The sequence below is a fragment of the Camelus dromedarius genome, chromosome 3 (genome assembly GCF_036321535.1).
Source record: "Camelus dromedarius isolate mCamDro1 chromosome 3, mCamDro1.pat, whole genome shotgun sequence".
NCBI lineage: Eukaryota > Metazoa > Chordata > Mammalia > Artiodactyla > Camelidae > Camelus > Camelus dromedarius.
In genome coordinates this window covers 82,321,787-82,610,144 of record NC_087438.1, presented here as the reverse complement: position 1 = coordinate 82,610,144, position 288,358 = coordinate 82,321,787, and the positions used below count along the sequence as shown (strand labels likewise).

General features: G+C 39.8%; 3 protein-coding genes and 1 non-coding gene across 9 annotated transcripts; all 4 read right to left on the bottom strand.

Annotated features, from left to right (window-relative positions):
* Positions 1-12,890: 12,890 nt before the first annotated feature.
* Positions 12,891-33,850, bottom strand: FAM170A (family with sequence similarity 170 member A). The gene is made up of 8 exons (XM_064483411.1): positions 33,729-33,850; positions 32,875-32,968; positions 29,406-29,451; positions 19,472-20,879; positions 16,264-16,404; positions 14,784-15,558; positions 14,461-14,516; positions 12,891-13,877 (listed from the first exon to the last, which is right to left on the bottom strand). Exons 4-7 carry the CDS (start codon positions 19,539-19,541, stop codon positions 14,510-14,512), a joined length of 993 nt encoding a protein of 330 aa, XP_064339481.1. The 5' UTR covers positions 19,542-20,879; positions 29,406-29,451; positions 32,875-32,968; positions 33,729-33,850; the 3' UTR covers positions 12,891-13,877; positions 14,461-14,509.
* A 37,006-nt stretch (positions 33,851-70,856) lies between these two features.
* Positions 70,857-145,616, bottom strand: HSD17B4 (hydroxysteroid 17-beta dehydrogenase 4). Its single transcript, XM_031448880.2, has 24 exons — positions 145,460-145,616; positions 141,393-141,446; positions 132,483-132,590; positions 130,492-130,551; positions 129,208-129,229; positions 129,057-129,103; positions 127,457-127,541; positions 126,180-126,367; positions 117,140-117,231; positions 114,542-114,566; positions 112,796-112,924; positions 112,531-112,634; positions 110,888-111,124; positions 108,346-108,397; positions 105,174-105,245; positions 103,151-103,254; positions 99,904-99,969; positions 92,692-92,761; positions 91,979-92,085; positions 90,579-90,665; positions 87,453-87,539; positions 86,300-86,438; positions 76,530-76,657; positions 70,857-71,278 (listed from the first exon to the last, which is right to left on the bottom strand). Exons 1-24 carry the CDS (start codon positions 145,515-145,517, stop codon positions 71,189-71,191), a joined length of 2,211 nt encoding a protein of 736 aa, XP_031304740.1. The 5' UTR covers positions 145,518-145,616; the 3' UTR covers positions 70,857-71,188.
* An 11,944-nt stretch (positions 145,617-157,560) lies between these two features.
* Positions 157,561-157,665, bottom strand: LOC116152414 (U6 spliceosomal RNA). The gene has a single exon (XR_004136045.1). It is a non-coding gene; the product is annotated as a U6 spliceosomal RNA (small nuclear RNA).
* Positions 157,666-166,990: 9,325 nt separating this feature from the next.
* TNFAIP8 (TNF alpha induced protein 8) lies at positions 166,991-286,914 on the bottom strand. 6 transcript variants are annotated; one of them, XM_064483408.1, is made up of 3 exons: positions 286,775-286,886; positions 174,701-174,778; positions 166,991-168,659 (listed from the first exon to the last, which is right to left on the bottom strand). In XM_064483408.1, exon 3 carries the CDS (start codon positions 168,592-168,594, stop codon positions 168,094-168,096), a length of 501 nt encoding a protein of 166 aa, XP_064339478.1. In that variant the 5' UTR covers positions 168,595-168,659; positions 174,701-174,778; positions 286,775-286,886; the 3' UTR covers positions 166,991-168,093. The 6 variants fall into 6 exon arrangements, with proteins under 6 accessions (XP_064339478.1, XP_010996268.1, XP_031304737.1 ...); XM_010997966.3 differs by lacking the exon at positions 286,775-286,886 and adding an exon at positions 203,686-203,797; XM_031448877.2 differs by lacking the exon at positions 174,701-174,778 and having other exon boundaries at positions 286,775-286,914.
* Positions 286,915-288,358: the final 1,444 nt, after the last annotated feature.

The window sequence follows — 288,358 nt, the reverse complement described above, 5'->3', positions numbered from 1 at the left end:
TTGTCATTTGTTAAACAGTGCTTATTTGCCAGGTCCTTCAATGACTGCCGAATGTCCAGGATCTCATTTAATGTCCACAACAATTCCATTATTATCATCAGCAGTGTATAGGTGAGGAAGTTGGGCTCAGAGGGATTACATAATTTACTGAAGTAGCAGACCCAGACCCAGGTCTCTCAGATGCCAAAGTATATGCTCTTTCTGTCTCCTACCATTTACAAATGTCCCTAGATTGACAGCATATTTTCTTTAGCTTGAGTTTGTAATCAGCTCTGGAAATTCTATCTATAAAACATCACAGTCTACCACTTTCAGAGAAAGACCTGAGTCTTCATATCTTTGAAACTCCAGCCTATGTACCAAAAATGGACAGACCTCCCACCCTGGTGGCCCTGCCAATCCTGCAGTACAGACTTTTATGAGAAGCTCTTATTTAAGGCTCTGTACCTGCCCCTTGGTGGTTGGTGCTTTCAAAGAGCCATGTGCTCCATGAATTACAAAACCATCTCTGCGTCTGTTTCCCTTCCTGTCTGACTTCCATTCGCTCTGCCTGGTCATGAATGGGGAAGCTTCTTTTCTGTAGCATCATTTCAGTCTGACTTTTCCTTCACCTCTTCACATTCCACGTTCCACCAAGTGGCAATTTTATTCTAAGATCGCCAGTATAGAACTTTAAAATAGATTTTCAAAGGACATCTGACTGTTAGAACTTCAAATAGCTCAAATATAACCATTTTCTATCATACACCTAAATTGTAATCTATTTTAAATAGCATTTTGAGCAAACTAATATTTCATACTTACTTGTTCCATTTTACTCCTGAGTCTCCAAGTGATTCTTAAAACCTTCAAACTTTTAAGTCCTCTAATGCTATCACAGCCCATTTTTAATTATTGGTATCAAAAGGAAGGGGCTACTGTAGGGGGGAAAGCCTTCTATGTCCTTTTTCCAGCTTAATTTCTAGACAAAAGCTTTGAAGTGATCAACAGACAGAAGAAATGTGAGTCCAAATAAGCCACAAACTAGGAAGACAGTCCAAGAATTAGCAATGAAGGTCAAATCCAAGTACAGCAAATCCCGTGGAGAATACTGATGTTTTGTTGTAGTGACATTTCAGAGTTAATTGGTAGCTTGTTAAAGATTATGTTTCCAAGATCAAAAGGGATAGTGCTGAGATGCTCAGAAATGGAAGCAAGAGGGCTCGACAAACAGTCAAACAGTAGCTGTTTGGAAATTATAAACGGTACCAAGTGACTAATAAGGGAGATAAGCAGCTTATCACTTTTCAGGGAATTTTGTGACTTTCAAACAACAGAGTGTAATGGGGGGAAGTTAATCACAGGTCTCTAGGATGCACTTTTATCCTCATGAGGTTGGAAGTCAGGGAGAGGAGACGGTAAAGAGAACCAGGAGTTATAAAGCTGTGGCTTGGAAAGGCCTTTCACTGTTCTATACTTGTAGCATCCACCCCTCAAATTCCTCAAATTCTGTTTTTCCTTATCAGCTTTATTTCCAGCTGGGTGTTATATGTGCCAGACCCCTTTTCTACAGCATTAGCCTGTTCAGGTCTCGAGGTAACTTAAAATAATACAAAGAAAGATCTGTACTGCAGAATCTCAGGAGATTTCACTGATTTCATGATGCTTTTAATGGATTAAGGCATGGCATCCTCTGGCCTTGCCTCATTTTAAAAAGAGAACAAAAAGCACCCATGGCCCCATTTGAATCCAGTGACCCACATAGTCCCATGAGTGACACTCATCCCACACAGAAGAATCTGAGCTTACTGTCTACGTTGATACTCGGTTAAATCCACCCTACACACCATCACCTAAATTACTTTTCTAAAACACACATCTGATGGAGTCACTCCTCACCTGCACCCTCAGTGAATCCCCACTGCCCACAGAACAAGGTTTAAATGACAGAGCCCTGCCTCTCTCTCCAGCCACATCTCCTGTCACCCTCCTCCCTCAAATTTCATGCCCAAGCCATAAAACATTCTCCTCATTTTAAGGATTCTGTGGTTCCTCTGCCTGAAACTTTCTTCCTTTCTTCCATCTTTGCCTGGAAAGATCCTAAAAAATTTATACTTACCCTGTAGATCTCCAATATCACTTCCTTCAGGAAGTCTCTCTGGGTCTCCCATTCCCTATCCTCACCACCGGGCTTGGTTAAACTGACTTTCCTGTTTGCACTCATAAAGATCCACTTCCCCTATCAAATGACTTACTTCCTGCGTTGTAATTGCCTATGTATCAGTGTCTCTGACTGAACCATAAGCTCCTTAAAGACTGAGAATTGGATTTCTTCTCTAACGTAGTATCTGATACATGATACAGTAACTCAGTAAATATCTATTGGCTGAATGAATAAATGAATGACATGCTAACCAGATGCATGAGGTCAGTCCCTATTCCATTCCTCCCTCTCTTACCTACAAAACAAATCACAGCCCAGTAATTCTGGTTGTCCACCCTGATCCTGTAGCATTTGTGAAATTACAGCAATATCCTTCCCACCCCAGACACCTCCACTTCTGGTAATTTGTTCCCCTTGGCTCTGGTAATAACAGTGTTACCTAAGTTTGACCAGACTTCTCCCACCACATCTGCAATCCTCTGGGCCAGGTGCAGCAGCTCACTTTCACAATGCTAGGACAGGCCACAAAACAGGTGACAGTCCCTCTGCACACTTCAGGGAGCAGCACCAAGGGAAGAGCACTTGGGAAATGCCACTGTCAGCCCAGAAAGTTCAAGGTATTTCCATAGTCTCGGCCCTACTCTTTCTCTGAGAGTGAAGGTCCAAACACCACATTAGAGAACTTTCTGCACCTCCCTAGGTGTAAACAAGCTCCACCTTTGAAACACAGTCTTGATGGAACCAAATATAAAAGCCATCACAATGAATGAAGCCAAGGTCTCCTCCATTCTGGGAACTATGTGCAGTTCTTTGCTATCTCCACAAGCCATAAAAAGTGAACGTGAAATTCAGGACTTTGCCTTGTCCCCAGAAACATCCAAGCTTGGATCTGTCTTTCTAAAACCAGATCTTTGCCTTCTGAACCACTAGTCACACATACAGAAGTATAACAGGATTATTTCTGTCTATCTGGGGACCTGGAATCTTTCACAGTGTTCCTGTTAAGTCTCCCAGGACAGCAAAACTTTATCTACAAAGGGTTAAAGATATTTTACTCCCAATTTTCACAAATCTCCTCATCTCTTGTGAGTCGCATGCAGCTAATTCCAGGAAGATTCCATTTTGAATTGGAAACGTAGTTGTGAGGGTCAGACTGACTTTGGGGCTCCCTTTGGATATGGTCTTCCAGACTTTCAAAACGCCATTAAGAGGAAGGTTCACCCCACGACAAGGAAATCCAAGGAAGTACTTGCAGTCAAGGGCTGGCCGTGGCTTCTGAGCTACGTCCAAAAAGAAATTCCTACTGTACCTGCATCTCCTCAAGCAATTTGTGACTGTCCAAGAGCCATCACAAGAGTGTGGACCATCCCTTAGCTGCCTCCACTGTAGCTTATTAGTAAGGCTGTCAGATTTAGTCAATAAAAATACAGGATACCCAGTTAAATTTGAACTTTAGATGCCTTATAAATAATTATTTTAGTATAAGTATATCCTGCATAATATTGGGGGCATACTTGTATTAAAAATGTACTCATTGTGTTTTTTTGACATTCAAATTTAACTAAACGGCCTATATTTTTATCTATCAACCCTACTCATCAGAAGTGATGAAGGGTCATAAAGATCCAAGAGATGCCACAGAGCATCCATGACTTTTATTTACACACCCTAAACAGTGAGCACAAACTTTCATTCCAATTAATTAGCTATAGTGAAGTATATCCTCAGTTTTGTGGCTTTTTCTACTTGTCATTGCCACTATCTTCTTTATTTTAAAAATATGTCTATTTTTTCAAAACTTAACAGTTCATCAAAAGTATGAAAGTTCCTTAGACAAAGGGAAAACAACATGATTCTGAAAAGCGAAGGAAATCACCTGGTGTTTAGTAAAGAAGTATTAGGGAGACTAAAAAAGCCAAACTTAATAAACAAATCTCTCCAAGGATATTTTCATAGCTTGATATCCTCCCATACCCTGAAAATATTATTGCATCGACAGTGTAAAACTGCTGGGCAAATGTGAGGCTTCCTTAGGATTCTATCAAACTGAGGATGCTTCTGTGCTAAGCAGTGAACAGAGTGACTGCCCCCGGGACACTGGCACTTGGTGGAGATCTTCCAAAGGCCTGGGGCAGAAACAGCAAGTAGTTCTGTGTCTGCATCTTGGCCCCAATAACACTACAATCCCAGTACTTTTCTGCTTATCTACATTTTCCTGTTTCTATTTGGACTACATCCTAGACTCGACAAGACATAAATAGCATTCAGGAAGCTATTCAGTTTAGTTACTCCCTATAACACCCCGTGCTTGTTTTAGAGATGTAAAAATGTAACATGATGTATAAGATTTTAGTCACAAAACTCATTAGGTCTCCCAGATGGAGGCAAAAGAATAAAACAATTTGAGAGGCATGGATTCTGATTTGCTCCAATGTCTTTGGCAAGTCGCTTGGCCTCTGTATTTATCTGTACTTATCTGCACTTATCTGTCACATGGGGTTTATAACTGTACCGACTCCATAGATATGTTGTAAAAATTATGTATAAAGTAACTAGAAATCACAGACAAAGAGTAAGCTCTCCACAGATATTGACTATTAACTAATGGAAATATTTCTCCATGAAAAAGACTACTTTATCAGTGGATGACTCAGTGGGAGAGTGAATCTTAGAATCACAGCATGTTGGAGGTGACCTAGTTCACACCCCTATGTGGAAGAAAAAAGTGTGTATGTGTAGAAAAAGGTCTGAAAGTTTATACGTCAAATAGTTAATCTTGTTAACTTTGAGGATTGGAATAAATTGCAGAAGGAGTAAATAAAAAATTAAGTGTAATTCAATTTCTATATCATTCTGAGACTTTAAAAAACCTGTAAGTGTAAATATTTTTAATGTGGCAGTGTCTTGAATTTTCCCTGATATGTCTGTATTGTTACTTCAGAATTGCTGGCATTTCTTGCTATCTTTGGATCTATACTCATTCGAGTGAGCAGGCCACTGTGGAGGGAGGCAATGATAGAACAGAAGGGAAGTGCGAGAGAGTCTTTGGAATGCCAACAATTCAAAACGATCAAACTTTGGGGAAAGGGTTTGATGGAAATAGTCTGCCCTTAGGAGGAAAAGGATTCCTTGGGCTGGACAGAGGGAGGTGGGGGTGCTAGACAAGGGAACTGACCAGGAAGGAACACACAAGTGCAGAGCAAGCACCCTGAGACTACTCTGCTTGCCTCCACATGAGGATGTGCCTCCAGCACCCATGACTCACAAGCAAGAGAAGTACCCAGGGGTCCCCCATCCAATTTATTGTGTGTCTCTTATGCCTGGACATTCATAAGCCCTTGAGTTGTGGGATGGCCCAGACACCTAAAGGGGTGGTCTTGGTATGGAGGGGTAGCCCCTGTATCTATACTTGGTGGGAACAAACAGAACCAGCTCAGAACTCCCCTAGGCCAGAGGTTTTCTGCACAAAAAACACTCTGGATAGGTATGCTTTATCTGGGCCAAGCACGCCTCAGTGATCTTGGAATTTCTTAGTACCTGATATAACTACAGTGTACAGTAACTTCAGGCATGAATAAGTTCTTCATCCATCACCTTCAAATGCTCCAAGCTAGTGTGATCTGGTCCCAGCTGAACTCAGGGCTGCAAAACAAGAACAAATTCTCAGATGGTTCCGGGAGTTGCGCTCACACTCCCTTAGACCAGAAGAGACATGATAATGGCATCTGCTTCACAGAGCCACCTGCAGACTAGACAGTCCATACAAATGTGTAGAAGAGTGCTGGGTTCATGACACTTGGTCAGTAATTCTTAGCTGATTTTATTCTCATTATCTCCCGTCTTCATCAGAGAAGCTTAAAGATTAAATTCTCATGACCCCTCAGAAAAGGTAAGCTAGTTTTTCTACTGATAATGATTCTGACTCTATGTTTAAGAAGCCATCAAAATCTACTGTTAAAAAAACAGGAGACTTTAAAGTTTCGAGGGAAAAAGCAGAGTGTCTTGGAGAGGAAAGAACTTGGCCAAGAGACTGGGGAAAATATTCCCTAGGAATTGAGAAGAAGAGAGAGTTCTGGGGACCCAGAACAGGTCAGATTCTTGGCAGCACACGAGTAGGCCAGGAAATCTCAGAGTGGGATGTCATCTGAGAAACCAAAAAAGGCCGTGGCCTTTGCGCTTAAGAGTTGCCTGGCACGGCAGGAACAGCAGAAATCTGTCAGACCCGATGTTCTCATCGTAGTCAGGGCAACGGGCATCTCCACTGAGCCTGGCCGGGTAAGTGACTAGAGCTCATAGGGCCCTTTCAACTCTATCACCATAAACACTTACACACCCCGTACTGATTAGAAAGAGGGAAACTTTACAGTGTGCAGCAGATATTCTCAAACTATATTTGGATATTGTGCGAAATGGAACCATTCCCATATGGGTTTTATGGGTGGTTTCTTTCCAATTCAGTTTTTTTTGTTTGTTTGTTTTTTTAAGTGGATGTTAAGGTATATTTATTCCCATAACTTTTACCTAAATTATCTTAACTGGATGTAAATTCAAATCTGAACTTAGATCATTGTCTGGGGACTCTAATTTGATGAAGGTAGTCTTGGTATGAGCTTTGTTCTTAGAAGGGTTGGGAACTGATCTGAGGGTCTCCATGGACCTGCTTTTGTCAGTTGTCAAAAAAAGGGAAGCTTCCATAAAGCAAGAACACAAGTGAGGTTCTCCCCTTTCAACACACATCGCATAATTTGTGAGGAATAAACTCTAAATGTTTGTGGGGAAATTAGGGAAGGAGATTAAAAGGTTATCTAAATCGGGAAAAAGGCCAGGATAGCAGGATGGTAGAGACAAGTAAAGTACCTTAAAGATAGAGAGGATTTGCAAAAGAAGAGAAAGAAAAAAAATTCTAATGGGTTAACCTGCAGCATTAAAGTGAAGGAAGATTATTGATGTGGGAAGGCTATGGAATAAAGTAGATAACACTTATCAGAAGATGCTGAGATTATGGTGACAAGCGTGATTATCAAATTACAAGTTTACTGCAATGGCATTTTAGGGGACACTGGAAAGGTCCAGTGGTGTTCATGAGATGACAGTGGCAGGTGGGAAGTTGTTTCAGGGGAAGAGCTGTCCCGCAGAGTGGGTTTGGGAGGATTGGAAGTGTGAGCAAGCAATGAGATAACAGGTGCATACTGTTCCTTCATCGAGTGACCCCAGCCCCACATCAGCCTTGAGAACAAGCAGGACTTTGAGAAATCCTTGAGGCATTGGAGCTAGATTTCATTCATCAAGACTTGAGAAAAACACCCTCCACTCATATCTTCTCCTCAAACTCCATCTTTCCTTCTTGACCTTCATTTGGCTTCCTTCCCCACCCTCAAGCTATCAACTAATGTCCATGCCAACACAGGTCATTAGTGTTTTCCATTCTCCAGATACTGTGGTTCACATCAATGGAGTACCAAAGGCAACAACCAAGTAACAGGACACTAGAGTGTGTGAACAGGAAGAGATCCTGATCAAGCAACAGCTTTCTGCAACAGTGTGGACCAGGTCAGCTGTACATGCCTGCTATCACCTTAATTACAAGCATCCTTAGGAGAGAAGTTCTCAGAAGGCAGACCCTGACTATCTAGAGGTTATACACCCACACAACCCACTTGAGGACCTCAATAACACTTCTGCCTCCTACACACATATCTCCCTCAGTCTACTCACAGTTTCTGAAGTCTTCTTTCCTTCACATCTCTCTTGAGGATAGAGGAGGAGGTGGTTCAGGTTAGCCCAGACTCCCCTAGGATCTCAGAAGGATGCCTATCACTAGCCCCTCACTTTCTGGGATGCTCTTTAGATCTTCCCATTTGGGGGAATTTTCATTTCATCTGTCTTTCAAATTGCTGGCTGGAGATGGCCTGTTGGAAGGTGGCTATAGGCAAGCAGCAATTCTTCAGACTGCCTAGCCCTTCTTGACTGTCAGAAGTTTTCAGGGATGTTCTAGGAAACACTGTTTGTTCTACAGAACGGGTGGAAACAATCCAATTGTCCAATAATACCTGAATGAAAAATAAATGGTGTTGTACACATATAAGGGAATAATATCAAACAGTTAAAAATGAAAGATCTAGAGCCACACAAAGTGACAAGAATAAATCTTGAAAACATAATATTGACTGAAAGAAAAAAAAGATGCAGGATATTAGATTATGGCAACAGTTACATAAATATTTATATCAATTTAACATGTTGCATATATATATAAAAGAAAGAAAATAATTAAAATATAAACTGGATACACACAAATCTTTTATGGTGGCTACCTCTGGGGAAATGGGATTCTTTAAAAAGGTATAGAAAAGGTTATTATGTGTTTTAAAAGTACCTATACATTACAATGAGCTAAAGTTATCCAAACACATTAAATATAAAATTTAATATCATCATTTATATCATTTAATACACATTAAATATAAAATTTAATATCATCATTTACCTAAGAAACTCAAAAGAATCCACAGATAAACTAGTAAAAACTAATAAGGTAGTTCAACAAGGCAAATAGACATAAAATCGACAAATTCTAAAAATTAATCAAGTTCCCATATGCTGGTAATAACAAATTAGAAAATGTAACAGAAAATAAGAAAAAATAAGATATTTAACATAGTCACAGGACAATGACAGGTAAATCAATGAGGTTAGAATACTCCCTCATACCATACACAAAAATAAACTCAAAGTGGCTTAAAGACTTAAACATAAAACAAGTCACAATAAACCTCCTAGAAGAAAACATAGGCAAAACATTCTCTGACATAAATCTTAGCAGTGTTCTCCTAGGGCAGTCTACCAAGGCAATAGAAATAAAAGCAAAAATAAACAAATGGGACCTAATTAAATTAAGCTTTTGCTCAGCATAGGAAACTATAAACAAAACAAAAAGACAACCTATGGAATGGGCAAAGATATTTGCAAATGATACGACTGACAAGGGCTTAATTTACAGAATATACAAACAGCTCATACAACTCAATAATAAAAAATAAACAACCTGATCAAAAAAATGAGCAGAAGACCTAAACAAACATTTCTCCAAAGAAGACATACAAATGGCCAAAAGGCACATGAAAAAATGCTCAATATCACTAACTATTAGAGAAATGCAAGTCAAAACTACAATGAGGTATCACTTCACACCAGTAGGAATGGCCATTATTAAAAAGTCCACAAACAATAAATGCTGAAGAGGGTGTAGAGAAAAGGGAACCCTCCTACACTGTTGATGGGAACGTAAATTGGTGCAGCTATTATGTAGAACAGTATGGAGATTCCTTAAAAAGCTAAAAATAGACTTGCCGTATAATCCAGCCATCCCACTCCTGGGCATATATCCAGAGGAAACTTTAATTTGAAAAGGTACACACACCCCAATGTTTATCACACTATTGACGATAGCTAAGGCATGGAAACAACCTAAAAGTCCATTGACAAATGATTGGATAAAGAAGATGTAGTATATATGCATACAATGGAATACTACTCAGCCATTAAAAAGAGTGAAATCATGCCTTTTGCAGCAACATGGATGGACCTGGAGATTGTCATGCTAAGTGAAGTAAGCCAAAAAGAGGAAAGAGAAAGACAAAACCATATGACATCATTTATATGTGGAATCTAAAAAAAAAAGACACAAATAAACTTATTTATAAAACAGAAACAGACTCACAGACATAGAAAACAATCTTGTGGTTACCAAAGGGGGAAAGGTGGGGGGCTGGAGGGATAAACTGGGAGTTCAAGATTTGCTAACTAATATATATAAAATAGATAAATAGCAAGGTCCTACTGTAGAGCACAGGGAACTATATTCAATACCTTATAATAGCCTATAATGAAAAAGAATATGAAAAGGAATATACATATATATATATTATATATATAACTGAACCACTATGCTGTATACCAGAAATTAATAAAATATTTTAAACCAATTAGACTTCAATAAAAATAATAAAAATAAATTAAAATTTGAAAATAAATAAAAGTCACAAGAGCTATATAAAGTATTTAGAGCTAAGCATATGTAAAACTAAATATAGCTAATGAATTGAGTATGACCAATTAAATTCTGCCCAACCCAAGATTTAAAAAAAAGACTGTTCTCCTTTGATGACAAGAGACCCTCTTCTCAAGCAGCAGATCAATAAGTCAGAGTCAGTCACACAAACACAGCATTTGAAACGTCAGCTATTTCTAGTCTCTTGATTATACATACAGAAGCTGAAGCCCAGACAGGTAAGTTACTTGGTCAAGGGCCCAATGTTCTGCCTGACTCAAAGACTAGCATTTTTTACTGATCCATAAGACACAATCAAATTCAGTACCTTGGAAAGAGAAGGAAAACACACACACACACACACACACACACACACACACACACAAAGAAATCAATCATGTAGTTATTTATCTTTAAGTAGAGAAATAGCCATGAAAAAATTACAGATATTGAGGGAAAATTGAAGTACAGAGTTTTAAATCCACAGGGAAACTGAAGACAATTTTAAATATTTTATTGGACATTAATGATACCCAATGAATAATTAGAAGAAATGCAATCTGGTTAACAGGCAAAGTCACAAGACAGTATCAGGGAAAAAAGAGCATCTTTCTCAAAATGTCCACCAATAAGGGAGTAGTTAATTCTATTATGATTTGTCACTAGAAGTTACATTTGCCTAAAAACTGGGATAGACCTACAGCAAATATTCAAATTAAATCTCTATATAAAACATATTAAAAGATTTCCAATCAAAATGTTAATTTTAGAGTAGATATGGTAGGATATAATTTATAAATCAAAAATTTCTATAAAGCTATAAATCACATATAAAACACCTACCTATGTATATTCATGGACCAAAAGTCTTGAAATTAAATAGCTAATAATCAAAAATCTCTGCTGTAGGAAGTAGTCTTGGGAGTGGGGTTGGGTTATTGTAAAGGGGGACTTTTATTTTACTTTTACACATTGAATATTTTTAAATAATTCAGTTTTTTAACAAAGACAATATTCCTATAGTATTCCTAAATTTTTTAATTGAGGTATAGTTGATTTATAATGTTATGTTAATTTCTGGGAACTGGTCTTTATCTATTTTATATATAGTAGTTAGTACCTGCTAATCTCAAACTCCTAATTTATCCTTCCCACTCCAGTACTTCTACATTTTAAATTTATATAGGTGGATAATACTATGAAAAATAAACTAAATTTTTTAAATTATTTCTCTTTGCCTCCTGGATTTTTTCCCCCATCCAGTCAGCTAGGCATCCTTAGTTCATGGCAATAAGAAGGTAAAGACTCAACAGAAATAAAGGAGAATAAAAGACAGTTCTCAGCTTTGGAATGTTAAAAGCAGAAGACACAGGAGAACAGGCGAGAGTTCAGTGAACAAATAATAAATCCCACCTCAATTGTAAAGAGTATTCTCTGCACTGGGAGGTAGGAAAGAGAGGGAGGGAAGGATGAAGGGAGAGAGAGTGGTGTGGCCAGGCACAAGGGAAACTGGTTTGAGGACCACATGCCCAGGAACAGCATCAGCATCTCGAGGCGACCCAGCCTGGCCTGACCATCGCCTCCAGCCACCCCTCCACATCTCAGACACTTGGGAAAGTCAGAGAGTGAGCAAGAGATTTTAAGTTAGGAGGGTCACACTTGGCTGCCCCGCTGGTCTGTGTGGCAAGGGTTCCCTATTTGGGAGAAATCCCCATCTATTTCATTTTCCGCTCTAGTTCCTTTAAGTGGATCTCAGAGAAGGGAGTTTAGCTACATCAACTTGACTGGAATCCTAACCAACAGTTTAAAAGTATGGCTTCAGATTGTACTGAAGTTACCTTCCTCTGAGCAGGGATTCAGAATCTTATTCGAAATTTGTTTTGTCAGTGGCCCCACAGAGAAATCTGGTGTGATCGATGTGTGCACTTGTCTTAGAAGAGCATTCAAGACACAGGCCTCACTTCCCCACTTCATGGTCGATGCAGATCTTGGGAGAGTTTGTGAGCACAGCAGTAACCGCTTTCTGCAGTGCTCAGAATCCCACCCACAGGCCTGCATGTTGCCCCACTCCACGCCTGCAGGGAAGTCTCTATCCCAGGAGGAACAGCAGCAAGAACTCTCACTTTATAACCACATTCTACCAATAGATGTGGAATAAAACCCTAAGTACCTGAAGCAGTCAGTGAAAGAGGAAAGTCAAAAAAACATCGCAAGGAAAGGAGAGGAGATTAGGTAGACCTGGGAAAAGAGGGGGAAAGGGATTGTTCTTGGGGAGCTCAGCAGCAGGCAAAAAGGAACAAAGGAGCTTATAGAGGATGGGAGGTTGTCAGAGTGTCAGTGGACTCTCCCAGAGGGTGGCGTGAGGATGGAAGGGTAGGATAAGCCTCAAATCCTGAGTTCTTTGGAATGAGAGTTAAAGGAGGCACTAGGCATCTTGCGGCAAGGGACGTGGAGATGCAGGTGATATCCCAGATGGAGACACCGGGGAGCATAAAACCAGCTGGGAAGGTGGCTTATTATTATTATTATCCAAATAATAATGACAAAACCAGATCACTGGAACCATTGTTGATTCAATGAAGCCCCAGGGAAGTGTTCTTACACGTACTGAAAAAAAAAAAAAAAAACTCATGGGACTTTGAAATTAGATCTTATTCTGCTTAAATTGACAAAAATCTCTGACCTTCACATTATTTCCTTCCAATTCCATCAGTCCTACCAAAACCTGATTGTGGCCCCCATTCAGATTAGGAAGACACATTATTCCTCCCTTACCTTAAAAGACCATGGACAACCTCATACATCCAGATCAGTCTTCAGTGCCACCCAGATGTCTTTAGTTCCAGTGGTGGTAGCAGTGATGTAAGGATGAAGTTCAGATGATGGGGTCAAAACCTTGAGAGGCTAGAATAAGAATTTTATTAGAAAGTGAAGTAAAACAGAACTGTAACTATCAGAGCTCCCTGGCTCACATTCCTAATATAGAAATTTCTTCTCCAATTCCTGATTGAAGTCAGATGGGCTCTTTGCAAACACTATAACCATCTCAGGAGGAAACTGCTCCACATACAGCTTCAAGACTGAGAAACTCCTCCCCTGTCCTGGTGTTCCCCTGTGAAACTGTGACAGTCCCTCTTCCAAGCCAGACCTAAAGAGACACACACACCACCCCTTAGCCTCTGAAGTTACCCTTCACAGGGCTTTCAGTCATGACCCATTGCACATGGTTTCCACATCACCTGCTCCTTCACAGTTCCTTTACCTGAACTCAGGGTAGTCTGTTATGGTCTCATGTGAAATATAGTATCCCGCCTTGGAAAAATAGTCATGCAGATCCTAGGAGCTCAGATACTGATTCTTCTGGAAAAGGCTGGTGAATAACCTTGGTGTTTACGTGAAACCTTGTTTAAAAACCACTAGAGACTTAGATAGAGATGACATATATAGATAGATGGATGGATAGGTAGGTAGGTAGGCAGGAAGGCAGATAGATAGATAAGATAGACAGACAGACAGACAGAAAAATTTAATTAAATAATATATCTAGGAAAGGTTTAGAAAACACTCTTTATTCCTTATGATGTTCATATTGTCAAATGATGTTAGACTGAGTGCTGGTCCCTTCATCCTCCTCAAGACCACTGGCATTCTGTCTGCTCCTATCCCCAGGGTCCTTTCTTCTCCCTGGAAGTGATAAAACAAATGAGGCAGAACAGGAAGAGACAAGAAGCAACATGAGCTCTGCTGGTCAGGGGTACCCTTCACCTTTGTCTTAAAGCTCAGAGCCACACATACCACAGTGAGTCTGCTTCCAGATCAACTACGGCAAAATGAAGGATCTGGAACATTTCCAGATCTCTTGGGAAGTCAGTTCCACATGACTCCCTCTCACACTCCCCTTTCCCTCAGAGGGCTCTGTGCAGTGGCCAAGATGAGATCCCAGCTCAGGCCAGAGGCTCTCAGACCTCAAACCACTTGGCCTGTGAGGTCCCTTGTCCTCTCTTCAGACCTCACCTGGCTCCCTCTGCCAAGAAGAGTTGCTAGCAGTACGCGCTTTTAGAGATGAGGTCAATCACAGAGACCCTGAGAAAACTCCTAGTCAAAACTCTCCACATTCTTGTTTAAGTCAACAGAGACCAATTTCCCAAAAGTGCTGGGTATGCCCCAGGTTGATGCAACTGGAGGGCCCCCAGGTAACCCACATCCCTGCAGCCCCTTCCCATGACATTTCTCATGCTCAGAACACTGCACCAGCCTCAGATCTTACCTCTTCTAAGAGAAGTCCACACCACCTTCCAGGATCGTCAGCCCATGACTCAGTTGCTGTGTGGAAACCAAAACAGAGAAAAGTACTTCTTAGCTAGAGAGAACTTCCTGCAGGAGCTGAAAGTGACGGATAAATTCCCACTTAGAGTCATGACTTTATTAAATGCCTGGACAAGAAGCAAGGGGCCCAGGTATTCCCCCTTTCAGTTATCCCCTGAGGGCATAAAGCCCCCAAGTCTCCCCTGTGGAGGCATGAGCCCAGACTGGAGAGAGCACTGGCTTGGAGAAGGTAACACGCCCTCGGCAGACCCAGCCGCTGCGCACCTCCTGTCCTTCGGAGAATGAAACACACAGCCTGGACATTGGCTCCAGGGTCTCCTCTTGCTGAGGTCTTCCCCTGTGGGCTGCTCCTCCTCATTCGCCTTTTCTTCTTGCTTCTCTTCCTCCTCCTCTTCCTCCTTCTCCTCCTCCACCACCTCCTCCTTGGGGATGATCTCTGATTCCACGCTACCTGTCAGCTGAGCCATGGTGAGATGAAAGACGTAGCAGCTGAAGCCTTCCCGGATGCCATACTGCACGTGCTCCTGGAGGAGCTCCAAGGTGGAGAAGACCCGGCAGCAGGCCATGCACCTGAAGCCAATCTCCATGGTCACCAGCCAGTCAGGGGTCTTGGCCCTGGGTCTCTCCTCGACTGCAGGTGACCCTAGTGGGCTGTCTGACTCTGCCCTTTCCTCATGCTCCTTCTCCTCCCCACTGGGCTCGCTGTCAGACAGGAGGTTTCTGGTGGACACATCAGAGGGGGGGGTACCTACCCACACTCCTTCAGCAAGGTTCACTTCTTCCATCTTCGGCTGCTTTTCCAGGGTCTCCGAGGGTTTCTCTGTCTCCCAGGAGACAGCTACCCCCTTTCTCATTTGTACCTGCATGTAGTATATTTTCATGCCCTGTTCCTCTTTGTTTCTATACAGAGAGGACACACAGGTCTTATAGGATGAAGGGGATGAGACGTGCTCTAAGGGGAGAACAGTCTCCCCATGTTCCTGAACCTGTGCTAGGGGCACTCTAGGCTGGCGACTGTCTCCATGTGATCTCCGGATTCCTGGGAAAGGAAATGAGAGACATAAGAACATGGATGGAGCATGACCGAAGCTGTGACATGCTGAGGCTGTGTCATGGGCTTGCTGGCTATTGTCAGTATAATAGGGAAGCATATCTGGTGAGATTTCATTGATGTGTGGAGGGATACTGAGGTGGTGTCTGTATACAGGGGCATGAAGCATGGTGGTGAGGGCTGAGGTATGTGAGGGATTTTGGGGGTGGGTGCTATAAGAAGAGTGTGAGTTTGAGATATAACTGGTGTGTTATATGTGGGTGGTGGTATAGGAGAGTGGCATGGTGTGCTGAGCATGCACATGAGTTGTATGTGAGGTGTGTGGACCTGAGCTGGATGGTCTTGCTCTTGTGCTGGAGGCCTGTGCTGAAGAACACTGTCCTTTTCTGGAAACAAAGGCAAAGACGAACCCTACATGTTCCTCTGAAGATGCTTGACCAGTCCCTCCACATCAAGCCCAGACTTTTCTGGCCCCTGATCCTTAACTTCCCCACCATGGTTGCCCAGGACTCACACCCTTCCACACTGAGCTCAGATCCCAGTTCTCCTAACAGCTCTGCCTTCCCACCCAGGCCCCTCCACAGAGCACTGATGACCTCTGATGCCCTGGGTCTCCTCTCAGCCTGGCTTGGATCTATGTGCCTCCTGCCCCACAGCCAAGCACTGCTGCCCCAAGGAGCCCCATATCCTTACTGCCATGGGTGAGCTTGCATGGAGAAGAAACACAAGAGAAGTATTCGGAGGATGAGGAGATCTTTCCTACTCCTGGGCCACATCCTTGGGCCACCGCAGGGGATCCAAGCTGAGGGGCATCAACTTGTGACTTGGAGATTCCTGAGGGAGACGTGAAAGGCTCAGAGATACAGTGGGTTTGGCATGTTTGCTCATCATTCATCTGTCCAACAAGTATTTACTGAGTGTCTGACACATGTCAGATGCAGTGAATACACCAGTTTAGAAGTGTGGTCCCCAGTGGATACGCCAGTATTTAATTAAAATCAACAATTATTCTGTTAGTGTCTTGTGAGGAATGCAGACCTGAGTGGCGACTAAATATGTGTAAAATGTGAATTTGATGAGTATTGGCTAAGCTTTTGCTAAGTGTGGGGTCAGTCTGGTGGAAATGTGTGTATCTGTGCCTGTGGAGTTTATGTGCATGGCTTCTGTTCACAACTCAGGCGTTATGGGACATGTAACTTTTCCTGATGGCAGGGTGCGGCTGTACTTATGGTGTGTGCTCATTCATTCATTCAACAGAATTCAGTAAGCAGCTACTCTGCATCAGGCACTACTCCATTATTCTGGGCTCTGGTAATGCTGAACATTCTAAGAGGGGAAGACAGACACTAAAAAGAAATACAGTAAGTATTAAGTAACATGTCAGCTGGTGGCAAGTCTTTAAGGGTTGCCAGATTTAGCAAACAAAAATACAGGACACCCAGTTACAAGTGAATTTCAGATAAACCAAGAATCATTTTTAGTGTAAATATTCCCATGCAGTATTCGGTCATACTTACTTTTCCTGTCAGTATGGCCCATACAATATTTGGGATATACTTATACTGAAAAGTTACTTGTTGTTTATCTGAAATTCAAATTTAAGTGGATGTCCTGTATTTTATCTGGCAACCCTGATAGGGATTGTTGAGTCTGTGTTTTATTGTGGTTTATACAAAGGGGGTCTGGCATTACTGAACAATGTGTTATGGATGGATCTAGAGATCGTCATTCTAAATGAAGTGAACCAGAAAGAGAGAGAAAAATGCCATATGGTATTGCTTATATGTGGAATCTAAAAGAAAGAAAAGAAAAAAGAAGACACCAATAACTTATCTACAAAACAGAAACAGACCCACAGACATAGTAAACAATCTTATGGTTACCCGGAGAAAAGGAGGTGGGAAGGGATAAATTGGCAGTTTGAGATTTGCAAATACTATTATATATACATTAGACAAAAACCAAATTGCTTCTGTATAGCACAGGGAACTATACTCAATATCTTGTAGTAACCTATAATGAAAAAGAATATGAAAGCAAATAGATGTGTGTATATGCATGACTGAAGCAGTATGCTGTGCACCAGAAATTGACATATTGTGACTAACTATACTTTAATAAAATTTTTTTAAATTAAAAATAAACAATGTGTTATAAGTGTGATATGTGTGACATGTGACTGGTTAGTAGAGAGATATTTAGAGATAGCTGGAGGTAGCTGTGTTTGTGTGACTGTTGGGGAGATACACATATTGGGTATGTATATGTGTGTGTGTATATATACATATACATATATATATATATGTGTGTGTGCGTGTGTGTGTGTGTGTATATATAATCTCCAGAGTTTGGTGTGAGGGAAGAGGACTGTGATACAGGTAGGCTGTATGTGGATGTAGTACAAGAGTCATGTGTGTACTTATCTATATGTGCCATGAGTGGTTTAATAAAGAAGTTATGTGTGTAAAAAACAAACTTATGGTTACCAGGTGGAAAGGGATAAATTGGGAGTTTGGGATCTGCAAATACTAACTACTATATATAAAACAGATAAACAAGTTTCTACTGTATAGCACAGGGAGCTAAATTCAATATCTTATGGTAACCCATAATGAAAAAGAATATGAAAATGAATATATGTATGTATATGTATGACTGAGCTATTATGCTGTACACGAGAAATTGATACAACATTGTAAAATGACTATACTTCAATTAAAAAAAGTTAAGTATTGAGATGTGTGATATCTTTGCTGTATCAGAGTTTATATGGGTGCATGAGGAACTATCTCACGGAATATCCGTAACAAGAATTCAGTATACACTCTTATGTGTACTGAGTGTCACCAGGTCTGGGCAAGGTGACAGGAACCTTACCATGGAGACTCTACATGTGATGAGCATTCACTCTCATTCTCCCCACTGCTCCCTCTACCACAGACACACACACACACACACACACACACACACGCACACACACACACACGCACACAGATGAAAGTATTCTGAAGTGTGGGGGCAATCATTGCCTTCCCCATCCTGTCCCAGTTGCTGCCTGAAAAACCTGCCTACTATCTAGACATCTATTTCCAGGGCCTGTCCTCCAGTCTTCAGGGCCCTGGGACTGGTGGGAGCTTCTGGGCTCTAATTTGGGGCAGAGACCTCCAGCTAGAACCCTGGCGTGGGCTCCATTCTGCCCCTCTTCCTCCATGGGACCACCTCCTTTCCCAGGAAAAGCTACTCTCCTACATTGAATGCAGGCAGGCAGGCACCCTGTGGCCCGGGGCTCTCAGACCTCCCCCATCCATCTGGCCTTAGTCTCTGGAAGGCCCTTCCCTTCCCCTGGTTTCCTCTGGAAAATTCTTCTTGTTGAAGGAATAGACCTCCATGCTTTCAATAAGACGTCATCCCTAGGGAAACAGTCTCCTTTCGAACAGGCATTTCACTTCTCAAGATATTTTTCAACAGGGTTTTCAACTCATTGGGCTTCTCTTTTCTCTTTGGTAAAAGGGACCAAGCAACTCACAGATCTCTCTCGGCATCCTTCACACCCCCTACCTCATGACCCCATGGAAAGATCCAAAAAAGAGAATAAGAGAGAACTCGGGGCCGGAGAAAAGCCGCTCCTCTGAGTCAGCGCGTGCGGGTCTGACCTGGCTCCAGCGTGGGCAGCCCTGCAGAGAGTCCTCAAGCCAGCAGGGCTGACTTCCCACCTGCTGGAGGCAGCTGGCCTTCCTGTGCCATCTCACACCACGGGGACTCTCGGGATGGAGATGGCAGCAGCAGCTGAGGAAAAGTCTTTCACTCCCTACTTCACAGGTGACACACTCTCAGCCCCACCTCCCCAGAGAAAGCTCAGGTTGGCAGAAACCCACGTGCCCCCGACAAGCCCCACACATACCGCCTCCCTTCTGGGCAGTCTCCTGGGACTCTTCATTTTCCAGATGTTTCCTCTTCTGTCGCTGTTTCATAGCACCAACGAGAAAAGTCCCTAAGAAGATGCCTCACGTCCAGCTCCTCCTCTTCCCCACAAGATGGCCCTTCGTGGTTCTCAGGAGATCCGTCGGAATGATTTGATACCAATAAAAATAGTCCAGTCTCCTAGATGGCTGAAGACTCCGACCACTTAGTGAACCAGCAGGACCGCTCAGTGCTCACTACAGTGCAGGGCTGTTAAGGTTCAAAGGTCGCCAGGCCCACAGCAGGATTCTCTGACCTCAGTGATGACGTCAGAGCATTCTTGCGCTAGGTCCGACACAGTCTTTGCAACTGTGAAGATCCCATTTTCAAGAGAAATTCCTTCTTTCCCGCAGAACCTCTCCTGTGAATTCAACTCTCATGTCTTTCAAATGTGGCAGGGTATTTTGAGATGGTAATCTGTCCCTGTTTACTTTTTTCTCTTTTCTCCCTTCATTTCACTCTTTCTTCTACATTGAGGTGGGTAGCAGACCCTGTTCATTGGCCAGTGAAAGGACACAGCAGGGTGTAGCAGCAATAGCATGCTGATAATCTTAGCTTTTCTTTCTAAACTCCCATACTCCAAGGAAAAGAGAGGATATTTGAGCAGAAACATAACAGAAGCAGGTTTTTGCAAATAGGTACTGTTTTGTTTTCCCATTCCAGTGTCGAGACGTACTGATTAAGTCAGAGAGATCCTGGAGAAGGAGCCTCTGAATTGTGGCTGGAGGGGTAGACATGGCAAAAACTCTAAAAGGAGATGGCTGTGTGGTGCACACCAGCAGAATCATGGCAACCCACCCCACGTGTGGTACAGGTGCCACCAAACCGAAGGAGGCATGGCACCCGAGCTGATGGGCATCTCCACTACTACTGTGGGCTCCAATGGACACTGACAATGCTCTCACCTCCACCCTCAAAACCCTGGCCCGGTATGACTTCCAAATAGGGATGGGTGGAAATCCAAACAGGACACCAGCAGGATCAGGCTTAAAATACAAATTAAGTGAAGTTATAAAAACATTTTTCATACTATTCCTTGCACATCTTTGCTGTGGGGCTGTAATTTAGACCAGTTATAAGTGGCAACCCATCTGGATCCTCTTAATTCCACTCTAGAATTAGAGATACCTCATTTTGAGGCGGTGGCCATCATCCACTGGGAGTCCTGGGAAGAAGTGGATTCCCAGAAGTCACTGCTTGCATGAGCAATACCCAGAGGATGAAGGTTGGTCCAGATTTGCAAAAGCACTGCAGAATGTCTTCAAGTCTCAGGCAGCGGGAGAGTGAAGGTAGGGCAGCCTTGTGATGGTTCACTGATGAAATCAGTCTACCTGTTTGCTGGAGAATCCCTAGAAAAGGAGGGGCAAGGAGGATTTTTTAAAAAAAATTTGCAGTAGAAATGTCCAAACATACCCAAAGTAAGGAGAATTCTATAATGAGGATGCAGCACCATTTACCCATCACCCAATTTCAATAATTGTCAATGTTCTGCCATTCTTATTCTGTTCCATACACACACACACACACACACACACACACACACTCATGCAGCATGCACTTTTAGCTTTTTGTTCATATATTTTAGTGTAGGAGGTTTAGAAGGGTGGGTGGGGGAAGTGCTGCGTTTTAAAGCAAATCTCAGACATTATGTCATTTCTCCTCAAATACAATAGTATTTATCTCCAATAGGTAAGAATCTGTTTCTAACATAACAACAATAGCATTATCTTACCCAAGAAATTTAACCATCATCTCTTCATACCACTTAATAACCAAGCCACGCTCATTTTCCTCCAACTGTGTTAAAAAGTCGTTTTTATACCTGGTTCATTGGAATTGAGATCTAAACAAGGTCCACATGCTGCCATGTGGCATGTCAATGTGTCTTTTATTCTACAACAGTTCTCTCTCCCTTTTTTGGCACTGCTTTGCTGAAGAAACTAAATAATTTATCCTGTAAGATTTTCCACATTTTGGAGTCCATTTAAGATGTTCCCTATTATCTGTATTTCCTTGTAAACAGGTAGTTAGATGTAGAGAATTAATTAGATTTAGATTCAATTTCATGTAACTACAAGATCATTTCATAAGTGATGCTGTGCACCTCCCTACTGTATCACAACAGGAAGTAAGAAAATGTTGTCCTGTTTTTCAAGAAGTTGAGATTGATCAGCGAGTTCAGGCACTGTCAGCTTGATTTCTCCACCATAATGCTCCTTCCTCATCAACCTTTCGACAAAGAGCATTGACAACCACTGATGATCATCATCTCCTTAGGAGCTGAACTTTCATCAGCAGTTCTAATTCTATCATTTCTAGGAGGGTGACTCTTTGGGCATTTTTGTTAGACCTTGAATTTCTGAAAGAAATGACCCTCTGCTCAGAAAAGGAAAGATGATTCCAATGGTACCAACTCAGGGTCTCCAAGCTAGGGCCGATGGGGTTTATCACGGCAAGCCCACGCGAGGTTCAGGCATACATTAGTTCATCCCTTCATTTCTTCATTCATTCTTCCTTCTATTAATAGTTACTGAGTCCCTACTATGTGCCAGGCTCTAGATCCTGTAGTCAAACATTTATAAACAAAACAGATAAAAAGATTTTTCTCTCAAGGAGTTTAATTCTGGAGGAGAAGATAGACAATTTTGTAAAACGTGTAGTAGTTTAAATATTTACAAGTATCATGAAGAAAAATAAAACAAGAAACTAAACTTGGGACTGTAAGAAATAGGGACATTTCTATGTCGAATAGATTTCTATGTTGAATAGGGGTTCTATGTTCACTAAAAGGGCCCCATTTCAGTACCTGAGGCCAGTAAGGAAGCTTAGATCCACTGTCAAGTTATATTTTTCAGGCAAAAGAAGAGACTGGAGTTCTGGTCCAGGGGTTGCTTGGCCTATTTGAATACCACCAAGAGTCATAATGAGGGACCCAATTACATACACAGGGCTTTGTAGGCTACTGTCAAGACTTTGGCTTTTATGCTGAGTGACCTGGGAAGCTTGGAGAATTTTAAAGGAGAAATGACACTGAAAAAGATCACTCTAATTGCTCTGTTAAGAATAGACTATTGGGAGGCAAGGGAAGAATCAGAGAACAGTGGGCCTGTTAGGTAGTTAGGTAAGTGGGGGCATTGGGCAGATAAATTGGAGGAGAAGGGGGATGGTCCAGAAGATGGCTTTATGTCCACCTCCAGCAATAAAGGGGCTTTACTTCTTCTTAAATGAGAGCCAGTAAGAAACCAGTCAGAACTCAACAACTACAACTGCGCAGTAGAGAGAAGAACCAAACCAGACATGACCCAGTGCTCATTGTGATATAATTAGCACTGTAGTTTAGGCCCCCGCCATGGGTTTTTCTGTGTACATCATGGGTAGGAACATGCACAAAACAGGATGAGCATGAGCACTCCAAGGGGAAAGAGTGGTCAATCAAAAGACCACCTCTAACCGAGGGTGTAAGAGAAGGGGCAAACAAAGAATATTGCTATCTGCCCTTGGACCGACCCGCCTCCCGTTGTTGGACATATACTTTCCCCTTGCTAATAAAACCTTTAAAATCTTTTGGTGCACAATGCACTGTCTCCTGTGTATATTCCTGTCTTTCAGATAAGCCAAGAACTGGAGTCTTCTCCCTTCCCCTTCTGGGGTAACAGGCCATTGCAATAAACCAGGAAAGATGATTCATAAAGGAAAAATAGTTAAACTAGATTTCATCAAAACTAAAATCATTTGTGACATGAAAGATTTTTTAAGGGTATAAGAAGTCAAGCTACAGACTGTAAGAAAATATTTACAAACTACATATCCAACAAAGAAGTAATATCTATAATATATAAAGAACTCTCAAATTCAACAGTGAAAAATAAAACAATTCAATTAGAAAATGGACAAAAGACATGAAGAGATGTTTCACTGAAGAGGATATACAAATGGCAAATAAGTACACAAAATGATGTTTAATATCACTAGCCATTAGGAGAATGAAAATGAAAACCATATTGAGATATGACTACATGTCTATCAGAATAACTATGGGACACAGGGAAACAATTAGCTTGTTTCTCCAACTAGATTCTTCTTAGCAGCTGCAAAGTCTCCACTGAAGGTACAGAGAATAAAACCTCTTGCTATCCATAGAAGAGCAAATAAGTTAACAATGTAGAAAATACTTTATAAACCCTACCAGCTGCACAAATGTGAGGTGCAGCAGTTACCCTCAGGGGCTATAACCCTGAATACTTTTAAATGGGAATGGACCTTGAACTAAGATCCAACCTAAGATTCTACAGTCGTCCCTCAGTGTCCAAAGGGGATTGGTTCCAGCAGCCCCTGCAGACACCAAAATCCAAGGATGCTCAACTCCCTTATGTCAAATGGTGTGGTATAGTCAGCCTCTGTATCCACAGGTTTCGCATCTGCAGATTCAATCAACTACAGATAGAAATTATGATTCACATTTACTTGAATCCATAGATGTGTATTTACTGAAAAAAAATCCATGCACAGTTTAAACCCATATAGTTCAAGGGTCAACTGTAGTATCAGTTCCAACGTGGAGTGAACAGGGATTCCCCATATCACCAAGCAGTTATCAGACCCCACCTGGGTGTGCTACAATGCAACTCAATTCTGACACTATCTACCCAAAGATAGTATCAGTTTCCACAGGTTAAGGGCTCAGTTCTACAGGACTGCCCCCATTCCCCACCACACACACACAGACACACATTCAGGTGCCAATAGCAAATCCAGGTTGCCACTCATGCTTCTGTAGATTGGAGGTTCCATCAACTCCTGCTTTGGGTTTGATTGATTTGTTCACACAAAGCAGGCTCAGGGAACTCAGAGAAACATTTTACTTACTAGATTATCAGTCTATTATGAATATTATACACATACACACACACACACACACACACACACACACACACACACACAACTCAGGAACAGCTGAGTGGAAGGATGCATATGGCAAGGCACAGAAAAAGGGTCCAGAGATTCCATGCTCTCTGAGCATGCCACTCTCCCTGCATCTCCATATGTTCACTTTAGAAGCAATCCAAACGTCCTCCTTTTGGGTTTTTATGGAGGCTTCTTTACATAAGCAGGATTGATTAAATCATCTGTCACTGGTGAATGATTCAACCTCTATCCCCTCTAATCTCCCCAGAGCCCTAGAGGTGGGACTCATAGTTCCAATCCTCTAATCACTTGGTTGGCTCCACTAGCAATCAGCCCCCATTCTGAGGTGCTTTCCAAAAGTCACCTCATTAACGTAACAAAAGACACATTTATTGCTCTCAGCACGTAGGAAATTCCAAGGGTTTCAGGAGCTCTGTGCCAGAAACACAAAGAGTAAATATCAATTTCTTATGAGATCACACAATCATCTTCAATTTCTACATCCCTGCCTTCAAAAGGCTGCCCAGTCTATATTTCAGTAGGAATGATAGGAAACTTAATTCCAAATATAGGAAACTTAATTTCCCTCAAAGCAGCTTTGGCATTTATCTATAGAAAACTTACATTTTAAATCAAGAAAAAGAAGGATCTTTTATATTGCTAGGGCTTTCCTTATTCACCTCAGTTATACTCTTTGGAGATCACATCACTCATGAATAAGGTTGATCATTTTATTATAACAAATAATCCCCCCAAATTTCAGTGGCTTAAAACAACAAAGGTTCACTTCCCGCTCCTTGTACATGCCCATCATGGGCTAGAGAGGAGTTCTGCTCCTCATTGTCCTTATTCCCGGGCTCAGCGTGACAAAGCCATCACTATCAGTCATCACTGTAGAGAGGAAGAATTCTGGAGTCTCACATGCCATTAAATGTCCTAGCTCCAAAGTAACACACATCACTTCCACCCAGAATCATTGACCACAATCTTATCACGTGTCTCCCAATTTTCTAGACACCTTAGGCAAAAATAATTGTGAACAGTATTACTAGGGAAGGGAAGGTATAGCTCAGTGGTAGAGTGTGTGCTTAGCATGCTCAAGGTCCTGAGTTCAATCCCCAGTACCTCCATTTAAATAAACAGATAGACAAATAAATAAATAAACCTAATTACCTCCCCCCTCCCCCCTGCAAAAAAGAATTTTAAAAAAAGAAATTAAAAAAAAGTAACAGTACTATTGAATAGAAGAGAGACCATATTTAAAAATTCTAATTCCTCCCCATTAAATATGAGACTTGACAAATCCATCAAGCTATGCATGCACCAAACGAGGGCTAGAACTCACATCTCTTAGGTCATGAATCACAACCTTTTTCCACCACGCTGTGCAGGGACTTTTATACTAGAACGGTGTAGTTGGGATTATATTGCATCTACTTGTTTTTTTGTTTTGTTTCTTTTCTAAAAATAGATTCAGGAGGGAGGGTTTGGAAGTTCCTAAATCACTTGCCTTAACTGAAAAGCGGCTGGAAAATAATCTCACTGCCTTTAGAAATCTCTGACCTCATAAAGATTAGAGTCTGGGAGGCTTTTGTATTCTGAATATAGGGAATACAAAGGAAACAATCTTCCTGAGACTTGAAGAAACAGGCAGAAAAGCTCTTAACTCCCACTTTGCTATTTTGATGATCTTGTTGACACGCCAGGTCTTTGAGCAATAGTGGTGGCAAGAGTTAGATTTTAGCCCAAAGTGTATGTAATAGTGTGGCAACCCCTGCAGAACCACATACCATGGTAAATGCTTTAGCTCAATCCTATGTGCTCCTAGGTCTATGCAAAGTAACAAATGGTTCTGAAACATTTATTCCAAATAGCTTTGTTCTTATTACTTTAAAAATAACTTGGCTGCCAAATATTTGCTCCATGATGAAAAAGAACGGGTATATGGGAGGAGGATTTATGCACTGAGACACGCTGCTTATTTTGCTCCTGCAGATAAAATGCACATCTAATGAATCAGAGGCCATCTTCTTCTCTTCCCCAAGTTGTAGACAAATGCGCATGTCATTCCCTCCCACTTCAATTCATCCTGGTCACAGTTATTTTCTTTAAGAATAGTCATATTATTGTGCTCTACACTGGAATTTGACACAACATTGTAAAATGATTATAAATCAATAAAGAATGTTAAAGGTGAAAAAAAAAGAATAGTCATATTTATTTTCTTTATGAATATTATTCCCCTGTTGAAATCTTAATTGGCTTTCCAATATGAGAACAATAAAATCTAAAATATTCAACCAAATATGCAATGCCCCACAGGGTTGAAGCCCCTACTGAATTTTCCAGACTAAAGCCTAACACTCGCCTTCTGGCCTCCACTCAACTAGGCCAAACTTCCCTCCCTCAATCAGAGTACAGGCCTTTACTCAAGTCCTTTATTTCAAAAGCACACATTTTCAAAGCACAATTTGTTTTTAAGTTCAATTAAAATCCCACTTTCTATAAGAAGCCCTTCCAGATAACCCAATTAGAATGGATCACACATTTTCACAGCATGTTAGTTGTACCTCTGTGATAACTCTTTCCATAGTCTTTCTTTTTTTTTTTTTTTTTAACAGAGGTACTGGGGAATGAACCAAGAACCTGGTGCATGCTAAGCATGCACTCTACCATTGAGCTATATCCTTCCCCCTGGCACAGTGATTTCTTTTTTCTTTTTAATGAAGGTACTAGAGATTGAACACAGGACCTCACATATGCTAGCCTGTTCCTGCCACTTAGCTATACCCATCCTCCCTTCTTTCCATACTCTCCATTTGGTCAGTCTATTAATGATGTGTCTGATGTCCCCACAACATAGGGCATGAACCCTTGTAGAATAGAGGCCAAGATTCCTTATCTCTGAATTTTCCACAGCTCTTTCCACTGAGTATGAGCTCCCCTACTTGTTTCTTCGACCCCAACAAAGGCTTAAATAAATTGCCAAACTGTATTTTCTCTCTCCCAAGGCCAGTGTCCTCACCAGTGGCCTCTTTTATTTTCCCCCATAGCAGCACAGAAGAGCCATCTCTGCATTTATGCTGCCCTGTCACCGTGTTCATGTATCTGAACAAAAGTGAGAGCCCTGTTCACCCCATGTCCTGCGTAATCCACTCAACTCCCTTCATCTCCACCTAAAACTATTCTTTGCACTGCCTATACTTTAACCATACAATCAGTTCTTCGAATATTTACTGTTTAAAAATTTTGATCAAAATGCAAATAACCTCATGAGCACTGGTGCCTTAACTTAAACCATGTTGAGCCACTGTTTTAGCAAGGACTAGTGGAAAACAGGCTGAGAATTGGGCCATTTTTGAATGGGGCAGAAAACAAAGAGATAGGGCAAAGAAGGGATGCTATGTGGTAGGAAGGTAGCACATGGATTACACATTTGAGGGGTTGGTGAAAAAGTACCAAAAGTAAATATTCAACTTCCTCATAAATTTGCAACAGATGAAATCTTCCTGAGATGGTGCCCCTGTGTGAAGCAATGTATTATAAACAGAAGACATATTTATCTATCACAAATTAATAATGTTAGTAAACTGAGTTGAGACTCAGAGAGTTCAAATAACTACAGAATATTCAAAGTTCATTTATAAAAGAGTCCGGAGATTGGGGTAAAACCTACAATTGTAAAGGACACCTTTCCATCAGGGCTTTAGCTGCTATGGATGATTTGTAAGCAAGGGATTCAACCTTACAAAGCAGGATCAGATGATTCTTGGTGCCTAGGAAAACCTCTGACCCAAAAGATTAATCTGAACTGAGTCATATCTTCCTCTAAACCCACTTGGTAGGGTTTTGAAAATCTCCTCCATGAACCTAATATCCTTGACATCAATTCATGAGAGTAAATGAGATTAACAGGATCTGAGCATGATCTCAGTGTCTCTTCTAAGGGGTGGGGAGTATGTCCATAAGGAGAAAGGGAATATGAGGTGTTAGCAAATCCCATGTTTAAAATGCCTCTTGGTCTATAAATCATGTTTCCCAGCTGTTTATAACTCTGAAAAGGATTAGAGGGAAACCTACTCCCAGGTGTGACAACTGGGGTCACTGCCCACTAGATGTTGCTATGAGCCCACAGAGTTTGCCCTGAGGAAAGCAATAAAATGGTCAAACCCCCAACCTTTTTTTTTTTGCTAAGATATTTACTGTTGACACTGCAAGTGTTCTGTTCTAGGCTATGAGTAAAAACCTTCTGTCAACCACTTTTAGTTCTTAAATGGATAAAAAGTATTTGAGATTCAAAACAGTTCATGATTCCTACCTGACACAGAGCTGGGAGCAGTGCAGCTAGCAAGTGGGTAATTTTAAAGGCTATTTTTTAAGTGTGAAGCCCTCTGACTGGTTCTCTGTCTCTTGGGTGTCCCAAAATTTCCATCTCACTGAAATTTGGAAAAGAATTCAGATCCTGTCTTTCCCCAGAGAGAGAAGCCAGCCATAAGTTTTTTAAACCTAGAGTTTGTATATGCAACCAAGTTAGACTCTCTTACTGATGGAGCCTGACAATAACTGACACCTGATAAAAATCATTGTCAAATAACCTAACTGCATGAAATGGGGTGCTAAGTTGAGGGTCACAAACTAAACAGTTACAGCAAAAGTCTCCAGATGCCCATAGTTTAAGACAAGAATATGAGTACATAGGAAAGGCAAAATTTAAAAATGGCAGACCAAATTAGCATGGATCAAGTAACTGCTCTGCCACTGTGGATTTGTCCCATTCCCTGTCATCCATCCATCCATCCATCTATCCTCCAAAAGTATATCCCCATGCTGGTGACAAATGTAGAGGCAAAGCCTGGAAGGAGAGTCCAGAAGGTGCTGAGATGCTCAGGGTGGGGAAGGGTTTTGATGCTTGTGAAAGCTAATCCCTGGTACCTTTGAATTTCCTCGCAGGGGCTCCACCAAGTACTTACTTGGTCCATGTTCCAAGACCTTCAGAGACTGGGAATCCATCACTTTCTAAAAAAAAACAAAACAAAAATTCTTCCTTGGAAAGACAAATCTACTTCCCCAGAGCCTGTAGCTTCCAGTTGCATCTTTTAGGATCACACAGCAAAAAATTGACACTCCTCTCCCATAAGACAATTCTTCTAATATTTAAACATTGTTATCCTGGCCCTTCAAGTCTTTTTCTTCAGCTACACAGCCCTATTCCCTGAAACATTCAGATTTCATTTCCCTGCAGTGATCCAAACTTTCTCCTGAATATGTCCTAGTTGTTTTATGTTTGTCTTCATGTACATTCCCAGAATTGAACACAGTATTCCAACTAAGGTCTGACCAAGTCAGAGTGGGGTGGAGTTGTTACCTCCTCCATCATAGGCACTTCTCTTAAGATAGGCTTTTTGGTAGCCACATGAAAGTGCTGACTCCTGCTGAGCTGATACAGCCACTGAAAGCCAGCCAAGTCAAAATTCAAAACCATTATTTCTTAGCAAGTAATGTAGCTGTATAGGTTATCCAGACCTCTTCTATCCCCGACTCGAAGACCATCCATAAGCTTCACACAGCAAACATAAAAGCACGAGAAATGGGTAAAGTTTTCTGTTTTGTACATTCCTTTTAAGAAGCTGAAAATTATCTGATTTGCCCAAGGTTCCTCAAAATACCCCAGGTCAAAAATTGTCACCTCAAAATGTTATGCAACTTGGTGAGCTAATTTTGTAAATCATTAAATCCCATGAAGGGATACCTAATAAGTTAAACTACTATGAAGCCACTATGGAAAACAGTATGGAGATTCCTCAAAAGACTAGGAATAGACTTACCATATGACCCAGGAATCCTGCTTCTGGGCATATATCCAGAAGGAATCCTATTTCAAAATGACACCTGCACCCCAATGTTCATAGCAGCACTACTGACAATAGCCAAGACATGGAGGCAACCTAAATGTCCATTGACAGATGATCGGGTAAAGAAGATGTGGGGTACACACACACACACACACACACACACACACAGAGGAATATTACTCAGCCATAAAGAAGAAATGAAATAATGCCATTTGCAGCAACATGGATGGATGGACCTGGCGATTATCATACTGACTGAAGTAAATCAGACAGAGAAAGAGAAATATATGATTTATTACTTGTATATGGAATCTTATAAAATGACACAAGTGAATTTATTTACAAAACAGAAAGAGACTCACAACATAGAGAACAAACTTATAAAGAGGAAAGGGGGAAGGTATAAATTAAGAGTTAGGATTAGCATATACAAACTACTATATATAAAATAGATAAACAACAAAGTCCTACTGTATATAGCACAGGGGACTATACTCAATAGCTTGCAATAACCTATAATGAGAACGAATATGAAAAAGAATATATATGTGTGTGTGTGTATAACTGAATCACTATGCTGTACACCAGACACTAGCACAACATTGTAAATCTATTACATTTCAATTAAAAAACAATTTTTTAAGTTAAACCATTAAATGTATCTAGCCTGATTAATAATAAAAATAGTAGGGGAAAGAGTATAGATCTGTTACTAGAATCACCTGAGTCTGGATCTCAGCCACATTAATAAAGAGCTGCTGACTCAGGGCACCTTATTCTGAGCCTTGCTTTCCTCCCTAGAAATGGGGGTAATACCACCATCTTGCCATGTTCTTATATAAAGTGCTAACACGATGCTTGGTCTATGGTGGACACACAGCGCACGGTCCGTTTCCCCTCACTGCACAGATCATTTCAGCTTTCACCCCATTTCCCTTAATAGATTCATAGCTCTTAGAGAAAGGGCCTGAGACTCGCTTGCCTTCACAACACTCAATACCCTCCACACCCGGCATGAGTAGACACACATTCTTCTTGAATATAAATATGAGCATTTGGCTTCAAATTCAGTTATGTATCATACAGAAAAATTACATTTCTGTTCTGGCCTCTCAGTTTCAAAGGGCTATTTTTAAATTCCCAGAGAGTAGCTAAGATTACCTATTATTAAAAAAATAGACTTTCCTCAAGTCTCAGGCCATCATGTTCAAATGATGTTCTAGGCCTCATTCATTCACAAAAACAGGTTTTCAGTGACATTTCTAATATTTTTTAATGTTGACTGAATTTTAAGCTCCATTTCTCTCCTAAAGTAATGGCATTTCAAGACACAGCTAAAAGAGGAGGGGCAGGCAGAGGGTCTAATGGGGAAAGCCAACATCTGATAATCCAATTTCTGACCTGTGGTTCAGCCAGCTCAAGGAAAATTTTGTTGATCTCCAGTGTCTTCCCTGAGCAATAAAATTAAGAGAGTTCACTCCCACATGGCCTCAACCAGGCTGAGGTAATTGTTACTGTTATGGCTTTAGCGATTTGAGTGGGAGAAGATGAGAATTCTGAAAGAGATTTATTTACTGCAAAGCATCCCAAATATCTCATTAATCTGCTTTTCATTTAGCAAACTTTTTCTTCATTTAAAGTGCCATGCTCTGCTCTGCGGTTTATGACAAAGCAAAAATGTCTCTGGGAGGCAAAGCAGCAAAATGGAAAGAACAAGGGCTCTGGAATGAGTTAGATCTGAGTTTCATTTCCAAGTGTGCTACTTGTTCTGTGACTGTGGGCGGTTTTCCTTAGGCTGTTAGAACCCCAGCTTCCTCATCTGTAGAGAAGATGATCGGCCTGAGATCAGTCCTAGGACCTTGGGCGCTACATTTGTTTCCACTCTAAGGCTCAGCAGTCATCTGCAAAATGAAGATCATAATAATACCAACTTCATGCACTCTGTAATGAGGATTTAAATGAGCAAATGTATGTAAACTGATTAGAACAGAGTCTGACACAGAGTAAGCACTACGTGTTTGTTATCATCATCACCAACATCATCATTAAGGATTAAGTGACACTTAAAGGGTGCTTTCCACAGTGACTTGCATCTGGCATATAGTGTTAGGACAGGTAAATAGCTAGATATGAGCAGAGAAAGGGGCAGGGGGCATGGCATAGGCCAAATGGCAGGAAATCATACATCTTGCAAATAATAGGGGTCCTTGGGCAGACAAAGAAAAGCAGGAACCTCCTGACTGGCAGGAAACCACACATTTTGGGGTGACAAGGATCTGAGAGGCACACAAAGAAAGATGGGAATAGGTGGGAATTTCTGGTGTCCAAATGTAACCTTTTGCTCATTATGCCCTCATTACAATAGAATTAGCCTTGCAGATTAGACATACTCATCACGCACTGATGCCATGACTCTTCCAATCAAGTCTAAATAAAGACAAAATCCCTTTCCCCCCAGCAAGGTGGAGCTGGGATGAAAATCAGGAAATACAATCCAAAACCCCTCCCTCCTCAATAAATAATCTGCCCATTCATTTTTACACCCCATGTATCCAACTTGCCAAAGAAACTCAGTGCAGCTACTCACCAGAGTCTGCTTGTTCTCCTCTTGAGAAAGTACTGTCACTTAATAAATCTTCCCTTTGCTTTCTTGACCTCCATATCTTGTCTCTGAATTCTTTCTGCAATAACATAAGAACCTACTCTCTGGTAACAATAGGAATTGGTCAATAAATGCACAGGAAAACATCTTCCCTCACTATTCGAAACTTTGCTGTAGGGTCTGAAGAAACTCCTTGGGTGGGAGGAGATTTTCGAAATTATATATTCAGAACTTGAGAGAAGGAGGGGTCATGGAGATCAAGCCTATTTACAAAGAAACTGATGGAGGCAGAGGGGGAGAGCTGGGATGGGAGGGAGAGAAGGGAGCCTCCCTGATCTGATGGGACAGTTGATAGAAAAGAAAGTTCCAGGTCTCCTGATACTTAGATTACTGCATTCTTTTCGCCATTGCATGCAGCCTTTTAAGTGTTGTCTTGGTTGAGAAATATCTTCCTATAAACAACGTTCGAATTGTCAAGTGACAGCTGATTTTCTTTAAGCCTTTAATACAGTGATAATAAAGAAAAGATGAGGACTCAGGACTCACGAAGATGCTGGGAACATAAAGGGAGAGGATGGCTCCCTGACAATATTCCTAGGGGTCCTGGTTCAGAGCAGGACCTCACCCAGGACAGTAAAACAGGGACAGGACACCCAGATACTGGCTACCCACAAACCTAGGTCCAGCAAGCTCTGCCTCCCTTGGTTAATTTTAAATGCTGATTTTATATCCCAGTTTAGATTTGTTTTGTTTTGTAGGGACAGCATCACTGAGTTCCTGTTCCTTATTCCTTAGCCCTAGGAATGAGAGCCCTTTCCAGCTGATTTGGCATCACTCACCACCAGAGGGAGGTAGAATGTTCCTCTTCTGATTGGAAACATTAACTTTCCTTCAATGCGTCTCCTTCATTTCTTTCCCTTCAGTCAGGGAGACAGAGCTGACCTAAGGCATTTGCTTTTCAAAGCAGTTTTCACTTCAATAGCTGAGAAAAAAAATTCAATTAACCAAAGAAACAGAAGCCAAGAATACAAGATAGACAGAACAGAAAATAGAAAGGAATAAATATCAGCCCTAGGTTAAACACAAATATTGATATTTGGGGCCCCCTAAGCTTGAGTCTAGGTTCTATTTTATGATGAGATTCTGGGCCCCCCTGGCAACTAATAAATATTTTCAAGGGGAGGACAAGGTGATGGTCTTTTTTTTTTATTGAAGTATAGTCAGTTTACAATGTTGTATCAATTTCTAGTGTGAAGCATAATAGTTCAGTCATACATATACATACATATATTTGCTTTCATATTCTTTTTTATTATATGTTACTGTAAGATATTGAATATAGTCCCCTGTGCTATACAGTATAAACTTGCTGTTCCTCTATTTTACATATGCTAGTTAGTATCTGCAAATCTCGCACTCCAAATTTATCTCTTCCAACCCCCTTTCCTCCCTGATGGTCTTAATATAGTTGTTAATGTTCCCCAGCTTTGTCCATGGCCTACCTACCCTCATGGACTCAGTGCTAAAAAGAGAGGGCTGGACATTTAAAAATAAAGAGAAGGCGTACTAACAATCCTGCCTGCTTTGAGATCCACGCACATCCCAAAAGGGAGAAGATAGCACATCCCGCTTCTGCCTGGCCCACATCAAGAACTCCAAGAAAGAAATCAGAGGCAGAGGCAAGAATGGTACCAGGGTAGGCTGCCAACTGAGAGCAAAATCTAGGTTCCCTCTGAGGGCAGCCAGCCTCCCAACGTGGGGGCTGAAGCAGGAAGAAAGGAAATGTATCACAGAACCCACAGGAGGCTGGCGGAACTGGTGCACACAGACAGTCCCTGGGACTCCACTGGGGGCACATGGGGAGGACTTAGAGGTTTGTAATCACCTAAGAGATCGAAAGTTAAAAATATGGGTTATGACCATTGATGTGACCCCTTTTAAAACTCCAGGGTAGCATGGCCAGAGAAAATGGGCTGACACTGGTAATATCACCTCCTTCTGTTACTTCTCTACAATTTAATCCACACACAGTGTTATAACGAGGATCCCTAGTGGGCTGTATTCATCTAGACTCTCTTCTGATGCAGGTGTTTCCAGTAAAAGAAATATGAGTCTTGATTCTTAGAATTTAATTATGTGCTGCTTTTCATATATTAAAGTAATTCAAACTATTGTACCACTGAGGTATATGATTTGTGTTCCTTTTCTTATAAGTAGGATGGACTGATATGGAATCATCCATTTTCTCCCTCAGGTTCTCTTGCAACTAATCACACATGTTGGAGAAAAAGCAGATCAGGGCGAAAGGCACAGTGTGTGTCCCTGAGAGAATTTTTCCGCAAAGCAGCACTATAATATAAAAAATTGTTAATCGGTTAAACAAGGAGGCCGTTAGACTGAGGGGGTTCTAATACATTAGCAGCTAGTGTAAACAAACCAAAGCCTAAGCCTGAAATGCCTCAAGGTTAAGAAACCAAAACCTAAGAACAACCAATCACAAAGAGCCAACTGGGCTTTCCCAAATAATGCAGCGCTTAAGCCAATCAGGTAATTCCCTTACTTTGTTCCCCAGCATCTTCTCTATAGAAGTTGTCCTCCTACTTCCTGTAGGGGGAGCACTTCTAACCACTTCCCATTTAGGGCTGCTTGATTCGAATCAATTTTATGCCGAAATAAACTCTTAAAATTTGAATATGTCTCAGTTTATTTTTTAACAGAACTAAGCAACACTGTCCAGAATATTAAAAAAAAAACTCACTACTACTAGCTAGGGTATTAAAGTATTAGAGTATTAGCCTCAACCTGTCTGGGCCTCAGTTTCCTCGCAAGTTAAAAAAAACTTTACACCTAAGATTTCATGTGTCTCCCCTTGGGGGTGCTCGTGGGAGTCAAAAGAGATTATTTGAAATGTTTTCTAACCTGTAAAGAACTGTAAACATAAGGGGCTACCTAGTTCGTTGGAGTAATGGTCCTTTGTTCTCAGTTAAAATACCTGTTCCCCTAACTGATTTACAATTTATTAAGTTATAAAATGTAGCACTCCAGCTCACAATTCTCACGTAATGACAGCAAGTACAAAGGCAAAGAAAAAGACCAGATGTCCTCCCATCACAGTGGCTGGGCACTTTCAGCTCATATTAGAAATCTCCATATGATGTTACATTCTAATGTCCAATAATAAACTTTCTTTCAGAAAACAAAGAAAATGTGTGCCAATACTGAGTTGTTCTTGCCATTCTTATCTTAAATGCATGTGGGTGTCTTCCTAAGGCACTTTACAAATCAACATGCCACCAACCTAGTGAAATGTGGCCACACACCAAAAGTATGACTAAAGAGAAGCATCCATCCCCTGAAAAAAAAAACGACTGGCTTTTAGCAAACACAGTAAGAAAGAAATTAGAGTCCGTGGGTGGTGACAGCAGAAGACGTGGGCCATCCATTGAAACCTCATTTTCTCTGAAATTTTATGTTAAAAGAGGCCCAACCTCCAAAAAGCCAGTTTCCATATTGCCTAGGGAAAATGGTGTCAAAGTAATTTGAATATTTTTCAAATAACTTTCCTTAATGCCCTGTGCAACAGAGAAATCTCACAGGCCTGTAAATCTTAACAAAGCCATTGTTTCCAGCTCTAAACCCTGCCTTTGGGTTTGGCTTTCTCTCTTCCTTTCTGGATGAATAGCATTTTCAATCAAGCGGTTTTTCTTGTTACTCTGGGAACCAAGCTCATTTTGCACAAACATAAGCCTCATTTTCAGGCTCTCTGGCCTCGCCTTCCCTCTCTTATCACTACTCGAACATGAGTCACACATTTTAGGAACTTCTTGGGGTAGGGGAGATGCTGTGCAGTGGGACAAATTGCTTTTGAAATTTTAGGAACTGGGTCACCTCGGAGAAGATACTTCAGCCCTGAGTCAGGATCTCACTGCAAACCGCTGACAATAGTGACACTAATAAGGATGAGATAAGACTGCACTCGGGGATGCCTCCTCTATGAATGCTCTCCTGTCCTCTTTCCCCTCCCTTGGTAAGAACGGCCCACTCCCCACTTTTGCCCCCACTGAGGTGTGGACAAACTTCGATCACAACGTTTCAGTCATTTAATTGCTTACATTTCTGGTCTACCCTCACCAGACTGAAGGCTTGGCAGGGCAGCACACCTGCCTTATTTATTTTAGGAACCCCCAAATCATGCTTGCCAATGATTGTTATGGAATAGGTTCGAAAGAAAAGTCTGTTGAAGGATTAACTCGTTAATTGACTAGTTCACTGAATGAATGGCACAGATGAAAGCACCTAATAAACCTCTCATCACTAGACAAATGTAAGTCATTATTCTGTGGAAGTCCATAAATTAGCCTTGAACTTAAGGCAATTAGGCAATTCCTCAAAGTCAAGAGGTAATGAACCTTTTAAATGTTCTTATTTCATAGCATCCTTTGTTTTTGTTTGTTTATTTATTTAATCCAGACAGCGGCCAAGAATTTACACACCTTAAAATAATAACACACTAAAAGAAAAGTCCATGCAACAGAAATATTGAGAAACATTTGCTGGTTAAATTAGCATTGCCCCTTACAGATGCAATGATGAAATAACATACTTTAAGTTCTTCCTTGGGTACAAACTGGTGTCCTGGTGAGACCATCAATGTTAACGCCAACACAAAACATTGAGGAAACTGTCCTCAGATGCCTGTTTTGTTTTCATCCGTTGCTCTCAGTGTGAGTAGTTACAGGAAGTAGCTGGGTGTTTGGGGTTTTTTTTTTTCCATTATTTAATTCATAAATATTGGACACCAGCTGCACGTTGGCTAAGTAAAAGAGATGTAATCAAGGATTTCAAGGTGGGATGTGGGTTGCCTGAAAGGGTCTTGACAAGATCACAAATACCATAACCAAACCAGTATGAAATGCTAGAAGACAAATACATAACTCCCTAGCGCAGTGGGTCTAAAGACAGAGAGAAAAAACAAGCAGTTGGAGAAGATGAGAAAAGACTTCATGGAGGAGGTGGTAGATGTGATAAAAGTTGAGCTTTGACTCACAGACACAGTAAACAATCTTATGATTACCAGGGGAAAGGGGGTGGGAATGGATAGATAGGGAGCTCAAGATTTGTAAATATTAACTACTATACATAAAAATAGATAAAAAACAAATTTCTTCTGTATAGCACAGGGAATTACATTCAATATTCTATAATAATGAAAAAGAATATGAAAACAAATAAGTATGTATATGAATGACTGGGACATTAAGCTGTACACCAGACACTGACACATTGTAACTGACTATATTTCAATTTAAAAAAAAAAGTTAAGCCTTGGACAAAATGTCAATCCACATAGGCAGGGAGGATAGTATGGGAGGATGGAGGAGAGTGGGGATGCTAGGGAGGCACGAGGCTGCACAGAAGGGAGGGCCAGCTCCCATGGCTGTTTTTAGTCTTCATTTCCAGAAGCTTCCATCCCATCTGCTCCTGGTATGCTAATGTGACCCTGGTAATAACCAATTTGAGATTGGCTTCATTTAATATGAAATAACATTGATATTATTACTGTAAATCTCTCTCCCTTTTCACAGCAGCAATAAATATTATCTTGAAGCTGTGCACCAAATACTATACTTACATAATATCCCTAGAGAATTTATTCAAAATTGAAGTAGATTTGAAGTATATTGTAACTATATTTTAATTTTGATTGGAATTCAAAACAAATACTTCTTAGCCTTTTCTGAAAATGATCTGTGCTTAACACAGAAAAGCCTTTTAATTATTATAGCAAAACATCTTGCCAACTTCTTCATTTCATCCTGGCCGGATTCTGATCTCTAGCATTCGAATTAGCTTCTTTGGAATATTTTTAAGAGCTGAAAATGGACATGTATAACTGTAAAATATCAAATTCTAGAACCACCCCTTCAATCTGTAATAGAAATAAAGAATCATTTTAATGGAATGTCTTCCAAACTAGAGTTCTGCAGGATATTAATAGGTGTTTCATTAAAAAATGAGAAATGGTAAAGGAACAAACATAATAAGTAAAAGCTTCTGTTTTGTTTTATCTATAAGACTTCTTACAGTCATTAATATATTCTTGCAAGTTTTGACTCTCCAAAGAAGGGATATATGTTTCTACACTTATTTTATAGTTAATTTTTTAGCCACATTTCCAGAATGTTGTTTCAGAAAATACCAATCTGAGAAACACTTATCTAATGAATTACTCTAAATTAAAGATAATGTCACAAGTCACCTTGGGGAGGTCAGGTAACCTCAATAGAAATTTTCCTCTTCATCCAAAAAGGTCATGCTTAGCCAACAAAACAAACAAAACAAAACAAAACAAAAAACCCCCAAAAACCAGAATATCAATCTACAAACAAAACCAAAAAAAGTTACATGAATGATGTGGCAAGTGTCACTAACTAACTTAATTCTTTCAAGATGCCAAAACAAAAACTTTAATAATTGATTCCAAAGAAATACTGAGATTTTCCTGTAGTACAAAACATAGCTGATACGCTAGAAAACAGGTAGTTAGTTACCATATATTAGAAAAGCAGATACAGAAGCTGCTTCATACATGTTTCCTCGCTTGCCGAACATTTACCATTAGAATATCTAATTTAAAAGCTCCCAGAGGTATTTACTCAAGATTCATTATCCAAATCCAAAAACTTGCTTCAGCCACGCTGCACATGCCTGCCAGAGAAAGCATTAAGGTGGCACAAAAGCTGCAGGGAAAAGGGCCCTCTCACCTGTTCTCCAGACTTTGATCAAAATATTATGCATGATGACATCACCACCCTCACGTGACTAAGAGCAAAGTTGATGGAAAGAGTAGAACGGGAGAAAGGCCTGTGAAGAAAGCAGGTAGGTCTAAGAGGATTGGGAAAGCCCATGAATTAGGAGAAAAGAGAGATGTGATGAGGTACATGAAGAGAAGTGAGCTTGTGAAAGACACAAGCTTGTCCCTGCCCATGTCTCCATCATCCAGGTCTATGATTTTTTTCTACATATGAAAAACTTTTAAAGATATTTGAAATCACAATTGGTTCCGGAGAACTTCATCATGTTTTATAGGTATGTACAAGTGATGCAGCAACTTGGAGGAAAACGTTTTGTGTTTTTGAGTGGGCAAGAAATGCTTTACAATTTTCCCCTTTAAAATAATGGGGTATAGGCTACCACTGTTCAAAAATGTGACATCAAAAATATTTGCTTAAAAAAAAATTTGCTTAGCCATCAGCAGATGAATAGATAATGAAGTGGTATAGGTATACAGTGGAATACTGCTCAGCCATAAAAAAGAATGAAATTTTGCCATTTGCAGCAACATGGGAGGACTCAGAGGGCATTATGCTGAGTGAAATAAGTCAGACAGAAAAGGACAGATACTGTATGATACCACTGATGTGTAGTATCAAAAAAATACAACAAACTAATGAATAAAACAAAAAGGAGACAGACTAGCAGATAGAGAGAAAGGACTGGTTGTTGCCAGTGGGAAGAGGGAACTGAATAGAGAGTCCAGAAATGAACCTATACTTATATGGGCAATTATTCTACAACAAATGAGGCAAGAAAATGCAACGGGGAAAAGACAGCCTCTTTAATACACGGTGCAGGGAAAACTGGACAGCTACATGCAAAAGAATCAAACTGGACTACTTTCTCACACCATATACAAAAAAAAAAACTCAAAATGGATTAGAAACCTAAATGTAAGACCTAAAACCATAAAACTCCTAGAAGAAAACATAGACAGTATGCTCTTTGACAGTGGTCTTAGCAATAATGTTTCGGTTATGTCTCCTCAGGCAAAGGAAACAAAGACAAAAATAAATAAATGGGACTACATCAGTCTAAAAAGCTTTTGCACAGCAAGGCAAACTATCAACAAAACAAAAATACAGCCTACTGAATAGGAGAATATTTGCAAATGATATACCTTATAAGGGGTTAATATCCAAATATACAAAGAATTCATACAGCTCAACATCCAGAAAACAAACAACCCAATTAAAAAATGTGTAGAGGACCTGAATGTATATTTTACCGAAGATTTCATACAGATGGCCAACAGACACATGAAAAGATGCTCAGCATCACTAATCATCAGGGAAATGCAAATCAAAACCACAGTGATACCACCTCACACCTGTCAGAATGACTACTATGAAAAAGATAACAAATAGCAAGTATCAGCAAGGATGCAGAAAGGGAACCCTCATGCACCACTGGTGGGACTGTAAATTGGTGCAGCCACTATGGAAAACACTAGGTAGATCCTCAAAACATTAAAAATAGAACCATACAATCCAGCAATGCCACTTCATAAGTTAAACAAGAAAATCAGTGTCATTACTTCATAGGGAGATTCCAGTTGACTAAAATAACATTTACCCTATTTTCCAGATCTGGCTGTCAACATCTTCGTCTATTCTCCAAATCAAGTCTACTCTTACCTGATGAAAATTTGTCACCACTGAGTCCATGTAATAAACTACAGGAAATTTTAAAAGAGGTTTTCAAAAATATTTTGAGCAAAGGCAGCATTGTTGAAGTAAATTTACAGACTCCTGAGGTGTCTAGTTGGAGAAAGTATAACCCTTTGCTTTGGCAGGTATTGAGTCACTTACTCTATGAACAGTTCAAATATATATTCAGGAAATCTTCCTTATCCAAATCTAAGTTAATAATTTTTTTAATTTAAAATTTTCTTTTAATTTTTATTTTTTGAATGAAAGACTCTTTAAATTCTACAGTGCTTCACAGTTTTCAAAAGTTTCACAAATATGATTTCTTGTAATCCCATAGTAACCCCCTTTTTTATCCCCTACCCCTATGATGCCCCTCCCTATTCTACTAATTAGAAAAGATATATGCACTTCAGTGTTTATTGCAGCATTATTTAAAATAGCCAAGATATGGAAGCAACCTAAGTGTCCATAGATAAACAAATGGATAAAGATATGGTATATATATATACAATGGAACATTACTCAGCCACACAAAAAAAACTTGCCATTTGTGACAACACAGATGAACCTGGAGGATATCATGCTAGGTGAAATTAGTCAGACAGAGAAAGACAAATACCACATGATCTCACTTATATGTAGAATCTAAAAACAAAACAAAATGAATACATACAGGAACAAGTGGGTGATTGCCAGAAGTAGGGGTGGGGAGGTGAACTACATGTAGACAATAAGAGGTACAAACCTACAGCTGTATGATAAATAAGTCACAGGAATATAATATACAGCATAAGGAATATGGTCAATAATATTATAATAACTTTGTATGCAGACAGCTGGTTACTAGAGTTATTATGGTGATCATTTTATAAGGTATGCAAATGTCAAATCATTCTATAGCATACCTGAAACTAACATAATATCATACATCAACTTCAATTTAAAAAAAGACTTTCCTGAAATGAAAATTAAAGTGAGGCAAAAACTACCTGTTGCCTACCGAATACCTATTCTCCTTTCTCAGTAGCAGAATTCAATTTTGCTGGGACCATAATAAGTTCATCTAAAACAAAAAATATTTCCCCACCTCCCTTGGGGTTGCTATACTTATGCAACACCAGCTCTGGTCTAAGAAATGAAAGTAGTAAAATTTCCCAAAGGAAGAACAGAATCTGTTGATAGTGCTGCATCTTGCTGAAACACGAGCACAGTGCTGAGATGCTGGAGGTGGGATCTCCAGTGCACAACCTCGAGTAGAACAGTAGGAAAGGCCAAGAGAAGAACTGCCAGGTGGGACCTCCAGGAAGCAGACACAGAGTCAGAGGAGGTGTGCAACGCTGTGATTATTGGGAGAGTAAAGATAGAAAGTGTGGTTCTGGGAAGGAATGGTCCACAAAAGCCTTTAGATTTTCTGATTTGAAAATCTGATCACACTTAGGAAAGGAAAAGGGGAAAGAAGGCAGTACTGGGCAAGCAGAACCCTGAACTAAGATGCAAATCTGACAAACTTTCAGCAAACACAACGGGAACCTCCAGAGCAGAGACTATTCATTTGATGAGTCCTATATGGGACGGAAATGGCCTAATCTGCCGTCTTCAGTTGTGCCTTGGGGGCTGCCTGGGAAGAACATGGCCTTGGATCAAAAACTCAAGTGTATCCTGAAAGCACTGCATTTGGAGCCTCTCGAGACAGCAAATTGTTTCTTGAAGGAAGATCTAAGCAGTGGACCTGCAAGGCCACCACCGCGGTGAAGGTCTCAGCCCCAACATCCTTAAGCTGTAATTTCTGCCAGCAACTCCCCATTTCTGGCTTCTCGTGTTGGCAAAATGAAGCCCCTAATTTATTTAGTCCCCTGTTTTGGGGTTTCGGTTCTCTGTGCTTCTATAAATTATCAACCCAGATTCCACTGGGCGAGTTCCTAGTTACCAGTAAATTAGGTGCCTAGGGAGATGCAGCCACCATTCCAGGGTATGAGCTCTCTGTTCAATGAAACCACAGCCTGGGAGCAACGCTGTCACCAGGCAAATACGAGTTCTAGTTTCCCAGGGGAACTTGGTAGTGACAACAACGTGAATAATTGCTTGCAAAAACAGAAATAATAGGCTTAATGAGTGTCTGCTTAAAGGGCATTAGTTTGGGCTTTAGTGCAAGGACTTTTGTATAACATTAGAGAAATTACTGTTTTCATACTTCTGGACTCTTGACTGCACCGTCAGTGACTGAAATACTAGAAGTCTGACTTTCAGATAGCCTTAGGAAGCACACTTTAATCTCACTGGACTTCAAATTCCCTCCTTACAAGGTGAGGAAGTTGGATTATGTGCCACTGAAAGTATAACAGGCAATTTAACACACAGAATGAGTGATGCAGGATTTTGAAGCGGACAGTTGAGCAGGGGATGATGCCATAACCCAGACATTAGCAGCAACAGGAAGCCAATACCACCTCTAGGCTGGAGAACAAACAGAAGAGGCAGTACTGCTGAAGCTCAAGATTGTCCATCAGCCAACAAAGCTGGAACCACGGAGGACCTGTCCAGTGGGAGCTGGAGCCAGGGGAGAAATTTATGTGCTGCCAGACAATCAGCCCAAGGCAGAGGGAGAAGGCAAAAGAACTTGGCTTCCACTTTTCCCTTCCCTCAACTTCGTTCCAGGCTCTTAGCAGGGCCTCCTTAGTTACTGGCTAAACTCAGTGAGAAGCCAGTAAACACAGGAGTTTGGTAACCCACAGCCTTCATGGGTCAGCCCCTCCATGACAGAGAACACAGTAGCGGAAGGGCAAGAGAAGGAACTCAGGCTGAGCAAAGACCACCAGAGTCTAGACTAAAGGCATCCACATTTTTTCAGAAACAGGTCTCATGAAAATCAAAATGTAATTGGTTAACATTTGCAAATCTCAAACTCCCAAATTTATCCCTTCCCACCTCCTTTCCAAAGTAACCAAAATATTGTTTACTATGCCTGCTAGTCTGTTTTTGTTTTGTAGATGAGTTCACAGTGTCCTCTTTTTTCTTTTTTTTAAGGTATGTTCAATATCTTGTAGTAACCTTTAATGAAGAATATGAAAACAAATATTTGTGTGTGTGTATATATATATATACACACACACACATGACTGGGACATTAGGCTGTACACCAGAAATTGACACATTGTAACTGACTAAACTTTAATAAAAACAAATAAATAAATAAAATAAAATACCTGCACCAAAAAAAAAAAATTAAATTAAAAACAAAACGTAATTGGGAGGACTACTGGAAATGATGGGATAATGATAACTAGAGAAGATCCATGATTATCATATAAACATAGAACTTTACTCAGAAATAAGGCAAATCCATAAGTAAAACAAAAAGACAACGTATGTAATGGGAAAAAATGTTTGCAAATGAAACCGACAAAGGCTTGATCTCCAGAATATATAAGCAGCTCATACAACTCAGTAAGAAAAAATTAAACAACCCAATCCAAAAATGGGCAGAAGACCTGAACAAGCAATTCTCCAAGGAAGACATACAAATGATCAATAGGCACATGAAAAAAATGCTCAATATCACTAATTATCAGAGAAATGCAAATCAAAACTACAATGAGGTATCACCTCACACCAGTCAGAATGGCCATCATTCAAAAATCCACAAATGACAAATGCTGGAGAGGCTGTAGAGAAAAGGGAACCCTCCTTCACTGCTGGTGGGAATGCAGTTTGGTGCAGCCAGTGTGGAAAACAGTATGGAGATTCCTCAAAAGACTAGGAATAGACTTACTATATGACCCAGGAATCCCGCTCCTGGGCATATATCCAGAAGGAACCCTACTTCAGGATGACACCTGCACCCCAATGTTCATAGCAGCACTATTTACAATAGCCAAGACATGGAAACAGCCTAAATGTCCATCAACAGATGACTGGATAAAGAATAGGTGGTATATTTATACAATGGAATACTACTCACCATAAAACCGACAACACAACACCATTTGCAGCAACATGGATGCTCCTGGAGAATGTCATTCTAAGTGAAGTAAGCCAGAAAGAGAAAGAAAAATACCATATGAGATAGCTCATATGTAGAACCTAAAAACAAACAAACAAACAAAGCATAAATACAAAACAGAAATAGACTCACAGACATAGAATATAAACTTGTGGTTGCCAAGGGGGCAGAGGGTGGGAAGAGATAGACTGGGATTTCAAAATTGTAGAATATATAAACAAGATTATACTGTATAGCACAGGGAAATATATACAAGATCTTATGGTAGCTCGCAGAGAAAAAAATGTGACAATGAATATATATATATGTTCATGTATAATTGAAAAATTGTGCTGTACACTGGAATTTGACACAACATTGTAAAATGATTATAAATCAATAAAAATGTTAAAAAAAAAAGAAATAAGGCAAATATATAACAAGGTATTACTCATACTCATGATCTCTTGACTCACGTGGGTCTGTGTCATTTCAGCTGAATTCAAATACTTCAAAATTACACAATTGATAAAAATCGTTTCCACCACACCTGCTAACATGACCCCTGGCAACTGCAACCAATTCAATATGAGCTAATTTGTGTTTGTACTCTTGTTTGGTCATTTTTTTAAGTTAACCAATAGTTGCAGGCAGCCAGGACACAGAGGTTAGGTAGCTGCACTGCTCTGAGGACCTCTTCCTGGATGCTGGACCAAGACATTTCTCTAGGGTTAGAGAACCCTCCAGTGAGAGAAGGCTCCCAGAAGTTTCAAGGGAGGTAGTTTACCTGTCACATGGTCCTACCAACATTGTCCTACAGGCTGCGGGGCACTGATTCTTGGCTACAAAGTTCTTTAAGCCTAGTTCTTACAGGCATGTAAATGATTCATAAAGGAGCTCAGAATGGATGAGAACTTCCTGCAGCCATAAGCACTTAGCCCTTTTAGGGACCAGACTCCTAAAGTGAAATCTTTGGGTGTCAATTAGAGATAAGCCAATAGTGAAACTCCTCCTGCCCTGGAACAACCCTCATTGAGTTTTGTTCTCTAGAAGCCTACTGGGCACTGTATGTCAGCCAACTCTGTCTGAAAAGGACACAGTTGAAGCCTACACTTGTGTTTTCCATGAGCATCATTTTTATGTGCCCCGCCCCAAAAGCATATGAATTACAAATGATCCCCAGGGAGGAGGGAAATAGCTCAGTGGTAGAGTGCATGCCTAACATGCATCAAGTCCTGGATTCAATCCCCCCGTACCTCCATAAAAAACAAAAAAATGATCTGCATAAACATGAAGTCATGTTTTTCTCTAATAGCTCAAGGAAAGGGTATAATGCCAAGACTAAAAAGGCCCTGTTCCCATCCTCAGATTCCCCTCCACACCCAGAGCTCCAGCCCAGAGTAATGCAATGACTGCTGCTCTGGGAGGGCAATGTGATGGCTGAGTGGAGAGCCTCCGGGTTAGCCTTAGCTGAATAAAGTCGACCCAGCAAAAACAAGGAGCACTCACTCATCAGTGAGGTAATACATAAACAGAATTTTCTTCATGGCTTAAAAAAGATACTCCCATGCACCCCATCTCAAGAATTTAGGAAGGAGTCAATATAGCCAACTGTCAGGTTAAGGAAAGAAATCCATGAAACAAGGTGGGAAAATTTATCTGGGAAGAAAATTCTTTTAAAGAGGGTGTTTATTTAAGGCCATATAAGGGTTTTTCCTGTTTACATTTAACATTTAATACTTGGAAGGTTAAAGTTTCAGAGCAAGAACTGTAGTCACCTAGAAGAAGCAGCTGATTATACTTTAAAGAACTTGACCCTCTCACGAGTTTTCAAGGACACCAACTGTCGTGTCAAGCCCTGTTCTTTATCTTGAAAGGAGGCAAGAGACATTAAGAATCAACTCTATAAAATGGCACTCTGTCACAGCCTACCCATTTGCCCTCAGGGAAACTAGAAAGACACAGAGAGCAGACTCCTAGTCTGAAAAGGACAGACGGGAAGGGACATCTCAAATTTCATGGCAAGTTCACTTTGCAGGAAAACAGGAAGTAGACTGTGATGAAGGGCTGCAGGTAGTAACTTTTATTACAGGCTGGGGTCCCGCAACTGATTTCTTTCCTCTCTCTCTGCCCTTATTCCCTTTCTCCTCCCATCCTCCTCCCTTTCCCTGCAGGATGCAGATAATTCACAAGCACCCCTAGATGGAGGCCCCCATAATCATTTGTTTATGTCTTTTCTAATGGTCTAAGTTAACAGGAATCTTGGGTTTTTCTCAACCACTTCAACACATGGGACCAAAAAAGAAAATTGACATGATTTCGGTCAATGGTCTTTCCACAGTTAAATGTGTTTTCTTCAATCTTGTGCTGCTACTTAAAAGAGCCAATTCTACAGAAAATTGTCGCTCTGGAGAAAGTGCTGTGATTTCCAGTATGAGGGTAAGAGAGCACCTTAAGGCAATCCATCCCAAAGGAGCAAAATACGCCAGCACCCAAGGGTCAGAGCACCCAGAGCTGCAGCCATCTCCCCTCCACCAAGATGCTCCAGGTAGACAGAGGGAGAGCCTCGTTGGAAGAAAACATGGGGAAGAGGAAGTCAGCCACAAAAAGCACCTATGCACCATCTTGATACCAAAGAAGAAGTTAAGATAATATCATTTCAGAGATGAAAGGAAGAGTTTTAAGTGTCAGACCCAACTTTACTAACTTTAATGTTTTTCTACAATAGACTCTCTCAGGCCTGGAAGCATATTGGAATCACCTGGGGAGCTTTACGCCTTAAAGCTTTCAGCTGGTCCCATGTGAAACTAATTAAATGAGACTGTGGGAAAGACGCAAGCTCAGGGAGCTTCAAAGAACTCCCCAGATGATTCTAATGTGACAAGAGAGTAGCTGGTGGACTTTGCCATCCCCACCTCGATCAAACAGCCACACTTGGAACACCCCCCAGTGACAAGGAACTCACTACCTTCCATGGACACAGATTCCAAGTGGGGACCATTCTGATTTGTGTAAGTTTCCCCAATGCTGAGGCTAAACCTGTGTTTCTGTACTGCACACCAATTTGTCCTAGTTCTGCCCACAGCACCATGGAAATCTACACAATGCAGATATCGAATTCAGGAATGAAACACCTGGAGGAACTTTTCTGCTAGCACAATTGACTGGCTGAGGGTAAATTTAATAAAACAAAATTCAACAGGCATCTGAGTCGTATCTTTTACTTGAGGCTAAGAAACTACGGCACAAGGAGAGGATGGGAGAGAAAGGGCTTTAGCGGCAGGAGTTTTGTAATAGATTTCTAGGAAGGGGAGGGAGGGTTGGGGGCGGTAACCCCACGTGAGTCATCAGGGTGCTGTGGCTGCGGAAACCGCTCATGCCCCTTCTTTGGCTGCATTCATAGACGCGAGATCTTGAGAGACATACCTATAGGAGAGAAGGAAGATGACCACACACTTCAACAGCGATAGAGAAAAACAGAGGAGAATGAACCCAACAGTGGAAGATTTTCAAATGTTTCAAATAAAGAACTGTTGGGGGAAAGGAAATGAAAAAGACAGTATTAAAATGAGGACTCAACCATAAAAAAAAAAATAAAATAATGCCATTTACAGCAACATGGATGGACCTAGAGATCATCATTCTAAGTGAAGTAAGCCAGAAAGGGAAAGAAAAATACCATATGATATAACTCATATGTGGAAGCTAAAAAAAAAGGAAAGGAAAAAAAGGACACTATGAACTCATCTACAGAACAGAAACAGATTCACAGACATAGTAAACAATCTTTTTTTTTTTTGATTGAGTTATAGTCAGTTTACAGTGTTGTGTCAATTTCCAGTGTAGAGCAGTTTTTCACTTATACATAAACACACATATATTCATTGTCAGATTCTTTCTCACTGTGAGCTACCACAAGATCCTGTATATGCTTCCCTGTGCTATATAGTATAGTCTTGTTTATCTATTCTACATATGCCTGTCAGTATCTACAAATTTCGAACTCCCAGTCTGTCCCTTCCCACCACCCTCCCCTCCGGCAACCACAAGTTTGTATTCTATGTCTATGAGTCTGTTTCTATGTTATATTTATGTTCATTTGTCTTTTCCTTTCTTTCTTTCTTTTTAGATTCCACATATGAGTGATCTCATATGGTACATAGTAAACAATCTTATGGTTACCAGAGAAAGGTGGTGGGAAGGGATAAATTTGAGAGTTTGAGATTTACAAACGTTAGCCACTATATACAAAAACAGATTTTAAAATAAGTTTCTACTGTATAGCACAGGGAACTATATTCAATATCTTGTAATAACCTTTAATGGAAAAAATCTGAAACAAATATATGTATGTATATGCATGACTTTTGCTGTACACCAGAAATTGACACATTGTGACTGATGGTACTTCAATTATAAATAAACAAAATAAAATATAATAAAATGAGGAAGAAGAAACTACCGTTTGAGTCTGCTCTGTGCCAGATGCCCCACATCCATCACTTCAGATAATCATCAAGACAGCCTCCCAAGTTACCTGATTATCTAACGGGAAGATGTTTACATGGTGTCAAGGGATAAAACTAGGAAGAAGGGGTGGATTTGAAGCTTTAAAAAACAGATAGCTTCAACTTTTTTTCCTTTCCTTTTCTTTTTGAGTCTCCTTTGGAGACTAAGGTAATTACACTCCTCTGTTCGTGGGACTCCATTCATTGGTACATACAGACTTCTCTTTTATTTATTCATTAACTTCTTTGTTTATTTACATGTATATCTTCAACTCCCCATGGCCCACTGGCATGTCTCTCTCTCTTCGTAGACAACAATGTATATTCTCTTATTTGTGATGTTCTTTAAAATTTTGTATGTATTTTTAAAATTTTCTTTTCCTGTACTTTGCCATCTTCCACTAATGTTTGCACCTTTTTCCTGTGAATTTGCAATAGTTTTCAGATATCAGTCCCTTGTTAGCATTAGCACTTTATTCATAGTCTGTTAACATTCACATTTTTGTAATAACATTGCCCAGATGTAATCAAAATCAACTTTTTTTTTTCTGAATGATTTCATTTTTGAGTTTCTATTTAATAAATCCTTCCTCACCTTAAGGTCACAAAGAAATTCTCCTACATTTTCTTCTAATTTAACTGTTTAGTTTAAACATTCACATTTACATCTTTAATTCATCTGAAATCTGGCTTAGTATATGGTGTTAGGACAAGATCAATCTTATTTTTTTCCATGTAATGAGCCTGTTTATCCAGTAGCATCTACTACACAATCCTGTTTCTCACTGACTTGTGATACCACCTTTAAATTAATTTCCAACATATATACAAGTTTCTTGTTGAGCTCTCTATTCTGATTCACTGACCTATTTGTCCTTGCACCAATATCATACTATTTTCATTACTATGTCTTTGTAGTATGTCAATATCTGCCAGGGAATGTTACCCCATTTACTTTTCTTTTGCAAGACTGGCTTACTATGAAACAGTTCTGGAGACCTGCTTTACAACATGAGCTTATAGTTAGCAATACTGTACCGTACATTTGTTATGAGCATAAATCTCATGTGTTTACCACAATTTTTAACAAGAGATTGACTATTTGTGGACTTCTGTTATTCTGTATAAATTTTCAAGTAAAGGCTATCAAGTTCATCAAAAAATCCAACTGGAACTTTTATTAGGATTGAATTCAAATTATAGGTAATTTAGGAAAAACTGCATCTTCGTTATATTAGTCATTTTATCCAAGAGCGTGAAATGTTCTTCCACTTAGCTCATCTTCAATGCCCTTTATTTACATTTAAATTTTTTCTCCACAGAGCATGTACATATGCATGGATAAGTTAATTCCAAGATACAGTCTGTCTTGCAGAAATTTCTATATATAGACTGATAGACAAAAGATATCAGTATAACAGAGAAGCCTCTTGTTGATATGACATTTTCTTAACATGTTCATATCCTGTGTTATCCAGCAACAGCCACTGGCCCCTCCAATCAAAACTCTTCACTTTTTGGTCCTTCCTCCATTTGCTTCAAGTCCCCGATAACCAGTACCTTCTGAGAACTCAGTCTGTAACCTGAGCACCACAGACCCGAAGTCCCTGTTTCTTCCCAGCTGGTGGTTGTTCACCTTCCCAGTTGAGTGGCTCAGGCAAATCATGTTGTCAGGGAATGCCCCAGAGAAGGAGATTTCAACTCAGTCCAAGGAAGGACTTTCTGACCCAGCTGTCCTAGGAGGAGGTGTTGCACTCCCCTTCTCTGTGCCTCAGTTTCTTCTAATCAGGAAGTCCTGGTGTGACACTCAATCCCCACCACCACCCAAGGTCTCCAATCCTGAGTACATGGAGCTTTCTCTCATCTGCTAGGGAGGTAAGGAAGGAGGGAAAGTTTGGAACCTGGCACCTTCGTGGCACATCTTTGGACAAAGTGGGCATCAGCCTGGCTCCAAAGTCCTCCAGGTACTGAGGGAGCCAACCATCCCAGCAGAGGGCTGCACTCACATATATACTGTGACTCTTATTACTCTAGACCCAAAAAATGAATCAGGCAGATTTATTCTCCTCTGTCGTATGGAATATCCAGTATGAGTTAGAAATCAACTCTTTCTTAAAAGTTTCTTAGAATTTACCTGTAAAACAATCTGAGCTCAGGGTTCCAGGAAGGAGAAGTTGCTGAATGCCATTTGAATTTATTTAATATTTATGGTTCTACTTAAGTTTTCTCTATTTGTACTAGTTGTGACATTTTTTATTTTCCAAGGAATGATTCCACTTCATTTACATTTTAAGTTCATGCACGTATTGTTATTTATAGTAGAGTGAAAGCCATAATTGGATAAGTAGAATACAAACTTCAAAAAATCGGTCACGTGAGCGAAGAGATGTTTAACTGCGAAGCTAATGAAAAGTCCAGGAGAAGCTTCTACAACCTGGGGCCAAGAGTTGCAAAGTTGCATAGTTCAAATTCATCCTGGATTGTGATGCCATCTAGTGGTAATTGTCCATTGGGCTCAGTATACATTGTAATCATTCTGGGACCCACAGCTGGCCAAAAGTTTCAGATCACTGTCAGAAATTCTAGGAATTTCCAAATACTGCAGATTTGGGCTAAAGACTATTTGTTCTTGCCCCCTAGCCCCATTCTCACACCCTCACAGTGACCCTCCCAGAAAAGATGAAAACATAAGCCCACAGCCTTTTGAGCGCATGGGGAGGATACAACATCACTCCTGATACATATCAAGTTCATATTATTGTTTCTGTAATCTTTTTTCTTTTTAATATTCCTATTATACCTGTATTTATTTGACCATTGTCTTTCTGTATATTTAATTTTATCTACTTTCTTTCCTAAACATTTTCATTCGTTTGTCGATCTCATTTATCTAGTCAAAGAAACAACCTTCGATTGTTAATTTGTGTTTTCTTATTGAGCTATAAATGGTTTTGTATTCATATACCAAACTGACCCTTTTAAAGTGTGCAATTCATTGGTCTTCAGTATATTCACAAGAATGTGCAACTTCTATTACTAACTTCAGAACATTTTCATTACCCCAAAAGGAGCAGCTAATACCCATTAGTCATCATTTCTCATTCCCCCAGTGATCTGCATTCTGTCTCTATGAATTTCCTACCTGGATCGATAAGAAATGGAATCATGCAATATGTAGCCTTTTATGGCTATCTTCTTTCACCTAGCATGATGTTTTCAAGGCTCATCCACATTGTAGTAGATATCAGTGCCTCTTCTTATTTTATGGAATGGATGGAATGTTATTCCATTGCATGGATATTTCGTATCTTGTTCATCCATTCTTTAGCTGATGGACATTTGAGTTTCTCCTTTGGGGTCATAATAAATCATACTGCTATGAAACATTATGTGTAAGTCCTTGTGTGGACATTTTTTCAGTTCTTCTGAATATATCACTAAGAGTCAGCTGGTTAGGTCATGTGGTAAATCTATGTTTAACTTTTTGAGGAACTGCCCAACATTTCCACAGTGGCTGTACCATTTTACAGTGTCTTCAGCAAGATGAAGGGTTTCAATTTCTCCACATTCTAGTGGGTGTGAAGAGGTATCTCATTATTTTGATTTGAATTTCCCTAATGCCTGTTGATGTGGAGCATCTTTTCACATAATTATTGGCATTTGTGTACATCTTCATTGGGGGAAATGTCTATTCAAAATCTTGGCCCATTTTTTAACTGGGTTATTGTCTCCTTATTGTTGAGTTATAAGAGTTACTTATATATTCCGGATACTGGGCTTTTATCCACCACCTCTGAACAATTTCTTTGGCCAAGATTTTATCTGGGAGAAGCAGCGCTGAGAGGAGGCAATCTCCTGAGACTGTAATCCACCAGCCCTGGGAGTGTGGAGAGGCAGTACAAGAGGAGGGGCACAGGTCAGCTTGCATTGTGTATAGCAACTGTTTACCCCTTGAAAGCTCTGGCATTGCCTGGATTTGGGGTTGGATCCCAATACTGAAGATCTTTACTAAGATTTCTGCAATAAATCCCTATTCTGAGTCCATGATCTTGAGGATATTCCTGATCCCCTCCGTACTTCATCTGTAAAGTGGAGGTATTATTGTTGAAGCTTGTCTTGAGGATTACTGAGGATTACACGATGTAACATATAGAAACACTTGGCTGAGAGTTGAAATATTAGATCGTCCTCCCCTCATTTTACTGTTTATTCCCAGGCTCTGCCTTCCAAAGTCTTAATGCCACATATTCTCACTGTTTAAATATAATGAAGGTTTTCTTCCCATACTGACTTTGGCCTGCTTTGAGGCAGAGGTACTTTTGCCTGGTTAGATGTGTATGTTAGCTATATAAATATAATGTATGTATGTATTTATTTATCTATTGCCAGACTTCTAAGATGAGTTTATGTCCCACAAGGTTAATAACCAGCCCTAAGTTACAAGCTAGCCTTGTTTTCTGATTGCATTTCTGAATATGGTTTGTTGCTTATCGTTTATTTCCCATACGGGTTGCTGAATGGACTTTTACCCTGAAGCTTCATTTGTTAAAAAGAATCTTAACATAAAGGAATCCTCACTAGAGGATTAAGGAAGATCTATTACTCCATTTTTTCTAGACATCGAGTAGCAGAAAGCACACATTTTATCAAAAAGATTCAAGACTATTGTTTACAGAAATGACACATGGAAATGAGATTCACAATTTATTTCTAAAATATGTAATGGGAAGAATAAGTCATGTAGTGGACATATAAGGAACTGAAGAATCCTTTTTAAGTCAGTGTCTGATATTACACCCAGCCTTCTAAAAATCGATTTCAGTCTTCACCATTTCGGGATAATCTGATAGGGAAGCTATTCAACCCAAAAGGATGCTCAGTAAGGAATAAGTAGCTCTGCATATACTATCTCTACAAGGGAAGGGGTAACTGCAAAAAATTAAGAGCCCCATTTCTCAAAATCCCTAAGATGGTATTTTTAGTTTTGTGTATGGTTTCTCCCTTATGCATATAAAGGTTCTCATTTTCAAAAGCCTCGAGTTTGGCTTGAGGTAGTTTGTTTGCTCTTAATTTTGTATCCTTCTCATTTTGGTGTAATTCTGTGGAGCAGACAGAAAGCTTACTCACCCTTCCTATGAGCATGGCTGCTGACTCTTCCTAATGTAGCTTGGAGAAAAGGTGACAACAGTATGACTCTTCCATCCACACAGTAGCCTCTTAAATTCTGGTTACACTGATGAAGGAAAATATTCATAAAATTCCATACTCCAATTGGAATTCTTTACATTACCAAATGAATTAACCTTAGTGTGAAGAACAACTTTACATGCATTATGATTTGCAAGAGGGCCTTCACATTGAATCTTTACACTATTTGATTCTCATCAGACTTGTTACACAACTGACCAAGGCTAAAAATAACTAAAAATCCCATGACTCTTACCCTGCTGATGGTGCCTCTGAGCTGTTACAGAGTTTAAAATGCAATTTCTGCAAATGAAAATTGCCTTTACTGAAATTCAACAATTTCATGGTAATTATCCATCCATACTTACTTTTTATATGCTTTCATTTGGATAAAATTTCATTGAGTATCATCAAATAGGTTTTCTTTGGGGCACAGTGATTTTCATAGTGTCAACTAATAACCATTAGTCAGGCATGTGTCTTGGTGTTTCCCAGAATCACTCTTTTTTCCTTTTCCTTTTAAAGTCAGTACTTTACTTCTTAGGTTCAGGAATATTTTATATTGAAGAGGCAAGCTATGTCCCAGATTTTTAGAAAAAGAAATTTTGTTATTCAATCTGTGGCCATCTTTAGCCACCAAAACTCAGCCTCCTGTCCACTCATTCACTCCCTGAGAGCTTACAAACCAAGCTCTAATCTTCACCATGTCACCAAAAGTTCTTCTGGAAAAGTTCTTCCCAGAAGACCTATTGCTGGGATCCACTGAAGGTGTGTAGACAGGTACCCCTCCTATTTGAGCATGCATTGAAATCACCTCAAAACTTGTTACAATAAAATGCTGATGCAGCAGGTCTGACCTGGACCCAAGCATCTGCATTTCTAGCAAGCATGTGGGCGATGCTGATGATTTTGGTTCAGTGACCATGATTTGAAAACCACTGCATCAATCACTGTGCGTTAACTCCCATTCTGGAAAGATACTACCTTTTCTCAACACATACCAACTTCAAAGATTAAAAAGTTCAACAAAACAGCTAAAATCTTCAATAATTCGTTTACAGCATGCACCAACTCGTAAGAGATCCTGGATTGCATGATCACTTACTAAAGTCACTCCTACTGATTCTCTGGCCTCTTAGATTCTGAACCCTGTTCCCCTACCTAGATTTTCTAAATTTTCCAGACTCTGCTTCACTACTAGATCATCGTTGCCCTTGTCTCAATATCACAGCATTGTTGTTATTTATCTTCTGACTCAGATAAAAGCCCAATGAAGAAAACACTTAGCCCATTTTCTGAAGCCAGATGCAAACTGCTCACCAGGTCATGATTTCTCTAAAGCACTTCTAAGAGTTCAACATTTATTAGCAATTCAGTCAGTCCCTGTACATTTTAAAACATCTCCAAACTCAGAGGGAGGGAAAGTATCTGTTATTAGTATCGCAAATAATTTAATAGCTTGTGAGCAATTGTAAGAGGTAAAAACATATCCTCAGTGAGCTGATGACTGCAGCAGAGACAGCATAAGGGCAGGAGAGGCGATAATGTGGCTGGACTCACATCCCCCCTCACAGTCATTGTAATTTATTACTCCTCAGTCCAAGCTATTTACATATACATTTGAAATATAGCTTAGGCTCTGTTAGAGTCTCTGGCCCAAAGCAGGTTTGCACAAGCACCATTATTTTGGTCATGGAACAAAATTACGTACTGATTACCTATGTCTAATACCATATATGCGACACTTCAGGGAGCAGTCACGGGTAATCTGTATTAAAAACAAAAACCCTTTTTGAATTATTTTCTCAGTGTTAAATCTCAACACAATGATTTAAGACAATGCCAAAGCATTTTAACAACTACAATTAATTTGTGGTAAAGCACTAGGATTTAAAAACATCTTGTTAATACAAGGTAAAAACACCCTGTATTAGGTATTATTGATTGCCTGTTTCCCTTGTGCAGCCCCAGTCTCTTTAGAACAGAATCAGAGAGGGAAATTCAGTTGTTACCACATCCAAAATGAGGGGCCCACCATAGCAGCTAACTGGATGGAAAACATATGTCAGCCATGCTTACCACTGTCTGACTTGGCCCCCTAATTTACACTTGACTTCTATGAAGCTCTAAGACCTCTTCCCCTGTCTCAGTTGGGGAAAGGATAGCCTCAGACTGTAGAGTAATTAAATTCATTTCCATTGGCCAAATGTAACAGACAGGGTTCTTGCTGCAAAAGCACACCTCAGGGCCTTCCCCGTCTTGGACACGAGAGGCCACAGAAGAGAAGAATCCCTTCGCTGGTCCACACACAGATCAGAACGAGTTAGGAGCAGCCTTGTCTGCTTTCCAGGCCCCTCCCCACCACCTTCTTCCCTTCTCATTAGGAAAAGTGCTAATATCACACTTCACACTTGTTGATTGATCACAACCTCAGGGTAAATGAATGCCAATGGGTCGGCTCAACCAGGTGTTTACTTTTATATATTTTACCACTGATTAGAGATTGAAATGTTTTCTCCCCTTACTGGTATTTTAACCATCAGCAAGTAGATGGAGTGTAAATTTGTAGGGAGCACCTGAGAACCACTTTCTGGAAAAGGAGGGACGTGGTGGGTAGGAGGCATGAACAGAGGACAGTGACACTGCTTAGACACAGTCTTGGGGACTGGATCCCTTCCTTCCCCAGCAGGAATATCCCAACTCCCGTGCAGCCTCAGCCTGAACTGAGAGAGCATTTTCTCTCCTTTCCCACCTCTTGGCCCTACCCAGATGCCAGGCTCCTGGGCTCATTTGGACACATGGGGTGCTTCTGGTTGTCGTAAGAACCAGGGAGTGGCCCTAGCATTTCCCAGACTTTCTTGTTCATATTTTCAAACTGAGCAGAGGGTAGCGGGGGTCACTCTATCAAAGACCTTCATTGGGTGAAGTGATAACCCTATGTGAGGAGCTTCTGATGAACAAAACTAGAACACAGCACAGGTCTGAGGCCACAGTAGGGCCTTTTACCTCAACTTGCTGTGTTCAGGAATTTGGGGTGCTGGGAGAAGATATAACCTAAAATTAAGGCTACCAAGAGGTATGGACAGAGTAGACTGCTAACTAGGGAGGGTGTGGGTGAACCAGCAGTGACTGCCATGTTTAACACAGGGTCCGTGACTGGAACCTAGCATATGAGTGGATCAAATGCAGTAGCTTTGCACTACAGCATGCACACGTACGAGGAGGCTATGCAATGTTATTGAGATATAATTGATATGTAGCACTGATAAGTTTAAGGTCTACAGCATAATGATGTGACCTACATACATCATGAAATGATTACCACATAGGTTTAGTGACCATCCACCATCTCATACAAAAATAAAATGTATATATTTTCCCTTGTGATGAGAACTCTTAGGGTTACTACCTTAACAACTTTCACATATAGCATATAGCAGTGTTGATTATATTTATCATGCTGCACATTATACCCCTAGTACTTATTTATCTTATAACTGGAACTTTGTGTCTCATTCCCACTTTCATCCAGTTTCCCCTCCCCTCATCCTCTTCTAGTAACCACAAATTTGAACTCTTTTTCTATGAGTTTGTTTGTTTTTGAAGTATAAGTGACTTACAACACTGTTAGTTCATGTTACACAACAGTGATCTGATATTTCCATACCTTTCAAAGTGATCACCACAAAAAGCCTAGTTTACCATCTGTCACCATAGAGATATTACATTACTGCTGACAGTATTCTCCACACTATACATTTCATACCTGTGACTCATTTATTTTGTAACTGGAAACTTATACCTCTTTATCTCCTTCACCTTTTTCCCCATCTCCCTTTTCTCCCCTCTGGCAACCACCTGTTTGTTCTCTGGATTTATGACTGTTCCTGTTTCGCTATGATTCGTTCGTTTTGTTTTTTAGATTCCACATAGAAGGGTGATCATACAGTGTTTGTCTTTCTCTGTCTGACTTATTTCACATAATACCCTCTAGATCTATCCATGTTGTCAGAAATAGCAAGATTTCATTCTTTTTATGGCTGAGTAGTATTCCATTGTGTGTGTGTGTGTGTGTGTGTGTGTGTGTGTATACACACACCACTTTATCCAGTCATCTGTTCATGGGCATTTAGGTTGCTTCCATATCTTAGCTATTTTAAATAAGGCTGCAATGAACAGTGACGTGTCTGTATCTTTTGAATTAATGTTTTTGTTTTCTTTGGATAAATACCTGTAAGAGGAAATGCTGGATTATATGGTAGCTCTATTTTTAATTTTTTGAGGAACCTCCATGCTGTTTTCCATAGTGGCTGCACCAGTTTACATTCCCACCAAGAGTGCATGTGCACGAGGTTTCCCCTTTCTCCACATCCTCACCAACATTCATTATTTGTTATCTTTTTGATAATAGCCAGTCTGACGGGTGTGAGGTGATATCTCACTGTGGTTTTGATTTGCATTTCCCTGATGATTAGTGATGTTGAGCACCTTTTCATGTGTCTGTTGGCCATCTGTATGTCTTCTTAGTTGTATTAAAATAATCCTAATTAAGACAGTGTATTCAACTGCTTGATATTTATCCCCAGTGACCACAGATCATTGTAACAATTACGCGTGTCATTAAATGTGCCCTGGATTACAGGTGGAATAAAGTAGAATGTACACAAGTAGTACATAAATCCACTTGCAACTTTTAAATTGTTTACTTCCAAAGAAATTGAATTGACCTAGGTAATCTGTGTTCAGACCAGAGAAGTGTAGTTGATAGCAAGACTATCAAAAAATTTGGACTTCATCAAGCTCCTGACAACTTTCTCTCATTACCTTTGCATTGATACATTATGCTCTTAGCTGGGCAAGAAAATGCTGATGTGAAACTTCAGCACGATTATAAAAATGAAATTGTTCTTGGATCTCTGAGGAAGAACTCTTTGTATGAAAATCCTGGAGTCTGGAGAACCAGTTTTGCACACAGCAATTCTTTAATAACTCTTCTTCCTTCTCCTTCTCTCTAAACTCCCCTCAGTTTGCAGCACTGCACAGGTGAGGCTTCAGAAAACTGACTTTGAGCAATTCTTCTTGTGTGACTCCGTGTGTTATTTGGGAACAGTGATGGGTAGAACAGAAGGCTTTCTTCAAGGTCAATGCACTACCTTTATGACACATGTACACAGTCCCTTCTAAATCTAGATATAAAAAGGACGTACTTAGTTCAAAGGAGAAAAGATTAAACAGAAGGTGTGGGGGTGCTCTGTGCACGTGCGTCTCCTTCCACTCTGGCAGTGAGTGTTTGCCATTATGGCAGCCCCAGAGCTTTGTCCTCATCCTCTCTAGGCCTCCTGGTGACTTGGTTCTTTAGACACAGAATCTCGTGAACTCAAGGATCCCAACTTGCCCCAGTGGCCCACCAAGACGGGCTTTGAATCCTTCTGACAAAACTAATCTGGGAAATGCTGACCTCAACTCAATAGTGAGGTCGTAAGCATAACTGGGTAGCTTTCCTTAAGTTCACATTTAGCCTCAGCCTTCCACAAAAGGGGAAGAAGGAGGAAGGGAGGGAGGGAGGATGGAAGAGCTCAGCTTGAAAATGGACTTCCTGAAACGATAGCACTGGTGAGCTTGTTAAAGATTTTAAGTCTGACAGTCCAGCTTTCCCAGACCATGGCAGCTATAAAGAGAGCATAATTATACTTAAGAGAAGCCACCTGCACTTTGAAATTACCCTAAATTTAAAGCTTCTGCAAGACTTAATTAAATTTAATGAAAACCATAGTTGCTTAATAAAGATGTAGTGTAGCTCCCACTTAGTGATTCCTGAGGATATTAAGTAGCAATCATGAAGATACCTCAGCTTTCACATTTAAGCCTCTGGATATTAACGCCCAAATATAAATATAGAATCTCTACAAATAAGGTAATACTCTCTTCTTTTAAGAAGAAAGAAAATCAAAACTAGAATAGAAGGGGAAAAAAAAAGAGAGACAGAGAAAGAAGGAAGTTCATGGAAGTTATCCCAAGTGTGAGAGGACAGTGTCCTGACTGACTTCAGCCCCTCCACCGCCCCACCACTCCCTCCACGGGCATTTCTCGTGTTTTTAAAAGAATTATGTTATTTGACATTGCAGAATAAGTCACCTGGCACGTTCAGATCAGGATGGACATCCGTCATTTGCAACATCAAAATATGTGGCTTGTTATGTGCCCGTGGTAATTTTCCTTAACCTGGACTATTTATATATAGAAATCATCATGATCCTTTTGGTGGATTTTAGCAACAGGATGGTAGAGACAGTGAAAGCTGACACCAGACAGAAATTCTCCTCTAGTACTATTTCAGAGAGAGGAGGGAGATGAAGTGGCCTAATCTGGCTTCACAGAGGGCAACCAGACAGTCCAGGACAGGGTGCCCAAACATCAATGTGCATCAGAATCCCCTGGAGGGGGACTGCTGGACCCTATCCCCAAAGTTTCCGATTCAGTAGGTATGAAGTGGAGCACAAACACTTGTCTAAGAAATTCCAGGGGGAGCTAATACTACTGGTCCAAAGATCATATTTTGAAAATCACTGGTCTAAGATATACTGTCCCAGAAGTTTAAAAAATGGAGGTATTATTTGGAAATGGTTTGGTATTAAGTGAATCCAATCCAAAACATAGAACATAGGGTTGAGATAACTAAGCCATCAGTGACAGAAAGTAGGTGGGTAGTGGTTGAGCCCCAGAAATACGCCCCCTAAGGGCAGGTCCTTCACCACAAGATGGGGAGGTAAGTCTCACCCTAGGAAAGGTGAACAGAGCCAGATGGGGTCCTATAGCCATGATCCACATGCTGGAATCAGATCAGGACCTCAGCCCTCAAGGGAACCAGACAATATGTTGCGGAAGGTCCCTGGGGGCTGACGGAATGAATCTGGAACAGAGAGCTGCATGGAAGGGAAGCCCGGGGTGTCTCCTACTCACAAGAAAGATCTGATCCCACTAATTCACAATCCCTCTCTTTTGAAAAGATCTGAACTAACTCTACAGAACAGGAGAAATGTAATCTCTCCTGCTTCATGAAGCAAAACCAAAAATCAACAGATTATACCAGAAAAAGTTTTTCATCATTACACTGAATTACCTAACACTTAGTACAGCCCATTTTCCTAAGGAAGTCCTTCCCTGCTGCAGGAAAAAGAGAGTTTTCCATCACTAGAGGTAACCAAGAAAAGGTTGTACAAACACCCGCCAGGTACATTAAAAAAGGAATTCAATTATCCAGTGGGATGGATATTGACTGATAGTATTCATCCTATTGATTCTAAATTCTCTGAACTATCTCTATTAAGCTACTTTTTAGAAACAGAGTCAACAACCTTATCACCATTTCCATAATATTTATGTGTAAAATGTTTCTGTGGGTACTGTCATTTCAAAAGACAATGAAAACTGGGTATCTGCCTTGCAAAGTTTAACATAAATGACACTGTGCTTTTTCACACTGGCCAGTTCATTTATTTTTGACTAGTTGAAGATCATGGTAAGATGTGTCTTACAGAATCCATGAGTTTGGAGTTCCAAAATTAGAATACCAGTACCTCACAATCCCGAGTGTGTGCATCTCTTGCCCAATGGTATCTTTACTATCTCAAAGTGTTTTCTTTAATCTTTGATGCACTCTTTCTTCTGGTCTTTCTACTGCTCACACTGTAAACTTTTAAAATAAACGTGCTTAGGCATCAACCCTGTGATGTTTATTATAAAACCTGGCAAATTTTTAATGGGATCGTTATAAATGCTGCTTGTTAAACCCAAGTGAAACTACAGGTACATCAATATTTTAAGTGGAAAGCACATCAAGGCAACATGCCACAAAGACTTAGGAGATTAGTGATGTGAGCTGGGTTTGACTCCTGGAGCCACTACCTCCTAACTCTGCGACTTTGGGTAAGTTTATTCTTTGGGGGAAAGTATGATGAAAATTGCACATAACTCACAGGAAGAGAATGCAATAATGCAGGTGGGTCACCAGCATAATAGATAAGGCAGCAGCATTTTACAGTGATTTACAAAGATTGCCTGCATCCAAATCCCAGATCTGCCACTTAGCTTTATGCTGTTAAGCAAGGTATTTAACATCCCCAGACCTGTTTCCTTGTCTTTATAATAGGGGTAGCAATATCATCTACCTCATAGGCTGGTTGTGATGATTAGCTGGGATAATACTTGGAAAACCCCTGGCACAAGCTGCTGCAGTGGTAGGCAACTCTGGGATACTGGTTCCTCTCCCAGCATCCTCTTCCCAAGTCTTCCTACTCACTTTTCCCTACCCTGCCATCCTACTTTGCCTAGAAGGAAAAAGTACTTGTAAGGCAGAGGAAGAATTCCTTTTAGGGAGAAATCATTGTCTAGGCATATACACTGAAATTCTCATTAGTTGTGAAAAGTGCTCCAGTGGCCTGGTTGAGAAAAAGAGCAAAACTGTTAGGAATAATAAAATAAGAGTATAGAGCTTCTGGAGACATGGGGGTGGTGAGGGCAGATGTGAGAGGAGTCAGCCTGTTGGAAACTTTCCAACCATGGGAGTGGCCAAGGCACTACGAGGAACCAGAGAGTCTAGTATATTCCACAAGTAGCCCACTAGGCTAAGTTGTGGGGTAGACCTTTTATCTTAATTCTAATGCTTCAGTACAGGTCTAGTACATATAATTACCTTGTCTGGGTGGTTGGCGTATGTGAACAAAAATGAATGCTGTTTCACATTTAGATTCAATGTAATGATAAAAGAAGGGAGTAGCTGAATAAAGAGAGATGAGAGACTGATAATTCAATGGAATCAGAAAATTATATCAAAAAGTGATTAGAAAAACTACTAGCCACTGTTCCCCTTCCCCAAGAAATATTTGGACAGGCTGGTGAGGATACTGCATTTCTCACTAAGCAGGATGGGGACTCTCTGAAATAATATTAAATGAAAAGTGATCAATGGGGCTGGAAAACTTGGGCCCTGACCACCATCCTTCCATCAAGACTGCTGACAGCTTGATTAGGCCAATTCTCTTTTTTCATCACTGATTTGTATTGAACATCCATATACAGCATTATTCCTATATGATAAAGTGAAATACTTGATTTCAAAGGAAGATTAGAACTTTAATGCTTATAGAATCCTAAAATCTTGAAGCCAAAAGACTTTCTGGTGATGATCTAGTTCAACCTCTTAATAGCTAGGAAACCAACCTAGAGAATGACTTGCCCGATTTTCATGCAAGTTATCAGCAGCAAATGGACTTCAGTTTTCAGCCAAGGGCAACTATCCCTTCCTTATCATTGGGCTGGCTGTTTCAAGTAAGAAAGGGAATAAAATTAAGCCTCAGTATGTAAGGGGCTCACAAAACTAGGGAGCTATTACTAGTTGTCTGCATATGTTCCTGAGTTGAGATGTTAGTTAATCCATTTTAGCAATGGATAATCTCTTTATTTCAACTACACCAATCAATGAAGTCAATGTATTATTATATCAGAGAACTTTCTAATGCTCTTCTTAGAAAATAGTATCATGATGAAACTCATTCTTTGATTTATAAAAGTGAAACCGAACATGAAAACAGGCTTATTTGATTATCATAACTTCTGACGTTTTCATTTGCTTTCCTGTGTCTTGAACTGATTTTCAGCTGAGATAAAGTGAACACAGTTGAAAAAATTCAATGCTTGTACAAAAAATACAAAACTTTTCTTTTTTTGTTGTTACAGTCTAAGTATTGAATAAGCGATTAAGCTAATTTTCACTGAATTTATGAAATGAAAATCAACTAAACATTTTGAGTAACTCAATTTGGAGATTTGAAACCTGCAATTTTTTTAAAAAAGTGGTTGAGTGATAAAGTCATAGATCTACAGCAATTCAATATGCTTACAGTAGTAATAATTTCACTTTAAGAGATATAAAGAAGATAAAGATGAGCTACTATATAGAAATCGGAGTTAACAGACCATGTCTTAGGGTTCTAAGTATTACTCTTTTATAATAGTTACAGTTATAAGCCTAATTAATTGAAGAAAGAATTTGACTTTGTCAATGACAAGATTTTAATCAAAAAAAATACAAAGAATATTGATTTAGACATTGGAGGAGAAATGGAGGTTCCAAAGAGTCGGGCCCCTAAGGTGTTGTAAAAGGACACTTAGAGAACGGAACTTTAATACGTAAAGAAAGGAGGTATAAGGTATAAGCGAAGAGCATATTTTCAAGTCTACAAAGAGAATTAGAAATTAAAAATGTCAAAGATAAAGGGGCCTCTGTGGTCTAAGTAGTTACACCCAGCCTTCTATTCCACCTTCAGTTAGAGAATTTTCTATAATTCCAAAGTTATAGAGTAAAAGTACGGCTAAGCTTTATAGAAACAGCACTCCTCAGAGCCCCATTCTCCTTAATTAAGGAGTTTATTTTAAGGCAAATTATATTATCCTTAAAGACAGGGATGGAAAATATGTTTAGAGATACTGTTTGGAATGCATAGGAGAACAAACACAAGCTAGGAGCTGGCGACTTTGTTTCTCGGTCTGACTCATACCTCTCCCACCATGACCTGAGACAACTCATTAACTTCTCGGAGTTTCATTGCCATCTGCCAAAGGTGTTTTTTCATTGCCATCTGCCAAAGTTTGTTTTTCAATTGTCAACTCTAAAGAATAGAAACTGACAATTCACATGTGGAGAAATACATATTTCTTAAACAACTCAGGGAAAATGTTTATCCTCTCATTTTAAAATGCAATTTAAATAAAACGTGAGAAACCAGTGAACATCTGCTAAAGAATAAGAATTTCTTTTAATGATAATAATCCTTAAGAAGGATAAAATTGGATTCCCTCATTCAATGCAATCAGCTGCTTAGATCAGATATTCTTTTATTCACTAAATCAACTAAATCTTAAACGCCCAGCCCAGTACACATTAGAAGTTCAATAAATACTCATGACCTGACTATCCCTTGGTGGCCTTGAAAACTGTTGTTTGGGAATCCATGTGGTTACAGGTAGCAAAACCATGTTTCTGGAACAGCTCACACATTAAGCTGAAACATGAAGAGTGAGGAGAAAGTTTGTTCCAGTCTGTCCTAACTCACCTCCACTGGCCAATAATTCAGTACTCTTAACTGAACAGAGGAAAAAGAAGACAGGCCTGTTTTTACAGGGAACAGTGAGCCAGAAGGTAGTGGTACCAAACGCCCCTCTCTCTAACTTCCCAATGTGAAATCTAACGTGAAATACTCTTAGGGTCCAGGTGTCCTCCCTTGGGACATGGGCGAAAGTGATGGCTCACTTTGGACTGAGGCTTGGTTGCCACTGAACCCCACCTTCAGCTGACTATTGAAAAAGGCAAGAGTCAAACTGTTGTAACACACAGTAGCTACCCACCTTCTTATGATGTATTCTGTGAGTAGGACTGTGTATCACGATGATGTGCCTGCTCCCAATCAGATGCAGGGGACTCTCCTCTTGGTCCATCTTCTGCCCACAGAAGGAGAATATACACTTCTTGCCTAATTTCCTCCCGTGGGTGTATGGCTTCAATTGCCTTTTCTTGCTTGGTGATACAAAATTTAGTAACATTAGGAACTAAAGTACTGTTGCAGTTAGCAGGCATTGACTTGATAAGGCTGTTGCTTTTTTTAATGAGAACTTACCTCTCATAAACACACTGACACTTGTTCTCCTTTCCTCCCCTCCTACAGTGGGATAAGCACAGATGCAACCTTGTGGCTGTAAAGCGCTATCATAAAGCTGCTCTCACCCAATAATTCTACCCCCGAAAATTTTTTCCAAGAAAACTGTTCAGAAGTGAAATGTCTTCAACCATAATGTTTAAATAGAAGGTAGTGGTTCGTGAATGTTGATGTAGATGAAAGGGGACATTAAGGTGATACCTGAGTTGCTGGTTCAGAAAACTGAGTAGATGTTGGTGTCACTGGCTGATGGAGCGAACGCGGGGGGTGTTGGGTAAGAATGGGGCTGCTGCATGGGCCGTGCGGTTCTCACTGCCTGGGTGGGGGGGGTGGGGGAGGGCCTTTTACAGTATCACGGTTCATACAAATTCAGACTTTCACAATTGTTTAAAGCAAATAAAGGTGACAGTTCAAAATTTTGTTTTCTAAACTGGCCCTCTCAACACCTATGCCTGCAGGTCATAACCAGCCCCCAGCCTGGTCTTGTATAGGTTTTTACCTTATTTACAAAGCTGCTTTAAAAAAAAAATGCTACACAGACCATATGTGCCTACAAAGCCTAAAATACTCCCATCATGCACTTTACAGAAAATGTTTGCTGACAGTTGATTTAACCCATCACTGTTCTTTACTGACATGCTCATAACTTCAAAAGACACTCAGGAATATAAAGCTCTTCAGTCTCCCTTCACATAGTATTCACATGAAACGATACTTTCCCTTCTGTGTTTGCTGGCTGAATTTTATGTCTTCCACGCTGCCTTCACAAACTTCCCCCTGCCATTGCTCCCTCAATACACAATGCTTTCTACTCCATTTTCTGATTCTGATCAACACCAGACTCAAAAGTTATACAACCAAACTTTTTAAAAGATGGATTCTGGATGAGGCTATCAGCAGCTCTTCCATGAGTGAATTTTGAATTTTAGTGCCTCAATATTTTACCTCCTCAGGTATCTTCTTAAATTTCTTAAGCTATGTTAACCCGGATGGCTAGATGTCACTCACTGGGCAACTTCAACTGATATACTGCTTACACATGTAATATAATTCTAGATTCATTTTCAGCCAACCCTTGCAATTTTTCTGTTTTGCCTATTTCTGGGTTTTTAAATGGGTTGTCGTCTTTCCTCTCCCCTCTTAAACAGCTTAGTCCACATCAATCTAAAATCTTCTGCTCTTCAGAAGATCACTTTCCATAACGTTCAGCTTTTGAGGTTTCTCAACTTCAGAATTTCTCAATGGGATTGGAATGTCAATCAGTTTTCCTGCAATATTTGTTAACCTAAAAAATAAAGTTAATGTTAAGGTAGTATTATTAAACAGATTATTATTCAAATCTATTTCTCTCTGATATAAAAATCAGATTGTTTGCTTTAAAATATACACAAAAATCTGTGTGAAAAGTCAGAGGCTGTTCCACGAGTGAGGGTGAAGAGCAGCTCGGCACAGGTGACACACTTGAGTTTTCAGTATACAGAGGAGGCTGACAGATGATGAGATGAAAAAGCAATTTAGGAGAACTAAAGAGCCTTTGGGGTGGACTTGTGAGATCTGGCTCCCCAGAACTCTAAATTTCCTCTGATATCACACCTGATTTGCTCTCAGGCACTGTAGTTTGGGGCTGATTGTATCAATGCAGAAAAGAGTTAACATGTAGGCCCGATACGACTATCCTTTGAGTTTTGGCAAGGTTGGCCCTTGCTGGCATCTGGGAACTTAGATTTTGAGAAGGTTCCCTTCATTCCCTCACTAAGAACAGTAGTTCCCTGTGCCCAAATTGTACAAACAATGTGGTGCATGCTAAATACCTGCTTCCCTTCTAGAACCCCAGAATTCTGGTATGTGCTGTGGCAGAAGAAGCCTATGTGACCAGCCTCCTGATTAAAAACATGGATACTCTGTCTGGCAGACATTTTATGAGTCTCTTCACAATTGAGCATGTCCTGCCTGAATCCATAGGGAAAGAACTCTTGGATGCTTGCACCTGATTTCCTCTGGACTTCACTCATGCAGCCTTTCCCCTTTCTGATTTTGCTTTGTATCATCTTGATGTAACAAATCATAGTCATGAGTGATACGCTGAGTTCTAAAAGTTCTTTTAGCAAATCACCAAATCTGGGGGAAATCTTGGGGCTCCTCAACACACTATCCTTAGCTACATGTATAGGCCTGATAGATGCAGGTCAATTCACATATCCAACATCTCTAGCTACAGTAATAAGTTCAGGGACCTGCTTATAAGCCAATCACAGCTAGTAAGACCAAATGAGGCCTTTGCTGGGGCTTTTGACAGAACCTATCAGACTGGCTATTACCAAAAAGACAATAAATAAGAAATGGAGAGGATGTGGACAAAAGGGAACCCTTGTGTACTGCTGGTGGAGATGTATATTGGTTCAGCCACTATGGAAAACAGTATGGAGGTTCCTTAAAAAAACTAAAAATATAACTATCCTGTGGCCCAGCAATTCTATTTCTGGGTCTTTAGCTGAAGAAGGTGAAAACACTAACTTGAAAAGATATATGCACTCTGATGTTCACTGTAGCATTATTTACAGTAGCCAAGATATGGAAACAACCTAAGTGTCCATCGACAGATAAATGGATAAAAAAAGTGAGAAAAAAGTATTTATCTATATATATATAGATATATGTATAGATACACACACACACACACACACACACACACACACACACACACACAGGCAAATGGTATATTACTCAGCCATAAGAAAGAATGAAGTCTTGCCATGTGCAAAAACATGGATGGGCCTCCAGCATCATGCTAATTGAAAGAAGTCAAAAGAAAGTCAGATATCGTTATAGTCTCTCTTATATGTAGAATCTAAAAAGGAAAAAATAGACAAAGAGAGCAGATTAGTGAATGTCAGTGGTGGGGAGTGAGGGGTGGGAGAAATGAGTGGAGGGGATATTAAATATTAAACAGAAATAAATAAAATAATGTGGTATAAAAAGTAACTTATAAATAATTAGATATTAAATTTTATGATACCATACAGAGTTCATGACACTAATGCCTAATTGCCAGATACATAACTTTTTTCTATGCCTTCTACACACACTGCTCATTCATTAAATCAACAATAATATACTGAGGTCCTCTACTATGCTCCATCACTGTGCTAAATTCTACAATTCCAAAGTCCTGAGAACGTCTCCCTTGTCTCTAAACTCTAGATCCCTCAGTCTTATTCCTTAAAGCAAAGTGCTGTGCTGAGCTCCCAGAAGCCCAAATCAGGACTGAAGACATAATTCCCCCAGTTGCTGGGAAGATTATCAGCTGATCACACACCCTCTGCAGGAATTGCTCTGCTGCTCTGTCCAAGGTCACGGCCCCTTTGCAGATCAGGTCGTAAATAATGACTAGTTAGCTCAGGACAGTTCAGAAGGGCCATCCTAGCTTCAGAGCTCCCTGAAGGATCAGCTGAGACCCTGCAGTAACTGCACCACAGCCTACTTCTCCCTCTGCATACAGCCTTGCTTCCTTTGCTTACTGACCCCGACCCCACGTGTTGATCCCAAGAGTACTCTCAAATAAATGCCCTGCCCATAAATCTCCACCTCAAAGTCAGCTTCCCAGGGAACTCATCCACCCACCCACATGTATTCTCCTCACCTGTGCTCCATAATTGAAACTCCCTCCAACCCTGACCTGAGCATTCCATTTGCCGGTCATCTCTGCAGCAAATCCATCAAAAGAGCATCTCCTCAACACACGTCATCTGAGCTAAGTGTTGGGGAAATAGTGACACTACAGTACTTGCTAGTGACATCTTTAAGATTCACTAGCAAGTACTGTAGTGTCACTTTAAGACAATTTAAGATCCATGATTAAGAAAGAAAACTATATGTTTGGTGGATTTCCAAGCATTACATGAAAGCAAGAAATTTCCAGCAAAAGGGAAGGGAGAAGAAAGAAAATTATTTGGAAACACAAAGACCTTTCTCTTGCCTTAAAGCAGAACACTATCTATTATAGCAAAGTATGAAAAGGAGAACATATACAAAAGTTCATATTAAAATTGGGGTATCAATAAATCAGAGAACAGAAAATAAAATATAAAAGGCATTAAAGTGGCCTTAACTCATTTAATTTTCCATACAACTTATAAATGTTCTTACAATTCTAAAGAAACTGGATTGGGTGAAATTTTTTATTATGATGGCATAGGTCTAAGGAGAGAAGGATTATTAATTACATGCCAGCTTCCAGTTCCTTGTAAAAATAATAACATGAAAAATTAGTAAAAAACGAAAATCTGAAAAGTTATTTGAAATCTGAAAATGTGAAGCAGTTTCCCCTGTATCTTAATTTTGACCATTTCTGCTGAATCACTTTTGCATATTTAGGTGATGAGAGCATTTAATTTGTCTACTGTAGTTAATAATGTAGCACGTCCTTCAGAGCTTGGCGTAATCTTTAAGAATCATCTGAAGCTTCTGGCTTAGCATGATGTTCCCTCTGGCCTTCAGTCTGCCACTAAAGAATGCCTGGAAAGGAGAGAGGGAAAAAAGAGTGCCAACCTTTATCATACTAATTTTATTTCTTTTATTTAAAGATCATTGTTTTGATTGAATACAACTGAGTTAACAACTCTGGACAACAAAGTTTCATAATTACAGATAGCACACATATTTTCATAGACACCTGAGAAAAAAATAAAGACTCCTTGTATATTTTAGAGAACTATAGAATAATTTATCTGAATTGACAGATCTCGGAGTTCTGCTGCAACCTACACTTCTGGCTTTAGTCTACATTCTTAAACATGAACTTGAGACCATATGAAAAAAGGCTGTCCTGTATTACAAATAATAAACATACTCAGTTCAGAACTTTAAAAGGCAGATTAGAAATATTACATTTTCATGAAAAAGAAGGCCATATAATGACAAAATACGTAAGATGTGTAACAAAGTGGTGAACAGATTCTGGGCTGTAGCATCAGAATGCCTGGGTTAAAATCTAGGCTCTGCCACTAAATGCAAGGTAAGTGTGGACCAATTACTTAACCTCTCTGAACTCCAGCTTCCTCATCTATAAAGGCATGAGAACAGCACCTAAATATGGCAGCTTTGTTGAGTGAGTTTAACAAAATAGTATGTAAAGGGCTTAGCTTAGTGTTTGGCGTGTGGTAGGAGCTAGTAAGCTCATTATTACCAAGGAAAAGGCTGCCTTGTCAAAACACTGAGGACTCCTGTGCCACTTCTGTATCTGACCTGACAGCAGAAACTTGTGCAAGCTCTCCCTTGGTGTCAAATCCCCTATCAGTAAAATAAAAATAATAATAATAATAAAACACAGTACAGCTTATTGAGAAAATAACATACAGAATATGAAAGGAAAAAGGAGTTTCCAGATTTTCAGCAAGACTGAAAAAAGAGTAATATCCATGTATATTTAAGACTACAAAGCAGCCCCACAAATATAATCTCACTTGAGAAGCATCAACCTGAAGTAGGTGTATCAGCAGTTCTTACCCTGAGATGACAGATGAGAAAAGGGAGGTTCAGAAAGCTTAAAGAACCTGCTCAGGCCACAGGGCCAGCAAGAAGTGGGCCAGGACTTGAACCCGGGTGTTCTCTGCTTAACAGTGTCTCCTGCCTATTAAACAGCAGCAACTTAATCTCAGAAGCAAATCCTCATCAACTGGAGGAAGAAGCAAAAACTACTCAAACTTCCTATCCCAGAAATAATAAAAGAGAGTTTCATTTAGTTAGGACGAAGTGCTAAGTATTCAAACTGGAGACTGGAATTCCAACCCTAAGACTGCTTTCCCTATGCAGATACAGAAATGATGGTCTGTGCGTCCTGCTGAGGAGTCAGTGCTTAGAACTGCCTGCTGGGTACTGAAGTCTGACAGGGACCTATGACCTAAATAAGAACACCCATCTCCTTGAGGTAAATATACCAACATTTGACGGTTGTTATTGAGTGCAAGAATTCTGTACATAAATCTTTGCTCTTATCTGTTTTCTTAGGACAAATTCCTAGAAGAAGAATTACTAAATCACGACATTTCTTAAATAAGTTTCTGGACCATGCTTGCATATTGCCAGTTTTCAAACTCTGCGCCTCAGGGCACTGGGACATCACAGCAAACGCACCAAGACACTATGGAACAGTTAAAACATTTTGAGGGAAATACAATGACACTGGCCAAACACAACATGAAAACTATTCTTGTATGGGCCTAATACTTCATAAACTGAACCCCATTAGGTATTTCTCTTGGCCTACAAGTGCCATGCAAAAAGTACTGAGACTGTACATTGCCATAAAGAAAGAAAGTCAGTGAAAATCTGCCACCGTGCTTTCCAGAAAGACTACACAAAACTAATATTCCCTCCAGCTACCTGTGAATTCTCTTATCCCACCCTTAATAACACTACTTTCTTAATGTCTGAAAATCTGAGGCAAAAAAGACATGCTTTAGTTTGCATGTTTTGGATACTGGGAAAAATTAATAGTTTTTCTTATGTATGTTAGTCATTTCTATTTCTTTCATTAAATACTGGTTCATATCTTTTGCTCATTTTTTATACTTAGGCCTCAGTACTGTCCAGAATTTTTATAGGTTATAAGTACCCATATACTGTATATCACCATTTTACTTTTTCCCCAGGTCTATGGAATATCTTGTACAGTGTGACATGCAGTTTTTAATTACTGCTACTGAGTTTATGTTCCATATTTTCTATCCTTGCCTTAATCTACTCAAGTATTAATTAAAAAACTACAGTACACCAAGAAATATTTTATGCTAGGAAAGAGACATGTCTCCCTGTTCCCACAGAGCTAATATTATAGTAGGGGAGTCAAAAAGTAAACATGTAATAATTAAAGCCTGTTATAAATGCTATGAAGAATGCTATTAGATAATACAAGAGGACAGAACTACTTTGGATGAAACAAAGCCAGCCATGCAAAAAGATGGGGCTGGAAATTCCAGAAGAGGCAAATAGACATTGAAGGAGTGAAAACTGATGGGAAGGAACCGAGAGGAAAGGCAATGTAAACTGAATTAGCATTGTAAGTGATAAGGCAAGTGTGAGATGAAGCTGGAAAGATGAGCAAGGGAAACATCACATACAAAATAATAATAAGTAGTTTGGATTTCATCCAAGTGCAGAAGGAAATCTTGGAGGTTTTTGTCAGGTGGAATGACCTATAATCTGGTTTACATTTTTAAAAGATTACTCTGGCTCCTGTGTGGAGAACAGGCTGGTGGGAAGGCAAGCCCGGAAGCAGTGAGCCCAGTCAGGAAACCAGCCAGGTGAGAGATGACGGAAGCTTGGATCACGATGCTATCCCTAGTGATGAAGGGAAGCAAATGAACTCAAGACACATGCTGGAGAAAGAACAAGGAGGACTAAAGACAGAAAGAATACAGAGGAACAGAAGGAAGCCAAGAAAGTTCTTACATTACTGAGCATACTGATCTGGGTAGACAAATGATGGTGCCATTTCCTGGAAAGAAAAAGACTAGGGGAGAAAACTAAATCATGAGTTCTATGCTGGACACAGGAAGACTCCCCATCAGAGAGGCAAGGAGAGAGCTGGTTATATCACTATGGCACTCAGAGAAGACGACTGAGTGAGACATTTAAACCTGTGAGTTGTCTACATATAGAGGATTGCAAATACCACCAGATGGATGCACTCATTAAAGGAAAGAGTTATGTAGAGGAGACAGCTGAAAGGAGCCCTGAGAAATACCAAAATTCAATGGCTGGGGGTAAAAGAAGATGACATCAAAGGAAATTAGGAACAGCCAAAGGTGGAGAAAGCAAAACAAGAGGATAAGGTGTCATGAAAAGCCAAGGGATGATATTATTTCAAGAAGTTGATTATTAATTGAGCTGAATGCTACTAAAAGGCTGAGAAAGACGGAGATCGAAGACTTATTCACTGGACTTAGCAAAACAGAGGTCATCAGTGACCTTCACAAGAAGAGCAGCAGTGGAGTAACAGATGTGGAAGTCATAACAGAGGGCAGAAGAGCAGTCAAGACAGGATGCTTGAATCTCTGCGGCCCAATAAAGCAGCCGCTAGCCCATGTGGCTACTGAGCACTTGAAACATGCTTAGTCCTCACTGAGATGTACTGCAATTATAAAATATACACCGCAATTTAAAGACTTCTTTAAAAAAGGACATAAAATATCCCATCAACATTTCATATTGATTACATTTTAAAATATTTGAATATATTGGGTTAAATAAAATATATTAAAATTAATTTCACTTGTTTCTTTTTAACCTTTTATCAATGTGGCTACAAGAAAAATTTAAATCACATACATGGCTTGCACTTCATGTCTATTGGACAGTGCTGGTTTAGACTATTCTTTCGTGAAAAGGAGCAGAGAAATGATATGGCATACGCTGGATGGGAATCTGATTTCAAGAGAGGGTGTTTGTTTTAGAGTCGTCAGCTTGCCTGTACACTGTGAGACAATTATGGAGTGGGATGGAAGAGACTGACACAGAAAAGAGAGGAAAGGAGAAGCAGCAATGACTTTGAGTAGTTATCTAGAGGAGGAGTGAAGAAGTCTTTGACAGGAAGAGGGACGGAACGCGCGGGAAGAAACGAAGACGGGTGCAAGTGCAGGTAGAACAGATCTGGCGATGGGAAGGTGAATGTTTTCATCTGAAAGCCTTTTTTTTTAAATGAGGCACGAAGAAAGGTCATCAGCTGAAAATGAAAGAGAGGTAGGGGTGGGGGAGTTTTGAGAAGACAAGAATGAAATACTCATATAACCAAACAAATTGGCTTCCCTTTAAATTTTTTATCACAAGCCTCAAATAGTCTCTAAGCAATGTCTAGCAATCTTACTATGAAGGTTTAGAGAGTAAGTGGCAGAGCTAAGATTCAAACTCAGAGTTATCTGATGCCAAAGAACATGTTTTTAATCACTATAATATTTTATAATTCTTTTTAAATTAGACTTTCTATCCAGGAAAATTGAACATTTCCTCCTTTATTCAAATTGCTCTGTTCCTTGTGAAGCTGTGTACTTCTCTGCAAATAAGCACTGTGCTTTTCTTATTAGGGGAGTCACTGATATTTTGTAATTTGGGTAGTGATTATAAACAAATGTTTCAAATTATATCTTTTAGTTGGTTGTGCTGCTATGTGAAAGCTATTTTTAAATAATTATTGTGCATTCAACCACATGTTTGAACTCCTCCAATCTAAGAATCAATTAGTTGATAATCTTGGGATTTTTAGCTACATAATCACAAATCAAAAATAACAAAATTTTCTCCTCCATTCTAATTGCTACATCAGTTATTTTAATTTTGTGTGTTTGTGGCTTGGTAAAAAGTCTCAGAACAATATTAACTCATAATGGTCAGAGAGGGCACTCTTGTTTTAATCATGATTTTCCACTGAAATGGATCTAAAAGCTTAACCTTCAGTAAGACACTGGCTGTTATGTTCTTTCCATTTCCAGTTTTTGATGATCAGTAAGACAAGTTCTTAATCTTATATAACAGGAATGAATGTCTACTTTTATGAAATAATCTCACCTAAAAATTTGCTTTTAAAAAGTATCAGCTGAAAAACTCCATTAGAAAAATACATGATCTGTCAACTCAAAAAGTGCTATCCACTCTGTCTTCTTCAGAGTTGTAAGGAATCTGTCTTATAAATCAGAATTTGAGTCACCTGAAAACTGCAACTGTCAAAGAAGAAGCAATCAGGACAAACAAATTAACATTTTAAGAACTTTACCTTCTGAGGATCAAGCTTGCCCAGGACCATGTCCATGAAATCTTCATCTGAAAGTGTGATGGTTGTATCAGCGGAACCTTTCGCAGGGCCTTGATACACTTTTCCAGAACCATTTTTTAGGTCAATAGCTGGGAAAAATAGGATGAAGCCAATATGTATCATTTTTTTTCATAATATGAGAATAAAATAAACCAACTAAAATGCATATATTTTTACAGTTTCCAAGTTACTGTGGTACTTATTCTAAATTATATATTACCTATCATTTAGAAAAAAATTTTTAATACTTTACTTTTTGAGATATCTTTTTTATAAAGAATGTGTTCTTCTAAATAGTCAAATCAATATGTATTTTTCTTCACTGAAGAACTTTATACAACAGAGATATTTTAAATGTGAATCTATGTAGGATAACATAAGGAAGCTGTATAAAGTTATATGGTTAAGGCATTTAGATTCAGATATAGACTACAGTCAACAAAGGAAGAAAGCTGAATTTTGTAACAGCTGCATGTTGCTTGGGTTGGGGGAAGGGAATGCACACTCAAATCAACTTTCAAAAACCTGAAATCATCAAAGGTTCTGTCATATGGATAAAAAAGTAAATCAAATTTTTAAAAATATCCTTATTAGTTTATTACACTTATAATTCACTTATAAAATGTTTTTTGCCCTAATTGTTATGAATAAACATTAAAATTGCCTTCTTTCCCCTTAACCATTTTTGACAGAAGGTTTAAGTGTCCCAGAAACAGGCTGGGTAACTGGGAAAACTATTAAAAATTTACCTTCATTGCTTGCTATATAACATTTATAGGGCTTTATGCCAAAGTTACATTTTAGAAAGTTTTGACTGTCTCGTATATGACTGACACCAGTCATCCAGGAAGCCCAATTAGACTCATCCATTGTCAGCCTCGTGAGTGTGCTTTCTCCTGCCACAGTGAAGAAGCTATAATCGCATCCCTCTCCCTAAGGCTGAGGAGGGAACTCACAACATAGGGTCAGGGAAAAGCTACACATACATAAGAAAACCCAGAGTGCTTAACTACATTCTGCTTAGCCAAGCCCTGCTCCAGAGAAAATTAATAGTGGACACAGAGAATTCTGCCAACTAAACTAGAAAAAAACAACTTGACTATAATGGTTACCATGGGGAAGAGAAAGGGCAAGAAGGGGGCTTTTGCTCTGAGTGTTTCATCCCCTCACTTCATTGTTAAGTTTCTTCTGTGAGTGTCAGACAACATGCAACATACTGAAAGTGAGGCATGAAGTACAAAGCTCTGTTTGTATTGGCACTTACATGTTACAAATGTGTTTTCATGTATGATCTGTATAGTTAAAAAGCAAGAAAGGTAGAAAAAGAAAAGGCGGCAGGCAGGCAGGGAGGGAGCAGAGAAGAGGGAGGGGCAGGGATCATGGGAGAGAAAGGAAAGACCAAAGAAAAGCAAACCTCTGGCAATCAACAGACAACATTCATGGTTTTAATTCTTCACAGTAAGTCTAAGGCCCACTATACATACCAGTCCTGCTCAGGAATAAAACTGGACTCACACAAGCTAACGCTTCAGTGCGGAATAAGTCTCTTAGCTGACGAAGGGCTATCCACCTGCCCTCTCACACACTTGGTTTTACGTGCTGCTTCACAGCCATGACTCTTATAAAGGAATAAAACATTTTTTCCGTGGAGAGCTAATAACTAGTGATGATAAAAGAAAAGAAGACTTAGAAAGGGAGGTTCTTGGAAAGAATACGGAAGTTTGGGGTAAAGGAGTGGAACTTTCAATTCCGCAGTGGCTCAAGTCATTGTCTACAAATGCTCCTACAGGAGAAGCATCACTCACCACCAACACATTGAGTTTACACATGCCTGTCAGGTCACAGTTAATCTTACTGAAATGAAGAAACAAATGATATGTCTTTTCTTTCAGTGGTAGAGTGTATTTTAAAAGCTTATGAATGATTTTAGCTCTATATTTATATAATCATTAAAGCAATGAAAAAGTTCATAAAATTTTCAGTTATACTTTACAGAATTTAATAGGGGAGGGAGAGGTGTTAGATGAGAACATGCATTTGGTCTCAAAGATCTCTGACATCTTTAGGATATATACCTTACAGATCATAAAGGGCTACCATAGGAGAAAAGTTACTTATGTTGATGCTTTCTCCCATTTAGATTATAAATTCTTTGCAGAAGGAGAATGGCCTATCTTTGTATCCCTTACTCCTCTTTGACTAGATAGTGTTTAGTAACTGCTTGCTAAATGGATGAGTAGAAAAGTACACAGAAGAAACATGCCTATAAAAAAAAAATAATGAAAACAAAAAAAGCCTTAGGTAAAAAAGAGGGTTTTAAAAAAAATTACACCAAGGACACAATACTTTCATGTTATTCTTGCCAAAATTTCATAAATGCAATCTAATAATAATGAAGAAATATTAAATAAACAGAGAAACATCCTACAAAATAACCGATCTCTACTCTTCATATGTCAAGGTCATGAAAAACAAAGACTGAAGAACTCATCCAGATTAAAGAAAACTAGAGAGACCTAACAACTAATGCAATATATGACGCCAAATTGTACTCTGATCAGTTCTTTTTCTTCCTTCACTTCTATTATTGTTGTTATTATTATTATTACTATTATTATTAGTTTGCTATAAAAGACAACACTGGGACAAGTGGTGAAATATTAATAAGGTATGCAGAAGAGATAACAGTACATTTATCAATGTTAATTTCCTGATATTGATAATTGTTCTGTGAATAGAAAAGAGAAAGTCTGTTTTCAAGAAATGCTACTGGAGTATTTAAGGATAAAGGGACAAGAAAGGGATAAGTTTCATGCCTGAAAATTACTCTCAAAATCTTCAGAAAAATAGTAATACATATAATGAAAAGAAAATAATAAAGAAAATGGAATAATATGTTAACCATCTTGAGAAACTGGTGAAGGACAGACATAAATGCTTCATACTATTCTTGTAACTTTTCTGTAAGCCTGAAATTATTTTAAAATAAACAATTACAAACAGATGTTAAGATGAATAACACATATAGCAAGATGGAAAGCCATAACAGTGTTAAGTGATTTTGTGTGTAAATGCAGTCAGGGGCTGTGCTGGTAAGACGGGGAGCAGCGAGTGTTGCTAAGAGAACAGAGATTAACCCGAAGTAGATGTATCCTCCAACAAGCAGGCTCCCATCCCTGACTGGACAGCATATTTCTCTCCAAAGGTCATCTTTCAAGTCCTTTTCTATAAACACATGAGACTCTCATTTAGGGCCCAACTCAAAATCTGGGACAAATGTCCTCAAGATACAGTGTATATCCAAGCTGAGAAACCCTCAAGGGTAAACTGCTTTAACAGCTAGAAGATGAGCACCAACCCAGGAGCTAAGAGATTCTAATGATCAAATGGTATCCTCAAGAATGAACCTATTCTGATCTTAAAAGAATGCCAGTCGCCAAATTTGTATACATTCTTCCACTTTGGGGCAAATTTCCAAGATCCAAAACAGATGATCTCTAACATTCACAGAACCACAGTCACTGTCACACAGGGCATAATGGATTAAGTATATATTTGTAGACTTAGTGCTACACAATTAATTATGTTTATATTTTTAAAAACCGTACTCACTTCGTTACTTAACAATATCCCAGCAAAAATGCACAGTATTTCTATAACCTTGCTACGTAAATGTAAAATCCAATCACACTTCTCCAATGGAAATGATTACAAATATGTGAAAGGAAACCAAATTTCTTGTAGGAGGAAAACAAACTGCTCAATGCCAATCAGCTTAAACCTATCATCCTAAGGAAAACAAAAACATTTTTTTTACTCAGTGACACTGTATAGTTATTACACAAAAATAAATGTTTTTGTCAAAAGTTTTAGTTGTCTGGAAATTTTGCTGCTAATGGATACATTCAAACAATAATTAGATACTTATTTGGAAACATGGGATTATATTTGGGCTTAGAATTACAATAAATTGTATATTTAAAATGTGTGGGTCAAATTCTAAGATGTTTACTTTATTTATAGACAAATGGAAATACCAGAGCCATTATTCTACAAACCATGAACAGCAGATAATCTTGTAGAACCAACAAAGATCTCCTTTAATTTTCTTCCTGTGTGCCATGAAACCAGAGTGGCAAAGCTAATACTCTGAGTTCCAACTACTGTTTCCACAAATATAGTTTCCAACTCTCTGCCTCTGGCTGTGCACTTACTCCTAAATTCCAGGCCCATAGTTCCCACAATCTAGTCCAGATCTCAGTCTGCTACAGTTTTGGCATCACAGTTTATTATTGTTTCTCCCAAACTTCTCTCCTCTCCCATGTTTTGCACTTCTAGTAATGGAGTCAACATCCTCTGTCACTCAGACTCAAAACTTGGCATTAGTTTTGACTCTCTCGTTCCTCTTATTTTCCAGACGTGCATGACAGGCCTCAGAGGCACCTTACCTCAAAAGACACAGCTATGACTCCTCTTCCTCCACAGCCAGAGCCAACCCTGACACCAGACCTCTCCCAGTGCTCTCCAGACTCACTTGGTTTTTTAAAAAAAATCCCAACACAGACATGCATTCTGCCCAGAGATCTGCTGTTGGTGGTATTTGGATGGCAAGTTAGGGGAAGAAATGGGGAAGATGGGCACAGTCCAGGATCTCTGGGTTAGAATGCATCTCCCAGGCCACTGATCCCAAATCCCTGGGTTCCTACACTTGCTCAAGGTCAGGCACATGTATAACTTCAGTTATACAGGTGAACTGAGGAGCTCAGCCTGTTCTCTGGAACCAGGTTCCCACAGTAATGTTTAATAATTTAAAATACAAAGAATTTGGTAGTTAACTGTTTAGCAAAACATTTTTAAAACTTCATATAAAAAAAAAGGCATTCCCTAAGTCAAAGCATTTGATCATCTATTTCATGTCATGAAGTGCCAAGATGCAAAATACAGATGCCAACATTGAATCATCTTCTAAAATACCGTAAGCTGGAAGACCTAGATAGTATCTACTGCTGCCAGCTACCGTGATTTAGCTCAGTGACACAAAGACTGAAAAAACAACCAGAACTGAAAAAGGTTACACAGCTAAGAATCAAATCCAGTAACAGGCAGATAACCAATGGTGGTGATGGTGAACCCTTTCAGAGAAAGCTTTAAGATCCAATTTGACCATTAGCTTTGATAAATAAGGACCTGAAGAAGAGATGATATAACAAACAAAAACCACAAAGCATCAAAAATTAGTAGTTATTAACAGGATTCCAATATTCCCATTTATCTAATATAAGAAAAAACCCTTTTGCTGGGTTAACTATAGGTAATTATTAAATGTAAGCACATTTTCCAATGCTGTCTACTTGGAAAGAGTCACCAAGATAAGGGGAAAAATCTTGGTTGGTTATTGACATTATACTAAAGGAAACTATTTGCCAGACTGAATCACTTGTATACTTTATAAATTCCTACAGAGTTCTATTCTGCCAACTTTGAGACACACAATTCTGGCACACTTTCTCACTCATGGATTTCATTCCTCTCCTTCATCAATATCTTCAAAAATCCTGTGCTTTATATTTATAACTCAACTTCTAATATAGCTTAACCCAGAAGGAAAAAGTTAAACTCCATCACGGACAGGTAGAAAGAAGAAAGAAAGGGAAATGATGACACCTATATTACTGTTATCTATGAAGTTTTTTAGAAAAAAAAATCAGACACTTTAAAATTGGGGGAACTAAATACATATTACATGTTTGACTTCCTTCATTCCTCTTCTGAATTAACATCCTGTAAGTACAAATGTCCTCCAGAAGAATGAACATCAAAATGTTAACTGTGGGTAGTGGGATTTACATCATGACTTTCGTCTCTGTACCTTTATATACCAAATTTTATATAATGAGCACATACCCTCTAAAAGGAATAGCAATTGTTATATTAAAAAGAATCTTGTTTATATTAAACCAAAATCACTTAAACAAAACTTCAAAATATTTTCTAAGAATGTGTAATAGAAGATTATCCCCAATAGTTCCAGGCGATTTAAAGGTAGATGGTAATTTTTTGGTCTAAGTGGGCATTTACAGTGATCTTTAGTTGTAATGAGGAATAAAACAGTCATTTTCAAGGCACTTAAATAGGCACTCTAAAATAGCAATCTTAGAGTAAAATATAATGAAAATCTACAAAACATTAGCTTCTACTTTGCAAGTAAAGTCCCAAACCTAAAGATTTTTCCCTTAAAAAAATGTTGATATAGACATATTACCTGCATGGTATGTGGTGTACAAATATTGAATGAAGATGGTTCATACCATCAGGTGTGGGACTTGCAGAAACACAGACTGCAGTCCTTGCTTCCAGGTACCACCATGGTATACTACATCTCATACATCAGCCCACAGTCCCCACAGGAGGATTATAACCAGCTGGAGTTGGGTCTAAATGTTTATATGGTCCTGGAGTATAAGTCGATGACAGCCACTTCCAGGGGCTCTTAGCTAGCCTTAACTACATGGGATCCCACTGTGTTTTACAACTGTGAAGGAAGGAAAAAATCTTTGAGCTAAAAACTATTCTGGATACTTCCTATCCCAATTAGTAGGCAGACTCAAGGGACCACAGCTGACCGGCTACAAATGAAAGGATCCTGTCCCTGTGGATGTCAAGATGGAAAACATGAAAAATCAAAAAGATATGGTGAACATTCGCTGGAACACGGTATTTCTCCAACAACTCTAGAAGACGGAATGCTCTGTAACATAAAAGTAAGGTTAGAATACTTTGTAAAGAAAGAATACATTATAAATCAAGATAAGGTTAGAATACTCCATAATATAAAGATAAAAGAAATGACAGCCAAAGTTCATTAATAGCATGTTTTATGATTCAAAATATAAATAGCACGTAGGCTATGGAATGAATGTTTGTCTCCCTCCAAAATCCGTATGTTGAAGCCCTGATCCTCAATATGACAGTATCTGATGGAGCCTTTGGGAGGTAATTAGCTTTAGACAAGGCAATGATTGTAGAGCCTCCATAAGGGGATTAGTGTACTTATAAGAACAGGCATGACAGAGATAATGTCTCTCTCTGCCTTGCAGGGAAACAGCAAGGAGGCAGCCATCTGCAAACCAGGAAGAGGGTTCTCACCAGAACCCAACCATGCTGGCACCCTCATCTTGGACTTTCCAGCCTCCATACTATGAGAAAATAGTGTTTAACCCACCTACTCTATGGTATATTTGTTATAGCAGCCTGAACTAAGATATGCTCATTGTTGGAAGAAGCGGCTAATCAATCTATAATTGACTGATGATGAGAAAAGAGGATGGATGTACACTCTCTTCACTGTCCTTTAACCTACTTAGAAACAGCACAGTGAAATCTGATGAAGCCATGTATTTTCCTGTCACAACATACAGACAATAAATACTTAGAAAGTTGCCAACAGATCTGGCTGATTAGCAAAGTGAGTCAACAAAAGTGCTAGTGCTTTATCACATAGACCGAAGAAAAGAGAAAATTATCTAACCTAGAAAATTTTTTTTACTCCACTTTGGTAATTTCATCTTACCTTCCCCAATTTTACTCTAAGAATTAAAATAAAATTAGGCAGTACAAACTTTTAATATACCACAGCATAGAAAAGTTTGTGCCATGATTAAGAATGTAGTTATACGACAGATGCAAAAGATGTGGTAGAATTTTTTGTTCCCTTTCTCTTTTTATCATCTAATTTCTCTTTCTTCATAAAATGGTACCAGGGTCCTCCTGGACCTCCCTATAAGTGGAAAAGTGACTGCTTTTTTTCTGCTGCAACTTGGCTTATTTCAAATGCCTTGCCAGGTTGCTAACACAGCACTCTACTAAATAATTTCCCTAGATTAGGTATAATTTGTATCTTTGATTGCCATCTGGATAGTCTCTTCAGAAAGTGGTGCTGGGAAAGCTGGACAGCCTCATGTAAATCAATGAAGTTAGACCACTCTCTCACACCATAAACAAATTCAACACGGCTTAAAGACTTAAATATAAGACATGACACCATAAAACTCCTAAAAGGGAACACAGGCAAAACATTCCCTGACATAAATTGTAGCAATGTCTCCCACGGAAAAACAAATAAAAGCAAAAATAAATAAATGGGACTTAATCAAACTAAAAAGCTTCTGCACGGCAAAGGAAACCATAAACAAAACAAAAAGACAACCTATGGAATGGGAGAAAATATTCCCAAATGATGTGACCAGTAAGAGATTAATTTCCAAAATATATAAACAGCTCATATAACTCAATATTTAAAAGAAAACTCAATCAAAAAAATACACAGAAGATCTAAACAGACATTTAAGAAGACATACAGATGGCCAACAGGCACATGAAAATATGTTTCACATCACTAATTATTAGAGAAATGCAAATCAAACTACAATGAGGTTTCACCTCACACCAGAATGGTCATCATTAAAAAGTCCACAAGTTATAAATGCTGGAGAGGGTGTAGAGAAAAGGGAACCCTCCTACAATGTTGGTGGGATTGTAAATTGGTGCAGCCATTATGGAGAATAAAATGGAGATTCCCTAAAAAACTAAAAATAGAGTTACCCTATGATTCTGCAATTCTACTGCTAGAAATATATCTGGAAAAGATGAAAACTCTAATTCAAAAAGACACACGCATCCCAATATTCATAGCAGCACTATTTACAATAGTCAACATATGGAAGCAACCTAAGTGTCCATCAACAGATGAATGGATAAAGATGATGTGGTGTGTATACACACACACACATATATATATACAATGGAATATTACTCAGCCATAAAAAAGAATGAAATAATGCCATTTGTAGCAACACAGACAGATCTAGAGCTCATCATACTAAGTGAAGTGAGTCAGATAAAGACAAATAATACATACCATTTATTTGTGGAATCTAAAAAGTGATACAAATGAATTTATTTACAAAACAGAAACAGATTCACAAACATAGAAAAGAATCCTATGGTTACCAAAGGGGAAAGGTAGGGGGCAGGGATAAATTAGAGTGTGGGATTAACAGATACATATTACTCTCTATAAAATAAACAACAAGGACCTACTGTATAGTACAATGAACTATATTCAATAACCTGTAATAACCTATAATGGAAAATAATCTGAAAAAGAATATACATATGTTATATATATATATATTATATATGTATAACTGAATCACTTTGCTATATACCTGAAACTAACACAAAATTATAAATCAACTGTATTTGAATTTAAAAAAATAGTAATCATGCTTTTATATTGATAATTAAGGTGATAACCCAAATTATTCACCTCTGGAGATAAAGAAAACAATTTTAAAGCTGTTAAAATAAAATGAGACTTACTCAAAACTTAAAAACATTTCATTTAACCTGATGTACTTTATGTTTAAGAGGAATCTAAAGATTAGTTAAAGAAGCATACAGCTAAGACGAGTGTTTAAAGCACTAATTTCAGATGTTACAATGAAATCTTCAAAACAGATATTTTCATTTTAATTGATTCTCTACATCTCTAAAACACATACCTACCTTTGGGTGCCCTGAAATCTATTACTTCCCATAAAAAAAGACTTACCAAAGAAGGTAAGACTTACCTACCTTCAAGGAGACAAGCTTTAATTATAACAAGGATACTTTATCTCTACTTAGTAAGGGTTAGTTTAGAACATTATAAAGCCACAGAGAAGACTTACTCCACTTCGCTGCAGTATTTCCACCTTTCGTGATATGCCACTCAAATACAGCATTTACTTTCTTCACCACCTCTCGTCCGATACCCTGAAGGCGGAGACCTATTTCCTCAAACACAAGGGTACTCTGAAGCTCCCCACCCTACCAAAAGAAGAAAATTTAATAATTTAATTTTTAAGGTTCATAAAAATGACTCAAGGGGGGAAAACTACTACAAAATAAATGTGCAGTAAGGTGATTTTTTTTTAAAAAACCTGCACATAAATAAGACAAACTAGATTTTTTCACAGTAGGTTTCTTTCATACCTTTCCTTATATTTATTTATGTCATCCAGAGCCTCAGTCCTCTTAATTAAAAAACTTTACTCTTATCAGAATTCAGAAATAATATTCTAAAAGTAGACTAGGAACTGGAAAACCTATGTCCTAACTAACTTCAGCTAGAAGACAATAAACAAATTAACTTCTGGGTCTCATTTCTTTATCTGTAAAATGGGACTAAATTCCATGAAACCTGAATTTCTTTCTAGTTTTAAAATTTCTTAAGTTATTGATCTTAGATTCTTTTTAAAGAGATTTTAATTTTCAGTCAGTTATGTGATAATATCGCTAATAACAGACAATTTAAGATCATGGTTTTGAAAAACCTCAACATTACAAAGTTAATATTTTGGAAACAGAGAACACATTTTTGTTCAAAGTCTCAGCATGTGAATAGAGAATATCACAAATGTTTTAATAAATAATACATGCTACTGTTTTTATATATAGATTCAAAACTTTACACAACTCTTTAAATCAAGAAAAAGGTAACTAATCAAGAAAAAGTTACAGGATATGTAACTTTTTAATCTATTTTTCCCCAAAATCCTGTTTGCTTAAGATTTTTCATTAAACAACTGATTTAGTTACTCTAAAACTAGAAAATTAATTATAGCCTTTTGAAAGATACCCTAATAAGAGTTTTAAAAAAATTCGTAAGTTGTCGAAACATTCCTTTTATTCCAAGCAGTTTTGAATTAATGTCCTCCAGTTCAAGAATTAAGAATCTTTCACAGCTCTTGATTTTCTAAAGCAGCTGAACATCCTTAAAAGTGATCTTGGCTGAAATTTACAAATCAAGGTATGACTTGGATACCAATGTTTATTACCTACCTCAGATGGTGTCTTAGCTAAAATATCAGATGTTGGCACAAGATCCACATATGCATTTGAAATGACGATATCTCCAGTTTCTTGGATCTTACAAAAAGTACAAGAGGGAAAAAGAAAAACCCAGTTCACTCTCATAATTCCAATGAAAATACAATTTCCTTGTGAAACAGTATCAAGTCTTTTAAAAGAAATTTACATTTTTCTTCATATGTAAAAGAAAATAATCCAAATTAAATACATAGTTCATAAATTAAATGTCAAGATGAATACACATGAAGGCTTACTCATTTAATACAACTGTTACTAACCCTAACTGTAGAATCAACTGGAGCACTTTTAAAAAATACTTATGACCAGGTCCCATCTCCAAAAATTCCAATTTAAATCATCTGGGGTGGAGCCTGAGCATTGATATTTGTGGGATTTCTTTTTTTGTTTTAATCCAAGTGTGCTTAATGGGAAGCCAGGTTGCGAATTGTTGAATTCTTAAAAACGGTAAAGGGCATGCTAAAATATCCACATGAGGTAGTGATACTCAAAGTGCATTTGCTCTGTTAATAAAGAATAAAATTGGCTAGAAATAGACCACAGTGGACTTTTTAAAGTAATAATTCTTATTTCTAGTTCTTATTTCAAATAGGAAGTGTACATAGTATAAACTAAATACTTAAATAGCCTTCTATCAAAATAGTAATTAAAGGAACTCAAATTCTAATTTCTAATACTTCATTTAAAATTATTCCAATGGTATTCTTTCATAAAACTATGGTATTGCTACAAATATATAGGATAATGCCTAAAATTTAAGGTAGCATTTATTAAAATTGATTTTTAACACTCAAGAAGGTCATTCTCCCTTGACTACTTCCCATCATACTTCAGAAAAAAAGATCTTTCAATTTGTTCATTTTATTTCAAATTACATACAGTGGAAAGCACACAAAGAAACAATTCATGAACAAAATATGCTTCAGTAAATTACTTTCTTGTAAAGGGAGGAAAAGGATTCCTTTAATAAATAACTTCTAGAAGAAGAATACCTCTAATCACTGAAGGGAAAATAATCTCCAAAAATTCTGATTTAAATGCTTGCGGTGGAGCCTGAGCATTGATATTTGTGGGCTTTCTTTTTTTTTTTTCTTTTTAATACAAGTGTGCTTAATGGGGAACCAGGGAAATATACTGAAAAGATAAGATGATGCACTTAGAATTTATCAAAATGGCAAGAATATATTATATTTGATATTAAATTATTTCTCAACCCTTTAAGTCTGTCTCTACAGGAATTATTTCTGTACTGTTTATTATTAGAAAATAAACCTGTAATGTTGTCGTGGTCCTTAACACTGTTAGTTCATAATCTTACTCAAAAAATAAAACTGAGACAAAATAATTAGAAATAAGAGGGTTCCAGAATATGTGGCACCAATATTGAATGCAAGAGGATTTCAGAGAAAGCCAGTATCTGTGTCTGTACAGGTCAGGGGAAGGGAGTAGTAAAGGACTGCCTCGAAGGAAAAAGGAGAGCTTGAACTGAAGCCTAAAAGACAAATGAAATGTGAGAAGTAAAATAAACAGTGTGCATAAATGAAGCAGGAAAATGATACTGCAAGCAGTAGGAAGTAAAAAGGAGTAAGGCAACCACATAAAGAAGAGTTCTGCAGAGTTGTTTATTTATGAAAGAAATCATGATACAGTTTAAAAAAAAAAAATGGTAGGGCCTGGGAACTAAGCTTTGAGCCAGACACACCTGGGTGTCTGTCTCAGCTCCACCACTTTCTGTGTGACCATGAGAAAGTTATTTAGGAGACCTGAACCCAGACTTTCCCATATTAAATGTAGAGTTGTTATCCATTTAATGCTATAGCCTGCTTTATAGGTACTCAGTAACTGGAAGCACTTACTATTGTTAAGTGTTTAAACTGCTCAACACAAACCATCTATGTAGTATAAATGAGCAGGCCAAAAAGCATCACCCTGGTCAACGGGGTTAACAAAAATTATCTTTAAAAAACTTTTAGGAGAGGGTATAGCTCAGTGGTAGAGTGTGTGCTTAGCATGCACGAGGTCCTAGGTTCAATCCCCAGTACCTCCGTTAAATAAATAAACCTAATTACCTCCCCCTCCCAAAAAAAATGTTAAAAAAAATTTATAAAAGGATGATTGCATGATCTTTTAGTATTTTACTGGAGTACTGCTAACAGCCTCACCCCCAAATTGCTTAAATCTATTGGGAGATATACTTTAATTTGCCTTGTCACTTAATATTAATTAAGCCCAAACTCTATGACATAAGATGTTAATTTGTGGATTTCTGTATGATCAAGATGCACATGATTACACACTACTATATATAAAATAGATAAACAACGAGGACCTGCTATATAGCACAGGGAACTATATTCATTATCTTGTCAACAGCCTATAATAAAAAAGAATCTGAAGAAGAATATTTATAGATATATTCCAAATCACTTTGCTGTACACCTGAAACTAACAACACTGTAAATCAAAATTATTTCAATTAAAAACATAAAATTTTTAAAAAGATGATTAAAAAAAAGGTACACACGATTTCTGTCTAGTAGAAAAGATAACTGTAAAGGATATGGTTTTATTGTTTCATGGGACAATTAACTAGTTTTCTCTAACTCAGCAAAATTATTTTAGAATTCCTTCCTTGTTGGACTATATAAACACTGCTGTTCTAATTCTCCTTTGAACCAGTTTTATCATCCGGCCAGCTCCCTCAATAAGGAATAAAATAAATTTTCACCATGCTTTCATTTTATATCTATCTGAGAGCCTTTAATTTTCTGAAGATCATATTTCAACAACAACTTGAATGATAGGTTGAGTCAAAAAGATATGGTTGGTTGGGTTTTCAGAAATGACATGTAGACAGGCACCAATTTAGTTGAGAATAAAACAGAAAATGAAAAACAAGGTATGGAGGTCATCTTATTTTCAATTAAAAGTTACCACTGATTTGTAAAAAAAATTTTTCTAAGTTTTTTTTATATGATACCCATAGTGTTAACCAAAAGAATGCTAGGATGGAACACAGTTACAGGGGGCAGTGAACAAAGTAACAAAACCAAGTACCTCTAACTACACTAGTCATACCTTGGTTTGGAAATGGATTCGATTTCCTTCCTTCCACATCTCAGTTTGTAGAGTTTGTCCTGGATACACTGGTTTTGCAAAACGAACCTTTTAAAAAAATTAGTTCTAGGGTTAAATATATTTTAATGTGAAACTCTTCTACTGAGGAGGGGAGGATTTAAAGGGAGGTTGGAGAGCATAAAAGAAATAGAGGTCTGAATATATTTAAGTTCATAAAATAAAAACAGTAATGATAAAATTAGAAGAGAAAGGATGTAGTTAGTGTAAGTTAATTCTTTGTCTTTCAAAGTATAGAGTCAATAAATAATTTAATCTTGACAAGTCAAGGGACAGAGCATAATCATATTAAGTAGAGTTATACAGGTAACCACCAGAACAACTTACAAGCAGTTAAAAGTGGTACTAATTAAGTCTGGGGAAAATGATCTGGGGTTAGCATATACAAGAGAATAATTCTACTTTTTATTTCATAATTTTCTTTACTATTTTACTTGCTCTTTGTACATATTATTGGATAATAAAAATACAGTTATATAGTTATATATAGTTTATATTATACATAAACTATGAACTATAGTTTATAGCTATTATTATAACTATAAAATAGTTATAATAATGAAAATAATCAATGTTATCAAAGGCAGGACATCAGAAAATAAATTTTCACTGCTACATGGAGCACCAAATGATGGAAGCTTTTGGAGCTATTTGACACCATCTTAAAGGTTTTTTAGTATATATCTTTTGATTTATGCAAAGATACTCTGTGTAGAGATGATTTTCTTTGTAATTTATAATGGATGAAAACTTGGAGCCAACTTAAAAGTACAAAACTAAAATCAATATGCTACCAACATACAGATAGAGATGTATGTCTACTAGGGTTCAAATCCAGCCATTTAACAATTTCCAATAAATTAAGGCAAATTATAAAACAGTAAAAAATAAAATAAAAAATTTAAAGGTAAATCTTGAGTTGTTAAGGCATATATGCTAATACATGTATGCTCCTAATTAACTTATAAAACAACCCAATTAATCTGTTAAAAGTATAACTGTATAGAATATCCTTCACGATGCATGTATAATACAGGTATTTATACCCCAAAAAAGAAAACATGTCAACTGCCAAGTCAATGAAATAATAAAAATAACAACTTTGGTACAGCACCTTTTTAAAACGAAATCACAAAATTCCTCTTCTCTAAAAATAAAAAGAAACTAATATTCAAATTATTAGTAATATAGGGAGGAGGGTATAGCTCAGTGATAGAGTGCATGCATAGTATGCACTGGGTTCAATCCCCAGTACCTCCATTAAAAATAAATAAATACATTAAATTACCTCACCCCCCAAAAAAAAATTTGTTAAAGACAAATTATTAATAATATACATTTACCTTAATGGCCTTGAATCTCGACACATCATTATCTGCAAACTGCTGTAAAACATGCCTGGCAGAAAATCCAAACGTACATAATCCATGTAATATGGGCTTGTCAAAACCTTAAAATAAGAGTGAGAATTTAATTAGATATAGGCACATTTCATGTTTGAAAACTAAGAATAGTTAATTCCAGGTTTCAAAAAATACATTTTTAAACTGTATTAGCCTGAATCATACCACTTATTTGAAGAAACATGGAAAATATTTTATGAATAATACCTCCGAGGAGAAGAAAATTAAGAAATGTAGGGGAAAAAAAAGGAATGTTAGAGATCTGGAAACACAAAGACTTATTTTGTTTAGCTTTGGTTTTAACCATGAAATCATCAATGGTGATTTCAATATCCATGTATGCAGATGATCCTTCTTTAATCTTCTAGTTCTTTGCTCTTTCCTCCAATGACCTTGCCCTTCACAACACCCATCCCCATGATCCTATCCTAGACCTTGCACTAGCAGGGGCTACCTTCCACCATAATCTGAATTTCAAGTACACCATTTTCTGAACACTACTTCCTACCTTTCCATATCCTTTACATACTTGTATTAGGAGAGGGCTATTTTTAAATGTTACTCAAACTACCTGCCATAAGTAGCGATGTCTTTAAATATCATTTAAATAATTGAGCTAATATTTTAATTGGCATATAGTATTAGCAACTCACCTGCTAAGCTAGCAAAGTTAGGATCAATGTGTAAGGGATTCCAGTCTCCACTGAGGCGGTACAAAGCAGCCTGTGGAGAAAGCATTATAAAAGTAAGTGGCACTCGGTGCTTTCTTAGAATGCATTAAGAGAAAAACAGGAAATACGGATGGTTATGGTATAAGAAATGCATCATAATGTACCTAATCGAAACTTTAATTAAAAAATTACTAGTTCTAACAAAGAAAGATTAAATCAAATGCTTTTTGTAATACCAGCACTGCAATCAGTTAGGGAGGGGTGAGGACTGTCAAGTAATAGGAAGGGGAACCAAGAACTACATCTGATAGTAACACTGGTCACCACTGCCTAAGGAGAAATTCACAAAAAGGAACCCATCACTCTACTCTTATTAAAACACAATGAAGATAAAAGTATACACCCTCTTCTAACCAAGCAAAATTTATGCCAACTTTTTTATGAGAGTGTTTTAAATTGAAGCCTATAATCCAATAATAGGCATATAAACATTAAACACTTCTCACAAACCTTAATTCTACTGGTACACTAAATCCTGAGATCAGCTCACCTGGCAAAAATAAAAAACAGACTAATAACTTGCTATTTAGATTAAATTTCTGCTTAGTCCAGATCTTCACATCACTTCCATACTTAGATAAGTCGAGATTAGCAGAGAGATATGGGTAACAATAGGAAAAAAGTTACCATACTGCCCAGCATTTAAATTGTGCAATGGCCAAACTAGAGAATATTCTTCAGTACTGAAGGGAAGAGATTCACAAAAGAGCTAACACTGAGTATTTAATGTATCTGTAAATTAACTTTGGGTCAGCCTTGAGATGTCTCTTTCTCATCAACTGCTATATTAAGCTTTCCAAGACTATTAAAAAGCTGTATAAAGACTAGCCAGTCAGCATACCTGACTTTCTTAGTGTTTTTTTGTTATTCTGAATTATTGGTTATTATTTTTAAATAAATTTTGTTTATAGAAAATAAAATTTCCTATACTTCATAGGAAAATGCCATTAAATTTTTATTATGTTTTGTTTAATTTTAAGAGGCAATTTCCCTTTCCCATCACACCATATGATAGTTACATACATTACTCACTTTTTCAGTGACTCAATATTTTCACGCTTTATATGTCTTCTAAAATCAAATCAACAATTATCAAATGGATATGACTTACAAGATTCTGTATAAGATGGTGGAGCATTAAACGATAACGTTTAGAAAGCACTTCACAAAAAATAAAACACTAGGCAAATATACATCATCATGTTGCATAGAAACAAAAGAAAGGCGCACATTTCAGAGCCCAAAGGGGAAAGTGTCAAACATAAGGGCTTTGGCACTAGACAGACCTGGGTACTTTAAAGCTGAGGTATTTTTTACAATTGAGAGGTTAAGGAACCTCTTACAAAGCATTATCCTTGATAAATACTAATACCTCAATAAGTATGAACTATTATTATTTTAAAAGATTTTAGCAAAAGTATAAAGCAATCAAGGTTCAGATTAGTACCAGTATTCTTATCCCTCAGAAATCATCCTTATAAATAAAAAGAAACAACTCTTCTAAAGAAATCACATTAAAGGAATATGAAAATTTTCATATTATTTCAATAACAGCATTGCTTCCTACAGACAGCAGAGTTAGCAAAGACAAAAAAGACCCATCACAAAAAATGACTAAAGTCAACTTACTGGATACATGACTAAATTCAAACATAATACAAAACAACCAGTCTCCAAATAATAAAGAACACTGTCAAGGCTTATTTTCTAAATATCCTGAAGGATTTTCGTATTTCAGAAAAAAAGCTAAAAGCGTCTTGTTTTGTTTTGTTTCATTTCTGCCATAGACATAAAAACCACTAAAATTCACACACATACAAACACAAAGAAAAATAGATATATATTGTCTTATTTGTGTTTTAAATGTAAGTGGGAAGATCTTCTATGTATGAGTAAGTTAGTTCTTAATTTTATTTATTTAAAGTGTACCATTAAATTAAACTAAATGCTAATTAAAAAGGTTCAGGAATTAGTTCTTCCCAAATCCTCACAGCCTTCAAAAAAGCATAAAGATCAACAAGAAGAACAAGTAAAACTACACAGATCCCAGGCCTACAGTGTAACTGAAAGAGAACACTGCAAACTTCAAATTCCTATCAACAGAAAAATAAACACTTATGTCCAGCAGCACTGCCTTTGGAGCACCCTCTCAAAGCTATTGGGGTAGGGGGAGCGGTAGAGAAGAAGCACATGGAAGAGAGAAGAGGATGAAAAAGAAAAATCACTTTCAGAAACAGAAAGTCTACAGTGAAGACAGAAATACTGAGAAGAATCCTGAAAGACTGGAGTACTGACCACAGAGAAAAGAATTAAAGCACAGGAGCCTCCAACAGCTGTCCTAGAAAGGCAACACTTCTGAGGGAGAAGAGGATAAAACGAAGACATCCCCTTTGAAGACTGAATAGTGAAGAAAAAAGAAGAAAGAAGGGAAATTTATGATCCGGCAGGATAAAGAGAACTAAGTAACAGTAGTAGTAGAAGTACTACTGCTACTACTAATAATGATAATAATAGTAATACCTCCCACAATGCCCACTCCAAAAAGTTACCCATTAAAGAAAATGCACTTTGCTGCACTGACAGAAGACAGCAGGCTTTAATTCTTTGAAGAGGGAATCTTGCAAACCATACCAAACTACCTTTACCCACCAAATGCACAGAGGTAAGTAATCCTTATCTGTACAGAGCTACTATAAGACTGAAAAAGAAATGAGAACCAAAACATTATAACAAATGAAATTCCCCCGAAGAAAACAACTACCAAACAGAAGAAAACTGTAACACAACACTCAAGCATTTGGGGGTATAAAACAAACACCTTGAATCTGAAATTAAAAATGAAGAATATAAATGGAGAACAAAAATGAAGACTTGAAGTAAGAGAAGACTAAACTCAGGAACAAAATGGAGAAAAAAATCAAAATCATATCAGAAATTGAAGACTAAATTATAAGGTTCCCAAAGGAGAACATATTCAAATAAAAATTTAATAAGGGGGATAGAAGAAACAGAAGAAAAGAATGAAGAGAATGGAAATGACATCAATAAAGAACTAAAAAAGGACACAGAGAAAATGGTTGAAAGAAAGATAGGAAAAGATCCAATGTATATATAACCTAGAATAACTGAAGAAACAAAAACAAAATGAGTGAGTAAAAAATGTAATCCTAGGAAACTTGAAAATAAAAGAAGATCTGAACATACATATTAAAAAGGCCCACCAGCTATGTGGGAAAATTGACATGGAATGAGCAACACAGACATATCCTAGTAAAACTATTAGATTTTAGAGACAAAGGGAAAAATCCTAAAGGCTTCAAGGGTAAAGATCAAGTAACTTAGAAGAAGATAATTAGACAACATTAGACTTTTCAAAAGCAACAAAGCCAGGCAATAATGGAACACCATTTTAGAAACTCAAGCTTTCATATTCAGCCAGTTGTCCTGCATATATCTGAAGGGGCAAAACCTACAAAGGGACCAGCAAGACCTCCCAGGCAGGGCCACTGCCTTCCTGCTTTTGAGCTTCTGTAAAGGGCTTGCTTCCAGGAAAACAAAACTTACCCCTAAAATCCATTGGTTTCCAAAAGCTCACTCCTGACTGGTCCATTTCTAACACCTCATTTGCATATGACACAAACTTAATCGAAACCTAAAAGCCTATAAAAGCCTGTGTAAACCTACAGACGGGGTCCAGAGCTTGGAGTGCTAACTCCTCTCGGCCCACAGCTTGGAGTGCTAACTCCTCTAGGCCCACCAGCGTAATAAACCTGAGTTCTCCAACTCTGAGTGTCGCTTGGTCTCTCGATGGGATTCAGGTTTCTGTAACATATCCAGGGTATAGAAAACAGTTTTAAATACACAGGAACAAGGAACACTATACACATGAGTCCTTGGGAAGTCTACCATAAGAGGAGTTTTATTCTACCAGGAGGTGATGAGGGAACTTTTGGCAAAAGGATTGATATATTCAATTGCAAATCGAAGACTAAAACAAACACGGGGAAGAGGGGAAGAATAACATATAAGTGTTAAATGTTCTGAAAAAGTAAAAGTAATGCATCCCAAAAAAGAGAACAATAAGGGAAAGAGAAACAAAAAAATAAAACAGGTTTGTCAATTGTTATACTGGCAACAAGTAGAAAACAAAGCATAGCGATAAAAACAACTGAAAAAGCAAATAGTAATAAATGAGAAAATGAGGCACTAAGGGCATATAAGAAGGTAGAAGACTTTCACTTCTGGCCTAGATGGAGTACCTGGAATGGCCTTACTCTTCCACTGTAAACAACTAGGAAAAAAAAATGTAAGTGGTGGAGGGAGATACTATTCTTGGACATGGGACAGTAGGCAGCCCAGAATTACGATTCTTGATAGAAGAGAAACAAACAAGATGCACTCTACAATCGCCACAGCTCTCTGTTTGATGGTACTTCCCAGACTGCAGTGCAAGAAGGAAAACACAAACACAGCAAAACAGTCTCAATGAGTTAAACAGAGAAAGATCAGAGTTCTGGGAGACTGGGCAGCTGGAATGTATACATACTGAAAAGGAGGAAGTTACACAGAAAACAGCTCTAGAAATTTAAACAGAAGTCCCCTTGCGGGCCATATGGAAAGGCCCTGGAAGATGAGAAACCACATTAAGAGAGAGGTCATGTGGAGTTTAGAGGTACATCAGCCAACAGCCACACTGAGATCTAGACCTGTGAAAGAGCCATCTTGGACTTCTCTGTCCTGCCCAGTCACCATCTGAGAACAGCTGCATGAGAGACAGCCAACACCATGTGTACCAAAACGACCACCCAGTCAACCCAGAGTCATGAAAAATAATGAATCACTGTTTCAAAACAAAATTTAAAAGGTACTACTTACATTGACTTTATTTTAAAATACAATAGCTAAAATCCTAATTGTTAGAGTAAAAAGTATAAGATACATATCAGGGAAACTAAAGATACTTGTTCTTATTCTCCACAAATAAAAAGACTCACATCTGATATCTATTTATTCTTTGGTCTTTCTAGTTTGCTGGGGATGAATTTTCTATTTATTAATTAGGAAAACTATAACGTGTATTTGTAATATCCTATCAGTTTGAAGATGAAGAAATTCTCCTAAAGACATGATAAACAAAATATCCCAGAAGTGATACTGGTAGAGGTAAAAATAAGGTTGCCAATTTCCATACTGACCGAAAAGTTACTTATTTAATTTAACTACATAGCATAATTTTTTTCCTTATTTCCACTTCTCCTTAAAGATCTGTTCATCCACAATCATCTCCCACCACTCTCCAATGTGAATACTCTAGATCTTACTCCTTGTACACACATCATGCTCTTTTCTGCTATCATTACTAAGTTCTTAGCCCCTTCTGGGTTATACTGTAAGCCTTATATTTTCAGCAAAAGAAAAAAAGAAAAAAGAAAAAAAATCTACACACTGTTTTAGTTCAGAAGTCCCATCTCCCCCACCAAACCCTTCTGTATCTCATTCCCTAATGAGTATCTCCTCTCTGTACGTTTAGAGCACTTACTCTATAATTCTAAGCCCTGTATTTAATTGTTTGTTGCCTGGAACAGGTGCCCTAGTTACCCAGACATCTACATCTTGTATCAAACTTTCCTTTCACCTCTTTGTCAATAGCACACACTTCTACTTGATTTTGTATTTACTATAGTACACCCCACAAATCCCCTGAAATTGATACAAAGTTTTATGCAAAATATTTTAAAGAAATAGCACATTGTTTTTTTTATCATATTCTTGAATGACCATATGACACAAATGGTCAGGAACCTCTGTCAATGATAGGAGCCCATTATTTATACAAAAAACATTTGTTAACTTAAAAACTGTTCTTTGTCACAAACAAAATAGTAAGTCTGCTAAAAGCCAACAAAAAGTTCTATTCATTTGAAAAAGAATTAAAAAAAGAAAATTTCCCTGCTTACTATATATAGAAATTCAAATCATGGAAACTATTCAACTCTTCTTATCTAAAGCAGATATATTTTATTATTCCAGTAACCCAAGAACAGTAAGGGAGCATTGTTGGGTCTTCTGAACCATGAAACCATGAAGCCCTTTCTGTTCTTTAGTGCCCTAAAAAATTTAATTTCACTATGAAGCTTTAATTAAATATAAATATGGGTGCCTTCTTAAGAAATTGATAAGAAATAGGGATGGGAAAAACATTTAAGGGCAAAAACTAATCTGAGGAAAAAAGTATTGTTCTTTCCATCACCCAATGATACAGTATAGAAAAAAATATAATTAATACATTTCAAACTTAATTATTTCTGGCTCATGAGATTATAATTCTATTTGCCAGCAAACATAAATCCTGAAGAAGTTCTCATATCAAGCATATCAAAATTAGCATCCAAAAATAAGTGAACTTTATTCATCTGCTGTCATTACTGGCTCACTTACAGCATAACTTCAGAGCCTTACGTATTCTGTATCTGCATGGTTAGCATTCTGGCCACCTTCGAGGAGAATCTCTAGGTATCTCAAAAACAAAGCAGCTTTTCTCATCTTTGTGGTTACCTTTTGTTTCTTAAATAAATCCTTGCATGCTCACAGAATTTGTTAACTGATAGGACATGTTACCTCCTCCATCGAAAGACGTATTATTTACACCAAACAAAAGAGATGAAATCGCCTACCCCTTCTAAGATGCTTTATTGTGCCTGTCCACTAAAGTTGGCATAAAATAATGTCTCTAAGCAATGTAGCTCAGCTTTCTTTTCCAATAGAGGGAAGGATAAGTAAAATTTGCCTTTTAATTCATTTTAACCTGCTCTCTAAGGCTTTCATGAAATTCTTCACTACTAAGCTAGGCAGTCTCTTTTGGCAAGCACTCCATTGCCAACAAAGCATGAGGCTATTTCAATCGACTAATGAAAAGCCATTTTATATTTTCTTCTGATACCTAGTGGAGAAAAAAACTGATATGTAACAATGTAGAAAGAATAAATTCCAACTACAGAAATACATCATTATTTTTAATATGTTGAAGGGCACAGCCACTACCTTTGTACTCACAAAATTACAGGGTATGAGTTATAAATTTATAAAGTGTTATCAGTCAGATGGCTTTACTACTTTTCAAAAATACAATCTCACCTGATTAAGTGAGGTGGTATCTGTAAGTACAGCATCAGGAGGTCTATTAGGTATGGCTACAGTTGCCTGAAATCAAAAAACATTCTAGGTTAAATACTAACAAAATAACTTTTCTTTAAACAAACTGGTATGTGATAAGCAATCATGTCTTAATATACAGTTGTCCTTCCGTTTCCAAGGGTGATTGGTTCCAGGACCCCCCCTCATGGATACCAAAATCTGCAGATGCTCAAGTTCCTCATATAAAATGGAGCAGTATTTGCATATAAATCTATGCACATCCTTCCATACACTCTGAATCATCTCTAGATTACTTATAATACCTAATACGATGTAAATGCTGTGTAAATAGTTGTGGAATTTTGTGGAATTTTTTTTTCCAAATCTTTTTGACCTATGGTTGGTTCAATCTGCAGATGCGAAACCTGTGGATACAGAAACCACGGGTATGGAGGGCCAGCTGTAATAAAATCTGCAAGTTGGATTAAGAAGACTTTTTAAATTTTTAATGTTCAGGATACAATGACACTTAAAATTTCATAACTGCCAGCTTCATCTACATTATGATTTCCCTGAAACAACCCTGTTTAATGAAACGAGTTACATAACCAGATACACTCTCTAGGCCACAAAGGAGAAAAAGATAAAGACTCTTTCCAGTGCAAAAGATGACAAAAACTGTAAGAAACAGACCAACAATACACCTCAAAATTGACTTCATCTTTAAGTGCACTTTATTAAGGGGGTGGGTGCATTAATATCCTATTTGTAAATGGTTGAGCTTCTTGAACATGTAACGTTTTTCATCAAAGTCATTATTCTTTCAGTTCTTTTTTCTGCTTCTCTCTCTCCTCTCTTTCTGGTACTCCCAAGTACATAAAAGCTGGTGTACTTAATGGTATCCCATGTTTCTCTGAGCCTTTCCACTCTTTTTGTTTTCTTCTTTTTTTCTCAGTTCTCTAGATGGGGACTGACAGATAGATGGATCAATCTTCAAGCTTTCTGATTTTTGATTCTGCCACGTCAAAACTCCTGCTGAGGCCCTCTGGTAAATTCTTCATTTCAGCTATTGTACTTCCAGCTCCAGAACTTCTATTTGGTTCTTTTTTATAACTTCTACTCATTGATTTTCCCTACTTGATGAGTCACTGTCATCAAGCTTCACTACTTTATATACTTTACTTCTTTAAGCATGGTTCCCTTCAGTTCTTTGAATACATTTATAATAAATGATTTGAAGTCTTCATCTACATTCAGTCCTCTCAAAGGCAGCTTCTGTTGCCTCTTTCATTTAGGGTTTTAGTTGTTTTTTTTTTTTTTTTCCCCTATCTATGGGTCACACTCTCCTGTTTCTTTCATGTCTTGTAATTTTTTTGTTGATAATTGGATATTTTAGATAATGTATTGTAGCAACTTTGGATACCGATACCTCTTTCCTTCCAGGGCTTGTTGTTACTGGTGGACTTGTTTATTTGTTTAGTGGCCTGGCAAGACTACTTCAGTTAAAGTCTAGTTCCCCCACAGTGTGCAGACTCCCATGTTGCTCCTCAGAGCGGGCAGCCTCGGGCAAGCATCGTCACCCTGGGATGACAGAGGTATCAGCAGGGCTCTCTGTGACTGTCTCTCCCTGATCTCTGTGTTAAACTATCTCCCTCTTTTGGTATCATTCCCAGATGTAAGGCTCCACTAATTGCCAGATGCTCTAGTATTTCTAGCAAGGCCCTGATCTAATTAAAGTCAAGCTTCTTTGCAGGGGTCGTCTTTGTTACCAGTCTTTGAGGTTTGTTATGATCCCATGACACTCTTCTTAGCTGTCTCTTTCCATGGTTCTCTCTAGTAAATTTCTAGTTGGACTAGTTAACTTCCTGCTCTCACAGAGCTACCAGCCTCCTCCTGGTTACCACTAAAGTAACCTTGTTTTTGAAAGCACCTTTACTTTTTGAACTTCCAAATACTCTGTCCCAGAAAAAGTGAGTTTCCTCGAGAAGAGCTTCAGAGCTCTCTATTATTACAGACAGCCTGGGCAAAACCTCTGCACCACTGCACCAGAGATAAGGGCAAGGACAGTGGCCCACTTCTCTCCAAATGACATCTTGACTTTCCAAGAAGGGTATTGGGCAGGTGTAGTAGCTTCCGGTCTTCTCAGCCTGCCTCTAGCAGCAGAGAATCCCCACCCTATGAGTAGGCTGGGGCAAGAGTGATCAGGGGCCCACTCTTCTCAGCCTGCCACAGTGGGGGAGTTTCCACCCTACAAGTAGGGGCCGGGGGAAGGAAGAAAGCCCCATAACTCTTAGCCAATTTTACCCAGAAGAGAGTTTCTGAAACATGAGCTGGTGAGGGAACAAGAAAAAGTAGTGGCCTGCTCTTCCTAGGAAGACAGTGTGGCCCTATTCTGGGAGCTGAGGGCGGAGGGGTCCTGTGTTCTTGGCTGTATTTGCCAGAGTCGAGCTTCTGTCACACTGAGCTCGGGGAAGAGGGATGGAGGACAGAGGTGTGGCTCAAATGCCACAGATTCTCACTGTTCTTATGAAGGTACAGATTTCCCTGAATAAATATTTCTTCATTTGCTATATGCCCTTAGAACAATCCCCAGAAACTTTAAACTTTTTTCTTAAATAATTTTTACCAGTTATGATTGCTTCACTACAGAGGGGGTCCAAAAAACTGCTTGCAGTATCATTCCAGAAGTAGTTGCTCAATATTGCTTTAAGTAATACTTTATTTACTCCACAGAATATTTATTAGCATATAATCTTATTACCTCAAATAAATTAGAGGTAAAGGTCAGGTTAAACTGGTGTATAATCCAAGCTACAAAATATTTTTAGGAAAAATTGTTTTTGAGGAGAATATGAGAACTAAAGAGTAACTAGAATTGTTTTTATTCAAGAGAAATGCTTAAGTCATTTAATGAATGAAGATTCTAATTTATACAAGGATCATTTGTATGTGTTAGGTTTTTCTAAAGAGTTTTGGGGGTGCAAAGTTTTGTATAAGAAAATAAAGATATTCCCATAATTATCTCAGGTACGTTGTTACTACCTCAACCAGACTTTTCTATACATAACACATGTTCTATATTAAAATATGCAAATATAAACAGCACTTCAAATCCAAGGAACATAGTCTGATTCAAAGAAGTACGGATTACTGAGGCTCTTCTCTAAAATTACACATATGGTAAGTTCAAAATACAGATACGGATCCTTAATAACACATATATTTTGCTTATAAAGTTACAGCCTACCTTAGCTTTGTCTGATGTTCGTTTTCCACCAAAGCCTCCAGAGCCAACAACGAAGATAGAGAACTGATTATAACATATAAGTTCCTCCCCAGAATAAGAATAGACTGATAAGCAAATGAAAGGAAAAATAAAAGTTATCAACAAAAGACATAACTGGTTAACCAATAGATGATCAACAATTCCTTTACATGTTTCAAAAACAAAATCCAATGACTAAATGTTTTGTAATTTAAGGATGCCCAAGTATGGGTAACAAAGCATTCATTTTAATTCATTCACTACCAGTCTCTGGAAGGCGGAGAGACGAGGATCTTGACAAATCCTTTCTTGACTATCAAATAGCAGTTCCCCCTACCTCTTCTTACTCCTCCCCAACTGTCTTTCATGTTCCAATTCCCTCCATCTGGAAAATTTCAAACAATTCCACTACAAAGTGCAGATAATCACATTCCCAAATTTTCAAGCATCCTGCCAGAGCCCTCAAAAGAGCCTGGAACGTAAAAGGGGAAATAGGTGAGAATGAAGGTATAACCTACAAAAGGGCAGGATCATGGCTCTTTCGCTCAACATCATATTCCCAGCAATTAGAATAGTACCTGGGACAGAAAAGGCACCTAATAGATATGTATTAAATTAATTAATGAATCAAAGTACAACATGAGTGAGCACATTAGTGAATAAGTAAACAAGCAATGAATGAAAGACAGCTGTCCTTCTTCCCACTGATTCATTTCCTAGTGGGAGTTTATCACCTGAATCTCCAGCTCTTTAAAGCTAGAAATATGATTTTGAATTGCATACTAAGGAAAAATCTAATTATAATACAAAACAAGGAAAGTCATGGCAATCTGTATTAAAAATAAGATTTTTTTTCTTTATTACACAGAAAAATAGATATCTAATCTCATCTCTATTTTACCTACAAATTTTAACACAATTCCCCATTACCAGGCTACAGCTAAATGAGTATATCAAGAGAAAATAGTAGAAACTGAAGCTAAGGTTACTGCAGAACTTTTCTGTGGTAGGTTACATTTGGTAGAATGGTAAGAAGACTGAAAGAAGACTGGGAGAATTGCAGCCAAATGTTAGTCAACATCTCGAATGACAATAAAATACAAAAATCTAAAGAAGAGTGAGAAGGAAGAAGAGGAAAAAGAGAACAGACAACTGATGAAATACTATGAGCTAACAAAAACATGGTAGAAAAATATTTAAAAGCATTAAAAATGCTTTTATAATATATTAAGTAAAAATAAGGCAAATTCCAAAACAACACATTCAGTATAACCTCCTATATATGTAGAACAAAAATGATAAAGCCTATATTCCAAATGCCAGACAATATTAAACTTTCCCCTGCTATTTCCAAAATGTTTGAAATAGTTCTTTTGCTCTTAAACTTTCAAATAAATGAAACTTAAGCAAATGTATCTTTATGTTTAATCACTAGTATTACAACATTTATTAAACTACTGGAATCTTTCTTCCACTGTAAATAAAATGTGGCTATGGTCTTTCAACCACATTATGAGTTCAAAAGTTTGAATGTGCAAGAATAAGAACCTAACTGCCATGGATAAGAACCTAACTGCCACGGAGAAGAATGGTTCAAGGCTCAAATATGTCCCAAAATCCAAAGGGCAAACATGGAAAAGAGTATCTACAACACAGCCTAATTATCAACTGAGGGCTGTCTATGTGTTCATTCCTGCCAAAAACGTACTCCAGCAAGCATAATTCTCTATGTTTCATATACCAGCCACATTTCTCACCTCTGCACTTGGGTTATGTTGCCACAAATCCCCTGAAATGTCCCAGTCTCCTGAGCCTCCCCCTAATCTACTCTGCCTCCTCCTCCCTTATTTTCTAAAAGAGCTTGTAAATTCTTAGAATGCTTATCTTGCTTTCTCACAAACTGGAAGGTAAATACGAACTTACTAATCAACTTCTATGATAAAATGTTATATATACAAAGCTTATTGATCCAACAATATTATTAGAAGAACTGGAAATGAGTTACCATCCATAAGAAGTACTAAACCGGATCCTTTATCCAGGACATCAGCAACAACTGCTTCACATTTTAATTCTCCTAAAATATAAAGTAAAAAAAATTAACTAATTAATTAATTAATAGACTGTTTTAAAGGCCACAAGTTATATGAAGACATGAGAGAATTTAACATAATTTCCACTAAGTTCAGCAAAACTAAAAAATCATGGTTTGAAATAATTTTCAATATAACATTGAATAATTCAGCATTCAAATCCATCAGAATACTTGAGCCACTAAATTTGAAATATCAATAATTCTGATAAATTGTTTTAAAAAATACATTTTTCTACCATTCTTTAAACATTTGTTAAGCATACAACCATTTATCCCATTCTTTCTGAAATCTCTACTCCACTGGCTTCAATGAGACAGTATTTTCTTCTAACCACTCTGTTCTTTTATGGACTCTTCTTTCCATCATTTACCTAGTGACGTCTTGATGGACTATCACTATTTGGGAGTGAACTTATCATCTTTTTCTCTAAGCTGCTTTTCTCTTTTTTTCCCTATATTAATGAATGGTATTATCCACCCAGCTGCTAAGCCAGAAACTTCAGCATGGCCCCTGACTCACAACACAGTCTAAGTATATGACAAGACTTGAGTATGCAGAGACTGGGAGAAGCTAAACCATACTGAAAGCTTCTGACTTCATCCTGAAGTTTAGGAATAGCTATCTTGGGTTTTTAATAGGGAAGTGCATTTTGGAAATAATATTCTGGCTGCAGTGAGATGAACAGCCCTTATGGGGGCAAGAATGGAGGCAGAGAGAACACTTAGAAAGTGAGAGATGATGGCAGCCTCAACAAGGAAGTGGAAGTGAGGTGGACAGAAACAGAAGGATTCTAAATGTGTTGAAGAGAGAGAATCAAAGAACACGGTACCTGCCTGGGTGTGAAAGATGGTAAAAGAGACACTAAGGATATCTAGACCTGTCACTTCCATCTCCTAAATCTCTCTCATTCTTCCACTTCTCTCCATCTCTCTACCACCACCTTAGTCAACACTACCATCATTTTATTTGAACTACCACAAGACTACTAACTAGTACCTGCACATCCACTCTGATCAACTTTAAAACATGCTCCATATTATGTCTGAAGTTATTTTTCCCCAGAGTCAACCTGATGACCAACCTGATTATGTCAAATCCTTCTACTTTTAAGTTCTAATGGTATATGTTTCATCTGTAGTGCTAATCATACACTTGCAATTGAATATTAATTTGTGCGTTTTTTTTTTATTACTAGCTGCCCTCCCCACCGACTTGATTATAGGCTCCATGAGGGCAGAGTCCAGATGTATTTCTGTTCTTCATTTATTCACAGCCCTAGCAGAAAGCCTAGAATTTAGCAAGCAATCAATAATAACTGACAAATTGGTGATGATCTCCCCATATGATCAGCTCTACATCCAATCAAACATCAGGCCCCCTCCCTACATACCTCTACAATTTCTCCACTTACATCCATCCTCATGGTCACAGTCCTATTCAGCCAACCATGGTCTCTAACCTAGATCATTACAACTGTCTCTTACAAAATCTCTTTCCCTCTATCTCACTCCCTTATAATCCAAACATCACAAAGATGAGCCAGACTTGATATTTTCTAAAATCCATATGTGATCATCTAATTCTCTCCCTCTTACAGTCCTCAGTGTTTATCTATTGCCTTTAAGAGTCAGACTTCTTCACCTGACCACACACTGCCTCAGATAAAAAGAGATTTGTGAAAACTCATGCTGTAACACTGACACTGAAGACTTGAATCAAGATGGCAGAGTAGGACACAGAACTCACCTCCCCCTATAAACACATCAAGAATACATCTACAATTAACACAACATTGTAAACTGACTACACTTCAATTAAAAAAAAAATACATCTACATATGGGACAATTCTCACTGAAAACTAACTGGAGACTGGCAGAAAGGCTCCTATACAACCAAGGCTGTAAGAAAGAGCCACACAGAATCAGGTAGGAAGGGAAGAGAAGCAATCAGGTCAGGACCTATGCCCCTGGGAGGAGACTCAGAAGAAAAGGGAGACTACATGGACGGAGACCCTCCTGGGGAGTGAGCAGTTCAAGCCATACAGGGTGTCCCCGCCTTGGTGTCCAACAAAAGGCAGGCAAACCCCCTTGGCTGGTTGGAGGGCCAGTGGGACTAACAGGAGGGTTGTGGGAAGCTTGGATTCCATTTGTGAGGAGCAGGAACACCTGCTTGCTCCTGAGACTGGAGGAGAGGGCAGGCTGAAACCACGTGGGTGGCTGACTGGTTTCCTATGACTGCCCCAATGTGCAGAAAATCATGTGGTTACAGGGAAGAAACTAAAAGAAGAAAAAAACAGGGAAGAATGACAAAAACAACCAAAAACAAGTAAAACTAACAGTGAAGTGGAACTATTCAGCCTTAAGCAATAAGAATCTCCTAATTTTTCTAGTAAAATAAAAAAATTTAGGAAAAAAGTAAAGTACAATTCTACCTACAAAGCTACCTGCTGACCTACACATTATATAATATGAAATGATAAAGACTTCTTGTACTTTACCACCTTATATGGCCAGTATATAATCAGACAATATTCTGACATCAGAGTAGTAACACAAAACAAATATATCAAATGAAAGTAAAAAAATAAAGAGAAGCTTTACTGAATAAGTAAGATATTACTGAGAAAAATAAAATGATTATTAAGACAGACTTGGTTTCACTTATCCTAAAAGAAAAAAGGAAAAAGTTAATTATAAGATAGTCTGTATCTTTTAATATTGTTTGCCTTATGAAAATCAGTACCAACATAAAAACTGGGAAAAGAATGAAGAACCATATCCATAGGAATCATAACTAATGATACACAATTACTAAGTTTAGGACACACACAATGCTCCTTTCAGTTGATGACCAGATGTGAAGTAGTATGTTGAAGTAATTTATTAAATAAGACTATTCAAGTAGGACAAAGTTTAATGCAACCAAAACAGGTACTAGTTAATCAATCTACTCTAATGGCTGACATGTACATAAATAACTTAAAATACGGTTTATTTAGGTCACTCTATGCCAGTTTAATCCATTGACACAGTTTGGAAGGTTAATCACAAAATAAAATTATGGTATGATCAAGAACTCACCTGCTCTGGGAAATGGTTTATACAACTCCAAGTACTGCTCCCCATGAAGAACCTATGGCAGGGTAAACAAAATTTTACTAGCCGACTTCCTTTTTCCACAGGTTCTGCTGTGGATATTGCTAATTACAAGTGACAGTTCACTGTCCACACGTTCACATGATAACTTCCCTGAAACTATGTCTCAGTTTGGTTCCTACTTCTTAAATTATATGATTGAGAAATAATCAGTCCCCCAAATTAGAGACTGTCAGCTCTCTGGAGCAAAGAAAGCATATTTGTATTTTCTGGACATTCATAAATCCTTAACTATTACCTGTGGGTTAGTTGCCAATGCAGGCACTAAACCAGGTGCATTCCCAGTGCTTATCACTGTGCCTGGAACATACTGGGTATCCAGTAAAGATCTGTTGACTAAAAATGGACAAATTGGCCAGTACTAGTAGTAAAGTAACTTCAGGTCATAGGAATTTTTTTTTCAGGATTTCCAGTAATACTTTATGATTGCTTTCATTAAAGAAGACTTCTGTGCGTCTTTCTCAGCTCTCAAAACTTCTTGATCCCAGTACCCCTGCAACTCTTCTCCAAGGTTGCCAAATATAAACGACTCAACCAAAGCACAGAGATAAATCTTACAACCATGTTCAAAGTAAAAGCACTATCAATGTGAACAATTCCTTAGTATCTTATAAATTACCTACAAAGAGTAAACACTAAGGACCTACCCATAGCCACTTAACCTCAATGTATCAAAGGAAGAGTATGAAAATACACGGAGGAAAACAATAGGATAGTAAAAACAAAGCCTGACCCACCTATCCAAATGACCACACTCCACTGCTATCAGACAGCTTAATTCCCAGTCTTCCTCAGAATCCAGAGGAAGAAAGAAAGGTGGGGAGGGGCAGTGATGGGAGGGCACGTGGTGGACTGCCTCACCATCAGACAGTCTGGAAACCCAAGGCTGGGAAGTCTGGGATTCAAATCCCAAGATGGCTATCATTCCTAGCCACACATTTCCAACTCCTTCCAACTCTGAGGAAGAATTCTGAAATTTTCCTTTAATTGTACTGCCATTATCCAAACAGAAGAACTGGCTGCAGCAAATACCATGGGAGAATGACTAAACAACAAACGGCCTGGCATGTTTCTTCCTCCCTTCCAATTTCATCAAATACTCTAATAAGGTAAGTACTCATAGAATCAGAGCAGCAATAAGCTAATCGATCCTCCAGAAAATGGGTTCTCAGTCAAACAATCATCACTGGGCTCATGACCTGAACTCACTTTAAGAAATAAAACATACCTCACTTGAAAAGCTTTCTCACAATTGTTCACTGCTTCCTTCTTGGAACAATTTATTCACTTCGCTTCTCAAACACCACATTCTCCTGATATTCCTAACACCTCACCAGCCATCCCTTCCAAGTCCATTTTGCTAATTCCACTTCATCTCCTCAAACTCTAACCACTACAAGATCCCTAAACTAAAGCTTTTCTCTACTCATATTCACACATTAGGTGATTTCATCTAGTCTCCTGTCTTTAAATCTCACTTAAATGCTAAGAATCCCACTGGGGCCTCTCCCCTAAATTCTAAACTCATATACTCAACTGCCTACTTTATATCTCCAATTGAATATGGAAAAGGCATCTCAAATCTGTCCAAAGCCAACTTCTGATCATCCCCACCTCAAAGTAACTGTATATATCTATGTTATTATACACAGTAATATGTCACATGTAACTACTAAACATATTAAATACATTGTATATAATTATACAATAACCTTCATCCTTTACTCTTCTTTCTTTCCACAAAAGCAGACTTTTACTTGAATGACTACAATAGACTTCAAACTGGTTTCCCTGCTTCCATGCTTGGTTCTCATATACTCTGTTCTCCACAAAGTAGCAAAAAGGAGCCCATGAGTGAACACAGCCAGATGACATCACTCCTCAGTTCAGGGACTACAAATGGCCTCCTAGGTTAATCAGAGTATAAGTTGACAGTCTAACAATGACTGCAAGGCCCTCTTCTACCACTGCCCCCTTGCTCATTCTACAGCTATACTGGCCCCCTTGCTATTCCAAAAACAAGCTAAGAATGCACCTGCATCGGGATGTGCCTACAGTTGCTCTCTCAGCCTCAATACTCTTCCCTCTTGCTCCTTCATCACTATCATCTGGTAAGGAATATCATACCTATTTTATAGATAACGCAACTGAAGCTCATAGAAGTTATCTACCCTCGGTCAAACATCAAGTAATGGCAGAGAGAGAATTAATAATATTATGCCAGGGTTGTGGGACTGCACATAATTTTCATTGTCTTCCTTTTGCTTGCCTTTTCAACTAACTCTCTTCTCTTTTTTTCTTAAAAAGAAAAATCAAAAGATACGCTAAATCTTTATTCTTGAATCAACCACTATAAACTATTTTATTAATACATACACACACACACACACACAAAGGATGTGACATTTGCCAAACATATTTAAAGAAACAGAAGAAAAGCAAAATAAAGGTTTCTTAATAAACATACCTTTGCTAAGTTGATTGAAAGCCCAGGAATCTCTGCTAATCTTCCACCCATTATAGATTTCTGAGCCATAATAACTCCCAAGGTAGGCAAGCAGGAGAAATCAGAACTTCCTTCATAAATAAATTTCAAATCTTTTGGTTCCTTCATCGATGCCCCCACTCCAAGGGCATACATAATAGTGTCCAGTTCCGTATAAGAAGAAGAAAATGGAGGAAGTTTGTGGCCAACAGCTCCAGCCTACAGAACAATAGAAGCAAATTGTTCTTCCACTGATATTTTTGTCAAATCTTTAAATAAGAACTTCTCAAAATCATTAACTGCTCACATATCTAGTTGTTTGAACAGAATGCCATTTTAGTAAATGTGACAAGAGTATCATAATTGTTTCTTTTTTTTAATAAATAGTGTGGGAAAGGCTTCATGTACAGATAAGTACTTTTTTATTGCTGGCTTCTTACTAACAGACAGTATGTCTCATTTTCAATTTTCCTGTCCCTGATGATGGAAAACCTTATTAATTCAGCAAGTATTGGCTACTAAAAAATACAAAAAATAAATTATAAATAAGGATACTGAATTGCTCTATAGGATCTATTATAAATGAATTCACTATAAGTGATGAGCAAAATCTTGCTTAATACTTGTAAATTACTGATTCATAATGGTTTTAGTTAAAATGAGGTTTTACCTTAAGTTCCTATCCAGGAATGTCATTTATCTAACTACATATTGTATTTTCCTATTTAGCAGTGATATGCCTAGCTAATTTGTGGAGCATATATTAGGTTATAAAACAATGATGTCCAATTTTGTATCACTTTCATTCTAAAGCAGGAGTCAGCAAACAAGTGAGTTAAGAATGGTTCTTACATTTTTAAAGAGTCATTTAAAAAAAGAAAAACAGGAAGAACATGTGACAGAAACAGTATGTGGTCCATAAACCAGAAAATATTTACTATCTGGCCCTTTACCAAAGAAGCTTGCCAAACACTACTCTAAACTGAAATCATATTTATAAACTGATCATATTCTCTGGGTTAAAATTAGATTGTTAATTTTATCACTATGTCTGCCCTGAGTCGCAAAATACCACAATCAAATGTGTCAAATGATTTATTTCTTATTATTTATTCACTACAATTTTTTTAAGAAAAAAGTGTCAGAGATAGCAAATCAGCAAACTTCACATGATCTTTTTAACCACAGTCCTATTAGACTTTCTATGCTCCTTATAAAAAAAGAAGTTTTACCTGCAACCATGTTGAAATATTTCCAAAATACAATCTATCAACGTTTTTCCTTAAAAAGATATAACTCAAAAGAGAAACTAAATATTCTTTTTGAAAAAGTTAGAAAGTAACTGAAGTAGGATTATCAAAAATGCTCCAAAACAAAAAAACACTTGTCACTTACATTGAAAAAGAGAAAGTAAAAGTTACATTTAACATTTTAGCCCTATGTTCATTCAAATTCCATATTTAGTACACGTTTTATAAAAAGTTTTATGGTCATTTATCCTTCCTTTTTAACAATAAATTAAAAGCTTGGAAAATAATTTTTTTGTATGAAAGAAAAGAACAAGAGAAAAGAAAAGAAAAAAATCTCCAGGGAAGGCAGAGCTTCAGGCTTTCTCCCCCACTTACAATTCCTGACGTGGCTCCTGATGACACATGACTGGTACGATTTGCCATAACTCCTCCATCTGAATCTATTTTACTTAGAGCTTCAACTATAGTGTCAAATGATTCTAAAAAAACAAAAAAGATAATAAGTAATAACAATGCTTCTGTTAAAGACGTGACTAAGAAAAGCTACTACGTTGTAGATAATTATTCCTGCACCATCCAGCAAGCCTGCTTTGTTGCCTCTGATTCCCCAGCCAGGACTGAACTGACTGGGACTCTTTACCTTGAATTCTCTGAGGCTTGGCGGCATTATCAAAGTCACAGATCTTTGTCCAGTTGGCCTTCACTGACTCAGGAGTCATTGGCTGATTCCTCTGTCTTACAATGGCTCCAAGGGTCCGCTCCCATCGTACTGGTCACAGAAACAAAGCAAAGATACTAAGCACATAGTTTAAGAGGGAGGCAGAGAGTAGAATTCATGAGTCCAATGAATTTTTTTAACCTTAAGAAAAATGGAATTTGTAAAAAAGATTCCAACTCCTAAAGATTTTTACTACAAGCCTTAAAAAGCATTTTTTCCTAAAATAACAAACCCATTAGGATAATGTCAAATTCCTTTTTTCAAATATTTGAAGCTGAAGGGGAAAACCTCTCTCTCCCCTGACTATGCCAGATACTACTGAAGGTAGAATGAAATGCTGAATGAGAAAAAATTAAATTACATATAATCATGCCAAAAGACTGACTTTATGACCACAGAACATTCAGATAATACACTTCAAGATAACAGAATAGAGCTTTGTTGGATAGCAAACTGAGGACTAGTGGTGATAACAGGTCAACGACTCCAGAAAACCAAATTAATGTATCAGACAGCCCCAAGTAATTCTCCCTTCTCTTTCCTTTGCTCCCCGCTCCCTTTCCACGGGAAGTCAACTAGACTGCCCAGATTCACAAAAATAGTCACTACTGCATATGTTCCATGAGGAGAATTTTTAACATTGTTTTCTTTTAAAAAAGCCCAAAGAATAAATAATCACTAGTAACCTTATTTAAATGTAACAGTCAGACTTTGATGGTTACTAATCTGAAGATTTGTCTTGGGGAATGACAGAAGCTTCTAGAAATTTCCTTTTGATAAAGTTCCATATGCAGCTATTATTACAAAAATTGATCTTCCTCTCTTAAATAGAGGTCACAAGACACTTAAAAATGCCTGAATAATACAAGTTACTTTACAGTTGGAGAGAACAGTCGTTAATGATACTCTACACTATATTGGAACAATGCCCTCCAGTAACTGCAGCCTTTTAAATAATTCAACTAATTTTGATACCAGCATCCAACTAAAAACTTGAATTTGGATATTGGAATTTTCACAATTTTTTTTTAATACCATAAAGTAAGTCTTGAATTTGGAGCTCGCAAGGTTTAAGAACTGGGGTAAGAGTGGATTGAAGCCAGATGAATTTGCTATTAGGCTGGAGGAAAATAATTTCCATAGATCAGTTGCAATTTCTCCCCTAGAAAGTTGTCCAGTGTGATTCCTCACTGTCTCCTCCTGATGCTCATGCTCCAAGGAAGAAGAGCCAAGTGAGAGAACTGGAGAATCTGCCTGTTGTACCATCAGGATAGGGCTCTTTCCATCTTTTCAAAAACAGCCCTGCCTCCCACTCATGTCTCTGCGAAACAAGCAAGTGGGTGCCAGAGATAAGGAAAGACAAACACCAGTATGAAGAGAGACTGTGTCGTCTGAAGAAACAGCCAGTTCTGGATAAGACAGGGCAAATCTAAAATAAGGACTGCCGACAGGAAAAAATTGAAAAGGTTGTTGAAAATGCCACAGGCCTGCTGGACAACTACCACATTTTAGAAGACCTGTTGGTATACCAGTGTTTGAGTTTGAATATGTGTGCACTAGATCCAATGCTTAGGCACCTGACAAGATCTTTTATCCATCTCTAACTGGATATACAGGTTTAAAGATATGGAAATAATATATGTCAAACCAAAACTGAAAGAGACTTACATTTTCCAATCCATCCAGCTCCAACCTATAAAAAAGAGGGCAAAATGGTTATATCATCTAATGTGAAATCATTAATAGAATTTTCAAAATTAAAAAAACAGGCAGTTATCTTTTTAAGAACATCAGAATGCTGGATGACAATGGATGAAAATAATGCAGCTGTACAAAAGTTCATAGGCCCTCATGACCTTGCACTGCTCATGCTATCAGAGTAGAAATAAAAAGCAGCACAATATAGTAGAAATGTATGTAGTAGAAAAGCACGACTCTGCACAGAAACCAAGGTTTGATACCAGTTCTACTGACTAGCTGTGTGACCAAGGTCAAATTATTTGACTTCCCTAAGTCCGAATTTCCCCTTATACAAAATTAGGATGATAATAGACTCTTCATGAGATAATCATGAAGGTTAAACAATATAAATACCAAACGGGCCCAGCACATCATTTGAAATACATGCCCCTCTCGAAAGACTTAGTGAATAAAAAAAACTAAAAAGTGAAGAAATAGAAAACCAGGATTTGACGTAATGAACTTAACATCTAGTCATTTTAATGAAACACCTCTATATAGAGATAAGGCAAATAACCAAATACATTAACCGCCATGCAGAAAGATGTCATTCTAGGAAACTCTCAGAAGAAAATGTATGATGTAAAGAAAATCTGTTTGTCATACCTTCAAACAGCACAACTACAGTGTGCCAGAACTTATCAAGAGAATTCTACACGCAGGTAACAGAAGAAAATCTAACACTTCTCAGCGGCTCTAGGCTCAAGGGTAAGGCTTTGTAATCACCCTTTCCTTTACATTACCAAGCCAATCGGCCTTGACGCTGTCAGAGTAGATAAAGCAGCAGTAGTTTTGTTAACACACAAGAGAAATAATACCTTTTGCCAAACTTGGGGAGTGATGCAACAAGCTGCAACCTCCACTCAGGTGCCAGAAACAACAGCTCCAACTGAGCCAAAAAATCTATATCTGCCACTCTAGATAGCTATCAAAATTCTGCAAACAAAGTGGCAATTTACTTTCAAGGTTTAAGTCAAGATATTATACACATTTCTTACTGTATTTTATCAGTCTCGCATACCACATGTCCCTCACCAAAAATGTTCACAATATAGTAAAAGAAAACAACAACATACAAAACTCTATCTACAGCATTATCCTAACTGTCTGTGTCTGTTTGGGCGAGTATGTCAAATGTGTATTTAGAACAGACTATTCTCGTAAAATGCACACCTAATAAAAGACTGGATGAGAATACCTAAAAATATTCAAAGGAGTTATCTCTGGATAGTGGTAATGTGGGTGACTTTAATCTTCTTCTACATGCTTCCCTGTATATTTAAAGTTTTCTACAAAAAACATACTATTTTGTTCATAGAATTAATAATAAATATAAATGTAAACGATAAAAATTTTTTTTAAAAATTCCTTAATGAGCTAAAAGACAGGCAGGCCAAAATTTAGCTCCAAATGGCTTGATTATTATTAAATTTTCCTCCTATGTAAATCTAGAGTTGTAAAGGTCTCTCCACATCTAATTTCCCACAATTCACAATCAATGACTATGATTAAGAAAGTGGATGCATGTATCTCTGCTTAGACACGTGTAGATTATTTTTCATTTACAAATCAGCTTTTTATTCAAATGAATCAGGGTATTATATCATTCACTTCAAATTGAGCCAGGTTATTTGTTACCAAGAAATATTTTTGATGTCATAGTATTCCTCACACAACAGGTTTATTATTATATTACCACAGAGAATCAAATGGAGGGGAGGGCCTAAAATAAAACATTTCATGAAAGAAAAGAAAAAAGAGATTAAACTCAAATGGGGGCTCAAAAATCTATAAATCAGCATAAAGAAATCTGAAAGGACTTTGACTATAGAGTGAAAACTGGATCTCACTGGATGGTGGGCTTATGTGTGGTTTTTATTTTTACAACAAACACTTAAAGCTTTGCAACAGAGGAAAAATAAAAAAGTTTATTTTTAAAATTAATAAGTTGTGTTTGCTGATCTATCACACCCAGACAAAACTCCTGCTATACTGATATAACAGGTAAAATTGAGGGGTGACTGCTATGTGTGCTGAGTTTAAAAATATGATTTCTAGTTCTCACAACAAAATCCCAAGAAAACTAAAACTCAAGGAAGTTAATTTGTACAATATTTCAGCAAGCCAGCAATCACCAGAGCAAGAAATCAAAACCTGGCCTGGGTGACTGTAAACCACCAGCTCTGTCCTTCCACTCTACCACTCAGCATCTCTAACCAACTGAGAAGGTCTGTATTTGACTAAACACATCAAACCAGTCACATTTTCACTTGACAAAAATATCAGAAACAAAGAACTATGGAAAAATAGAATTTAAGAAGTTGCTGCTTCTTTTCCAAAAAAGGATATTAGCCATACTTATTTCTTTAATTATAACACAGATATAATATTAAAAAATAGACAAGTAGTATCAACTCATGTACATTTTCACAAATGTGGACAATTGGAAAATAATAACTTTTGAATATTTTTTGTATTTAATTACACAAATACTGCTCTGGGAGAAAACAGAAAGGTGCAGAATACCTCAAACAAGCCACCATTTTCCTCACAATTCTCATGGCAAAGCCAAAGCACCAGGGGTGCTACGTAATCCGGCTTTAGAACATCCATAAGATCTGAAATAAATACCAAAAAAAAAGAAGTTTATAAACAAGACTATATAAATATTTAATCAATCATTTTACTTTCTGAAAATTCCTTACTTAAAAATTATAGGTTCAGAGACTTTTTAAAGAAGGAAAAATTAGTTATACATAATTAATAGTCTTAATACCCAAGACTTTTAGAAAATCTTTTCATCCCAATGGAGACATCCAGGTTTCTAACCCTGAGGGCATAAGACATACCTTTCCAAGATGGGTAACACACTATTCTGAACACAAGTTAAAGCTGCCTAGGCAAAGACTGGTGGGCAAAGGTACACACAGTACAAGGAACTTAGGTATCATTCATTCCCGAAACTATTTTGCTCCCCCAGCTACTTAACAAGAAGCCAGAAAACTTGACAACTGTAATGGCAGTAAGATAATGATGTGAAATGGACCTCGCAACCATTACTGCCAAGTAACAAAGTCTAAGAAATATTTTCCTGTTGCATACTTTCTGTGAGCAACTTAACAGAGCAGAAAGGTACTGCACAAGGAGCATGAACACCTAGAGTTTACTACTGGCCCTGCCATGAAGGCACCTTAGGACTTTGAGCACATCATTCATATTTCCTGGACATGTGTCTTCATCAGTAAGATGGTAATTAACATGCTGTGCCTGCCTATTCTACTAAGTTGTTCCATGGCTCAAATGAGATACAAATTATTAATATACCTTATAATCTGTACAGAGTGAAATAAATGTAAATTTTAATTGTGAAATGGCAAAATACAGTTTTATATTTTAAAGTACAAAGATGACACATACAGTCCCTGTAAATTAAAAAACAGTTCCAAAAACTTTTCACTTTATATCCTCTAAAAGTTCTCAAATATGCAAAAAATCTAATGGCAACTGTCCTCTACTCTCCATTATCCTCATGAGGAGAAAACCAAAGAAAGTCTCCAACCATCTCAAATTACATAATAAAACAAATTCTTAACATATATCTCATTCATGTCAATACATAACATTCCTCTAATTTCCCTTATATATCAATTGGCAAAATGGAATGTTAAAGGATGGCTATATAGAGATGTTTGACTTGACTCAAGAGATGTTCAGATATTTGAACTGACTAACTTTACAATGAATGTAACAATAAGCATGCCAATAAAACCCAACTGAGTATCTGTTAGGTGAGAAAAAAGAAAAAAAAAGTAAGTCACATATTAAAATTACTTCTGCCTCACGTCTTATTTCACATATTATCACTAATAATGTAAGTAAATATTCTTCTTTTCCAGTTCTCAAAACATATACTCAAACTCCTAGGTCGGCTACCATCTGATTAAACTCAATTTTATGGACAAAGCTCAAGAGGGTAGGTGAAATTCCTAAAAAGTTTCATAGCTAATAATACAGAGTTATATGAAATCAAAATTACATCTTAAGATTATTTACTCCATCCAGTGGTTTCGTCCACGGTCTAGATGACAAAGACCAAAGTTTTCCAAGATTGGTTGTGTCTCCTGGTTACCAGTAATGACAAAGACAAATCCTCTCTGAAGAAAAAATCGTCAATTTAAAATACAGAACAAACACAGAGTAAGATCAGACAAAAAGCTCATGATTAAAAATCACCAAGAACACATGAAGGAAAGCCACCAGGAGTAAAACTCAGAAGAAACAATAGATTTAAACTACAATGAAACAGAAATGTCGGAATTGAAAATATATCATATACAAAAGTGAATTACTCATTCAGAAAATAGATAATACAATCACAATGGTAAACAAGCAGTTAGAAACTGTCAGAAATTAAAAGGCAGACTAGATTTGACAAAGAGGGGAGGGCTAAATTATTGAAAGCAAAAAAAATCAAAAGATATATGAAAAAGTAGACTACATATAGATGAAGAGTGAATTAGTGAAATGGAAGACATTTGATAAAATTACTCATAACTCAACAAGACAAGGACATAGAAATATGAAAGAAAAATTAAGTGAAATAGAGAGCAGTATTAGGTCTAATATACATATACCTGACATCTAGAAAGAAAGAAGGAGAGTGAAGGAGTAAAGCTTCAAAAGACAAAGGCTAAAATTTTTCCAGAACTTATATAACACTAAGCAAAAATGTATACCATGAATCCACAGATCAAGAAACCAAATGTAAGCTAAGCATCCTGGACACATAAAAAGAAATCCACGCCCAGATACATCAAAGAAAGAAAAGAACACAAAAGATGAAAAGACAATCATAAAAGCACCAAAGTGAAGAACAAATCATCTATTAAAAAATGACAATTCAACAACAATGGGAACTAGAAGAGAGTGGAATGGCTTCATCAAAATGTTGAGAGAAAGTAACTATCACCCTAGAATTGTGTTCCCAGAAAAATGGTCTTTCAAGAAAGTGAAATAAATACATTTAAATATAAGCTAAACTGAGAGAATATACAAAAGACTGGCAGTAAAGGAATTTCTAAAGGATATATTCTAGGGAAATGGAAAATGATCCCAAAAGAATGGTCAAAAATACAAGCAGGAAAGTGAGTTTAAAAAATGATAACATGTATATAAATTTAAACAAATGTTTTTATATAAAATAATAGTTACAATGGTAATATCTAATTCACAGAGGTTAAAAAAAGAAAATTACAATAATGGAAAGCAATAATACGTAAGTCATAAAGCAGATGGCTGGAGTTAAAGTGTTCTTAGATCCTTATACTACTCATAACAGGGGTTTAAATGTTATTTAAGGTTAACATAAAAAGAACAGAGTATGTACATTTTAACAGAAAAAAGCAAATAAATGTTTATATGATTTCCAGAAACAGAAAGATGTATAGAAAAAGTAGCATTAACAGACATCACAACACAAAAGGAGGGAAAAAAATCCAAATCTACCAGTACCATAAATATATAAACTAAGCTCATCAGTTAAAAAAGAGATTGTCAGATTTTATTTTATTTTTTAATATCGAGAAGGGCAGTTTACAAAAGAAATACCTACAACAGAAAGACATAAAAAACTGAAAATATAAATTTAAAAAATTGAAAATAAAAATATAAAAAAGGAAAAGGAAAGAAATACCAGGAAAATATCTATCCACAAAAAAAGAATTTTAAAATTAGACAAAATAGAATTCTTTTTAAAATGAGGGGTAGTAAAAGGCATAACATAATATTTAACAAGAAATATCTAACAATTCTATACACATATGCAATAATAAAATAGCCTCAAAAATTACAAATCAAAAACTGATAGAAAAATAGAAGGAAACTAGTATTTATTTATATTTTTTCCAAAGCATAAGATTCAATGTCTTATTCAATAATTGAAAAGTTGAGCTTAAAAAAAGCCAACAAATATATAGAATATTTCAAAATATATGGAATATAAAAAATAATTATATTGCTATGCTATAGAGAGCGCTGCTATCACCAATTAGAAGATACTGTTAATTCTCAAGAACACAATGAACATTCACAAAATTGATTATATACTAGCCAGTAAGAATGTCAACAAATTTCAAATTATCAGTATCACAATCATGTTTTCTGACTACAAAGCAATTGAGTTTGAAACCAATAACAAAAAATTAGTAATTAAATCCTCATACATTTGAAAATTTAAGGTATGCTTACTACATATGTGGGGAAAATATCTGTAAAATATGTCTGACAAAATTCTATCAGAATATAAAAATTCCTACATATTAATAAGAAAAAGACAATTACTTTAAAAATGACATATCTCTCTAATTTTACAGAAGAGAAAACAGGTCCAGAAAGATTAAGTCATTTGTCTCAAGTAGATTTTAGTCTCCATATATTTTTTTATGGAGTTTGGTGGGCATAAAGGGTACTACATTAAACACTGACCTAAAAATCTCCAGAAGTACAGACCTGTCCAAATTAATGGAAACTCTATTCTCAAAGGAAACTAAATTTAAAGTCTAAAGTTTTCAATATTTTCTTGAAACCTGCTGCTTCCCAAAAAAGCCTATAGTTAATGGCAAAAACTGACTAAGGCAGAAGTCTAGCAAAGAAATGATAAGCATAAAATTCTAAATAGTGGTTATCTCTTGGCATGAAGCAGAGGAAAACAATAGAAGGTATAAAAGTTAGATGCAAGTATGTTCCAATCTTGGGTTGAGTTCATGACTATTTATTGTATTTTGATGCTTTACTTCTTACCAGTAACACAAACTGCTGTGCATATATATGTAGTATTACACTTAAAAGGAAAAAAAGGAAGTTGTATCTGCCCTTCATATAATCTAGTTCTTTAACAAGAATTCCTTGACATAACAGGAGAGTTAAGACAGTTTTTAAAGTAAGGGACTTCTTTAAATGGCCCTGTTGACAAGGGAAAGGAAAAAGAATTAGATCTCAGGTACTAATAGCTATTCTACACTAAAGCAAACTGATTAGGAACAGCTCTTAGGAAAAGTTAGCAAGCATATACTTCGTATTACAAATCCCAAGTTCTAAAATGAATGTTAGTTTAAATGTGCAAAGTAAATTGGTACCATGAGTGTTTCATGAAGCAGCTAATTTTAAAATAATTTCACTCATCAATTGCTATGTAACATTTCACAGAAGCTACTTTTAAAGTATTATATGTTTTTTACAAATGTGTTAAAACCGGTAGTATCAAAAACCATAAATAGTTTTCCACTAGTCAAGTAGTCTATTTGTTATATAACTAAATAAATTAGCATTGGCTCTCAGTCATACATTAAAATTCTTAAATTTAAAATTTTGTTTCATGTTTGTGAAGAACAAAGTTGGAAGACCCACATTACCTAATTCCAAGACTTACTATAAAACTATAGTAATCAAAACACCATGGTATTGGTAAAAGGACAGGCACATAGATCAATGGAACAGAACAGAAAAGTCCAGAAACAGACTTACATACATGTGGTCAATTGATTTTCCACAAAAGTGCAAAGGCAATCCAAATCAAGAATGAGAAATAGTCTGTAGGACAGCTGAATTAGTAGTTTCTTCAACAAATAATTGGTACTTTTTTAAAAAGGAGAATGAACTATCATATGTGAAATGAAACTTGAGAGATATAGTAACAAAATGCCTGTGGACTTCGTTTAGATCCTTGCGGAATAAACTAACTCTAAAAAGATATCTCCTTAGATAACTAATAAGTTTTAATACAAATTTGATATCAGAAAATGTTAATGTATTATTGTGTCTGGTGTGATAATGGCATTGTGGTTATAATGTCCATATCTCTTAGAGATAGATTTGCAAGTATTTTATTAGGTCAAATATAATGTCTAAGATTTGCTTTGAAATATTATAGAAAAGAGGGAGAGAGTAACAAAATAAATAAATATAACTAAATGAACTATGCCGAGGGCATCTTGTTCTCCTTAATGAAGGCCTATCCTCAAGGGAACTACCAGCGCCTTATCTGACCTAAGGGAAGAGCAATCAGACTACTGGAGACCCTCGAGCATTCCTGTCTGAAATGAGGGGAGGAAAAAAAGGCTAGTAAGAAATTCTTCTGAAGGTCAGAGCCCAGAGGCTTTGATCTGCTTAAAAAAAAAAGAGAGAGAGAGAGAGATTTAATCATATTATGGAACCATTCCCTTCCCGCATAACTTACAGCCACTTTGAGAGGGCTGCAGTATAACAACAGCGGATTACAACTGAGAGAGCTGCAAGGCATATATTCTATTTAACAAAGAGTTTCTAGGGAAACCCAAAGGCAGCAGGGGACACAAAAACAAGGATGAAGAGGAAAATGCAGCCTCTCACACCAATAGCTACAGCAACCAATAAATACAACCTAACTCCTAGGCAGATAAACATAAGCATTTTATTTCTCTTAATAAGTATGTATGTTTTAATTTGCAGTTCCCTAATGATACATGACATTGTACATTTTTTCCTGTCCTTATTTGCCATTTATTTGTTGTGTTTGATGATGTATCTGTTCATACCTTTTGATCATTTTAAAATTGGTTTCTTTGTTTTCTTATTGTTGCGTTTAAAGAGTTCTTTGCCTATTTTAGGAACAAGTTTATTAATAGATAAGTGTTTTGCAAGTATTTTTTCCTAGTCTATAGCTTGTCTTTTATTCTCTTAATCTCTTTTACTTTTGAAGGATAATTTCACTGGATACAGAATTCTGGGTTGGTAATTTTTTTTCTTTCAACACTTTAAATGTTTCCCTCCACTCTCCTCTTACGTGGATTCTGAAGGGAATTCTGATATAATATTTCCTTGTTTCTCTTTGGGTAAGGTGTTTTTTTCCCCTTTGTCTTCTTCCAAGATTTTCTCCTTGTTTTTTCTGTACTTTGAATACGATATGTGTAATAATAGGTGTAAATTTTTGGCAATATACTACTTGAATCCTCTGAGTTTCCTGGATCTGTGGTTTGGTGTCTCATTAATTCTGACAAATTCTCAGCTATCACTGCTTCAATATTTCTTCTGTTTTTTTTCTTTTTCTTCTCCTTCTGATATTCCCATTTGTGCCTGTTACATCTTTTGTAATTATACTACAGTTCTTGGATATTCTGTTCTCTCTCTTTTTTTTCCATTTTTTTTTCTATTTGCATTTCAATATGGGAAGTTTCTATTGACATATATTCAAGCTTACTGTTTCTTTTTTTCATTTCTTTTACGTTGTTTTTTTTTTCTAGCGTTTCTTTCTGATTTTTTGCAGAGTTTCTTTCTGTCTGCTCATAGCCATCCGTTTTTGCATGTTGTACACTTTTATTTTTCCATTAGAGCCCTTAGCATATTAATCACAGTTACTTTAAATTCCTAGTCTGATAATCTAAAATCTCTGCTGTATTTGAGGCTGGTTCTGATGCTTGCTTTGTCTCTTCAGCTTGTACTTTTCTTGCCTTTTAGCATGCCTTGAAATTTTTGTTGAGAACGGAACATGATGTAGTAGGGTATTAGAAAGTGAGGTAAAAAGGCCTTTACTGTGAGGTGTGGTTTTATGTTTATCTGCCTAGGAGTTAGGTTGTATTTATTGGTTGCTGTAGCTATTGGTGTGAGAGGCTGCATTTTCCTCTTCATCCTTGTTTTTGTGTCCCCTGCTGCCTTTGGGTTTCCCTAGAAACTCTTTGTTAAATAGAATATATGCCTTGCAGCTCTCTCAGTTGTAATCCGCTGTTGTTATACTGCAGCCCTCTCAAAGTGGCTGTAAGTTATGCGGGAAGGGAATGGTTCCATAATATGATTAAATCTCTCTCTCTCTCTCTTTTTTTTTTAAGCAGATCAAAGCCTCTGGGCTCTGACCTTCAGAAGAATTTCTTACTAGCCTTTTTTTCCTCCCCTCATTTCAGACAGGAATGCTCGAGGGTCTCCAGTAGTCTGATTGCTCTTCCCTTAGGTCAGATAAGGCGCTGGTAGTTCCCTTGAGGATAGGCCTTCATTAAGGAGAACAAGATGCCCTCGGCATAGTTCATTTAGTTATATTTATTTATTTTGTTACTCTCTCCCTCTTTTCTATAATATTTCAAAGCAAATCTTAGACATTATATTTGACCTAATAAAATACTTGCAAATCTATCTCTAAGAGATATGGACATTATAACCACAATGCCATTATCACACCAGACACAATAATACATTAACATTTTCTGATATCAAATTTGTATTAAAACTTATTAGTTATCTAAGGAGATATCTTTTTAGAGTTAGTTTATTCCGCAAGGATCTAAAATGCAAAAAGTCATAAAAATAAATGCCAGCAAAGATGTAGAGCAACAAGAACTCTCATTCAGTGCTAGTGGGAATGCAAAACGATACAGCCATTTTGGAAAACAGTCTGGAAATTTCTTACAAAGCTAGTCTTACCATACAATTCAACAATTATCCTCCTTAATATTTACCCAAATGAGCTGAAAACATGTCTACACAAAAACCTGCACATGAATGTTTACAGCAGCTTTACTCATAACTGTCAAAACTGGAAGCAATCAAAATGTTCCTTGATAGGTGAATGAATAAACAAACTGTGGTACCTCCATACCATGTAATATTATTCAGTGATAAAAAGAAATGAGGGGGAGGGTGTAGCTCAGTGGTAGAGCATGTGCTTAGCATGCAGGAGGTCCTGGGTTCAATCCCTAGTACGCCCATTAAAAAAATAAATAAGTAAAATAAAAATTTAAAAAGAAATGAGCTTCAATCCTCCAAGACATTTGGGAAGAAGAGGAAAGGAATGAAGAGATGGAACACGGGATTTTTAGGGAAGTAGGTATTCTGTATAATCTGTAATGGTGTGTACATTAACAGTATGCATTTGTGAAAACCCATACAACTGTACAACATAAAGAGTGAGCCTGAATGTAAACTATAAACTTAATAATAATGGATCAATACTGGTTCGTCAATTGTAACAAATGCAGCACAATAATGCAAGATGTTAATAATAGGGAAAACTGTGTGGGAGGTGGAGTATATGGGAATTCTCTTTACTATCTGCTCAATTTTTCTATAAAACTAAAACTGCTCTAAAAAAAATTAATTTTTTAAAAATAATAATTACTGGCTCTTTCTCTCTTGCCTTCTGAGGCAACCCACACACTGTCTATGGAGTGTGTACAGCCTTTACTTTAACCACCAACCCCCTCCGCTGCCATGTATATCTCTCAAAATAAATCTGCTTTTATTCAAAAAATTATATTATTATTATTATAAAACAGTAAGAATGCTATTACCTCATTCTGTTAAAAAAATGCATGTATGCCTATCTAGACAAAGAGAACATTTATCTTTGTATGGTTGAATTATGGGTCATCTTTCACTTTTCCATTTGTGCTTTTCTAAATTTTCTATAAATGAACATATATTACATATAATGCTTTTCGAAAGTGTGAGGAATTTTTTTTTTAACTACTCAAAAAATTAAATACTTTTGCAAAGCTCACTCCACACAGATTTGTGGGTAACAGTACTGAAAATCTAAACTACTTACCTTGAGGAAAAACAGTCTGGGTCATCCGTGATGCGGCAGTAGGGGCAATAGTGTTACAGTGAATGTTGTTTTTCTTGCCTTCAAGTGCAAGAGTATTTGAAAGGCCCAGAAGACCCAGCTTTGCAGCACTATAATTTGCCTGGCCAAAGTTGCCAAATATTCCTGAAGTTGATGAAGTCATAATGATCCTAAAAGGAAAGTCAATCTGTTAAAATCATCTTTATGTTTTGACAATGTTGCAACTCTAAGCATTTTTTTCATGTATTACACATGTCAAAAACAACTCTATATACTTCCATTAGGTCCTTAAAGTCATGATTCATATATCTAAATTAATATTAGTAATAAGAGCAATCTCTCAAAATTCAACTATAAGATTTAACTATTTTAAAAAGAATCCCTGGCCAGGACCAAATGAACTCAAGTGTAAGAATGTGTGTACATTACCTACTGAAAACAACAATAAATATTTATAAAAATATAATAAACTCTAGATTTACCAATTAAAGTATTAGTAAGAAATATTAGATCAAGCAGTTCTAATTCTTTAGTTTTCATCACTTTATACCTCTCCTTATGGATAATATTAAATGACTCATCAAAACAATGCCATCTCATAATCTGACCCAATTTCACTCACTCTGCCTAGTAGAACAAGTAAAATAAATCATATCACTAACTTTCAGAAACTGCTAGGATCAGGATAAGCTAGAAATCTCCAACAAGAACAGGTACCACAAACAACTTACTTCTAGCAGATGTGTGTGAACTCTTAGTTAACAAGGAATAACCTTGACACTGCAGTGCATGGAGCCACTTACTAGGTCTGTCACATATAAGCCATGCAGATGCAATCATGAGAGTTCTACCATTCCTAGTTTATAAAGACTAACTCATGTCTGACCAGCACCAGCTGGTTGAAGATAGCCACTCATCTCTCCCTGGTTGGTCACTGGACACACAAAATGATACTTTTGGTTAAAGAATAAAACACAGCTGTATCCTCAATGTTTATACTGCTAAAATACCAGAGAATAGCAGGAAAATCATTAATTATGAAAAGCAGGAGGTGAAAAGAAATACAAAGCTGTTCAGCTCAGCTATTCTGTCACTAACTGGTATCAATCTAATGAGAAGACATGTGCCAAAACTACATTTAAAAAGCTTGTGCATATCTGAAGGAGTGTTTCTTGATGTCAAAGCAACTCCCTTCCTCTGTACACAAGAATCCACACACAGCATCCCCAAGCTCCCCTGACAGCCACAGACAACTCTACCTTCCAAAATTCTGTTTCTTCATGTGATCCCATGCTGCCCGGGTCACTAGGAATGAGCCCCGCAAATGAACTCTATGGATTATATCTAAAATAAGAAATTATTTTTATTATATATTTTGTCAAAAATTAGATAGGCATATCTCAGAATCAATACAAGCAATGATTTACTTACATAAAGATGTTCATTTTATACCTAGCACTCAAAATCAAGTATTGTCATGCTCTGAGTAATCATTTTTGCTTTAGTTCCAATTACATAACCAATCAATGGTTCATACCTGTTTTGCCTTTAATTTATGGTCAAATTATTACAGTTTTGTCATAAATACAACCATCTAAATATGATGTCTGTACACATCTAAATACAATGCCATCTTTAATTTATGCCTACTTTATATAAAAATTCATGAATACAAACACCGAAGAATCTTACATACACAATTGGGAATCAACACAAACATTAGTTAAAGGATAATTATAAACTACATGGGTCATCATCAAGGAATGTTTACAGTATATCTCTATATTCCTATTTTAACCAGGGTTTGCAAATAAATTAGAGAGAGGTGGTGGTGGGATGGGGAGGGGACGGTGGTGTTAGGAAATAGGGGAAGAGGAGAGGGAAAAACAGAGAGAAGGAGAGAAGCATATCTGTTTTTAAGAGATGTCAATCTAATAAACAGACAACTTGGGGGCTGATTCAGAGAGACGAACGATTCTAGATTTAATTTTATTCTGATGAAAACAGGAGGAAATATCCTAGCCTTATCAGAGCTCAAATCAAAGCACCAACATAAGTCCCTATGCCAACAAATCTCATCTTTCTCAGCTCCTTTTTCACCCCAGTTGTTACAAGGGAAGAGGAAATTAAAAGACCTTCTTTGCTCAATTCTAAGTCACAAAGCTATATGGCTCCTTCCAGAAGAACTTCTGGCAATATTCCCCAGAAACACACTGTATAAACAATGAACTTATTCACCTCTGTTACCATGCCTGCCACTGTCTCAGCCACCAGTGCCTGTTTTAGTTCTGATGGCCAATGAAAGTAAGGGCAAAGAAGAGCACACAGGGGGGAAAAAAGTCACAATCTGTTCATTATCTAAACTCAATCTTTCCAACATGACATTACTAATGGAAATTTTTCCTACTTACTAGAAGCTTCAAAATTATATCTGGATTTTTCCCACCTGGTTCTCAGATCTCTATCACTTTTAGTGCCTCAGACTCTCTTTCACATACTGTTCCTGATCTTGAAATAAGAATCACACAGCCAGGGAAGCATGCAAAAGGCTGTTAAAAACAACTAATACTGCAAGAAAATGCTGACAATCTCTCAAAGAGAAAAAAGGGGAAAAAATGAAAGGCACTTTTGGATAACTTCTGCCAACAGATTTTAAATTTTTTTAATTTATCAAAAGTTAACAAAAGCTACTTTCAACTGTTCATCGTTTTCAGTTGTAAAGTTTATTCATCACTTACATTAGCAGAAGCAAAAACAGGTAGAAGCAAGTTTTTCCTTAAGTGTATATACATTTATCAAATATTAAAAAGCTAAATGGATAAGTATGTTCCACATAGACATAAATTTAAAACAACTTACCCCAGTCTTCATCACTTATTCTACCAAAGGAACGGTCCCTTAGAATTCTGAAAAATTGATATTATATATGTCTAGAGAAGAAAGTAAACTCTTAAGAAAAAAAACTTTGCATGTACATTACTTTACTGAAAATGAAAAAAGAAATACTCACCCAGCGTTGTTGATCACAACATCTACAATATAAAAAGATCCAAGTCACAAATATAAAAGCAAGCTTACTAATTTGCATTTGCTTACAATTCACATTTCTTTCAAAAGTGTTCTTTATCCCCCATGGAAAAGTAGGTATAATAGGCAACAAGTGCTATCAGAACAAAATTTTGTATCTATAACAACAACAAAAAAAATATGATTCACAACAGCACAAGTATCACACTATATTAGTCTTTTCCTCTCAAACCTACATATCTAAATTTTTCTACCTTTACCTTCTACCAAAATTCTATGAGCTTATGTACAGACTTAGCAGTCACACAACTCTTAGGTTCTTAGAATTCAGTGATAATCATAAGCCATCCCTCATTTAACTTCAAAAGTCACTGAGAAAGTTAAAAGTTTAAAAGACTTCTTCTTGCCCCTCGAAAGTCAAAAGCTCATAAAAAATGACTAGAGTTAAAAACTGATGGCCTATCATCAGACATAACTGCCTTCTCCACTATAAAAAGAAAGGGATTTTTTTAAGGTTCCACCACCATCTTGTGGCTATTTTCACCTTATGATTTCACATCTTTGTGGTCTTTATCCCTCTGTCAGATGGTAAGTGAACATGTCTCCCATAAGCTAACCAAACATGGCTACTTAAATACGACAGACAAAAAATGGGGGGAGCACATTCAAATAACAAAAATTAATGTTCTCCAGACTATAAACATGTTGGGCTTATCTGCAGTAGTTTCTCTCCAGTAATTCAATAATTTTCTATTAAGAACATATGGGACTAAATCAGGAACATTATCTAGAGAAGGATGGACTAAACAATATATTTCAAATGCTTCTTTAAAATGAAGATTTTTATTATGGATAATTCATCTTAATTAATTTTCAAGATACTGAATCATTTTAATCTGAATCATTATAATTATCCAAAGAGTCCACTGGATCCTCTATTACCAAAATACTGATTTATTTTTGATTGTCTAAACACATTTGGGGTATAATTAGTTATAAAATGGATACTTAGAAAATGCTTACAAATTTTTAAAGGCCCTTAAAGTGCAAAAAATATATAAAACAGACACAACACACACACGCATAAAAACTGTTACAGCAAGCCCTTTGTGGAATAAGATAGGGTATGTAAAAAAATTAATTTTGAAAACAAAAATAAAAATTTGATTACCAAGAGAGTTTTTACTAAACAAAAGTAAAATAACAAATATTTCATTAGAAAGGTAGAAGCTGCTTTGTTAGTACAATAAACACAAAGAATCATCACCTATTCTTCCAAAAGCATCCAGCGCTGTCTTCACAACCTTCTCTCCTGCTTCCACTGAATCTGAAGGAAAAGGAAATTAATACAAAACTTCAGTAACATCCCTCACAAAAGACTTCCCAACTCTGTGGGTCAGAGCACATGACAGACATTCATTCAACAGAACTCATTTCTAGGGAAAATACATTTATATTGCAGGTACATAACAAACTAAAATACAGGTGATCTAATGTTATAAAAGAAATTTAGTCCTTAAGACAATTCTTTAACCTACAGGGGGAAAAAAAGGAGGGGGATAAAGAAGAAGTATTTGACTAATAATATCTAAGATAGCACTGTGCAATAGAACTTTCTGGGAAGATGGAAATGTCCTATTTCTGCACTGTAGCCACTAACCACATGTGGCTATTAAGTGCTTGAAATGTGGCTGGTACAACAAACTGAATATTCAATTTTATTTCATTCCTATTTAGTTTTAAGTAGCCACATAGGCAAATGAGAATTTGAGGAGGGGAGGAGGAGCACGTTTGATTTGAAAAAGCATGCTCAAGGCTACACCACTACATATGGAAAACAAACTTACTGTTTTTGTAATACTAACTACAAAAAGTAAAGCTCAACAAAATATTATGGCTTCATTATTTTCTGCTAATCAGCCCAGAAGAAGGGTTCACATCCCCAGAGTTGTGTGTCAAATGGTCAGATGGCAACTCAACATCACCACTGCCTCTTTCTACCTGGGAGGATCCAGGTTCCTTCCCTGGGACCCTGCCAGCCTTGAGTTAGACCTACAAAAAGAGATACTCAAAGGGTGAAAAAGTAGAAGCCTGCAGATGCAGGCAATCTTGTGAGCAGGCTGTAGATGTAAGATTGGCAGCACATCTAGGTGAGCTCTTGAGAACCACCTGCTGAGATGGTCATTGACAGTTTCCCTGACAAGCACCTGCCCAGCCCTTCCAACGGTAAGCCTCGAATTCTCTATTCAAACCCTTCACGCTTGGAAAACCTAGAGGGCTTCTGTTTTCCTGACTGAATCCTGACTGATACAGGTTGCATATCAAAACTGGGGGGCGGGGAGGGGAGTCTGGAATCTTTACCTTTAAAAAATTGGTTTTAAAACCCCAGAACTAAAAAAAAAAAAAAAAAAAAAAAGAAGTTGCAAACATTTTTCTAGATCCTCAATGTGGAAAGAAGACACTAAAATGTCTGTCTCATTATTCACTTGAACACTCAAAACAAGTCATATCCTATTTCCTTTCCTCTAAAATTTCAAAAAAAAACCAAAAAACCCACCGGCAATCTAATTTTATCCCTGGTCCAAAAAAAAAAATGTAATTTGCGGAAAAGTCAGTAAGCACTGGCTTTGTAAAATAAATCTATTCAAGAAGGTTCCTTACAAATACTATCAGAATCAATACATCAAATGTAAAGATTGTATTTGCTGTTCTTCTCATGGCTTTATTTTTAATGTGAAGCCTAATTTTGACTCTTAAGTTTTTATAATGATAAGAAAGTTACATATAGCAATGATAACTTGTGCAGAATAGAATATGAAGTTTGGGTACAGAAAGGGGGCATTTCACTTCTTACACAATATTGCTTTAAGAATTTTTCTAAGAAACAATTTTAAAAAAATAATTTATTATTCTGTAGAAATAAAGACTTTTTACCTAGAGCAGGTCTTTTAAGAACAAGAACATGTTCACAACCAATTCTACAATAATGTACTGATTATATCACGTGCTCATTAATAAAAAAAATTAAATAAACAATAGAATAAAAGTTAGACTCATGAAATAATCTACATCAAAAGTTTAAAAAAATTCTCACATATTATATAAAATATGTAGCCAAACAACTTTGTCAGACTTACGTAAAATCTAATTTCATAATTACACTGGAATGCTGAGATATTTGCTCAATGATTATTAACATGAGAAGTAGTATTAGCAGAGAAAAAAAATAAAACAGTATAGTCCTCTCAAAAATCATACCATAGTTGGCCACTGCTTTTCCACCTTTTCTTCTTATTTCTTCAACAACCTTATCAGCAGCTGAGGAGCCTTTACCAACTCCCTTGAAGTCTCCTCCTAGATCATTCACTGCAATGCAAAAGTAAGTAAGAATTCAGTTCTAGCCCTTAAAAATATGAGTTGGAAATGAAACTCTCTAAGTATATTTCTTCAGTCATCTGCCCAGTTCCCTCCTACTCTATTCCCACCTTACTGAAAGCACCATGAGATATGTACCCTTAAAACACGCCTTCTTGTTTTTAAATATAGATATGAAAAAGTAACAAAAATGTTTACACACAGGTTCATGTCATGAAATTTTTAACTGCGCAATGCTTTTCCTTTTTTGTAAAGAAAAAGAACATAATTCAAGCCACTTTTAGCAAAAAGAAGGAAAAGAAAGAAACCTAAAGATCAAAATTAATATTAAACATACAGGAAAACAATATGGACATTCTTCAGAAAATTAAAAATAGAACTGCTATGTGATCTAGCAATCCCACTTCTGGGTACTTATTCAAAAGAACTGAAATCAGGAACCAAAGAGATAACAGCACCCCAATGTTCATTGCAGCACTATTCGCAATAGCCAAGGTGTGGGAAAAACCTACTGATTGACAAATAAAATGGATAAAGAAAATGTGGTACACACATACAATGGAGTATTACTCAACCTTAAAAACAAAGAAGGAAGTTTTGCAATATGTGACAATGTGGATGACCTTTGAAGACAGCATGGTAACCTAGTCACGAAGGCCAAATACCACACGATTCTACTTACATGAAAGTATCTAAAATAGTCAAACTCATAGAATCACAGAGTAGAATGGTGGTTGCAGAGGTTGGGGAAGGAGAAAATGAGGAGTTGCTAATCAATAAAGTTTCAATAATGCAAGGTGAGGAAGTTCTAGAGATCTTATCTGCTGTACAACACAGGGCCTATGGTTAATAATAGTGTATTGTACACTTACAAATCTATTAAGGAGGCAGATCTCATAGTAAGTGTTCTCACCACAATAAAAAAATAAAGGTTAAATAAACAGTGTGAAATATCTTCTCCATGTCATGAAAGCTTGTTTACAGGAATGGTGATAAAGAGCAAGTGCAATATTAAACTCTTGGAGAAGAACACTTGTGAACTTCCATAAAACACAGTGTCATAGTCTAAAAATGAAAGAAACAAATAAAGACTATTTATTCAAAGAGATCAAAAATTATATACACAACTAATATGTGTTTAGTCACTAATTTATACCATATATATGATTTATATGTTTAACAACCGACCACATTGACCGTATAACATCTCCCTATGTCCAAAATTTTTCAAAATGTGGACTGGGGTATATTTTTTATAACAATGTATTTTATCAATCTTACTGTAAATTAAAAAAATGCTGCAAAGACACAAAATAATGGGGAAAGAGGTTTACATTATCCCTCAGAGATTTAAAAACAAAAGTGGTACAATTCTCAAGATTAAATTCCTATCAATTGTTCATTTCCAGGCAATTACTCAAATGACAGGAAACAACCAGTAAAAATTATCAAGATTTTAAGACTTGCAGCTAACCATCTTTTACAACCCTTTTTATCTAAGCAAGGGAAAGCTCAAAAGCAAACTGGCAAAGGAAATATTTAAGTAAACAAAGAATTGTTCAATTGTGCAATGAAACACTACCTCCAAGTGGAAACTGTTCAAAGTACAGCCATGTGCAATCAAAGGTAAGCACTGAAGCCTGGATAAATAATTTACTGTGATCAATGATGTGCAGTGAAACAATATCATAATAGATTTACTCAAGACAAGTCTCTATGCTAGAGAGCACAAATTTAACAATGAATCCCACTCAGTTATGCCACCAACAACAGAGCTAAATCACAGGGATTACAACCTAAACTAGAAAAGCATGGGTTACATACTGAAGGGCTTGGATAGCAATAATGTTAAAAGATTTGTTGTAATTGTAAGCAAAGAGCAATATATCCATATTATGTAACACTGTTACCGCTTAAATGTGTAACTATAATAATAATAATAATAATAATAATAATAATAATAGTTTTTAATACCATTACTGCCTTATACTGGTACATATATGTATTTGCATTTTCAAAGACCCATTATGTATACTGTACATTGCTGCATTTTAATCTCCATATAGGTTTTTAGGAGTTTGGCAAGAACAGGTGTTCCAATTTTCACAGAAGAGGGAACAAGTTACCTAGCAAAGCTTGAAATGGCAAAATCCAGACCAGAACCTGGACCTACTACAGTAACACCCTGCTCCTCTAATGCTATAAACAAAAGTTTCCTTTATTCTAATTATTTCCACTTAAAAAAAAATCACATTTGTTTGGGGAGGATATAGAGGAAACAGTAAGTCGGCCACCTCAGCCAAACAAATAGCTTTTTAAAACCGGTAGTAAAAATGGTAAGATTACGATAAAGACAGAGCCTTTTCAACTGAAACCATCAAAATATCCCCAAATGTGATATATTTGTAAATCCTCCATATAAAATCCAATTTACAGCTCTAAAGAGTTTTTTTTTTAAGATGCAAAGTCTTGCTTATTTGGCATTTTAAATTAATCAGTGACTTGGATAGTCTATTAAAGACAATGTGGTTTGTTTTTTTTTAACTAAAAATCTACCCTGAGATTGAACTAAATACTGCTATATGTCAACCACTAGAGCAGGAATGTAAGGAACCAGAAAATTCTAAAACACACTTAAAACCTATAAAAGTGCTCTATTAAGAGGTAAATAGATACCTAAAAACAAAGTACCAAGTTATCAGGTATAGATGGCCTAAAAATTAGACTACATTTTTGTGAGAATGCCTGTTTCCCCACATCCTTACAACAGGGACATTATCATTCATCTCAGTCTAACGATTAAATGATTATAAATTGTAGCTCATTATTTTAATTTACCTACATTCCTTTGAGCACTAGTAAGGTAACATTTTATTTTCATGGGCTTATTGATCATTTATATTTCTTATTTTTTGCCTGCTTAAATCACATTTCATTTGAGATGCTTTTCTTTCTTACAGATTTGTACATGTCCCTCATTTATAAAAGATTTTAATTCTTTGTCATATGTGTTATAAATAATAAATTCCTTTATTTAAATGTTAAGAAGGAAACAGGTAATATCTGAGCATTAATAATACTTGATGAGTATTACGTACATTGTTTTTCAGCATTTTGTTATGTAAACCAGATTGAGAAATGTGAATCTGTCTTTAGTAATCCTGTTTACTGGACAGGACTTTGCTCTCAGAAGCTGGCTTTCTTGTTCTGTCTCTCTACCCTTTACCTCAGTCTCCTCTGACAATTGGCTTCAAAGACTAGAGCAAGAAACATGCTTGCTCTTGATATGATGGCTGCTAAACCAGCTGAGGGAATATGTCACTTTCAGTTTGACAGAAAAAAAAATGCAAACTAAACTGATCATCATCTTGTTCAAACTGTCCCACCTTCTCTGCATCACTTCTCTGCTGGGAGAGTTATCTCCCAGGCACTCTTTCCCTCCTCCCGTCTCTGAACAGCACATGTCACTGAGCCCCAGGTCTTGTCATCGATTTCATTCTGATTCTTCAAACGTTCACTATATTCCCACTCTGTACCCACACTGTGCCTGGTGCTTTGGGCTCTTAAGATAGACAGTCTGTGCACTGAGAAGTTTCCAGTTCTTTTGAGGAACTGTTTATTGCCATCATTTCTATTCTATCATTTCATGCCCATATTACTGCAGTTGCCTCCCCACCAAAAAGAGGTGGTCTTTTGCCTCACTCTTAACCTCCCCAGGCGATCAACAGACACTTGCTGGGTAATGGCCCTTTATGTTATGTCATTATTTTGGTCAAAATCTGCAGTGGAACCCTTTTATTCACTGCCTAACTTTCAAGATCCCTTGAAGGTTGGCCTCATTTTATGCTTCAGCTTACTATACATAGATCCTTCTTTTTGCTCTCAGTGCAAGAAATTGCTTATACAGCAGTTTCTAACTTCTGACTTAATTATAAAGAGTAATAACGTTATAATGCCTTGCATTTGAAGAGTGCTTTATAAGTACATTTAGACATATTCATATTCAAATATTTATTCAATCCAAGGATTTGTCAGCACTGAGTCATATCTATCACCAATGACATCTCTATAAACCATTTTTATTTCCCAAGTAAAATGATGCTTCCAATTCTATAAAATTGGAGTAACTTTTATAAATATTGGTTATATAAGTGACATCTTTTGCACTGAGTAATTCAAGAAGTGTATGAAAAGATAATAAGGTCAATATTATATTATAAATTATTTTTTTTTTGGTGAGGTTATTTATTTTTTTAATCCTTTTTAAGAAATTTAAGCCCTGCAGATTCAAAAAAATCCTTTTCAACCCTTGCCCTACCCCAGTTTCTCCCAAAGGTAACTATTAACCACTTCCTGGATGTCCTTTCAGACATTTCTATTTTCTATGCTTGATGCTATTCCTCCCATTTTGATGGTTTCCTACAGCAATCAACAGCATTAAGAAGCATTTCACTGATTTCAGAGCTGTGGGCCCAATGAGGATTTCTTCCTATATTCTGTTTATGTCCTGACTGCTACCAAAAAGTATTCAAAGTGCCTTAAATATAAAATGAACTTGTATGGACTAATAAAGATCAGAAAAATCAAGAAAATGTTACATCAGAGAAAGAGAAGCCTATTGAAAGGATAAGTTAATAGTTACTCTAGTTGGAGACAGTGTCAGGTTTACCCTTAAGCTTCTGGACAGTCAAGGGAAAAGGGGAAAAACAGAGTTCCCATACTGTTTTCATTGTTTGGTAGAAAGATACAATCACTGTAGTTCATCAGGAATCTTTTCCAGAATGGCCATAAATGTATCTAAACGTGGTGGTAGTTTAGAAAGCAGTGTCTTAAATTAGGTACTTTTAATTTAAGGGATCTAAGTTGTCTCAACAACAAGAAGGCTTCAAAGGTCTCCTTAAAGGGAAAAGAAACTGAAAATGAGAGACTAAGTCCTCCAGAGTTCAGTCCTGGGACCTCTTCTCCTGTTTATCTGCAGCCACTCCTGGGTAAGCTGAACTAGTCTCCTGGCTTTAAATACCACCTAGAAACTGAGAATATTCCGATTACATAGCTTCAACTTGCCCCCTCTGCCCCTGCAGAGTCCTATGTCCCACTGCCTACTTAATACCTCCCTCTGAAAGTCTAATGGGAATGTCCCCTTTCTGTGAACCTAGCCCTCCTTCAGTTTTTCCTTTTTCAGTAAACAGCCTTCTCTTTCCCTTTCAGCCCACATCAGCAAATAAGAAAATCTACCTTCAAAATATATCCAGAATTTAACCTTTGTGGACCACCCTCACCCCTACCACCTGTCTGAATCACCAACTTGTAGGGGGATTACTGCAATAACCAGACAGGTTTCTTCTCTTCCTCCTCCTTCTTCTTCTTAAGAGAAAATTACAAGTCGGGACAAGAAGAGTCAATAGTATAATAAACCACGATGTGATCATCATTCTCTTCAACTTCTGCTCTTGCTCCCCTATAATCTATTCTTCACTCAGCAAACAGAATGATGCATTTAAACCTTAAATCAGGTCATGTTGCTCCTCTATTCATACACTCCAATGGCTTTCCATCTCAACGCAGGTAGAAGCCAGTCCTTACTTGGAACTAAATGGTCCTAAATGATCTGGTCTCCTTTGACCTCTCATCTCTCAATCTTCTTCCCCTGGATGGTTTCACTCCAGCCTGGGGTGCCCCTTGAGTAAATAAAACCACAGGCTCACTTTGACATGATCCTGAGCATAGTGCTCAGCACATGGTAGGCAGTCTCTAATGTTGGCTTTTTTCCCTTTCCAAAAGGTCCAATTCTTGATGTCATTTAATCCCCATCATAATCCTGGAAGTTATTAGGTAATATTTAGAGAGGTCATGCATTGAGAGGGCAGAGCCAGGATTTGAAGCCTGACCTAACTTCAAAGGCAATTCACTTTCCCCACTACAGTTCATCTTCTGGCTGTCAGGATCATACAGTGGTTAAAAACACAGGTTCTGGCATCAGACCAAAGGCACTTAAGACTCATCTTTACCAGTTATTATGTAACTGCAGCATAGAAATCATGTTGATCTCACTTTAAAAGACTGTAATTTCAATTACAAAAGCGTTACTTCTTCAGTTCAAAAAAAGAAAGTGCTCTGCCTTTCTTACTGTCCATGAAGAGGTTATCCTTGCTGGAAGACTTGGCTCTTCTCTGTGTTCATGCCCTCAAGATAAAACTTAATATTCAGAGAGATGGATAAGGCTCATCTGAGGAAACCTCAAAACTATTCTATTCCCAACGTTCACTTCAGATATGCGCAAACATTTCCTGCAAGATGTAATGTGTAGAAAACCGTATTTCCCTTGTGATAATTATCAGCCAAAGGCTAATCAGTTCTTATACCAGATGTCACTCTCCCATTATACCTCACACTATGAAATATAAAATAGAGTAATCCTATTAACATTCAGTCAGAGATGCCCTTAACTTTGGGCTTGGCAAGGTGATTTACTTCAGCCAACAAAACGGGCGCAGATGTGACATACTACTTCTGAACAGAAGCTCTAAGAGCCACCAAGTGGATCAGCGGATCCATTTTTATTTACCCTCTGTACCAAGAAGAGCAATGTCCCAGATGGAAGCTGCTTCTTCAGCTGGATCTTGAAATTAGTAAGATATGAAGAGCAGAGACACAGCTGACCAAAAGCTTAAAGGTCATGGAAAGTATGAAATAATCCTTTATTACTGCAAACCACTGAGATTCATTTGTTAGTCCAGCATAACCCAGCAAAAGTTGACTTGTATGAGAAACAAGCCACTCCCATCTCTTAAGGTCTTACTTCTCATTGGCCTCTTAACTACTTACAGGATTAAATGATTAGTTATTTTTCCAGAAGTAAGATATTCTGATGTCATCAATCCTGCGTTTGCTTACTCAGGTAAAAATATGCTGAGCAGAATAAAATTAACAGAGGAGAAACATTAGTGCACGTGATACAACCCGGACGCAGGGCATCTATGTTTAAAAAGTTAAAGCAGAGGGTAGTGGTGGTTAGGGAAGAACACAACCTACTGGTAGCCTGGTCACAGTCCAAAAAGTGGTAGAAAACATCAGTGAAAAGTTCTGCAGTTTCACATAAATCAAACTAAATCTGCCTCTCCAGCCAAGTTTGGCAAATATGTATCCAAGGACACGAATTCTCTGCCTTCTTGGACTTTTACAAGCAATTACTGCAATATCATCCCTAAGGCAAAAACAAAATAAACAGACACACCATCCCTGTTGATTATTTTCCTTAGAACTGAAAAACTCCAATCTGAATTCAACATATTCAAAAGTAATAAATAAAGAGAGGATAACTGATCCACACAAACATATTGTTGTAAAAGGTTTTATAAAACAGTTTATAAACTAAGATTATATCTTAGTCAAACAAAAAAGGTAGAAATTTATTCAACCAATCTCAAAGACTCACCAATCACTACCCCCCTGCCAAACAGGCTACATCAAACAATAAAAGAACCAATGAACAAAGTACCTTCTTTACAAAAGGCAATATTCTAGGTCCTTTAGGAGATATAGAAGATAAAATGAGGTCTTTGCACTTCTAGAATTGAGCGGAAAAGACATAAGCAAATAAAAAGTTATAAGATAAAATATTAATAAATAAATAGCAGTATTTTTTGAAAGAAAAAAATAGTAATGACATGTACCTTTAGGCCCTGACATTTCCCAAGAATGAAATACTTTTGGGAAAATTTGGCAATGAAGGCCTGAAATACACACTTTGGCCAAATATCATATGTCAAAATGTGTCCTTGTCACAAAAAGCAGATTGGATTAACACACAGTGGCAATGACCTTCAACAAGGAACATCCAAAGTCTCTCTGTCCCTTCCGTAAAGACAAGCTACACACCCACACTGAAGGAGAAGAGTGCATTAACTGTCCTGCTTAGGTCTTCTTTGTTTAGAAAACCCGGGTGCTTGTTTACTCTTTTCTTACACGTTTCCATAAACTAATTGGAGGAAATTCGCCTCTCTGTATTCCCCAGTAAGATGTAGGAAATCTGAGACTGGGAGGTCACTGCAGGCCAACAATTTTAGCCCAGGAAAGATATTAATAAATATTGGGCCATAACATCTGCCCTACACACCAACCCAACTCAGAGCACTCATTTCGTTATTCTCCACAAAGGCTTGGCTGTAGACAAATTCACTCCTATGCCCTCACCAACTGCCAAGTATATCAGGCCAGGGCAAACCACTGAGATTACCAAGATCTCCCACCTTTGGAATTCTTCAATACAGCATCTTCCAACTGACCACCTCCCCATAAAACTCATGCAAATGCCCCTTTAATTATAAATTATAAAAACTGTTGTAAAAGCATCCACTTGAAAACTTTTGAAGAAAGATTTTTTAAAACCCCATACTTTGGATTCCTTGATTTCAAACTTCCAGTTATGAAAATGCACTTATTTCTTACCGTATCAATATATTTAAACTCAGAGGGACTCATCTTGCACCAGCCTTCTACACTGAAAAATTACAGCCCACAATTTACCAAACTCAAGAATTTCCTTTTATACTATGAATGCTTGCCCATCTTTCTCAATTCTGTTAAGTTGCAAATTCTGTGAAACTAGTTTTCCTTAAAAAGTAAGTTAAAAAGTCAGCCTAAAACAGGAAACAATTTTTCTGACAGGAGAAAAAATTAGTGATGAAATTTGACCTTGACAAATTATTTGATGTAAATACAAAGGTGTCTGGCTTGTGAAGACTGTATTTTAGTTCCCAGCTATTGATTAAAAAGAAAAATATATGAACTTACCAACAACGGATGCACCTCTTTCTGCAAAAGCCAGGGCATAGGCTCGGCCCAATCCTATTGAAAAACAAAATAATCATAACGTTGAGCAAAGGACAGCATAATTTTTTTGGCCCACTCAACTCAATCCCTATTGCAAAGTAACTGGTGAGCAATTAATTACATTACAAGGATAGAGTCCCTGTTGGTACTCTCAGCCTCTACTTTATCCTCTTCTACTTGCAGAGGTTGGAAAGCTTAAAATTGTATTCTACCTATTCTACCTACCATTTCTTACCATTCTGCCTAGATTCTAGGATGCTAGACGTGAACTGGGTTCCACCTTTGAACACATTTGCATGAAAACTGGAAAGAGGAAATGAGGAATAAGCCAGCTCATTGTGATTTCTGACTTGTTGATGTTGGTTAAGAAGCTGATTTCTTGAAAATTCCTAGGTATTAAGTGGATACAGTGGCACCTTCTTGACTAGCTCCCTAATCTCTGGCTGGCAGCTTCTACTCTTTAGATCCTGGGGTCCAGGAACTGTTTGGGCTTTGACAGTTCCAATGCCAGCCTCAGAGGTAGTAGCTCCCCAATGGACCAGTTTTATATTGTTCCATAAGTAATTCCAGGAGGTACTGTCTAAAACCTAACTCCCTATACGAAGTCCTTTCCTATTTCAAATATCTAGTGATTTCTATATCCTGCTCTGAACCTTGATCACACAATCACCATACACAGGAAATATTTAATTCTGACTCAAAGGTATGAGCTATAAATTTCTGCATTCAAAAATGGATACATACCTATGTAAGTTTTCTAGGCACAGAATAAAGACAATATAAGAGACTGGCAATTAGTGGTTACCTCTGGGGAACAGAATTGTCTGACTAGCAACAAGAGGTAGAAAGCTTACTTGTGTATTGCTTAATTTGTTTTAACATGTACACTTTTTGAAATTTAATTGGTAGTTTAAATTTAATTTAAATTAATTGATAAATAAGTACACAGATAACAAATTGAGATGGCGAAATTATCAGGCTCTTCAAAAAAGAAACCAAAATAAAAAGTTTTCCAAAACAAAAGGCTCACCAAAATTTTTATTTTAAAATTTAATCCACTCTGAATGGATAAGACAGAAGTCAGCTAATACAAAACTCCTCATATTTTATCAAGGCTAAAGCACTTGTTCTAAACAAGAGGTTTTTAGAGAAATCAAATTCTTAATGACTAGAATGCAAAAAGGTTATGGTAGCAAAGTAGAAAATCATCAGATGAAAGGATGGGGTAGGTCTCTAGTAAAGCCTGATCTAAGTTAATCAGAGAATTATCTCAAAATCAAACTATATAATTCTCTCAAAAGATACGTAAGTGATCTACCTTTATCATAAAGGCCATACAAACTGCACACGAATCTGTATATGAAGTTAAAAGTGACATTCTCCTGTTTCCCTCGCATACCACTAGTCCATTAACAGATTCGTAAGCGTCCTCCCATGTTTTTACATCTGTGCTTATATAAACGTTATTTAAATACTTTATATGTGTTAGTCTGTCTCCCTAACTAAAATAGAAGGTCCTTGTGGGCTGAGATTGTGTCATTCTTTTGCATTTATCACGGTGCCCAGCAGAGCTTTACAGTCAAAATGCACAAAAAGTTAAATTCAAGAGCTTCTGTTTCGTCTTAATCCTCTTTCAAATCCTGTCTTAAATCTGCCCCAGACCTAGGCTCATTGTCAGTCATCCTCTCTCCCCCATTTCTCTTTTGACCTTAACTTCTTTAGCACCATCAAATCTCAGCTGATTCTTTTCTCAACCTGCTTGTTTAGTGCTCTCTTCAGTGGGCTAGACTTCTATTGACTTTAAGTTAACAGAGCCCCGGAGACCAGGTACCTAGACTATTTCACTTTCTAGCTTTACCTTTTACCTTTACCAATCAAAGGAAATCAAATGACTTCCAAGTCTCTCCTGACTTCAGTCTCTTCAACTACTCCAACGCTTCTCGCTATCTCCGGATCTACAATTTGCTATTTTACAACCGTCTCAAATTCCAAATGGCCAGATTCCCTCCCTTCATTGCCCAACTCCACCACTCTTACACAGTTACAGCCCCAGCAACCACTATAGTCAGCTAACGCATACAAATTCCTATTATACCACCAATCATGGCAAGATTGTTTAGGTCTGGACAATTCTAAACCTCTCCTTTCAGGTCTCCCATTAAACCAGTCAATATTCCAAGGTAAATAATAGCACCTGAATAGTGCAAAAATATTTCTGTTCATTTCTAGAATATGAGTGGGTTGGAGTCAGATTAATTCCCAGACACAGGCCTAGTAGGCATTCATGGACACCCTCCTGGGATGTTCAGCAGTGCTTCAACTCTATAGGTACTTATCTGTAAATGAGAACCCCAAGACCTCAAGGACAACAGTCTTCACGTTAGGTCTGGAATTTGATCTCTAAATCTAGATCTCTTTCAATAATGATGGCCTAATGTGGACCTTATGACAGTCTCAACTTTCCCACAAAATTATATTCCACCCTCAGATCAATATTCAAATCTAATGGCTAGAAACTGTATCAAAATCCAGGCTCTTTAAAATATGAATCAATTTATGAACAGGAGGTGCTAAATTCATACTTGTCTAGTCACAATTCATTAACACTTCAGAAAATCAAGGTAGTGCGTTACAGTGCATTTACTTAATGAAACAATAGAAACTTTATAAGTGCACCACGTTTACCATATACCATGTCTCGAACTTTTTTCAAATATAAATGGTATGTGTGTGTACTGGGTCCTGGAGTACAATGTATTTCACACTGTGAGTCACTCACCGTCAAAAGAGGTTTAAAACATGGGTGCATTACTTATTTCCATCAAAAGCAAAGTGTAAACAAAATGTTTTCCTACAAACATGTGATTGTTTTAGAAGGAACATAGCTACGGGTATAAAACATCTTTGACTAGTCAATATTAAAGACATTTTCTGAAAGGAAGCATGATGATCCACTTTATCAATGGAGATGTAAAATTACATTGAATTAATTGACAGAATTTCATTGTGACTTTTAATATATAATTCACATTAATTCTGCATTAGGTCCATTCTAGGTAGAAGGCACTACCAGTAGGGAATCAAAGGCTCATAAGGTCAAGATCCCTGCACTTGGAGGTTATAAACGTCATAGACTGGTTGGAAATAGTGTAAAATCTCCCTGCAAAGCATCCATGTGGGTATGAGTGGTTTGTTTTAATTTTCTATCCTCTAAAAATAGAGTTATGTCATATAACAAATCTCTGTTTTGCTTGTGAAATATAGGAAGATCTGGCCCACTTCAGAAAGGCCTCTGCTCCCCAGGTCCTACTCCACCTCACTCTCATTTTATTCCTCTATCACTGGCCTGAGTCCTGCAAGCATTTGAGTTTACAACCCATGCCAAGACTCCAGTGGACTTGGCAGTACGGTACTTGGTTTGGTAAGCATACAAAGTCCAACTAGAAGGACTCTTATCAGATGCCGTTTTTAGAGAAGGCCCTCTCGTGAACTTAAAACCATCTGACAGAGGGAAAAATGATTGACTTTTCAAAAGCAAGGGGCTGACACCTCTACTCCTCTGGCGGTGATTCCAGCCCCCCAGACAGCTTTTCTGCCACCTTTAAAAGACTTGACAGAGGCCTAGAGTCTATCCGCAGGAGCGTCTCAAATGACGCGCACAGACAAGCGTCGGGAAGAACTTTTACCTAGTTTTGCAACCCAGCCTGGCCCCTCTCCTCACGCAAGAGCTGAAACCTGGAGAAGCTCTAAAAGCGGAGGCAAGCGGGATGCGCTAGGAGTTGCTGGCTCCCCTCTCAAGGCCGGTCAGCCTCACCTCTCCCTCAGCAGATTCGGCGCCAGGGGAACGGTCGTTGTCCGTCCTGCCACCTCCCCACCAGGTCCAGTCGCTCGCTTCCCCAAGCCGCCCCGCCTCTGCTGCCCGCAGCCCTGCCGCTGGGCCCACATCTACCGTTTTACCTCAGGCTGAAAAGGAAGGCTCCCTACACGAGAGAGATACAGACGCCCGCCCCCCGCCTTCACCAGCTTACCTCCCCCCGCGCCGGTGACCAGTACCACCCGCCCGTCGAACCTCAACGGCGAGGCCATAAGTCCAGCCTGTAGCGACACAAACACACACGGAGAACCACAGACGCTCAGACAGCCGGACTGGGAGCACTAGGGGAGTGGCCGGGGAGGGAAGGTAGTGGCCTGCACGTTTCTGAGGAGGAGACGGACGCCTAGTTTTCCAAGTGCGCCTGCGCGGGGAATCCCTTGGAACTCTGGGAAATGTAGTCCAGTCTGCCTCCAGTCATTGCAAGAGCCTGCCCAAGAGGCTTGGCCTTAAAGAGCCAGTTCTGCAACAGGGAAGTAATGGGAGCTGTTAGGACCTGTGTGGTAAAATGGTTGGCTCGGCTAACCTTGAATAGCCTTTCACTCAACGTTTTGTCATTCACTCAACAAGCCTTTCCTGGATTTAGGAGAGGATGCAGCCCCTATCCTTAAGCAGCTTTCAGAAATAACCCCAAAGAAGTAAAGAAACACTTACTGATGGGTGAAAAATTTCTCAGAATGTAATCCCTGGACCTCCTGGATGGGAATCATCTGGGAACCATGAAAAATGCAGAGTTTTCCCGAGTGGAATTCGGCTGGTCTCCGGAATGGAACTGTTACAAATTGGTTGATTAGACCTGCGCGGTGGTCCTATCCTGTGCGGAGACCCCTTGTTTCGGCCAGGGAGGTTCTTTTTCTGCTAGAATTCGCACAGCCAATGATGAAACCAATGCTGAGACTGGAACTGCACAAGCTTTATTCAATTGGTAAGGTATGGAGAAGCAGGAACTTAGTTTGCAAATCAACTTCTCAACCCAGTCTGGGTGGAGACACCATGTATAGCAGAGCTGAGGTAAAAAGGAGGGAATTGGGAAAAGTGGGAGGAATACTTATAACTTATCTTAGAACAGAGGTGTGGTTTAGATCCAGAACTGATGCAACATTCCTTTTCCGTCCTTGTATGAGCTTTTCCGATTGTTGTCATTGTAACTGTCAACTGTTATGGCGGTGGTTGGTGTGTCATTTAGCATGCTAACATATTACAATGAGCATACAATGAGGCTAAAGGTACACTGGAAGTCAAGTCTTACACCGTCTTGAGGGTAGTTGGAACCTGTTCTTGTTTTTCTCTTTTCAGCTTTCTCCTAAAACTTAGGTAACAGCAATTGGTTTCCAATGGAGGGAGGAATAGGGGTATAATTCTGGGGCAACAGCCTTGGTAACAGAATGTCAGAGGACAGAAAAATGTCAACAGGTGTTCCTAAATGATTTTTGCTTTTGTATAGTGAGTGCAGTCGGATGGCATAAGCTATTCATTTAACATTTATTAAGAACCTATAGGTAATTAGTGCAAGGTCACAGATGAACCATAAGGTCCTCCTGAGTTATTCAAAGTCAGATGGTAAAACTTTACTAACAGGGCAGCATGCTAAGACTTGTGCCAAAACAAACGGACCCTACCCCTGCTGGGGAGAAAACTTTCCAAAGGAGATGCTGCACAAAGCTCCTTAAGAAGTGAGCTCTGCAAATAGAGGACACTACAGGCAACAGAAGTACTAGCTACACTGGAGTGGGGGGAAAAGCATAAAAGTAAACCAAGTCAGATCATTTAGGTGTTTGAATTTTGTGCTTAAAATAGTTTAAGCAAGATTATGCCAGAGAGATGTTTACATATGAAAAGACCATTGAGAATTGATTGGAGACGGGCAAGGGGAACAGTAGAAACCTACTGGGAAAAATTATGGAGACCAGAAGTAACACAGAGGAAATGTTGAACAGCGGGTAGGTAATTCAGAGATACTTTTGGAAACAGAGTCAATAGATCTTTTTGATTAACTGGACATTAATGTGAGAGAACGACTGAAATAACCCCCATATTTCTGGCTTGAGAATCTAAGATGATGGTGGGCCATTCATCAAAATAAGGAATCCTGGGAGATGAACTTTTGGAGGCAACATGCTCATCATCATGGTGGGACTTCAATGTGGGGCAAACTGCCTACAGGAAGCGAAGTGAAGCTACGGCTACAGATGCCCAGCAAACAGCTACGGTTCCAGAGTTCTAAGACTTTGATTTCAGCTCTCAGGAAGAGCAAGAAAAGTCTCTCTAGAACTCAAGTCTAAATCCTCAAAAAGCAGCCCTATCACTTAAAGCTCGCCCCTACATCAGCCCCTTTGCTCTCTTCGCCATTTGTCCGTATCTTCCTTTTGGACGTCTGACCCCTTAATTCTGGTGATCACTGAAACTCAGAAAGGCTAGCCTCGAGGGCACTCAAGGACAAAAAAGCCCCTGTAGTAACAGAGTTTGCTCCTAGCGATGTGAGTCAGGATCCGGCCACGCCCGGGCGCCTCGCCTGGAGGTGGAGCTCTGCGCCCCGCAAGGCGCGCCGACCCAAGACGCTCTCCCAGCATCAAGCCACTACCGAACTTCTTTGCTTACTAAGAACAAGGGAGGCCAGGCGGCCCAGTCTGCCGGCATCCGGATTGTAGACTCAGATCAAGATGTAAAAATGAGCGTTGAGCATCGCCGTCACGGGTGAGGCAGTGCGACAACTCTGTAAACAGCGCTCTCCATAGCCCTGCAGCTGCGGAGAAGGACGTTGCTACGGCGACAGAGCGGAGCCAAACTTCCTCGGGCTAAATGACGCGAGCAAGCTTAGTGAGCTCGGTATCCGCTCCTCTGCCCAGCTCCACTTGAACCGAGTACCCAGATCTTGATGCGGGGTATCTTTAGCAATCTTGTAATCTTTCTTGTTTAATCCAATAACCCCGTTCTTCTGTTTAAAAAAAGTTAACAAAAAGAATATAAGAGTGAAAAACGGCTGTGGCTGTGTACATTATTCCTACGTTCAGAAATGTAAGTGCAAAATCAACCCAACCGTGATCTACGATGAAGTGCAATAGAGCCAATGGAGATAGGTAAATGCAAGTGCCCAGGACAGTAAGTGCCCAAATAAATATGTCTTGAATATGAACGAGAGGTGATTCCGACTTAGGAATCAGTCATGGAAGTAAAGTGAAGTGTATAATACACTACAAAAGACTGTTGCTTTACTAGTGCGCCCTGTTCTCTGATGGTCTTATCTTCTCCTCAAGTCCTCATACTTGTGGAGGGAGGCAGAAGAGACTTAAATTTGCCAATTAAATGTAACTCCGTCTGTTTGGGGGGAAATGCGATCTTTCAGGATTTCTCCCTTCTCCCTCCTCTAGCCTAAAGGTCACATTAAGTTAGAGGAAAGGTTTGGCAGGGGTTGGGGTGCTCCTTAAAGCAATGCTGGCTTCTGCTTCTCCCCTAGGCTACTAATAAAGTCTGTGGCAGATAAAACTTAAGGTTTATTCTTCTAGCATAACTGAGGGGTCCCAGTAGTTCTCAACCTGTCTGCACTTGGCCCCTACTCAGATCGGTCTAGCCTCTGAATCGCGTTCACATCGGGTGTGGGCTCAGGTATTCCTAGAATCAACCATGCATTATCTCTTACTCTCAGAATTGTTTTAGCAACTTCTATGTGAATCTAAAATTATTTCAATAAAAAAAATTCAAATAAAATTTTAAAGCAAACAAAACTGTATCTCTTCCATGCAAGCCAGGAGCCAAGAGAGACAGGAGTAGGACCTTTAGCCCCTTACTACATAAACCAACAAGGCCACTGACGTTGTGCCACAATCACTTTATGATGATTCAGAGTGACTTGCATGGCCGTGTCTTCTCAGAGTCAAAATCTGTCTGGTGTTTCTACTGTTTTCACCCCTACCACCTTTCAAGCCCAGGCCCCAGAAGGGGAAAAGGGGTGTTGGGTTCCTGAAGACCCCAGGCCAAGCACACCCCCTATTATCTACCCTCCTAACCTTTCTCCCTTTCCCAGTGAGGATCTTTCCTGCTAGTCAGAAGTCCTCCTTTTAGATTAATATATACACATTACTATATATAAAATAGATAAACAACAAGAACCTACTATATAGCACGTGGAACTGTATTCAATTTCTTGTAATGTGCGGTAATGGAAAAGAATTTGAAAATATATATATATGTACGTAAAAAAAAATTGCCCCCTCCAAAAAAAGAAGTCCTTCTATGTTTGTCCCTTTGCTCCGACTTTATGGATGTCTCTTTTCTAAGGGGTTCCTCTTATAAGGGAGACACTAAGCATTATGACTTAGTCCTAATGCTGGGAAATCATGAAGGGATACTACAGTGAAACAGTATTTTTCTCTCTTTTGCTGCTGAGTCTCTGAACCTACTTCCTATTGTTGGAGAATACCTCCACGTATTTCCTGCCTCAGCTGAAAACACCAGATTCTCACCTCCCTAGCCTCCCTGGCAGCCAGGCATAGCTCATCCTAAGCTCTGTCGATTAGATGCTTCCTCCTAAGGTTTTGAATTGGGATGGAGAGAGTGACTAACTATACAAATCCATTCTGGTGACAGGTGGTAGTGGAGATGGCATCAGTTCCAGCGGGGGTGGGCAAGATTCAATGGCTGTGGTGTCAGAGGTCGAGTGGCAGTGTCTAGTAGCGGTCTGTGAGGATAATGGTGTCTTCATTAAACCACTTGCGGCATGACTGGGGCATGTTTCCTGGCTGCAAAGCCCCTGATCTCATTGGCTGGCCCTCCCGGAGGTTCTGTCAGCTGTCACTGAGCTGCGGCTGGTTTGAGACTGCAGCTGTGCCGGCTGATTTAGCACTTGTAGACGACAGTAGCCAAGTTTAATACAAAAATAGATTCATTTGGGAAAATACACAGGCTTTCCAGGAACCCATGCTGCATAAGTCAGGATCAAGTCTTGGATGGAGACAGAAAACTTTTTCCTGGGGTCACAAGAAGCCCTCTAGGGGACCCTGTACTGCAAAGGCAACTGTATTTGCATGAACTTAAGACAAAACACTAGCACCAGGAACAAAGCACCTCAGACTTGGCTTCTTCTCATGCTCAGTTTAGCAGGTAGAAATCTAATGGATTTTTTGGCAAATTTTTTCCTCTTTTAGCTTGTTTCTTAGCCTTGGATAGATGACCCAATTTGGACCTGATGCAGCAAGAAAATATCTGCAGGAAAGAAATTTTTTTAAATGCATCTTTGGGAGTAGGAAAGTTTTATGTCTGTGAACCTCTGAAGCACCGTCTTGGTGGTGACAGTAGCTACAACACAGCTGGAGAAAGTCTTGGGTCTCTGGAAAAAGAGCACATGGACGCAAAACTAACCTCTTTACAGAAGATTTTTTTCAATTGAGTTTAGGTTCACAGATTCTGGCCAATTGACACAGTATGACTGGTAAACTGAAAGGCTCAAACAAGAAGCTTTTCTCTTCCTCCATCCCCCAGGTAATCCTAAATCAGTTGGCTGGCAATTGCAATATAGATCTGGACTGTGCTGGAATCTGGGACACTATCTTTTGGTGGGAACAGTGGATCTACACACTTATTTACCACTTTTAACAGCTGAATATCTTAACTCTCTGAGAGATGTGGCCAAATGCAGCATAGAACCTCTGCTCTTTGCCTTATTGGATTGTTATATCCAATGTCAACATGTTCTCATGGTAAACAATTTGGTGATTTCCACCTTAGGCCAAAATAGTTAGAAAATAGTGGCACCAGGTCACCACAAGAGGGAGGACAGAGCCAAAAAAGCATCTCATTCAGTATTTTTAGGGCTAGGCTCTATCACTCCGGAGAAAACGGAACTTTTGCTGTTTTTATCTCCCCCATCCTCTTTCCTCTTCTAGTAATCCAGAGACTTTTTCTTGACCAAAGACAGAGCCGATACTTGAAAATCTCTCTGTAGAGAGGAAGACAATACATCTGGGAGCAGCTTACTTCTCCCGCTGCTGTTTCAGGCTGACTTTCCAGAGGAATGCTCCCCGAGTTGATACTGATTCACACAGAAGTGGGTTCCTGTCTCAGTGCTGAAGGCACCCTGCAGTGCCTGCCTCAGCTCTCTGATTTGCCACCAGAGCCCAACTATCTGGTCTATGATAATACTTGCAATGTTCAATGATTCAGGCAGTTCTTGATTTAACTTATCATGGCACCATAGCAACTAGGTAATACAGTAGCCAATGAGTAACTCTCAAAGGCCTACACTAAGCACTCAGTAAGCAGAGAAAGGTCAGATTCAGAGCCTTGGAAAAAACGCCTTTCTTGGAATGCCGTAAACAGAAATCCTCAGTTATAATCCACAATCATTCCAGAGTCCTTTGCGCCTGGGGAAGTTCCACAACTCTGAGCCCCATAAATGGTAGCACATTATACCCAATTAACCATGCAGGGTGTTTGGGGATTTATTTTTTTTTTTCATTGTTAGCCCAGCCTGGGTTAAAAAATGATGAATAGTGCTGAGTAAGATAGTTTTCCCTCAGCAGAGTTAGTCAGATGCTGCCGGCAGAATGTCAGGCAAAAACTACAGGGAGGAGTAAATACAATGGAAGATAACTTATGGCTGTGACAAAAGAAGTATGATTCCTTGAATCCTGACTGATGCTTACTAAGACACACAGATTCAACCAAACAGGTTTCCAAACTATGATTTTTTTTTATTTTGAAAATAAATTACCAAATGACTGTCCCAAGAGTTCATTCTTTCACTAGATTTCTTTTATTTTTTTAACTGATGTATGGTTAATTTGCAGTGGTGTGTTAGTTTCAGGTGTACAGCAAAGTGATTCAGTTATACACATAGACATATATATATTCTTTTTTAGATTCTTTTCCATTATAGGTTATTATAGGATATTGAATATAGTTCCCTGTGCTATAGAGCAGATCCTTCTGTTTATCACTAGATTTCTATGATAACTCTTATCCAGAGTTCAAAGTGTAGTACTGAATGGAAATGTAAACTCTTTTAAACACTAACTCAGAAGCAAAGCTTAATCTAGTCATGGTGGTCAGAGAAAAGATGGGAGCTGGAAAAAACAATACCCAAGATGCCTTAAAGACCGAAGATGACTCCAGACGACTGAAGAAAGAACAATGGCTAAATCTTTTGGCCTGAAAATATTCAGCTGGATAAAGGAATGCAAAGACAGCCAAGGCCCTGTACAACGCGATCTCGAAAGCTTGAGGGGAGCTTACTGAAACTTGGGAGACGCATCACATCTTGAATCTTGGAATCTTCCAACAGATTTCAGATCCAGAACGTCTCATGATGCAATTCCCAAAACTCCTCTCCCTAACAGTCTTCTGCTAGTAACACTGGTCCCTCTTCCGCAACGCTCATTTATTATGGAGAAATACATGCCTCCAATTCACCGCAAACTTGTATTCCTGCCATTGTATCTGTGTTCCTTCCCAGGTTTAGATCTGCTCAGGTCAGTTTTACAAGTGGGCCCCCAAAGCTCAGGAATTTCTGAGATCAGGCCAGACACAGGCAGAAAAGTCTCTATGTCAAGTTCTATCTCAGAAGCTTCAGCAAAGGAGCGTAGAGCCCCAGGGACTTGTCATTATCCATCTCTGCAGTCAGGGGAACATGAAGCTTTGATTGGTCAGACCTGAGTCACTTGCAGTGTTTAGAGCTGGGGGTGAAAACAGCTCTACCTACACTGAGAGCAGGAGAAGAGTAGATTCCCAATTAATGCCAGAAGCTATTCGAAACAGAGTAAATGAATTCTGGGCAGCCACGAAGCAACACATGTCCACCTCCACCACGTTTCGGCCCTTCCCTCTCCCTAGTCTCCTATCTCGTTCCCCGTATCCAGGGAACCTTGATGTCTGAATCTAGTGCAAATAGCCCCTTTGGCGTTGTGCAGTGTGATGGTCCTCACCATCCGCAACCACACGCTGCTCACTGCTGTGTGATGAGGGTCATTAGTATCTACTTGCTCAGTATTGTTTCAGTCTATACTTGTATCTTTTGTTAATTCCTGTCGTCACCAAGTCACCCCTCATGCACGTGCACACACACACATCACGGGGAGACAAGCCAAGGCAATGACAACATCTGACAGCAACAGTAAATACCTCAGATAAGTCATCCTGGTGATAGGATCAAGGATGGTCAGGGTGATGGAAGATGTTCATTACCACTGTCTTAAATTTGTCTTAGAACGAGGCATGTCATCTATTCAAAATTCACATAAAATAAATCATTTGTTTCAAATGAACATCTCCATTTTCCTCTTTCAGCATTGTTTTTAAAAATAAATAAAAAGAGTAGATACTTCTTACCCACATCTGGCTCCCATATTAGCCAAATGTAATTAAAATTAATTATTAAGTGGTTCATTAGGAAAGAATGATTGTCCTTTCACAATGAGACATCATCTCCAAACTTTCAGAGCAGAAAGCAGATGTAATGAGACTACAACACTTCTTCCCAGGAAAGACATCCTGACATTCTTTTTCCTCAAAGAGATTCAGTTCTGCCCCCACAATTTGCCACTGGAAAATCCCACTATCAGCCTTTTGGGTGATCCTGAGGGTTCTGACTCTTGGGAACTAGGTCTCCTGACGCTCTCGGACCTATGGTGAACAAATCTGGGCTCAGAAACTGGAGGGTAAGGACACCCATCCTGCTGGAGTGCAGAGTGCACGGGCGTGGGGGCAGTTTGTGTGGTGGAGAAAATGCGGGCTCTGGAGTCAGGCAGCCTGAGCTAGCATCCCAGCTCCACCGCTTACCAGCTATGTGCCTGTCAACAGTCCTTTCTTTCTCAGCCTGAGTTTTCTCACCTGTAAAATGGTGATAAGACTTTCTACCCTCTAGAGTTGTCATGGAGACAGGATGGTCAACAGAGAGAGTTTAGCGTAGTGCCAGGCACATAGTACTAGATAAAAATTGGTTTGGATTAGGCTTTTTGATTATTTTGTGTTGTGTTTTTTTTAAGTGAGCAGGAGGTAAAGCTTGGTCTGAACTCTTATTTCCATCAGGAGAAGGACAGTCACTGACAAATTATAGCAGTCTTAAACTGAGCAAGGAGAACACCATGGAATATCTTGGTCCTTCACTAAATATAAGAAAACAATCAGTACTTAGATTTCCCTTTATCTACCAACTTGGAAGAGCTAGCAAACAAATCTTGGTCAGCCTAAGGAAGATTTAAGCACCTAGTATCCTCTTTCTGGAGAGTATGGACTTCTAGTTTACATTATTTTGACTCTTAGTTCTGGCTCAAAGATAAAATATGTTTCATCACACAATCCAAAAAAGAAAAGTTCAGAGCATTATTAATAGTGAAGGCTTCTACTTATTAAGGATGTACTAGACATCCTGTTCTGAGTGCTTTATGTGCTTTAAGGATTATTTGAGATAGGCATTCTAGATGTGCCCATTTTATAGATGAGGAAACTGAGGCTCAAAGAAATGAAATCACTTTCCCAAGCTTCAACTACAAAGCTTATTTTCTTAACCAGAGGACACCTTGAAGCCTTCCAAGATACTTTAAAGTATCACAGATGCTTAGAAATAATAAATTTTAATTTGAATCAAAACTTTCTCATAATACTTCAGGACAGACTTTTAATTCTAAGTTCTAGCTCATTGGTCCCCATTGACCAGTTCAAGTGCCCACTAGTCTGTTTCTAGGCAAAGTTTCCTGGCACTGAGGTCTCTAGATTCCCTCTCCCTTCTCTAAAAGAGCAAGAAATTTCCATAGGGAATGCAAAACAAACCTATCAATCATCTTGTATCAATCAGAACTTGTTCAGTTATAGGAAAGAAACTTGACTCAAACTGGCTGAAGCAAAAAAAAAGTCAAATGTATTGGCTCTTGAAACTGGTGAAGCTAGAAGTGCTGCTTCAGATGACCCAACATCAGGACTCACTTTTCCTCCAACTCTTGACTCTGCTTCTCAGGTCCGTTTCTTTCTCAGTTTGACTCTCTCCTCATGGAAGCACATTGTCTACCAGAAGTTTCAGACTCACAGCCTCATAGTTCCAAGTCCAGTGGGAAGAGAGAATGGTTCTTTGCCTGTATCTCCAGCAAAAGTCCTAGGAGGATTTACAGTTGAGCCCCACGGCACAGCTGCATTACATGTTCATCGCTGACACAAAGAGGATGCCATGCTCTGACTGGCCAGACCCAGGTCATGTGCCCAACTGTCAGCAGAGGTGACATCAGTACCTGGATAGAAAGCTGGGGACAGGTGGTGCTCCTGTTCCACAGAGAAAGCAGGATGTTGTTAACAACAGAAAGAAAATGAATGCTGAGCCACAAAATGTAAATGACTACAATCTACACAATTATAGGTCCTAACACCCTTTGAGCAGAGGGTCTCAACTCCACATATTCTTAACTAAACTCCAGGCCCGTGAAAGACAACAAGATATAACAGAACTCAGGACAATCCCTAAAATCCAGGCCAGGTAACTATTGCCAACATATGGGCAGTGGTCCTATGTTTTGGCCAAATACAGACTTAATCGGTTAATATAAAGCATCTCTTACTCACAGTTAAGTTATGCCAGAGTCAATACTTGTGAATCCAAAGCAACGTAACAAGTGTCAGTCACCTTTCCTCCCCTACGCTCACTTTGTCACGATCTTGGAAGTTCCAGGATCTAAAACAAAGGGGCCGTAACAGAGACTAAAGGAGCCAGAGGCAAGCAGCCCCAGAGCTTTCAGCTTATCCTAAAGAGCTAACCCAGGAGAGAGGCTCTTCTCACATGGTATCCATATGGTTTACATATTGTGTACATGGAACGTATGTCAAATCTATAGCCAGGGACAACGGTGATGCAGAAGGAACCAACCAATCACCATTCTTACAGCTAAAATCCACCAAGAACACAACCTCAGCCAGGCACTGGGGAATGAGAGGGGTCACTGTTGGAGGGAGGGAGCCAGCAGGCCAGTAAGATGGAATTTGGTAGGTTGGATGAAACTGTTAGCACGGCTCTGGTACCCTTGCGGACTGTGTTATTATATTCTGGAAGAAAAGAGGGAAGTGCAACATGAGAACTAGTGAATACTTTCAAAATGAACATTAACATTTCTCTCTAAATGTGACTCTTCCTAAAATATAAACTGCTAGTTTAAAACACCCCAAGGATTAAGCAAGTCTCCTAAATAAACTCTGTGTGCGTCAGATTCCTTCTTCATAGAATAGCCTAATTAGGATGATGGCTAAAGCACGTTTCAAATCTAGAATTCAACAACTAGCGTTTTCTTAGAATCTTATTAGGTATCTTAGCCCAGCGACCTGGACTCTGGTCCACTCAGCACCAACTCCCATCACCTCCACATCCTTGTCCACGTTCTCCAGGTGATGTTGACGATGGTGATGGTTATGGCGTTATGGCGGCTAGCAGGAATCAAGCCCTTATTATATGCTAAACACTCTTCTTTACCCAGGTGCTTTACATGGATTATGTAAGTATTACAACTATCTTTACTTAACAAAAGAAAATAAGGAGAGATGGAGAAAACAACAACCTGCACAAGGTCACAGTCAGTAAATGGCTCCCTCATCCACTTGTTTAAACCAGTCATCTGATTTGTGGACATGACAATGTGGATCTCAGTTTTCTCACTTTCAGTAACAAGCTAGTTGTTACTTCTAATGATTGTCAGCTTTCTAATTTGGATATGCATGAATGAGCCTCACATAGGTAAAGACAGTACTAAGGTGATTCAGATAACTTTTTGACAGAAACTTTCTTTGATCCACCACAGAGCATTCTGCCACTGAACATCAGAGCCTAGAGAAGGAGAATGCTCAGGATGCACCTCAGCCACCTACCTGCTTTCTGGGAGCCTCGGGGCGCTGCACAGAGAGCAGGGCCCTCGGTGTGAGTCCTGGGTTCAAGCCCGGGGCTCTGCCACTTACCAGCTGAGTCACTGGGAAATTTTCTTATCCTTTCAGCGTTAGTTTCTCTTCTATGAAGCAGACAACAACACCACGTACCTCACAGTGAGAGAGTACACTATAAAACAGCTGTGCTAAGTCAGCCCCAATAAATGCTTTATGATAGCATCATATTCAGGGTGGGAAAGTCTGAATCCCAAGATGATCAGTATAAGATACCTGCAGAAGGGACAGAACATTCAGAAGAAGACAGGAAAGGATTAAACTCAGAGATAGCCATTCTATTTCTGCAAGAACTAATCTTGACTGAGATAACCCTAAACGTGCCACTTCCTCTTTCCTAGAACAAAGAACAATTAAAAACAAAAAATGGAATGCTTCATGAATTTGCATGTCATCCTTGTACAGGGGCCATGCTAATCTTCTCTGTATTGTTCCAATTTTAGTATATGCGCTGCCCCAAAGAACAAGTTTATCATCTGTGAGAACTTCCATCAAAGTTTCCCTGATCCGCTCTCACTTGTACCTAGGGTTTTCCAATTCTAAGTAGCAGCAGCGCTGCTAAGGGTGAGGAAGGGTGGGGGAGGGGTTAGGAGGCACAGATGTCTACCTTTACACAAATGACCTCAGGAGTGCCATCTCTTGAGATACCAAGAAGCTAAGGGTTATGGCTTGTCACCCCCAAGAAGTGTGATCCCTGCTCCAACTCATTAGTCTTGCTTCTTGATAATATCTGCTTCCCCACTACCAAAGCTATCCCTAAAAGCAACTCTTACTCCCTTGAAAAGATGGACCAAGAAGAAGGTGCAAAGGGTAAGAGGCTGGCACAGTAGTTTATATTTCAGGATCTTCTTAGATCACACCGTCATCACCATCATCATCACCCCACATTATTCGGTCATCAGTGTTTACCCAGCATCAGAACTGCTGTTGGTTGGCTGCTGACATGCGGCCCAAGACAGCAGGGACCCCACAGTGGTCTTGCATCCTCATGTTTAACTCCACGACATACCTTGGAGAGTACCCTCATGGTAGTTGCTGCCTAAAATTGGCAGGCAGTCACTCTTAGAAATGGTTCAAGAGAATATTTGATGAACGTTAGGAGTAAGAGAAGCCAGACACCAAAGAGGATATACTGAGTGATTTCATTTATGTGAGGTTCAGAAATAGAGGAAGCTGGTTTCTAGTTCTAGAAGTCAAAATGTTGGATGCCTTGGGTGCTTGGGTGGGAAAACTGGGTGATAGAATTTTTTTTTTTTTAACCAGAGTGCTGGTTAACTAGTGTGTTCACCTTGTAGGAAATTTCTAGAAACTGATACTCCAACAATTTTATTGAGAAGAGGAGGAGGAAGTAAAGGAAAAGAGGAGAGAAAGGAATAAAATTAAAAACAAAGAGAAATAAAAATTTAAAACAAAAAAAGTGAACACAATATTAAGAACCTGAAAATATGGTCAATGTCATTAATTAAAATCACAAAGAGCTATCACTACATACCTATTAGATCAACTAACATTAAAAATGGTGATAATACCAAATGCTGATGAGGATGTGGAGAAACTTGGTTCCGTACATTGCTGGCGTGAATGCAAAATGGCATTGCCACTCAGGAAAATGATTTTTGCAGTGTTTATCATATGATTCAAAAATCACACACTTGGGCATTTATCCCAGAGACAGATAAACTCATTTCACGCAGAAAGCTGTGCACAACTATTCATAGAAGCTCTAGACATAGTAGGAAACATTGCAAACAACCTAAATGTCATTCAATGCGAAAATGGTTGAACAAATTTTAGTATATCCTAGAACGAAATAGTATTCAGTAATAAAAAGGAACACGCCCATGGATCTCAAGGACATTTGCTTAGCGAAAAAAAGTCAGTCTCAAATGTCACATACTATATGTTTCTGTTTACGTAACATTCTCAAAATGATAAAACTATAGAGATGGAGAACAGATGACTGTTGCTAGGGATTCGAGCAGGATGGAGTAGGAAGGGGTGTGGGTATAGAGAGGCAAGTAGCAGGAGGGGGTTTCTCTGTGGTGATGGCACAGTTCTGTATCCTGATTATGATCTTGGTGGTTTCACGAGTATGCACAGCGGGTAAAATTACATAGAACACTACACACACACACACACACACACACACACACATGCACACACACATACAAATGTGGGCAAGAAAAAAATGAACTTCACTTAGTGAAAACTAAACAAGGTCATCATCTAGCACCAATGTTGACTCCCAGCTTTACAAGTGTACTACACCTATGTAACAGGTCGCCAATGGACCGAACTGGATGAAGGATATAAAGGTCTCTCTGCAGTATTTTTACAACATATTATGAGTCTACAATTATTTTAAAATGAAAACTTTAAAATAAAAAAAAGAGAAGAATCTTCAACCCCATCCAGTTGAGATTAGTCACATACATGCTGGAAAATGCTGCTCCCCTCAGGCAGGGTTGTTACCCTAAAATTCCTATCTTAGTGTCAAGCACTGTCAGGTGAAAACACACAATCCTTGCATGGAAGTACACCTACAAAAATGTTCTCCAATGGAGAGGGAAAAGAGCAACCAAATTACGATTCTTAGACTCACTGGTTTCTCTCTCTTGCATGATTTGTGTAGCAGCTTTCACATTGACTTAGAATTTCAGGTTCTTCTAAAACTGTGATCTTCATACATGTGTAGAAAGATTTTCTTAAATATTATGAGAACCAAACAGAAGAACTGAAGTCAAGCTACTTAGGGAAAACATCTGAATTGAAATCAGTATTGGAAAAAGACTGAAAAGCTTAGGTTGTCTCAAATTCCAAACAGCTTTTATTGACAGTGGCCAGGAAGTCAGAGGCGCTCACCAAGATTTCCTTCTCCCTAAGCTACAAGGAACGGGAGCCAATGTCTTCCCAGGGGGATTGCTTCTTTCTGGGAGAAGAGAGTGTGGAAAATACAACTTTAATCCAGAATAGAGAAGCCATCTTCCTTCTTAGCCTGCTAATTAATAAAAGTCGAACTTTAAGAACATAGTTCAAAACATAGGATAGGTTTCTAAGCCATCACTCATATTTATGTATTATTTACTCTTAGTTGAAATTGCATGATTAGTCAAGTGATAGATAAACTAACCCTAAAACTTCAAAAGCCTTTTTTCCCCCCTGTAATCAGGAGGAATTTAAAAATCCTGTCATGTTAGCAAGTATCAGCAAGTGTTGTGATTTGTCTAAACAGGACTTTGGACACCAACTCGCTGAATATAATCCGAAGAAAAGGGAAAAATCTTGTCTAGAACCACCGGAAAAGCCACTGGGGCTGAAACAGTCAGGGTGTGAACTTCACATGGGGCTTCATCCTCAGACTGTATTCCTGGGCCAGTTCCATTCCTTTGCCACCAAGAGCACATGCTGTTTGTTAATGTTTCTTCTCCAAGATTCAGGGATTCAGGGTAATGATTAGTGACAAGTGAGCAGACAGAACCAAATGGTGGGCAGGACCCACTGAGAGCTAGGTCAGGGGTGTGGCTAGAAAAAAATGTGGAAGGGCCATCCTCACTGGGCCAGTTCAATCATGTGTTTCCGTGTCTTGGTCTGAGGCCCAGGGGACACAGATATGCCCTGCTGAGATCAAGGATGTGAAACCAGAGTTTATCCAGCTTCACAAACTGGGCAGTAATCTATTTTTGAAAAAATGATATAAAAATTCTTTCCTGTTGCTATTTCTCAGATACTCTCATGACTTAAAGTATTAATTAAACATTAATTACAATGTTACTTAGTTTTCACTTAGATTCTCTCACTAAGTATAGTTTGCAATCTACGTTTTGCTATGGACGCATTTATAATCATTTTTATTTTGAATGAAAAAAAAATATGGCCTGTAAACACTTTTCTTTTACACACACACATGCACACGCCTACTTACCATTGATTTTGAAAAAGAAATCTGCCACTACTTTGAGCTTACTGCTTTTAAACCATGCATTTAACACTCACAAGACTGAAAATTTTAAAGCCAGAAAGCCTATGTGGGGCTAACAAAGCCTTTCTTATACTCCTCCTCATCCTGGGAATCCCAGTTTAGTAACTTACCTGTGCACTGTCAGTGTCCCCACCAGTCAGTAAACTCCTCAGGTACAGGAGCCAGGTGTTACTGAGTAGTTCCAAGGCGCAGCCCAGGGCTGGGCACGTAGTAGGTATTCAATCACCATTTCATAGATGGAATACGTTAATTTATTAGGTATAGATGGGACTATCATCTTCACTGGACAAGAGTGTTGCTATTAATAGGTTAGCCCACTACTATTTCATTATCTGTATATATACATATAAATGTATATAATATGTATAAATATAAATGTATACCTGTATATATATGTATACACACATATATTTTTTTTTCAGTTTTCAGTTAAAACAAACTGTTCCGTGAAGAACTCCAGACTTCCTAAATGCTTTGTTGTCTCTCTTGGGGTTTTGAGGGGAAAATAATAACGTGGCACCAAATCTCCAAAAACCATGCACCCTAGAATTCGTGCCCTTGGGTAATCCTTCCTATATTAAATCGGAGTTGGGCCTATATGCAATAAAGGAATAACTCTGCAGGCTTGGGATGGTCAAACTTTGTACTTTCCAAAGAAAGGACTGACCCTTGACTAGCTCCTGGGATATAATCTGTAAGACTTGGTATATTCTGTCTGATAAGAGTGCCTTTGTACCTCTAGGGCCTTAAGCCACAACCAGATAATTTATGCTAACTATGTGATTTATGGTAAACACCTGTTTTTATTCACCTGGGACTCTGGACCATGCTGTATCACTTTGACTTCAGGAGGGGACGGAGACTGAGTAACTAAGGTCAGCTACGTGGGCAGCCCATGCTTATGTGACTGCCCTTTAAAAAAACCCTGGACAACAAGGCTCAGGTGAGCCTCCGTTGGCCACACTTTGTACATGTTATCACACATCACTGCCGGGACAATTACGTGTTATCTGTAAAACTCCACTGCAAGAGGACAGCGGGAAGCTTGCACCTGGTTTCTCTTGGACTCTGCTCTATGCTCCTGTTTCCTTTGCTGATTTTAATCTGTATCCTTTCACTGTAGCGAAAATTCACTGTGAGTCTAATAGCTTTTCTGAGTTTTCTCCTTCCAGAGAAGCTTCAAACCCGAAGGCAGTCTGGAGGATCTTGCACACAGCCTATAATTTGCTGTAACCAGTCGAACCAGGAGAAAGTGATGCTGTGCCTCTTCTGGGCATGTGCCTTAAGGAGGCCTGGAAGCTTCTGCTCCTGTGCTTTTGGATACCCTGAGTAAACAGTAAGTAGAGACCGCGGGAAGGTCTAGCCATCCCAAGGGCATAGCTGAATTTCTAGATGACAACAGTTCCAGCCATCATCTGACTTCAGGACTCCAACAGAGACAACTGCCCAGTTAAGCCCAGTCAACGCACAGAATCATAAGCAATAACCAAATAGTTGTTGATTTAAACCACTACATTTTGGGATGGCTTGTTAGGTAGCAATAGATAACTAAAACCAGCAGGAATGATAAAATAACTGAAGAGATTCAGAATGTAATTGGCTAAGAGATCAGACATAAGGAACTGTCAGACACAGTTACTTGAGCAACGCAACCCAAAACATTATTCTTAAATTGAAAGCAAGAAACAGTATTTTTTAAGAGGACTGGGATTTAGTAAAATTCTCTCAGGCTGCAGAAATCTATTATTTTATTTAAGGTTCCAGCCTTATTTTCATAGCTTAGGTAAAGACTACCTCATGTAAGAATAGTCTTCAGGAGGCTTCAAAGCTTTTCATGATTTATTTAATTTTACTCTGAAAATGAGACTATGAGGTCATTGAATTTATCCAAATTTTAGCGATACGGAAGGGAGCTCCCTAGTAGACAAGGAGCTGGAAACACTGGTTTCAGCTGCTCCAGCACACTCCCTCTGTACACTGCTGGGTTCTACCTGGCCACCCTCCAATGAGTCCTCAGGAGGAGAAGATACCAAGCTCTTGACACAGTGTTTGAAAATACTATGGAAAGTTCCCCTTGTGGATTTCACTGCATGTTCCCCAGTGAATATTTCAGCAAGCTAAAAATGTGACTTGTCAGTCATGAGAAGACCAAGTCCGTATGATCAGGGAACAGCAATAATGCTGGAATTTTATCTAATCATCAGCAAGTGCTCTTCGAGGACATTAAATGTCTCATACAAATTTGTAATTTGCTTGGCAAGTATTTATCTGTTAATGAAATGTAACCTTTTAGAAGAGAGCTGACAAGTCGCTTAGGATGGGGTAAGTAGTGGCTCCTGCCGGGCTAAGCAAAGCCACCTTCCAGGAAAACGGAACCCAGATTTCTTACAAAACCCCAGTCATCCCAGATAATGGCGACAATCTAAGTAGGTGAACTCAGAGTTTTCACTTCCATGTCTTGTGTTTATATGTCCCATCAGGCACTTTTAAATGACTTAATCCATCTGGAAGCTTTCAAATGGAATAAAACAAAGTACAGAGAAGCATATTGTTTTGGATCATTCTGTGAATCGAAACACATACTTTAAAAAATCAAATATTCTTTCCTTGTGTTAAGAACAAACCCCAAGTGCCTTATCAGCCACCTTATTTCCAAGAGGCAGAAATACAGTGCTGCGGCTGTTAGCGGGGAAGGCAGAGAATTTCCTCAGCCACCCATGAAGGAAGATGAGAGGTCTTATCCACTGGCTGGCTGCTCTTACAGAGACTGCATGGAAACTTGGTGGACACAGAGCACAATGCTCTAAACTAAGGAACATATCCCAAAGCACAGATGTTTTTCTCTTAACTGTGAACGCTGGCTGACTTGTTCATACCCTTTTTCAGTGCTCAGCAGACAGGACGTCTTTGGAGTGAACTGTCCCCTAGAACTTGGGGCTGATATTCACTGCTAGATGGAAAACACATCGTTGGCTAGACAGACGTGAATCAATATTACACAAAAATGTTTCCATTTTGGGAAATTCCCTGAGATAAAAGTGTCTTTCTGGCTCTGGGCACACGTAAGTAACCATCAGGACACCTAAGTAAAAGAGAAAATGTATTTTCAATGGTTTGCCGTCATAGTGATACGTGCTTATAAACTCCTAATATTTTCCTACTGTTCCATTTTGGAAGTAGAAAGTTAACTCATTTTTCTGTTTAGTGCCTCAGTGACGTCATTAGGTGGTTTCTATAAAGACTTTAATTGATTCACAGCAAGGAAAATTATTCCAGAGCTAAGATACAATTTTATCTATCATAAACAGCACAGAGTACTAAAACATGCTTTGAGTTTAACAAATTATATAGAAGCTTTATGCCCACGAATGCAATAGATCAAGTAAAACAGTGATTTTTCAAACACTGCAAAGTTCAGCTAATTTAGATAATGCAAGTTTGGGAATGCAAGATTGGTCTAAAATGTAAAAATGTTATAAATACTATTAACATGCTAATTTTGTTTTCTTAGGATATTTTAATTTCCTAGCAATTAAATAACTTAATTTTTTTACCACAAATATTTCATCATATGGACAGACACTCATCTTTTATTTATTATCTGACAAGGTCGGTATGCTAAATTATAAATTAGCTTAGGTGCTCTCATCCAGTATCTCAAGGATAAATTAAAATTCACAGTAAAAATCCAGTTGATATGTACATACCACCAAAAATTCTATTTTAATCCTTTAGTGGGGAAGAATCCATTAGAAAATTTAAGCTTTCTGTTTTTTTTTATTAACATGGTGAGAGAAAAAGAACTTCCCAGATAATTGGGCATGAAAGATACTTACTGATATGTAAGACTAAAAAAGCATTATTTCTGTACCATTAAAGCTCCTAACACCTGAACTTCTTTTAAACTAATTCTGAGTAGTATATGAAAGGTCTAATAATCAGAAAAGCACCAGACTATTTTTAAACTTACTGGCTCAGAAATTTCCAGCCTCTAAACCTGGAAAATGGAAAGTTTTAAATCGATGCCATACCTTTTATGGGGAACACATGGTGAACTGCTGCTTCTGTCCTGGTTTCGTGCACGTAGAGCATCTTATGCATCCACGGAAAGACCACGGGGGCGGGGCAGGGGCGCACTGTACCGCAGGGGTCAGCGTTCAAAGTCATCGTTAATTGAGAACACCTTGAATTGAAGTTCCAGGAGGGATAGAAATTTGAGCCATGAGATACTCCCCAATGAGGAGCCATGTTGAAAACTTCCTAAAATGTCTTTGTATAAAACCATATCCAGATCTTTAGAGAATAGGTCAGACCTGTATCATTTAAATAACTTCTCAAATGCCCCTATGTGATAAACCATTTCAGAAACACCCTGCCCACTCTTCTCTGAACCAATGACATTTCTAGATTTGCCTTTATCTATACCACCTTTAAATGAAAATAAAGTTTTATTGATATCCTGGTCTTGACACTTAACAGCTATGTGACCTCAGACAAATTCCTTAATTTCTCTTACCTTAGTTTCCTCATCTGTAAAATGGTGCAGGTTGTGGCAGGGATTAAATGAGTTACTGTGCCTGGCACATAATGTCCACCTCTGTGATGTCAGTTGTTAACCTAGTATTACCACTCACCTATCATATATTAACTTATAATGTTTGCAGGGAGGCCATCAGCACAAAATTTTAAAAAAAATCAATTATAACACGATTCATGATTTTTTTCCCCCAAAATGTAAAGACTCAAAATTTTAAAGATTGTTCATAAGACTCCAAAGTGACTATGAACTTGGCTCAGAATTATCTGTCCTAAGCACGTTTGGATTTTTTTCCAGCTTTCCACCCCAAATAAATTCATGCACAAGGAGAGTCAAAAATGAACTTGCTAATTAAGACTTTCTTGCTGATCTTTCTGAAGCATCCCTTCCAGGCACAGGGTTGGTAAAGAGATGAATTCCCTCCAGAAGATGATTCTGAGAGATGGCAGCAAACAGACTTCCCTCCTTTGGGAAACTCCTCACTGCCTTCCTGAAATTAAGGGCTGCTCTCTCTCTCTCCCATGCACATTGACTGCTACCCTGAAGATGCAACTCTATGATCCCAAAGTACCCAGACTGATCTAAATTTACCCCTAGGTCCCTCTCTCTGCTTGGTCCTGTCTACAGCTAGAGATGAGCAAGAAGCACTCACCAACTGCCCAGGCGCCCTGTTTTCTACCCTCCCTCTGTTGAGAGAGATCTGATAAGAGAACAGGATGCAGCCAGTAGCGCCCACAGAACACACTCTCAGGTTTCCCAAGCAAGGGAAGCAGAGATGGTCAAGAAAGGCTGCTAAACTAAATGTACAAGCTATTCAGTAGGCTCTGAAGCTAGAGGAGTCAATTCTGCAGTCACTAGGGTATCGCTGTAACATACAGTTATCGCCTGTTGGCCCTGAAAAGTGAGAACAGTCATGGAGATGGGTTAAAGAACTCAACCCCTGGAAGTTTTAGTTGGAGGACCTTTCCTGGTGAGCTACTATTTTAATGTCATTACTCTGGGAGGCAGGCAATTTCATGGCAAAAGAATACACTAAATCATAGACACAGTGACAATGTAGTATTCGGTGCTGATGGCCAAGGCTGTGATTTCCTAGGTGACAGAGTTGGCCAGCAGGTTTCTATTTCTTCTTTACAAAATAAGCAAATGCTTACTTTATCATTCACACACCAAAAATTATGTTTTAGAAACAACACACAAACTGCTTGGAATGCAAACATTCTTTGGTTTACTCATCAAAGTAGCAATTAACAAAATAGCAAAAGCCTTAGCAGTTAAATAAAAAAGTGACAATCTTTATTTATCTATCAAACCTTATAAAACATTGAAATGCATTAATTTTCATTCTCATGTCCTGTAGCAATATCCTTTCTTCCTTTTGCCCCTCAGCCCCCTAAATTAAGTTATTCTGATGGGCTCATCCCTAAAAAAAAAAAAAAAAAGGTTTTATCATTCTTAATATCACTTACTTTTTATTGTCCCAACATGGAGAATAAGCTAGATTTCCTCTTTGTCTGTTGCATTTCAAATGGATATGAGAAAATGGAGATTCTATCAGCACATTTTCAAGATAACAGGAAAGTTAAGCCCTCAGCAAGGATTTCAAGGCAATGGTATGCCATTGTCATGTTTTGGCAAGTGATCACGCTTTGAGAAGTATTACTGTTGGTACTGAAAAAGAGGACTCCGTTCCAGAAGCACAGGCTTATATTAGACATGATTCATAATGGCAAATACAGTTGGTTTCTATAAGATTGATTTCAGAGAAGTAGTTTTCTATTTTTCTGAGGGTTCTATATGACTGCCTTAATTCTTGAATGTCTTAATTCTTAATTAAGACAGAATTCTTGAATGTCAATGACAAAATCTTTAACAAAAGAATCCTTAACAAAAGGTAGCTTTGAAAATGGGATTGTTTCAAAAGGAGAAATGACAGTTAAGAGAGAGTTCTTGGCTTTTTAGAAAAGGTACAACATATATATAGTAAGGAGTAAAGGTGAATTCAAACACATAATCCTGTACACGTTAGAAACACCCAATGTGTCGCCAAAACAACTGCCCTAAAAAGATGTCTCAAGGTTTGGAGCCACACGTGTTTTTCTTTATATAACTCAATATTTGCATCATGCAACTATACAAGTTTCCTGTGATCTGTTAACCGTGAGGAAGCTTTTTACCAGAATTTTTGGCAATATGCTCTTCTTCGAATAAAACAAGCCTCACAAAACATTATCATTAATGTCTGACAACTGAATTGGGCAAAGTCTTTCTGAAAGATGGGTAATCTTTAAAAAAGAATTATTCTTTTTTTCCTTCATACATCAGCAGTGCTCCATCTTCAAACAAATCACGAGCAGTCACAATCTCAGCCACATGCTCATATGTTCTCTTCATCCAACATTTTGTTGATACCATCACACAGTTTTTGTAAGTGGGGTTTGAAATTTCCAAAGGGATTATACAAGGCAGCCAAGAAATCACAATCTGAAAAGTGATCAAAGACGTTATTAACCCGTCCGTGTGACTTGGCAGTGAGGTGACGCTGGATGATCTGGTGCAGCATGTCTCGGCACTCATTTAGCAGCCTGGACAACACGTTCCGGTCAAAGGTGAAATCCACCTGATGGAAACTGACTGCGGTCATAGCAAGTTGGTGCACTTTCTTCTTAAATTTCTCCATGAGTGCGAGCTCGTCTTGGTTAAACTGATTATTCCTGTAAAGAATGGCCAGCTTGATGACTGTTTTGATGAGGTTTTTGATGATCTTCTCTGCCTCCTTCTTGTTTTGGGTGTACTCCTTGGTCACCCGGTAGAGCTCATCCAACACTTCGCTGCTGGTGTCATCGATTAAGGTGGTAGCGATGGATTTGGACACCATTTTACCCAAGATCTTCTTTTGTGCCTGAACAGCCAGGTTTTTGGAATTAAAGACATCTGTGGCCACTAAAAACAAAGGGGAGGGGGAGGATAAAAGATCAGTCAACATCAGCAAGAGAAGCAAATTAAAAATCTGAAATCTGAAGGAGTATTTTCCTTCACATTTTCCCACCATTTAGTTTGCCTCCTACCTGCTGACATGAGTTTATGTTCTGAAAGGAACTGAAATAATTTTCCTACGTTTTGGGGGATTAAGTTCTCATTTGTGAAATGAACAGGTTGTTGTGAATAATCTTTAAGGTTTTTGGCAATTCAGGTGTTTTATACCTTCTGTTTTGTAGTCAGTGCTTTGTTTAGATGTTAAAGAGTTCTGATTATCAAGATAGTATGTCTCACAAGGTGACAAGTTTTTATGCAATTTTAATTTTTCTTATAAAATTAAAGCTAAAAAATTAGCTTTAATTTTATAAGAAATACATAAGAAATATAAAAACTCCACAACTGTTCTTTGAGCAACAGTAACCAATAACAATTTAAAGAAACACATTTAAATGTAAGAGTGATAAATGACAAAGCCATGATATTGAGTGGAAGAGCCCTGCTTCATAGTTCAGCTGCAAAAAGTCTAATTTCCCAACACATTGGCTAGCACCTACCAGTCTGATCATCCTAACCACTTTGAATTTCAACTCTCCAAGTTGAGTGTTGGAAAGAAATATTCCTTGGAGAGCTTACTGTCACTTGTTATTTCTAATGAATGGCCATTGTGCCCTTTAAATTTTTATACAATATTTGGAGAATTATGTTATTTATAATTTTTATTGAAGTATAATTGGTTAACAGTGTTGTGTTAATTTCTAATGTCTAGCATAATGTTTCAGTTATACACATATATATATTCCTTTTCATATTCTTTTTCATTATAGGTGATTACAACATATTGAATATAGTTCCCCGTGCTATACAGGAAAAACCCTGAGGCTGGGAGGATATATAAGAAGAGTTCCTCAGTGTGGAACTACCATGCTAGACTTGAAATTTGGAACAAAGTAGCTCATGGTATATATAGTATAGGTAGCTGCCAAGTGGTTCCTAATGACTAGGACACCGTTTACACACAGATGTAAACCCTGAAAGAACACCATGACTGAACTAGAAATAGTGCCTTCACCAATGTCGGTATTTAAACTAGTGAAACATGAACTGAAACTGCAGAAAAAGAACTGAAATATATTTTGAGAAAGAAAAGGAAAGTGAAAAAGCACAAGAAATAGCCAAAAGTGTACAGCTTAATTTGCACTAAAGAATTTATGTCAAAATGAATGGCACACAAGTAGTTAATATTACATATTAAGACCAGGGACCATCTTCCATTACTGAACTTCAGATACAGATCTCTACAAATAATAAACCTAACTTATATAGGAAGGGACACCTGCAAATTTTCAGATACACAGTATATAACAAGGATTTCAGGAATTTATTTTGTATAGAGTTGAAAGGTTATTCTGTTTTACATCTATTAGAATGTGGCAGGGTCTACAAACATCTCATCTGTGATTTACTGCGATGCCTGTTAGATGGCAATATTGTACCTTGTGAAATAACTGAAATCAAAGGGAGAGGGGTTTGAAAGATTCCTCTGTGCTCCTTTTTCCAACGATGGACTTCCAAGTTCATCCTCTTTTAAGCTACTTTTCTTATTAAAACTAAATGTCCCATTTAATTGCAAACATAAGGACAAAATAACTCTGCAGGGCAGTCCTTTAACTTCATGCAAGAGAAAGCCTGCTGTTAACTAAGCAAGATTGTTTTCTGAACCAATTCTGAACCAGGATAGAGAAGCTGATCTCTGAGGCTTTCACATTTGTTTCAGAGGAACTTCAAACCCTGCTCTAGAAACACAGCAGCAGCAGCTTCATACTCTGATTTTATCCTTTGGATTATATCAGCACAGTCATCTTTGGAAACGAGGATGAAGCTCTTTTCTCCCTCTCCACAGGAAAGACATGCTTACAGGAGATTTCTTTCCGAGCAGTAGTGAAGGCTTTTTTCAGAGCCAACTCGGGGTTGTGGCTGAGCGTTGCTGGCCAGGACTGTGTGGTCTGTGATCATGAAATATGACAATTTTTTTTGCAAATTAACTGCCTTTAGCCTTTCCTGCTCAGACTCATTTGTCAGTTCCACATCCTTCATTAGATGACTTAAAGGCCTGGTGTAGCTCAGAGCTAGTCCTGGACCAAGTTTTTCTCCTTCACTCTATCCTCACCTCTGTGTGATCTCATCCATTCCCATGGCTTCAGATATCACCCATGTGCCTACAGTCCTCCTACAGTCAAAATTTAGCCCTGACCTCCTTTCCAGGCTCATTTTGCAAATACACTCAAGGTTTTTCTTTTCCTTGGCTGTTTTGCAGGCATCTCAAATGTACCATATCCAAAACTGAATCCTCGATTCCCTCCCTCCCCCAAAGCGCTCCTTCTCAAGTCTTTACTATCTTAATTAATAGCATCCTTCCATGCATGTGCCCAAGACAGAGACCGGGGAGTCATCCCACCTCATCCCCTCCATTCTCCAGTCCATCATCTAGTTCTTTCCACTCCACCCTCCAATTCTCTAACATCTATCCACTTCCCTCCATCTCCATGGACAACAGCTTAGTCCACACACCTTTCCAATCACTTTCCACACAGAAGCCAGGGCTTTTAAAAGTGGAAATTAGAAAGTGATGCTTCACTTAAATTCTTCACTAACCGTCACACTTCCCTGTTCCTGAAATCCTCATCATTTGCCTCCATTTTTATTGTCTGTGTTTCCTTAATAGAATCTAAGCACTTTGAGAGCAGTTGTCCATCTGATTCCCCGTGTCGTCCCCTGGGCCTATGAGGGTGCCTGGTACATGGCACGTCTGACAGAAGCAGAAGTCAATTTCCCCCTCTCTTCACTATACTTAAATACTTCTCTGTGAAAACACGCTGGCCTGCAAAATAAGAGTTCTAAATACCTATGTGGGTGTTTTGTTTGTTTTAAAAGCTACAGAAACACATATTTGTTTTACCTAGTTAAATATGTGGTTTTCTTCCTTTTAAGTGCACCCCAGAGTGTGGCTTCTCTGTCATCAATCAGTTCTTTTACAAAGGAAAGATTTATTATGCACAATGAGAAAACATCAAAGGACAATAATACAAATATTCAGCGTAAAAGCAGGGAACAATGGTTCCGACTTGAGCTACGGTGGAAGATTAAACATAGGCCCACCTCCCCCTCTGCCTGGATCTTTGATGAAACATGTAACCAGAGATACGCCGGGAAGCAACTAAGATGTATGAATAGGAGACATTCTCAAAGGAGGAAGTCCTGAAACTATTGGCTCACTTGTGTTTGAAAATATGCATGTATGTGTTGACTAATGGACAATGATACCTTATATCAAGCACACACAAAAGTTAGGGAGGGTATAGCTCAGTGGTGGAGTGTGCGCTTACCATCCACAAGGTCCTAGGTTCAATCTCCAGTACCTCCATTTAAAAAAAAATTAAATAAATAAATCTAATTACTCCTTCTCAGCCCCCCAAAAAAGCTTTAAAAAAAGAATGAAATAAAAGTTTAAAAAAATACAAAAAAAAAGGATTACCAGTATGTTAAAACTATTTAAGACTGTTTATAGAAATAGATGTGAATGTTATTTTTCACCTACTTATCTTGCTGCCCCTCCTCTATGTCTAGCTCATTTCTTGACATAATCAAATAGTCCATTTCAGCAGTGTTTGCTGGAAGGCAAACTGCTATTGAGGGAATCTTGGTTTAAGTATCACCAATTATAAATTTGGAGATAAACACTAAAGTTAAAGATATAATGATCCCTGTATACAACGAAAAAAGGGCTTAGAAGTGGGGGGGGGGACCCAAAATCTTTGCATGACATTAATTAATGAAAAACTATGGTTTTCTGGAGTTAACAAAAATGACCCATAACATTGCTCCAAGAAATTGCTAATATTAGTGAAGTCCCCAAGTTACTTTCTTTACAAACTCACCAGCAAAGACATTAATTTCTTTACCCATCAAATTTGTTATACTTGGAACCTTTAAACAGTGACTATAGGTGCACATATATGTCATTGCTAATTCTTGCCTAGTTACAATTGGATCCAGAGGGCCCAGTGTTAGGAAGGATGGAAAAGAAAACAATTTGGAGAGCACGTCTGGCTGTTGGGGTCTGTTCGTGAAAGTTCATTATACAAATATATAAAACCTTAGCTCTCTTGCAGTTTGAATTACTCCAAATCTAAATGGGGCTTAGCAAAAATACATCTTTGGGGATAAGAAAGCGCCCATAACCAGCTGTCAACATGATCACAAGAAGTCAAATGGCTTAGAGTTGACCTCCCTACCTGGGGATTTGGTAGGGCTCCAGGAGAAAAGCAAAGAATTATTGGGACGGCTGGTGATGTATCTGTGACGCCAGCCTCCACACTCAAAAATCCCAAAGTGGGAAATTCAACAGGATAGGGAAGAAACAACAAACAAAAATAGAGCAAGAAAAAGGGAATGAGAGGAAGGGAGAGGGCCACGGCCAGCAGAGATTCAGATATGAGCGGGGCTGACCCTGGAAGTGTCGGAAGCAATGACGGTGACAGCAAGCTTAAGGCAACAGAGAAAAGCCAAGAGCAGGAACCTTAGCCCCCAATCACCCTCAGGTCACACAGATGGAGTCCCCAGCATCAGAAAACAGTCTTGAGAGAATCAGTACATCTGGGGGCCTTAACCTGATACTAAATGCAAATTGTGGTGTGCATGCATTTCTCTGACCCCTGGTGGTTAAAATCCAATGGCATGTCTCAACACAGGGACAAGCTAAGTCATTCATTCCACCCCCGCAGAAGTACATGCTCATCTGAAAAGGCAACATAATAAACAAGACAAATGTGAGGGAAGATGGTGACTTTGAAAGGAGTGAAGAAAAAAAAAATCACTGGGTGGTTTTCAGTGGAGTTCTAGGAATTGTAAAGCACCCCCTTTGCAGATTTCTCTTATTGTTCTTCACGTAGCTATTTGACAATCTGCAAGTAAATCTGATAGTATTGCAAAAGGCTCTTGTCCATACAGATACAAATACATTTTGCCTAGTGGAGGTACAGCTGCTTCCTCACTTTCTTGTTTGCCTGTGTTGCACTTGAGATTTTCCTTTAAAATAAGAGCTCTTACTGATTCTGCCTTAATTAATGAGTTAAATCAAATCTTTGGCGTGCCCATTTTGTATTTTTATGAGAGACATGAGTTTACCTTCTTTATAAGGTACCCTTGAACACATATTTGATTTTTTTCATCAAAATCATATAAAGTGAAAAAAAAATTGCAGCACATATAACCCTTTGGGGAGAATGAGTACACATTTCCTGCGGCAACCAATTCCCCCAGGGTTCTGGAAAGAAAGTCTTTATTTTGTAGCTAATGGTTTCATGAACTGCTGTACTGCTCGGGGATAACACCAAGACTCAGTTTCCCTGCCTACAAGATGAGAATAAGGATCCTCACCTCTTGGAGTTGTTGCAAAGACAAATGGACATGAGCCATAGAGAAGATTCTCACCCAATGCCTGGCCCAGAACAGCTTTATCCACAGGTTTGTCTAAAGAACTTAACAAACTACACTTCAAATATTTTCTGATGCTCTTGAGTACTGAGCAACATCGGTCAAAATCAATCCACTCCTTCTGGAAGTAATACACAGCCGAGATATGCGAAATGCCAGATGGTTGTGTGAAAACAGACACCTCACATAGTTCAGTTAATGAGTTATAGATCCTTTTCCATGAAGACGTTAGAAAAATACATATTAAAACTTTCTTTATCAGGGAATTTCTCTCTCTTTTTTTTTTAAAGGTGTTGAATCTGTTGTTAGCAAATAGATTCACTACCACAAGGATTCTGACAGGTAGCATAAGTGTACTTTGCCTAGAGAAAACTAACCCATGGAGAACAGAATTGAACAAGAGGACAAACAGTATCAACGTCCACACAAAGCTGTGCAACAGGCAAAAAATGTAAAGGAAAGGGATCAAAAATAAAGCCAAAGTGAAAACCCACCTTGGCCAATAAGATTACCTGATAAAGTCACAGCTTCTCACCCAGAGTTTCCAAAGCTTCCCAGAGAACCAGAGACTCTAAGGCAGGGACTCCTTCCTAGTAGGAACAGCATGGATGGAAACAGAAGTTCAAAGTCAAGAGTCCTGAGTTGGAGACTTGGGTGGTGTTTAACTCCTTCAAACCTGTTTTCTCATCTGCTAAGAGGGATATCATTTCAAGGTGGCATGGCTTTAGTGAGAGTTAATGTGTTACAAATCGGAAAACACCCAGCCACGTGCTGGGCTCGTGACAGACCACAAATGCACGCTGAGTTTTGCTCCCTTATTTAACACACTTGAGATGGAGAAGCAGGGGTTCAAATCCAATATTTGCACACACTGTGTTCTTTCTACCTGTTTCTTCTTATATCTTCCATTTTCCAAATTTGTGGACAAGGGAAATTATGTCCTAAAGAAAACACCATGAAGTCATTCCCTGTGCGATCTCAGGCTGTTTCTGTTGCTTTAATTCTGGAATCTTTTCACCAAGATTTTGGGTTCCACTGTCTGTCTTTTAATTCCCATGGCTTAGTTTTGTGATGATTTGGAAGTTGAAAATGAAAATTCCTAAGTTTAAATACCTTTAACTTCATATTAGATTCTATCTCTGCCCCCTGCCCCGCCACCCCCCCATCATCACCCCCCACCCCGTTTAATTTGCTCTAGGAATCATGTGATGTCTTGATTGCTTCCTGCAAGGCATAAACTCTGACAAGATATCCTTGTGGCCTCTAGGTCCACTAATACCAGGATTGGAAGAAAGCTGGATGGTATTTATATGAAGTGGTATGGTTGGAGCCCACGGAATGTCAGTCTTATAAATATTAGGACAGAGGTTATAGGAATAGAAATGAATTTTGTGGTTACCCAAAGTCAGAGTGAGAGGTTTACAGTTATGAGAATCTACTGGCAGCCACCATATTTTGAACTTTACTATATTATCCCCAGAACTGCGCAGAATATGCATTATCTTATGGAAGCTTCACAACAACTCCAAGAGGGAGGTTATTATTATCCTCATTTACAGACAAGGGAACTGAGGCCCAGAGACATTAAGTCACTTTTCAAGGCCATACCGTCAGTAAGCGGAAGAGATGAGCTTGAACCCAGGTATGTCCAATTTCAAGCTATTCTCTTAAGAATTATGTTAACCGACACAAGCTTAAGAAAAAAAAAGTTCCCTCTTGAAGGTATGGGAAGACATAAAAATATTTAACTAAGTGAAGTGAAATAAGAGAGAAAAAATAGAGATCAGGTCTCCCTGGGGGAAGGAAATGGATTCCATAAGGCAGATCAATCCAGGCAGGCTTGAAAGAGCCTGTATTTCCAGGGAAAACCCTAAGTAGTTTTAAAACATTTTAAAACCATAATTAAAAAAAAAAATGCTTGCATTACTCAAAAGCCCGGATGTAAATACATAAAGTGAAAAGTTTCTCTCAGCTTTGGAGAGAAGGCAGCAAGTGTGAAATAGAAGTCTTTATTTAATTAGGGAGGGAGGTTCTGATTAGAGCAGTCGTATAGAGTTTATCATCCAAATGGGATCCCTTTGAAAAGGGTACTACTAGTAATTACACTATATCAACAAATCCATGACTGTCCCAGCAGGTAAATGTAAGTGGTCACTAAAGACTACTTACGTGCTCAAGACTAAAGAAGAAAGGGTCAAAAGTAGAGTTACCCAAATATTTGGGACCTGAGAAGTTTCTTAGGAACCCCACAAGAGCACTAGCCAGCTTTTATTCCAAATTATGTTAAAAACAAAAACCAAAAACTGAATTCTTCAAGAAATTATATTTAAATAAGTTCAGGAAACGGTGTATATGAAGGTCCCATTTGAGTTGCAAAAAATGTACTAATAATATTAAAGGTCTTGGGCATTAGTGCAGTAAAGGAACCAACTTTAGTTACCAAAGTTTTCCAAACTAACTTCACAGAGGACCCATTAACAAATTCGTAGGATAAGGTCAGTGAAAATAAGTGGCTAACAAATTGACCTGGGTTCTTGCCATCCTTCTGGAGCGGATTCACAGTCGTCTTGTGCAAATAGGAGAGGGCAAGACAGGCAGTCAGGGAAAGCCAGGCAACGTGGTGACTGTGAGTATGAGGTCTAAAGGCACACTGTCTGGGTCAGAAGCCTGGTTCTTCTACCAAGTGCTCGTGTCCCTCAGGCAAATCACCTAACCTCTCTATGCCTCAGTTTCTCCATGCGCAAATGGGGATCCCTGAGGTTTTTATAAGGATTGAATGAGAATAATCCATATTAAGTGCTTAGGTCAGTGCCAGATAGAAAATAACTGGGTCAGTTAATGTGAACTCTTATTACTGTTCTCATTGATATTGTCATCCTTATTACTAAGGTAGATATTGCTGAAGTTCTGCTGGGAAGGGATGATACAGTCTTGTGATCATGACTCGTGAAATAGGAGTGAGGGGTGAAGACAGAACGTTAACCCAAAGATATGAATCATTCAACAAAATTTCTGAGTGCTGGGCACAGAAAACAAACTGTGGTTAGGAGGGGGGGAAGGGAGGGAGGGATAGATTAGGAGTTTGGGACTAACAGGTACACGTTTCTGTGTATAAAATAGGTAAGCAACAAGGATCTCCTGTATAGCACAGGGGACTGTATTTATAATTTCTTGTAATGAGACGGAAAAGAATCTGAATATATATAACTGAATCACTTTACTGTACACCTGAGGCTAACATTCTAAATTGACTACTCTTCAGTAAAAAAAAACAAAAAAACAAAAAAAACTTTTGAGTGTTTATAATGTACCAGATACTGTGGTTTCAAAGATAAGTATACTTTCTCTCCAGGAACTTAGTCTAACATGGGGTAGGGGTGAAGGGGAGATGGGGACATGGCTAGGCAGACTGCAAAAAGCAATGGTAGCAAAGAGAGGAAACAATAATTTGGCTGGAAGGGGTGATGAAGGGAAGCTAGGTTTGAGGAAAGGTTTCACAAAAGGAGATTGACCTAAGAGACTGACTTGGAAGTAAAAAAGATTCTGCCTTGCAGAAATAAATGTGACTGCATTCCAGAGCTGACCTATAGAATTCCTACTGGCGAGTTAGGGATTAAGATTCTGCCCAGCAGTGTATCTTTATGTCAGAAACCCCAGGATGCATGGAGGTCCCATGGATTTCAGAAAACCTTTAAACACAAACTATGTATGCAACTTGTTGTCAAGGCCCAGGAACATTCACTACAAAGGGACTCCGTTTCTGAGAAGGAAGGAGCAGGGAGAGGACTGATACAGCGGGTATTTATTTGGGCAGCATCCTCCGTGGCATGGGCCATCTGCATCTGAAGAGTCTGGAGCCTTTGCAGAAATACAGATTGCCAGGCCTACAGAATCAGAATCCTCGGACTGCAGTCTAAGAAGCTGCATTTGTAAGAAGCACCCTGACGGATGGTCCTAAAAGAGACGGAAGCCGGAGCCCCTTCTCTGAGGTGTCCTTCTACAGTGCTGTACTGCACAATTTTCAAGTAGACATACTTTGGCCATGAAGACATGCTGCAAGTAGCCAATGAACAGATGTAACTCCCCCTCCAATGTTGTTTTTCACCAAAAACTAGGTGTGATCTTATGCACAGAATCCAGAGAAAATGTTTACAAAATAGAATTTATTATATTAAAACCTCAAAGAGAATGAAAAGTTAGTCTCTTTAAATGATATGTCATCCAAAATTTTTAACAGGGACTTATCTAGGTCTCATATGGGTTTGAAATTAAATAAAAATGTCCTACGAGGGTTGATACCAAACTGACTTTAGAGAACTATACTTTTTTTTTAATTTTGTTTTTTATTGAAGTGTAGTTGATTTACAATGTTAGTTTCAGGTGTACAGCAAAGCGATTCAGTTATACGTATACATACATACATATTTTTTTCCAGATTCTTTTCCATTATAGGTTATTACAAGAAATTGAATATAGCTCCCTCTGCTATACAGTAAGTCCTTGTTGTTTATCTATTTTATATATTCTTTTTCTTTTTAAATTAAATAAACCCTTCCTTATTTATTATGTTGGATTAGGGTAACTTATGTTTTTTAAAAAGACTTTTCAATTAAGCTGGGTTTATTTCCATATTTTCTTGAGGACATGAAGCCTTTCCACTGTTTATATAATCCAAGCTTCCACCAGTCTGTAGAGGCATATCCTCCAAACAAGTTTCATGATTTTTTACACTTTTCCACCCCCATAATTCTCCCATCTGGCCAGAGGCCCTGGCTCCTGATGAATATTTATATTCACACAGTGCCTAGAAAACCAGTAACAGACTTGAAAATCCAACACACTAGACAGCAGTTTAGTTACTGAATCAGCCCCCAAAACTGGCATCAATGGTCAACACACCCTTTCTGGCCTCCTCAGGCTGCTCCTGGCTGTATAGTAAAATCAGACAACAAAATCACAGTTGACATGTGTGTGGCGCTCTGTTGTTTGCAAAATATTTTCCCTCTAACACTTTCGTATGTTTATGAAAGTTTGTTCTGGTTTGGTTCTCTCATTATTACTTAACCTTGAGGGAACCAGATCCTAGAAGTCGAGGGACTTGTCCAAGGATATTTAATGAGTGGCAGACCTCAGGTACATTGCTGTCAACTACGGTGCATGGCTGCTCTGTAAGAGAAGTGACATTAATAAGAGTGTGTGTGCTATGTGTGAATTTTCTATCAAATGCCATGATGTTGCTAAGCCGGCTGCCTAATCCCACTTCTTACAGTTTATCTGCTCCCGAAGATAAAGCAACTCCTTGAACCAAAAAAGCAGGAGGATGTGGGGAAGGTATAGCTCAAGTGGTAGAGAGCATGCTTAGCATGCACAAGGTCCTGGGTTCAATCCCCAGTACCTCCTCCAAAAAATAAATAACTAAACCTAATTACCTTCTCTACAGAAATTTTTTTTAAAAAATTAAAAAAAAAAAAAAAGCAGGAGGACAAGTCTTACACATTAGAGGAAAAAAAAAAGCTGAAGAAAAACTATGTGTCTACCGTGCTCCCTTCCTGAAAAAATTCTGCTCAGTCTTTAAGGCTCAGTTTGAATGCCACCTTTTCCAAGAAGTTCTTCCAAATCCAGTGGCAAAGGAATCTCTCCATAGCCAAAGGAGAGAATAAAGCATTCCTTCTAACGGATTTTCTGCCTTGTGGGAGAGTTAAATTCCTATCTTATCTTACTTGATCATGATCCTTGACAATGGAGGTCCCACTCTACTCATCTCTCTGTTCCTCAAAGTGCAGAACATGTGCCCTCCAGCTACCATGGAGAGAACTCACTCCACTGCTCTCATCTGCTTCAGTGGAACCTATCACTCTCCTATAGCGATTCATGAAGATGTGTCAGGAAATCAATCAGTTTTATGCATTTAGAGCTTAACCAGTGAGTTTACTTGTACTCCATGAACAAAAATATAGTCCTTCCTATGGGATGTAAAATTCTTCATTTTAAAGGAGAGGAATCTATATAAAAGATATGCATTTTTCTTTTTTTGTCTATTATTGCTCTTCTCCCCTGTCCTTTGCCAAAACATACAGAATAACCAGCCACTTTTGTTTGATGAAGTGACCATATTTAGCTAACTCAATCCCTACAGCAAATCTGGAATCTTCCATGCAAATATCCCAAACCCATCTGATTGAGTATTTTCGGAGCAGTAACCTCTTGGCCTTGGCTTGGGCATCTCTCAAATATGCATCTTGGCACAGCCTCCCAACATTCTTGCGAAAACCTCTCCCCAATAACTGTATTAAAAGGTTAAGCTAGTCAAGCTTTTTATAGCCATGTCAAGTCCTCAGAGACTAGATCTTGTTAAAGGTATGCAAATGGTGAGAGGAGATTTGCTGGGCCTTTAAGTGAACTGTCTCCTTCTAAGTATCAAGATACACTGAAGCAAAGAAATCCCAGGATAAAACTCTGAAAAACCCCCAGAGGTTTACAGAAGCTGTGTGCTTACTGCCTACTTTCAGCAGAGCACTTAGATTCTCTGTCAAGTACTTTCTGCTCCTCTTACTGATCTTTTCCCCCTGCTCCAGTGCTCAGGTATCCCACTCTGTTCTACTTAGATCAGGATGCCTTGCAGAGGCCATGACCTGGACACCCCATTGTTGGGCCTCTAGAGTGATGTATTGTTCCAAGAATTAGTGGTCCTTGTTTTTAAAAATTGAAAAAATGTAACCTCAAAATCTGTTTGATTTTGTTTTTCTTTTGAATAATCATAAGATCTGACCAAAATGGGCCCACCTTCCCACACAGCAACAGTGGTCCTGAGGTAAATTGTGGCTGCCACCTTCAGAAGGAGAATACCCTTTCCGGTTTACCACAGGCCCTCCCTGGCCATCTTCACACACTCATGCGCAGTGCCCAGGCTCTATAGTCATGTGTGTGGATGGCCCCTTTCTTACAGAAATAAAAGTGACTACATTTTAGAGCCAACCTACAGAACTCCTGCTCTTTAGAAATCAGAAATTCTGCCCAGCAGTGTACCTGTATGTCAGAAACCAAAGGATGTGTGTGAGTCACAGAGATTTTACAAATAATTTAAACCTAAATTATGTGTAGTCAGTGATTGTCTAAGGGTTTGCTGGAGGAAGAGGTAGGAATGTTAAGAAGAATAATAATTTAAGGGGGGAGGGTATAGCTCAAGCGGTAGAGCGCATGCTTAGCATGCACAGGGTCCTGGGGTCAATCCCCAGTACTGCCTCTAAAAACAAACAAACAAACAAACAAACAAACAAATCTAGTTATCCTCCACCCCAAAAAAACAATTTGTGTCCATGACACTTGTTATTTAGTCCCAGGCTTCAGGAAGCTACTTTTGGGCACCAAAATCTCCCCCTTACTTCTACAGAATGTGTTAACTGGGTCACAGAGAGGTGGTGAGTTTGCCAAATTTATAATTTCCAGAGAGAAAGTGGAACTTGGATTTTCCACACGAATTTGGAGCTCGACACAGTAAACAGACTTTCAGCAGAAAAGCCTCCTCCCAGTCAGTCACTCATTCATTCACTCAACACATTTTTTAATGAGCACCTACTGTGTGCCAGGGAAAGTACCTGCTCTCCAGAAGCACAGACGCTAGTAGAGGGAGACCTAAGACACAAACAAACAAACATGCACAAAAAATGTCAAGTTGTGGGGTGGGTAAAGCTTGGTGGTAGAGGCTATGCTTAACATCCTGGATTCAATCCCCAGTACCTCCATTAAGGAAAAAAAAAAAAAGGTCAAGTAGTGGTAGGGGCTAGGGAACACTAGAGGGCATGTTTGTGTTGGGGAGGCGAATGGGGGTGAGAGGAGGTTGTGCTACTTTATTCCGGGCAATTGGGAAAGGCCTTTCTGAACAGGGGATATCTGAGCAGAGATGTGAAGGAAGCAAGGGGGGAACAACTTAGGTGAAATCTTACTCCCCCATAATCCTTCCCAAAGAGCATCTCCTCCTGGAAGTCTTTATCGACTAACCCAGTCAGAAATGTCCTGTCCCATCTTTCACTCTTGTTTCAAACTGCTTTATATCATAACTGTTTGCCTCTATTTTCCTTGAAAGGAAAATCTTTGAGATTGGTTATGATTTATTATTTATTCCTTACCATGATAAATGCTCGATTAACCTTTAAAATGTATCTGCTGGATTAAAAAAAAATTCCAGGTTGTTCTGGGGGGACAGGAAGCCAGGGGAGGAGTGGGAAAGGCATACTGATTTTTTATAAGACATAAGAAGCTATAAATGATTTATATTACTTTAATTAGGTACCACATCTCAAATACGTTACTTAAGTACCATATCTCAAATTTACCTAAGAAATGAATATTGCAATATAATCCTTTGGAAAAAGTTAATTCTAAATGAGCCAATTAGTAACTAAACACAGGCATCAAAAGAAAAAAAAATCATCTCTTGGTAACAGTTGTAACTGGTAAGAACTACTGAATAACCCACACTTTGCACAGATAATTCTGATTTTAGGATAGATGTTGATTTTTTAAGACTAAAAAAGGCATATTTTTTAAGGATAAATTCTTAAGAAACTGGAAATTTAAAAAGGCATAAACTACCTTTCTTTGCTAGCTTGTTCAGAAAGAAAAAGTTGAAAATTAAATTAGGATTATAATGTAAAAAATCTTAAATTTCCTATTTCGTCCTTATTGAAATTGGCTAGCTTAAAATTATATTTAGAATTAAAAATAATAAAGCCCCTAAAATCATAAAGACGAATAGTTTTGTTAAAATAATCATAATCCTTTGATGTTGAGTCATACCTGGTATATTAAACTCATTTTTCAGTTAAAGAAAATAACTAAAAAAGGCCATTATAGTTGATCTCTTTTAAGAACTAAAAAACATTTCCCTAAATACATTAACTTGCTGTCTTGGAGATGGATTACTTCCCTAATGGTAGATATTTGGGTAAAATAAACTTTGGCAAATAAAGTAACTGATCAATTTTACCACTAGTTGCCAAATAACAACAAAATAAATCACTTCTCTAAAACATTTGGCAGGTCCCACCTTTTTGTAGCTTTGTCTTTCCACCCACTCACGCAGTGCTCCAGAATTAAGGTTACCATCCCACCTCCCCACATTTCTATCACCAGTCCTACTTTTAGAGATGGAAGAAGCCATGGAAACCACAGGCGGAAAAAGAGGCCCAGAGGTTAACGCAGGGTCACAATGCAACCTCCATTAACTCCTGGCCACTGGCCACCTGTGGAAAGGTGATTTATGTTGGAATTATCAAAAGTAGCAAAGAGTAATCCTCTGTTTAAAACAGACTTTACAAACTTATGGCTCATAACATGTTTTGGTTGGGCCCCCATAATTTTTTCTCTCTTTGAAATTGGGGTAAAATTCATATCATATAAAAATCACCATCATCACCATTTAAAACGTGTACAACTCGATGACTTTCATTATATTCACCATGGGCAACAGTCACCATTATCTGATTCCAGAACACTTTCATTAACCCCAAAATGGGCCCTCATAATGTTTTATATATTTTTTGAATTAGTAAAAAATTTGTGAAAGTCGGGAGCGTTAACATAAAAAAAAATCACATTTCCTGCTTCTTAAGAAAAATCTGATCTTTTGGTAATATCTGGGGACAGGGGATGCGAGGGGTAAGAAACAGGCCCTGTCTAATTTCCCACCTGGCCACAAGCCACAGGGGCCAGGAAATCTGCCAAGGCATGTGAGTTGGCCACTCCTGCTTTAAAGGAGCAGGGACTCAGAGCCTTCTGAATCACTTAGCAGACTTGGGTGTGACTCCAGCAGTGATTCCAAAGGGCTTGGGTCCTTTGATCCCTTAGCTGGCAATCAAGTTGAGCAAAAAGGTTTCCTGGTTCTCACCTGTGGGCACATCTTTGGGCTTCTGCCACCTTCTAGACTCCTCTTTCCCTCAAAATGCCTTGTATGTTCCACCCCAGGATATTTGCTGAAATCTCTCTTCACCTAAAACGCCATCCTGTATTTACCTGAGCCATAATCTAAACCTTCATCCTTTAAGCACCATTGTCATGACTTGCCCTTGTTTTCTACTTACAATCTGTATTTTATTTCCCTCCGGTTACTTGATGTATTATTAGCAAAAGAGGGGAAGGTATAGTTCAGTGGTAGAGCACATGCTTAGCATGCACAAGATCCTGGGTTCAATCCTCAGTACCTCCATTAAAAAAACGTAAATAAATAAACCTAGTTACGTACCCCCAACCCCCCCAAAATTTAAAAAATTTAAAAAATAATGAATTTATTTTAAAAGGGAACCATATACACTATGTGAATGAAAGTTGGTACTCCTCCTTGAAATATATCATAATCATAAAAATGATTTAAAAAATTTAAATCATAAACATTATTTCAATGAGAAAAAATACCTAATAGTTTCTAGCCAGATATTGCTGCCTGCCCAAGGCCATGAGGGCCATGTCTACCTACATGATACAAAAGGAGTGAGTCAGTGTGAGTAAGGGGGCAAAGGTCACATAGCCCCAAATACAGGCATTCTCTGAGGATGATACAAAAGATTCCAAGGGAGCTGAAAGGGACTAATCGTCTTGTAAAGTTACTGAAGATGATCTAACCCTGTGCCTGAGGCCTCTTCTAGCCACTTAATGTACCACCACCAATGGTACACGCACCACACTATGGGAAATTCCATCTAGAGCTGCCTGCCAATGCTACTCATCTCAGCAGTGGTGCTTCAGATTTCTCTGCCAGAAGAGCCCTTCCTGAACCTCTCTAGCCCGATGTGACATTCCCCTCTCATGTACTTTCTTATGCACATGTCTGGTTATCTCCTCCAGACCGAAACCCACCTCCTCAAGCACAGAGACAGGTCTTCCACACCACATATCCCTCTCTGGTGAAAGCTACTGGCACTGACCTACACCTGGTCAGATTCCTGGTGTGTGCCTGTCTTCACATTCTGGGTGAGGAGAGTTTTGAAGCGACTTTCAAAAAAACCTGGTATATGTACAACTGAAACATTAGGCTGCACACCAGAAATTGACACAACATTGTAAACTGACTATACTTCAATTAAAAAAAATTGCAAACCAGCTTCTTTTTTTCTTTTGAAAATAAAAAAGGAGTTTATTAGGTTACGCTCCCATAGACAACAGTGGACCACACAGACAAGAGGTGCCTGTGTGAGCCCCAAGGGTTGGTTGTTGGGGTCTTTTATAAGGTCGGGCCATGAGGTACCTGATGGGCTTGTGTACAAGTCTCTCACAAACCAGCTTCTAAATGAACTAAAACATGTTCTAATAGATAAGGTGTCCAATATGGTGAAAGACATAGGGATAAATAACTGCATATCTTTGTTCTTTCTTAAATATGAGGATATTACAAAGCATTGGATACAATTACTACTGGTGTGCTAAGTAAGAGCTATCCTATGTAGGTCAGTGTTTATTTTAAAGAGAAGTAAGTGCACCTAGCAGGCTGGGAAGCAGGGGAAGGTATGGTATATAGGCTTCATATCTGGGGCGGACAAAGGGGCTGAGCACCTTCTGTGATGATTCCCTGTGTCATGTGTGCCCAGGAGGGACCACTTCATACTACCTGGGTCAACTTGGTAAAAAGACAGAGGACAAAGACGTCCACAAGCAATTAAAAGCAGTATTTACTAATCTCACATTAAATTATCTGTTTTAGGAGACAATTTAAGATGGTCAATTTGTCCTTTTATGGTATCCAGATTAATTTTATTTAAAAAATGGAGGCCTTATAAGATCTGTAGACATGATCCAATGACACTCATTTTTTAAGGCTGGAAATATAATGTTACTGAGTCAAATGATTAGTAAGGTTTATAAACATATCCTTGTTCTTGGGAAATATTCCTGATCATATCTAGTGGTTATTTTATATTGATGAATAACAGAACCTTCAATTAAAACATTGCTTGGATGGAGAAAGACAACCTACATTGTTTTGCAATTTTCTTCAGATGATTTCTAATGTCCTCATTGCTGCAAAAGTAGAAGATACCTTAAGAAATAATGTTGAATTTATCTCTAAGATGCAAGACAATGTATATTATAAAGATTAAATGCTTAGGAAAAAGATGAATCAAGTCTTTAGAATGTATTATTTGAATTGGTTTCTAAACCTGAAAATTAAATCTACCCTAACTGAACAGTTTCCCCCTTGAACTATCTCCTGTTAATTGTCAATTCATGTCATTCAGTCCACTCCTGCTTTGGAAAGGATGGTGAGGGGAGATAACAAATTTGCCAGAAAGAAGGGCTTTTCCTCTTACGTTTTCAGCATCCATCTTTGATGCCCTTTGTTGATCTTAGAATGAAGGAAACAGATGCTACTGTGGGACATGAAATGTCATCTCATACAGTATTTTTCAGCTGTCAGCTGTACAGTTAGTCTTTATATAGGCAACAGACAAGTGCTTCTCTGTATCTTTATTTCCCTGAAACATATAAATATACAAATGCCAGAACTCCATCCACATTCCAATGCAGGGCACATTCTATAGCAAATACCCCAAATGACTTCTGCCACATTTTCACCACTGATGAATCAAAGTGAAATCTTGTTTGACGATATCTTACAGCACAAAATAAAACCACATACCATACTGCCCCCATCGAAATTTAGAAACTATGTTTAAAGGAAAGTTAAGAGACTAGCTATCAAAAGGAATTTAATTCTTAAATAACAAGTATCTGGCACCTATAAGTATTTTTCTTTCATCAAATTGGTATTATCACAAAACAGAGCAACCTTCAATATAGGCAAAAAAAGAGGAAGTTTCAGAATTCTTGGATTAAGATTCTAGGTTCCAAATGTAGGCCTCAGTCACCTTCCAAGTCTCCAAGGATTTAATGGCATCAAATAAAGCAATGAGGGGGTCAGGAGTTGGGTCATCTTTTTTTGAGCTGACTTGTGGCTCACAACACTGTGATGGAAGATAAAGAATCTGAAATATTTTACTACAGTATTTTTTTTCATCAGTAGGGGTAGCTGAGAAGATGCCTGGAATACTGGCTGGAGGCTGGTATTGGGTCAGTAGAGGTCTTAGTAACAGATATTCCCTTTGTCTTTGGGCTGAAGGCAAGGTAGTGGCCCCAGCCTAGAAAGGGCCAGCACACAGGCTCTTCTCGTCTTGGAGGTAAGACTTTCTTTTCAGTCACAATTCAGATCATTTTGATCAGTAGCTTGCCTTTATCACTCATTATTTGATAGAAATTCTGAGCATGTATACATATGGTTAAAGAGGGTTGAGGCCTTTCATTTGCGGTCAAAGTCTGATAAAGTCCATTTCTCATCTTTTTGGTCTAAACTTACAAATGAAAGCTGAGACTTTAGTTCTTAAAAGACTTTCCTTGGCCCCAAAGAGTTTTACATCCGGATACACCCACTGTTCCTCTGTCCCCCTATCAAGTAACATCCTCTTCTCTCATCTTTCTCCTAAAATTGCTTTTTATTTTAAACTAGATTTAACTATTGGTAGGCTACTCTGGGCTGAGCCATGTCCCAATTTCTGGAACTCAGGAAGAACTCCACAGATGCACAAGTCCAAAGAACTGAAATGGAGAGATGCTTTTGTGGCAAAACAAACAACAACAAAAACTAGCAGGAAAAAAAAAAGCAGCATTTCAAACACAAGGGTTGCCTAAAACTCTCCCTTTTCCATTGCCCCACAAGATGTGTCAGAAGGGTTCTGATAATAAAGCCTGTCTGACCCAAATTTGAGGACAACTCTTAAGTTTCCATCACTTTTTGACAGAGTAAGAAATCAGTCTCTAACCAAGACATTGAAGCAACAGATGAATGGATAAAAAGATGTGTGTGTGTGTGTGTGTGTGTGTGTATACACATACAATGATATATTACTCAGCCATAAGGAATGAAATAATGTCATTTGCAACAACATGGATGGATCTAGAGATTATCACACTAAGTGAAGTAAGTCAGACAGAGAAAGACAAATATCGTATGATATTGCTTATATGTGGAATCTAAAAAAAAAAAAAGTGACACAAATGAATTTATCTACAAAACAGAAAGAGACTCACAGACATAGAAAACAAACTTACGGTTACCAGAGGGGAAAGAAGGGAGGGAGGGATAAATTGGGAGTTCGAGATTGGCTGATACAAACTACTATGTACAGAATAGATAAATAACAAAGTCTGGTTGTGTAACACAGTGAACTATAATCAATGGCTTGTAGTAACTGAAAAAGAATATGTATATGTGTGTGTGTGTGTGTGTGTGTGTGTGTGTGTGTGTGTGTGTATATGTATATATATATACACAACTGAATTGCTATGCTGTACACTGGAAACCAATACAACATTGTAAATCAGCTATACTTCAATTTTTTAAACGTTAAAAAAAAAAAAGGTAGCCTGTTACAGCCTCCATCAGCCTAGACAGGTGTGGTCTGGTTAAAGCCCTCCTGCCGGTCTGTGCCGAGCTTAGGCCTGACCACTGTGATTCAAAACACTGACTAGGAGACTGATTATTACCCCCGTGGCCTCAAAGGAACCAGCAAAAACAAGGTCCTAACAGGTCTTCTTAAATGCCCCTGGTGTGCACAATACATTCTGAATGTCCATCTTGGTTTAAGCTGACTGCTGGCACCACGGACAGTACAACCACCTACCCAGCACAATGTCTTCCTGTATCTAAAAAACAGACACCAAGGTCAGATGAAGGATCTTCATGTTGAAACGATCCTTGAATCTCAGGGAAACAAGAGACATTTCAATTCTGCAAGATATTTTACCCTCTGGACCATATGTCTATCCTCACACTTCACTGGTTATCAAGCATTTTCTGTTTGCCTACCATGTGCCCATCAACATGAAAACTAGAAGAGTCTTGCCACAACAAGATTACAAAGGTAGAGAAGGAGTCTTCACAAAAAAAGGAGGGGAGATTAACATTTTAGATCAGGGAATCATTTTATTCAATGAAAGTCTGGCTTGCATAAACAGTTCCCCTTTTCCCCTGAAAACATCTTACTGGAACAGGTATAGGTTATTTGGAACACAGGATTTCTGTATTTTCAAAAGGCTTGATTTTTTAGCAAGTTTTAATCTAAGGCACAGCAGGGACTACTCTACTCTTTCCTGCCTCGGTCTTGAAAACAGAGGAGATAATAAAGGAGACCATCAGGAGGTGCACAGGAGAAGAAACATCGGTTCAGATTCACAGCCACGTTTGGCTCAAGTTGAGTAACCATAACCTTGTTCTTTATAAGTTTATGATTTATTTCTAAATTTGGCAAATGAAGCCCAATTCTCCCAAAGAACCATGACTGACCTCCCCTTAACACAAACTAAAAACATTTGCATGGATTTTGTATTTTATATCATCATACCCTGGCACAGTTTCTTATCTGAAGAATAAATAGAAGCTCAGAGACAAACACTTGTACACAGTTAAGAGAAATACTTTTGTTGTTGTTGTTGAGCCACTCTCATCTAATAAATGTTGTATCTAATTTAGTATTTCCACAAAAAAAGTATTAAGATTTCTTAAATTCCCAAGACAAAAAAAAAATACTGTTTAGAATAAGAAAGAAAGGAAAGGAAAATTTTTTTAAAGGGAGGGAAATTGACATTACTGAAGGAGACAGCAAGACAACATAACATATGAAGTTATCTTCAAAGTCCTGAAACAACAGTTGTAGGCAGCAAGGTGCCAAAAAACTTTTCAGTATCTGTCAAAATAGTATAAATTCATCCTGAGTTGCTAAGGGATTATCTGACAAAAGAAATCTAAGAATCGCCACAATGATTATAAGTAACTTTTGGGGAAAAAAAAAATGCTGCTTCAAGTTGGCCTTAGATTCAAGAAGACAAGTCACACAGTATATGCAGCTGTCCGGGCACGTCTTTGTGGCTTTCAGTTTGAGCTGCTACACAGGCAGGTGAAGATTATTTCCCCATTACCTACCTCAGAAGGGTGATGATTTAAAGAGAGCTAAAAATAAAAGAGGCAACAAGGAGAGAACACTGGCTCGAATTGATTCTCACGATTATTCAAGTATCCTCTTATTTCATTAAAAACACAAAAAACAAACCACCGACACGATAAAGTAAGTTTCAGTCTGTATAACAGAAAATGTCAGGTGAAGTGATGGCCTGGAAAAAGTGAGAAAGCTAAGTGGCTGCTGCGAGTGTCACACTTCTCAGGCGTGTTGAAGTGAGTGACAAAGACCCGTTCTGTCCAGAAATCCCCCACTTTATTTTTAAGCCTGGAAACTGGTTACTCATATCTATACTGAACACTTCCTGTCCAGGGGCAGGATGATGGCAACAAACTGCCAAGTTCAGGAGCTGCCTACGTTCTGTCAATTGAGTCATTCATGGACTAAAGAACGGCATTAAACATTAAAAAAAAAAAAAAACCTGGCTAACTGACGCTTTAGATGATATACAATGAAAACAGGTTTGACTGTTTCACAGACTGGGGGTAGATGGTGCCAGGAAAACAAAAGACAGGAAACAACAGACAATGTTACTCAATGGTACGGTTTTATGTGATATTCCAGCATGACTACCAAACAGAACAGTTTCTCCACTCCCAGCCCCTGGATGAAATGGTCCAACTGACATTCCACATCTTCACCTACAAAAAGGCCTGAAGATGCAGAAGGTCTCGCTCCAGTAACTAAGCAACAACAGAATCAATTTATTCCTTTTTGCTTTCCATTTGATCTAATTACATTTTAAAAGAAGGGTCGCCTGAGAATTTTAAAGCAACAACAATGCAGAGGACTGAAATGCAGACCAGAAATGTCTTTAGCTACTGGGCTAACACCATCAGGTTACACTGAAAACCCATCTTTGGGAAAGAGAGGAAAACAATTAAGGTCTGTAAGGGTGACCCTTTCTCTGGCAACCCTGAGCGCTATGTCAGGCTTCAGCTAGGCTGCCTCTCCCAGCAGCAATTATAATTCACCTGGTTAACCCTTACACGTTGAAACAGGCCAGCTGCAGGTCCCCTGCGAAGCCGCAGAGGAGACCCTCCCCGCCCCCGCCCTAAGCACGGGCACTGGCGGGGGGGGGGGCAGCCCCAGAGCATGCTGGGATGGATGGCAAGGTCGGGGAAGTCGAGTAACCACTTCTGCACCTGTAGGGTTACTGGCTTGAGCATCAACTCAGAGCAACGGTCGAGTGAGCCAAATAATTTATACCAGCTCTGCCCATAAAAACCCTCAGCCTGAAATTCCTCAGTGAGCCTGTTTACCATCAGACTCATTAATGAGTGAACCTCCCAGAAATTTGGTGCCGCTTTGCCTGGGATGGGGGTGACGGCTCTCTACTCCCCCAACAGCCACTCACTAAAAGTCCCACTGGCCTTCCATCAAATGGACGGCACAGTACAGCCGACAGCGTTGAGATGACTCCCAGAGGCTGGCATTCCAGCTTCTCTAATTCATCATCTGCCACTGGCAAGCTTTTTGGGGAAATCATTTTTATAACCCAGTAAGAAAGTCACTTGGAATCCAAGCCAACATAACACAGCCCCTGCTTCAGACTGGCCCCAATTTAGCAGTTGGAAAGGCAGCAGCATTCCTCAACGTCACGTCCTTTTGATGGGCCCCTGCATTCATCCTGCCTGAGAAGAACTGGGGCGCTTCTGTGTTCTCCAGACGCCACTATTTCATGGGCTCCAAGGCTGTATCGTACTTTGGGAGTCCAGCACCCCTTTGTACCTCCTGTTAACTGCAAAATCAAACCAAATACTTGAACTGCCAAAATTTCTTACCCCAGTCACCGTGGTGTCTTGCCTGTTAGTTAGACTGCTGCTCACCTCTCTAGCTTAGCATAAATTACCTTTTTTTTTTTTTTCCATTTTAGAGTTATTTCTTTACTCCTCCCTTCCTCTCTCTCCACCAGCCTCCTCCCCTTGGAGGCTCTGCAGCGGGCCTGGAACCCACTCCGGGCCTCCCACCTCCTACTTCTTCCTCATTGTTCCCTTGAAATTTCAAAACCTGCCAAATGGCCACTCCCTCAACTTCCTTCACTAGTTCCCCAGCAGTTCCTCTCCTTCCCCTTCCTTGGCGCTACTGGCCCCTGAATTCCACCTCCTTGGCAACTCTCTGGAGACTCCTTCATTAGAATCTCCTTTCCCTCAAGAACTTGAGTCCAGCCTTCAGACTTGGGATATTGGGAAGGGGTGCGTTTTCATTCCAGCAGCTTCATCACTGACTTAACTCTAATTTTAACCTTCAAAAGGTGAAATGGCTTTACAAGTGCTTTATAATCAAGAGAAAAGTCAGTGCACTGACATTTCATTTTTATCGGATAACTTTATAGAAGGAAAATGTTTCTTGGAGCAGGACCATGCTTTCTGGCTTTTTAGAGGATGGGAAATGAGCACTTCTTAACCAGGTAAATATTGTCGTCAGGCCATGGGCAGGTTCTGTCTTTGTGATTTTGTTTTATTTAACCAGCACCTCCTGGGTGAAACTGTTTAATCACTGACACAAGCAGCATCTCACTGGTTCTCACCTCAGGAGAAATGAAAAATTCCTCAGAATGGCTAAATTACTAGTGTGGCAAATCCTATTTAATATGTATAAGACTAAAGCCCTCAGTTTCCAATTACATATCAAATCTAGGGTATCCCTGGCAGAAGCATCAGTGGTTTTCCAAGACATGTTTCCTGTCACAGCAAAGAAAGGACATAGGAAGACAGGAAGTGAAGGAGGAAGGGAACGGAGAAAAATTCCCTATTTCTCAGACCAGCCAAAGCTTTTCCCCAGTATGAAGAGCTGGATTAAATTTCCTACCTATCTTCACTTCTTACCCTCATGCACAAGGGCTGATTTTCTGCAATGCCACAGGGAGAGGTCAGAGGTGAGGGGGGTGGAGATCAGGAAGGAATCTGCTGGCAACTAGGACTTGGGAGATGTGGGCAAATGGGGATGATGGAAGTCTCCATTCCTCGGGACATTGGACTTGCTCATCCCCTGGCCCCACATGCCTTCCCCCATCCCCTCAGTTACCCACTAAATACTGATTGAACACTCGTGAGGTGTTCTTAGCAGATGAGCTCTTCAAACTCAGGATCCTAGCTTTTGCTGAGGCCCACAGAGAAGATGGTAAAGCCACCTTCTACAGCACCTCTCCTTAGGCATGGCTGATCACCGCTCCATGGGCTCTCGTCCTCCTGTTCTTGCCTTGGTTTCCTCCTAACCTCTTGAGCGTCTCCATTTCTGTTTTCTTTATTGGTTGCGTCTACCTTTTTCCCTTCTAAAAGAGGGTATTCTCAGAGGCTAAGTCACAGCCCAGACCTCTCCTGTCTCGTCAGTTTTTCCCTCAGAGATCACATAAGGGGAAGCAATTCTCCTCTTCTGGCTGGATATTTACACACTTTTCCACCCAGCTCCTTTACCCAGGCTCAGCTGGTCCTTCAGACCAACCCAGGGCTCTTGTCAGCTCTGTATTCTTAAACCACCACTTTGCCTCTGCCCTATTCCAGCTCAAAACCCCTCAGTTCCTTATAATTGTGTTTCCCCCCTAAATGGTTCTTGGGCATGCCTAAGTGTAATTTCAATGCTTGCATTTTTCTAATGAGGAAACTGAAGTTCAGAGAGACCAAGCAGCAACTGAAGGTTGCACAGACAAACTAGGGGAAAGTCACGAGTAGAACTGGTCTCTTGATTCCCAGTATCCTCTCTGTTACCCACAGTGTCCCTCTGGGCAGCTTGGCTTCTAGGCTGGCCCCACGTGCTGCTGCAATATGGCCCACCAATGCCCTCCACCCCACAATGCTCCTCTCCTCCTGCCTAAAGGGCCTAGCTGAAGTCCCAGCTAACTCCTCTGCGAAGGCACTCTGCCCATAAAGATTTTGGTGAACATTCTCTCCTCTAGATTCTCAAAGGGTCTGCTGCCTCATCCTCTGAGCTGTACTCATCCTGAGTTCCCCATCAGGTGTTTCGTCCTATGGACGCATACGTGCTGTGTGTGATGCCCTGAACCAGAAGTTCTTGGAGGGCAGGGCCTTCTACACACACCATCTGTTCCCCAGGCCCCACAGAGGAAGTACTAGCTCAGTCAACACTTGCTGCTATGAGTATGCTGGGCCAAGGGAGGGTGGCAGTGACTGAGGGAGAGAGGCTGTGCCTGGAAACAGGGGTCTCCTAGACAGTACATGGCAGGCACAACACCTCAGGTCCCCAGCTCTTCAGCTGAGCTGAGGGGGCCACATGAGAACATATACCTGGGCTAGGTAAGCTGGCATCCAGGATATACGGCATGTCAAACTGGGTATCTGTCAATCAACCCTTACTTGGTACCTGAGGTCTTCAGGCTTCAGGCCTAAAGCGGTCATGATCACTTAGGGCATTCTGCTTAGTGGCCACTTTGCTTCAGGATTTCCTTGGGAGACACTTTGCCCCTAGTTATTTATAAAATTAAATCTCATTTGTCACAACGAAGCTAGAGAGTATATTCCCATGTAAGTCCAAAGACGATGTTCTATACAGAAACACAAAGCTCCACACATCTTTAAACCATGAATACCCTAAAGTACCAGCCTAATAACACAGGATTTGCAGTCTTTTTACAGATACCCAGAGTGGCACTCCCTTAGCCACTGATGGCCCAGCCAGTGGTCACTCAGCAGGCAGTACAGCTCTATGCCTAACTCCTCTTCAAGATTCTTCACCCGTGAGAACAAGATTTAAGATACAGCATGTTCTTTTTCATTATAGGCTATTACCAGGTATTGAATATGGTTCCCTGTGCTATACAGTAGGACATTGTTGTTTATCTATTATTATATATGGTAGTTAGTATCTGCAAATCCTGAACTCCCAATTTATCCTTTCCCACCCCTCTTCACACCCTGGTAACCATAAGTTTGTTTTCTACGTCTGTGAGTCTGTCTCTGCTCTGTAAATACATTCATTTGTGTCCTTTTTGTAGATTCCACATATAAGTGATATCATTTGCTATTTTTCTTTCCTTTCTGGCTTAATTCACTTAGTATGATGATCTCCAGTTCCATCCATGTTGCTGCAAATGGCATTATTTTATTCTTTTTTATGGCTGAGTACTATTCTGTTGTGTATGTGTGTGTGTATAGCAACTTCTTCATCCAGGCATCTGTGGATGGACAATTAGTTTGCATATATGTGTGTGTGTGTGTGTGTGTGTGTATGTATAACTGAATCACTATGCTGTACACCAGAAATTAATACAACATTGTAAATCAACTATATTTCAATTTAAAAAAAAAGATACATGATAAATATAATTGACACTACTATATGTTATATATGAGAGTAATGTTAAGAGCATAAAACCTAAGAGCTCTCATCACACACACATTTTTTTCTATTTCTTTAATTTTGTATCTATAAGAGATGATGGATGTTTGCTAAACTTATACACATCACCAAATGGTCATCATGTCAAATCATCATGCTGTACACCTTAAACTTACACGGTGTTGTATGCCAATTATAAAACTGGACGAAAAAAGATTTAAGTGATTGCTCTTTTAGGTATCTTGATCAACAGCGGGATGGGGGTCAGTGGGCTGCAGCCCCTCAGCCACTCCCTGAGAAAGAACGTGTTCTGACTCCCAGCATGCACCAGGCCTGCGGTGCTCCAGGGAAAACCAGGCTGTGGGACAACCATCTATTCCTGCAACTGCATGTCTGGTGTCAGAATGCCACTCCCTTCCCACCCACACACACGCACACCTTCTCCCAAGGAAGAGGGCCCCTGCTCAACCAGCTATTGCACTAATTTTCCTGAATGATGTTCTCAAAGGAATGAAAACAAATGAGCTCACTGTTAAACTGCCTCTCCCTCGGTCTACCACTTTGAAAACCAGGGATCTAAAAGGATCTATTTGCAGAGCTAAATTTTATTTCTTACTCTCCTGACGTACATGTAAGAGAAAGTGAAGTAGGAAATCTCCATGTGTTCAGTCATTCCATTAAGACTTCGTAAATTCCCCAAAAGTGAATGACATCTACATAAACACATGGGGTTTTCGGGTTTCCAGGAGATCTGACACCAAAATCCAGGATGCTAAAACCTATGCTTGCAAAATTTCCTGCTGGCAAATAGGCACAAGGCAGGTAGAAAGGGCCTACACATCACCTCCCTGGGCCTGAGTTCCTGATCTCTAAAACGAAGGGGTTAGAGGAAGGGATGTGCCAAGTTGCTTTTAACTCTAAACAATGCTGATTCTACTTGAATTTGTGGAATCATTTTAATTACAAAAGGCTTCTCACTGCAGATCTTTCTTAAATATTACAGATACATATAATGATTTGATTTTTTTTATTTTTAAAAAATTCAGCTTACACCATCTTTTTACCACCATCTACTGAATGAAGAGATGTATACAGCCATGTTCAGCTCATTGTTTCCCAAGTGGTTAGCATCTTTCTTATATGGATGGAAATGTTGACAAATATACGGTTTGTGGCAAATCCAGCCACTGCGTTATTCTGAAATGAAATCACTGGGTCCCGAGACTTTCTCTCACCCCACTGCATTCTCTCTTACCCGCCCACTTTTCGGCTACTTCCTGGATTACCAACAGCCAGAAGCTGGGATTTTAATCATCCATGTGATCCCGGTTGTTCCACGGCATCATAATTCCGGGACAAGAAAGGTGTGATGCTAATTCAGTCTGATGAAAATTTCAGAAGTGAAGAAGAAAAGGCCCCAAGATAATGAAAGCTTACAGAGCTGGGGTGTCAGGTGATGCCAGGTTACCAGTGATGTCCACTGTGGAGGAGACAGAATGGCACAGATCTTGAAATGGATTTTCCAGTTCAGTCCTTGTCAGCACACTGTACTCCAAGGCTAATAACTCCACGAAAGGAAACATCATCACATCAAAGTCTGGTGTTTTACAGCCTAAGCTGCACCTTCTACATTGTGGATGACATCACAGTCAGCCACACAAAGTGCCATGCATTTCCTCAGATCTGAACTACTGCTTCACCTCCTTTCCTCTTCATCCTCTGGGCAAAGCAAGGGCTGGGGAAGGGAGGGAGAGGGGGAGAACACTGGTATGGTAATGCTTAGCAATGAATGCTACTATATAAGCTGTCACAGCACGTGAGGTTAAAACAGTGAGGACACCACCTGGTGTGCAGCTTATACGATACCAGTGGACTTTTCGATGACAGAAATGGATATTAATGTCACCGCTATGGAACAACTGAACTTTTCTATGATCAGTACTCTGACAGATACTTATCACACTTTTTCTAGTGTTAGTCTCTACTTTTTGTTTCCCTGAAGAATTACAATTCCTAGGAGGTGGGGTGATGCTGACCACGAGGTCCCTAGAAGGTTCTACAGGGCTGCCCGCTGGCACAATGTGCTTAGGGGGGCAGTGCTCAGGTACCCCTCTGTCCTGGCAAGTCACTGACCTTAGTCACTTAATTGGCAAGCTGACTGATCAAGATGGGCTTCGGGAACCCCACCAGGAACTGGGGACCCCAACTCTGCTGACTATGTTGAGATGGACTCAACCTGGAGCACAGAGAAACCACTGTGGAAGCACTGAGGAACAGGTCAGACACCTATTAAATGATACTTAAGCCAAGGACGGCTACAACTGAGAGTCCAAATGCCCGTACATATGCCCAGCAAATTAACATATTATCAGGAGATATAGGGACAAATTGAGTGGAACACAGCTGTGCTGAGAATCACTCACATGTGTATAGACACCTGTTAGACTTTAAAGAAACCTGAAACTCAGTGGTCACTACAAAGTCACCCAGTTGTGATAACGTAAGACACATGTAATGGAACCCTGCTTCACATCAGTGACCTGGGGAGTCCACGCTCTCGGTTGCAAGCTGGCCACTGCCTCAGAAAGTGAGGTCCCTCTCCTGTCCCACAGGTACGATGGTCTCTCTTGCTGCAGTGAGCTCCAGGCACCTCCCACTCAGCCCTGCCAGGCTCCTAGATCTCCTGCATCAGGGGTAGAAGGATGCACTCAGGACTCCCTGCCTGTGTGCCTGGGCTCTTCTCTTCCTCCTCGGAGATGCCTGCCTCTTACTCCTGGCTTCTCAAACTGGGGTACAAGTGCCACGGGACCACAGAGGGCATCCTCCTGAATGCCCAGATTACTTGAGAATGGACATTCCAGGAAGTACCACATCAGGGCTGAAAGCACAGGTTCTACAGATAGTCAGCCTCCATTCAAATCTTGATTCTGTCTTTTCTAGTTCTTTGGTTTGAGGCATGGTTTTTAACTTCCCTGAACCTCAGTTTTCCTAATTGCTATGTGGAATTAACACCAAGTGTTACTAGACAAGTATTAAATGAGATAATATACATAATCAGATGCTTAGCACTGTGCCTGGCACAGGGAAGCACTCAATGCATTTCAGTTTCAAAATTGTTTCTTTGATTTTCAAGGCCAAATCATCTGAGATGCTGGCAAGCCACGTCAGGACTTGATCCCAGTGATCAAAGACAAATGCTTGTTTTGCCTCTACCATTACAGTACTTCAGTGGAGAATTTAAGAAATACTAAATAGGTTTGTCCTCCAGGTTTGGAAGGCACTATTTCTGGAAAAGTGAGGCTAGAGAATTTCTAAACAGTGCTCTAAAAAGTTTCATCATATCATGTCAACAAACAAACAAACAAACACCTCATAATGAAGTGGAGGCAAAGGAAAGAAAACTAATAGCTGTCATGCATAGAAACATGGTACAACTAAGGGAAGTACACGGTGTCTTGGGAACACAGTGAAAGATCATCCACTCTAAAGTGGGTCCAGTTGGAGATATTACCCACCTGAGGAGGGACAAGAGAGTAATCCCAACAAAGGAAATGACATCTGTTGAGGGAATAAGGAAGTAAATAAACAGGGCAACACTAGGGTTGGATGGACCATTCCGGTGGTGTGGTAGATGTCTGTTGGTGATCCACGTCAGAGGCCCTTTCCTATTTCTCAAGAAACGTTTATTTTGCACGTGGCTGTAGGAGTCAGACCCCTATCTCCCACTCCCAAAGCTAGAACCGGAAGTTCCCTCTCCCATGTGCAGCAGGGGCCAGGTACGCAATCTAGCCCTGACCAATCAGCCTGCTTATTGCCAAGATTTTTGAATGTTGAGGATGATCAAATATTCAGCCACACATGGAGTCTAAGCAGTGACAGAACTGAAAAATACAGAAGAAGCAAAGGCCATGGTGAGGTCCTAACCAGGCAATACTTGGCTGCATTTCCTGATGCATTTTCAGATGCTAATTCTTCCTGTGGCTGTATGAACTACCCCTTATACATTCAGTAAATTTTTCTGCTTATGATAGCAGGAATCAATTCCCATTTCTTGCAGCCAACAACCCTGATGAGAGAGGTGGTTACTGTCATCAGCAGGGTACAAATGCTGAGGGCTTGAACCACAGCAGGGGCAAGGGAGATGCAAAGAAGGAGAAGCCTTCAACAGGTAACAAGGAGGATGAAGGGCCAGGGGTCAGGAGGGGAAGAGGAGCTGAAGATAAAGGAGAGGGCAGGGTCAAGGCCACCTTTTGGATCTGAAGTCTGGAAGCCAAGAAGAGCATAATGATATTCAGTGAGGATACAAAAGGAGGAATAGATTAGTTAAGAGCACGACATGACAGGCTCAGTGTAGGTGTGTTGAATTTGAGATACCTATATGACCTTCGAGCATGGTGTTTGCCAGGCAGCTGGCTGTACAGGTGACTCTTAGAAAAGCCCAGGCTGGAGGTCTAGGAGATTAGAAAAAAACACTTAGAAAAAGGAAGGGGATATCAGGAGAGTGTAGAGTCATAGGAACTATGGAAGGAGTATAGGATTGCAGGGACACTGGTCTTTCTAGTGTCAAATGCTGCAAAAAAAAAAAAAAAAAAAGGAGGGGGTCAAGTAAGTCATGGCATAAATATGAAGGCTAGGTCACTGGTGATTTTAGCACATGGGAAATCACTGATGACTTGGGCAGTTTCAGAGGAGTAGTGGAGATAAAGGCAGACTTCAGTAGGTGAGGGATGATGAAGAATGAGAAAGGAGGAACCATGCAAAACTTAAAAAACAAAACAAAACAGGCTCATTTTAAAGGAGAGATAAATCCCTAAAACTGAGCCAAGTATTGAGGGTTACCACCCCCCAAATGGAGATCATCCATTCGTTTTATAAATATTGAATGATCACCCTTTCTGTGTAGGTCTTGGAGACACAGTGGGGCATAAAACAGATGCAGTCTTGCCCTAAAGAGCTTGTGGTCTGGAGAAGGATGCTAAATAGTGATGAGTCCCAGTGAGGAAAAGATCAGGTGCTCTGAGAGAGGGCAGTAAGGGATCTTAATTTAGGTTGGAGGTTCAGAAAAAGCCTCTCCAAAGAGCTGAGCAGGGAAAAGGGGGTCAGGTGGGGAGAAGGACATTTCAGGTGGGAAGTGCCAACACCCCAAAGTAGGAAGCCTGAGCACAGCTATACAAAGAAGGGAGGGAAAGACGGGGGGCTAAGTGGTGCGGTGAGGCGCACATGGTGGAAAGAGGAACGATGTCTGTTTCACCAGGAGGGTGAGTGTGGGTGAAGGTGAGTCTGTCAGTCTGGAAGCAGGAAGTTGAGGGAGTTGTCTAATGGCTACTATTTCCTTTGTGAAATAGCAGGCTGGGTGAAGCAAGAGAGAACTGGGAGAGGTGGTGGCGGGAAGGGCTATTATGAGCAAGAGAGGAGGAGCTGCGCTCACTCGCAGCTCAACTCTTCCTCGTTTCCAAGTCCTCACAAAGCAAACCCTCCTTAATGATGGCTTCCTCGCTGTCTGGTAGCAAAGCTTCAATAACCAGGACAGAGGAGCCCTGATCCCTTAACGCTTAACATTAGAAAGATCTTCAGACATCTTAAGTGCCATTCATTTTTTTCCTACTTCATAACTAAGTAATTTACTCAACAGGAATCAATTCGATGCCAAAAATATGGCCATCAACCTATCTCCTCAGGAAGCCCCCATCCACTGGAAACTGCTGATGTCTTCCTCTCAATGGCCCTCCCTACTTTCCCTTGCTTTCCTAGCCATGCTACGCCTCGAGAACTTAAATTCATTCAGCTTTTAATAGTGAGGTCTGGGTTCTTTTTCTCTGTTTAACATTCAAGCACAATCACCTATTCATTTGAAAGTAGGCGAAATCACATCGATTCTTTAGGAGGTGGCCAGTGACCAAGGATGGAGGTTCAGCACTCCTGGCACAGAGTCAAGTCCATCCTTAGCTGTGATGGCTTAACAATATCCCCAGTCATTTGCTTCTGCATTCACTCACATACACAAATATGTTGGCCTCCAAGGACTTCTGAATCTGACTTGATATTTTTTTCAGATTCAGCCCCAAACAAAGTATACTAGTCTCTCACTGTGGTTCAGAATAATGACTTAAAAGTATCTCCCATCACAGCAAATCGGGCATGAAGCACCCGAAGGCAATTTTTCTTGCAATGCAGGCATTGTAAAGAGTTTGTGGTGACCTATCACTAAACGGGATACTTAAGTCCATAAAGAGAGAGAGAGAGAAATCCAAGGAGATGGGATAGGATTAGTAAGGACAGAGAATTAAGATAACTCAATTAGTTAAACAGCATTGCTCTTTTCATAGACATCTGAGTAGCTAAACAGAGGGTTCTAGATCACAGCCAATAACCAGTCTTCCAAGAACTGCCTGGGACACACACACACACATACAAACAGACCCTTGCCCTTTATTTCCTGGCAGAAGCCACCATGATTCCGTTTGTTAATAAAGTATTTATTTATTCTCCCTTAAGAGTTATTCCATATCCTACCCTAACTGCCATCAATTTAAAACTCTAGCATCTCATGTTATTTTAAAAGAAACATTCTGGGCTTTCTGTAAAAAGCACAGGGGCCAGATAATTTGCTGCAGATCTGTAGAACGTAAATGACGGAGGTAAGGTAAGGAATAAGCAGATAATTAAGGGGCCTCTTCACACTCCAGTTTTCAGGCTTACCATGGGTGAGCCAGACAAGACGGAAGCATGTGGGTGCTGCTAGAGAAATGTATCATATGCTTGGGGATACTGTTCTTCCACTTTCTCCCCACTCTCTTTTTTTCAAAAGAAAAAATAAAACCTGCCTGGGAGAAAAATACCAATGTAAGTGCTACTTGTAATTCATACAAAAGTTTACCAGTGGGTTCTCTTAGCCCATTTTCTATTCACCTTTGACCAATTTTGACTCACTGTAAACTGCTGTTTCAAAGGTAGAAAAGAAAAGCCTCCGACAGCACAAAGCCCCATCAGGACCCAGGCTGCAGCAGCAAGGAAACATTAATCCCCCAAGCTCCCCGTCAAGCTCAGAAACAATGCTCCTGGCTGTCATCTTTCATTCACACCCGCCCCATATTTCTATTAAACAAGCCTCTTTTTCATTGACTGCTTCTCTCACACAGCATAAAGTAATCGTCAGCCCACAGAGACTACATTTTGAAACACGTAGTTTTACTTTGGGAGGGAAATCAGTAAAAGAAGAGGACAAGTTTCAAGAGCTCTCCCTGACTGGTATTCACCAAATGGAGAACCAATGGGGCTCCTCTCTGCCCCTCAGGCTCCCAGAACTGCTGTGATTCACTAAAAGTTACCAGTTTCCCCGAGAGGCTCCTTTGAAAAGAAATTTCACAATCTTGAACAGTTTCCTCTCTTACTCTCTAATTTCCCCCAACTATCCCCTCTCCTACCTCAACTTACAAGAGGACTTTTGTATACATAAAGTTTCAGGAAACAAAGCATACAAACACTCACACACAAATAAACTCGAACTAACACGAGCGTATAATTGTGTTTTGGTTGGAGCTTTTCCAGCCCTGTCACTCGTTCTCTGTTAGGAGTAAAAGAAACCCTTTGCTTTGGCAAAGTTAGAAACAGACAAACTCTCCTCAGTTTCAAGCTGCACAAGGCCTCCCTCATATCTCTCAGCCCCCTTAAAGCCCCCAACAAAATGAATTTACTGCTGAAAAGCCAGCAAGAGGAAAAAAAAAACATTCTATTCCCGAAATAAACATCTTTCACTTCTCCCCTTCACTCAGCTTCCCCTTTTAGCCGGAAACACAGGGCATTTCCAATTTCTGAAACCCTTTTCAGAGGACCCTCAACTCTTCAGGATCCCCCAGGGGATCCGGCTTTCGGCTGTCCTGATGTAGGCAGGCAGCGCTCGTCCAAGCACATTTTGCCTTCTTAAGGGTCAAGACTGGGGCCTTTTCGTTTTCAGAGAAATCTAAAAAGCAGCTTTTAGTAGGCTGGCTGAGCTAGGTCTGACTCTTACCTCCCTTCCCTTTGAAGGGCCGCGGGGTGAGAGGGTACAGGGTTCGCACATTCGGCTCTGAGCTGCGAAGGCGCAGGGAAAGCAGACAAAGTACCCAGCGCTCACTTTTAAACTCGCATCTGCTCCCTACTCTGCCCTTCCACCGCCTTCCTCCGCCGAACTTGGCGGGGGCTCCCCGGCAAAATCAAAAGCATACCTTCCTTGGATTCTTCTGCTTCGGAGTGCATTGTGTCAGGGTGACCGGCTGCCGGGGCGACTGCCGCTGACATGTACCCGGGCGAGCTGCAAATTCGCTCAGCAGCCAAAACCCGAACACGATGGAAAATAAAAGGAAGGAAAGCCACTAAAATCAAAACCTCCCCCGGGCGGGAGGGCTGGTTCTGGTGCAGGGATTTTTCAGGGGGAAAGTTCTGCAAGAGTGACGAATCGCGTCTCAGCTGGGCGGCGGGAGTCCGCCCCCCGGGCCGCGCGCCCCAGCCCGTCGCAGGCGAGCTGGCGACCTGGCGACCTGGCGGCGGGGCGCAAGCAGGTGGGGCCGACTCCCGGAGGGGCCGGGACGAGGGGCGCGGCGGCCGGGACCCCGACAGGCTACGCCGGGGAAGCAAGTGTGCAGGAAAGAAAGAAAGTCCCATCTCAGCGCGCGCTGCTGCTTTACAGAAATCACAAATGCACACGCAGTAGAAATGTTTCTCAATCTTTAGGTTACAGTTTCCGACGCCCATTCAACTTTCCGTGTCTTGGGGTCTTTTACGCCAAACAAACAAACGGATTTTAAAGCGGCTTGGCTGTGTACGTTATTTTCACAGTCAAGTTACGTGGTTATTGGTCCATGTGGCTGGAAGGATCGTCTTCACAAGCCCAAGGGGTGGGGGGCTTTTGAAGAAAGTGGGGAGTGGCCTCGACTCCTTATCTTTGCACGGGAAAAGCAGACAAGGCGGCTTACTCACTAGCACCCGGGCGAGTACTCTTACTCAGAGTCAAACCCTAGCCTGGGAGCACTAACTCCTCTGCAGTTACCCCAAAGGGCCATCCTCAGACAGAGGGGGTGATTCTCTCCTGGGCTACTAGCAACTGCCGGGGATAAATTCCTGCCAAAAAGCCAAAGGAGGGGTCGGGTGGGGAGGTATTCAGGCTTTTGAAACGCGGATAGAATAGAGGCTGGGGAGCTTTGAGAACAGTTCTCAATTCTGCCCCCTGGTTGGGTCCGCAGGTTTCTACAACCCGCTGAGAGCAAGACGTCTTAGCTTTGTAAGGCCTTAGTGTTTCTTTCCGAGAAAGGGGAACAAGAGCTGTCACTGATATACCTGCTCATTGAGGTATTTTGCAGAGCGTTAGTTTTATTACCAATGTAAGGCAACAGGTCCTCAAATAACACACCTGAAAGATCCATTAGGAAATTGTGAGAAAAGTTACATTCTTTTAATAAATATATTTTCCAGCTGCTTTCTTTCCCTTCATTTCCCATTTTTATATAGAAAAAGAAGAGAGGCTTTATAATAAATTTAGTGAAAAGAATATACAAAGGGTATAGATTTAAAGAGTCTGAATTAAAATTCTGTTCTGCTATTTATTATTTATATGACCTTGAGCAGATTATTTAACTTCTCTGGGCCTCCCTTTCCTCATCTGGAAAATGAGGCTAAAAAAAGTACTATTTACTTCCCAGATTTATGTTTGGTATTAAATAAGGTAATATAAGCAAAAAGTGATTTGAAAACCATAAAGTCCTACACAGATTATCACAAACTATTGCATCATTTAAAAGTAAATTTTTGTAAAAGATACTCTTGGGTTTTATTTCAATGTAGGGTTTGAACAGAAAGAAGTGCTTATGCTATCACAGGCAGTGAAGGTGATGATAAATACTAATATAAGGCCTGGATGTTAAACCACTTCCAACTGCTGAGTGATTCTAACATGCCTAAGACACCAAGCAGAATTTTATCTCAATTTTACTGAAAGGGCGGGATGATAAGAAGAAGATACAGACAGTCAGAGAAGGGAGAAGAGGAGAGACCTCTGGAAAATAGCAGCATTGTGGAGCCTTCCGGGAAACTGACCTCATCACCAAAAGGGTAACAGGCTACACTGTTCTGAAAGTTGCAGTTAACTGTATGGTTCCCTTTGCCACAGGTTCTGGGTCGGGTGCTGCTAAGATAAGCATCTTCCCTCTGTAACTTCAGACTTCCCAAGGAGACATGCAGATCATTCTGAACCCAAAGAAATGCTCCCTCACCAGCCAGAAGTGACCTTTCCTGTCTTGTGCAAGGAATCATTCTGGGAGCCCCCATCCCCCACCCCACCACACATAAGCCATCTGTTCCCTGCCCTCCCTCAGGGCAGCCCAGATTTCCACAGATGTCCACCAGGAGTCTGGCAGGATCTCACCAGGGCTGTGAATGACACAAAGATAGCTCCCATTCATCTATAATTGGAGCAAGATGCAACACCTTGTCAAGGTGATGATTATGCAGATTTACACAACCCTAAGTCCCGGCCCCACCAGCCACAGAGAGGACTCACTTTCACCCTCTCTCTTCAGAAAGGGCTCCCACTAGTGATTTATTAAATGTCCTTTTGCAAGTCCAATTTTGTACAAACCACATAAGGTGTGTTAAAATACATGTCCTCAATGTCCGATATGTTTCCACTCTGGGTTCACAAAAAGGCCTTCAGCCCTGCTCAGGTCAGACAAGGAGAACAACTGCTGAATGAACAGTCCCAGCGCTGCTGTGTCAGCCTCCTAATTCAGTTGAGAGGCATCTTAGCAGCTGGGTTGATCTTTGAACTTTCACTGTGATCCTCAGGAAACCTGGCGAGAAACATCTTTTGTATTTAAATGCAGCCCAGCGGTCACCTTGGGGAAGAACATTCTGATTTACCTCTAGAGCAAGGAATGCTCAGTTTATTTTAAAAGACTGTATCACGGCCTCTCTCCATCTTGTCCTACCCTCCCCCTTAAACCACTCTTCTTTAGGATCCAAATTTCCAGGTATTCTACGACCTCTCCATATAAAATGTCTATGTCCTTCTTGGTAGTTCTCCCAACCTGTGTTTTACTGCTTGGAAGCATTTATTTCTTTGTTTTGCGGTTAACTGTTAAATTTATCTAGATCTCCTTAACCACCTAAAAGGAGAAACCAGCTTACTGTGATAGTAAAATAAGGGATTCATTCAGCATCTGCCTCTAGCTCTTCTGACTTATCAGTTCACTCCTCTGAATTACAACTGTATAATATGTAACATGAGGACATCAGTTAAAATGGTGTATGTATTTTTATGTATTCTATGAAATCATTAGAAAAACTGCCCAGGGCTTGCTTTATTTTTTCTTCATCACTCTGTATAGTAGCCTAAAAAGAGTAGATATTCAATAAATATTCTTGAATAAGAAGGAAAAAAAATTTTATGTGGATAAGGACACTTCTCAGTCACCTGAGTATAACCTCAAAGCCACCTGCCCCAGGAAACTACACTGCCCCATGTCCCCCCTATACCCCTGCAGGATGGTGACAAAGGGCAGCTGATTCTCTGGGGCTTCCCTGGTCTTCTTAACTCCTAGACATATACTAGGTCAGTCACTTCACCTTGATTTTGCTCTGCTTTTGCTCAACAGGGAATTAGTTACTTTTTAGCCCAGTAAATATGCTCCAGTACATTATAATGATTTGTTCTCTCCTGTAGGTAGAGCCTGGTCACTTTTTTGTGTTTAAGAAACACTCCAGGGGGGTGGGTATAGCTCAGTGGTAGAGCGCATGCTTAGCATGCATGAGGTCTTGGGTTTGATCCCCAGCACCCACATTAAAAACAAAACAAAATAAAATACCCCAACACTGCCTGGCTTGGAACATGCTTGGAAGTCACACTGATAATCGCTTATAAACTACCTAATACAAAGTAACAACCAAGTTAGCAACACTTCTCATTTACCAAACTGCATTTAAATACTACGTTGAACGCCTACCCATGTCTAACAGCTGATCTCCCACCTTCTGTGTCAAGATGGGAGGGTTAAAATGCTGGCTAAGATTCTGAAGGTCTGATTCTTTTTCATTCAGTCAGCCATGATCAAATATTTACATGTGTCACATATAAAAGGGTACTGCTCACCTGGAGCTTACTGTCATAATTTTGGTAATTTTGATCACAGACCTAGAGTTCAACCTTCCAAGTGACCGTGGTTCTCAGGAAGGTTTATTAATACTGCCTCACGAATGAACTCCATCAGAGAGCAGCAGAAAAATCTTCTCTTAAACTATACCTCAATAAAGCTGTTAAAAACAAAAAACCAAAAAACCCCTGGGCTTTGGACCCTTTGTTTACAGTTGTCCAGATGTCTGTTAAGAACAGGGGAGGGTAATAGCTCAGTGGTAGAGTCCATGATCAGTGTGCATGAAGTCCTGGGTTTAATCCCCAGTACCTCCATTCAAGAGAAGGTGCCATTTATTTAGGAGGTTAAGGTCTCTTCAGTGAAAAAGGTTAAGCATGTCTGTCAATTTGTTACATTATAGACCTACAGCTTCTAGGTCATAAGAACCCATGTCAATGGCCATTTCATAGATATTTTTATTTCTACTCTGCAGACAAGAGGTTATGACATCTTACATATTACATCTATGTACATGTTATTACAATGTACATAGAACATTTTAGGTCAGAAAAAAAAGTTGTTTACTTAATATACAAAGTGGTTTTCTCAGACTCACAGGCATAGAAAACAAATTTATGGTTATCGGGGGAAAAGGGGTAGGGAGGAATAAATAAAGGGGGTAGGGAGTTCAAGATTTGCAGATACTAACTACTATATGTAAAACATATAAACAACAAGTTTCTACTGCATAGCACAGGGAATTACAGTCAATATCTTGTGGTAATCTATAATGAAAAGAATATGAAAATGAATATATGCATGTATATGTATGACTGAAACACTATGCTGTACATCAGAAATTGACGCAACATGGTAAACTGACTACACTTCAATTATTTTTTTAAGTTTAAAAACAAAAGATACCTGCACACACAAAAAGGAGGCTTTCTTCTATTTGGCTTTGAGGATTTCCTCACCTCTTCCTGTGTTATGACAGCCTTGACAGTCTTTAAAGGCTTCCATGATCTATACGTTAAGTTGGCTTTCAATCCCTCTCCTCACAGGAGGATCTGCGTTCTTGGTCTCACCTTGGTCTCAGGTTTCACATCCTTCTTACCCTCCTCAGACACTCTCTTGCAGAGGTGTGGGGCTAAATGGATGTCTGGCCACAGCCCTTGCCCTGCCCAGGTGAGCTCGCTCTCCTTGCCTTAAGAAAGTTTTATTTAGCAGAAGTGGAGAAAGGACCACTCAGATGACAGTGGAGAACACTTATGTGCCTTCTCAGGATGCCAAGCCCTGTGCCTCAAGTGGCTTTATGCTTATGCATTGCTGGTACTGGGATGAGGTGGGGGGAGTTTTGGGGAGGTAGGGGTTGGAGAATGCTGAGGAGGAGTGTGGAGATGGAGGAGGGGAACACTGCCTCCCTGGGCCCTGCCTGGGAATCTGAAGTTTGTTCTGGGTAAATACTCTCCTCAGACTTTTCCCTATGACATTTTCAGTATATCCTACAGGCTTATGAATGCTCTGGGCGTGAGGGGATAATTCCAAGGAAATAGGCAGAAGTGCTGACATCTGGGGTGAGCACACACACGGAGACAACAATACATCTAGGAGACACCTGCTTTCTAGGCTATCGTTGTTTGTTTTTATTTCTCTCCTAAGAAATCTTCCTTGCTAAAAACTTTTAGCAGATGATTGAACACACACACACACACACACACACACACACACAAACACACACACTCAAAATCAGATCTGAAACATAGATAACAAACTTATGGTTACCAAAGGAGAAGGGGAGGGGAAGGGATAAATTGGGAGTTTGGGATTAGCAGATACAGACTACTATATCTAAAATAGATAAACAACAAGGTCCTACTGTATAGCACAGGGAACTATATTCAGTATTTTATAATAACCTGTAATGGAAAATAATCTGAAAAAAATATACATATGTAAATTTGAATCACTATGCTGTATACCAGAAACTAACACAAAATTGTAAATCAACTAGATTTCAATAAAAAAATAATTTTTAAAAAATCAGGTCTGAAAATAATATCTGAAGAATTTATGACCCAGGGTCTTTCTTTTATAATATTTAGCTATGATGCCTAGCATTTATATAGGTTTTGTTCAGACTTCCCAATTAGGTCCCTTGGGTCATCATACTCATTTTACAGGCATGTAATTAAAGAAAGGGAGGTTATACAATTTGCTCAAGGTCACAAAACTAAGGAATAATGTTCTTTAGACTACAGTAAATGCAGACGAGGCCTCCTGCCTCCTATATCCAGACTCTCACTCTATTAAACTACTCATGTAAAATTCAACCCCTTTATTTTGCAGAGGAATAATTTAAAGATTGCTGTACTGGGAGATTCCCAGAGAGTCTGTGCTGAACATCATTCTAGCATAGATCACTCACATTGTTCTGTTCAAATGCTCATATCACAGCCCCAAATTAAAGTTATTCCATTCCTCAGGGGGAGGGTAATAAATAGCTCAGGGGTAGAGTGTATGCTTAGCATGCATGAGGTCCTGGGTTCAATCCCCAGTACCTCATTTAAAAAAAGTGATTCCATTCCTGATATTCAATGCTTTAAACAGTCATAAGTTTCATGCTTATCCATTTATTCAGCTACATGAAACTACAGATCTTTTTTTTTTTTCTTAATTAAAAGCCCTGTCAGGACCCTGGCTAAACCACCTTGGATGTGAGGCTGCCAGGAGCCGGGAAAGGAATACCAGACTCAATTTGGGGGACCTGGGACTGATTACCATAAACTGAAGGCACTGCCACATTTACATAAGGATACTTATTTTTCTACTCATTCTTCTCTCACGTTTCTTCTAAAAATGGGCGAGACATTTAGCCTCTCTGAGCATCTGTTTGTTCATCTGTAAAATGGAGATAATGCCACTTATTTCACAAGGTACTAACAATAATGAAATGAGTTGAGAATGTGATGAAGCACTGAAAATTATGAAGTCCCACTCATCATTTTTCTGAATACTTTCACAAATAAGGTAGATTATTTTAGGTTGTGGAACATTTATTTGGAACCCTTAAATGCTGGCCCTATGGATATTCCAGACAGGTGTGGCAATTTAGTGTCTGTGGTCCTATTCTGATGGCCAGCAGGCACATGAGGCACATGAAAAGATGCTCAACATCACTAATTATTAAAGAAATGCAAATCAAAACTACAATGAGGTGTCACCTCATACTAGTTAGAATGGCCATTATTATAAAGTCTGCAGATAACAAATGCTGGAGAGGCTGTGAAGAAAAGGGAACCCTCCTACACTCCTTGTGGGAATGTAAATTTGTGCAGCCACTATGGAGGACAGTATGGAGGTCCCTTTAAAAACTAAAAATGGACTTATCATATGATCCAGCAATCCCATTCCTGGGCATTTAGCCAGAAAAAAACCTCTGATTTGAAAAGACACATGTACCCCACTGTTCATAGCAGCACTATGTACAATAGCCAAGACATGGAAGCAACCTAAATGTCCATTAACTGATGACTGGATAAAGAAGATGTGGTGTATATATATACAATGGAATACTACTCAGCCATAAAAAAGAATGAAATCATACCATTTGCAACAACATGGATGGACCTAGAGATTATCATATTAAGTGAAGTAAGTCAGACAGAGAAAGAGAAATATATGATATCACTTATATGTGGAATCTAAAATTTTATTTATAAACCAGAAACATTCATGGACACAGATAACTATGGTTACCAAAGGGGAAATGGTTGGGGAGGGATAAATGAGGAGTTTGATATTAACTGATACACACTACCATGTATAAAATAGATCAACAATAAGATCCTACTGTGCAGCACAGGGAACTATATTCAATTTCTTGCAATAAGCTCTAATGGAAAAGAGTCTGAAAATATATATGTATGCATGTATATATATATGTTATATATGTTATATATATATATATAACTAACTTAATTGGTCTGCTGTACACCTGAAACTAACATCATAAATCAACTACATTTCAATAAAAAATAAAAATTTTTAAAAAGTGTGTGGTTCAGTGGTGGAAAGTGAAAATAAAGGGGCTGAACCTCACTGTGCCTAGGATATTGGGATCACCATGGGATAACCTGAGAGAGGGCACAGAGGGGATTCAACAGGAAGAAGAGAGGCAGGGCTGAGAGAGGGCCCAGAAGGCAGTGCCACACCTGACCTGTGCATCCCTGGCTCACCTTCACAAAAGCAGCAAGTGGAAAAAGTGATCAATAATTATAGTCACAGAAACTCAGGCTTGGAGTTAACCTTAGAGGCTGTTTGCTCTAATCCTCTGCTTGGCTGTGAATCCATCTCCTAGACATCACAGGCAGCAAGCATTCATCTGGGATCTCCTTGGTTACCTCTGTTAACAGAGACTCACTCCTTTAAGAGACAGCCCCAATTCCTCTCTAATCATTAGAAAGTTCCTCCTCATAATGAACTGAAATTCAAGTTTAAGGACAGTAGTATTCAAACCATTTCCACTCCAACCACTGACTTTACTCCTTACAGCAAGGAAATAATTTGGGGAAGAGATAAACAGATTTTTAAACTGAATTCTCTTTTTCAACCTAGTGGAGACCCCCTCATATTGGCTTAGCAATTGCAGTTGAATGCAATGTGAGACAGTTATGCAATTTCCAGGGCCAGCCAGACATCTGCTATTGATTATCATGAAGAATTCAGAAGCAAGCAGCTTGGCTTGAGGCAGCAGCAGCAACAATCTCTTTCTCTTCCATGTATTCACTCTAAGGGGGGAGAAAACGATGCCAAGACAGGTGGGGTAATGGTCCTACTTGGTGGCATCTGAGCAGTTAAGAGCTTCATTCGAGTTTCTGAACAAAATTTGAAATCCACAAGAAAAGAGAAGCTGTGCTCCGTAGGTGGAATTTGGACCACAGACTCCTGGTCAGAGATCTATTTGAAAGTCTAACCCACTCCAAGCTGTCATAATTGGATTTTAACACTAGGTTTCTGACATGGGTAGAATCTCTATTAAGTTAATATCTGTGCCAACTCGTCACTGTTTAAGAGGCAGAAAAGGCTGGGGGCGGAGGGGCAAAGCTACAGGGCTAGACAGACTTTCCTCGGCTGAAGGCAGCCAAGGCTGAAACTCAGCCGACAAACTCAGCAGGTGGTGAAAATGTGAACCAAAGCAGAACTTATCCAAACAGGATTGCAGGGGGGAAGAGAAGGTAGTTTTGCAGGTAGAACTGAACGGCACAGAGAAGAAGTTTTTCCACTTGAACAGGTCAGGTTACAAAACTTAAGTTATTCAACTTCTCCTTAAATAGAAGCTAGAGAAATATGTAATAGTTATGATGCACCAAGTTGTAAACATCACCAAAATGAAAGTATTTTCTGGGAAACTGGTAATATGAACAATAAGCCTGCCTACCTACCTAAAAAAAAGGTCATATTAAGTCCATTCATTTCCTAGTAGAAACAGAAGAAAGCTAAAAATCACTAACATTCTTAATCTGAAAACTATTTCAACAGAATTTCTACAACTGAATTCAGCAAAGTCCCATTATATGCCATTTAAGTTTCTCAATTTCAGTTATGCACCATCAGCCCACAACAGACAGAGAGAAATAACCTAAATGGTGCTCAGCCACCATGAAAGGATTTTATGCTGTGAACAGGAGACAGAGCTGGGACTTTGCTGGTCCCTCCCTGACTCTTGTCTCTGCCCTGCCCCTCACACTGAGCATCTTGTGCACTGATGGCGAGTGTTGTGGTTAAGGTTATGCATTTTTTCATATAAAAGTGCCTCTAAAAACAAGGCAACTATTCCATCTGGTCACAAAGAAACAGGAGCCTACTCCAGTGCTAGAGGAAAACACACAGTAAGTCCTATCCTTACTGGAAGATGGTCTGTTATTCTTCAGTCTGGTAACTTCCTAAAAGATTCTCAAAAATAACATTGACACCATATAATTTTTACTTTACACATGACTCTTCTGTACTCTTAACCAAATCAGTACCATAGATTCTCATATGATAGAGTGATGTGGCCAGAGTTGCTGAAAGAGACTCACGATTTTAGCCCTGAGATCCCTTAATTTCGTGCCATGGTGACTGAGAGCATTACAGCAAACTCACAGGGGTGTTGCAGGATATTTTAAATTTTTAAAGAAGACATAGCATTTTTCAACATCTCTCAGACACTGCTTGAACCACTAGTTCAAGCTAGTTCACAGTGTAACATGAGATTGTGCTAGATTTCTTTTGGTTACATCATTTCTTTGCAAAGCTAGGTTGCTGGCAGTTGCTGTACTAAAAAGCAAATATTATGTGAAAAGTAATATGAAACAGGAAATTAGGGTAGTGGGATCCAATCTGACTTCAGGGCTTAAGAAGTTGTGAGGTGGCCACTGATCAATTTATTACCTCACAGCTTCAAATTCACCCTTCATTACCTGCTCTGAAAAAATAAAGAAGGGACTTTGCTTATTTTTACTTCTGCTCACTGGTACAATTCTAAGCTTTGTCAGTGGAGTGCCATGGAGAGACATTATAGGATGAAGAACTTCTGCTTCCTGGTTCTGGGGTGCTCTTGCTGCAAACTGCTGCAGGCATACGTGGCTTCTCCAGCCTCCAGCTCCTGCAACGCAGGCACCTTCTTCAGCAACTGGCTCCTGCTGTATGTGTTGGTACAGCCACCAGCACCTTCTGCTGGCCTCCCCATGCAGCAGTTTTGTATCAGAGAGCTTCCAGTGAGAAGCCTCCCCATGAACAGATTTCCTCAGCATCCTAGAGGGTGAGTTTCCAGCAAGTTCTACCAGCAGAGCACCACTGTGACTTCTCTGCCATCCCAGGAGCCATGGCCAGCCATTCCCTCTCCAACAAAGTCTGGAGTAGAAGAGAAGAGGGAAGCTTGCATTTGGTGGCCTCTCTCAAACCCAGGGAGAGTAGGTGTTCTTTATATTTGCCATTCCTCTGTTCTTTAGAATTCTCATTACTTCCTAACAGGCAGCCGTCATCAAAGCTAATATTTCTTTTTAAATATTTTTTCTTTCTAGTACTATTTTTAATTATGGTAAAATGCACATCACATAAAATTTACCATCTTAATCATTTTTAAGTATACAATTTAGTAGTTTTAAATACACAAACACTCGTGTGCAACCCTCACCACCATCCATCTTCAGAACACTTTTCATCAGAACTAACAAACTGAAACTCTATACTCATTAAACACTACCTTCCCATTTTCCCCTCCCCTTGGCCCCTGGCAACCACCATTCAACATTTGTCTCTAAATTTGACTACTCTAGGTACCTCGTGTACATGGAATTACACAGCATTTGCCTTTTTTGTGACTGGTTTACTTCACTTAGCATAATGTCCTCAAGGTTCACCCATGTTGGAGTGTGTCAGAATTTCTTTCCTTTTTAAAGCTGAGTGATATTCCATCGCATGTACAGACCACATTTTGTTTGCCCATTCATCCATCAATGGATGCTTTAGTTGCTTCTACCTTTTGGCTATTGTGAATAATTCTGCTATTAAACCTGGGTATACAAATATATGTTCAAGTCCCTGCTTTCAATTCTTTTGGGTAGGTACCCAGAAGTGGATCACTAGGTCAGATGGTGATTCTATTTTTAAGCTTTTAGGAGCTTCCATACAGTTTTGCCAGATGACACTTCTTTATATTAAACTTTCCCATTCATATAATCCTGGGGTTCATCTCCTGCCTGAGACTTGCAGGGCCCAAAAGATGTACACATTCCATTGGTAAGTAACGGGTGAAGGATGAAATAAAAATGTTATTCTTTAACCTTTCAGTTTATGTGTCTTATTTTTTCACATGGCTACAAAGTTATTAGTACATAAATACTTAGACCTAAGCTCTTAATAAAGGAAATTGTTATGTATTTCCTGTTTCCTAGATATGACATGAAAAATTATTGAGACCCAGTTTGGGGAGGTATAGCTCAGTGGTAGAGTGTACGCCTAGCATGCATGCAGTCCTGGGTTCAATCCCCAGTACATCCGTTAAAATAAATAAACAAACAAACAAACAAACAAACAAACTTAATTACCTCCCCCCCGCCCCCCAAAACAACACACACACACAAAATTTTTTAAATTACTGAGATACTAAGGGCTCCATAAGTGAAGATGTCAGGAACCTTTGCTCCAGCCCACGTTCCCAGCTGCCATTAGGAACTGTCTCCTTGGATGGTTCCTCAGTCTCATCTTGTCTAGGAGTAATCATACACCTGAAGGCACAGACAGTACCCTCTCCCACCCCAATATCTTGATTCTCTTCATAATATTAAATTTTTTCTTACTTCGGCAATGGTGACTAGAAACCTATGATTATCACTGACTTACGCTGTTCTGTCTCCCCTTATTTCTAATCTCACTAAGTCCCACAGACAAAATGTTTCCTGGGTAGGCCTTTTTTCCCTCCATCCCCACAGCTGTTAGTCAAACTATCATTTGTAGCTGGTATTCTCTAATAGATTTAAGCTGATTTCCCTTAAAGGAGAGCATGGGTTGAAAATTCAAATGCTCACTGAGGCTAGAAATACGATAATTCATACCTGTCACAACTACTGGCTGTCTCAGTCCCTGCACCCACAAAGATGGCAGAGATGAGCAGGCTGGGGGCCAGGTGCACAGGACGCAGCTGGACCACTGACCTCTCTCTCCCAAAGAAAGCATCGGCAAAGCAAATGAGTGTGAATGACGCTGCTAGTGGAAAAATCATGTCCCCGCCCCCAACACACACACAAGTGGATATGAATGATTTGAAAAGTAAATAATCATTCAGAAATGCTGACACTTGTTTTCATTAACTGGAAATTACTGAAAATAGATCTTATGACACATCATAATATCTTGTGCAGTCACACTGTGGGAGCAGGGCTGCAAGTCTTTTTTTTTTTTCTGCTATGTTACCTCCTTTTTTTTTTTTAACCCCAAAGCTTAGCTTGGGTCTCAACTCCTCCCTAAAGCCTACCAAAGCCCACAGTGAACTAAACATCCACTGTGAATTTCTACCATACTTAATTAAAGTTGTTACTCTTGATGTTAGCTGTCTTCTGCGGCAAATTTGTAAACTATTTGAAATGCAAGATTGTATCTTGTATTTTTTTCCTCCTTTCTAGACAGGGGAACACACTGTATGCTTTGAAGGCAGTATATAACTAATAAAATAATCATCCAATCATTTCATAATATTGAATTATGACACATATACAAGGATAATCTTAATTTCCCCTTACCCAAAAAGTACATTACAAGAAACTCTGTACAAAAATTATCTGTTATCTTCAAAGACAGAAAACAAGAAAAGAAAATTTGCATTGCATTTGGAGAGCTGAGGCTGGTAATCTGCAACAATCCAAAACTCTATCAGATAAAGAACGGAGAAGAAAATAATTCTGACAGCTGCAAACCTTCTGTTTTACAACAAGCAGAGAATGGATGCACTTCCTTCTAACATCCTCATAAACAGAGTGCTGAGCAAATGCAAACAGCCCCAGAAGAAGTCACTGGAGTCTTGGCTTCAACTAATGGACTGTACTTATCTTTACAGCGGCAACCTCACCAACCCCCTACCAAACCCACCACAGTTGTCCTAGGTGCCCTTAATAAGATGGATTGAACAAAATTCCATTTCAGATGGTGGAATTCCCAGGGCCAGCAAGGTACCAGCAGCAGCTGCCCACTTGATTTTTATTTTTTGGGTGGGGGAGCTAATTAGGTTTATTTATTTTATTTTTTAATGGAGGTCCTGGGGATTGAACCCAGGACCTCATGCATGCTAAGCATGCACACTGCCCTTGAGCTATACCCACCCCCCAGCAGCTGCACACTTTAAAAAAGCAGCAGCCTCACCTCTCTCAGAGTGGGAATGTTGTTTCCTTTCAGTTAAGAACTAGCATCCGGTACTGGGCCACCTGAATATATATACTAATAAATCCCAGATGAGAATTCCAGACACCTCTTTACTCAAGGCATGAACTTCTCTCAGGAGATAAACATTCTATTAAGCAAATCTCCTAGGAGCCAGCTTTCCCTCAGAGGCTGTTTGCGTTTACAATAGGCTGCATTTTCTAAGGCCAATTTGGGATCCATCGTTGTACAATATGTAATTAATTTTGTCATCTGTTTTCTTAATGGATGAAATTAACAGGTGAATGTAAAAAGGTAGCATCCTAGTTGTACCAAATACCCTGTTATCTGGACCAGAGGATGGAAGAGGTATCCCACTTGGCCATAGTACCAAATTCTGAACCAGCCACCCAGTTTAGAAACAAACAATTTATATGTTTAAATGAAGCTATGCTTAACATCACCAGCAGTAATAAGTATAATTTGTCCAGCACCTACTATGTGCTAGGTATTCTGCTCTGCACATGACAGAACATCTCTCACCTCTTACTATGCGTCAGCAAGCTGGTATTGTCTAGCTCTTGAAGTGCTTCTGCATACACTGCCACTGACCCTCAGAATAAGCCTGTAAGGAAAAGATCTTACTGGCTCCCTTTGCTTCTGATGAGGACACAGATCCTCTGAGAAATTAAGTGGCTGGCCCAATGTCACTTAGCTAGGACTGAATGTGAACTGAGACCAGAATGCGGGTCCTCTGACATCATTCTGTGCTACTTCTCTCTTGGCTGTGGTGTGTCTGAACGAGCAGAGCACAGATAATTTTACTGCAACGCAAACAGGCCACATGCTGCAAAAGAAGAGGGACAGGGAGCAGCCAGAACGGCCAGACAGCAAAGCTGACCTGGAGGCTCGAGCCTGGCTGACTTGGAAGAAGAGGGAGCCAGACATGAACAGAAAAGGGGAAGTCTGGCGGAGGAACAGGTGTGGCAAGGGGGGAGGTGGGTCTGCCTCACACGTCTGAGTCTGAAGTCTGAGGGAGACCACCACTGTGGGGATGTGCTCGAGCTGCTTCTGCTCCTACAGACCTCACAGGCTTTGATGAAAATATTTCCAACAGATTGCATTTCTCTTCACCAAACAAAAGGGGCACACGTTTTTGTTTTTGTTTTTTTTTTTTTTAACAAAGTAGACTACTGCTGTTGATCACATTATTCTGTAATATAGATAGGAACCTACATTTGCTCACTAAACCCTGCCTGATAAAGTTGTCCTTTTTCATTGTCTTTACATCTAGTCAACAATTCCTACCCAATTTCTTTTTCTTAAGACTGATTTATTTATTCGTTTTCACATCCTTCATATACTTTTTTTGTTTGCTTGTTGTGGAGCTTTTTTGGGGGCGGTAATTAGGTTTATTTATTTATTTTAACAGAGGTGCTGGGGATTGAACTCAGGACCTTGTGCATGCTAAGCATGTGTTCTACCACTGAGATATACCGTCCCCTATTTCTAACCAATTTCAAGAGACAAGAAGAAGCATGTGATCGACATACCACATTCTTCTTCATGGCTCTAGGAAGCCTGCCCAATACACAGATCTATAGAACAGATGTACTGCTCTTAATACACGGCAGTAATGTTTTCAAAAGGGAGAGGAGAGACAATGGGTTCTGAAATCAGTAAAGTGAAATTGCATATAGTTAAAATTATCTTGAAAATTTCTTAACTTGCCTGGAAAGTACTGTACCATCTACACAATACTTATTAGTTCCTCTAACTCTTAGTCTATGTTTGTCTGCATTTGCCAATCAGATATTCAGTTCCTCCTCCATGATGATGACAGAATAGTCTCCTGAATGACGTGCATCCCATTCTGCTGGTGGTCAGAACCCTTAAAACTCACGCATTCCACTGTTTCCATCAACATGTGGCCACTACTTGTTCAACGTAAGCAATGCAGAGGGTTACTGCCCGGTCATGAGTGGCTGAATGGGAATGGTCAGGATTTCCTGACACCTGTCTTCTTCTTCAGGGTCAGATGTTACTATTTATTGACAGCCTGTAACAATCCCTCTACATATCTACTTGGAGGTACAAGGGACCCAGGGAGAACCAAAGGTTGAAGGAGGAAGTCAGAGGCTCATCCTCTGCTCCAGAGGAAGCTGTAGAAGTCACTGTTCAGATGTCAACTTCATCTATGTAGTTCTTCATTTTGCAAACATTTCCTGAGTATCTATCATGTACAAGTGTAAGGCAAATGGTGTAGATCAAACAGTCATGGTACCTGCTCTCATAGAGCTATAGTACAGGCGGGAGGGGGAAGGACACTAGTGAAAATATAGTATGATAAGTGCAATAGCACAAAAGTGTGGGGTTCTGTGAAGGCCCCAAGGGTAAATATCTAAACCAGACCTGGGGGAGAGAGTTATCAAGGAAGGCTTCCTGAAAGAAGTGCTGCCTAAGCTAAGACTTGAGGGTCAAGGGATTAGTCAAGGAAGGGCAGGTGAGAGAGAAAAGAAGGAAGAATTGTTCCAAGTAGAGTTAGCACCATGTGTAATGGTCCAGAGGGGAAGAATAACTGGTGAGAAAGGAAGGCTAAAGAAGAAGCCAATGGATATGATAATGAGCTGGCCATGAGGGATCTTTGAGAAAGATGATTCAGTAACAGGACTAGACACAGGAGCCCAATTGCAAGGGGTTGCAGAATAAGCTGGTGTTACAGTAGTAGAGAAAGGACTGGTGGACTATTCACTTATGCAAGCGCGCTGAAAGGAATAAATTGGGAGAGTACTCTGAGGAGAAAGCATGATCAAAAGAACACATTTTTAGCACAGCAGGACTGAGTGGCTTGGCTGAAGGAATATTTAAATTCCCACAGCTCTCTCACTGGTCAACACAAAACACAGGGAAACTGGGTGCCATCTATCACACACAAAAACACATTTGCAAGAATTCTGTATGTTCTTTGACACAAGTTTCAGTCATGCAAATGAAAAAGAATGAAGTTAACACCCCCTCCAAGCTTCATGGCTGGTGCTGGTCTGGCAGGTCTTACCTGAAGCAAAGCAACACAAGGTGTTATCTGTGAGGCGCCTGGGAGGCTCCCAAGCCTGAAATTATCCTCTTAGCACTACAGGAAATGCTCTCATTAGAGAGACAGTACTTTCAGCTAAACATTGCCTTATTTTCTGTTCTACCATCAGATTCTTTTCAAAATACAAGCGTCCCTTGGAGGAAAGGCCTATGGATGACTAAGATCTAAGAGTAGATGAATTCACTGATTTCTTTGTTGCTTCCTAGGGCATCCCAGGTGGAAGCAGGAATGCAGAAGTTAAGAGTATGGGAGGGTGGAGGGCTGGAGGGGTGGGGAAGGAGTAAACGCCAGCTTATCCCACTCCCAATCCACCCTGCTCACTGACCCCAAGCCTGCCCAGCACCAGGAAAAGCCAAAGAAGAGTAAATAAACCCAGCAGACAGCTTGCCAGGCAGGTGTGTGAGTCTCAAGTGCTTGGGGTTCTTTATCTTCAGTGATGTAAATTCTTCTAATGATGTAAAATACTCAGTACTGTATAGAATGAGATTTCCATCTTCGTTTCTCTAAGTGGATCAGCCTCCAAAGGACACGGAACCAAAGAAATATTTTTTTTTTAATTGAAGCATAGTTGATTTACAATGTTGTGTTAGATTCTGATATACAGCATAGTTATTCAGTTATAATACATACATACGTTCTTTTTCATTATAGGTTATTACAAGTTATTGAATATAGTTCCCTGTGCCATACAGTAGGACCTTATTGTTTATTCCATGTATAATAGTGTGTATCTGCTAATCCCAAATTCCCAATTTATCCCTCCCCAACTCCTTCCCCTTTGGTAACCATAAATTTGTTTTCTATGCCTGTTTTGTACTTAAGCTCATTTGTGTCATTTTTTTTGGTTCCACATATAAGTGATATCATATGATATTTGTCTTTCTCTGTCTGACTTACTTCATTTAATCTGATAATCTCTAGATCCATCCATGTTGCTACAAATGGCATTATTTCATTCTTTTTGTGGCTGAGCAGCATTCCATTGTGTGTGTGTGAGTGTGTGTGTGTGTGTACCACCACTTTATCCATTCAACTGTCAGTGGACATAGGTTGCTTCTATGTCTTGGCTATTGTAAATAATGGGGCTAGGAACATTGGGGTTTATGTATCTTCACATATTGGAGGTTTCTCCAGATATATGCCCAGGAGTGGGATTGCCAGATCATATGGTAACTCTATTTTTAGTTTTTTAAGGACTCTCCATACTGTTTTCCATACTGGCTGCACCAAATTATAAGTCCACCAAGAGTGTAGGAGGGTTCCCTTTTCTCCACAGCCTCTCCAGCATTTATCATTTGTAGATTTTTGAATGATGGCCATTCTTACTGGTGTGAGGAGATACCTCATTGTAGTTTTGATTTGCATTTCTCTGATAATTAGTGACATTGAGCATCTTTTCATGTGCCTGTTGGTCATCTGTATGTCTTCATCAAAGAAAAGTCTGTTTAGGTCTCAAAAAATTCATTTTCTTTGAGGACATAATGTCTTTTGAAGTATTTGCAATTTGCAGATAAAGATTTTGGTGGCCCACTTCTACCAATGGCAGCCAGTCCTCTAATCTAAGGTAAAAAGCTAAAATCCATTATAAAAACAAAAATACAGAAGGCTCACATCCAAAAAAGCTGGCATCTCTGAAGCTAAGCAAACATACCAATGATAGCTGAAGTTAGCTGGCTTATAGCCCAAGAATCACAAACTGGCAGCCTTAGGACTGAATCTAGCTCAGAGTCTTCTTGGGCCAGAGAATTTTTATTTTTTCACCTGAACTTCAAACCCTTTAGATGGGAACTAGATGCAAGTTTGCCACAGGCCTCAAGACTTCCAACTGCTCATATAAAGCACTATTTACACATTCATCTTTCTTGCCTGGTTCCTGTAGACATTTGCGCTTAGGACCACTGGTTTATACAGTCTGTTGTTAAAAACAAACAACCTCTCCTACAAGGTAGAGCTCCAGCACTAATGTTTCAGAGCAGAGCACGTGAGGGTTACAGGGTGGTAGGATCACTGAAAACACAATAAATCACAAGGTACAACACAACTTGCAGTCAGAAGCTTAACAAAATGGGAGACCAAAAACACTGGTGGAGCTTGCTGTTCCAGGATAAGCCACGTGATCATGGCTTTGAAACCACTGTTTAACAGGGGCATCTGCCACGAATCACCATTTGATCTCACTGCTCCCACAAGATCCCTGACATCTGGATGTCACAGAACACAAGTCTGGCAGCCAAAATCCAAGCCTGGCTTGGCAAAGGAAGCAACCCCTCTGTTCAGCCATGCTCATACCGCAGTATCTGTGGTATCCAACTGACAACACTCAGCTTGGAGCAGTTCACACCCGGCGCTCCACCAGTCCAGCCACTTGATGGCTATTTAAGACATTTATCGCACACGATACAGAAACTGGGTCATCACCTGTCTGCCCGTAAGTGTTGGCAAAGAGGCTTTAAGTCCCCACCCCAACCATATCTCAGTTCCATGTGACACTTCCTATCACACTATGCATAGAAGCTAAGAATCAGAAAGCTGGTACTCAAAGGAAGCTTTTGAGGTCCTCTGAATCTCCTCATTCCTCACACTTGTTCACAAATGAGAAGTTAGGTCCAGTAAGCTGTTATAACAAGTCCAAAGTCTCATCACACAAGTGTCTTAAGAGGGACGAGAATGCAGATCTCTGAGATCTCCACTGTGGAGAAGTCCTCTCTGCGAGCAGCCCCTTGGGACAGCCTCCGTGTCCTTCTGCAGCCTAGCCCAGTGTTCCTGGATTTGATTTCTGTGACCCACATGGGCAGCCTAGTTCACTCGAGGTCATCACTAAGGTTTAGGTCAACACCCACTGACAACACAGGGATTCCTCCACTGTGCATATATTCCCTCGGGGATGTGGCAGGGAATACTGGCTGGTTGGGAACAAGGCTCAGGAATCTGGAATCCTATACCCCAGCCACAGATTTCATCTACAAAAATAAACTAGCATCTCTTCTAGTCTAATGTACTTATCACAAAGGGGTGTTTTCTTTGTATTACCCTGCCTTTCACTCCACCAAAAGCCCTCTGAATGCCCCAGCCCCTTCACCTGCCCTAGACAGCCATTCTCCTGGAGGTCCTATCTATAGTAAACTAAACAAAATTCCTTAAGATCAACTGCCCTATTTTGTTTATTTATGTGCAGCTTCAAAGTCTTCACATTCCAGCACAGGCTGGAAGCCCCCTCTCCCACAGGGCCAAGTCTTGTCTGTCTGTCTGATGACAGTGGTAGCTGAGATTAACCCCCTGGGGTTGGAGGGGATGCTGAGAAACCTTAGAGACACAGACAGGGAGGAAAGCCTGAGAGGTAGGACCCAGTCTCTGAGCGTGCTCCTACACTCCCAGCGTGCTGCTGCCCCACCATCCCTGATGGCCTACATGATGGACTTTCTGTGAGGCCATCCTTGCCCCAGAGGGGTGGCTGTTGTCTTGATGGGGACTGAAAGGGCAAGACTTGTAAGGAGGAACAAGGAGCAGGGATGGTGTGTGTATAAAAGCTCCAGATCTTAATTTGGAAGCAGGAGCCAGGAGCCAGGTCTGGCCTGCCCCAGGATATCTCCCAGGAACCAAAGGTGTGGTGAGAAGCTCAGGGACACATTCACTGAGGGGTAAGAAGGTGTTAAGTTAGCGGAGAAGGGGCAGATCAACAATGGAAAGCACAGACCTATTCAGGTCAGGCCAGAATTTTGCCTTGGGATGTGCTCAAAGTCCACTTGGGGCTGCTTGTTAAAAACACACAGCACACAGCTAATCGCATTTCTCTACTTCCATGGCAGTCTTAGAGGTGAAACACTGAAGTCCAACAGAAGGACCTTCTGAAAGCTGGAGAAATCAGCTAGGTATTTTTTTTGTTTGTTTTTAAAGATATTTAAATGCTTAAAAATTTTTTTTATAGAGGTGGTGGGGATTGAACCCAGGACTCTACCACTGAGTTATACCTCCACCCACGCTTAGCTACATTTTTAATCAGGCTGTTTTTGGAGGTCTTTAAAGGAGCACTCTCATTCTCTGTCACCCACATGCAGCAAATAGCTGTTCTTAGCTAGAAATGTTTCTTGCCAAGTTTTGTTAAGGCCTGCTTATTGCTCCTAGCAGCACCCACAAAAACACCTGCATCACTACATTTGCTTTGTTATCTTGAGTTTTCATAATGGAATTTCCTCCAGCAAGTACTCCTTCTCAGGTTCTCACCAAAGCCAGCTCCAAAGAGCTCCCCCAGGAACACACTTACTCTCGTAAAGACCAAGAACCAAAGGACCACAGGGGTCTGTGCCTTCAGGCTCCCAGGGAGACAAAGAACTTCACTGAAAGGATTCCAAAGAATGCAACCCCAATGGTAGTGGGATTTCAGAGCTCATTTACAGACAGACCACACAAATGAACATATGAAACTACCTTGTTTGGCAGAAAAAAGAGAGAGAGAGTGAGAGCGAGTGACAAAGTACTATGCAAACAAATGTAAACGGAAAATAAGGCGATGATGTGAATTTCTCATTACCTATGGTGGCAGCTCTGCTTTAGGAGGAAAGGAAAGAAGGGGCAAGAGAGTCAGGGATGAGTTAGTTTCCCCCACAAGATGGGACGACCTTGTACAAAGACCTCATGTTCTTTTCTCCTCAAGATACAGGCCACGGGTGATTAAAGGAGATGGCTGATGCAGGCACAGTCACTCTCCTCTCTCCTTAGCACTGGTCTCACCCTCATCAGAAAGTGAGATCCCAGGATTTGGCCTGTGTCCAGAGGACAACTGTCATAAGAGCTAAAGGAGATGGAAGGGGAAAAAAGCTGGAACTGGCTCATGGTAAAGCAAGAAGACAAAAAACGTAGGACCAACACTGTCCAAGTTAAGCTGTCTTGGATAATAACCAATCGCTCTCTCCTCACCAGGTAATCCTGTTTTCAAACTCATTTTAAGTAATATGAAATATTCAACCTTACAACTTTCATGGTGAGGTATGGTACTGAGAGCTGTGATCAAACACTTAGGGCTACAGAAATCATTTAACTATATTCCAATTAGCTTAGAAATGAATGTAGGGTAGCTTTACGAGATGGCAGGCTCTTGGGTTTAACCACTGGCAAAACCCAAAGGATCTGTTGCCATACTCAAACAGAGGAAGGCATTTTTGGCAGAAGACTCCTCTGAGACAAGAAGTCTGATCCTTTCTTGCCATGAGGCCTCTCTGGGTGGGGAGGACACACTCGGGAAACAACCAAGATGAACCCTGCTGAAACCGCTGCTGGAGGAGCCCACAGCACATGGCTTCCTCTTGGACCACTGCACTTGGACGTCTGGGCCAGTGTGTGGTTTGCATCCCAGCTGGGCAGGAAGGGGGTGGGCGAGGTGTTAGGAGGCAGATTCCCATCCAGGCTCTGGCACTGAGATGCTGAATAACCATGGACACCTGACTTGATTTCTCTGTCCTAAATTTCATCTGTAAAATGAGATGATTAGACTAGATCAAACAGCTTCTCATCTTGTGCCCCGTGAAAGCCAGATTCATTATAACTGTCCAAAACCTATCCCCTAATAGGGCCTCTCACCAAGTCTCCAGCTCATCCTCCATCCTCTTTCTCATCAGCACTGTGGCTGTTTCTGGAACACCATGCCCACTCCCACCTCAGGACCTTGACATCTGCTTGCCCTCTGCCTGGAATGTTCTGACCCAGGACACTCACAGGTGTGGCTTCCTCACATCTTTCAAGTGAGTCTAATATCACATTCTCTGTGAAGATACACATTGCAGATTCCCCCCCACACACATACACACACACACAATTTTTATCCTCCTATTCAACTTAAAACAGTTTTTTTTTTCCTACTTAGCACTCAATAGTATCACCTGCTGTATATTTTACTTATTTCTTTATTGTCTGTCTCCCCCAGTAGAATGCTCTCCATGGGCAGGGAGTTCTCTCTGCTTTATTCACTGGCATATCCTTGTACCTGGGGGGGTCCCTGACACAGAGGAGGAGTTCAGTAAGTTGTGCGAAATGGATGCATACACTAATGAGTGAAAGGGAGGGCAGGAGTACAGCTCTCTCCCATGTCTTCCAGCTCTGAGGTCTGTGGGCTGCATTGTCTACGGCTGGAGGGCTCCCCTCTGCCACCTCTGTACAGGATGAACTCTATAACCACATGGAACAAGCCCGCCCCGAGACATCTGTGGTGTGCTTTCACTGTGCCGCAGATCCTCTCAGGGCTGCTTCCTTATGCTCCACGCTCTGAGCTGAAGGGCCACATACACCCTACACTCTCAGAAAGATCACAGCCTCCAAATGTGGTCTATGGGGAAATTCTTTATATTGATACTCAGCTCCATTTTCTAGAGTCAAAATTAATACCATTTGAGGGAGCATCATTACATCCATCTCCTTTCTCTAACGTTTCATCTGAAATCCCCAAGGGAAAGAGAAGCGAGCTCTACTGCCAAGAGACCACACTGTTCATCTCACCTGCAGTGAGAAGATGCTCCCGGTGCATTTCAGCCGGTTCCGCTAGGTGGCAACGTGGTCTGGGTATACTCATATCCAAGGCTGAAGTTTACCAGCAGCACAGAGAACAGACGCCCCCCAGCCCCCGCCGCAGCACCCCTCCCATTGCCTGCTACACTTATCACCTTGACCTCTCTTCACTTCCAGCCTGGCTATTTTCAACTAATAATTTACAGTTTGCTCTTGAATGGTTTATGCCTACTCATGAATACATTTAACTTAATCTCTCCAGCCTTGGAAGCTTGATGTATGCTTCTTTCTGCCAAAGCACATTATTTACACCCACCTCCCCGTAGAACTCTACCCCAAACTCACTTCTCCCACAAAACTCCCACAACCAAGCCTGGCTCTGATCCCAACTGTATATACACCATGATACACAGTCACAGACACGTAGCCATTTTTATATATCATACAGACTGTGCCTATATACAAACAGAAAGAAAGTTGACAGAGAATCACATGCACAGCTCTGGTCATCTGGTAGGCAAATGTACGTTTTATATAAATGATGTGCAGGTAACCACATACCATACAACAGAGGCCGTCACAGTGCTACAAAACAGCACTGGCTGCCAGGGGTTCAACCCATGGGCCAAGAAACTACATATATTAACACTCATCTATGTTTTCTAATTTCAAGTTCCTTTCTAGCATTCCATTTAAGGTCCCAAAAGTCTTGTCAGCATAAAAATTTTAGATAAACCTCAACAAATACTATCTACAGACTTGAGCAAAAGTGTTAAATACAAATATAACTTTATGGGCTATTTATTGTTTTTTAATTTTGGGGGGAGATAACTAGGTTTGTTTGTTTATTTAATCGAGGTACTGGGGATTGAACCCACGACCTTGTGCATGCTAAGTGGGCACTCTACCACTGAGCTACACCCTCTCCTCCTTTAAAGGCTATTTTAAATGCTTTCTTTATTTCAATCCTTGAAAACTTTTCCATTTTACCTTAAAAATAAAATTGTCTACTTGTAGAAGCATTAAGTAAGGCTGAAAACAAGCCTAAGGTGTATTTTAAAAGCACAAAAGCCCTTAAGTATGGGGTCAAATTGCTTACTGGCTGTTACGAGAAATGGTAGAGGCGATGTTCTGACAAGCATTTATGTGATGGGAGAATAGAAATAAACACCCTGGCTTTGCAAGTCTCCACGAGGTGTTACCGCCATTACCAGACCACTGGGAACCAGAGACGTCTGAGAGTTAATGAGCACAAAGAAATTCTAAGAAGGAAAAAGCAAGCAAAAAAGTTATCAATCATTTCAGAGCCCCCTTTCTGAAACATCTCAATCCTTCGTTTACTAATGAAACTGTTTACACGCAACCTTCAGATGCCATTTTTTTCCACCCACAGTACTCCAACCTCTCTCAGCTGAACACGCGTTCTCCACACTGAGAGTCACAGCAAAGGAAAAGCAGTGATTTATGGAACACAACCACTTTAAAGCCGTGACCAACGGTTATTTCCCTGTAGACAGTGACACCATGGTGCTTAGTCATCTCAACATTCCACCAGATTCCGACAAAGCTGTTACAACCAAGTGAGTCTCAGGGTAATTTTAACTCACCTAGTTTCAGCATTTTCCCCCGTATCAATCAGTTTCACCGTCTTGGAAGAGTCACACGGACCAGAGGAACATACACAGCCTCCCTGTTGATGTTGTATCCTATGTCATCCACATCGCCGCCAGGGAGAGTCAGCCCTCCCCGAGAATAATTCAAAAGAATCTGTGCCGTCCTTTCGAAAAATCAGCCATAAGCTCACCAAACAAACGCACAGACGACACTGGTCAACAGCAGTCACTTTAAAAGTTGTCTTGCTTGTTATTCTGGGAGCTGGGTTTCGTCACCTATAGTGGAACGCATTATGTAGCCTTTAATTGTGAATCCAGAGAGGTCTCCACGTCCACAGTGGGGACGGACTGGTTGCTGCCTGCACTTGAACTACAGCCGCACAGAAACACAGGGATTACCTGTGATAGGTGAACAGGAGATATTTTCAAAATCAAACAGAAACAGGAAGTCTAATGTTTCAACATGCTAGAAAAGAGTAACAGATACTTCAAAAAAAAAAAAAAAAAAAAGGGAGCAGCCCTAATCACAGATGCCTGAATAAAATTAAAAAAAAAAATTTACACACACATAACTCATTCCTACCTGGCCAGTATAAACATGAATGTCTATTAATAGTAAGTATTGCTTAAAGGTGTTCTTGTTCTCAGGAGAATAAGAGAACAAAGTTTGGGCAACATTGCTACTTAAAATCATTATTCTTTTGCTTTTGAAGAGAATGTAAGGTTTTTATAGAGAATGGACACGTGACTACATCCAGGCACACTCAATACACACGTGTACATACATAGAGATACATGCATACATCCACTCTCAGTCTTTTTAGAAGCTTATTTATTTGCCTGGGGATTTGACAGTTGTCACCACCCACAAATCTTTCCCTTATCCATCTCCACCAGGCAAGGTTCTGCCAGTCCCACAGAGCCCACTGTAAGTGCACCACCTCAGTGAATCCTCTTCCAGAGGATCCCAATCAGGTGTTGGCATCTCAGCCTCTTCCTTTAACCCCCACAGCAAATGATTGAGCCTCCTTGGTAGCACTTTCTGAGTACCTGTCACAGTTGTCCTTATGTTATCTTTGGTGGCCTATCTAGCTTATCCCCGACTATGTGGTAAGTTTCTCGACTTCATTTTTATCTTCTGTAACAGTAACACTGCATTGCGCCTACTAGGTACTCAGCAAAAAAGATACCACGTGGAATGCAATGGACAAATGCTCTGGAATCTGCTAGTCCTGATTCAAATTCCAGCCACGCTGCCAGAATTTTGTAGACTTGGTTTTGTAGACTTTGCTTTGTAGACTTGCAAGTTACTTCACCTCTCTGAACAATTCTGTTCTATCAGAGGAGAAGAGCATCACCTACCTTATAGAACTGCCATCAAGATGTAGAGAACCATGGGAGGCAAATAACATACTGCCTGATGCCTAGCAAGCACTTGAATAGCAATAAGTATTGTTGACCTGAATTAAAATCAAATGCTTACTACTAATTTAGGTAAGTGGCTGAAAGAAATACCAAATAAATACCAACTGACAAATATATCACACATTTCTTATTTTCTTTAGTCTACATGATCATGCGAGTAACTCAGAGAGGTTTGATGTCTATACCTTAGCAACCATCCTTTTGTGTTCCATTGTGTTATCTCCTCAAATTCTTTTTTTCAAAACATTTTTTATTTATTTATAATCATTTTACAATGTTGTGTCAAATTCCAGTGTAGAGCAGAATTTTTCAGTTACACATGAACATATATATATTCACTGTCACATTTTTTTCTCTGTGAGCTACTGTAAGATCTTCTATATATTTCCCTGCGCTATACAGTATAATCTTGTTTATCTATTCTACAGGTTTGAAATTCCACTCTATCCCTTCCCACCCTCCGTCCCCTTGGCAACCACAAGTTTGTATTCTATGTCTATGAGTCTATTTCTGTTTTGTATTTATGCTTTGTTTGTGTTTTTTTTTTTTTTTTAGATTCCACGTGTAAGCGATCTCATATGGTATTTTTCTTTCTCTTTCTGGCTTACTTCACTTAGAATGACATTCTCCAGGAGCATCCATGTTGCTGCAAATGGCATTGTTGTTGGTTTTTATGGCTGAGTAGTATTCCCTTGTATAAATATACCACATCTTCTTTATCCAGTCACCTGTTGATGGACATTTAGGCTGTTTCCACGTCTTGGCTATTGTAAATAGTGCTGCTATGAACATTGGGGCGCAGGTGTCATCCTGAAGTAGGGTTCCTTCTGGATATATGCCCAGGAGCAGGATTCCTGGGTCATGTGGTAAGTCTATTCCTAGTCTTTTGAGGAATCTCCACACTGTTTTCCACAGTGGCTGCAACCAAACTGCTCTCCTCAAATTCTGACTGACCTCTTGATGCCATGACAACTTCATCAGGGACTAACAGTCAAAGAAAATGCCAAGAGAAAACTCCTCCCAGAAGTGCAGGATTCGAAATCATACAGATTTCCCAAACCCTGATGCAGTGGCAATTCCAAGGAGAAGTAATAAAATGTAAAGAGCAGAAATGCTCAGAGATAGAGTCACAGACATAGAAAACAAACTTGTTTACCAGGGGGGAAAGGAGGAGATGGGGAGGGAAAAATTGGGAGTTCAGGACTTGCAGATACTACCATATATAAAATAGGAAAACAACAAGGTCCAACTATATAGCATAGGGACCTATATTCAAAACCACGTAATGGCCTATAATGAAGAAAATATGAAAAGGAATATATATATGAAATATATACATGAAAAGGAATTGTATATTCCTTTAAACATATAGTATACACATTATGTATGTATATAGTGTATACACGAATATATGTGAATATATTATACATATATATGTATAAATGAATCACTATGCTGTACACCAGAAATTAACACATTATAAATCAACTATACATCAATAAAAAAAAATTTTTTAAAGAGCAGAAATGCTATATCTCAACAGAGGAACTGGTCTCTCACATTTTATTAAAATGTGGCCTTGGGGGCAGCTGCATGGGTAGGTGGCCACCAGTAACCCCTCTGTTCACTCCTGCAGAGAGAGGATGAAGCAGCAAAGGGAAGCTGTGGGAAGGGAAGGCAGGAGGAAGAGTTTACAGCACCACATAAAAACACCTGCCAGCGTGGCAGCACAGCCCTCACACGTGCTCCAGGCATAATCAGGGAGGCAGCAATCCGGCCCTGACACCAGGCAAGGGCAGTGAAGGCTGCAAGTGTTAGAGACTCATGTATCAGCTGGGCACCTCCACACCCAGGAGGACCAATCCTGATTCTGGAGAGGGCATTCCACCAACGGGAGAATAAAGAGGAACACGTTCGGATGGGCTACAAATCAGGCAGGAGGTCATTTCCTCAGACATTCCACCCCCCTTACTTGAGATCAGAATGCCCAGGTCTTACGTGGTCAGAGCTCTCCAAAGTTTGCCATTTAAAGCAGTCCCTGCAGCTGTCATTTTAAATTCTGCTCATCTTGAACTTCATTTGGGAAGAAGGAAGAATCACAGACAGAGGCTAAAGATTCGGGAGAGTGGAGAGCAGTCAAAATTAACAGTGGAGCCTTACATAACAATGTATCTAACTTGTTTTAGTTCCTTTTATAAATAGGAATACAGCTCTCTCATGTTTCCCTAGGATTCGCAATTAGGACATTCTCAGCAGATTCATGGATCAACACTTCTGACGGCTGCCCAGTGCAGATGCATCACCCGTGCTTTGAAGCAGGGAGAGAGGAGGCAGCTGGGATTTCTAGTCCTGGAAACCCCATGTGATGGCCCAGTGGTCGAGGAATATGTCCAGAGCTCACTTTATTAAGGCGACTGGTGCTCAGGACTGCACATAGCTCTCTCTCTGGTGAGCTCAGCTCTGCAGCTGAAGCAAGATACCGTTCAGCATGCCAGCACCCCCGGCCCCCTGCCCCTGGGAGTGCAACTGGCACTGCTGGTGACGGAGGCACTTGGAGCTTCATGGTGACACTAAATAAGCCATCGTTAGGAAAGTCGGGGTGCATCTTATCTGGTATTTCCTCTCCATCTCTCTGTCCCCACATGACGGCGGCTCTTAGAAAACCAGAGCCTCCTCCTGAGCATACACGCTTTCCACGTTTATCTACGCATCTCAAGCCAGGCACTATCACATCAGTCATTTCACTGTCCCCACACCCAGGGAGAGTGGGTGGCAATTTCCAAAGAAGTTAAGGAGCATATTCAACAGGGCCCGGCAAGACAGGGCAGGGCTGAGAAGAGAAGCCGCGAGATCGAAGCCATGGGGCCCAGGACAAACTCCAAAACACGTGCTTTCCCTCTGGCCTAGTTTCATTGACTGCTTATTACATCCCCCAAGAAAAACGAAATTTCCTCTACAGCCTCCCACAGCCTTATCTGCAGCACATTTAACAAAACCACCAAAAGGATAACGCAATTCACGACTGCATGAAAATGTGTGCCTTCATTTGTTTATTTCAACTAACTCTACAGGCTGGGGACAGAACAGGAAATGTCTGCAGAGCACCTCGATCTTTGCTCTTTGGCCTTCTCAAGGTGCTCCCGAGTCTCTAGGGCATGAGTCAGGGCTGCCAAGAGCAGTGCTGCTTTCTTTCTGCTTAATCTTCCCGTCCCCTCATCAGCCACCTCCAGATCCTCCTCTTTGGCCTTCTCCCAGCCACCTCAATGCTTTCAGTGGCCTCCCTAAAACCAGAGCCCCAAACAAAGCCTCCTTCTTGATTCAACTTGCTTCTCTCTGTCCTTCAGCTCTTCTTCATGGAGGAGGGAGTGATTGGCAAAACACAAAGAAAGGCAGACTAAGGGGGATTATTCTAGGAGACTCAGTGCCTGAGGTTAGTAAGTTGCCCCAGAAGCATCTCCCAGGTGGAATCAGAGAGACAGCGACAGTCAGACTCGCCCTCTCTCCACAAGAGACCCTGTGCCAGCAGAGGAGCGCGTGGTTCATGTCTGGGCGAGGGTGGGGATATCCCACAGGCTGAGTACCCGCTAGAAGCCGAGCAGGGTGCGTGATGACTTCCCTAAGTTCACTCAGTCCTCATCGAAACTCTGGGAGGTGGGCACCGTCATCCCCAGGTGGCAGGCGAGGAAACCGAGCTCTGTAAGTTTAACACACCTGCTCAGTGTAGTGCCAAAATATGAAGGTATCTCTTATTCCAAACCTGTTGGCTTTTATCTCTCTCTTTTAAAAAAAATTTTATTTTATTTTATTAATGGAGGTACGGGGGGATTGGACCCAGGACCTTGTGCATGCTAAGCACGTGCTCCACCACTGAGCTCTACCCTCCTCTCTGGCTTTTTTCCCCTTCATATCCTATCACAAAAGTGTCCTTGGTTCACCAGACAGTAAGCACAAACAGGGGAATGTCTGGAAAATAAAAAGAACACCTGGCCACCCACCTTTCAAGGTCAGGCAGAGCAGGGAGTTCAGCTCAGTGAACAGGAGCTGCTGGGGGCTGAGGGGAGAGAGCTCAAGTCCATCGTCACGCTGACTGCCATTCACAGCCTTCCACTAGGTGGGCTGCATAAAAGCAGGAAGGCAGACTTTTCTATCACATAATGTTTCTATTTTTGAAGTATACATTTTATAACATGTTACTCAGAAGCAAATAAACAAAAAAATGAATAACTAACTAAATAACCAGGAGCTGGTTAGCAGCACAGCTGTGGCAAGCGCCAGAGGCTAGGACTCCAGAATGAGCATTTATGTCTGTCTTCCTATGATGCAGGCTCAAATCCTCCTCATACTTGCACCACCACTGAAAACACTAAATCAGCCTTAACAAAGCAAAGAAACACTGAGCGCTTATTGCAACAAATACGCTGGCACTTGAAGGTGGTTTACGTTCTGCAGAGCTGAATATAAACAGAGTCCTGACATTTTATAGCATTCTTCCATCGCAAACTTTCGTGTAAAACTGAACATGATCCCTTGTAATAAAATACTAACCTGATTAAACTCTAAATTTGCCAAGAAAAACGCTCCAATTGTAGAGTAAATTTCTCTATAAATCTCTAGAATTTCTAGTTAATGCGCAACATATGACATTTCCCAAGTCAAATTCCTCATCCTGCCTCCGTTGCCAAACCTGATCATTTTCCTCTCTGTTGTAACCTCTCTGGATCCGATCATCACCCTGTTACCCGGTCATCACTGATTCCTCTCTTGGTTTGGATGGTCTCTCATTCACCAAGGTCTGCTGTCTTTCCATCTGTGCCTCTCCCATTCTCATTTGGATTTAATTTGATTAAACCCTTCACTCTCAAGGTAACAGCAGGTGTTTCCCTGAGAAGACAACTTTCAGAGAAGGACATGAAAGCCTGCCCTCCATTCCCCTTTAGGGTACAGAGAGCTGTCATTATGTAGTTATATCCATGTGGCTATTTTGAAACTTAAATTAAAAAAAAAGGTTTCAGAAACATTTTAATTTAGAGAGCTATCAGAAATTACAGCATGTACTGAGTAAAGTTGCTCTTTGACTTTTGCCCCCAGGAAACACTGACATCAGTTTTGACCACTTGCAGGGGAAGGATAATGTGTCACCAAGTCATATGTGGACCCAGAGCCCCCACACTCAGGCACCCAACAATCAGCATTTGTCTTCTGCTCCATCCTCCTCAGTCTAACAACTGAACAAATTTACTGAATGACAAGCTGACATCAGACAAGTTTCTCCCACTTGGTGACCGAGGAGCAGATGTTGCCAGCAAACCTACCTCTCATCCCCTGGAGAGATGTCCGAGCCCCATTTTCCCTTCCCACTAAGCAGTCCTGCTCCTAAAGACGATGAGGGGCCCCAGGAGCCCGGAGTGTCATATTCTGTGGTATATTTCTATCTTCCCTCCTCCATCCTCTTGTCACCCAAAGCCTTTCAGGATGAAGGAGGGCATGTGAGCAAGTTTAATCTAGAAAATGCTCACAAGTACATCACAGGGATGGGCTGAAACTAAACTCCTATGCTCCCTTACCCACAACAGCTTCTTTTCTTGGGCTCCATATCTCACCTTCCCCTCAGCCATTCAGACTTGAACATCAGTGTCCTTCTGGACCTCATTTGCCCTGCCAGCCGCCGGCTCTCACATTTCCCCACCTCCGGGCGCGTCTGCCACCTTGCCCTCATCCCAGCCCCTTTGCCCAGCCTACTTCAGGCGTGTCTGCAGGCCTGAACGTCCTGCTCCTTTCACTCAGTTGCCCTCATGGCACATCTTCCTAAAGCACAGCTCCATCGCCATCACATCACCATCTGTGCCTAGAACAGAGTTTAACAAGTGCTTCCACATCCCGGCTTTAGCATGCCACTCTCCAACGAGGAAGGCATGATGCATCCCAGCTGCTAGTGGACCAGAGTCCGCGCTGTCAGCACAGGACTTAGGGTGGTCCTCGCCATGCTTAGCACTGGGCTACTTCTGGGCCTCTGCTCACCCGCATTCCTTGGACTCCAGGGTCCTTTCCACCATCATCAGCTACAAAATACAAGCAGTCTCCCAAGGCTCTGCTCCCATGAGGCCTGTCATGACGCCTGCAGCCAGATGCCAGCTCCTACTCCATCTTCCTCTGCAACTTGGAAGCTTCCTTACAACACTGAGTCTGTTTTGCTCCAAGGGATGGCTAATGCTAAATGCATCTCATCATCCCATTACACGGCACCTTCCTAGGTAACAGGGAGATTTCTTCATTCATTCAACAAAGGCAGCCTGCACTTATCTAGTACCTACTGCATGCCAGGTGCTGACTGAGGCGTTGGATACGTGATGGGAAATGATACACAAGTGGACTGATACTCAGTGGGAGAAAGATATGGCAGCCGATTAAACACCTGAGTAGCTAAGGACAGTCTGTGAGAGGTGCTGGGATGGGAATGAGCAGGGCCTTGTGATGAGACTGCTCTGGCAGAGAGGGCATCGGAGGTGTATGCCAAAAGCCAGAAAAAGAGCGGAATGAGCAACGGGAAGAGCGGGTGTTCCAGCCTGAGACAGGACAAGTGGGGCCGCCCCAGGGAGAGGAGCGGAAAGGGGGCTGGTGTGGCCGCAGAGCAGGGAGCCCAGGGAAAAGCAGCTGGGAGGCAGGCGAAGGCCAGAATAGGTAGGGCCACACAGGGCACAGTGAGAAGCTTACATGCTGGGAATGGAAAACAGGACCAGTGGCTGGAAGGCAAAGTAGCAATAAAGATCAAAACCTTAAAACTCCTCATACCCTTTGAACCACTTCCAGTAACACATCCAATGAAACAGAGACAAGTGTGGACAGCTGCTAAGTGCAAGGGAGTCGTGCGGCGTCATGACAATGGTGAAGTCCGGAAACAGCTCAACTACCCAAATGGGGGATTTGTTAAGCGAATTACAACACATCTATAAAATGACATGTAATATCGTCTTTAAAAACGATTTTGTAGAGTAATTAATAACATGAGAACTCTTCACAAAGGCTACAAAGCAGTATGTAAAAGTAAAAAATCATATTAAGTACTACATAATTTTTGTAAAGAAAAACTTACAGGCATACAGAAAAAAAGCCTGGGGTTATATTCAGAAAAATGTTTTTCCTTTTTTTTAAATTAATTAATTATTTTAAAAAATTGATGTATAGTGAATTTTTAATGTTGTGTTAATTTCTGGTGTACAGCACAGTGATTCAGTTATACGTATTTGTTTATATTCTTTTTCATATTCTTTTTCACTATAGGCCATTACAAGGTACTGAATATAGTTCCCTGTGCTGTACAGTAGGACCTTGTTGTTTATTTTATACATAGTAGTCAGTATCTGTAAATCCCAAAATCCCAATTTATCCCGCCCCACAAAATGTTTTTTTCTGAGTGCTGAAATTAAGGAGTAACTTTTGTTTTTTTCATCTTTTACTTTTCTGTTAAATTGTAGTTGATCAATATACTACAGCACCGTGTGATGCTTTCATAAAGGGGAAAACAAGGTTTTTAAAAAGCTGTGAGTAACAAGAAGGTACAGCAGGGGAGACAGCCTGCGAGATCACAGAAATAAAAGAGGCTGCTGATGGGGAGCTGGCCAGGGCAGTCTTCTATCTTTTTAGAAACTTCAGAGCAAACAGAAAAACAAACCAAAAAACTCCCTAGAACTCCCGGGCAGGAAGTGTGTCACTCCTTTCTTGTTGATCCCTCTGACTCAGCACTGACTGTCAGGCCCCTCGGATCCTCCTTGTGGAGAAGTGAGAGGTAGGAGTTCTGAGCGGATGGAGACTTAAGAGACCTCACCCAGGAGCTCCCAGCCCTGGGGCTGAAGTTTGAGAAGCCAACCTGGATCTTCCAAAGAAGAAGCTTTTCATCATTCTTCTTTAGATTCATTACAACTGAGACACAACACTCTCACTCCTATTATTACAGGTTAAACATGATTACATTTTTGTCTGTTTCTCTTAAACAAGATTTACTGTGCAAGATCCAAACACACTGTGGTGTGCGAGCCTTCTTCCCAAACAGGTTTGAAAATTTAATAAACAGTTCAGACAAGTCGCAACAAGTCCCGGTATTCTGATCTTGGCTTATGCATACCCAAGTTGAAAAGGTGAAAAAGTTCCAAGGCCCATTCAGCCAGCGTGCCTCCTCACTGGCCACTGGGTCACCCAAGTGGTTTGGTTCCTACGTCCTATTTGGCAGCCTCCTAGGCTCAGCACTCAAGGGCCACTCGGAGAACACAGACAGAAAGTGATTTGCTAGAAGAATCTCACTTCTTTTCTTTCTATTTTTAATAATCCCCTGGAAGTAACAGAGCTGAGGGAAACATATATGTAGGGCTATACAAGAAAACAGAATTTTTTGACTCTGGAAGAACCTTAAAAATTTTAAGACAAATTAAATCAGAATTTGAGGACCTTGACAATGACAATCCTGGGCTTCTGCCTTCCCACATTCATTCAACAGATATTTACTGAAGCCTTACTGTGCCCCAGGGGAGCCCCTAGAGTAAATAATAAACAAGGGGGCCACAAGGCGTGGAGGATGTACTGGGGAGGTGGGATGGGGTGTGGAGGGAAGGGAGGCAGATACTTCCAAGATATTCTAACAGGGACACAGACAATTTGAGAACAGATTATTAAGGATCTTAACAAGCCCTGTTAAAAATTTAGACTTCATCAAAAACTCTAATAAGGCATCTTAAGCAGATGATGACATATTAAGGTGGATATTTTACAAAGACCAACAGCAGCACAGGACGCCAGACTGGTATGGAGGTAGGAGCAGGCATGTCACCTGACCTTGAAAGAATTCAGGTAAGAGATGATGGTGGTGACCTGGTCTTAGTGGGTGGCAGTAGGCTATGACAAGGAGAGTACAGATTCTACAGCTATTTAATGGGACAACTGACAATATCAGCAATTGACTGAGATATCAGAAGATGCCTTCTGGGTTTCTGGATGGTCAATTGGATCATTTATTAGGGGGAAAACTTGAAGAGAAGGTAAATTCAGCTTACTTCACATTGAGTTTGAGTTGCCTGTGAGATATCCAAGTACTGATGAAAACACTTCACAGCTGGACATACAAGTCTCAGTTAGGCTTGAAATACAAATATGGAAGTTGTTACCATGCAGAGAATCTGAAAAGCCCTAGGAATGGATGCGGTCACCAACAGAGAGGGCAGAACAGGAAGAGCAGAGAACCCAGACAACACCCTCAGAAATACCAGCATTTAAGGGATGGACAAAGAGGAAGGAGCCTGCAGAGGAGACGGAGCAGGGACAGAGAGAGAAGGAAGAAGGAAATCCGGAGGGTAGATTGTCAAGGAAAAGCCTGCATAGAGAAAACTGGAGCTGTAGGGACTTGTGCTGAGCAGTCAAGGAGAGGACTGAATGGTGGCTGTCCACCCACCATTAAAATGCCAGGCGCTGCTCTACCTCTTCCCCACCCGTCAATATTTTTAGAATCATCTTGAGCAGGCAGGGGCCAAATGGGAGGCAGCAGAAGAGAGAAGGTTCTGAGATAAACCTGGCAGTAGATCCTGGCCATAGCCAGCACGGTCTGCTCAGGGGCTGGAAAATGGGCCAAGGGCAACAGAAGTGACCAAATACAAGGTTACACAAGTGGCACTCCGTTGTTCAGTCCCAAGTATTTATTGGTCATCTACTGGGTATGGGCACTGTTTACAGTGCTGAGGGTAGAGCATTGACAGAAGTTCTGGTAAAACAGCCAGAAAAACAGGATGTCAAGCAGAGATAAATGCTGTGGAAAGAAAATAATCAACCAGAAGAAAGATATAGAGTGATGGAGAGAGAGCAGCATTTTGGGTGGGCCTTCTCCTGGGGTGAGAGCTGAGCAAAACCTGAGAAGGGTGAGGGAGAGAGCCAAGGAACAAGCTGAGGGGAAGGGCCTTCCAGGCAGAGGGAAGGGTGGGTGCAAAGGCTCTGAGGTCGGATCAAGCTCGGAAAGTTTGAGGAACCAGCAAGGCAGTGTGGTCCAATGTGAAGTTGGAGAGTTGGGCCAGGGCCTCGTCAAGGGAGCATTGTAGCTCATGGTAAGAAGTGTAGACTTGATCGATTATGACAGGAAGGCACAGAGGGATGAGAGCAAGGGAATGACATGGTCTGATGGGTTTTCTAAGACCACCCTGATGACATGAGAAGTGGCTGAGCGGGACAGGCAAGGGCTCAGTGGGAGCTAGGAGGCTACTGAGGCCACTGAGATGAGACATGGTGGTAGGCGGAGAAGTGGTGAGATGGGGGATATACATATTTGGAAGAGAAATAGATAGGACTTGGATTAGCTGTGGGATGCTGCAGGGCTATGCTTTTAGCCTGAGAGCTAAGTATACAAATGTGTTGACAGAGAAGGACAAACCCAGGGGAGGAGTTGGTTTGGGGAGAGGAGAGAGGGGTGGAATCAAGATGTCTATTCCTAGAGGAACTTTAATGAAAGAGGCAAGAGAATAATCAAGTCTGGAATTCAGAAGAGATGTGTGACAGACTTGACTTTGGGAGTCATTAGCTAGTTTTTGGAATCTATTCTGTGGGACTAAATGAAATCACCTGGATTCTCCATCCTGGCCACGTGATAGTGCAGGTAACAGGAACAAAGACAAACAAGCAAAACCAAAATTTAAAATCTGATGCCCAGGAGTCCTCCCCACCCAGAGACTGAATTAATCAGACTTGAGTGAGACCAGCCCCTCCCCCACTTTTCCCAGCAGCCCAAGCCAGGTAAAGAACCACTGTCCAGAGGGTGTGGAGAATGCAGAGGCCCTTGGAAGGAGGCATTAAGGTGGAAGGAGGAAAGGTGGGCGTGATGCCCTGGAAGCCAAGTCAATAAAGTGTTTTAGGAGGAGGGAGGGATAAACGATGTGGAATCCTGCTGATGCTGATGGGATGAGGATGGAGAAGTGGTCATGAGGTTCGTAAAAATAGAAGTCTCTGGTGACCCTGACAGGAACGGTTTTGGAGGAGTGGAGGGGTGAGGAGGGCTAAGAGAAAGGGAGATCGCATGCAGAGATTCCTCCTTGGGAAAGTTCCACCGGAACTGAGAACAAAGGAGTAGGGTGAGAGCTGGAAGACTACTTTGGATTGAGGAATTTTTTTTCCACTTGTTTTTTTTTTTTTTTTCCCTCTGAGTCTCAACGTGCTGACATTTTTGGCACGAGTGCATTCTTCTTTGTATTATTTGCTTTCATTTGCTTTTTAGGATGGGTGATTAAAAAGCATGAGTGATGAGGATGTCCCCACACAGAGAAAGAAAATGATGTCGTAGAAGAGGGGGTATAGTTGCAGGAGGATTTGCAGAAGTTGGAGAGACAAAGCCATCACGGACCCTGAACTAATGAAGATGAAATTCCCCTTCAAATGACAGGGGTCCTCCTTTCTCATTACTCAAAGGCGGTAATGTGTCCTAAAAAAATCACAGGATGGCTAGACTGGAATGGAACTTAAAGAACATCTAGTCCAATGTCCAGTCTAAGTCCCCTGCTAGAATCCCGTGTCCCATCCCATTCATGGTCCTGACAACCTCCGATAGAAGGAAATCTCGACACCTCTTCGCTCCATTCATTCCTCCTCCTCTCCTCTTCACTACTCCATGGTTCAAGATCTCTTTAGACACCCCTTGAACCAAGCCAGAGTCTGTTTTCCTGTATTTCAATCCACCAGCCCTGGCTCCCTGCTGTCAGAATACACAGAACATGCATAATCCCTCTTTTATGTCTTTCAAACATTCGAAAACTATTAACTCTTGCCCCATCCTGTTACTCCCCTACTCCCCAAACTAAATCAGTTCTTTTTACATGTCTTGACAAACAGTTCCCCATTCCCGGAAATATCTAGACAGGGGCCACCAACCAACCCAGTTGTTCTTTAATGTAAGTGTAGACAAACAATGCAATAAAAGTTACACCAATACGTATACAAATAGCCACAATAACCCTGGTTTCCAAGAACTAGAATAGCTCAGGGCAATTTCTACTTCAAGGTTTGGGCTTGATCTATTTCAATCCCCTAAGCACTAATTTACTTCTTCTCCTCCCCATCCGTCCCCCAACCCCAGCAGAGAATAGCCCCCACTCTCCCCAACACACACACCGACCATGTATGCACACTCAGACTCATTTACTATTTTAAAAATTTAATTTTATTTTAGAATTTATTTATTTATTTAAATTAAAGAGTCTGCAATGTTGTGTTAATTTCTGGTGTACAGCATAGTGATTCAGTTATATATATATATAAAGAATAAAATATATATATATAAAAGAATATATATATATTCTTTTCACATTCTTTTTCATTATAGGCTATTACAAGGTATTGAATATAGTTCCCTGTGCTATACAGTAGGACTTTGCTGTTTATCTATTTTATATATAGTAGCTAGCATCTGCAAATTCCAAACTCCCAATTTATCCCTCCACCCCTCCCCCATTTCCCCTAACCTCATAACCACAAATTTGTTTTCTATGTCTGTGAGTCTGTTTCTGTTTTGTAAATAAGTTCATTTGTCTCATTTTTTAGATTGCACATATAAGTGATATCATATGGTATTTTTCTTTCTCCTGGCTTACTTCACTTAGCATGATGATCTCAGCTATGTACTATTAAGAACACCTGTTATTAAGCATACCTTGTAATGGTTCTTATGGCAATCAGGTTTTTAGTAAATTCTACACCATAAATTTGGATTGATTTTCTGCAAACTTCATTTAATAAAACTCCAAAGTCAAAAGAAAAACCTAAATGGTTATATATCCGAAGGAAACTTTAAAAAATGCAATTGTACATCACTTTAAAAGCACAGCTATGAAGAAAACAGGCTTAGATTAAAATTAAAGTATCCTGTGGATTATGGAGTCACCGCCACAACCTGATGAAGAAACAGGATATGTTATTCCAACACAGAAGTTTGGAGATTCACGCCAAATATTACATGAGCTGTTATTTTTCTAAGTCTTAATTTAAAACATTCCAACCACTAGGTGTAAAAGGGACTCAGCACACAAGAGTGTTGGCATAGTACCTCAAATCACACTAAACTAGACTCAAACAGTTTTAAAGCCATTACAGTAATTAATGCAAAATGCACATAGTAGGCCCTGAAATATTTACTGAATGAATAAACTGCATTACATTGGAGCCAAAGGGTTCCCGCCATCCCCCCAAAAAGGAAAGAGAAAACTGAAACACTGTTATAGACATAACCCCAGATTCATATACATGAATTTAATTCTAGTACAAAAGGTTGATGTAGAGCATTAAAGGTACTGCTTAAAATCTCCTGAAATCTCTTTAAAGGGAGAAATTTTTTTTAAAAGTTGGCATTCAACCACTTGCATAAGGATCAATGAATTCAGAGCAACTTCAAGAGCTTTAACTATCCACTTTACAGGTTTTTGGAAACACCAACAGTTTTGAATATTTTCAATATAGTATTATTTATATCTAACATTAAAATTCACCACCTCAACCAAACACTTTAAATTTGACAAGTGTAACCAGAAAACTTATTTGTGTCAAGTATCTTTTATGTATGTCACACTCTGGAAAACTGGGTGTCTGCAGAGGGGGATAAAGTTCATAAGATTAATTATACAGTATAATAAATAGAGGTTAAAGAACGTGCTATAAAAGTGTTCTTGAATGTCTCAACATTAAAGAAAACTAAACTGCCCTAAAATGAAAAATGCCTTTCCTGGACTCCTCTTATCCAATCAAAAGGAAAGAAGAGAAAGAAACGCTATAGCACATAAAATCGGATTTCTTCTAGCCCATGAAAAATCACTTTCACATGGCTCACTCCCTAATTAAAAAAAAACTTTACATAAAAAAAAAACTTAAAAACTTACTTACTAATCATTTATCTTGGCTAATTTCTATGGGTTTAATTTTCCTAACTTTGGTCTTCTTCCAAGCCATTCAAATGTAATAAACTTAGGGAACCACAGGAAGAAAGCCTGTGCAAAAATCAGAAACAGCTACAAGCGCAGGCCAGGACCACATCATTAGACCCCCCACAACGGCAGGCATGGAAGACTCAAGGGGCAGAGGCGTTTGCTAAACCACTTCCCTCCCCTCCTCTTGCTAGGAGGCCAAAAATACAAACTTCCACACGCTATGATTTCCTCACCATGGGCAGGTATTGCTCCGGTATTTCATTTCTTAAGCCTGATCATTCTAGGGCACCGTGTCTCAGCCTCAGTGCTACTGACATTTTGAGCCTGGTGATTGTACTTTATGGTGGAGTTGTCCTGTGCATAGGAGGTTGCTCAGCTGCATCTCCGGTTTCTACCTAGTACATGTCAGTAGCGCACTCCTCCCCTAATTGTGACAACCAAAAGTGTCTCCAGACATTGCCAAATGTCCCCTGGTTGGGGGGACAGGGGGCAAAATTGCTCCTGGTTAAGCCATTGTTCTAGAGCACTGGTTCTTGGCTACACATGAGAAGCACCTGAGGAATTCTGAAAAATACTGATTCTAAGTCTCATCTCTTAGAGATTCTGATTTAATCCGTTTGGGCTAGGTGCTGGGCATCTGGATTTTTAGAAGCCATGAGATTGTAAAATATATAGCCAAGTGTGAGAATCTCTGCCCTAGAGTGTATCAATGATAGCAAGGAAGTCACTGAACCAATTTAAAGGAACACAAAAATGCACCATATTCCCCCAAATGAGAGTATTCTTATCTTGGTACTAGAATCTACATTTTTACAGTAAACAGAAAAAAGTAGAGGAAACGGAAAAAGGTTAACTGTAGTTCTGATCTGCAAACTTCTTTTTCCCTTTCGGTTGGACAGAAACTAGAGCATATTGATTTGAATCTTAACATTGCATCTTAAAATACTCCACAGTGTGGGTAATTTAGAAACCAAGCTTCACAGAGAGCAAAAACAGAACTATGTCCTCACAGGGTGAAAATGCCCACTTTACAATGAAGAAAACGTTGGAGCTGCCATCTCTCTAATGGGCGCCACTAAACTGGCCTTGGATGCTGAGTTCATTAAAAATAATAAACAAACAAGCCAACAATCTGTGGGCTGGAAAGGCACCCAAAGAACCCACATGGGAACTGAAGTCAAGCTCTTTCTGCGGGTTCATCCTTGCAGTAGGTGACACTACCAGGGACCTACCTGGAGCTGACAGCGAAGTCTGGTTCCTGTACAAAAGCTCCATGGCCACAAACAGCCCAAATTCTTCCCTCCTCCCCTTACACCTCAGCGTCCTCTACCAGCCTCAGTGTGTTCAACAACTCTGGGATTAGTTCCAATTTGTGCAGAGAATGACATGGCACCACCCCCGAGGGCACTGCTCCCCTAAGTGCTTGGTCTCTGGCTGTGGCTTTCCTATCAACCATGTGCCAACCTATGGGTTGTAACAGATTGATGGCTGTTCTTGAATTAGGAAAGAAGCAAGTAGACACATGCATACAGACATGACAGTGATTCCTCTCCCAGTTTGGGAAGAATCTAATGGGCAACTTGCTTACAACGTGTACATTACTTTGCTACCAGCTGTACGTGTATTATCTCACTGGCTCCTGACAGGACTGTAAAGGACATGCTATTACTGTCCCCATTTGGTAGACAAGGGTTTTTGAAGCTTATGCAGTTTAAGAAACTTATCCAAGGCAAAGCCAGGACTTGGACTCATTTCTCTCTGGCACCAAAGCCCTTGCTCTTAACCACCAAAAAATGCTGCCTCCCCTGATTCTCCAAAAAGAACCCAAACTTGAACTCTACCTACTACAAATGTTTCAAGTTTTCATTGATTTGGGTTAGAAATGCTGGGTTAGGAGAAAATTTCCCAGATACAGAGAAGATGTGTGATATTCAGTTTTGTTCCAGACTCCATCGACAGAACCACAAGGCACTGTGCATGTCTTTGAACTTGCCTTAAGTTAATCCTGGAATTCAGCTTTGACTTCTGACACTCACCATGCTTTACTGATTCTTCTTTCAAGTCTCTCCCTAGCACTCTATTGTCCTGGTTAAGGCTCTTTCATTTCTCATTCTTGGATTTGCAAGTGCCTCTGAGCTGGCTCAGTCCAGCTCACATAACTGCAAACCACCTTGCTTACAGATGTCAAATCTTCTTTCAATGTCACTTTCAAGTTGTCCCTCTTCTGGTAAAAATTCTGCAATAGTTCCTCTTTCTGATGGCCCCAACTCTCCTGCACAGCTCTTAAGGCTCCTACCATCCAGTATTCTCCTTACTATTTTCCACTATGAATCTCAGAGCTCTAGTCTGACCAGCTTCCACTCTCTCCCAGAAATACTCTCTTCTCTGCTCACAGCAACCTCTGTGACCTGGCACTGAGAGTCCCATCCTCCATGTTTGAATTGAGTTCCTCACTTTGAATCCTTAATTGCATTCATTTATTCATTTATATATGTTAAATATATGTATATGTAAAATTATGTTATATACATGTTAAAAATAAGTCTAAAGCAAAACTACCCTACTGAGACACTCTCATCTTTGGATCTGGGGTGCTCTCCTCCTCCACCCCAAATTTACTAAGCAGTGCCAGGCATTGTTTTAGGTGCTAGAGATAGACCAGTGAGTACAAAAGATAAAGTTTCCTGTATTCCTGGCAGTCTTTCTTCTTCAGATTTCCACAGGTTTTTTTTTTAAATTGAGAACATTTAATAAAGCTATTTTTAAAGAATCAACACAATGTAGTAATTCAGTCATAAAGGACAGTCAATGTGCTTACACATATTCAAGAAATCAATCATCTAAGTTACAAATTATCATAGTTCATTTGTGTTCTTCTTCTTAGATTCCACATAAAAGCAATATCATATAGCATTTTTATTTCTCTTTCTGGCCTACTTCACTTAGAATGATATTTACATGCAAAAAAAATGAAACTGGACCCCTTTCTGACACCACTCATAAAAATGAACTCAAAAGACTTAAATGAAAGACTTGAAACTTTAAAACTCCTAGGGGAAAAAAAAATGTGGAGAAAAAGCTACTTGACACTTGTCTTGGTAATGACTTCATGGATACGATACTGAAAGTGCAAGCAACAAAAGTAAAAATAAACAAGTGGGACTACATCAAACTAGAAAGCTTCTGCACAGCAAAAGAAATGATCAACAAAATGAAAAGGCAATCTATGGAACAGGAGAAAATATTTGCAAGCCACATATCTGATAAGGGGTTGATATCCCAATATATATAAAAGAAACTCACACAACTTAATAGAAAAAATTGCCTTATTAAAAAGTGGTCAAAGGACCTGAATAGACATATTTCCAAAGAAGATATTTAAATGGCCAACAGGTACATGAAAAGGCGTTCAACATCACCAATCATCAGGAAACTGCAAATCAAACCACAATGAGAGATCACCTCATAACTGTCAGAATGGCTGTTATCAAAAGGACAACGATGTGGAGAAAAGGGAAGTGTTGCACACTGCTGATGGAAATGTAAATTGGTGCAGCCACTATAGAAAACAGTATAAACGTTCCTCAAAAAATTAAAAATAGAACTACCATATGATGCAGCAATTCCACTTCTGGGTTATATCCAAAGGAAATGAAATTATCTTGAAGAGATATTTGCACCCCCATGGTCATTGTAGCATTATCTCCAATAGTCAACCCAAGTGTTCCACGATGAACAAATGGATAAAGAAAATATGATATATATATCCTTCCTTCCCTCCACCACAGAGAGTTTTCCTGGAATCCTTATTACATATACATAAGAATATCATTCAGCTGTAAAAAAAGAAGGAAATCCTGTCATGTAGGACAATGTGGATGGAACTTGAGGATATTAAGCTAATAAAATAAGTCAGAGAAAGACAAATATCGTATGATGTCACTTATGCACAGAATCAAAAAACCTCAAACTCAGAAACAGCTGATTGGTGGTTGCCAGAGATTGGGGGAGGAGGGAATAGGTGAAAGTAGTCAAGGGTATAAATCCCCAGTTATAAGAAGAATAAATCATGGGGATGTAATATATAGCATGGTGACTAAATTTAACAATATTGTATTGCGTACGTCAGAGTAGCTAAGAGAGTAGGTCTCAAAATTTCTCACCACATGAAAAAAATTGTAACTATGTGAGGTGATAGATGTGTTAACTAAGCTTATTGGGGCAATCATTTTGCAATATATACACATGTAAAGTCACTTCAAGGATTCAAGCCATAGAATCCTTCCCAATCTTTCCCCAGTTAGAATCACTGATAACATTTGTTCTTTCCTTCCCAAGGTTTTTTTCCAGCTTTATTGATATATAATTGATATATACCACTGAATTAGGTAGAGATGTACAACATAGCGATTTTATATCTGTGTAGACTAATAAATGATTACCACAATAAGGTTATTTAAAACATCCATCACCACACATAGTTGTTTTTTTTTTTTTTACAGTGGGAACTTCTTAAATCTACTCTCTTAGCAACTGTCAAACATACAATACAGGATTGTTAACTACAGTTATCACGTTGTACTTTACATCCCCAGAACTATTCATCTTACTAGTGGAGTTTCCTTTGACTACCTTCACCCACTTCCCCCACCTCCCTCTTCTAAAATTTAAATGCCAAATAAGTATGCCTACTCCTTGTCCCACCGACTTCTGTCTTACCTAAACAAGATCATATTACATATATATAAAACACACACGTTAGTTTGGAATTTAATAATATATTGTAAGCATCCTTCAAAGTCAACATATAGCTTTTTTTCTTTCTGTCATGGCTCAATACTCGTCCACCACGTGGTAGTACCACAACTAAGTTAACCTGAGTTAAACTAGGTTTGCTTAAATTTGATGATCATTTAGGCTGTTTCCAACTCTCTTCTGCTACATATAATATTGCAGCAGCTATCCTAAGAATACATCTGAGCCTAACACATTTGTGCATGTGTCCAATTATTACCTAAGAATGAATTTCTAGAAGTGAAACCGCAGGGTGAGAGGTATATGTGTTTTAAATTTTGATGCTTATGGCCAGACTGCTCCCTAGAAAGTCACCAAGTTGCAATCTTATCAATAGTGTTTGAGATTGAGAATGCCCCTGTTTGCCCACTTTCCCTCCCACCCTAGGCCTTATCAGACTGCCTATCAGAGAAGTGAGAAGTAACATCCGAAAGCACACAGATCGAGTACTGCTCTGCATAACCCAGCATTTCTCCCTTGATAAACATAATGTGCGGGTTCCCACTGAAAATGTTCTAGATAAGAATTCCATTCACACTGATTCTGAGTTACAATTACAAGGTTATCAGCTAATGCTATTTTCAGTAGTCCAGATTATGACGCTAAATACTATTCTGCAAAAGCACAACAAAAAGAGCCCAGAAAGAAAAGAAAGAAAGAAAGAAATACAAAGGATGCAGAATAAAGAATTCAAAGAGGGGAAGGAGTGGTCTTTTAAAGATAAGATGGAAACTGGATGAAGAAATACTTTGCAAGGTGGAAGCCAGTTCTGAACTTTGCAATCACCCTGAGGAAATAACAGATGTAACACTCTGCTGAACCTCAAAGGGACCACAGGTCTGTAAATACTTTTATGCCTTGCTTAAAACCCAAACTCCACAAATCTGAGCTTTGTTCTTCCTTCCTCAGTAAACGCTCACAAGGTCCCTGCTTCAGCAGCATTTCTTACTAATTTTACTCCATTTTTGCTGATCACCTTATTTTCCAATCTATTGCTACAAAAGGGTTCATGCATTAGGCTCATGTTCATTTTACCTTTCAGAATTCATGTTGCCATTTCCCCCTTTTGTTCTCTATAAAATGAACACCAAACAAAGCTAGGAATATTTAAGTATTTGGAGTATGATGTTTTTGGATCTTGGAGAAAAGAAACGGGGAAGGAAAATGAGAAGGAAGGGAAAGGTGAACCCCTGCTGTCAGAACATTTTCAAATCAGCTTTAAGACTAGGCTTTGCCCAGACCTGATTTGGTTCTCTGCCCTCTCCAAGCTTTCTAAGATCTTCCTTCCCTCTGCCTTAGAGAGTTCTCCAGGAATCCTATAGGGGGCGCTGCCTTGGCCTACAGTCTTGGGCCTTTCTCAGTAGAGCATCCCCAACTGGGGCTACCGTCCTGGGGAAGGTTCCATTTCTGGGAGTGAGCACCGGGCTCCCTCCCGTCTGGGCCCTCCCAGGACAGCCCCACTGCCTTTTCCGTCTTCGCCCAGTGCCCACCAGAGACAGTGCCAGCTCCAGTGCCCGCGACGGCATCTTGGAGAGGGGGGCACGGAGGAGTGACGTCTATTTCCCAACCTCCGCAAAAGCATCTGAGTTCTGACAGATACACGTAGCCTCCGTGCAGTTAGTGATTTCTGTTCCTCTGAAATCCATCTCCTTGGGGAAGAAAACCTCTCTCCCCAAAAGAAACCAGAGATGGAGGGAGAAAAGGAAAAGAACTTGCTGAAAACCTATTATGTGCTAGATGTTTGATTCAGGTCATCCCAGTTACACCTCACACCATCCTGTGTACCTGGTTTTACTTCCTCCCACTTTCTGGGGGAAAACAGTAACTTAAAAGAAGTGAAGTAGTGGGGTAGTAGTGTATGGCTCAGAGGCAGAGTGTGTGCTTAGCATGCACGAGGTCCGAGGTTCAACCCTCAGTACCTCCATAAAAAATAAATAAATAAACCTAATTACCTCCCTGCTCAAAAAAAAAAAAAAAAAGTGAAGTAACTTGACTGGCCAGGCCTCATACCCGGGAAGCCTTAGAGCTGAAATTCAGGTAATGGTCTACCCAAGGTTTCTTGGGCCCACACAGAACTCTCCCATCAAGCCTGAGAACAGAACTGTCCAAGCTGAGGCCCACATCCTCTGACTGGGCTTGGGGGCACTGTGTCTTTTGCGGGAGGTTCACTTCAAATGCCCCAACTTGGTCTCCTTTGCTCCTCCCACAGTCTGAACACTGACGCTTCAATCTGGTGTAGAACTACCCACCCTTGCTCTTGCCCTATTTCCTCTATTGTTATCCCTTCATTAGTCTGAGAAGCCATCTTGTTAAACTGTTATTTAGACACCTGTTGAAAGGGAATCACTTTTGGAGAGCGTGCTGGAGCGACCCACGGCTGTCCTGTCACCAAGCCCCCCCTCTAAAGCTTTCATCAGATGCTCAGAGGGACCCATAACCAAAAAAAAAAAAAAAAAAAAAAAAAAAGGTTGAAAACTAGTGAGAAGCACCTCCACAAAGTCTTTCCTCCTGGAAGAAATAAAAACAAAATGTGCGTCTAAATAGACCTCTAAGGGTGTCGCAAGAATGTCCATTCAGTGATACAGGGTCACCCACAGAGAAGCGGCCACACTTCATCTTGGTTCAATGAAATTATTATTTGCCACCCAGGGTGAGAAAGTAGAATACTAATGCATATTACAGAGGCTTTGAATACAGAGGAAGGAAGCTGTGGTTTAAGTACAGGAAGAAACTGCAGAAGAGGTCTTTGATCTCTGTATTTCACAAAAAGCAACTGAAAATGTAAGTAACTGTCTCCTACAATATCAGTTGACAGTTACCAAGAAACGGTTTTAACAATTCTATTACACACATGCACAACTGCTTTTGCTTTTTAACCAGGTGAAGGATAGATAGCTGGTAAGAAAAAAAGTCAACTTCTATGGGACATGGGCACACCAACTCAGATACCCCGCCAGTGCACAATGGGAGCAGTCTTAGGGAGGACCCAAAACGCAAAGTCAGCCAAGAACATTTATTAAGTGCCAACTGTTTAAGACATACTCCCAAGGCCACCCCTGATATAATGGAAGACTTTCGGTGCCGAGACAGGAGAGTGCAGCCTGTGTGATGTATTGCACACCAGCTGGGAAACTAAAAAATTAAGGCGGAGGAAGAGTGGTGGGGAGAAAAATACAGATTTCAAACCTAATTAAACAGAAAGTGAGAAACAGGTGTGAGGGGCCAGTCTTGGCAACGCCAGGCCCCTGGGAAATGACGCAGATTACCCTAGAAGAGTTCGCAGGTAGAAGATTGCGGGAAGTCACCAGGGCAGGAGGGAGTACCGTCCTTGGCACCAAAGCTAACACTTCATGACTCAAGTGTGCTTTGGAGCTTGGTGATATTCACTTAATAATATTCTTTTACTATCAATTATCAATTCGGCAAGATGCACAAAACACCACATGTTGAGTCAGAAGGTTCCTCCTCTGTAAGTTAAGGAGTTTGGAATCAGCTTCTAAATACTGTACTTCTAAGTGAAATAGCATTAGTATTTCTCAAGGTGCTGCTTGTGACTTGATTTTTCCTTGAAAAGGGGCTCTTTTGTAAATGAAAGTTTATTTTTAAATTACATGTGCAGACTGCAAAGGAGAGCAGTAACTGCTGATAAACACAGTGCAGCGGTAAAGTTCTGCCTTGTTCCAAGACTGACTCAGTGGCAAAATAATTACAACTGTATTTTCATAATTAAATCAGAATAAGAATCATTGACAAATACGTCTTGAAGAGCATCTACGTACAGACACATACACTTACTAGAATACACCGTATTTTGATTCCATGGATTGTCAGGCACACAATTTAGTAGCAGGAGTTTTAGGGGAAGGACTACGACATTACAATGCATCCCTAATTAGAACTGTTAAAAACTGAAAAACAGGCATCTCAGAATCCAAAGACTATGGTATGAATGGATAAATATGGATGCTTCACTAGATGTGTCTATTTATCTTTCCAGAAATTTTCTCAACAAGAGACCCTGAGCAGAAGCTACTCATTTGTGTGTGTAACTCCTCCCTAACACTGAAAACACAGAAGCTAGTAAAAGAATTTTATGAAAGTTGCATGAAAAAAATGTATTTTGGGCATACCTTTTGACCCAACAATTCTACTTCTTCTAGGAAAATACCTTATAAATATAATTGTTTGAATACAGTGACATATAAACAAGGATATTTACTATAGAATTAACTGAAATACAAAAACCTATATCCCACTGTATGATACCACTTAAATATGGAATCTAAAAAACTACAACAAACTAGTGAATTAAAAAAAGAAAAAAGCAGCAGACTCACAGATACAGAGAACAAGCTAGTGGTTACCAGCAAGGAGAGGGAGGGGAGAAGGGTGATATAGAGGCAGGGAGAAAAAGGATTATTATGGGATTATATGAAATCATGTGTTTGAAACTTTTGAAAACTATAAAACACTACAGAATTTAAAGAATCTTTCATTCACCTAAAAAACAAATCGATAAAAAATAACAAAAAATCTATATTCCTATAAAAACCTATAAAACCATGAATGTTCAACAATAAGGGAATTCTTAAATCATGTTATATTCATGGATTTGGAATATGGAATACATATTTGAATATAGATTTGGAATGTGGAACACCATGAACTAAAAAGAACGAAGTAGATCTCTCTGCTAATATGGACTGATGTTTGAGATACTAAATATGTGTGAGAGAAAGAAAACAAAAAAGATCTAATTTCTAAGAGTAACATTCTATATTTCATTGACTGTAAAATGCACATTTCTTCATATCTTAACATCTGGGAAATTAGTGTACAATCAGTGGCATCTCAGAGTCCATGAAATACAGTAGTATGATCCTATTTGTGTTTACGTATAATATATATGCTTGAATAGGCACAGAAATTTTCTGGAAAGTTACTTCTAATTGTAACATAGGGGAAGGAAAAGATGCTTTAAAATGTTTTATTTTACTTTGTCCTATATTCTTTAAGGGTTGAGGTGTTTCCCTGAACACATATTACTTCCAAATAAAAACAAAACAAGCCGCATGTAAGTCGTTCCAGGTTCCTAAAATGTACTGGCTTGGACAAACAATAGGACAGACCACCCCTTTTGGGAAAACAACCCCCATGAGATTTTTTTATTTTACAGACAAAAAACAAGCAAGGATGAAAGAAGGGGGAAGATTGCTGATGGATCTTGAGCACCTGGCAGTGTCTGCTTCCTTTCTGTTTCCTGATCATTCAGGAAAGTCTTGCCGAAAGCTGTAGCTTGGTCTTCATGCTAGGGGTGGAGGGGGTGGGAATTCAGAGGAAGTTCTGTCCTCCGGGAAGACGGAGCAGCAAAGCAGAGCAAGTGTTCTTCTCTGAGGGAGAAAGGGGGAGGTGGGAGACGGTGTCTGGCCAAGGCCAACCACACCAGCAGAGGATGGCCGCCTCAAGGACAAGGGCCAGGTCCTTAGCACAAGTAAGCTGGGGCCCAGAAGATGAAGCTTCAGGGCAGTGTTTCTCACCTGGTGGTCCTCCACCCTTGGAATTAGCGGGGTGGGGGTCTGGGTGGGGAAGGTGTGTTGTTAAAATGCAGATCCCCTGGCCTACCCAGGTCTAAGGCAAAGGAATTTCCAGCAGCAGTGGCCTGAGCTATCATGATTTGACTATTTGCATCTGTCGCATAAGGTGGGTAACCGTTATAATATGTAAAAACAGAGGTAACAAGGGGAAGGAAGGTGGGAAGGGATAGACTGGGAGTTCAAAATTTGTAGATGACTATAACTCAATAAAAAAAAGTTAAAAAAAAAAAACCAGAGGTAACAGAGTTCAACAAATTTTTCCCAAATGACTTTCAAAATTAGAATTGTTACTACTCCTCAAACAGGAAGGACCTAAATCTTCTGAGATTAAGACCTTTATATTTTAATAGTTGTAAACTGAAGCAAATGCTTGGAAATTTCATCTCCTCCTTGAGAGAAAGTATACCCCTCCCTCAATGTATTTAATTAAGAAAATGGCCTCTGGAAAAATAAGTTTATTTTTGAGGGGAGGAACTCCTAAAATGACTAGCAAGAAGGTGTTTTAAACACCGTATATTTTTCCAGCTCTTCCATTTTTTCTGCAAATCAGCTGATTTAAGTTCTGCTCATAGGGTGAGCCTACACCTGGGAGCTCACAGCACCAAAATTTACACTTCAAATGCCTCTTCCTCTGCTGTTTCAGTTTGGAGTTTAAAGATTTCAGTTTACCTCACTTCTCTCTCTAAGCAATGTGGCATTATTTTCCTCTTTATGTCATGATAGAAGGCACAGTACATTGACTTACTTATAAATGATTTAATTATATGTCCTCTTTCTTTTTTTTAATTGAAGTATAGTTGGTTTACAATGTTGTGTTAATTTCTGGTGTATAGCATAGTGATTCAGTTTTATCTATCTATCTGTATTCCTTTTCATATTCTTTTTCATTATAGGTGATTACAATGTATTGAATGCAGTTCCCTATGCTATACAGTAAGGCCTTGCTGTTTATCTATTTTATATGTAGTAGTGTGGATCTGCAAATCTCAAACTCCCAAGTTATCCCTCTAACCCTCCCCTTTCCCCCCTGGTAACCACAATTTTGTTCTCTATGTCCATGAATCTGTTTCTGTTTTGTAAATAAGTTCATCTGTGTCTTTTTTTAGATTCCACATTTAAGTGATATCATATGTTAATTGTCTTTTTCTTTCTGGCTTACTTCACTTAGAATAACGATCTCTAGGTTCATCCATGTTGCTGCAAACAGCATTATTTTATTCTTTTTTATGGCTGAGTAGTATTCTATTATACATATATGTGTGTGTATGTATATATACCCCACAATATATTAGACCATTATATATATTTTTTGTGTGTGTATGTGTGTGTGTGTATGTATGTATACACTTTATGCAGTCATCTGTAGATGGTCTTTGTCTTCTTTCAAAGATAATTTTCATTCACTGCTCCTTTGGGACTTTTCTGTTCTGGTGCAGTGCAGCTTCAAACACAGGGTTAGAACTTTGGAAAATGTATCACTTAAATCAATTTGTATTAAACAAAGATGTACTGATTTGCTTCCTCATGCATCCAAAAGGGAAACCTGTGCTATAAGATTTACACAGAAGATAATTGAAAATAATTTCTAAAAGGATACTATTAGTTTACTGAAAGGAAGTTATTCCCTGAAAAAAAAAAAAACCAGGGGTAGTTACGCTACTATCATCTGACAGAAGTGAGTTCATGTAATCACGGTCTTTGATTTTACAACATCTCCAATAAGATCATAAGGGCGATGACTGTGCATCATATTCAGATAAGGGTTCTGAGGTGCAGGTCTGTGGGTGCACCATGAATCATCACAGTAGGGAAAGGGTTCAGGTCCCCTATGGGTCATGGAGGGCCACAAGTTTCCAAAAAGCCATCACTGTCTTCAGCAGCAGTCACCACTCTGCCCTCTCCCCACAAGCTCTTTTCCCTAGGCAACTCCATCTGTGTTTAAATGAGAAGACAATGAGGATTCTCCTTCCTCGTCAAGGTGATTAGTAGGAATCACATCAACAACGGACAACCAACGGTGTGGAAGTAGTCAAGTTAAACAGAAGATGTTTAAATGCCAATCTGGTGTATTTCTTGTTTCAGATCAACTGGCCTCTGTAAGCTCCCGGGGCATCACTGCATTCACTATTCATCCATTCCCCTAAACACAGCATGCCCACTGTGTTCCCTAACTACGGAGCCAGTCCCTATAGACAGGCAAGGGTACAGTGGTTCAGCCTGTGGTGCCAGCGTACCTGGGATCAAATCCTAATTCTACCAACAGAAGCAGCAAGACCTTGGGTGAGTGGTACAATGTCCTGTGACTCAGTTTACTCATCCTTAAAATAATAGCATCTACTGTAAAGTATTGCTATGAGGATTAAATGAGTCAATACAAATTAAACCCTCAGAAAAGTGCTGAGTATTTAGTAACTGCTCAATAAATGCTATTATAATTATTGTTGTGGGGGAGGCAGGCCAATAGACCCACGACTACGGTACAGTGTAGCCAATTCTGTGATGGAGGCCCTGGGGGAATCCGGAAGGGCAGCATCTAATTTATATGGGGGCAACAGGGGTGTAGAGGGGAGAAGGGCACACGTGGGAACATCTCAAAGCAGGAGTCCAGAGCAATCAGGCGGTTAGGCAATCAAAGCAGAAGGAACAATATGCGTAATAGTTTAGATCAACTCACTGTAAGAAACGGTTCAGAACGGCTGAAGTAGAGAGTGCCTTTGGAAAAGCAGAAGGAAATGAGGCCAGAAAGTTGGACTAGAACCAGATAATGAGGCCTTTAATATGTCAAGTGAAGGAGTTTGAACTCAGCCTGAAAGCAGGGGGAGCAATTTTGAGAATTTGAAGCTTGGGACCAACAGGGTGGGATTCTTGTCTTAGAAACAGCCTTTGGGGACTGGTTGGGCATAGCTCAGTGGTAGAGCACATGCTTAGCATGCATGAGGTCCTGGGTTCAATCCCCAGCACCTCTGTTTAAAAAAAAGAAAGAAAGAGCCCTTATGAGGAAGACCCATGGAACACAGTGTCTCCATTTATACTCAGAGAACAAAGGGCAGAAAGGGTGAGAAAATTTCCAATCAGACTGGTTGAAATGTTGACAGCTGGAAACCACTTACCTGGTAAATTTACTTAAGTGAATTATTTCACCCCTGAACAATGGTGGGAAACTATTGCACAAGGTGATAGAAACTAACTGTTGTTTTATACTTACTTCTTACCACGGGGTTCACTTACACAATGGGACAGATGAGAACTCAGGGGAAGGTGACCATCTCATGAGTGCAGGTGCCACTGCTGGGGAGAGGCCTGCCTTTCCTCGCATCGGTTCCTGTTCTGCCCTTGGTTACTCTTTGTCCTGCCTGGAACTTCTACTTCAATTCAACCTATTTTTCCTTTCTGTTTTATTTGCTGAAGCAAGCATTCACCCCTCCTGTTTTCTAGGCCACTATACATCTGCTTGGATTTACTTCTCCTACTCTCACCCACGGATGGTGGGAGAGAAAGCCCTGTCTTCCACCCTCTGAGATTCAAGTCAAGACAAATGGTTGTACTGACCTTCAAGAGGCACAGGTCCATCTACCTGGGCCCATCCCAGAGCACACAGTGTTGCTCACCCTGTACAGGGCAGCAGAGAGCAGAGGGAGAAGGAAGGAGAAGTATGTTCGGCGTAACACGTTGTCAGTAGCAAAACATTAACTGGGACCCAATCCTCTGGCTTTCGAACCCTGAGTATTTTCTACCAGGCAACACACACTTTAAACAAAACACAAGGCTCATTAAAGTGAGCATACTCTTTATGACCTCACTGGCGTGGGTAATGGAAAACCAAGAAGTTATCTCTAAATGAATTGGAATGTTTATTCTGGCTGCAAAGCTATTCCCCTCAAGGAATCCACCCGGAAACCAGGCCCCAGTTCCCCAATTTCTCCAATTTTTGTGGTTTCTTCTCTGGAGGGCTGGAGGGCACAGGAGTCTTTCTAGAAGAGAAGCAGAATAGGATACAGCAGGCATGACAGGTGGGTCTTCCCAAGCAAAAGTTTTAAAACATAATACAACCAAATGAATGAAGGTAAAAATTATCATTTTAATGGCTCAAAGTATAACAACTTACAGTATCAAATCTCTAACTAAAGTGGGAAATCCCAAGCAGGAAGTCTCTCTCCTTCCATGCTGATGCGAAATCAGGGCAGGGAGAAAGGCCAGGGGTATTTCACTTTTCTCCTTTTGTCCTCAGCACATGATGGGAAAGTTACTTTGCTTTGCTGTTTTAAGTTTTCATTTGTTTTTGCAGGTGAACCCTCTTAGATCATACGCTTCAAGTGTTAATTAAGAATGGAAATTACTGCACTGATCCAGCCAGCCCTGATGAAAAGATGACGGTCAGGTGAGCAACACCCTCCATATGAGCTCATAAAATGTCCACTAAAAGACGATGAGAAAAGGGAGGGGCGACACCATGGAAAACCAGATGCTCTCCCTCTCAATACAGGTGAATAGTTTGACAGTTCTGCAGAACCAATTCTCAAGAGAAATATAAGTTATTTTCAGCCCACCCTTCTGAAAGAAAGATGAATTTTTATTTTTAATACAGCAACTAGCAAGAAACATACTAGAAGCAGAGTAGAAAAAAAAACTATTCAAGGTTCTTTAGAAATTATTTTCTCTCATAAAATAATGCTCATGTTTCTAGACTATCTCCCTTGGAATATAACCATTTTGAGGTTATCACTCGTGAAAGTTCAGGGATCTACCAGCCCATAAAATACCAGTAAGCAGTTAGAGGAAAGCTATAGCTTAGAACCAAGTGACCTGAACATACAACAGGTGGTTTGAAGGTCAAGCTCAATGTTCTGGCCAGTCTGACCCCAAATAGGCCACCACATTTGGTCCTATCATTCAAAATGTCTAGTGGGTGAAAAACCCTTCCTTTCTCTTATTTGCTAAAAGATGGGGACTAAAAAGCAACTAAAAATATTTCAGAGCTTGATGGGACCTCAGAAATTATGTGACCTAAGTGGTCTTTTTTCCTGAAGATAAACTGAAAAATTCCTAGGAACATCCATCTCACTCCTCTCCAGTTCCTGGACTCTCATTTCCCCACACCTTCCCCAACCCAAAACAGTCGGATGAGACGTCAGAGTGGGGAAGAGGGCACAGTGGGAATATTCCTAGGATCCTGGCTGACACTTGGATTATTTTACCCTAAGGGATAGGGCTGTACTTCTGGTACATTATGAATATGTGTCTTGATACTTCCAGGCCAGTTCCCATTTCTTTTCCCCATAAAGATGATTTGTTTAAAATCCTTAAAAAGTGTAAATTAGATTTCTGTGGAAAAGTTAGTTCTACCAACATTCCCCCAGTACCAGACACAGAAGTGGGTGATAAGACCCAAAGATGGGACTACATGGTCTCCATCCTGAAGGAGCTGGGGCACACGAATAACTGACAAAAATCACATTCAATTGTGGAAAGTGTCATGAAGAGCCAAAGAAGGGAGCGGCTGCTGCTGCTGAGGGAGGATCAGAGAAGGCATCCCATAGGAGACGATGTTTCAGTGGGGCTCTGAAAGCTGAAAGCTCTCCCAGCAGAGAAGGGGGGCCCGGGAATGACAGACCAGTCCACGGAGGGGTATGAACTGTGACATATTCCAGCTGGCACGAGCATAGCGTGCCCCAATGGGGAATGGTGGGAGGGAGGAGAGAAAGAGGATGACACAAGACATGGGATCTCTGAACACCAAAAGAAGGAGTCCAGACACTAATCTGCAGGCAGTGTGGCGCCACTGATGGTTTTTATGCCTGGAAGTAACACAACTGGGTGACAAGTCCAAGAATGGACTGGAAGCTGGGAGACAGGTGAGAAGACATACTAATCACGCTAAGAAATGGGGATCTGAATTCTGAATTCTAGACGACTGTCTCCACCTTCAGATCAAAGCTTGGGGCCCATTTGTAATGCTTTTAGCATTAGCAGCCCCAAACCTGCCTTGCAGATGGTCACTGTCGTAAATGGCATCCACACCTAGGGTTCCTCTCCCTGGAAGAATGCCTGCCCCTTTCCATCTACCTCATGTGGATTCCATAAAGGGAGTACATCACATAAGTTAATCTGAGGTTTGTGGAAGAAAGGCCTCAGACAGAAAATATGTTCCAATACAACCAGGAGAGTGCAGTTGATAAGAACACAGCCCAGCATGGTCCCAGCACTAACATTTACCAGCTGCTTGACCTCAGGCAAATTACTCAGCCTCTCTGGCCTCAACTTCCTTATGATAAAATAGTTAAAAAAAAAAAAAGCCAAAAAAACTACCTTCTTTGGAATGGTGGTATGAGGTTTGAGTACAAGTATACAGTAAGCAAGGAAAATAATACTCGTTCTTTTTTTGTTTGTTTTGCGGGGAGGTAATCAGGTTTATTGATCAATTGTTATTTTTTTATTTAACTGGAGGTACTGGGGATGGAACCCAAGACCTCGTGCATGCTAAGCATACATTCTACCACTGAGCTAAACCCTTCCCCCAATACTCATTCTTATACCCACTTTTGACAATAGACAGCATCTAAAATGGAATATTGTTTCTATGTTTCAAGCATAAAAAATTCTAGCTATTCACAACTATTACAAATGACATGGTTTTAGATGGTCTGCTTTCTAAGTCTGAGGGTTCCCGATAAAGCTGTAAAGCTTACTTTAACTCTCTCCTCTTTAAAATATATAACATTTGCTTGAACAGAATATGCTGATCAAAATTGAACCCTCTTTCTGATGCTATGATCACTGATTTTTCCCAAGTACCTGATGAAGTAGAAGGATGAGCTAACTGCACTAAAGGTGACTTGATATACTGTGGATTTACTGTCAGTGGGGGTTAAATTATATCCCAAGAGTATCTAGAATGTTTCCCACTATAACACATAAAATATATGTTGCAAGTGTTATCTGACATCCACACAATAAAAGGTTTGTGATTGCGTTTTTTCTTTATCCTTTTAAACTTTTTTATGACGTAAAATTTCAAACACACAGAAGTAGAAAGAAGAATGTAATGAGCCCTCACTGTCCATCACCCACCTTCAACAATAATCGACCTATTGTCAATCTTGTTTCACTTACACCTCTCCATCCCTTACCCCTTGGTGGTTACCTTTTGTTTTTTACAGCTTTATTGGGGGTACAATTTATAATTGTAATTATACAATGCAGTGATTTGGGGTAAATTTAGAGTTCTACAACCATTATTATAAGTCAATTTTAGAACATTTCATCCTCCCACAAAAAGTGTCTATTTGCCTTTAATCCCCATTCTCACTTCAGCTTCAGGCAACCATTAATTTATTTTCTGTCTTTACACATGTGCCTTTCCTGGACACTGCATATAAAGAGAATTTTGCATCTGGTTTCTTGCTCTTAGCAAAGTGTTTTTAAGGTTCATCCATGTTATAGCAGATATAGTACCTTCTTTTATTGCTGAATAGTATTCCATTGTATAAATATATCACATTTTGTTATCCATTCACCAACTAATGGATATTGAAGCTGTTTCCAGTTTGGGGCTCTTATGCATAGTGCTTTTATGAAGATTATAATAGAAATATTCATGTGAGCATGTATTCTCATGTCTCTTCAGCAGACACCTAGAGGTGGAGTTGCTGGGGTTTTATTGCCTTCTACTGAACAGAATCACAAAATATTAGAGTCTGAATGACCTTAAACCTCATATGTGCCAACGTTTTATTTAACAAAAGAGGAAATAACTGATTTGTTTATATTCACAGTTCACTGGTGACAGAGACAGGATTTAAACTCAGAACTTCCCATCCTTTCTTTTTTTTTTTTTCTTTTTTAGTGAGTTTCATTATTCCCATGAGAAATACCCCTCCTGGAGCCCTCTTCCCTCTGCCCGCTTCTGGCCTGGTTTTTCTCTCTGTTCCAGAGCTGCAATTGAGGAATTTCTCTCCTGAATCAACGTAGGACACTCTTTCACCTCTTGTCGACTTGCACATCCCCCCTCCCATCCCAAGGCCCTCAACCTCACCTCCAGGGAACCTGGGAACTCATTTCTGAGCCCTCCTGGGATTCTGTGAGCACATCAGTTGCTTCTGGTCCTCTCCCCTCACCCTCCTGCAGGCATTTTACTCTTGACACTTTCTCTCTGCAAACTCATTTGCCATCACTTCATCTGCTTTTTCTCTTCAAGTCCTGTGTGGTTTAGGGTTAGAGACTTCTCCAAGGTTTCTGAGAATATAATGTGCAAAGAATATGCTTGATCTTTTGCCTTTTGAGTTGTTTGGGGGATTTTCAGGAGAAGAAAGCAAAATTGTCTTTGGTAGCTTGAAACCAGAAGTCTCCAACTTTCACGAGATGATGGTGAAATACTTGATAAATGAACAATGGGAACAAGGGAAATTTCCTTCAAACTAAGAAATGGAGAAGGAGATAAAACCTTGCCTGAAACTCCAAACAAGAGTTTTATTCCATCTATATCTTAAATGTGCACAAAAAAGGCTGCCCTTCACTATAAAAGATGCAAGCAGCCCTGACTTCACTCTGTGGCTGGTCATTACTCCATTTGCCTAATTTAGGCAAAATAAGAACTCTGTTTGAAGCTGAAAATAATCCACGGGCTTTTAAAAATAAAATTATTACCACAAGTTTCCTATAAATATGTTGGAAAGCCAAATGTCAAGCACACAGAACTGACTTTGAACACTTTTTTTAAACTGACATAAGTCAGATCAACTACAGTTGCTCTCTTTTTTATGCAGGTCAGGCCGGAAACAGTGGCTGTACTGTCATATTGTAATAATTGGCTGCTATTATCCAATCGGTCAGCAAATATTTATTAGGCACCCAGGGCAGTACGCACAGCAGGGGAAATGGATATGGATAAAGATACAGCCATTATGATGCTTGCAATCTACTTGTGATAGGACAAAAACATGCAAAGTTAAACAGTATAAAATACTATGTGATCAAGGGCAAGGGCAGAATTTTAGAAATGAGAGAGTTGAATAAGACCGAGGGAAAAAGAAAGGGAGGTAAGGACACCAAAACCCTAAGGCTCACATGCAGACTAAAGCTGAACTATGCCAATGATCATGTCACTCACCTGCTCAAAAACGTCCAGTGGGCTCATCAGTAAGAAACAAAGAACAACCAAACTTCCCAGTCTGGCCTTCAAGACCTCATCGGCCCTGCCCCTTTCACCTTGCCGAGTTCTGCTCCAGCCAAATGTTCCTCGAACACAGCAGGACCTGTCGCTGTCCAACCCCGGCTCCTGACACCTCATCCTTCAACACCCCCTCCCTCAATCTCAGCCCCTGAAAATCCATCAGTTGTACATTCCACCTCCTTCCTGGAGGCACCCCAATACTGCTTTCTCATTACTACACAAGATCTTTGCCTCTTGAGATAGCCAGTCTCCACAGTGCCCCCCTGTGATTCTCACTTTCTGGCATTCACAGTCTCTGCCCACACTGAATATGACGACCTGTATAACCAATAGGATATTGTGGAAGTGATGCTGTGTGACTTCCAAGGCTTGATCATAATAGACGTTCGAGGCTTCCACTTTGTGCCTTCTTGGATCATTCACTCTAGGGCAAGTCGTCCACCCTGGTCTCAAGGACACTTCTATAAATCTACAGGGGGGTAGGGTGGGGGTTATGGCTCAGTGGTAGAGCATGCACTTGGTATGCACCAGGTCCTGGGTTTAATCCCCAGTACTTCTGTTAAGGGGGAAAAATAATATATATATTTTAAAAACCTACAGAGAGGACTACATAGTGAGGAACTGAAGCCTCCTGCTCAGAACCAGCATCCATTTGCCAGTTATGTAAGTGAACCATTTTGGAATAGGATCCTCAGAAAAAATCCAGAAGAAGCCCCAGAAAAACCTCCAGATATTTGCAACTTCCTGTCTTTAACTTCAGGACAGAACTCAAGTCACCTAGATAAGCTTCTCCCAAATTCCTGACACAGAAATTATGTGTAATAATACATGCTTCTTATTGTTTTTAGCTGCTAAGTTTTAGGGCAATTGTTAAGCAGCAGTAGATAACTAATACACCTCTCTGATGTAGTACGCATTGCATTCCAATTATTTGTAGCCTAACCTTAGAACTCTTCCTTAGAATTAGACTAACATTTCCCAGAGGGAAGGGACCTTCTTTGTCATTTTTCAGTTATCTGTATGCTTTAGTAAGACATTTAGCAATCATTAGTTGATTGAATGATAAAAGAACAGAGAAATCAAACGAAGAAACTGTTGATGAAGTTGTGCCTTGGGCTGACTTCATACTGGTTTTGGATGATTCTGTCTTTTTTTTTTTTGTACTTTAAGGACTTGGTAGTGTGAAAGTAGTAACAGCTGGTGGTCTAGATTCTGAACCAGCCCTGGCTTTTAGGAAACACAGCCAGAAATACAGACAGACCTTGTCTCACCTCTACCTGAGGACTTGTCTTGCACCGTGACATTCCTAACTTTTCCCAGAGCAAGGCCAGCTTCCCAGTGTCACAGGAGATACAAAGGCAGTGGGGTGTGGCAGGGCAGGAGTCAGGGACGAGGATGGGGGAGGAGACCGGCAATAATAAATAGCAACCACGTAACAGGTTTGCTGTTGGTCAGCCATGTCCAAACAGCCTAAACCTGGTAGAAGCCCCAGTGACTGGAGGTATTTTATAGGTGTCTGATTGAGAAGATTTCTTCTGAATTCTCTAATATTTTAGAGAGTGTTTCAGTCCAGTGCAGGTCCTCTCCAGAGTTCAGACTAAGCTATGGTCTAACAGAGTCCTCATAGGTCTTCTTAGGATTCACTGTAGCTGGTTTGGCGACTAGGAAGACTGAATACCTCTCTTTAAGCCATAAATGAAAGCAGAGGAAAAAAATACCAGAATTAATCTTTTGTGGGTTCTTTTATAGACCAAACCATAGATAGATACCACACAAGGATGCAGTCACCCCTTTGGGAAACACAAAGAAATTCAAGCATCATCCCCTAGGCTAAATTACAGGAGGTGATACACAATAAGTAGAGTGAAGCAAGATACACATCTTCCTTGACTTACGATGGGGTTACAGTCCTGATAAACCCATCATAAGTTGAAAATATCGTAAGTCGAAAATGCATTTAATAATCAACGTGTGGAACATCATAGCTTAGCCTAGCCTGCCTTAAACGTGCTCAGAACTCTTATGTTAGCCTACAGTTGGACAAAATCATCTAACATAAAGCCTTCTGTATAACTAAGTATTGAATATCTCATGTAATTTATGGAGTACTGTACTGAAAGTGAAAAGCAGAATGGCTGTGTGGATACAGCATGGTTTTAAGTGCTTCGGTAGTTCCCTTTGTGACTGTGGCTGCCTCGGAGCTGCAGCTCACTGCCCATCATTACAAGAGAGTGTGCACCATTGGTCACTAGCCCAGAAAAAAGAGCAAAATTCAAAATTCGAACTACAGTTTCTACAGAATGTACATTGTTTTCTCACCATTGGAGAGTCAAAAAACCATTAAGTCAAGCCATCGTAAATCAGGGACCATCTGTAATTATAAAATACACTAATTCCTACCAGGTGAGCTGGCCCAGAAGGTAAATTTACCTTAAATTGACATTTATATTAATGACTCTGACAGATGACAGAAACAGCAAAATAATTAAGAACCTCTATGTAGGAGAGCTACAAAATCACATTAGAAGACAGTTGGTTCCCATTGTAAAAAGGACTGAATGTGGCTTTAAATCAACAAAGGGAGTACAAATCTAGTCAATTTAGCCTAGGGCCAAAGCAAGATTAGTTCCAAGAATGAGTATACAGTGCTGGTTAGAATTCTGGGCAGTTTAATTTTAAATGCTTCTCTCTCAATTTGGAGACTATATCCACAGACCTCAAAGAGATTCTGGTATTTAGCCTAATGATTTCCATATGTTAAACACACCTCACTGCCTATAGGCACCAGTCAGATTACTTTCTTCTGAAAAAGGAGGCTAGACTTTGATTCTTCTCTGTCAAATTATTGCCTTCTATTAGCATGGGAGACCTGAACTTCTTTAGCAAACAACTTGAGGCTAGTTGTACAAACCCGCTGATAAGGGAAGGCTGATTTCCAGCTGTTCCCAACACGCCTTTGTAAATAAAGAGCCAGCAAAACTCTGTCTAATCTCGTAAAGATGTATATTTAAGAAAACACTTTAAAGTGGCTCATGATCTTAATCTCATTTCCCATGCTGCAAACCTAAATCAAATCATTCGTTAAAATTTTTGCTCCATACATCTCAGCAGTCTCAGGATAAGATCATGTCTTTTAAAAACAGACAATGCAGACATTCCCTCAGGCTACATCTTTGCTTTCTAGTCTCCATTTCTTGCTCAAGAAAGGCATCCTCTTCACTCTAATTGTTTCATTGAGAAATAGAATCAAAATGTCCATAAAAACATAGGAAAGTCTGTGGAAAGTAATGTTAAGAGAAAAGCAGAATATTAAACCGTGTATATGCTCTAGTCACAGCTACAATATATAACTATGGATAAGAAGGGAAAGAAATATGAAAAATGAAACAAGCTGTTTTCTCACGTATCTAAAATATTACTATTTTTTTTTTCTTTCTGATTTCTTTTTCTTCTGCTGGGAGCTCTTAATAGTGGGCATAGTTTGTTTGCTTCTTTAAATTATCAGGATAAGATCTCACCTCGACAGACAAGATTTTAGGAGCCAGCTACTCACATCAAGGGTGGTGACTGCCTGGACCACCCTAGAGAGATGACTGCCTAACTCTTCCTGAACATTCTTCAGGGATAGCAATTCCACAATTCCAAGTTTAATCCCTGCGAGGGGAGAGAAGCTCTGTCTAACCTGCTAATAGTAGTGGATTTCAAGAAATGTCCTCGTTTTTAGTTTCAAACTAAAATAATCCTTTAAATGTAAGTAAAAATAATATATGGGTGAATCATAAAAATGAAGCCATTCTTTCCTACATATTTGCTGAGAACACAGGCACACAGATGAGTTCTACAGATGCACAAAACTTGGGTACTGCTCTCAGAAAGGTTATCTAGTGGGGCACACGCAGCTGCAAACTCAGGGGCAGTGGCAGAAGTGACAATGTAATCAATAGACAGGGAGACCAGAATGAGCTACTCAGATTCTTAAGAGGAAGAGATTACTTTTGGACTTTTTTTTTCCTGGTAAAGAACAGAACTAGGAAAAATTGCATGGAGGAAGCACATTAGAGCTGGATCCTGAAGGGCAGTCTAATTCCGTCCAGAAAAGAGAAGCCACGGGCATGGAGGGAAGGGAGACATAGTGCTAAAGGCAAAAGCCCGGAAGAGTGGGTTGCGTTCCGGAACTATGCACAGTTTAGGAATGGAACCAAAGGAAATATGCAAAAGAGTACAGAGTATCAGACCTGGCCCGGAACATGGAGAGGAGGGCGAGGCAAGTGAGCAAATATTGTCCTTTGGGGCCTGGGCAAGGGGCCTTGCACTTGCTGTTCTATTTAATCCCCACCGTTGTTTTATAAGTGAGAAGACTGACACTCCGAGAAGTCACACAGTTTCCAAAACACACGCCCTTTGCTGGCACAACCCTGCACTAGCACGGCGCCCGGTGCCCAGCTGGTCCTCCACAAACGCTGCCGGATGCACGTGTAACCCACCTGCAGGCCTCCCCGTGGCAGTGCCACCATATGGCTCTTCTGCACTGGGTTTTGATAGCCATTGGGAGCAACTGAAAATTGGGAGTTAGAGGATGCAGTTACCTGAGAGCCATGTGTTAAGATGAGGACAGTAGAGGCTGGGGAGGTGATGGGGAAACTACAGTGTTTACAGGCAGCATCTTGCTCTGCTCAGTGTGCGCTATATATACAGATTTTTCTAAGGAAGTATTAGAATGCCTCAAAGGCTCAACTGAAATCTAAATTCTCTCCTTTATCAAACGTATTTTTATTATGAAATTTAAGCACAATAGAAGATAAAAATGAAAAGTTAAACTCCTTTCCCTGCTTCAAACCGAGAGTTCCACTATTAATAGTATATTGTTCATTCTTCTTAAGAAAAAAAAGCTTATGCACTCATAAACATATAATATGCCTTTTTTCTAAACATAATGAGATCGTTATTTTGCTTTTTGACTTAATCTGTCTTGGAGATCTTTCCCTATCAGTGCACACAGACCAACCTTGTTCTAAAGATGCATAATGTTTCATGTCACGGAAGTATCGTAATATATATGTAAGCTGCGGATGCATAATCAGGTTGTTTAGAGTTTGCATTGTGTTTATTCTTAAAAACAACACTGTAATGCAATCTTTTTGTCCCAAACTGAATTCACTTATGGTCACTCGTATCAGCTTCTTGGATAGTCACAGATGCACTTTCTGGTGTAAGACATAATTTAGCAAATTTCCTTGTGTGTTAGTATAGTTAGCAGTCACTTATCTTAGCAATGAAGGGGAACACAAAGATAACCTAAAAATAAATTTACTCACAGGAATATCTCACTCTGTAGCCCTGGAGCCTCCTGGAAAGACTCAGGGTCAGTGTTCTGGCTTCCCACCCTGGGCTCCTCGTATAGAATTCCTCATTCCACACTGGGGCAGGATGGCATTCCTTCCAGAGGAATCCAGGGCTCTGCCCTTCTTGCTCTACCACTGGCTTCAGCCTCCCTTGGTTTCCATGCTTAAAATGTCAATAAAAGTGCAGACTGTAACAATCAGAATCGTAGAATTTCTGAACTGAAAGGGATTAGAGATTATCTAGTCTACACTTTACATTTCTTAGAGGTAGCAGTTATGACCCAGAGGGCTGAATATCTCCACAAAGTCACCCAGCCTGTTGCTGTTCAGCACCCCCTCTGCATATCTATTCCAGAGCTTTTTCCATTACATGGTACCAAGCAACATCTGTATCCTTTGCTTAATTATTTCAGAAAGATCATGTAAGCAAAATATGTCTATAATATCCCCTGGTCGGAAATCATGATACAAAAACCAAAAAACAAAAAAAAGACCATTCTGAGAGGATATGTAGAGATAGCATAGGTAGTAAGAAATTTTTTAAAACCTTACTTTAGATCATTTTAACTTCTTTTTTTAATTGAAGTCTAGTCAGTTTACAATGTTATGTCAATTTCTGGTGTAAAGCATGATGTTTCAGTCATACATGTGCATACATATATTCTTTTTCATTGTAGGTTACTACAAGATATTGAATATAGTTCCCTGTGCTATACATAAGAAGCTTGTTGTTTATCTAGTTTAGATACAGTAGTTAGTATCTGCAAATCTCAAACTCCCAATTTATCCCTTCCCTCCCACTTCATCCCTAGTAACCAAAAGTTTGATTTCAATGTCTGTGAGTCTGTTTCTGTTTTGTAAGTTCATTTGTGTCATTTTAACTTATTTCTCCACCAAATTCACTACCAGAATGTCTAGCAAGTGTTAAAACTGACATATTTACACTTCACCTCCCTTTTCCTGTCCCTTGTGGAGGTGTTAACAAGTGAGTGCTGGTAACCCTGCTGACTTGTTATTAGCAAGACACGCAGCTCGCAAGTTGTCTGCAGTCCAAACCTGGGACTACTCCAGGCGGTGAGACTCCAGAGCCATATTTCTGTTACTCCCCGCTCTTCCTCCTATTCATGCTGCTTAGTCTAAATCAGGAATCTTGAAGAGCTCTCAGAAAAGTCTGCTCAAGATCTAAACATAAACATCACAGGGTTGCCAGTTGCACCCCCCAGATCCTGGAGGCCAGCTCTGTTACTGACCCTCAGGAAGACCTGCAAACTGCCTCTGAAGCCCATGTTTCTGCAGGAGGAAGTACTGCAATATGTTTAAGAACCAAAGGGTGTGAATATCAGCTTTGCTTCTGACCAGGGGTAAGTACTTCAACTCTCATGGTCTCAGTTTCCTCATCTTTAAGATGGGAACAGTAACGAGAGAACCTAGGATCCAGCGATGTCTATGAAGAGCCAGTACAATGCCTGGAACACAGTAAGTGCTCAATAAATACTGAACTTCTACCACCACACCTGGCTTACACAGGAGCCAACCACGGGCAAAAGGCAAAAACACAGACAGCTGGGAGTAGGAAAAGAAGAAAAAGTCTTCAGTATGATTTCTGCAGAGTTAACAAAAGCAGAATAGAAAATGGTTACATTTTTACACGAGTCCATATTTGTCTATGGAGAGTCCTAGGAGCAAGTAAGTATTCCCAGGGCTGTTTCAACTGAAACTTGAGACGTGACACCTAGGCTGGGACAGCCACTATGGAAAACAGTATAGAAGCTCCTCAAATAATTAAATATAGAATTACCATGGGATCCAGTAATTCCACTTCTGGGTATTTATCTGCAGAAAATGAAAACACTAATTAAAAAAGATATGTGCACCTGTATGTTCAATGTGGCGTTATTTACAATAGCCAAGGCACATCCATCGATGGATGAATGGATAAAGAAGATGTGGGGTGTGTATGTGCGTGTATATATATATTATAATTAATGTTATGTATAATATTAATATACATTACATATGTAAAATATATATGTAGTATTATACAAATATAATGGAATACTACTCAGTCATTAAAAGAATGCAGTCTTGCCATTTGTGACAACATGAATGGACCTTGAGGGCATTATGCTAAGTGAAATAAGTCAGACAAAGAAAGACAAATACTATATGATTTTACTCATATGCGGAATCTAAAAAACAAAACAAATGAACAAACAAAACTAAATTAAACTCATAGATACCCAGAACAGAATGGCCATTGCCAGAGGGAAGGAAGGTTGCGGGGTGTGTAAAACGGATAAAGAGGGGTAGAGGGTCAAGAGGTACAAACTTCCAGCTGTAAAATAAGTAAGTCACAGGGATGTAATGTACAGCATATAGTCAATAATATTATAGTATATATTTGAAAGTTGCCAAGAGGTAAATCTTAACATTACTCATCATAAGAAAAAAAATTTTTTATAACTTTGTATGGTGACAGCTGGTAACTAGACCTATTGTAGGGATAATTTTGCAGTGTATACAAATATCAAATCATTATGTTGTACACCTGAAACTAATACACTGGTATGAGCCAAATGTACCTCCAAAAAACCCAACCCAAACCAAAACCAAAACACTAGATCTTGGAAAAAACTCACTAGGGTGGGTCAGGCTGAGGAGTTCCCTCTTAGGGGCCCAGGCCCAGGAGTAGAAAGCCAGGCTACACAGTTCCTCACATCAGGGGCCTGACCAAGAACAGAAAACTCGGGCAACCAGAGCAATTTCTCATGTTGAGGGTGGCTTTTCTATATCAGTGAGTCTCTGTTACCAGCAACATTTGCCCGGTGAGGTCAAGGCTGTGGGGTTTCACTTTCCTTCATACCTGAAATAAGAGATTACCTCAGAATTCACATCCATTGGGGAAGAGCCACTATCCCATCACTTCTGTATTACTTTCATCATCGCTTTTGCGGGTGAACTTCTGTAAAAGTCAGGTATCACGATGGTTTTTCGTTTTTTAATTATATGGCAATGATATACTCAAGAAGAAGAAAGAAAAAAAAGATCTGCACCGCCCAGAGGCCAGGACCTAAAAAGGACAGTCAGGGCAGGGACATCACAGGACTATAGAGCAGGCCAGGCCTAAAATCAGGCAGCCCAAGGTCATGTCCATATGACCATTACTCTAAGAAGTATGGTATCAGAGGTCAAAGGTCACAAACTCAATTGATAAATGAAATATGTGACTGACTGGATAACACAGCAGCAAGTAGCAGAGGCTTTGGCCAAACTGGCATGCATAACCAACCAACTGGCATTTAAATTTTGAAAACTAAATACAGTGTGTATGTTGAGCAAATTACACCAGGGATCACACCTGGGTGAGGGCTCCCATTCTGATGTCCTGCTGTGGGTTCTGGTGGCCAAGAAGTGAGCAGCGAAAAAGTCAGCCAAGAAAGGGCAGGCGGCAGCGCCAGCACCCTCAGAGAAGGGAGGGTCTGGGCCCACCATGCCAGGGGCCTGGGCCATTACACCCACAATGAGAAGGCAAAGGACCCACCTCCGGGAGGGCAAGCAGGCACCGGGACCACGGGAGCATTCGCTGTGGAGCCGACACTCAGTGAGCCGGGGGTTCCTAGTGCGCTCGTCTTGGAAAAGCAGCATCACGAGAACATGGTCTGACAACCAGACGCCGTGAGTACAGGCACAGGCCAGGACCCACGGGGGCCACCCACACACCTCCTGGTCAGGGCAGAGCCTCCCCACCCAGCCCGCCAAGTCTGAGGCGAAGCCGCACCTGATAGGAGGAAAAGAGTCAAAGGGGAGGGGCAGCTCCTAACAGGCTAAAGGAAAGGGAAAAACCACATCCTTTCACTGCATCTGTTGCATAAACAAGTATGTATTTAGTGCTAACTGTGCACCTTCCAAGGTACAGCTGAGGTTACAAAGATTTAAAAAACTATAGTTACTGAGAGCAGGTGGCTTACTCTAGGTTAACAGGAGGGAGAGACTATTTGGCACCGGGGTTAGCCAAGTTTCAAACTTGGATTTGGTAACATACCATCTCACTAATCATTTTACTGGAATGCTAGGTAGACAGTATATTGAAGGAAAAAGATGTAGAGTTGATGCTCTCAAAAGTGACCTAGAAAGGGAAAGAAAATGAGGTCATCATCATCATCAGACTTTTGACAACACACTTTGTCAGAAGAAAATGAAGTAATATATTTAAGATTCTTGAGGAAAGAAAATGTGAGCCAAGTGTGTTATATCCAGCAAAACTGACCTTTAATATAAAGGTCACAGTGTTTTATCAAGAAATTAGGGGAAAAAAAAGAAATTGGGGAATACTATTCCCAAGAGCACTTCCTAAGGAATCCACGAGACAAATGGCTTCAGTCAAAATGTGTAGGGACAATAAGCATGACATACATAGTTGCCTGCAGAAATCAGACTAGATGAATATGAAAAGGGAGGTATTTTAGTATATAATGGCTACATGATCTGACAATGCAGATACAGAACAACCAGAAGAAAAAAAAGTGGGGAATAATGAGTATGGCATAAGCCAAAGAAAGTATTTTTACTGTTTTCATTAATCAGAGCTGATTACTGGAAGACTGCTTATGTGTAACACAGGACAATCAAATAGGTAACTAAAAGATATTCTATCTCCCTTGTGGCTAAAAAGCCAAGATCCTAAGCATGGAAGGAAGGAAATACAAATGTAATATAGAAGAGGTTAAACAGAAACCCCGTACCCTTGAACTTCACTTGGAAGTATCAATATGATCTTACAAAGTGTTGTATCTTTGTATGTGTATATATGTTTGTATGTGTGTGTGCGTGTATTTTCTCAGCTCTTACCAATGAAAAGGCCTAGAAACAACGACCATTCCACTGAATGAGCATCCCTAGTGCTGGATTATGGTCCTGAAATATCATTCTTACTAAAAGGAACGAGGGATTCTTGAGGAATGGCTGATTCCAGGTCTAGGCAGAAAATGTACAAGAAAAGCCTGGATCACCATGACACACCAGATAACACGGAAGCTAAGGTCATGGCAGAAGGACCCAGGAGCCAGCTTGAAGAAGCCCCCACTGGTCAAAGATGGGACAATCCGAGTCTTATTAAATATATTGAATTCCATCATAACAATAAAGAAAACGTCCTAAGTGGTCCCCTTTTGAGAATGACAGGAAACCATTTCTCAAAAACTGGGTAAGTCAAAGGAAAGAACTGAGCATTCATCTTGTTTTTCCTACGTGACCTATACCACTGTGTAATCAAATAACAGAAGGAAGGGAAGTCTATCTTTATCAAACTATTCCAGCTAATAAGTAAAAGCAAAATGGTAGAATTAGAATATCACTATTCTGCAATCCCCAATGAATTAATACATCTAGACATTGAGGGTCAACATCTTCTAAAGGCAAAAAAAGAGTAGAAAAAACAGATGTTGTGTGCCTCTCAGTGAAAGAATATAACAGCACTGTAATCTTGCCAGAGGGATCAAACCTGAGTCTGATCAAGGCTCTGGACCTAGACACAGGAAATAGAGTGCAAGAGAATAAGCTGAAGTGCACGATGAGGGTGCATCTCTCTTGTCATCAAGACTGTGGGAAACTCTGCAGATCAAACTGCTCAAATCCTCCAACAACAGAAACATCATTCTTTTAAATAAGAGAGGATGTTAAGGAAATATGTAGATTAAAAGAGACAAGTTTTTTTTGTTTTGTTTTGTTTTTTAATTGGCAACAGTAAACTACAGTGTGTCAGGCTGCTCAGCTGGGTGATAAAACCATAAAGAGATGTAAGGAAGTTATTACTATAAAAGGTAGGATGGCATTTACTTTTGGAAGGACAAAGGAGAAAGTGAATAGGACAGGGAGGGTAGCTGGTAAAGTTCTATTTCTTGATGTGAGTGATGGCTGTATGAGTGTTTGCCTTATAATAATTAACTAAGGTGTACCTCTGTTTTATGTGGGGGCTTTTTTTGTTACTTGCATTTTATTTTGCAATAAAAAGTGATAAGAAAATCTAACATTTTCTCATACTGTATAAAAAAAAAACTCAAAATGGATTTAAAGATCTAAATGTAAGACTAGAAACCATAAAACGCCTAGAACAAAACATAGGTATTCATTGATGTAAATCATAGCAATATCTTTTTGGATCTGTCTCTTAAGGCAAAGGAATCAATATACCCACTCCTGGTTATATTTCCAAAGAACCTGAAAACATGAATTCAAAAAGACACATGCACCCTATTGTTCATTTCAGCATTATTTACATTAGCCATGATATGGAAGAAACCTAAGTGTCCATCGACAGACCAAATGGATAAAAAAGTGGATAATATAAGTGGAATGGATAATATGATGGAATATTACTCAGCCATAACAACATCTGAACAACATGGATGGAACTGGAAGGTATTATGCTTAGTGAAATAAGGCAGACAGAGAAAGACAAATGCTATATGTTATCATTTATATGTGAAATCTAAAAAATAAACATATGTATATAACTAAATAGACACAGACTCACAGATACAGAGAAAAAACTAGTGGTTACCAGTGTGAAGAGGGAAGTAGGGAGGGGCAAGATAGGGGTAAGGGATGAAGAGGTACAAACTACTATATACAAAATAAATAAGATACAAAGATCTATTCAAAGCACAGGAAATATAGCCAATATTTCATAATACCTTTAAATGGAATATAATCGATAAAAATATTGAATCACTATGTTGTACATCTGAAACTAATATATAAATCAACTATACTTCAATTAAAGAAAAAGCAATAAAGTAACATTTTCTTTTTTTTTTTAAGTTAAAAAAAGAAAATCTAGGTGTGTCAGCACAAGAGTCAACTGATGGGAAAGCCAGCCAGTCAGAGAGAAGGGCAAGGGACCAGCAGCCAGTCAGCTGGGAGCCATTGTTTGATGAAGGACTTCTGTGTCAATGTTCTACTCATGTTGATGATAAATGATTTCATCCACAGTGCTTTAATGAAAATTGGCCTTATAGCACTTCAAACTATTTTTTTAATAATTTATTACTTTATTTATATGAGAAATCTAAAAAATAATAACAATAATCATAGGAACACAAATGAACTAATTATTTATATGATGATTGACTTCTTCAATATGTGTAAGCACATTTGACTGTCCTTTATGATTGGATTACTGCATTCTGTTGATTCTTATTTTGTAGTTGGCTTTATTCCCTTGATAACTATGTAAGTGTAGTTCATATGTGTAAACTAAAAAAAAGTGCAGTATACTGTATATATGTATTGATATGCAATATAACGTGTATGTGCAGTCGAACTGTAACAATTCTACCTAATAAAACTGAAAAAGGGAAAAAGAAAAAACCAAAACTTACAGCAAATGACATACTCCAGAATATCTCAAAGGCACTCCCAACTCAAAATGACATCTTGGATGCCTAAGTGGGATTGCCAAGAGCTGCAGGGTGTTGAGTTCTCACAGACATAAGATGAATGAATCACTTGACTCAAAGTTGTACCATTCAGCATACGAACCTAGGGCAGCTTCAAGTTCCCAGAATCAGACAAGAAACCTAAACTCTTTACTCCCCTAGTCGGCTCCAGGTCAAAGTTATTAGCAATAGTAGATTTAAAAAAAACAAACAAAGCAATTTTCCCCAAACATTAAGCATCCTAAAGTCTACGTGAACTGCCACACCCAAGATGTCGTTACAGCTTTGGCAACGTGGGTTCACGACTAAGAGAAGAAACACAGGCTCCCAAGGTCTGTACTGAGCTGTGTGGATAGGATCTTGGAGCAGTGGCTCCACTGCATTCATTCCCAGCATCAGAGTCACAAGAAACACACAGCCCTGCATCCACCGTGGCCAGCTCCCAGTGCCTAAGCACTCTGCAGGGCGCAATCTGCACAATGACCACCCAGAAGTTGTCTCAGCTGTTGTAAAATTGTCCTCACACGAAGAATCTACAACCTGAGGACAAATTTGCCATCACTCAGATTGGCACTCTGCTGTACAAACCAATAATGAAAGTCCTATTCCTCTGGGTCATTAAAATTGCCCGACTTCTCCCCAGTATGAAATAGGAGATAAAGGTTATCTTCTCAGTTTGGGAAGTGCAGCTCCATTGATCTTAAACTTCCACAGCCTTACTTTGAAATGTGAATTACCTGAACTAAACGTAGGATTTGGGGTACAATCTGCAGATGGCAGCAGTCCGAGAATGACAGACCCTAAGTGCCGGGATGTGGCACTGTAGAGGAGACTGTCCTGGCTTGTTGAAGGTCACCAAGTGAGTGAGTGTCAGCTGGGCACACGCTCATGGTTCATTTTTCAACTATTAAAAACAAAATTTTGAGTATATCTCCACTGTAAGATGTGAAGAATAAAATAGGACATAAACTATAAATGGGGCATACGCATACTACCATGGGACACACAACCACGAAGGAGACTCCGACTGGCTGGAGAAGTAACAGCCTTTGACAGCTCACAGACAATGAGGGAGTTGGTAGCAGTTTACTGAGGAGTATTACCCTGTGGCAGTTCAGAGCACAAGCATGAGAGGCAGCTGGGCTGCCGGGCGTGACTCCCAGCTCGGCCAGGCATCTGTGGCAGGTTATTTAACCTCCCCAAACCTCAATTTCTCATCTGCAAGTGCAGTTTAACAATAATACCTTTCTGGGTAGGGGAGGGATAAATTAAAAATTTATCAGATACACACTACTATATATAAAATAAACAACAAGGACCTACTATATAGCACAGGGAGCCATATTCAATTTCTTATAATAACCTATAACAGAAAAGAATCTGAAAAAAAAAGTATGTATATACATAGCTGAATAGCTTTGTTGTACAGTTTAAACTAACACTGTAAATCAATTACACTTCAATAAACAACAAAATAAAATAAAAAAAAAACCAGTAATACATTTCTCACAGATCTGTTACAAAGATGAAACGGGATATGGTGTATTAAGCACTTAGCACAGTGCCCGGCCCATCATAAGCACCCAAAAATGTTTGCCATGATTACTGTTATTGGGGTGGTAAACATTTGCAGAAACAGAAAGAACTCTCTATCTGATGAGCATCTTCTGGATTTCAATGCAGCATGCTGTTCCCCAAACTAAGAGAGGCAATTTTTATTATCCCACAAACCTTCACATTAAAAAGTCACTGCTAGTAGTAATTATGTGCCTGTGTGTGATTTTCAACACCTTCCACATCTTGGCTTTGGTTTCTCCCAACCACTAATCTTGGGTGGTTTATTTTAACACCAATAAAACCTGGGATTATTATTATCAGTAAGAGTGTTGGCCTTATCTAGCCTAGACAGCTAGGGCATGGGAGCCTGGGGCTGGGGCAGATGCTATTTGTCTGCCCAGGAATCATGCCCATCTCTGTCCTTTTTTTTTTTTTATCTGTCCTTCCTATTGGTACAGACAGCCTCCCACAGTAGAAGCTGTCCCTCAAAGTCCATGACTTACTCTCACAGCTTCCCTGGCAGCTGTGACTCAGTTCTGGACAATGAGGCCTTAGGAGGCTTCAAGAAAGATTTGATCGTCTGATGAAAAGAGATGGACACCACTAGAGGACAGATTCATCACCACACACTGTGCCTACCTCCCCCGACACCCACAGGCACTTTCTGCCACTGAAGGAATTTGGAGAAGCCTGTGATACCCATTCCCTGAAGAAGCTATTTTCTGTCTATGAGGCAGGTGGCAAGTCTGCAGAAAAAAGGTAACGTGCTGAGGATGGAAGAGCAGAAGGATGGAAAGAACCTGGCCCCTGATGATACTGTTTGAGCCACTGACTCAACTCTGGACTGGACCAATCCCAGACTACCCTTCACCTAAGATAATGCAATGTCTTTACTGTTCAAACCACTGTTAATTGGGCTTTCTCTTACCTGCAGCCTAAAGCATCCTAACTGTTATAGTCCGAATAATGTCCCTTCAGAATTCCTATGTTGATGCCCTTACCCTAGTCCCTCAAAATGGGACTGTATTTTGATATATGGTCTTTAAAAAGGTGATTCAACAGCTATGAGGCTTTTAGGGTGGGCCCTAATGCAATCTGACTGGTGTCCTTATAAGAAGAGGAGATTTGGGTACACAGACACCAGGGGCATATGTACAAAAGAAACTGAGAGAATTTGTTGCCAGCAGCTCTGAACTACAGGTAATAGTAAAGCAAGTTCTTCAGGGTGAAGGACAAAAAAAAATACCTGATGGAAGCTTGGGTCTACACTAAAGAATGCAGACCTTCAAACAAGTGGATAAATACGAAATATGAAAAAAACTTTGTCATGTTTCCATTTCTTTAAAAGATCATTTCAGTTAAAACTATTAACCATCATTTCTGAGGATATATATATATGTGGAAGTAAATCATATGACAGTTACATAAAGGGTATTATTTGTGACTCCCTTTACAAAAGTGATTGTTATAGACAGAATTCTACCCCCTCCCCTCAAATTCATATCTTGAAGCCCTAACCCTCAATGTGACTGGAGATAGGGCCTTTGAAGAGGAAACCAAGGTTCAATAAGGTCATAAGGGTGGGGCCCTAATCCAATAAGACTGCTGTCCTTCTGAAAAGAGAAGAGAGAGTCAGCAGAAGCGAGTGCACAGAGAAAAGACCATGTGAGGACACCAGGAAAATGTGTTCATTTGCAAACTTCTGAGAGAGGCCTCAGGAGAAGCCACACCTGCTGACACCTTGACCTTGGCCTTCCAGCCTCCAGAGCTGTGAGGAACTAATTTCTACGATTTAAGTCACCCAGTCTGTGGTATTTTGTTACGGCAGCCCCAGCAAATTGTTATGGTGAAAAAGTATTCCATTTGTTATCATGAATGTACAAATATTAGGGAAGCCATAAAAGGGAAGGGAACTTACAAAAGAGTGACAGATGAGTAAAATGTGGGGTGGAGGTGCTTGTAGTCCAGGTATGCACCAGGAAGACTGTGGTGATTAATCCTCTGCCCCGTGGTCCCTCTCCACGTCACTGCCCCACCTCCTCTATCAGCCCCTTTCCCCATCTGTGAGGCTGGAAGGTGCCTGGTGTGCTGGACTCTGGGGCAGCAAACCTGGAGGGTGGCTGGCTGGAGAGGAAGGCTGAGGCATGCCTCAAATCAGTCCACGTTCATACTTGTTGATCCCTGGTCAAATATTTAAACCTAGAGGGAAAATATAGTGGTTCGACTGCAGTCAGTGGCAAGCAGCAACAGTAGCGGACCGTTACTATTCATAGTTTTCCTGGCCCCTATTACAATGATAAACTGCAAACTGACCAGAATTCAGAAATAGGAAAGAAACTCTCGAGTTGTGGCACAACTCAAAATGCAAAAAAAAGCCAAAGAAGGAAGAGGAGGAGGAGAAAGAAGAGGAAGTGGATGGGGGCGGAGGAAGTTACAGCCAGAAGGCATCAAAGAAAAAAAATTCTGTTCTCCATTTTCCCACTGCCCACCATTACAAGGGGAGAGGGGCACTCAGAACAGGACAGATTCCTGGAGGTGCCAGGACTCAGGACAGGGGAGTAGACCCGGGCAAGGGAAAATGGACCACTTGGCAACCCAAGGGTCTTGGGCCTGGGGCTCCTCCCAACATGTGCCACTCCTGGAAGAAGGACTCACATCCCTTGTTAGTGATCTACAAAGTGACACGAGGTGTCATGAAGGCACACTCAAGGGTGAGGTCAGCACTGCCAGGGTCTGGAAATCCAGTCTGTCAACGAATGAACACTGAGCTGACTCCCCAGCGTCTCTACTTCATGGCTTTCAATTCCTGGATTTATTTATGCAATGCCACTATTGGTTTTGGTCGTTTTTTGTTCTGGTTGCAGGTTAACATTTTTTTAACCCAGTGAGGACCGGATCTACTTGAAAAACCACTTTGTTATTTCTTAGGATGGGTACACAGGTGTTCATTTTTTGCATGTTCACTTTTATCTTCTTTAACTTTAAAGCCACTCTATACTTCCAAGAGATTTGCTCTTTCCACTACCAAAAACCAAAACCAAACCAAAAAAACAAACAAACAAACAAACCACTCAACAACAACAACAAAAACCCTATAGATATCTGCTGCCTCAATAATCTTACAGAACAAGACCTTAAAACTGGTCTCGCAGGCTAGGGGTTTTCAGTTTGCCATGCATCAGTCACGGGGGTGGGGCTTTTAGAAATGCAGCTCCCAGACCCGGCCTTTGTGATGCTGGAGTAGGTGGAGCCCAGGATTCTGCACCATTTGTGTGAGGATTCCCAGGTGATGCTAACTTGCAGTCACATAGGGAGCTACGGCCCCAGATGAGCCCTAAAATACAGCAGCACGCTGGACACGTTCAAAGTTCCATTTAGCAGATTACTTCTGTGGCTGCCCAGATAATCATACTCTAAAACCAGCCCACCTGGGGACCCAGGGCTGGGACACCCTGCTTCCTCAAGAAGTTCCTTATCCACACAGAGTCTCTCACCTCAGCAGCCGTTCCTTCCAGAACTCTCAGTGGTTCCAGGCCACAGAGGCAAAGGAGCAAAACAGCTGAGCATGTAGAACACAGAGGCCATCGCCGGGCGCTCGGAGACGGCTGAGCTCATCAGGTACACTCTGTGAGTCACTGGGGACCTGCCTCTGCTCCAAGGCGGGAGGAATTCCATCATGAAGTCTAGACTGCTCTGCCCTTCGAGGGCGGTGATAGTATTGAATCAAACACCAGCCATTTCCTGGAAAACTACCTCATCTTTTTAAAGATAGAAGAAAGGGGGTGGGGAGGAGTTATTTCCTGATCACAGAGGGGTGGAATCAGGTATTGAATTTATTTCTAAAAGGTCTGAGTCATCAAAGATTGTTTTGAACTTTGCAATCTTTTGCCAACATGGTGCCTGCAGTTTTTCTTAGAAGCCAGTGGCATTTCTGCAGAATTCCCTCTTGTTGCATCTACATGTGTGTGAGAGCCTGAACACAGCTCAGGAGCCCGATACGGGAAAGGTACTTAGGGCTCTGCAAGCACACACCACAACCTCTCGCACTTTGGTGGACAGTCATAATATAAGGAACTCATTTTTTGAAATAAATAAAGTAATAGTCGGGAGTGGAGAAGGCTTGAACTGAACGAACTGGGTTTGAAGCAAGAAGAGTCAGGCTTAGAGAAGGTACTGGCTGGGTGGGCTGTTTCTTCCTTTCAAAGTGTCCTGTGTGGCCTGGAGAGGGCTGTGTCCCCAGAAGAGCTTGCCCCAGTGGACAACCCTGAAGATGGAGCCCCTGCCCTCTGCCTCCCGGAACTCTCACAACTTCCCCTGAGGACATGCCAGCCCCAGTCCCTTTGCAACACCAAGGGCAGCTGAGACATATGCTCCTGTCTGGCTTGGACAACCTGGTTTCATCCACGACCTGTTTTAAACAAGGGCCTCCCTAGATGAAAGGCCAACCTACAGCTCGCAGTTGAACTGTAACAGGTCTTTTCAAAGCTTCCCTTCTGCACAGGGAGACTGAACGCACTGGCTCTTTCTGTTCAGACACATAAAACCCAGGTGCCCTGCTCTGGTTCATTTCTCTCTGTGGCAGCAGCAAGATTTCCCTATTTAATCACGTGACCCTGCAGCTGCGAATCACTGAAATGGTGCTATATTCACCCCGTTCCTCTGGGCTTCTCTGGCATCATTAGAGGCAAAAAAGAAAGTTCGTGCTAAAAGCACGTGTGGTACAAGTTACCTCTCTCCCTTTCTACTCCACAACAGCCCAGTACAAATGCCATCCTCCTGAAACGAGATCGATTTGGCCAATCCAACAAAGTCTACTGCTCACTTCTGCACAGTGGACAAGAGAAGAGGAACAGCCTGGTTTAATCCATTCAACAGTCCTATGATATAAATACTAGCCCCCCTTTTTAGGTAAAGAAATAGGCTCAGAGAGCTTAAGTAGATTGTCCAAAGTCACACAGCCCACGGTGGTTGAGATATGAACAGCTGATTTCAGCAGAGTCATGTGAACCGACGATTTCTTGAGTAAACTAAAACTCTTCTTTATTCGCAATGTTTAAGGAAACTACGACAAGTGGAATTTTGAACTTAATTCCACTCTCTGTTACTAAAGAAACATACCCCAATTTGTTTATAAGTCGGCTTGGGTTGCTCCAGTGAAGGTCCATTCCTGTGACCTCTCACCCTTTTTTTTTTCTTTTTGGTAGGGAAGATTGCTGCATGCCTAGTTAGCTCCCAGTCACCTCAAGTGAAGTATCATCATGTTGATCTATAACCCCTCTCATTCTACATAAAAAAGCACAACCCTAAGAAAACAAACATGTTGACACCCATCCAGCTTTGCAACTGGCTCTGAATCTTTGCTGCCTTGGTTGTGAACCATAAATATTTGCTTCTTGAGAAAAAGCAACTGGTCTCTAAAAAGGTGGGTGTATGTTATTTGAATATTCCAGAGCCTGTGACATTTTCAACAAGTTTCTCAGGTAACTTCTAGGCTCGATGTGAAAGGCCAGGAAAACAAAATCCTATGGAATCGGGTGTATTGCAGTTAGACCACGGGTTCTTAGAAACTGACATTAGAAGAAAGGTGTTTCTTACTATTGAAAAATAAAAATATTTTGAAAATAGTTCTTCCACCAACCTAAGGAAGTGTCTTTACTTTCCTTTGGAAAACTCAGAAGAACTATGAAGCCATCTTGGCCACTGTCAACTCACTTTCAGGGACCTGTTCTTACCAATAAACATGTTTGTGCAAGTCACCAGTCCTCTTGGATCCCAGGCCTTCGTGCGAACATAAGAGGGTTGCACAGGGCCACACACGCAGTAAGAGCTCAATAAATGCCTGCTTCATGAATGAATGGTGCCCCTGCAAACTGGACTGAGGGGCTGTGCTCCAAACCTGTATACCTTATATAACAGCCAACGTTGCAGTCTAAGACTTATGGGTCAGACGGTTTCTAAGGTACTGCTTGTCCTCACATTCTAGAATTATCTAACCCCTACTTGTAGTTCATTTCCTTCTCTTTAGGCCAAAATGTAGAATGCAAACTGATGTTCACTGGATCCTATCTGAGCTCGTTTACATTGTGCAACAAGGTTCACTGATTTTTTTTTTTAACCCTCAACAAATCACCCATTTTTAGCTACTGGGAAACCCCACTGGTGGACAAAAGTGTAGAAACTGCAGTTGGCTTAGACCCCAGGGCCAAAGTCATCAAAACCAGAGACTGGAGAGCAGGAAGTAAACTGTTACAGGGAAACATGAAGGTTGGGGTGTTAAAAGCTCCTTTTTGGTGTTGGCTGAGTTCTTACTGTGTGCATTTGGTATTAAATGCAGGATGTGGGCAGTATGAGGAGAGGAGAGGTGATAAAAGTTAATCTGGCACCACATGGTGCCTTCCCTTAACTTCTGTGTCAGAGCTGATTCTCTGTGAATGCCAAATTGAAGCAAACTGTCCCCTTTTGATCCAGGTTGGCCCCTGTGCATGTCCCTGTTGTCCAAGTCATTATCCAAGCAGATAAGGATTAATTGGATTAATTAACGCTGAGGCTTTTCTAGTGCCTGACACCATGGTGGCCTCAGCTTCAAGGATCAGCTATTTGAAGTTCCTCAAGCTACAAACCACCTAGAAACCAGCCCAGCTACCCCTACCTCAGCATTTCCTAATGAGTACTGTTTCTATGCAATCATTTCTCTTCACACACCCTTTCCTCGAATTTCAACAGAATGAAGAATTGCAGAGAACAGACCTCATAAAACCCTCTGTTACTGGCCCTGGCAGTGTGCACGTTCACCCTCTGTTTCTGTCATTCCTTTGGGATCCCAGAACAGCCTGTCCTCGCAATATTCACTACACAGATGAAGACTATTTCTAGCAATACTGTCAGAAACAGAAAATTAAGAGACAACAAAGATAAGCAGATTTTCCAGCTCACACCACCCCTGTCTCATTAAACTTAAACACATTAGAACACAAGGCACAATAAAGTCACCCTTAAAGAAAAAAATTTAAAGGACCATCTGTGCAGGATCACTGCACTTTGTGGAGAAACTTCTTATAATCAATAATTTATTAATGATTCTTAAGTTAGCAGATAATCTTGACAGACATAAGGGCCCATAAGGCCTACATTAAGGCAAATAGCTAAGACTGTGCATTCAATATCTAAAGTAGTCATATTTTACAGGGAGGCAGATGGTAGTCCACTTCCCTAAAACTTTATTTACTCAAATTACCCGTAAAAACTCAAAAGGTGAGCAAGGGATGGGGAGGCAAGTAATGTGTACACAGGGGAACAGGCATCCCCCCTTAGCCCCAAAACTACAAAAAAGCCAATTATGTTACCAGCTAGAATATTAATAATAATTTGCTGACTTAACTCTCCATGACAGATCTAATTAGAAGGTGGCAATCAATGTTTCCAGGTGTTTAATTAAGTGTGATAATTATTTCATTCCTTAAAGAGAGATGTAGTCATATTTCAAAGCATAATGTTTCCTTAGTTAAAACACTGTGGAAACACTTTTGTGTAACACAGGATTCAAACCAGGATAAAAATATCTGCTGTGATAAGCAGCACTTAACATGAATTTATCAGCTCTAACTTTCATACGCCAGGGCACAAAGGCAACTTAAAGGCTCTGATTATTTCCTTTAGCCACATAGTTCTGTTTCCCTTACACTTCAATGAATCATTTCTACTCCACATGCCATTCCCCTACCAGCATCTCTAAAATGAATTCTTATCAAGAAAGTGTGGGGCATCTTATGGGTATTTCGACTTTCACAGCAAGAACACAGCAAGAATCAACTGAGATACAGAAGAATTCAGAGACTGCTATAATTGTGTGGGACTTCAGCAACCAGGGAATCATTTTATAGATGGATTAAAGTACGGCTATCAATTGAATCTGTTTTTAGCACAGAAATAGACCCAATATTGAGATAGTATTGGCTTCTCAATAAAAACAGTTTATGGAAGGATGGAATTATCAGTCTTAACGCAAGCATTTTGTTGTTTACACACTGAGTTCTCAACTACTGTCTCCGTCCTCCCATGGTTCCCTTGGGGTACTGCTCTTCCTCCCTAGTACTGTGTTTTGGGAAACCAGGTGGCCTTATAAATATCGTGTCACTGAATCAATAAACATCTTTCAGGCGCCCAAGCCCAGTTGGTCAGCCCGGTCTTGAACGTGCCTATCAGCCGCCCTGGGTCCGAGGGCGCTCATGAAATGTTTTTGCATCAGGTGCTGAGGACTTGAGGGTCACACACGCGCGCATAAGGACACGGCGGCGGGCGGGGGGGACGGGGACACACACACACACACACAATTTTCTTCCTCAAAGGAAGTCTCCACAGAATGATCTCAAGGCAAAACTCTAGCCCCTGCCCGTTTTACAATGCAGGGTTGGATTACAATCTCAGGCCAGCATCTCGGTCTGCAATCTGGGGCATTCTGATAACCCGGGCAGTCCTTTCCACAGCAGGAGCTGGTACCAAGAGGGCGTGACACAAAGCGGGGGCCGCGACTGCAGAAGAAATGAAGGAATAGCGACGGGGCTTAGGGCAGGAGGTGGAAGTTAGGGGGTCAACCAGAGTCCGTAAAGGCTCCTAACTCGAGGTCTCAGATTGTCGCTGCGACGCAGGAACTGAGTAAAAACTCCGGGGAGTTTCCGGAGCTGTGCGCGCCTGCACACGCACACACACACTCGTTCACACCCACTCACACTCACTCCAGAAACTCTCGGTGAGAGGAAAGCGCGCCCCCGGGAGCAGCCCGCAGCCCAGCGGCCCGGGAAGCCCCGAGAGGGTGTGTGCGGGACCGGCGCGCCCGGGAGGCACTTACTCTGAAGAGGGGGCGCGGCGGCGCCGGGACGCTGAGAGGCGAGCTGGGCGGTCTGACGGCGCGGAGCTCCCTGGCCGCTTGAACGCTCGCGGGCTCCCGCTGACTGATCAGCAGAGCGCGGGCCACAGACGGCGGGAGAAAAGAAGTCAGGGGCGGGGCAAAAGAAGACAGGGGCGGGGCTAGGGACTGGAGGCGGGGCGTGAGGGGAGGAGGAGCCGGGCGGTAGTGGGCGGGGCGTGAAGGGGAGGAGGGGCGGCGGGGCTAGGAGGAGGGTCTAGGGGGCCAGGGCGGAGCGAGGAGGAGAAGCCTAGCAGCTGGGACCATCCGCGGCCCGGGAGTGACCAGTGCTCGGGAGAAAGCGGAAAGGGGCTGGGCGGCAGCCCGGGAGCTGAACTCAAGCTGCAAGGCAAGACCTTTGGGCGCCAAGAGCCTGGGAAGACGTTACCTTTGGGGTCTCTCAGTTTCTTCAGTTGTGAAAATGAGATACCAACCTCGTAGTATGTTTAGACGGTTAAATGAGCTCATGCACGTTTGCCCCGTGCCCGGTGCACGTAACAAGTACGCATGAATGTTATCATCTGTTGCCATTGTTATGGTTATCATCATCACATCATCATCATCATCACCATCATATCCGTATAAGGCCCGTAAATGTCGCCTGCTCTTAACTTTTTTGTTTTGTTTTGTTTTCAGCCTCTACTGGCCTCAAGTCTACCCGGCGATGTCTGACGCGCTCCTGATTCCCAATTTTCATTCGCGGGGATGCAGGGCTTTCTCGCAGAGTTAAATGCTCATTGGCTTCTGAGAAGCCAGGTCTGAGCCATCCCTTCAGATTTCAGGGACTGACCCTGCCCATACAGCGGAAGGCTGGCTTTTCATCGGAATGCGGCTGAATCTTGGCCTTCCTTCTGGTGGTGAGGAGCCCTGGCCCGGGGTAGCCATTCTCAAGGGCGAAGGAGCTGGACCTTTGACAGAGTATGTTCATATAGTAGGTTCATCCTCCATTGTGAACCTACCATATTGCTGGCTCTGTGCAGACGGCTGGGAATATTAATACATTAGCAAAGCTTAATGTGTCACGGTCACTGTATAATCCTCACAACAACCTATAAATGTAGATCTTATAGCTACCTTAGTTTTACGAAGGGAAAGGGAGGCATAGGGAAATAAAATAGCCTGCCCAAAGTTACAAACTTAGGAAGTGGCAGAGTCTTGTTGGAAGACCGGGAAGTTAACACTTGATAGGTGAAATAGACAAATATCACAACACATTTGGGTTTAATGCTCCAAATAGGAATATACAGAAGGTTTAGATGTTTGGGACACTGTCCTGTAGTTGTAGCTATAGAGAGGGGAGGGTTAGGAAGGTCTTTCTGAAGGATGTGATGTCTGAACGCAATTTGGAAGAAAGAATGGGAGCTTCACAAGCAGCTACAGGTGGAGAAAGGACACAGAAAACATTTTTCAAGCATTAAGGTTTGGGGAGGAAGTGGAGATTGTGATAAAGCCAAAACAATAGAAAAGAACCAAACCTAAGTGTTTTCTAACTATAGGAGCTAAAGAACATTAACTTGACCCTTGGTG

What these genes read in the sequence shown, in the direction of transcription:
- TNFAIP8 (XM_010997965.3), bottom strand. Translation starts at nt 203,758, where the DNA reads ATGTCAGCGGCAGTCGCCCCGGCAGCCGGTCACCCTGACACAATGCAC. An exon ending in AGCAGAAGAATCCAAGGAAG is followed by an intron (nt 168,660 to 203,685) that starts GTATGCTTTTGA and finishes CTTTGTTTTTAG; the next exon opens with TGGCCACAGATGTCTTTAAT.
- HSD17B4 (XM_031448880.2), bottom strand. Translation starts at nt 145,517, where the DNA reads ATGGCCTCGCCGTTGAGGTTCGACGGGCGGGTGGTACTGGTCACCGGC. An exon ending in TAGCTAAGACACCATCTGAG is followed by an intron (nt 86,439 to 87,452) that starts GTAGGTAATAAA and finishes TTCTTTTGGTAG; the next exon opens with GGTGGGGAGCTTCAGAGTAC. An exon ending in AAATACTGCAGCGAAGTGGA is followed by an intron (nt 76,658 to 86,299) that starts GTAAGTCTTCTC and finishes TATTTTTCCCAG; the next exon opens with CTATTGACCTAAAAAATGGT.
- FAM170A (XM_064483411.1), bottom strand. Translation starts at nt 19,541, where the DNA reads ATGAAACAGCGACAGAAGAGGAAACATCTGGAAAATGAAGAGTCCCAG. An exon ending in GACTGCCCAGAAGGGAGGCG is followed by an intron (nt 16,405 to 19,471) that starts GTATGTGTGGGG and finishes CGTCTCCCTCAG; the next exon opens with GAATCTCCAAGTCACAAGTT. An exon ending in ATGCAAGCTCACCCATGGCA is followed by an intron (nt 15,559 to 16,263) that starts GTAAGGATATGG and finishes TTCCTTTCCCAG; the next exon opens with GAATCCGGAGATCACATGGA.